We start from the raw sequence: 224,505 nt of genomic DNA on the forward strand, positions 1-224,505 counted from the left end.
CTAATACATTTAAAACAAAGATAAAAATATCTAAATTGAATGGAGCAATGGAGAAAAAAAATGTTCTTCATATGTCCTGGTCACTCATGCAAAGCAGAATTGCTTAGATCTGAAAAAACACTCCACCACCCTCCATTCTTCCATTCAAAAGGCCTACCTTATATCACTGTTGAAGGCAGTCACAAAGAAATATATATTTATGGAGTTTTTAAACACTTCCAAGTATATTCATTATGTTCATGGTGACATTGCTATGAAGGACACTATATAAATGGAAGCTGTGCTTGCAGCTGATCACTGTAGATAAACAAGCATCTTGAAGGACTCACTGCACACAAAGGAAGTTGCCTTGCTTTGTTTATGGGGAGATCACCTCCTTCCAGCTGACATAATACATGGCAGATAAAATAACGAAAGGAAACACTTTGTTATGCAGTGTGAAATCAGATCCCAATGCACTTCAGAAGAGATCATGAGGGGACAAGAACTTTGTTTCCTTACTTGTCTATATAGCACCTATCACATAACTGTGATTTGCATCTCACAGCATACATCTGCATGATATTAAGAAAAGGTTTACCAAATGAGGCTGAATAGCAAACTGTAACACATTTAAAAATAAATAATCAAATATTCCTCCCCTAGATCTGTAAAGGCAGCGCTGCATCCTTGCATCAGTTAAATATTCAAACCTGAACAGAACAGATGAGTGAAATAACATTTATCTCTAAAAGGTTATTTTACAGTTTGATGTAAAAGATCTGCCAGTACAACATGCCTCAGTACTACAGTATTGCTCTCCTAAAATCTGAGGTTAAACGCTAAAGGATATACAGAATTTTGTTTCCTTTTTCTTTTTTTTTGGAGATGAATTTCAGCATAGTTCCTACTGTCTGCCAGGGTCCCCAGTACCAATATTTAGCCCGCAGATTACATCTTGTTGGCTGTTTTAACAGCTAAAACAATGATTTAACAGGTATGATTCCTGACTTCTGCCACCCCTGTTGATCCAGGACAGAAAGAAATCCTGCTGACAGGGCTGTATGGGGATTACATTTCTTATACTGTTTCTGCTGTGAATAAGAGCAGTTCAGCTCCTGTATGTCCTTTATACTTTTCAAGAGTGCTGTATCATTTTTCTGAAAGAATTGTTGAACTCTTCTAACTTATGGGATTGAAAGCTAAATTATGGTCTTGTGTGCTAACTGGGACACAAGAAACTCCCCCAGTTTACCAGGGTATTAAGAGCTCTGCTAAACTTCAGAATATATTATGTGTACTGTAAGGCACTTTCATGAACAGACTCATATTTCTGGTGTGCTATTTTTTTTCCTCATATGTTTAGGATATTTAGCTGTTATGTGGTGGTTTGTCTTTCTTTTTAATGATTTAGTTAACTTACACACTGAGCTGTGTATATACTTGCGAAAAGCTTGTGTTGAACCTCAAAGGCTACACTTTTAACATGAGCATAAAATTCAGAGAGGATATGTGAATTTCTCTTTACATTTTTAGATAAGTTTAAAATATTAAAAACAATGACATTTATGTTCTACTCACTACAAAGAGCTTCCTTTTTAGTATTATTTTTCATATTTCCTCCTTCTTTGCAGGAGTTATAAAGTTGTAGCTGTTTAATGTTTTAGTCAGTCCTGCAACATTTGTAAAACTCTTAACAGTAAATAAAGTATATTTGTTGGGTTTGGGGTTTTTTCAAGATAACAATATGGCTGACATAAAGGTTAAAAAAACCCTTCCTGCTTTAACAAAGAGTAAAAAAAACCTGATACTTTTTGATATGTATTTTTAACACCATACTTTTTTAAGGCTTGAGGTAGTTCCTCTAGTAATAAAAGTCATCTGCTAGGAAAAAAGACATTTTGACTGAGCTATTGCACAGTGTCTAAATCCATAAGCATTTAAAACATTTCTCGTTATTTCATTCCAAACAAAAGTGTGTGTATTGAATCTTCACACTGGACACAGTAAACTCAAATGCCTCATTACCACAAAAGAAAAAAAGTAAACAGTTGAAGAGTGTGAGGAAAAAAATCTATCACTGTAGTGCATCAGTCTCACCAGAATAAAATTTGCATTAAAAAGCTGCTGTGAAAGAAAAGGACATGACTTTCACGTTGTTCAACTGTACTAGCAGTTCTGAACTCAGCAAAGATGAGGGTACCTGCATCTGGTATGACTAAACGAGGAATTCTGTCTATAAATATAATATAATATTAGTATCAGCAATAAATTCCTTCATTAAGGACTTAATAAACATTTACTTATGACCAGATTAACTTGAGAGATTATTTAATTTTAGAAACCTTTCTAAAAAGCATGAAATACAATAGCAAGCCATTCGGAATTAATAAACCTCCACAACCTTTTGAATCAGCAAATAAAGCACGAAACTAGGCAAGGGGATCTACCTGACAAACAAATTCCAAAACAGTGTATGAAGACAACCAACACTGAAAAGAATCCAGCAATAAAACATATTTCTGAAATCTTTTCTAGCATTTCATCTGGCTTTTTAGAGAAAGAGGCAGGAAAAGAGGGAAGAGACATTTATTGTAACTGAAATCTTAGGAGTCTAATAATTACTAGTTACAGAAAAAAAGTGGTAATAATGCAGTTAAAATTGTTGTGCTCCTCTCTTGCTGTTACATTCACCCTTCCACTGCTCCTTTGGATCTCCTGATCAGTTGCATTCCAAGTTAGCGTGACAACAGTGACTTGTGAGTATTTGGAGTCCTTGGCCAGGAGAAGTATGATGTCCAGGTTTATGATTTCTTCTTCATCCTCTAGGTTCTACTTAATATCATTTTTATCTTTGCTAACTCACTTTTCTCCCTTTCTCTTTTTTCACTGGTCTGTAGCTCTAATTCCACACCTGAATTTAATACATACATTGCCTTTTAGATATGTCAGATACTATTTCTTTGTTACCCCCAAACCCACTTTTGTCCAGCTCCAGGCCTGCATTTCGTTAGCTGACCATGGCTGAGCTGTTCATTGCCATAGAGTCTCCAGTCTCAATGGTTCATTCTAGGTCTTCACTTCTCCAGGGCCTCTGGTACCTTACCTGTATATCTCTACATCACTGGTTAGCATACAAAACACCTCATTCTATGTAGAGTATCAGCAATGCAAAACTATGGATGCATCCCATAAATAAAAACTAAACAGACACCTGGTCCACTGGCAAAATCGCTGAACCAAGTTGAACACAGGTGCACGCAGGTGCGGCACTGCCACTAGGACAAGTTCTGCGGTCTTGCAAACTCGGTGCAAACCCCTCGGCGCACTGACAACCGTGCCACGGAGTGTCCCGCGCAGCTCGGCACACACGGCTCGGCACACACGGCTCGGCACACACGGCTCGGCACACCCGCTCCGCAGCGCGGCAGCGGCCAAGGACGCGGTCCCGTGCCTGCCGCGGCCACGCCAAGGTCAGCGGCAGCCGGGCAGCCGCGGCGATGCTGCCGGTGGTCACGGTTTTCAGATCGGTGGGATTTCCCCGGAAAAAGATACATCCTGACCCCCCTCCTTTTTTTTTTTTCCCCCTTTAACAAAGCGCCTCCGCGTGAAGTTCGCTGTTCCTGGGCAGTCGAGGGTTGGGCGGCACCCGTTCCCCACCTGCGCGGCCGGTCCCCAGCCCCGCTCCCGTCTTCCAGAGCGGCTGGGGATGGGCAAGACCGGCCCCGCCGCGCGCGGCAGCAACGCCGGCAGCCTCCGCCGGGGCTGCAGCGCGTCAAAGGGGACTCCGCGGCGCTGCCCCGGCTCAGCCCGGTCCGGCTCCCGCTCGGCGAACCGCCCGCCCGGCACCGCCGCACCCGCGCGGCCACCGCTCAGCCCGGCGCTGCTCCCCCCGCCCGGAAACGGCGTTGCTGCACGGGCCTGCTCCCATTGGCCCCTTTCCGCCACTCCGTCCCGCCTCCCCGGCGCTGCGCGTGTGGCCATTGGCTGCCAGGGCCGTCAATCGGCGAGGGCGCGCCCCGGCGGTGCCCGCGCGGCGCTCCCGTGCGGCGCGCGCGGTGCCGGCGGCGGTGGCGGCTGCGGGCGGAGCAGGGATGCGCTCCGGCTGCGGGAGCGGCGGCGGCAGTGGGAGAGGCGAACGCCCAGCGGGGCGAGGGTGGCGAGCGCGGCCGGTAAGGTCCGGCCGGGGGAAGGCGGATGCCCGTCTCCCGTGCGCGTCCCTTGCGCCTCGTGCTGAACGGGCCGGCGGCAGCGCCGAGCAGCGGTGCCGGCACGGGCGGAGCGGCGGGCGGGATGCCGGGGGCGGGCGGCGGCGCTGGGCCGCGGCGGGCAGGGGGCGCGGGCGGGCGCCGTCTCCCGCCACCCCTTGCCATGCCCTTCGGCGCGGTGGTGCCGGCGCGGTCCCCGGGCGGCACCGGCGGCACGGTGGGAACTTGGTCCGCCGCCGCCGCCCGGCTGCCGGCGGTGCCCGCGGGTGCCGCGGCGAGAGGCGACATCAGCCCGCTGGTTGGGGCTGGCGGAGGGGCTGCCGAGCTGCCCCCTCCGCTCCGCCGGCTCGGGAGGGCCGAACGGGGCCGCCGATCGGTGGCCCCGGCGCTGCCGGTGCGGGGCTGCCGGAGGTGGCAGCTGGAAAGGCGGGTGCCGCGGGTCCCGGGGGGCGGCGGCGGTGCCCGGGCCCGGCTCTACCCTGCTCGGGAGCGGCATCACGGACGTGCCCTGGCCCGGCGGAGTGCTGGGGGCGGTCAGCGCGGGCGGGCTCGTCTGGGGACGGCGGTCTGAACTTCCTTGCGAAGCAGGATTGTACTCCAAGGTGGTCCCGGACGCCCAGCTGGGCGATCCACACAGTCGAAGGCGGCGGTGGTGGCGATGGTGGTGGTGTGGCCGCAGACTGTATCTTAAAGTTGTTAACACAGTTACCTCAAATAAAAGTTATTTTAGAGTAAGTGTAACGGTGACGGTTGATACATGACCATTGGCTATTGAGACAGAGGAATTCCACGATGAAATCCCGTTTATCCCTCCCTGTGCGCTCTTTTCCATTGTTCTTCAACCTGCTGTACTTTTAGTGATAGAAGATGACATAGGAAGGCTTTCAAGTATTGTCAAATCTTGTTAATTTAGATAAAAACAGACTTTAGATGGTCTGTATAGATGGCAATGTAAACATTCAGCATCTTGATTATATAACACTTCAAGGAATTTGACAGGATGTTGCCAGACTTTGCGATGAAGGACGTGATCCTCCAATCATGGAAATAAAGAGGAGTTTTGACATGGATTCTGTAGGAGGCAGGATAGCATCCACAACTAACAGTTGAAGGGAAAATAGTTCCTGTTATCTCTTGGTTATTTTGGATGTGTTGGGTTGGGCATTTAAAATGTTAAGAAACACTGTCTGCAGAATATGTAAAGAGCTCTTCATTTGATTCAGATTTTTTTTTTCTTTTGTAGCTTTAAGTTTCCTTTTCTACTTTCTAGGAGTATACTGATCTTGCTGTCTTCATTGAGTATTCTGATACACTAGTTGTTATAAGGATGCATTCAATCATGTGATGCATAACTTGTTTTCAGAATTTTTTAAAATCATGTGATAGATGCAAGGCTGAACAACCGGTGCAAACACCATTGTTACACATACATGCTCTGCTTTGGGGAGCTGCAGCCCATTTTTACAGCTGTGGGGAAGGCACAAATAAGTGTAAAAGATTTGAGATGTGGAATTTGTAACTGATACAGGTTAATATTGTTCCCTCCTTGCCTACTTACCCACTAAGTAACATTTTTGGCAGAATAGGAATTGCTAATGACAGTCCTCGTACATCACCGATTCTGGATAGATCACAGTCCTCGTACATCACCGATTCTGGATAGATCTAGATAGATTCATCAAATGCAATATTGTCAAACCAGTTTTTCAGGAACCTCTTTTAATTAACTTGATTCAATGTTATCTGAGTATTTCAGATTAATTTAGTGAGCAATCCTGATACAAGTATGTTGCACATAGTCATGATACAATGTCTGCTATGCACTCATATGTGCTAGTCTGCCTTGTAACCTCACCTGAGTTTTCGTTACAGGCTTTTTCAGGAAAAAAAAACAACAAAATTTTTGTGGCTTTTTTTTCCCTTGCGAGTGACACCAAATTTTAATCTAAAAATCTAGTTTATGAATAGGTAAACAGTAGAACCTTCAGCACATGAGTAGTTTTTATTTGTGACACTCATTTCACTGGGATTGTTCCAAAGAGGACGTACATATGGAGAATATATGCCACTGTATTTGTTACATAGCTAATCTTTATCTTAACTACTTTTTTTCCCTGCACGGTTCTGAGGAAACCTTTTCTAAAAGATCAAAATATGTTAACTATAACTTCAGAAGGGTGCTTGATTCAGTGTTTATCTTACTTCTCTGTCTGTAAAGAACTTTTTTGGAGCATCAGCTGTCCCACCACTAAAGTGAATATAAGTGTATTAACTATTTACTTGTTAAAAATATTAATCAGCTATACATTTACTAACATTCATAAGTATTATCATTATATAATGCTCATACCTAGTTAAAAGTTAGAGAAAAACATAGAAGTTTCATAAATTGTTAGTTTGCTTTTCTTCTGTATAAAAGAAAGTAAGTCCATCTGTATGCCTCTCAACTAAAAGGACACTCAAAGATATCTTGGATTTTCCTAAGCTGCTTTTGTAGTAGTAATTTTTATAAGGTAGTATCACTATATGTAAGATAACAAGAAGTCTGGAACTGAAGCAGTCAATCCAGCATATTCTCCAACCTGCTACCTATTTAGTTGCTTCGATAAAGATGGATACTAAAATATTATTGATGTAATTTGCCATGAGTACTAGGAAAATTATTTCTTTTGGTACAGCTAGGGAAAACAAGTAGCACGCTTTTAGGAAATAAGTATGTGTGTACATTCAATTGAACCACTGAAGAGTTGCAGAAGCTAATAGTAAAGATGAATGAATGAATGAATGATATATCTCCTAGTTGTATTAGATCATGAGAATAGTACACTGCTCTTTTTGGAAAAGCTAATGCTGTTTTTGAACTGCAGTTAAAACACTGACTTGTAGCTGTTAGCAAACAGAGCAACTCTAAATGCTCATGTATGGAAGCTCTGCAGAATTCCAGATAAACCAATGCATAAAATGCCCCAGCATCCAAGTGTTCCCTTTGTTGCTTGTTCACAGGCCTCAGATGTTTCAAACTGGTGATAGTGTTTGCTGCTGTCTAACACTGCCATAGCCATGGGTGAATGACCAAGAGTGCTCTTAAGCTCCTATGTCTCCTGTGAATGCTTTCCAAGGAACGTAGAAAAGATAGTCTTAAACAGGAATTCAGCTCCTGATGCTGAGAAGACAGCTCTGAACAGAGGGAGAGAGGTGAAGATGGGCAAGTTGTTCTTTGACTGATAAGCAGGCAGTTATAATTTTGGCAAAGCTGTGCGGACCGCAGACATGTTGGTGGCTGAGATCAGCTTTCTCGGGTACATCCAGGAGAAAGAAAGGATGTACAAGAGTCTTGGGCCTGCTCATGGGTAGTATTAATACAGAGATGAATCAAAGTGTGATAATAAATTACAAATCTCGTTTAGGAGCACACTTGTTGTATCACTACCTAAAATGTAAAATTGAGAGGTATTGCATGTTGTAGTGGGGAGCGGACACTCTTTTTAACCCTCATGCATTCTGATTTTTGTAGCTCTCAATTTAACCTCCCAAGCTAACAGGAGTAATCTAGATATCTGCAATAGTTGCTCATCAAAACTGTACTCTATTATTCCATTAAAAATTAAAAGTGTAGATTAATGCATATATAAGTGTATAATGTAATGTATCATAAAATGTATCACTACACATATTTATATGTATACATTCTTTGTGTCTGAATAACTAGAAGTTACCAAATACTGGAAAGGGAGCTAATAGTTAAGAGTGCAGTGAATGAAGAAAATGCTATATAACTGAAACCATGTGAGAATTCTGTTGAGCTATATTTATTCATTTCTATGGAGTGTTGCCAGCTTACCTTCTCCCTTTGCAGGTGTTCTGTATTACCAGTAGCCTCAAAATATTTCAATTATAATATGCCTATTTCACGTATAAACACTTTCTGTAGAAAGGGCAGAAAACACCCTACAGATACTGGATTTTGCACTCAATTTTTTAAAGACTGCCACCTGAGTACCAGTAGACTTTAACTCTTGCTATCTTTTGAGACTTGCTTTAGTGAAAATGTGAATAACCTTTCTTCATGCCTAACCTTTCTTCCCTTTGAGCGGTTCTGCAGCTCAACTGTTTGAGGGGCTGATGTTTATTTCTTTTGTCCCTCAGCAGGTGGCTACATTTTCACTCAAATAGCTGATCCTGCTGTGGAACAACATCTGTGGCTTTGTGGGGGTCACACTGGCTGAACTAACACAAATATTTCCTCCTTGGTCTAACCCTTCTTTTTGTTTAAAGATACAGTACTTATTTATCGCTTAACATAGGATATTGTACGTTAGAATTTATACTAAAGGTCTGCTGTTATTCAAATCTGACCTCTATCTTTCACAGCAGACAAGAAGCAGGGTTGTAGCCTTTGTGGTTTTTTCACTAGAGAAAACTGAAGAACATCAGAACATCAGAAAAGCTCTACTGGGTCAGACCAGTGGGCCTTCATACTCAGTGTTCAATCTCCCAACAGTGACATTAAGGGATGCTATTAGGGGCTGTACACAAACCTAGCAATCTAAAGTACCTATTCCCTTGTACTCTTCCTGCCTACTTAAGTTTTCATATTAGGGATGGTATGTATATATCTGCTCAGTGTTTTTAGAGACCATTTGTGGACCTGCAAACCAAGAATTTGTCTTTTTCAAACTTGCTGATGCTCACTACCTTCACATCCTCCTGTGGTGGCAAGTTCCAGAAGCTTACTACTAGGTTTGTAAAGAAGCACTTTTAATCTTTTATAGACTAATGTTGTACTAGCTTTGTTAAAAGGTCCCTGTTCTATTACTGGAGGATTTACCAAGCAGAAGTTTTACATTAGTTTGTTCACCATCGTCACAGTTTGATTGATCATATCTTACTTCAGCCTTCTTTCCTAACTCCCCTTGAGTCTCTTTTTCTAAGGCAGGCACTCCATCCTTTTGATATTTCGTTCACCCTTTTCTGACTAGAGTCTGTCCTTGAGATGCAGAAACCAGAACTTCATAGGCTACTTGAGATGTGGCTGGGCCAAGGTTGTATAAATATGCTCTGTCTTCTTCTCAATGCCTTTCCTCACAATGCCTGATGTTTTTCTAAGTTTTTTTGTTGCTGTTGTACATAAAACTGTTAATTCTAGGGATCTGTCAATAATGACTGCTAGATTTTTTTCTCCAATCATTTGTCAGCATGGTGTGTATGTGACTGAGATTATTTTTCATTAGATGTATTAGCTTACGTATATCTACACTGAAGTTTATTTGTCATCTTTTTGTCCACTCTGAGTCCTGCGTGGTGCTTCTGGAGCTCTTTGCCATCATCATGGCATTAGTTCTGTGCTCAAAGGCTTCTTGTCTTTGTCTTGATTTTGCCAAGTGTCATTCCTTATGAGTTCTTTTTGCATGTATGTCTGATGTCTTAGAGAAATAAAAGTGTTGTGGCATATCAGTCAAGGGTGTTTGTAAATCTTAAAAATTATTTGTATGTAACACAGGCTTTGGTTTTTCCTTGTGTTTCTTTGAACCTCAGTAAACATGAGCTCATAAGACTAACAGATTAATGCTGTGTCCAGAAATCCAGACCAGATAAAGCAGAAAGAAAACTCTGAAAAATACAATTCATAGTACTTATTCCAGCTGCATTGAGTGGGAAATTGAGAATGGTGGTATATGGTATTTCATCCACACTGATTGCCTTTAAAATTATTCTTAATTAAAACGAAAGAAGCTTTTAAAAATATTGGATTGCAAAACAACATTTACTCAAATAACTTCAATGCTTTCCTAGCCTCTCTATGGATTCACTACACAACAGTCTTAACTCCATTACCATCTAATTAATCACCTTCCATTTGTGCACTACATTTCAATAATCACCAAAGTTTTTCCTCTCCTCCCTCCCAGTTGTATTAGAGGTTAGGCTGGAAGCCCAGCATGTAGAAAGGACCTCTTCACGTTCCTTGTTCAAAACCAGGCTACTCATTTGATACTCAAGGCATGTCACTTAGAAAACCTGCTGCATTGCAAACAGCATTGAGAGTGAGGTTTAAAGAAACATTAGAAATGTATTATTAGTGTGCTGTGTTACTACTTAGTGTTACTGAGTAATAAATGTGGTTTCACAGCAGTGTGACTGCAGCAGCATGTCTGTGGTGATCCCCTTTTCCCTTGTTCCAGTCATTATAACTCCATCCTTCCTAACGCTTTGCAGAATACTTCAGCACATTAGTCTGGCAGAACACTACTCTGCCTCCTTGGCCACTGGTTTAAAAAAACCAAAACAAACCAGAAACGCACCTTCTGCCAGCTTGAATTCATTTAACAGAGGACCTTACAAAGGCTGTGAAAGGGAGGACATAGAACTATGAAGGTAAATGCAAGAGGAGATCAAGATGGTTGAACAGCAGCAGTTACAAATTGCCTTATGGGCTTGTCAAACCTCAGCCTGAATGCTGTTCTGTTTCTTGATTTACTGTTGTTCAAGTACTTGGCAGAAGTACAGGACTATTTTAGTAGTCAGCCTATTGCTTTGTTAATTTAAATATTTAGCTTAAAGAATTACGTTTTATATCCTTTGAAGAAAGGCCTCAGCTGTTCTACTGTCCATTGATGAGGTCATCTGCTGTGTAAATCTGGTTGTCTAAAAGACTGTGTTACCAACTGTAGTTAGTTGCAGCCATAGGATTCTTCTTTCATTTTGTTTTGCACTACAATACGCTTCACCAAAACAGCTTTTTCAAACTAGCATGTATTCAAGTACATAACAAATATGTTTCTACTATTTAAATTTTGTCATGGGTGGTTTAAAGTCAGATTCCTGATGTATTTAATGGGTGGTGTTTGCTGGAATCTGTAGCAACCAAGACAAGGCAGTTTGCCACAGGAAAAGGTTTTGGTGTATTCTGTTTGCATGGTATGCTTGAAACTCACCTAGTGCTATTCATGACAAACATGTCCTTGTGTACAGTAGCTGCAAAGTCATGGTCAGCTTTCTGTAGGCTGATGCAGCTCAAGATTAGTTGAATGTGGAATAGTGAATTCATGGTAGCCTGCAAGGATGTAATGGATGGACAGGAACACTGTTAGTGTCTTTTTTCCCCCCAGTACTTATAGGCCATGGTAGTGGGAATTGCTGGATCTGTGCAGAATACATTTAGCAGCATACTGATAAAGCAGTGCCACTTATGCTGCTTATCTGCCTTAAACAGACTATCATCCTACAAAGTGGAACTTGTGTTCCATTGTTTAATTATGACAGTATCTTCTTGTGTTAAGATGTATGCAATCATTCATCTGAAATTTTTATAAGATACTTCAGACTCACCAGCCAAATTTTAATATGCTCTCTCCTAGAAAAATACTTTCACGTAGGTAGGATGGTACATGTAAATGAAGCCACACTGTTGTGAGCATCCACAAAATATTCTAAAGAAGTTAATTTCTTTTTTTTATGCTTCATTAGAAGGTACTTTAAGTCTCAGGAATTTATCAGATCTGTTAGGCCTGGTAAGAGTGGCATCAGTACATTCATAGCATTATACTATAAAAATCTATTATAATAATGTTTACATAAAGCTTTCAGAATTTGCAAGATTTTTCCATGTAAAAAAATAATACATTTTGGTTGGATTTCAGACTTTGTACTAAAGCCACTATTTTTTCTTTTTGCCAAGCTTTTGTGTATGCTAGATGTTTCTTAAAAGGCTACAGAAAATGCATCTTATCTCAAATTAACCATAAACCAAATTCTGCTATGTGTAGTTTGTTACTGTATTTACTTTAAATAAGCTAGGAAGTAACACAGCACTGCTAAAAGTTGGCTGAAAGATTGTATAAGGTTTTCATCCAATGAATAAAGCTTCAAATGAAAGTTTTTCACCAAGTTAGTGGTAACTAGGTCATGTTGAGTCCAATGTCTCAAGTTTTCATGCTTGAGATTCACCTCTACCTGATCAGTCTGTTAAAGAGCACGTTACTACTTCTGCTCTGTAATACCTATTACATAAATGTTTTGCTGTGTTGCAGCTCAGGTGAAAAAATGTTTTGCAAACCCTGAAGAGACTGGCCTACTTCCTAGAAATTTTCATGTGCAGATTTCAAATTACTGCACAAAGTCAAATATTCCCATTGATTAACCAGGCTTTGAAATAGATTAGAAAAGGCTGGAATAGAATTTGAGCACCTGGTCTGCTACTAATATTGCAAGTTGGATCATATTAAACATTTCACATGGCAAATATACTGCTACTGAGACAAAGTTTCTTTATCCATATATTCTGTCTAGCTTGTGAAATGAGAAGTCAATGAGAATAGAATTCAACATATTATGTCCTAGTTACAAGTGGGGAGGAGATATTGAAATACCATACTATGGGTATCTTATTCTGAATATTTTTCAGGAGAAAATACAAATTCTTAATAGATGTGGGCATGAACAAAAGAAGTGTCATCAAAAAAATAAAGGCATCAAAAAAAATACTTGTTAAATTAAGAGCTACCTTGTAGAAGTTCTGTACTTTTTAATTATTTATAGTAGGGAAGTGAAATACTTTTGTTATTGGTGCTCATTCCAAACGTAAGCAGACAACTCTGTTGAGAAGTTCCAAAACAAGATGCTTACAGTGAATTGTTTTTCATTTGTAGAGAATTCTTTCTGTTTAAGATTTGGTATTGATATCATCTAAAGTCTCCTACAAACTGATTTTGGGACTGCAACACATTGTAAAACTGCTCTTTAGATCTGACACAATTAGGCAGTGCTGTAATCTCATGAACAGTCATGACAAAAGTAGGTAGCAAGAGCATTTGGTAGTAAAAACAAAATGCACACTTACAGGTTTTTGGAGAAGAAAGTCATGCTATAGCATCAGCTGTCCACTTTCAGATGTTTTGTCATTTCAGTTTTCTGAAACAAAATTCATTAAATATTTTTAGAAAGTAAAATATAAAATGACACACTGCAAAACAGCTCAATAAAAATTCACAGAAAATAACTGAGTCAAAAGTAATATATTTTCCTCTGAAGATGTTGTACTTGTACTACATATCAGGCTATGCATCAAGTCATAGTAAAATGTGTGAATGAACAGGGATGATGCAGCAGAAGTGGTGGATCATATAACAAGGAGACTGTCACAGTAGGCTTCTTCTAGGTTTTGTTTGCCCTGCAAGAACTTGTCAGAACAAAGACAACCCACCTGGAGGTAGAAAACTCCTCTGAGCCTGTGCCTGCTGCTGCATTTCATCACTGGCTTTTGACCGAGGCATCTGATTGTTGTGGCTAAATTAGTGCAGATCATTTGGGCTGGCTGTCATGGGATTACATGTCCACTTAGAGGCAGGTACTAGGGCATAGAAGTTTGAGCCTAGGCCAGATCACACTTGTTCTATGTATTAACTTCAAAGTCTGAGGAAGCCCTGTATTGGTTAATGTGTCACAGCTGAGGTGACCTGGAAATCATCTTCATAATTTGAAAACTCTGGGAAAGGAAAATTTCTTTATAACCCAGTCAAAGTAAGCAACACACAAGTGCCAATTTGTGTTGGTACTGAGGACGCTGCAGACTCAAGTAGCTGATAACTGGCTTTGTGACAGCCTACTTCTCTTGCAGAGTGGAATCTTCGTGAACCTGAGAGCCTGGCCTAACATTTCCACAGTGATGATAAAAATGCTGATCAGAAGTTTAGTATCACCATTTCTCAGTTCAAAAGCCATCTAAATATGCTGTATGTATTTATTTATGCATGCCTAAATTGTTGATCCATTATGTTATCTTTGTGCACTACCTCAGAATTCTGTAATTGCTTCCATTTGGTACATGTTGTTCTTATGTGCCAGGATTTCATAACTCACTGGATGACATTTTTGCCTGATTTGCCAAGAAGAGCATGGTATTAATAAAGGCACCTCTTATTTGTTATCTGATGGACTATTTTCATGGAGAAAAATAAAATAATTTGTTTGACTTTTATGTATTTTCATTGTTGAAAAATAAAATCATGTTGAGCTTTTGAAGGTGATGACCACATCTTTCAAGTGTAAAACAATACAAATACTTGTAATCTTAACTACTTTTAGTATATAGTAGCTAGATAAGATTATAGTTAATATTAGATGTATAAGTACCAGGTTATCTTATTGTATATTAAAATTTATGTGATTATTCTCTGTCTCAAAAGACAAAGATTTGTAGTATTTGAACAGTTCTAATAGGTGGTAATGTGAATGATGGAGGTGATGTGGATTTAAAAGTTAATGAATCCCAGACTGGTTGAATTGAGAACTAAAAACTGGAAAACCAGTTCTTTTTTTTCAATGAGATGTAATGACACGCTTATAGACAAATAGGTTTTTTGACTCTGTAAGTAATACAGTTGTATTGTAAGGAAAATTCAGGAGGTGTTACCTATGAAGCACAGCACTAATATTTCATGTATAACCAATATGGAAGTGATTAAATTGCTTTACAAGGGAAGGTTGGTACCATGGTAGCAAGAAATATTACAAGCTAATACTGCCTCTATCTGAAGATGTATTGTTTTGTGGTAATGAAATATTGTAATAACCTTGTGCACCTTTAGAGAAGAATATCAACTATAGCTCTCTGGAGTTATTCTTCAAACAGTATAATTATTCTGCTTAAATAATTTTTATGCAAAGAACAGTTGCAATAAACAGAACCATAAGAATGAAATGGCCATATTAAATGTTAACAAATGCATAAAAGGCAGGCTAATATACAAGTATGTAGATACAAATAAAATATTTGTCAAAATTGAAAATAGTTGATTGCCAAGTGAGTTTCACATTAAAGTCCTTATCCAAAGCCCACTGGACTGAGTAAAAGTGATCTCTAAGACCTCAGTTCAATTCAATCAATCTTGAGTCCTTTCCCCCCTTTCATGAGAATGAAAAAACAGGACTTCCCTGAGTTTCAGTGAATCCAGTTTTCAGGATTTAGGTAGCTTCAGTGTATTTAACAGCTTTCTCTTGAACACAGTGTTGAGAAGGTTTATACCTTCCTTCTCCCCAAAAACTGCAGCCTGTGGGTTTAGTACCTGTACTGAATTTCCTTTTTTTAATATTAGCTTACTGTCAGAAACACCTTGCTCAGTGTTTGTACTATATTTGTTCTGGAAATAATGAGAGAGATAAAACAGTGAAAACTGTCTGCATTTGGACTAGAAATTTAAGTTGGCAACCTAGTTAATATTAAAGTTGACATGCATTTTCAGGTTTTAATGGAGTTTTGAAATAAAATGTTACTCTCTGTTTTGCAAGGATTGTTTCAGCATTCTTAGAGAGCTTGTATATTATTATTTTTCTCTGAGTGTAAAATTTGCAAAACTATTTTTATTTTTTTCTCTTCTGATCCAACTGGATTTTCATACATAGGAAGGCATGCCACAAGGCATGCCACATACATATGGTCTTTGTTCCTTTCAAGTGCATAAGTCATCATTTGGGGAGTTTGTATAACCCAGTTATTTCTTGTTATGAGGAAATACAGAACTGTAAGAAAAGGTGTTGCCTAGACATTTTTGTGCCTGTTAGCTTAAAGGGGAAACAGCCAGCCCCCTCTTATTGCTGTATTATATGTTGTGTAGTGGTATGACAGTTTTTCTTTTAATTAGGTTATTAAGATATACATGGAAGACCTAACCTTACAGACCTAAATTACATAAATCTCCCAGAAAAGTCAATAGGATGTTTGCTCATGAAATGAGAATCTCACTGAACTGAAGACTGTACTACTACTAATAAAACTGTGCATCAAGGTTGAATTCATAACACTGTGCCAGCTGTACCATATTGAATTCTCTCATGGAAATGCAGTTTGAACTCCAATGTTTACCCAATACAGAAGTGATGAATTCATGGCTCTAATAGTAATGCCATTTTTTTGGTGCCAGGTAGTTACCCATTGACATTGAAGATGATTACTTTGGTTAAGGAATTGGGCATGTCATTTAGCAGTGTTCTAACTAAGATTTATTTCAGTGGCATTTTATTAAATATGCCAATTTCTGCATAGTGTTTGACTCCAGGTGGCAGTGACATATGACTTCTTAGAAAATGTATGTGTCCTTTACCAAGTGAGATGGTGTTCAGGACCCTGTTCTGGGGTCATATCAAAATTGGCATAAACTGGCATACGAATTTCATTTACACTTTTTTTAGGGTCAGTTTCACTAAGGGTACTAAGGAAGAGGCTTGAAGTGTAGGTACACACAGCACATGCTTTGCTTTTTATCAGAGGTATCAGTCAACAGAGGTGGTGTTTGGTGTCTTTTCCTGTTCTAGTGAAAGGACAGATCCTCTGGAGCTCTGTAACAGCTGCAGAGGTAGATAGAATTTCCTAAAGGGAAAGGCTGTCCTGCTTTTGCTGTTTGCTATTTGAATTGCTATTTGAATTGTTGTTTTCTGTGGCTAGCTGTTTGCTTTTCTGTCCCAGAACTGCTGTCTTTTTGACCATCGACAAGGCTGCATGCCAGTGGAAGATGTAGATCCTAAATTTTTAAGCCTTTATAGGAGTTTTCTTTTGAATTGATAAAAATGCATGCATATACTTATTTTTAGACCATTTGCAACTGAATCACATATGTTTCACAGCATGATAGAAAGGATATAGGTGAACTGATTAGGTAGGCAAGATTAGCAGTTTTGGAAGTATGAAGGCTCTGTGCCTTTTAGAAACTAATGTTGCAGAAGACGTGTTTTTGAAAGTGAGGTAGGATTTTTTCAGTTGAATTTGGTAGTGATGACAAGTGTTGACATCTGTAAAAGTTGAGCTTATCTCTTTGGCCACAAAGCTTGAACTAATCTCATCTATGCCAGTGTTTTCTTATTTTTCTTTTAGAATTTAGTATCGATGCCCAATAAGAAAATTTATACACATGCTTTATTTTTTGCATAGTTACTGCCTTCAGTTTAAGGTTTTTCAGGGTTAATTTTAAATTGCCGACAAGTGTGACAGTAGCAGTGCTTTTATTTTTAATGTGGACAAAATATACAGTAAACTACTGTAAATGAACACAGCAGCACTGAAACTGTACTCTCTCTGTGTGCAGAACACACCCAACTGACTCCTGTAAAAGAAGCAATATAATCACAGTGCCATGAAGCTCTTGGTATGTAAATTGATTCAGATGAGAAAATACAACTGTGTAAGAAGTGTTATATCTAAATTGAGTTGTGTACCTCTTTGCTGAACCCAGAGTCAATTATGTGACTTTTACAGATCTTGTAATTTTTATGTTGAGTAGAAAACAACAATTCTGGTAAGCAGGACTGCCTGAAAAATCTTAATTAGAATTTCTTCAGTGTCTGTTGCTTTCTTGTATACCAGTATTAAATTAAGGCGGAAGAGAGAAAATGCATTAATGAATGTTATTTGGAATAAAAGTTTCTCTAATGTTCTCTAAAATATTTGTTGTTCAGAAAAAAAGAATTCAAGAGAAAGGAGCTGTAGTCTAATAAAAAAGACAGAAGTTAGTTTTGAAATATTCTTTAGCCTTTCGAAAAAAGTCAGAAATTCACCTTACACTTCATTATTGTGATAGGGTTTGTGGAAGGCTTGTTTGTTTGGTTTTGGGTTTGTTGATTTGTTCTTTTTATGTCCAGATTAAGTTAGTTCACTAGTGTCATCTCAGCTGCTCCAAAAAAAATCAGTAGTGTATTCACTCATTTTTTGCCATTATGAGCCCTGTAGTCTGTTTCAAAAAAACCACTACCTTTTGAGAGTTGATGGTATGTAGCTCTTTACATGCATATACCATCTTGTAGCCAGGGATTTCTTTTTTTGTTCTACAAGTGGTTTTTTTACTTAAAAGTTGAAAATTAGTGCAGTTTTATACAAACGTACAATGATTCTTTAGAAGTTACTTCTGGAACATGTAGAATTTAATAGATTCTGTATGTACCACTGTAGCATGGACTCATTATAATTATTTTGGCAGCAACAGAACTTTTGTTTAAAGCTCAGTAAGTTGCCTCAAACTATAATATATAGGTTGTATTTTTGTGTATATGTATGTATCTTACAGTGTTGTTATTACACTGTTTAAAAAGCTAAACTTTAGACATGACTCAAGACAGATGCCAAAATCTAATCCTTGCAGATGCTGAACCTTGGAGGTGTAGTTATCACTGCTGAGTTGTAAGCAAGAGAACTTGTTAGAGTTTCACCATGCTGGAAGGCCAGAGAAAAGAGTGTGAGTACAAACTCTTGCACCCAGCCTGTCTCACCATCACAGGTCCTTGGTGTTGAGGTGTTGAAGAATTCAATCACTAGAAAATATGCTTTGTATGATAAAAGAGCAGCACTGTGTTATACTCTGGCTATCCTTGTCTGCAGTGCCTGCCACCATGTTAAGTACAACAGTCTAACAAAGATAATCTAATCATGGAACCTAATCTAAGCAACCTTAGAGCTAGACCCATGTAAGTACAAAGATGCCTAAAGTTAGCTTGACATTTTATGTGGGAAGCCAAATGAAAGTTCCAGATTCAAACAAACTGGTACCAGGAGGTATCAAAGATGGATTGTGTCTGCTCCAGTCTTTCCCTTTTCAGCAATTCCCTCATCATTTTTTCAGTAATGGTTTTGGCTCACCCTACACAGCAGTGCAACAATACCAAAGTAGCCATTGCCTAAACATGCTAACCTGACCAGCCTGATAACATCAAACTTGAAGGCTTGACTTTGCATGGGGCAGTTTACTATCTGCTGTAACATCCTTTTCTCTGGTGGGGGAAGGAATTCCTAAATTTTGATGTCATTTGATAGAAGGTTCTGTTCATTTGTGAAATATTATTTAGCTGTTATAATTCTCTTATTCTCTTTAAAATATTTTATGGTGTGTTATAGGAATAACAATCTCACAGCATCCACATCTTATTCACAAGGTGAATGCATGATCATAAGACTAGTTTTTCTAACAAGGAGTAATTTCTGGCCTTCTTAAATAGATTTAGGGTAACACAAGAAGCAATAGACTACTTAAAAGCTTTATAGTCCTTTGAAAATATTTGCAATCCCATTCAGTATGTGAATGAAATCCAACCAAAAGACTCTTTGTGGTGTTCCACAAAATAAATCCAGTGTGATCACTCTTGCCAGCATGCTGGGAGTTACATTTTCCATCTAAAATGGATTTCTATCTCATGATTATAATTCTTGTATAAATGGTTAGTTTTTATTGGGAAGATATTTCTTGGTTTGGAATTTTTTTTTTTCCTTGGTGCTAAAATCATTGAGGTGGGAGGTTTGCAAAATAAGCTTCAGTATCAGAACCCAAACTAGGCAAAGGGCTAAAAACACATCTTAGGGACCATTAGTCAGAACAATTTGAGCTGGCAGTAGCCAAGATTGTTTTACATATGAAGTTCATAAAATAGAAAGTTGGTTTCTGTAGCTGGAAAAAAATGCCTAAAGGGGTATATTTTTGCTGCAGTTGCTAGGGAGCAGCTTATACTGTATCTATGGGATAAAATGGGAGTCGTGTACAATGCGCTACACTGATAATTTACCTTAGAGTGGTTAGAGCTGAATAATACATTCACAGAGCACATCTCATCATACAAAATAAGAAGATGAGATGGATGTTCTTAGTAATGTTAGGTGACAGAGCCACTGTGGTATACGAGGTACAGTACACATGTCAGTAGGCTGACAGGACCATGTCAGTCCTACATGATTCATAGGTGGGGCTATGATAAGGTGAGCAGAAAATTAATACATTGGCTAGACGGGAGGAAAGAACAGACCAGATGAGAAGAAGTAAAACCTGTGTTTTTATGTATTTGACAGATTCTTTGGTATGATCAAGGTCCTGACAATCCAAAGTCACGTATTCTTTTTTAAAGAGAAGCTCACTTGACTGGAGTCTGTGTTGCCAGTAGTATGTTGTTTAACAAAATGAGGATGAATAAATCGTAGGGGTATCTGACTGACCCTGCTCCAAAGTGAAATTGCCCCACTGCATTTGGAAAAAGCTGCTTAGCTATGAAACATCAACATCTGTAATAGAAACCTTTATAATTACTTGGTTATAGAACTTTGTTATTTTATTTCAGGATCTGTAAAATTGGAATTATTTTTCTTGAAAACACAGCCTTAACAATTTGGTATTACTAAAACTGGAAATGCAATAAATAAATTACACAATCATATGACTGGTTTCTTCTTTTTATAGCATTAAGCATGTCCAAAAAATTATCCAAATATTGCTAAATATTTCCATTTTAATATAATAGTTAAAATTTTACAAATATTTTTTCTTTATTGAATCAACACAGTGACACTGTCTTGAAGTTAATTGCTTTACTCCTTTGAGCACTGGTGCAAGTTTTTCTCACATACTGTACACAGAGATCAAGTGTGTTTTCCTCAGCAATTACTGCATTTGTTCAAAGTGAATTAGAAAATCAAAAATGTTAGGAACGCACTTTAATTAGATGATTAAAGAACCTAGCAAGTAGTGCGATGTTCAGATAAAAACAAAAGGTATTTCACAGCATTTTTAGGCCATGCCAGAATTCAGATAGGACTAGTTGTACTGTGCAGTTAAAGTGACACAAAAGGGTTTACAGTCTCCTGAAATAATGTATGGCATATATTTATAGTTTTCAACCAATTTTAGCTTTCCAGGCTCAACCGCCTCACCTTGAAAGATACTTTCAATAAGCAATCTTACTATAAGCTGTCTGAAAACATGATGTTATTCCTAAAAACAATTTGAAACCCATTGGCCTTCACAAAACTGTGAGCAGATACTATCAAAATGCAGCTGAAGTTAATGAAGTTATGAATATGTACACTAGACAAAGATTTTCCAAAAACAACCTTCATAATCTACTTTTGCAGATTACTTATTTCTTCAACCTTTTCTAAATTTTAGAAGGTTTTTTTCTTGTCTAATCAATCTTTAGGTTGATTTGACTCTTTCTTTAGCCTCCTTCCAACAGTTTAAGTTCTGTAATTTTGTAATAAAAATGCAACATTTTTTTCCCAAAGAGATCTTGTGGTATTGAAGCAACATCTCAAATTGATTCCAAAGGCTCTGGTCACTGTACAGACTTTGAGTGATGCCTTCTTTTGAATAGACTTATTCCACATGCATTGTACTGAGAAGCCGTTAGTTCATTTCAGAAATGCTCCTTTTTAAATTAAATGCAAACCCCACCTTCTGTAGCTTTTAATATTTTTATTTAATTGACATCTCTGTGGATTATATTATGATAATTTTTAATTATTTTTATATACATTCATACATTTTCCATTAAGCTCTTTGGGTTTGCGCTTATGAATGAAGCATGTAAAACTAATCATTCAAAAGAAAAAAGGACTAGACATTGTAGTTGCTGTTGTATATAGTTATCTACTACCCCACTTTCATTCTACTTTTCTTCTGAAACAGCAGAATAATATTTCTGTAAGTAGAATATTCTTCTGTAAGAAGAATATTTTATAAAGAAAGAGTCTTAACATCTGGAAACCTTTTTCACCTCTCTCTTAAAATATGAAATACATTATTTCTGTTCCTTCTTTCCTTCAGTTTAACTGTTCAGACCTGGACAATGAGCACGGGAAACACCACGTTCAGCCATCTCCAGGGCGACCAGGCTCCACCATGTGTAATGGTGACTTGGGAAGCCAAATGGCGTCACTCCAAACACCCCTTCCTTCTTCTTCCTCCAGCTTTTCATATTGACCATGGCACCATATGGTCTGTAATATCCCTATGGTCAGGCGGGGCCAGCTGTCCTGGCTGTGCCTTTTCCCAGTTTCCCATGCACTGCCAGTCCCCTCACCTGTGGTTGTACAAGGAGCAGAAAAGGCCTTGACACTGTGCAAGCCCTGCACAGCAATAACAAAACATCCCTATATTGTTGACACTGTTTTCAGCGCAAATCTAAAATGCAGCCCCATACCAGCTACTGTGAAGAAGAATAACTCTACTCCAGCCCAAACCAGCACAGTCTGTGAAGGAAGATGTGATTTTTAAGTAAATATATGTCCTCCAGGGTCATTCATAGCAGATTGCAATTAACTGATACTCTGTTGGAGGTATTCTTGGTGGTTCTATTCACTGAAGTCTGTTACAGCAACATAGTTTCTGAGATAGCCATATACCATTGCAAAATGGAATGTATTTCAGAATGTCATATTTCATTTTAGAGCCACTCTACCATTATTGGTAGTATTATATATAATAGTATTACATATCATGTTGTTATTATTATAGTGTTCTTTTTTATGTGTCTTTAACTTGGATGCCTTTGTGTGAAGCAGTGCAAATATAAAAAAGGACAACAGCCCCTTCTCCACAGACTTGAAGCTTACTGTTAATGATTCAATTCATATCAGAATTATAGCGTATTTCTGAATTTGTAAGACATTTTTAAAAGAAGGGAAATATCTTCTAGTGAACTGTATTTTTACAGACTTTAGCTTCTTATGTGATTGGATTATTGACAATCCACTGATTGATCTCTCAGGTTAACTGAGAATCCAGGATTTCATCACAAATAAAAATTTGTAAAGTCAACATGATTAGTGACGTCTTGCAACTGTTTGCAAATTGTCTTTGCACTTCCAGTATATTTTAATTTTTAACTACTATTACAGAGGAAAAACACATAGCAATAGTAGTGGGTTCTAATTTTATCATTCACAATACTTTTTGTTGATTTTGTTGGAAGGAAAATTAAGTAGGCTTTGGCACTGAGCTGTTAAAGCTCAGATATTTACAGGAGGCAAAATGAACATCTGTGAAATCCCTATTTCCAGAGCAGCAGTCACTGAAGTGTAGGCACTTATATGCAAATCCCGAGCCTAGTCAGGGAAACGTTCAGGAATATGAGGGCTGACATAGGGAAAATACTAGAATACTGCTTCTGCTCCCTTAATACTTATAAATATACCTAAATACTGTGTCTGAGCTGTCTAAATTGCTGTGTCTGAGCAAGGACTGGCATTCAATTAGTTTGTTTGGTTTATACCACATACATACAATTCTTAAATGTCCAGAGAGATCAATTTTGTGACTAGCACAATAATTCAGAGCTATTTCAAGGTTAGATTATAATGCCTTGTCTTTAATGCCATATATTCTATAGTCTTAATGCTACACTGTTCCTGATGAACATCTTACCTAGATCTTTGCAAAAGGCTGAATTAACAATGGGCTGCTCAGAGACATGGGCTGCGGATGGAGGGAGGATTCTTCTCTCCTGTTCTGTGTTGGAACCACAGGCCAGGGCTGGAAGCTGTTTTAAGGTGACAGCATTGTAGCTACTCAAGGACATAGCCTAAGGCAGTATATCTCTGCACTGTCATTTTTGTAGTATATGTGTTTTGATATAGATTAAAAAGTTTGGCCTTGTTATGCAGAAGTGATCCAGAGATTCTGAACAGTAGCAAATCATCTTATTCTGCCATTACACCCTTAATTTTCACCCCAGCATTTCCACCCAACTCTGGGATGGCTGTAAACTAGTTATTCGAGCTGTAAGAAAAAGAAAAGGATCAAGAACAGTGAGACAAAATAGACACTCCAGTGAATCACAGCTAAGGTCTAACAATCCTACTCCTAGTAAAGATTCCATTATTGCTACTCAGCAAGCAAATATTAGATTTCAAACAGTAGTTTCAACTCATTAAATTCCCTTGGTCCCATTCACAGCTCTATTTGCTGAGTATCTCCTTCTCTGGAGATACTCAAAAGCTCCCTGGATGTGATCCTGTGCAATCTGCTCTGAGAAAACCTTCCTTACCAGGGGGGTTTGATTAGATGGTCCCCTCCAACCTCAACCATTCTGTGATTTTACATTCCTCTGGGAATGAAGCTGAGAACTCTGGGGGGTTTTTTAACTGATAAAGGTACCTAAATCAGTAACACTTACTTTCTTCTTAATTTAGCAGTTGCTTTTAAAATGCAAGTAAGGAGACCCACTTATCATCATTTGTTATTCTTGCAGATTCTGGAGATGCTGAATAGGCATCAATGCTCCATGTGGGTTTTGCTTGTTTAGTGCAGACTTGGTTCTGTTGTGTGTTGTTGGGGGTTTTTAAACTGCCAACTAATCTTGAGGAAACTTGTGATCAGCATGTCCTTGATGATAAATGAAGGAAGTAAACAACTTAAGAGCTCCTTGTCTGCTTTTCTGAAGTATGGGGCCAACCAGATTGATAGCATCCACAAAGTAGCAGAGTCACTTTCCTACTCTCTTGCTGCTATGTTTGGTATCATAAGATATCGAGTCAGGATGGAATGCCAGAATTAATCATTCTGAGACTTTGATGAAGAGGAAAGGGGTTTTGTTCGCCTGTTTTCTAAATGGAATGTGAGGTGGGACAAGGATCTTTCAATAGCACTGCATAAGGGATCTCTTCTATGCCCCTATTAGAGAATCAGAAAGATAAATGACAGATCATTGTTTTTCTTTCCTAGAACAGAAAATTGGCATGGAATGGTGAGAGCTTGTAGTCAAAAGAAAGGCCTCTAAAGCCACAAACTTTTCAGAAGTGTTTGTCCATACTGTATGCTATGTGTCTATGTCTGCCTGCAGACCACCTACGTTCACAAATGTAATGCCCTAATATACCTTTTTGGCCACTCCTGACAGGCACATAGTAGCCTTCTTAGGTCATATTCCTCAAACATTACAAGGAGTTTCTGTGGTCTAATCTGGTGTGTTCTAGACATTCAAAACAAAACTGAATAACTGTACTAAATATGTATTCTGTAGTCTTCATGAATCTGTTTGGATTCTGAGCTCCCTGGGATTATAAAAAAAAAGTGTATCTAATAAAGATACTCCTCTTTGATAATAGCAGTTTAATTAAGCATTGTTTTTCACCAAACTCAGAGCTCCTCCAGAAAATTACTTATAATTTAAATTCTAAATCACTGTTAATTAACCAATCAAAATTCAGATTACTGTCTGCCATTCACAGTCTCTGGTACACATCTGATGACAGAAAAGACAGTTATGAAATACTGGTATGAAGGTATACAGGATTCCTTGGCCTTGCTGCCAGTCCTTTATTAACTGAAATGCAATATTTGGCGGGGGGTGGTTGGGCTTTTGACCCATTGAGAAGGGCGTCCCCTTTGATGGACCAAACTGTTTCAAACCACAAGTCAAGAAACAGGATTAATAGGTGTGAAAAACAGTTGCCTGCAGACCATAGCCAGCACAAAAAAGGTTAAGGCAAGATTCATAGAACTAAATGTTGTGTAGAGAAAGCTGAAGAAATTAGTCATTAGATTATTTTGGAAACTTCAAAAAACCAAAACCAAACAAAAATAAAACCAACCAAACAAAACCTCCCAAAAAACCTCTTGCTATTGCTTTCTACCTCTGCATTTAACATGTAAATTATGTAATTCTTTTTATTTACTCCTGAACACTGGAGTACTTTTTTTAACACAGGCATCTTCATACAGAAGACATGAACTAGCAGTTGACACATGGATAAATGTCTAAATTGTGCTGTAGGATGATACACATTCAGCAACTGTACAGTGTGTCCAAACTATTTTTTTGCACAGAATGTTAAAAGCCTGGTAGACAGAACTGTAATGGTGATTGCTGCCTATAGGAGATAGAATAATGCAGACTGTAAATAATAGGAATGATCCCATTCAAGCCAAAGGAATACCTAGCCTGACAAATTCTAGGGTGAAAAAAAGTTTCTACCATTTTTATAATTTTGTTTTTCATATGTATGTCTTGGGCTATCAATCAGCTTTCTTTAGCTGAAGCCAGCTGGCAGGTGACACTGCAGTTTATCAACCACCAGTAAACAAAATGTTATGCTCCAGAAAAATTCAATTCCCAAATCCCAGCCCTAAAAATCAATAAAGCTTCTCCTGCAGCTAAAGCATTTCTTATGAACATTAATTTTTTAAATACAGCATTTTCCCTCACCTTTCTTAAAAATACAGATAAAAACTAAAACCAAAGTCAAATTAAAAGGTATGAAAACTGTGATGCTAGAAACTACAAGTCTCTTTCAAATTTTCATAAACATTAAACTGGGTTTTTTATTTGGCTTAACAAAATTATCTAAAATTAGTAAAGATGCAAAGATTTATTATATGAATCCTTAGAAACTAAAACCATCTTTGGAATTTTTAATAGTTGTAGTAAAACCCTACTCTCACTTTCTGAAGCTCTTATTCCCAAGTAAAACCTCACAAGACCAGTTACTCCATTGTATACGATTTTACTGCATTAAGGTGTATCATAATACAATTAATAATGTCTTCTTTGTCAGTCAGTACCCAGCTGTGGTTTAGTTTGGAATATCAAACTATAAAGAACTAATAAAATCCAACCTAATCTTCATTAGTATTTACATCTTTCCTTTTCAATACTTTGATGGAATCTCATTCAGGAGATGGCAGAGGAGTATAAGCAGTGCAGTCATGGAGGCACAGGGGTCTCTGTGCTTTGCATTTGAAGTCTGCATAAGCTGCCAGATTGTGCAAACACCTTTTCCACCTTGCCTTGTGTAACAAAGCTGTATATAAACTTTCCTGGTGTTGTGGTTGTATAAAATTAAATGTCCCGGAATTCTTTGTGTCATCCTCTGTTTTTGGCTAGTGACATCTGGGGCCTCGTGTGTTATGGTTTTAGTCTCAAAGTTACTGAAGTAGTTAGGTTGCTGTCAACTTTTAGGATATTAATCATTTGATGCATTCGCCTTCTTTCTGATCTTTTCCAGTGGCCTCTAGAACTCTCTACCTCAAAGAGGTTCCTACAGCTTGCTGTTGGTACAAACTGAAGCATTCAGCCCTTCATGGAATCAATGGAGTCTATAACTTTAATGTATAAATATGCTTAAAAAGATTCTGGGACCTTCATTGATTGACACAATATGATGAATTGTCCTAATCCTCTGTATTCTGTGTACAGAGTGAATCATGTTACTTTCTAAATTGTGTTACTTTCTAATTCCATCCTCTTCTTTAGAGAAGCCTGTGCAGATCTCTGAGGAAGTATCTATTCAGAGCCTGTTGCTTCAACCTACCACTGAAATGAACCACTATGCTTTTAAGAGGAATTTGGAATATAATCCAAGTTTCACAAACCTAGAAAAACATCCATATGGGATTATAACAAATTAATTTGTTGGATAGCTCATGTTCACTAGTATATGTTTTTGCTCAAAAAATTGTTATGTAATATAGGTAGGAAAGCGTGTATTTTGTTCATGATTATGTTAATAAAAAACGTGCTTGAATTTGGGGGGTGTTTTTTGGTTTTCTTTTAAATTTGTCTGCTTGCATGCTCATGGATTTCTAGATGGGAGTAATACTACTACTCACAGCACTTAAAAATGTTATGGTGCATAATTACAATGGGAAAGAAATATCATCCCCCTACCTTGAAGTCAGTCATATGAATAAATGTATTTGATCAAAAATGAGATATAAAATATCTCAAAGAGAAGATGAAATCCAAAAAAAATCATCATCATCAGATAAGACCCAGAAGTAATCTCAGATCTATGTGTTAAAATTGAGCTCATTCACTAAATCAAAAAAAAAATTGGAATAACATTAATGTTATTTCTGACAGTTACATTTTCTTATTTCACAGTAGAACATCAAGAAGGATATTATATACAGATAAATTTGGTAACATTCAATAACTAGAAATATATTGAAGCTTACATTTCTAAGTAGCACTAACAAGGTGATAACTGCTAAAAATTCTGCCCAGTGTGTGAAACAGTATATCTGGAGGTTTTCACTAAGGGGAAATATAGAAATATAAAGAAGAACCTGAAAGTGAAGAGAACCTTTTTAAGGTTTTTTTTCTCTACTGAGTAAGGTTTTACAGTCACTGAGAAAAAAGTACAGCATTTTTTGTTGTCCCACTCAGAAAACCATCTTCAGTGTGCTAAGATAATCCATCACTGGCCCTTTTTTCCACTCAAGCAGAAGTTCCTTGGTTTTGCCTTGCTCGTAACATGCTGCAAGTCTCCCTGCAGTCTGTGACTGAGTGACCGTCCCTGCCTTACAGAGCAGCTGAAGTGACTCCTGTCATGATACATACCTGCAAATTACCAGTCTTGTCTTCAGAATATATCTTTTCTGTAAACAGTTAATTTCATTTCAAAGCTGTTTTTGTCACTGAAAGTCTTTGAAATTTATTGATGGTAGCTAATTTTTAGGGCAAATGAGCTTGCTTTTGGGATCAAATAGAATTCCAGCACCTCTGGAAACAATACCGTGTAACACTGTGGTGCATTTGGGTAAGTTCAGGACAGCAAGCTGAGGGTCAGTTTGGTTGTAGCTAGTTTCCAAGGATAAGGATTCCCTGGTTCTTTAGCTTTCTAAAAAATTATTTGCCTACATTAGAAAAAGGAAAAGCTACCATGAAAACATAGACAGTTTTCTGGTTTGAAAGTCTATGGGAAAAGTGAAACTAATTTGTTTTGCCTTGTCATCTGGATGATAAAATAAATAATGTAATACATTTAAGAAAAGTAATCACACTTTATTCTTCCCCAAATGATAATATTGGTACACAGAAATGAGGAAAGCTCTATTGCACAACTCTCTCCTGATACTACATTTGCTTTATTCTATTGTAATTTCCAGGTAAATGGACTTACTTGTATATTAACAATCAGCAGAAAAATCAGGACCCTTCTACCATTAGACAATCTGCAGCATCTGCTAACAAGGTCCTTTTTTTGCCTCTCACTCAGCTGCAAGGGAGTCGGTCAGAGTCCCATAGTTTTTACATTTCCTAACAAACAATTTGGATAGTATGTTGAACTTGCTGAACTTGAAACCGTTTGTGACTGCCACAGCAACCTTTCCTGACATTTTTTATGTGTGGAAGAGGGACAGTCAACACCTGTTATGTCGTTTTCCTCATCAGCCCCCACCCCAGGCCTGCTGAGGTTTGGTGTGGTAACACAGAGGCCAGCATTCAGCTGCATTCTTACAGTGAGGTGAGAAAGTCCTGACCAAAGCCAGCACAAACAGTGAAAAAAGGGGTAATTTGTAATGCGTATGAGATAGGTGATATTGACAATCTGACAGGGCAAATCCTTGTTTGCAGTGGGAATGACTTGCAGTTAGCAGATAAGGTCAGAGAGAGGATGTTTCCTATCCAAGTCATCATCATCTACAAAAAAAGTTACTACGTCCCCCCGTGGCAATTGGCCTTGTCATTCACACCCTGCCTTTACCATTTTTTCCTCATACAAACCTGACCTTTTTACTCTTGAAGCCTGTATGCTAACTATACACTTGTGTATCCTGGGCAAAGAAGGTAAAGGGAGGAAATGTGAGCTTCCATTAACTAAACAAACATTTAAATACCAAAACAAAGCAGCCAGTTCCTTAGCTTGCTCATAAGGTATTCTGGTAAGTAAATACCTTATTCTTGACTGTAGTCATAGCCATTCTACACTAAGATCTAAAAGACTTGTATAAATATATTACCCTCCAGTATTTATTCTTGCTTTACTTTTATGCTATTCCCGAATCATCCCATCCATGGTCTACATCTACATGTACACGAATTTACTAAAGGTCACTGATTCCAGGTGAAAGGCTGAGCAGTTATTCCTCTCAGAGGAAGCATGGAAAAAGCTCATGGATTTCCTGGCATTAATTTCTAAAAAATATGTGAAATTTTGATGCTCCTTTTCAGCTTTGAGTTGTCTAGCTGAAGCAGCATGATGCTGTTTGGACCCTCTCCAGTGTCACTTGAGTGATTCACTCCAGATCTGCAGTGAAATGCCATAACCTCTTTGTGTATATAACAACCCAGCTCTTTGTATTAATTACATAAAAGTGGCACTCTTTTTACGCTACTCTTACCAAACCTATCACCTGATATTCATGTGAAAGAAACATTTTTGTACCTTTTAATTCCAATTATACTCTGAAGAGTGATGCATGGCAGAAGTTTAATTTAGTGTACCTTTTTTTTCTCCCTGAAAGCATCAGTGAGCATGCAGAGAATGCAGGGAGATAGTGAAAGTTCTTACTGTACCTTTAAACTACTGTAAGAATACTTTTCTTATTAATAATACATGTGAAAGAATGAGTTTCAATGGACTGATTGGTTCCAGATGCTCTAACCATATGCCTCAAATGATAACAATGAAGCAGAGTTTTTAGAGATAGGAGTAAGAAAAGAATGCATTTAATACATCCTTTTAGAAATATCTTCATATCCATTCATTTTATGGGCACTAATCTAACCGCACATCTTTAATACATATTCGGTTTCTTCTCTAATCTAGGATTCTGTTAAAGCTTTCCTGCTGTACCTTTTTCAAGCAGAATTTGAATAAAATGCCTGAGTAAAAAGTAGAAGACACTAAGGAAGAAATCAAACCATAAAAATAAATATTTACATACCATATAGTTACAGCTATATAACATATTGCATCATGGAACAAGGAAAGCTCAGTGATTTTCCCGTGCACTCACCTGGCATTCAACCCTAATCTATGTCACCTGCTATAATAGTGAATGCAAATAAATTCATTTTCAGTTTTCACTGTTTGTTGTGCTCTCTTTCCTTCTACTTATTTATTGTTACTGAGCTGACTTTGTTGAGGCTTTGATGAATTTTGGTGGAAAATTCATTCAGCCTTCTAATCTCTTGAAATAGGGAATAGATTACTAGAAAGAATGGGAGAATTATTAAATATAAATTGACATAGCTGGAAATGAGTTCGTTCTGAGTTATGTCTTCTTATCAATTGAATTTTGCACAACATAAATCAAAACAGATGGAAATAAAAGTACAAAAGGAAAATTAAATTCTTCTACTTTTCAACTTCTCTTAATAAGTGTTTCATTCCTAGTAGAAAACCAGAACATCTTCCCTTCATAATTATATTTATAAAAAAGCAATAAAAATGAGTTTGAGATTGAATGAGGATCCTGGTAAATGAGGCTGGCAGCAGAGGGATAGAGGGTAGGAGAGCACACAGGAGGGTGACAACTCCAGGTAATGTGTGTGTATGTGTACATGCATGTACTCGTAAGGGAGGACAGAGATGAAATAGGAGGCTGGCAAGAGATCATGAAAAGACTGATGGAAAACATGTGTCTATAGAATAGAATTAAGAGTAACTCATCAAGGAGGTTAAGAATCAAACTTGGAGTTGTTGGAGTGCATTTCCTAAGCAGAGTTGCTGCTACTCTGCAGGCAAGAGCTGTGCAACTGTGATGAGAAGATGAGAGTGAGACGAAGGAGGAAACAAAGCAGGAGTGGGCACATAGCTTGCAAAAGTGGGTTATTTTTGGAAAGGACAAAAGTCAAGATTTTCAAGCTGAGTCAACATTATCATTCACTTTTACAATCAGCATTTCAGCTGAGCCACAATGAATCCTGCAGGCATGTAAGCAGTGTGCTTAGTTTTCACAATGCAAATGTTTGATACTTGCATACTACTATTAATCACTGCTTATGGTCCTAACATTACTTATGGTAGATATACACGTCTGGATAGTAGTTTTGTTAGCTAAAACCAATGCAAACACTGACAACCTATTCTGTCCTTTTTACATTTTGTTTCTTTAGTAACAGTATAGTAATATTTGCCAAGGATGAAGTCTGTAGCACATTTGACAGAAAGAATTTGAAATGGCCACTCAAACCCTTCAGTGGTTTTCTTTGCACCACAACATAAAAACACAATTTAGTATTTCATTGGGCACAATAAATAGCTGCAATTCAATAATTCAGAAGCTGAGCACAGGCTGATGTAGGACACTGTACACGTGCACTTCTAGAGAGAGCAACGGGGCCCCAAAGCATCCCCTGTGACAAGGAGTGCACCACAGGCTCTGAGTCATCACCAGTCCTGGCTGCCTCGTGCTACCACTGCTGTATTGCTGCCAAACCTGAGCTGGCTCTGTGCCGACTGCATTTGTGCCTTTACCTTCTCATTCCAGGGCTGGACTGTTTGCATCAGGATTTCATGAAACTCAAGAAATTACTGAGATGTAGAGAATATAAAGATTTCACAACAGTCTATTAAAACAAATGATTCTATCACTAAATCCTTAACTATGATTTTGAAGATATAGAACCCATGTATTTTTCCAGGCATCAGGACTTTAAGAGTTAAATTTATATAATTGGACAATATGCAGCATCTGTAGAATTGCAGCTGGCTTTTCACAGGTATTCTCCAAATATAAACTATTTTATGTGCTGAGAATTCTGAAATAGAGCTGTTGAGAGTAATTAGGGAAATACAACCTTCCCCAAGAGTGATATGCTTTTAGAATCAGATTTTGAATCCTTTTTGTTACAAAGAAGATAACTTACTGTTTAAAGAGAACTGTACAGTTTCTTAGGTTTGCATAATTATACCTTCATCTTGCCAGCTCACTGTGGCTCACTTACCTTCCAGCATCAGGTGGAAGATAAGAAAATGTTTTAAGGTGGAAATCTTTTTATCCAGAAAAATCAGTGGTAGTCCTTTGCTATTGTTGTAAGTATCTGTCAAGACATATAGAAAAATGCTCTCGTAACTTGGCTTTTTAATTTTGTTACAGTCAGAATAACGCTTCTTTCATATTATTAAACAACTGGTACCTTAAGTGAACACTAAGGTCCTGAAGGAAGGAATCACAACCATAGCAAACTTGAGTATCCTAGTAGTAGTGTTTTCCTCTGTTGATTTGCTGGGCTGTCTTTCAGTCAGATGCAACACATAGTGTTTAAAATATGCATTTTCTGAACGTGGAGTTCAGGAGGATTTCCCAAGACTTCCTGATCAAAATGTGGCTTTTTGCAATGAAAGCAGCAAAATTGCCTACTCATTGTAAGGCTACAAAAGACATAGGATGGATGACTTTGGTTCAGTGATACAGTTTTGTATGTTATTATTTTAGTGATAAAGCAGAGCGGGAGGCAAATCACAGCCACTCAGTGCCAACATACAACCAAATTATGCAGATGCATTCAAAATGAATTAATTAAAAAACCGAACACATGGCAAAGGAGGTTTGAGAAGTTCATCTTCCAAAGATTTTAACAAGTTCACTCTTGAGAACAATCTTGAGGTAACCTATTCCAAATTAGGAACCTTACCTAAGGTCTATTAAAACCGTGAAAAAAAGACTCCCTTTGACCTGGATAATTGATCAATCAAGTCTTTGTTTGCCTAATGGCAGATCAGTCACCTTGCAATGCTCACCTTTGTATGAGAGTCTCCATGCTGGATCAGCATGGGCTGGCCAGCAGGGAGAAACAACAGAAGAAAAAAATAACTGAATGTGATACAAGGCAAAGCTTTTGCCTTTTTTTTTCTTTTGCCAAGAGATAATGTTATTTAGAGTTTTAAGGAGGGATGCAAACAATCAGTTTTGGTAACAGCACTTTTCTATAATTCTATCATGGTTTTGTGATGCATATTGATCACACAATTCACAGATCACAGGAAATGTTACACCATACAGCAGATTCCTAAAAAGTGACCAGTCACTGATGAGCTCTTTTTATGTCAGTGCTTTGACAGCGGAACACTCTTGTTGAGTCTCTTAACAGCTTAAACCATAGTGGAAGACAATCAAGTCAGATTCAGAACTCAATTTTTCAGAGGAAACAGCATACAGTACCTAATAGATTACCCATTCAGTGAACAAAAGTCAAGTAGCCCCGAGAAAAAAGAAAAATCTACCACACACTGTACTTGTATTATGCCTACATTTTAAAGCAAAGCCTTTCTCAAAAGTTTATTCTAGTAATCTAAAAAAAGAACTTAATAGTACTAAAGATTTAATTCTTTCATTTATCTTTTAAAAAATGAAAATATCATACTGAACTCACTTAAGTGAACAAATTTGATCTAAAAACAATTATTAAAGAGAGATAATACTTTATCTCTGCTAGTAGCAGTATATGTGAAAAAGCCAATCAGTCTGTCACGGACAAGAGTGATGGTTAAGAATGGAAGACATCTCTTCTAGCAGATTCTCTGTTCATTTCTGACATCTGACTGGTACAATATTGAGCACTTAAATTTATGGCATATGATAGTCTGAAAAATAAAGCATTATGCTTGCATACAGAGAACCCTCTGTATGAGGGTTCTGAATTTCATCACAGCTGACTTGTACAATATTTTTATTTTTTACTAAAGGATTTATTTCAGAAAGTTGGGTTATAAATGCTTTTATATGGTTATATATGGATATTCATTCATTCTTCATGCCTGTATAAAGTGTATGAAGTCTACCTAAGAAGCATTTTGGGTCTGTTACAAGATTAGGTTGTTTTGGTTTTCCATTGTATTTGATGGGTAATTTAAACTACAAATGGAAAGCTATTTTGCCTGCATGTTGTTTGTAGCAAAGGCTGACAATTTACTAAAGTTTTTTGGCACTGAAACTTACAAGTCTATTGTTAGCAGGAAAAGACTCTATGTGTTTCAAGAAGAAATCTCATTGAAATTAAAGTAATTTGAGTAATGGCCAAGATTTTCAAAGATACCTAGAGGTTCACTGATTCCTCCTGCCTGAGAAAGGCAGAATTGACATGTTCTGGAAGTATTAATTAGCTAGTCTGATTAAGGTACTATAAAAATTTACAAATTACTCCCTTTTTTTTTTTGTATGAAGCATTCTTTCTTATACTTTGTTATGCCTACTTGTTAAAAGACCATCCACACTCACAATATAGAAGGATTTTAGTACCCGGGCACAGACTGAAGTGCATGACATGGAGAAAATCTGCAGTCACCTTGCAGTTTTGGCCACTTTTGGCTGCAGTACAGCATGTGTGATGACTTAGGGGCAAAGGGACTTGCTCCGAAGGCAAGTCCCAAGAAGATTTAAGTTAGAGGGGATCTATAAAGCTGTAACTCACTGTGCTTTGGGTAAAAATAAAAGCTATAGGGGGAAAAAGACTTTCAGGGAGGTGCTTTTAATACAAATTTTGAGAAATATTTGGCTCTTCAGAATTTTAAATGAACAGTCGTGACAATTTAAAATGAACAGATCATGCACTGGCTCCGTTTGGTTGGAGTTTTTATGAGATACAGGAGAGCTGTACTCAACACCAAGTGTTCTAATGCCTGGACAAAATTTGTAGCAATAAAGATGGGATATGTAGATGGTCCATATTTAAGATTATTAAAAACTGTTGTGAAATACGTATCTTATCCATTCTGTATTTCAGATTACTATTCAGAAACTGGAGGGAGAAAATTAAAAGAAAAAAAAAGACAGCTAAATTAGCTGTTTCACAGAGATTACTAAGATGTTGTAATTGCATATAATTATCTGTAACTAGATAGAAAAATATGTGCCATTGGAGAAGTAAAAGAAGCTACTTCAAACAGCTGGTTTTTTCTACTAGTACAGGCTGTGCTCAATGATGTAAAATCAGAATAATACAAAAACATATTTTCATTTTTTATGTTTTTAAAAGTACAGATTAGCTCTCACAATTGATTAAGATACTCTCTATATTGCTACACAGTGTGGGAGAAAGTGTTTTGAAGAAACCTCTAAGAACTACATTTAATTTTCTTAATTCCATGCTAATTGTGTCCAGTCACATTTCACGTAGGCAGTGCACAGGACCATTGCCATTTACTGGAGGTCAAGTCAAGATGTAGATGTTGAGCTATGGCTGAGGAAGAAGGCAAAGCATCTGTGGTGAGACAGTGGCTTAGCAGCCTATTGGCAATTTCTGTAGATGTTTGAAGGTAATTTGTAAGAGGGCTCATGTCAAGCTTCCTTTCCATCTCAGCTTTACATAATGGCTCTGACCTAAAGAGACAGGAAATCTACAAGTCTGGACTTCCCGAGGCTGCTCAGGACAGCCTGCAGGCACCTCCAACCAGTACAGTCCATTCTTCAGGAACACTGAGTTCACTTCTGAGAGAAAGTGTGGGAGAATTTGTTTGTTCTGTAAAACCCACTGTCTCAACAACGCACCACATAGAATTACAATTGCTTTGTCTTCTACTGGCTTGGCATATTGACCTTTGGACACTGCACTGTAGAGTAGCCCATCACCAGGAACCTACTAAACTGGAGGGTTTTTTTTAGAACAAGTTAACCGTGAAATCCTGGACTTTTTATAGCATGAAAAAGTTCTACAGGCTAGAATAGCTACATATTAATTACTTTGTGATACCCACAAATTTATTGAAACAGAACATGTGTAATTGATATAATGTCTCCTTTTTTTTTTTAAATTTGATGGCATTTTCAAAAGAGGAAAACATGAGTAAGTAGATAAAAATTTATTCTATTCAAGGAAGTCACAAGAAATAGATGCCTGTCACTGATGCTAAAGTAATCTTATTACTTTAAAAAACAAGTTGGAAGAATAAGGAATGAAATCACCAGTTCTTTAACACAGGAAGAATGAATGACTGTGAAAAGAGAGAGCTGAATATGAATCTAAACTATGCATATGGAATATGATGGGATTTTTAAAACATGTGGGACATATTTTTTCCATAGTGCAGAGCTTTCAGTTACCCACAGTCAACCCTCTTTTAAAAATCACACGTCTGTCAAAATAAACTCAACAAAACATAGAGACTGCAGGTCTTTGTCTGTAAGAAACATAGGTGTGAAGGTGATGTAGCCAAATGTTTTTCATACATAATACAAATTGCAAGTCTTTTTAATGGAAGTGAGGAAAAAGAAAATATTTTCTAAAAGCTAAAGACATGACTATTCATTAGGAACTTAAATGTAGTATAAGCAAATAATAAGGCATTTTGGAGTTTCATATCACTCTTATAAAATAAATGTTCCTATAAAGCCCATGTCAGTCTAAAGAAAGAAGAATAGTAGAGAACATTTGTTTAAAGTGCTTCCTAGTTGCAGACAATAGGTAGTACGCTATGATTTTCAAAGATAAACCTATTTTTCAAAGAAAGTCACAGATGTCTACATTATTGTCTTTTATGGAAACTTTTTTGGGAAAGTTCTTAATGTTCATTGTGCACTAACAGTCTCATTTTGGAACTGGCAGGGTTGGCACATCCAATTTTGCTAAACATTGTACAAGAAATTATTTACAGTCTTTCCAGTAAGGGGAAAAAAATTTCTGAAGCATTAAAATCAAGTCAACACTCCATTATCTGTAACAAAAACAGACTGGAAGAAGCTCTCTTTTCCGGACTGAGGAAGAATTTAGTTCCACTGCTTCTGAAGCTTGGTGTGCTGCCTGTGACTCTCTCCCAGGAGTGCTCAATGTGCACACAATGCAAACACATGGAGCCAGTTCAGGTGCTGCAGCTGGGTCTGCCTGACCCAGTAAGACCTTTTGGAACCAGAAGTGTGGCAGGACATGGCAGGCACACCAAAAATGGCTTCAATTCAGCAACTAGCACACAAGTTGTGTCCTGTTTGGCTTCTCCAGAAGCCACATTCTGGCAGGACTCCAGACCTGGTGTCACCTTGCTGGACCTGAGCTGGCCTGGTCTATATCAATTTTTGTTTTCTGCTTATGGTACCCATAACCCATACCAAATGAGGCTGCACACAATGCATGAACAATTCTTTTTTACTTACAGAAATATTTACCCAGTGAATTCAGGAGTATTGCCTAAAGTAGGCAATACTCTGAAAGGAGGAGCTTATTCATTCATCATTTAAATAAGCTTCAGAACTTGCAAAAAGAAAAAAGTCCTATTCTGCAAAGAAGAAAAAGTCCTATTCTACATAAGGAGAAAGGGGAATCGTGCCAGGAAGCAACACCCGGGAATAACTATTGGGCAACTGTCTCATGTCTGAATAGCTGGAATCACGTCTCCAAAACGGTTCAACTCCTTTGTGCTGTTGTTTTAGTCTTAGGCAACAAGTGGAAAAGGCCTAGGAAGTAAGGCATAATACTCTCCTGTAGCTGTTTTCAATGCAGCATGTGAAAGAGAAGACACTATAAAAATTAAACATATAGATAATACCAAAATTTCATTAAATCAACTCTTAATTCTATTGTTATATTTAGAATTTGCTGGCATTACAAGGCACACATATTCCCTGTCTTCTATGAAGAAAAATTGCATTCTTAGTGACATTCTTGTTAGTCTAGATTGGGCCAGACTAGCACTGATATTATCTAATAAATTTCTTAAATACACGGATAATAATTTTACTGTACTTACAAATACTAAAGAGCCATTTGCCTCAATTTCTGCTGGTATTTCTGATTATCAGTAGTTCCTCAGAAACTTAGAACTGCCCTTGCAAGGCAGTTCCACCTTCTCCTCACATGAGTAGTATATTTTGCAACCAACATCATTATTTTGGATTTTTTTCTTCTAACCTTTTTACTAGGTCGCCATCTGTTAGAGCAGCTGCATATTTTTTGTGAAGTAGATAGGACATTGCTTTTGTATTTAAGAGCATGCACCACTGAGAACCCAGTGTCCCCTGCTGAGCAAAGACCTCATCTGAGCACGGAGCCAATGAGTACCACCTCCTGAATCACCACTATTGCTCCCTGCAACACTGGGCGTTTTTTTGTTCTTGAAACCAACTGGCATCAGCTGTAGAAAGTATATTAGAAATAATGGTAAGCAATAACGAAATATTTATAATTTAGATATGGGCACACCGGAGTGCTTCCAGTTTTGGAAGCATTAAGATGGATCAAATATGACGTTTGACTCTGCAGTTCTTATTGAATAAAGACTATAGATGTTTTTCCTTAAAAGTTGCCATAGGATTTGTCTTGAATCTCTTAGAAGAATAAATGCACAGAATGATCTGGAGAAGTAAAAGAATTCAGTGGCTGATGCCAATATGCAGCTTTCAGTAAAAGAAGCACAGATTTAACAATATCAGTAAAATACAGATACTGAAGGAACGCTTAACATTTAACAGGTTGTGGTAGAATAAATTAGTGCAAAGTCTGCTGGGAAGGTAGCAGTTCTACCACTGTTTCAGGATGTACTGGATATATTTTTCCAGCAAGTACCTGTAAAGGAGACAATAACTTATCTATTCTTTGCGCAAATCAGGTGATGGGAAGTGAATTGATTGCTATTTCTTCATTATATAAAATTATGACTTATTTGAGATGATAGCAGTTCGAGGTTTGATGTACCATTGAAAACTACTTTTTGCTGTCAAGTAATAGCTTGTGATACTAGTTAAACTTCTAAGCATTTTGGGAAGTCAGCTGGACTCTACTGCACCTCATGATGTGCTGACCTGCTTTTAATAATAGAAAAAAATGGAGATTTCCATTTATGTACAAATTAAGAGGACTTGGCTGCGTCTGGAAGCATTCAAATGACTGCTGTAAGAGCCAGTTGCATGTGTGTCAAATACCATGCAGCAAGGGGACTAGTTCTGCTTCAGGCACCTGTGCACATGTTCAAGGCCAAATCTGGAACTTTTTGTTAGTTGCAGTTTTTTCATAGAAACTATTAACATGAATAATCAGCTTTCTTAGTGACATTTCTTTTTAGTAAGATCATCTGAAGAAAGCCTCTTTTTGTTTTAGCTGCTTTTTCAAATCGTTTCAAATTAGTTCATGACTCCACACAGACTTTTTTCATCTGCAGGATGACAAAAGCTTTCTTGATCACATGAATGTAATTTTCTGTTAATAAGAGCTCCTGAGATTTCTAACATGAGCAGCAAATTTACAAAAACGATTTCTTTTTTTTTAAGATTCATTTCACAGAATACTACTAAATTAGGTCAGGCCTGAAACTTTCAGGCTCATAGCTCAAGAAAGAATATAACTGTTACAATTCAGTAAAAAGAATGTATCTTAATATCATCGAGGTTAAATCTCTAAGCATCCCTGTTTGCAGCTATCTAAAATTACTGCAGTGTAAGTGAAATACTGACCGTAGGTTTCAGATGAAACTTGAAGGGAGTCCTGTGACTAAACTATGCTGGATCTGATTTAAAGAAAAAAATCACTGTGCATTTTATAGGGCTATTAATGAAATATAAAATAATCAATAATGAGGTTTTTTCTGCTTCTTAGTATTATTGATTTTTTTAGTGCAAAGAGTAGGTCATATTAGGCACAGTATATATTCTAGTTTCATTACTGAAAATGGCGTTTTTCTTCCTTTGAATAGTCAATGCTCCAAAAAGAGAGGGAAAAAGGTATTTTTTTTCAAAATGTTATTTTCCTATCACAGTTTTAATTTTCATTTAGAATCCTGAAGAATTTATATGGTTTATCTAGTTATCATTTTTTGCCTTTGCACATACCTTGCAAAAATTGTTCAACAAACTTATTTTTCCATAAAAGAAAGAATAAAAATTTTTTGCCCATTATTCTATGAAGATTTCAGTTGAAATGAACTGTATATAGCAGGTTTGTGATTATAATCACTGTTCATGTTAAAGAAAAAAATTATGTTTAAAAAAACCCCAACCCTCATCTGTAATATGTAACTGGTGTTACATTGATTTTCCTCTGGTAAGATAATATTTAAAATAGGGCTTACAAGATTTCACTGACCTGCTGGCATTTTCTTTGCTATCCATGGGGGTGTTTCCTCATTTTCAAGTGTAACAGAAGTGATTTTAATTAGTATTTCATTAATAGTAGTATTTTATTCTTTATAAGATAATTGCAGAAGGGCTCTTAGGATGACTGATAAGAATTCAGGTGTAAAATTGGTGCCATCAAACTGGATGGTTGACTCTGCTGGAGTCTGAACTATCAAATTACTCCAAGGAGAAGTAGAGTCTACTAGAAAATCAAGATTTTTCTGCTGCAAGAAAATTATTTCCCATAATTTAAAAAACAAAGAGAAATGCCCTCCTCAGGTAACTGTTGTTTCATATAACTTTTTTAACTAGATTCATTTAGGCTGTTTATTTCAGGATTAAGAAGACTTGGTGACTGGGGGAGGCATGTGAAAGGGAAACTAAGCAAAAAAAGACAAAGGTCATGTAGAACAAATCATAAGACTTATTAAGAAAGAATGCTGCATTCACTTATATAGGTTGTTCCTCTCAAATAAATTCTCTTCAATTTGATTTTGTGATGCTGCAGTACTGGGCTAGGCTAGACTAGAGACCAGTACCATCAGGAAATCCAGTGGTAATCTTGAAGGTTACTGAGTTACAGTGTCCTACTTAAGAATATTTTGAGAATATATATCTGATCTTTACAATTTAAAATCCTATGTATCAACTCTGTATTTCTCAGAGTGAAAGCTGCAGCATCATTCAAGGCTAGTAGGTGATAGTAGATTTTGTAAAAATCCAGTGCTGTTCTTTAGGTCTGTCCTTGTACTCATCAAATGAAGAACATTCTAGCAAGCATTGATACAAAACAGGAAAACCTCTTACTACAGCTTTCAACTCATTAAAGATTTTCCCAGTTGGCAGCATAGGAATGAAAGCCCTTATAAATGGATTGCGGGAGGTATAGAAAAACAAGGAGAAAATAGTTATATAAGTTAATGAAGATCAGTTAATCAATTTTAAAATAGTTGAAATGATGAATAAACTTATTTAAGTAAACGTGCCGTCTTCCTAGGGATAGGAGGATCAGAATACCACATAGATCCTGTAAAACAGCTACTTAAATAATACAAATAAGGAAATGCTTGAGAATTTTAATATTCAATATATTGTCAATATTTGTGCTCATTTTAAGATGCTAAAATAAATAATTAATAGAGTTCCTGAACTTCCCAGAGATGGTTTTGTAAAGGCATGAACATAATTCCGGGAAATCTCTAAAAAATGGGGGTAAAGAGAAAATGAAAGCAGCAGCATCAATCTTTCCTCTGAATGTTCAACCTGAACAATGTAGAGCAATGTAGTTGCCCGTACATTTGCACCAGCTGGTGGTATTGTTCAGACTTGCCCTATGATTCTTAGGCAGAGAGGCAATGGGTAGAAACCGATGCACAGGAAATTCCACCTGAACATGGAATCACAGAATCTTAGAAAGCTGAGTTGAAGGGACCCATCAGGATCATCCAGTCCAACTCCTGGCCCTCCACAGGACACCCTAAGAATCACGACAAAGAACGTCTTTACTCTGAGGGTAATTGAGCACTGGAACAGGTTGCCCAGAGAGGTTGTGGAGTCTCCCTCACTGAACATACCCAAAAGCCATCTGGACACAATCCTGAGTAACATGCTTTTGGGGACCCTGCTTGAGCAGGCAGGTTGGACTAGATGACCTCCAGATGGACCTCCAGTGGTCCCTTCCAACCTTAACCAAAAAGACCAAAACCAAACCAAACCAAAAAACCAACACCTCCCAAAAAAACTCAACCAAACAAAAACCCCCACAACTCTGCTCATACACTGCAAAAAGAGGTCTAGCCATGATTCATGCAATCTTGTGTTTGTGAATGAATACGAAATTCATTATCCAGTTAAATAAATGGTCTGCCTGGATATTAATAGATACTCTGTTACATGCAAATTAAGTAAATATCAATTAATCCTTGAGGTAATGTTACCGATATGACTGTTTTATAGTTTCTATGTGAGAAGATGAATTTGCGAGGAAAAGAGCAATGTGAGGTCAAGCTGTGGAAAAGGCAATAAAAACCTCTGAGAAGGCAAATGAACATTCTCACATCCTGACAAGAAGGAAAGATTTTTATCTTTTTGGTGACATTTCTTTAAAAATATCACAGTTGCCTGAAAATGAGGTTGTTAATGGATTTGAAATATGATAGTGACAATAATGCCATCTTAAATCAACAGACCAACAGTTTAGGGTAGTATATGAGGGGCTCAGGTGCATTGGAATTCATTGATTACTAAATTATATCACCAGTTAAAATGTTACAAAGAAACCACATTATGTACACCCTTTGACTCTTTAGAAACTACCTTATATGGATAATTTCATCATCATTTTGCACAGAAAAATGTGATTTTTTTTTCTCTTTCATCCCTTAATGCAACTGTATGAATGAATAGAAAGATAACATACATGCACAGTTTTTAAGGTTTGTTTCTCAAGGTCCTTGGTTTTGGTTTGGGTTTTTTCTTATTTTGACACTAACACTGATTTAATATACAGTGCCCAGTATGCCTTAATTATTCCACAGGTAACATCTGTGAAAATCCCAGCTCACTCCTGGATGACCCAAAGAGGACAAGACACAGATTTAATATTCCAGATCATTTCAGACAAAAGCCTGAGCAGGTTTTAGAGTGACATGAAATGTGGCACCTTCTGTGAACTGCATGAGAAGTAAGGAGGGGAGAATAAAACCTCTTGCTTTCTTTAGTATTTCCTTTTTATGGCATATTTCTCTGTCTGTAACAAGCATTTACATTTTAAGAAGCCAGAAGTCATTTTCTATAAACACATACTGGTAGGGAGGTGTGAACTCCTTTGGCATCATTCTGATCCTACTTGAATGCTGGTGGTTGAAAGTTCATTGTTACTGTTTTGAATCCTTTAAGGTAAGCTGAAGTCAAAGAGAAGGCAGACAGAAAAGTTCAAAGAGGGAAAAAAAGGGAGAGGGAAATGAGGGGAGGCAATACAGAACTCTCAAGTAAAGTGTGGAAATGGGAAGAGTCAAGAAGAAATGGGGAGGTAATAAGCTGGTAGTGACTGACATTGTCAGTTCTCAATGAAATGTACATACTAGCTATACAGGTTATCCTTCTATTCCTGTCTGTTCATATAGGTCATCTCCTATGCTGGTCTGTCTTCCCTTCAGTAGAATAGAGATTTTTTTTTGCCTGTACAGGAAGTAGCAAAGTTTTGTATTAAAGAAACTCTTTAAATAGTATATATTTTTAAAATATATTATATATACTTAAATATCTATAATATATAATATGTATGTATGAATATATATATATTAATATATAAATTATATGTGTGTATATAGAATCATAGACTCATTTAGGTTGGAAAAAACCTTTGAGGTCATTGAGTCCAATCATTAATCTAACATGTCCCTGTTCACCACTAAACCACGTCCCCAAGTGCCACATCTGCACATCTTCTAAATACCTCCAGGGATGGTGACACAACCACTTCCCTGAGCAGCACGTTCTATTGCTTGATAACCTTTTTTGTGAAGAAATTCATCCCAGTATCGAATTCAAACCTCCCCTGGTGCAACTTGAGGCCATTTCCTCTTGTCTTGTTACTTGGGAGAAGAAACTGCCCCCCACCTGGCTACGACCTCCTTTCAGGTAGTTGTAGAGAGTGATGAGGTCTCCCCTGAGCCTCCTTTTCTCCATGCTAAACAGCCCCAGCTCCCTCAGCCACTCCTTGTAAGACTTGCATATATATATATACATATATATAATACACATACGTGTATGTAATGTATTGTGTATGGATATATATATATAGTTTTTATATAGAGATATTAAAAAAAACCAGATATTCCTACTTGTATTAACTGGTACCCTTTTAGAATGCTGAGTTGCTGCCTGGAACTACTGCCCTGTTTAAGGGTCTGTGTTTTAAGACAATGCCTAGACAACAAATAACTAAGAAAATAACATCAATTTAAAACCACAAATCTATGACATGTTTTTTATGTTATAACAAAGAGCAGACAAATCACTTTTCTACCTATATTTCCAAGATAGTCTGTAGCCCTGAGGTGTTACTGGGTGTAACATTGTCAGCTCCTAGTTATCAGAATTATTTCTTCAGGTAAATTAAAAGGGAAGTGAAAAAAAATCACACTTCTCTGTCCTCTGTTTGGCACTAAATGTAGCATTCCTTTTACCATGGATTTTATGACTCTACCTAATAATCAGCAAAATTGAATTCTTAACCAACTGACTGTAAGTCATGTTCAAAGAAGAGGTCTTCCAAAGAGCTGATCTCCCTCTAGTTGTTGGGTATGCACTCAGCTGTTTTAATCTACATTAGAGTCTAATCAGCTACCTGGAAACAACAACAAAAAACCCCCATCGTGTCTCAAAGGATTGAGTCCAAAGAGTCAAAATGCTTAGTGGAGTGGTAAGTCGATGTCAGGGCATTAGGGTAATTATATACTTCCCATATTTCAAAGGAAAGTAGATTTCTTTCCTTGACCGGTGAGTCAAGACCTCTCAAGCTGAAAAAGGAGTTCTCAGTAGAGACAAAGTTGAGAACTTCAGCTCTATGTCATTTGAACTGATTGAAACACTGTCTTTTTTTATCTTGGTTTAAAGATGCTCTTAATCTACAGTGCCCCCCAAAAGAAAGCAGTGCTGTACTTCCAGCAACTATGGAGGGTTAAATCATGTTGAAATCAGCTGACTTACTATTCAAGTGGGAGGTAGTAATGCTGGTTTTGTTCACATTTCCTGTAAAGTATGTGAACCAATCCATCGCTCTGCTTAATTTCTTAAATTATTTTAGATGTTGAGAATATAATTTTAATTACATTCTTCATTTACCTAGTTTAGTTAATCAAATAGTAAAATATTACTGTTAGTGATACTGCAACAATGTAACAGCATTTAGCATCAAAAAGCACTTCATTAAAAGCAAGATTTAACTTTTCATACATCTCACTGTAAGCAACAAAAATACTAGAGAATCAGTAATAAGAAAAGGTATTGATTCAAGTTTCACATTTTCTTCTAGCATATGGCAAATGCTACAGCATTGTATAATACCAGAAGACAAGAGGAAAAGCAAGTATATTTTCTTCCATTAGATGTGACAGTCTAAAAGAAATTATTTTTAGAAAAAGTTACATTTAGAAAGCAAATAGCATTAGACAAAGTGGCTTAATTGAGAAGCCTCAAGCCAACATTCACCAGCATTTACCAGAAAGAAATGTAATTCTAGCCTTCTGTGGTTACAGCTGAAAGTTTTGACCGTCATCCAATGGCTACGTCTACCTTGTAATACCTCTTGGACTCCAAGAATACTTTAGTAATCTTTGCACCTACTCTAGACTTTCTAGACCTAGCTGAGTTTGGCCTTTTGAGAAATTTGGCCCTGTAATTATGTTGTTTTCATGTGAGAGTGATTCTTAGAATCCAAATATCCCCCACCCTCTATCTTGTTTAATGCTGTATATGACCCAAACTTCTCTCTTCAGAGGCCTTCCTGTGGATTGTGTTAGGGTTTGCCTTTACACTCTTGACATTAACTTCTGTGTCATTCATTTATTCTAAAATAGAGCCTAAAAATGAAAGGTTCCTATCTATGTAGGGAGTTCTCAGGACTCTGATGATGAACAGCAGTTTCCTTCATTTTCATTACATTAGCACATTTTCCTCTTGACTGTCCATCACCTCCTAATATCCATTATGTTTAACTGCTTAGTACAAAACAAGAAATATTTCTTGTAGACATTTAGTAGGGCTGTGCAAACACTTCACAAAAGTATTTGTGAAAGTCTCTTTGCTCACAAGAGTCTGTGAATACATTAATGTCCTTAAAATATTTTTATTCTTTTTTTTTTCTACTAAGATACAGCTATACAATGTAGTATAAGATACCACTAAAGTATATTTACATTGGTTTCTCTGGTTTATATTACTCTGTTTGACTAGGCAGAGCTAAAGTAAAAAGAGGGTATTAGGCAAAGTAATCTGAAAACAAATCAATGGTTCAAGGTAGGAAACTGGTTTGTGACTTTATGATATTAAGAAAGTAATGACAGGGCAGGTAGAAGGAAAATACCAAGAATTGGAAACAAACCTTTATTTTAGTGAACTGGCCAGCATGCAGGTATTTGAATTGGCAGGGCAAAAAACAGTATGTGTGAAAAGAGCTATCCTAATTGTACAGAATTGGCATGATAATGCAGGATTCACTCAGTCACAAGGAAGACATCCTAGAGCAGCCTACAAGGTCTGGCTCTTGTGAGAGGTAGGTAACGTGGAAGACTGAGCTGAGGTACATAGGCTGGACAATACAGCCTCCATGCCACTCATGGGAGATTGCAGTAAGAAGTCTCTGTTAGTGCAACAGTACAATAGAGATAGGGTGCCTCACTAATTATGAATTTCAGCTGGATCACAGAGTGTAAGTTTTTCTGGAGCAGGTAATTTGAGAGGTAAAGAGATCACAAGTGCAGCTTGTGTCTGAACTATGACAGAAGTTCTGTTCAGAACTAGAAATAAACCTGAATTTGCCTTTGAATATTATTTAGGTGACAAAGGTGATGAATGAATAGCAGCACGAAGGTACACCCTCATCTCAGAATTTCCTATTGATGGTTTCTAAATCTAGGAATGCTTTTCTCTAATATGAACAGCATGTCTGTTCAGCAGTGCATACTGCTTATACACTACAGACAAATGTAACTGAGGCAAAAGACAGTGAGTTGTTAACACCTATAGCTTGTATTATTTGTTAAATGCAATAGGAATTTAAATTATTTTCTAACTAATAAATATATACTGACTCCATTAGGAGAATGTATAGGTCTTGGGACTTAGAGGAAGAATATACAGACTGTAATGACAGCATAATGAATGTAAAGTCATAACCTTTTGAGACTCATTATGTATAAATGAGATTGCAGTCTGGTTGAGAATACCCTAAGTATTTTTGACCTTTCTTTGAAATACAGAAATGGTGCTTGGCTGTGAAATTCATTATGGTCTCCAGTGTGACACAGCTATTCATTTTTAAACTGCTTAATTTTGGTTAGTATCGATGAAAGACTTCACAGGACTATAGAAACATCATGGGCAAGTACACCATATAAGCAGGTATCATCTTCCTAACTAACCATTTATACGTAGGCATTTTGTCAAGTTTTCCACACAAAAAATAACAATTAACTGGAAAATGTAAACATGAAATTAACCGTGTAATTCCATACATGGAACATGGTTTTTAGTCTTTATACTGAAATGTGCTTCATTAGAAACACAGATATGATTAAAGAACCATAATCTTGAAGAACAAATAGACAGAATATGCAACCTGATCTTCAGTTTATAAAAATTTATAAATAAAATGACATCTGTGGATTTATCTAATAAATTGTTTCCTGTAAACAATGAAAGGCAGGAATGTGTAATCTTTTACTGGACAGTTCTTCAGGAAAATCATCTGGATTTGCACAAACTGGGACGATCATTTGCAGTTACAGTCTAAACTGCAGAGTTTGGAAATTACAGGGAATGGAACACAGATTAAGCATGGAGTTTAGATCATTTAGTGAAAACTGTGCTGAGGCTATCTTGTGCCTACTTTGTGAATAAATTGAGAAAAATAGTCTTTAGAGATACCTGATATCACCACAAAGACTGAAAGTTACTGCAAAATTATGCATGACTTCTCTGTGTAGCAAGAGTAAATCAAATTGGAGGCCCCTCCACTGAGAAGATGCAGAGCACAGTTCTCATGTTGGTGTGTTACATATTCTTAAATTTGCTGATCAATGCAGAACTGGTCCTCTTTTGGACTTAGCTGTAAATCCCAAAGGATTAATGTGCATGTCAAATGGACAGAATCACCAGCATAATGACTTGTTATGTCTAAGTATATTGATAGCACTATTACCTTTACTAACTGCACTTACTGAATGATATCGAGCCCCCACAAAAGTAAGTCCTGAGAGAGCTTTTCTATAACAAAAAAAAAAAAAAAAGAAAAACCAAAACACCAGAAATAAAATTATCTATGCTTTAAAATGATAAAAATCTTTGCAGTTTTTTGTATGATCTTTCTAGGGAAGTAATATATACAATATAGTACATTAAAAATTTTAGCTTATTGTTGGTTTACAATATAGACAGAATTTATGAAAAACAGATTATGTATTAATAATACAAAACTCAGGAGTAGCTTCAGTGGCTAGAAAAATAATAAAATTTATTAATTTTTAAAAATATTTTAAAAATTTAACTAAAAATTAAAATTGTTAATGAAGTAAAGTTATTACTTCATTTACACTATGTCTCTTGGCACATCTAGAATCCAAACAGATGTCTTGAATTAGTTTGACTAGACAGGAGTGATAAACTTTCAAAGCTCTGCTGACCTTGTAGTAGCTATCACAAATTGCAGTACCTGAAGTTCTTATTCCTTTGTTTTTATGGATAATTTTATCTTTGGCTAAAGGTCAAAATTAGTCTGTTCAATAAGCAATTTAAAAGCTGTAATAATGTTTCAGTAAAATTCTGTCATTCTGCTACATAAAATGATTAAATACATGTAATTATATGATTAAATTTTCCACTTACCAGTCTTCATGTGTTAAAAGAGTCTGAAAATACTGCACAGCATTGGCAGAATACATTGACAGAATTTTCTTACACAGACTTACTGATGTCTGTAAGTTTTGGACTATGTTTGTTTTTAAGCAGATTATTTTTCATGGACCTTACTTCAAAAAGTCTTAACTTTTGTGATGTAGTGTGATACTTATTCTGAAACAATAAGATAATATTTAAAAATAGAAGTGTTCATCTTCTCATGCATGAACTCCGGTTTCTGAGTACTTCCAAAAGAATAATCTACCCTACAGGGTTTACATACATTATACTGGGTTTAAATCATGTAACTGTCAAAATACTACTGTTACAAGGTATGGGTATAATAGTATCAGCTCAAATGATATTTTTAAAGATAAATTTACTCATAGTGCACTACACTAGGAAAGCTAAAATAAAATTTTTAAAAAGCAAATTTTGTGCAGTAAGAATTTTTTAATATTATAAGGGACTGTATCTTATTGCCAGTAATGATCAATGTATAAATTGTGAAAGTAAAACCTAATTTCTGAATGGACAGAACAGAAAAAATCTGCTGGATTTGTTCATTCATATCTTTTCTCAAGGAGAACAGTCAGGAATGGGAATCAGAAACAGTTTAAAATTAATCTCATCAAATTTTATTTAAATCCATCCAGATTTATTATAGGATTGTATAAAGATTTTACTTGAGTTTGAACTCACATTTATTTCATGATCAAACACATATAGGTTTTACATTAGCCCAAGTTTTCCAGGGAATGCTTAGTCCTTACTGTGAGGGTCTGTGTGCAGGCAACAACACGTGTTGAGACCCAAACACTGCAACTCAGTTGTAAGGTATAACGTCACTTGGAAAGATAAGATCAGGAAGACTACTCTAGCTTGACTACACTTTTACATATTCTGTCTTGTTGAGATTGTTGAATGAACTGAGTTTATTCCTTATTTAATATGGAATGTAATTTCCTGTCAAACTTCATGAACCTGGCCAATGTAAATTATTTATATAAATACTGTAATATTAGAAGCAAAGGTGAACTAGAAAAACAATTCCAGGAGCAGGGAAGTGGAGGAGAGAAGAGAGAAGAAAGAAGGGTTGAGCTATTTTATTAAAATATAGTGATCAAAGATCACAAGAAATGCTTAATGTTTTACAAGATCAGCTGAAAAGCTTTCTAAAACTAGAGATTTAGTGAATATCTCCAGTGATCCTTTATTAATACAACTTCTTTTTAAAAAATAATTTAATATATGCAAGAAAAAGGTAAGTTCTGTGTTCCCTTTGGTATGCTTCATTTTGTGAAAAGTTATTTTCAGATCTTATGCCCAAGTAAAGGAATTGCTACTCCTGCTGTATACATACAATTCCTTCAAGTCCAAAGTGCCTGAATCTCCTGATTTTCTCTTTGGAATCCATTTAATCAATTGCTCAGATACAGTGTACTAGTACAAGCCAGTACATGTTTAATGGTATAGTATAAGCTTCAGTAAAAGTTGAGGTGACAGTGATTCAGTCTCAAAAGAAATTGAGTTTCGGCTCTTTGTGCCTTTTCACTTGGCCTAAATCCCTTGATGTGCTCTTACCTGGGATGCTACGGAGAAGCACAGCAGTGTGCTTACCAGGAGGGCTGAGGACACGGCACTTGAGGCATCTGCAGCTTTCTCTAGCCCAAAGACTTTAGGAAGAAAACTTGGTGTTCTCTGTAGTAGGCTGGAACATGAACAAAAGGGACAGCAATACATAAAAGTAACCTTTATAACACTGGCAATATACACTGTAAAAGCATTCAAAAGCACGATATGGGTTAAAAGACAATATTGTCTGTAGGAAGCTGGGACAAAGAAACAAAACTATCAGGCCTAAACAATGAGTCCTGTCAACTCTTTTCTTGTGTTCATATATTCACTTCCATTCAGGATTCTTTACTGTGCCCTTTACTGATGGCTGAGTGCTTGGCATAAGCCCTGCCAGCTCATTCAGAACTGTGAGGGAGCAACACTGAGCCTCTCTGTCAGAAATCCTGCTTCTTCAATGCCCTAGGCAGGTCATGAGCGAGTCTGATAGCTGCCCAAGCAGCACAGGCACAGATTATTGATTACCTTGTCCAGTTTCTGGCCATTCTAACACAGCCCTGGGCAGCTGCTGGATGCCATCCAGTCAGCAATTTTCCAGTTCAGGAAACTGTAGGTAGCTGTGAAGAAGCACAAATTACAGCTGTCTGTCCTTGGCCTGGCAATAACAGCCCATGGTCAAAAACCAGCCAAAGATAAAAGAAACCCAGGGATTTGGCAATACTGTTTACACTTGTGCCTGACTTCTCTGCTGTTTGTAAGGGCACTTGACTAAACTTGTTGTACATTTTGGGGGTCATAGCATGGTATTTTATTCGTATTAATGAGTCAAGATTATGCTGTGTGGAAATCTACTATACAAAAAAAAATTAAACCAGTGTCTATTAATTCATATTATTCCAGCTACTAATTTAGTGTCTGTTTTGTTGATATAATCTGCCTGAATTCTTATCTGATGATGTGTAATATATCCAACCAATTTGTTATGACTGAGAACATCAGGGCTTCTTAATAGTAACAAACACAAGCTGTTAGATTTGAACCCCTGTCCTTTTATTTGCATTTGTGGAAGGTTCTTTAAACTTAAGGCTTAAGTGGGGAAAAAAACTTCCCCACAGTAATGGGAAGATGGATGCAACCGGTACAGCTCTGCACACAATTTTCTTTTAATGTTCTTTATCACTGTGCTGTCAGAATGTATTTAATATCACGTAAATTCTGATTTAAGAGAATTAGATTTGTTCCATATCCAGTGAATGACTTCAGTTTTTTTTGAATAGTCAAGTCTTTATCTTGTAAAATTAAGTTGCTGGCCCAGCATACCATTAGCTTCAGATTATTAATGCAACTTTAAGTACATTAGCACAGTATTTAATATAATTAGTCCTAGTCTTCTTCAGAATTTGTGGCACCTTGATGAAGAAAGCTGTCAAAGAAAAAGAGCCTGGTAGTCCCTAGTAATAGCATAATGTTTACGTGCTCCTACACAAGTTTGTTACTTGTTAACTGCTGGATTGGGCAAAAGTGGCTTTAGAGAGAAGCAAGCTGGGGATCAGCTGTCCCAACAATTCCTGGCATATATTAGGACGGTAAACAAATGGCTTTGTTACCCAAGCTACTCTATGGTTCCTATGCTCTCGCATAGGCAGGGGAGGGCCCATAGGTACACGGATTTTGTTGGGGAGAGGCTTAAGCTCCACCATCCATTTCCATTTGCTGCTCCTGCTAAGGGACATTAAAGTTCCCACTGCAATGATGAGCCTCATCTGAAGAACTGGGAAGAAGGCAGTGTTGCACAGAGCTTAGCAGTAATGTCAGCGCCCTGGCAGACCAACAGAGGATGGGAATTGAAGGAAAGTGGCTGCTTTAAGATTTACAGTCTTCTGTATAATTCTTCACCTTAATCCTTACTATTTTCTTGACCATATAATAGGATAGCTTTCGGTGTGGGGCAGAAGTCTTCAGAACTTGCATAAACTACAGTTTTGAGATGTGCCAAATACGTCAATATGGTATAAGTATGGCATAGAGTATTTCTAAATCCTAAAATTACTGGAGTGCTAAAACAACAAAATAAAAAATGAGTTTACAGCTGATATATATCAGATACAGAGTGAATGCTTGAAGCATGCCAGTAAGAAATATGAAAACATCAGTTGCCCCAAACTGATTTATCAGATCATTGTAGCTCAAAATTGAGAATCAAACATGACAGACATATGGGTGTATATTATTTTTGGCTGAGGGAATCATTTCTATGATGGAGAAATAGAGTTTAAACTAGTCATATAATATACCAAGGATGCATGATCTCCAGAAGCATCTTTTTCCTATATGCCATTTTATCTAAGGTACTAGTTGAGATTATCCTGGTTAATTGGTTAGAATCAGAACAGGATTTAGCAATTACAAGTGCCAGAAATGAAAGAGCTGAGACATTTGTACGTACACATTTTTGGGGGACATTCAGAGCACATCTAATACCAAATAAAATTAGCTCCAAGGTCATGCATGTGCCTGGAGATGAAGATGTTAGTGTTTTTCACGAATACAAGGTCACAATATTTTATGTAAATCATCTACCCCAAAAAACAGTTTGACCAAACCCAGTAACATTTAACCTACAACTCCACTGATGTGCACTAACTGAAAATGACCTGCAATAGCAGAAGTAGTGAAAGACAAAGAAGCAGTTAGTTTGCTCTGACTGCTGCAAGTACTGCTGAACAGTTTGGATGTGATCCACGCCAATCCAGGAAAGTTATTTTTGTTATTTATTCAGACTGGAGAATAGATTTAATTCATATAGATGCTCAATTTTCTTTTCTCTCAATCCTATGTCCAGAAACAGTAGTCTCAAATTTTACTGTATCACTGCTAAATGTGATGACATTTGAACGAAGTTTTTTTAGACAAGCATACACAGCCAGGACCCAGGAGTAAAAAGATGATGGAAAAAAGCAGCAGGAGTGTCACCCCAACCCAAACAAAGACAAGTTCAATCCTGAAGATCAATATTAAGAAAAAGAACTACACAGAATATAGACATATCTCCAAGCATCACTCCGGATAAGGACCTAACAGCAAGTCTCCAGAGAAAAAACATTTGGGTCCTGGCTTGCAACAGAACCTCTGGAAGAAGAAACAGCTTGGAGGTCTGTTGTGTGTGTCAGGCATCAGACGTAGTAAAAGAAGTAGAAAATATAATGAATATTGAATTATTAGAAACTGAAAAGAAGAAATTTACTCCCCTGAGACTCTACAGTAATACTGCAGTCATTTAAATACAGCTGTCTAGCCAATGTGATAGCTGGAGTATGCTCTGTTACATGCTCTTGTGTATTCTTTTTCTCCTGCATGACACTGCAAAACCCAGTAAAAGCAACAGGTTTGATTAGAACATGAGAGGAATCCAGAAGGAGAATAATTTCTGTACAAAAAGGTGCCTTGGACTCCAAAGTCTGCTTTGGAGAGCACTCGTAGCATTACAGTTTGATGGATACAGCCAGAACGCACTCTCTGAAGACAACACAAGCTGTCTGTTAATCACTTACTTACAGGACAATTCAGCAGCACGGGGCAAAAAAATGGATAGATACTTACTCCAATGGTAATTGTTCTTTGAAAGGTTATGTTTAAAATGGATCGCAGAATCTGCTCCCCAGTTCATTAGCATGTGGATGGTGAGAGAAACCTGGAAGACTTTGACTTTCCAGACTTTTATATCTTTACACAGAAGCAGAAACCAGCACAAGGTACTTTAGTGTGCCTAAGCTGCTACTCTGGGGTCTCCAAGCTTGCTTAGATGAGGGACAGAGGACCTGTATAGTAGAAATCATACTGAAGCAAGACCTTCAACCACTATAGCTTTTTGTAATGTAAATGATGATAAAAAGTGTGAAGCATGAGGCAACATATTTTCAAGAGGGAAACAGGATACTAGAAATCATCTACAATAGCGAAGGCAAACACAGCATCTATTCATTTACCATTAGGAGAAGGCAAAGGAGATGCACCTGCAAACTTCATTCCACGTTTGACCTGTTATCACTGAAGAAATCCAACTACAGAGAAAAACTGTGTATGGGTTTCAGATTTTATTTGCTTTGCCAAAGACATCTTAAAAGGCAAAGACCTGATGCAGCAAATATCTTCTGAAGGGTGGTGCAAGGATAGATTTAATGATGTTTGCATAGGCTTGACAGTAAAATAAGGATAAAGAAGAATATTTTTTCCCTACTTGATAAAAAAAAATCTTTTAGTATGCCAATTGTACCTAGGCCCATATTTATTACTAAAACATTTGTTTTCTTATAGGTGCCTATGAATAATGGAGGTACAACTTTCAGAAAACATTGACGATATTAAGCTTTCCTAAAGAAACTACTAACTGCATTGTACATTTCATTATTTATATTTTCTTCTTTTAAAATTAACTTCAAGTGAATGTAAATCAAAACTACAGTTGCAGTATTTCTGTGACTGTAAAAGGCAGTGTGTTATTGTGAAGCAAATTTTATGTTAAGTCTGATCAACTCTGTGGCCAAGGGCACTCCTGGCAGAGCTAAACCAAAAAGCTGCACGGATTTTTTGTGGACAACAGTAATCCCAGATTATGTCCATCTGTTCAAAGGAAAGCTTACAGGTATCATGTATATGAAAAAATACCTTTTTGAAAATTCATTAGTGCCTCTGATTTTTCAAGATAATCAAAGCACTGCTTCCAGGTTCAATAATGAGATTTTAAAGAAAATAAAAAGGAGGAGGATGAACTCACAGGGACACTTCTTTAGTGAACAGACATTCCAATATGATTTTTTTTTTAAGACAACTGTTAATTTTTTATTTCATGATTGCTTTCTTTATAAAAACGTTTATGCCAATTTTTTATGTAGAAATATAAAGAGGCTGAAAAGAGTGGTATTACTTAGGAAACATTTATAGATGTAACTATTTTTTAATAGGCAACAATTTATTGCAGCATGTTACGCAAAGGTTCTCAAATTAAAATGCAAGTGCACAGACAGAACACAGAAGCACTTACAAAAACAAATTAAGGTACTGTAACAAAATTTAACTTTTCTAGGTAGGGTAGGCTGGGTGTGTAAACCCTCATATCTTTAGGGTTAGAGAACTGATTTATTGAAGTTTGGTTCTAGTTTCTCTAAGTTTTCTTTACTCTTTTTCCTCCTTTTGATAGACATCTCAAAACAATAGCAGCAGCAGCAGCACAAAACAGATCAGCAAATCAGCTTTACAGACCAAACACAGAAATACTGGAGGAAGTAAACTTAAGAATAAATTCTATTCCTCCTCCATTTCTTCAGTTATTACAGAAATGTAGGTTTGTGCCTTTATAGATAATCTTGTTACTATGTAAGCTACTGGAAATGACTAATCATTCTACCATTCTATAAAGGTAGGGAATATTTTTTTGCTTTGATGAATGGAACAGAGGTAAAATCAGTTGGTTTTTTTCCCCACAAGATATTATTAAGAAAGCTGAGGAAACAACAAATCTTAGCCCATGAAAACTTATATTTTAGGTTTGGAAGATAAATGATAAGACAAGGAATCCCAAAGGTCTTCACACAGAAAGCAAGAATGTTGTCTACACTCAAAGCATTCTTACTTGAGGGTATTCACTGAAAGCCCCTCTTAAATCATTATTAAAATTACTAGACTGCAACACTTTTATGAAAACAGTGAGAACCATTCTAGACATGCTATCAAAGTATTGAAAAAAGACAAAGAGCAAAAATGATTTGGGTGTGCTGTTTTATCCTAAGCAACATGTTTATAGAGAAAATTATTCATTATGTCAAAATTAAAGACGATAATAATTAAAAAAATATAAATATGTGCATAAATGCATCGGCAAACAAGGCAGTCTTGTAAATTAATTGAAGAAGTGTACCCATTTCCTGTCGCTGGAAAGAGCTCTCTGCATTTCTATATTCTTCTAGTCAGGTCGTTAGGTAATATATAATGCTACTTGCTAGTTATTTGAAAACCAAATCATATCAAGTTGTTCCAATAATGGAAACTGTATGTGCATCAAAACCAAAAGTACCATCATTAAAGGTGCTTAAAAACATATCCTGCACAGAAATATGCATTTCTGACTATGAAAACCTGTGCAAAAGCAAATACAGCAAGGAATGTAAGATATTCCTATGGAAGTCATATCTTTTGGTTGCTTTTCTCCCTATTTATCTTGGGAATGAGGCTGCCCAGTAGAGATGTGAAGCAGGCCCTGCCTCTCCCAGCTTCAAGAGCAGCTGGGCTTTTTTTTTTTTTTTGTGAAATTTTAACCTGACATTTCAATCTAAGCAAATCACATGAAGAATAGAGGTGAGACTTTCTTTCAAATGTCTCTATCTTGCACAAATCCTTCAGTGTTTTTTAATGATGCTATATTCTGTAATAGCTTTTTTTTTTTGCTAATATTATGGGGCTTATTATATTTATTTTATTATGTATTATTATATTTTAGTAACATATTTATTGTATTTATTTTATTTTATTTTAAAATGTATTAATATATTTTAATAATATAATACTGTGTTTAAGACACTAGTCTGAGAAATTCTTTAGTCATTGTAATACATAATACATAGTTCTCATTAGTGCAGTTTCAGTAAATACTTTTGACAACATGTGATAAAAAGAATAGGATGACTAATTAATTTCAATTTCAAATCCTGAAATTTCTTTAATTGTAGAAGTTCTAGCATGGGCAAATTATTGATGAATGATGTATAAATAGTGGGAAAACAAGTTATTTATGGTAGGGAATGTATGTTTAATTTTGTCCTTCATAAAAAATGTACATGATTTTGAATGTTTTTCTCCCCTGGAACCTGAGTACTTGTATGGAATCTCAATCTTTGCTATAATGAAAAAGAATCCACACAGTCTATGTAATATTTGAATTATTTTTAGCTGAATACGGCAAGAAAGCATGACATAGTTTTACTTTTATTGACCCTGTTGCAACTGGAATAGCTCCATTCGGTGAACTGCATGATTCCAGCATTACTGGGAGCAGAATCTGTTAACATTAATGTAATGAAGTATTTCAATTCACACAGGAATTTAAAAAGTATTAATAAAATAAAAATATTTAAAGCTCTTAAAATTTTTTATATAGGCTTGACTTACATATGTAACTAGAAAATAACACTATAAAATGTAAATAATACATTTAAATGCTCAAATATTTCAAAAGATTAAAAATTTGCATGTTTCTGTTCCTACTAATTGGATTCATATTCAGAAATATTCCATAGGACCCCATTTTGAAATTCTTCCCCCAAGAGTAGCATTGCATTACCATCCCTTAATATTCCTTATTTTTCCTGGTCCTTTTACCTTTCTAGTTACCTGGATATTAATCTTTTTTTTTCTGACTACCAATTGCTTTTGAGTTCAAAAAAACAGAATTAGTCTGATGCTGCTGTTCCTAAGTTAAACTATTTTACCACCAGATTTAGTGTTATCTTTGTTCTTTCTCCAAAGGAAGTGCGTAATAGACTCTGTGATCATTAGACAAGTATCCCTGCAGTATGGATGATTCAATGTCAACATTCCAAGAGAGCTAAGAAAACATCCTATCTTTGTTTGAAATGCTTATATTAGAACTAATGTAAGCCAACAGATACAAATTATGCCAAATATGCTGCATCTTTCAAAGTTCCCATTGCCAAGAGTACCTTTTAAAATGACCAAGTTCAAGTGGGTTTCTTTTTCTTTCTGAAAGCAGAGTGTTGGAAAAGTTGTGTACAGCTTTTCTGAAAGCATACAGCTGCAAATCATAAAATGTTTTATTTATGATTGTTTAGTTATAGTAATACACTGCATATTTCCATCACTTTCAAGTCCTATGCACCACATGGGCTCTAGCAAGGATTATTTCTTGTTCGAAAGAAAATGGGTAGATACTGTCATTGGGTATTTTATTCTCCTTAGAACAGACTATCTAATATCAAAAGCAATGAACGGTGTACTGCTCACAGGGCTGGTATGACATCTCAAGAGCCCCAGAAACCAATTCCTTTCAACCTCTAGCAGCTCATTTCCCCTCCCACTGTTTCAAGAATTCAGCCAGATTCCTTCCCCCGTGTGTTTTTGCTGAAACAATTTGTTACTGTAAGATAAGATGAACTTAGTACCCCTTCTCCTGCATATTAAATATTTTGGGACAAATTTTCTTTTGTGTTATGCTGATATTTCTCTTTTGACCTGAGTAAGGGGTGTTGAATAATTTTTTGTTTAAGTGAAAAAAAATTGGGATCTTCACCACATTGTGGTGGAAAACGCTTTTTGATGACTGTAATGCAAATAACTCTTTCATGCAAGTCCAATGTTTCTTGACAACTTTCTGAGTTAATATGGAGACAGGTGAACTTGTGAAAAGGGGAGCCTTGATCCTCTAGCTCAAACAGTCAATAGGGTTCTTCCCTCCCGTCCCCAGGTCTACTGCCTAATTGACACTATAATTCCATGGCTGCTTTAGTGCAAGTTATATATGGGCAGCTGCTGAAAAGCATGATTGCACTTTCTCTTCCCAGAATTGCATGTCAGTGCAGTGAATCTGACTGAGCCAACTGATTTTTTTTGCTTCTTTTTGCTAGATTAGTTTTTAACCAGATTAGTCCAGGATCTGTCTGTCTGAATGGTAGCCTGGTGATGCAGGGTTGGCCATGAGTAAAGGGAGCAATGAGAATCACACCTCCAGTGAGAGGCTGCACTCAAACAGATAAAGGTGACTGCACAGCTACTGCTAAATTACAGCATCATGTCCTGACAACAAAAAAGGAGAAGGGGGAACATGAGATGATCTGCAGTTAACTCACCCTGAAGCTATCCCATGTTTTCCCCAAACCTTTGGGAGTGCACGATGAGTTCAACTTCTTACTGGCCTGGGTAGAACTGTAACACACTATATGTCCTGTTTCTGACGTGACAGCAACTGAATCCATTTGTATCATGTTTCTTCCTTTTGCCCAAAATGTATGAAGTTCGATTAATGACTTGTATTAAATAAAGGTGGTAGACCAATAATGGATCAGAGCAGCAGAACTACAATGATAGAAATGCTCACACTCAGAAAGAGGCAGAAAGCAATACTAATCTTGAGCAAGAGAGATAAAGGGATAGAAAATGGAAACAGCACAGCACATCTATAAATAACTTCCAAATGAGAATGCAGTGTGTGGATCAGATGGAAACCTTTTTACTCATGCAGTGCTCCTAACGTATCCTCTAGGCAGAACAAGCACTCAGCTAAGAGAGACTCAATATTTCAGGTCAGAATTTCTAGTAGGTGATGGAGTCCTTATACTCTGTATCTTTATGAACTTTTTAAGTGCACAAAAAAATCATCAGAAAGAATACAGAAATCAGAAGGGATGGTGGCAAAACAACAAAATGAGAAAAAAAGGAATACAATCAGGCATGGACAGATGATCATTAAAGGAATCATAAGGGGAATAGTCCTAGAGTAAATCAGTAATATATATGTTGTAGGTTAATCCTGTTGTGAATTGTTAGTGTAAGTTACAGAGTATACTGCCAATAGTAAAAGCTAAAGAAGAAATAGAGCACATTAAAAATACTACTGCTGCAGCCATTGAGACAAAGATATAAATGTTTGTCAACAATTTTTTTTTAAATAATGACTTACTATGTTCTGCAAGCATCTATATTTTAAATTCACCAGGGGATTGTTTCATCTATTTCTGTTATCTGGTAATGATACCAAAGGCCTTATAAATATTCAGAGCATTTAAAAAATGCTAAATGGTATTTTAAAAGTAAATAATATTTTTATATTTTTAAAGTAAAAATTATTTTTATTCATAAAGTAAATAATACATTGCCAGCCTGTCAAAGGAGGTGATTGTCCCACTCTACTTTGCACTGGTACAGCCTCACCGCGAGTACTGTGTGCAGTTTTAGGCATCACAACATAAAAAAGACATTAAACTATTAGAGAGCGTCCAGAGGAGGACAACGAGGATGGTGAAGGGTCTGGAGGGAAAGCCTTGTGAGAAGTAGCTGAGGTCACTTGGTTTTTTCAGCCTGGAGGAGACTGAGAGGAGACCTCAGTGCAGTCTTCAACATCCTCACAAGAGAAAGTGGAAGATCAGATACCAATCCCTTCAGTCTCATGACCAGTGACAGAACCTGAGGGAATGTCATGAAGCTGAGTCAGGGGAGGTTTAGGTTGGATATCAGGAAAAGGTTTTTCACTCAAAAGGTGTTTGAGCACTGGAACAGGCTCCCCAGGGAAGTAGTCACAGCACAAAGCCTGACAGAGTTCAAGAAGCTTTTGGACAAGCTCTCAGGCACCTGGTGTGACTCTTGGGGTGTCCTGTGCAGGGCCAGGAGTTGATGATCCTGATGGGTCCCTTCCAACTCAGCATATTCCATAGTTCTATAAATATTACTGTTTTGTAATACAGATGTTTTAATGTAATTATAAGTAATTGATTTCATATATACAGTGTATATCCAACAGGATTTGCAGAAGTGCTGAGCATTTGTCATTCTTTTGCTAACATTTATCTTTTGTAAGGTACAGGCACTTGTGAGCACAGCCTGTGTAAATTGATAGAATACTCCAGTAAAGATAAGCAGGAGTGAGACATGAATATGCTTCTTGGGTTTGTTCCTTTTTTAGCCACCTCTTGCAGGAGTGAGACATGAATATGCTTCTTGGGTTTGTTCCTTTTTTAGCCACCTCTTGACCTGGAACTGGTGCTCTTGTTTACACTGTGCTCCAATATATCTTTGCAGAACTTCTGCTGTTGCCCCTTTTCTGTATGACAGATAAATACTAGGGTGACATTTCTTAACCCCTCAACAAATAGAGAATGGGTTAATAACACAAAAACAACAACAACAACAAAAGGAGGGTAATGCTATTAATATTTAGAAAAGTTGCAAACCTTGGCTGTGGCACACAAACTTTCAGTTTTCCCATAGCCGTGCCACTCAGAGATGAGAGACAAAATCTGAAGCAGCAGCAGAATCCTGCTATTTGTGGGAGACTGCTGCTTGTGTAGAGCTTATGTTTATTAACACTACAATATCAGTTCAACTTCCTTAAAAGCTTGAGTCCATCTTTTATTATAATGCTGCAGCAGGAAGAACTGAGCAGAAAATACACTCTAAATTCCAACATTACTGAAATGAGAATTTTCTCAATAAATAATATATCAAAACCTGGAGGACTGGATGAAAGAGAAAACTTGAAAACATGCTGTGCAGTGTTTAAGATACCATGAGCTCACACTTGGAACACAATTATTATAATTTTTTTATGATTCTGTGATGGGAGGCTATAGAAGGTGCAGCCACTCACTGAAACGTGGGTCCTTACTTGCCAAGTAGCCCACCATGAAAAAGAGGTGGCTCATTCTATCTTCATACCAAAATAATTTCAAGGCACTAATCACAGTAGTGTGCTGTAATGGTTTGATTCAAACTAGATTTAAACTATTGCTATAAAGACAGAAAATGTCTAGGCAGATGCAAATAAGTGTATCTCTGCTGGCATCACTGCAGTTGTGTAGAAGCTCCCTGATATACTATGGACGAGTTGTTTTTCTCCTTAGCTGAACTAAGCTCTGTTGAGGGAAATGAAGAGGTAGTTGAGATTACTGTTTAATACTGCATTGCCCTGGTGAAGCCATGACACAGCATTGTAAAGACACATAGGTGCTCAATTCTTTTACTAAGTAAATGAGAATACCAAAGTGTTAAGAATATGGTGAGGTTTCTTGCTGTGGTAAACTCTCCTGGAAAGGTTAAGTGCAATAGCGAAACACAACCCTTCTGCCAATTCAGTACTTGAAATAAGCATCAAAAGCCCTAACACAATTTATAAGTTGTTCCAAAATTACCCAAACGCTTTAGTCAATTGTGATAATGTAAAATCTAATTTACAGTATAAAATTGAAAAACATGATAAAAGGAAAACTATCAAGTAATAAGTTTTAAATTTTATATATATTTGCATGTAATTCAGCAGCCTCTTTTTTATATATTTTTAATTAGGGAAAAAAAATCTTGTTCTGATTTTTTGTTTCTTGGAGCCAACGTGAGAAAAACAGCTTTTATCATCTGGCAGCCTGGTGTGAGCAGCCTTAAAGATGACCTGGTTAGAAGGTTGTGACACAGCCTGCCATCTCTTTGACAGTGTAACTCCAAAAAATACTTCTGAAGTTTCTTTTTGACACCGTTACCTGCAGTGCCTGAATGCTAGAGAAAAATAAAAGAGAAAGATAAAGAAATTGTCCTTGTCTCAGTGAGGATATTTTCTCTCCTCTTAATACAGCCTGGGAGTGCTGGTCTAGCTTAGCGGTGTGCTAAGCAACATCTTAATCATTTGGGTTCTCAACAGAGCTGATTAAAGCTTTCTGTCAAAATGCTTTTTCAGGAAGAAATTATATACTCATCATAATCAAAATCTGTCAAATAATAAACACTTGCAAAATATTGTTTATAAAACAAAACTGATGCTTCTTGAAATTAAGAGTTTAAAACTTCAGTATTTCAGCTAGGAATATGTCCTAATATGACATATGTCCTTAAAAAAGGACAAATAAATATTGTGTATTCTGTGTTTTGAAACAGCTATTTTGGAATGAAATTTTTAAATAAAATTAGTCATAAAAAGGGTCAAAATCCTTTTGACTTTATTGATAGAGAATGCTTTCAATAAACCCAACTGATTTTGGAAGGCATACGGATTCGTTCCATGAAAAATTGCAGAATGCTTTATTTTCCATTTTGGACCTCAAAAACTCCTTATTTAAAATTTAGCTTAGTGTTAAATGTAGTTAAGCTGCAGTTCAAACTAGAATTAATTACTGGCTTTATCAACTAAATATAATGCATTTGTATTGATACTTTAGACAAGAAGATATCTGAATACATATGAAACCCACTGTTTCTGCAATTTGGGGATGAATCAGTAGGAGGACTGAACAAAGAAAGATGGTACAGTCAGTCTTCACATGAGAGAACAAATGGAAATTCACATCTCTACCAGAATACTGTGCAACATGAATCACAAGAGAGAAAATAAATAAGAAAGACCAAAGAAAAGAAAGGCAGCACACTGAGCTACATGTACAACTGAAGAAATGAAAAAGAGAGCCAAGTACAACACCAGTGTAATGGCAGAAAACAAGTTATGCCTAGAATCTGTAGAAAGATTAAAAACATTACAATATACCATCAGCTTTGACTTCACTGCAGAAGCAAAACCTCAGCATTTGTTCATACCTGTAAAGTTTCCAGCATTCTTTAACACGTCTCCCCCAGCCATTTACAGAACACAGAAATTACTGTATTTTGTAGTTTTAAAAATCTCCCAAATCTATGGGAATTATGAGTTGCATGTCTGTGGAAACCTACACACGTCAATGTTTTCTTTTTCTCCCTAGTGAGTTTTATGTTCTTTGGAACACACTAATCTGATACCACTGTGCTGTTTATACACTGAAGGAACCCGCACACTCTACCAGCATGCCTAAACTCTGGAGCTGGAGGAATTAATTCTAATGCAAATGAGGGCAGTTTGGTTTCCCTGCATACTGAAGTCCTGGTTGAATCTGCTGAGACTGACGACCAATTGCCATCTGCCCAGCTAGGAATGTGGCAAAGATAAGCAACAGTCAAGAAACCGCCCTATGAGCTGCCTAGCTGTTCTCAGTGCACTCCGAGTCTAATTACCAGAAGAAATGCTCTGCAGTACAGCCAGCACAGTCATCTTTAGAAGCATGCAATGCTGCCTGCATTTCACTTCAGATAGTAGAATGAACATGAGGAAATTTTTTCAGGTGAGGTTCCCAAAACATTCAATATCAGACATCTACTGCTGCAAATGAAAGCAGGAAGAGGCTGACCCCATATGGAAATTACATTGAGCCAGTCGTAGCATGTGAAACTCCTGCCCCAAACGTGCAGGAGGCATAATCCCTACTCGGGGATTTTGTGACCTTACAGAAGAGATGAATTCTCAGCTTTCTTCAATCACTGAACTTAACACTGGCTCTTGCAACAGAGTGGGCATCTGTTAGCTTTTACCCCATGCTGGATTCAGACATTCAATCACGTTAATCAGAAGTGCTGTGACTCTGCCTGGTCACATCAGAAAGAAGGGCTGGCATCGTTGGGAGTGTGCCTCTTAACAGGGCAGTGTTTGGAGTCTTACCTGTAGCTGCAAAGTTGCACTGCCCTCTTTCAGCCTGGAAGCTGATGTGGTTGACAGATCACAAATCAAACTGCTGACTCAGGCACATGGGATCCTGGTGCAGGAGTGGAGCTGTGCTACAAATGTACAGTATTGGTACCTCACTGCAGAAGGAATGAAAGGGGAGAGGGTCATGCTCAGTCTATGAGATTTCATGTAAAAATATCAAGAAAAGAGCAGTAACCTCTATTTTCCTGTAGGTTTTCTTTATATTTTTCTCTCCTTTTCTAATTTTTTGGGTTTCTTTTCCCCTACAACCTTATAATTTTTCCCATATTATTTCTCCTCTTGTCTGCTATTTAACTTGCCCAAATTTTTCAAAAACAATAGGGGTCAAAAGAGAAGAATGGAATTAACTAGTTATTCCTGCTGTCCAATAAAAATAGAATACCACACAGTTGGAACTCAGAATAATAAAAGACCTCTTAGCTAAAATGTTATTATTTGAAATACAGTTCTTTCCTAATAGAAAAACACACTGAGATACAAGAAATTTTGGAAAAAATAATGGTCTGCTACGGCTTGTGAAAATGGATTCAGTGCATTATAGATAGCTATGTTTTAGTCCCAGAAATAGTTGATTTTCCTTGCTAGGTGTAAAAGATAATGTCTTTCACTTTCACCAACAGGAAGATATCTTAGAGAAATTTTTGACCTGTTTTGGGTTGGCAGAGACTCAAGTTAGTATTCTAACAAACCTGCACCTTTTAAAGCAGTAGTATACCTTAAAAAATTGGGTAGAGACAGCTAAAGAGCAACATATACACAGAGGTTAATGTAACGATGTAGTAGAAGAGCAAACTGATATTGGGAGCACATGATAACCCAGGGTAATATGCCTGAAGGGTAAATGGCAGTACAGGAAGGGCAGGCAAGCTACTGTTGATAGGCATCATTTCATCTCAGGAAAAGTGTGTTAAATTAACAAAAATGTCAAACAGAATCATATTTGCCCATCAAAGCATTTAGAAAGACAACTCATACTGAGCAAGACTAAACAGAATTGCCTTACCAAAAATGCACTCTGAACAAAATACAATGCTATTCTCACTATTGCAGTCAAACAGACAAGAGGCAAAACTATGTGAAAAAAGCAGGTCAGATAGCTATACCAAATACTTAGAACTGAACAGTAAGGAAATAAGTGCCTGGATAACAAGATTACAATGACCTGTTCATAACCTTTAACTTTCTAATATGATTCACTATAAAGTTACATTTCACAGTTCCAATTTGATATTTAGCTGCAAGCATTTTGTCTATTTGAGAATAGAGAGTAAAAGAAAAAGGAAGACTGCAAAGGGCAGCCTTTACTTCGTCTGATACTGGATCAAGCTCCTTATTTTTTCCCACATTAATTATCATGAGATGGGGAATAAAAATATTGTCTGCGTGTGTTCTGTGGAATTTAAGCTACTAAATGTGTTGCAGAGAAAAAAGCTAATTCTCTTCCTTGCTATATTGTTTATTAGTTCTGTGATCTTGCAGATTCTGCTAGCACCCTTATCAGATTAACTATGTACTGTACTGGGTACTCTCCAGAGAGAATACTGAAGGCTTTGAAAGGATGTTAAACTGTGCTACCACAGGAATAAGGAAAGCCACAGTGAGATGACTTAGGTACCTGCAAAGACTACCACAGACTCAGATTCATGGCAGCCTCACAGCAGAAACTGTCAGTTCTCAGTTTGTCTTTCTTTCTGTCACTTTCCTATAGGGACAGCAAATATTATGGTCTTTTGTAAGCCTTGTACTTAGTTTATATTACCAAAATCCTAGTGTGCATGCAACCCCATCATCCCTAACATTCAGTATTGTCCCAGTCAGACACCTGCATTGAAATACAAATTCCAGCAGTGGTCCAGGAACTTCCCAGCTAGTCTCAGTGGAAATGAGCCCAGCAGAAGACCTGGAGATTGACTGAACATCTGGCTGTTTTCACAGCAAAGCACTTGACTAATTGTTGCAGGTCTACAGGTGGGAATTTCAGACTGTCCTGGAGACACCCAAGAACAGCCTCTGCTGCACCTAAGGCACTTCATAGACACTGTATTAACGCTTAAATTTGTTAATTAACACCCTGAATAGAGAATCTGTGGGTCCCAAGGAGTCCCCAGAACAATTTTAGTAGCATTTTCCTGCAGATGTGGGAATGGTGACACAAGAAAGCCTTTTCTATGTCACTAAGATGATAGAAAATGGCTCATCCATAGTGCAAGATGACTGACAGAAACATATACATCGGCTGGGATGGTCACCTAGGTCACCCTATTCAAAAGATTCCAAAAAATTTCCTTTGGTCTGTTACTAAGTACTTGGTGAATATATCTGTGCAGCACTTGTTTATGTGCTGAGATGTACAACCCTTAACCAGTCTTGTTATTTGGGGAGGCACCTTCACTTCCACGAACTGGATTCCTTTAGCATGCAGCTGTGTTCTGCTCAGCACTTGCTACTAATGGTAGGATTCACTGACAAGAAACAAAGTTGAAGAAATTCCAAGTATAGAACTAAAAATATTGCAAAGTATATTTTTTGGTACTGTTCATATAAGGGAAAAGACGTTGATTTTTTCATTTAAGAGAAAATTCAGAGTAGATTTTATGAGCCTTTGACAAAGAACAAATTATAAAAGACTGCCTATCAAAGAAATTAGTTGCCAAGATTGAGAAAGGAGATAAAGTGAGTTACTGGAAATATCTAGAAACATTTCTCTAGCAGCGTTTATGTGCAGACTTCACAGTTGCACTTTCGCACTTGGTTTTCATTTATATTAAAGCAAATTCCTCTCACTGAACTATGATAAAAGGATAGTTTCTTCCTTTACTTGTTTAAATATAAGTTTTTTTAGTTAGCGAATATATACTCCTAATTCAAAGATCACAGTTATCCTTACAGGAAATATTTGATGGTACGGGTAATTCTGTTCTGCAATTCTGTGATTCTGTTCCATATTTTTCAATGAAAATATGTGGATCTATTATGAATTATCTGTGACAAAGAGATTCCCTTTTCAGGGAGTGACTTTAATCCATGTAAGAGGGAAAGTGTTAAATATCATCCCCAACATGTTGAAGGATACTTAGTACTAACAAGCTTAAAAAGAAAGGTACTGCTGTATAATCTGTATAATCTCTGAGACAAATGGTGTATTTGACAGTGAGAAAGTTTACAATGCTGTATCGAACTGGAGGTGTATAATCACAAGGAGTAGTGCTTTCAAATGGATTCCATGGCACACATATATAGTATTTCAAAGAGTATTATCATTAGAACTCCTTATGCAACAATTATGGGTTAAAAACAAGCTGCCGGTTCAGACCAAAAAAAAAAAAAAACCATCAAATTGTTTTTATAGAATTATTGTTTACTCATTAAAAGGCATGAAATGTTTTTTTAAATCCTACAAGGCACTATGTGGATACTCATTATTTACCTATAAATAGTCATTGCATCAGAAGTCATTTCAATTTACAATCTTACCTGAAAGACTTTCCACTACTACTCTCTACCTTTTGAAGTGATGATGTCCTTTCCTATCCTTTGATTTTGTAAAAACAGTTGTAGCATGTGATTTTATTTTGGTTAAAATTGGGGTTTTGTTTTCAGTGTATCATAGAAATAAAATGAATGGTTGAGATAAAAATACACTAATTCAAACGTTAAGGTGGGGAGAAATAAATTTGGGTTGTAAAAGAGTGTTTCAGGTCTTTTTGCCTTTGTCAGCACGCACATAGTAAATTTTAGTACTGTCCAGCAGCAGATGAGAGAAGAGAATAGGTATTCCTCCCATTCCTTTCTAAATGTGTATATAGGTAGTACAATTTTGGTTAAATGAGTTTAGAGAGAGATGGAACATTTTAGTGTCTCCAAGAATCAACATTGCAAACCAAAGCCTTTTTTTAGCACTTGCTTATATCACAATAATTGCATAAATCACTGAGGCATCAAGTATGAAAATATTTCAGAAGTGTCAACTATTTTTAATGTTAGAAGGTAGCCCAGGAATCAGCTACAGATATTGCACAGAAATGAAATAGCCTTTAGCAGGATGATTTACAATCTAAAATCAAGATATTCTGTGACTTGAACATAAAATTGAACTTTAGAAACTGAAGATCTACAGCCTGTATTGTTTGTGCAGCTGTTAATAGCACTGAATCATGAGTTCATTACAGCTTTATGATAAATTGTCTGATAGATGGTAAATTGAAAAAACAGTGAAAGATCATAAATAAGACTACTTTCAACAACCTAGCATGAATGGTCAGTGAAGGATCTTAAATAACATGACTTTCCTTCACAGTTTGTGAATAATTTGTACCTTAATGAGTTTGAGGGGGCAGGACAATATCATTCTTATAAAAATATAGGGACAGAGCAGCAACTCTGGATATACTCTAATTCTGTTTTGTTCTAGATTTTGAAGTAGCAGTCTGATTTTATTAGTTGCAATGGAGGTATCCATGTTTTGGTTACCTTAATGCTGCAGACTGCACTGATGTGGCTGCGCTGAATCCCACAACTTACTGCTTCCCTCTCTCTTCCCACATAGACACCACAGATTTGTGCTTTGTAAAAGGAGGAAATATCTGTCTGTTAGAGTAAAGCAAGCTGCCACCACAAATATTCTCTGTCTCTTTCTTGGCATAAACCTGTTGTCATAGAAGGAAATTTCTTTGTGGGTCACAACACACTATGGATTCAGGGAGCAAAGACACAGGCACAGGGCAGAGGGTACAATAGGAATGACATACAGCATATTCCCCCTATTTTGTTAATTTTTCACTGATCTACAGTTTTTCCTAAGCCACAGAAATTTTCTTCAGACTTAGAGGCAGAATAAAAAGAGAAGTACAAATATGCAGGACAAAAGACATAATTGAAATTATTTGCAAGAATGTTCTTAATTCTCCAAAATCAGCAATCTCTGTGTGCCAGCACAGAAAGATGACATGACATGGTTTATTGATACATGTGAAATCTCAGAAAGGGCTCTTTCCTTTGCAAAATCTTCCCTTAATGAGAAAGAAGAGGACTAGATCCCTGGTTTAATCTATATTTCTCCAAGTAATTATGCTTTTATTGTTTAAGGATTCTGAATTACCTGAAGGTGTCCTCTAAATGTTAATTTGCTTTTACTGGTATGATAGGATACATTTTGAAACCATATGATCAAAGATACAGGATTTCTTAAGATGAAATGGCTTTGAAGATCATAAACAGACTCCTGGAAAGTAAAATCTACATGGAAATTATTTAGTCAGATTAAGATGCAGAATTTGAGATGGCTCTAATTATTTCTGGTAGGAGGATGACAAATACAAGGGCAGAGATGAGTAAAGGTTCAGGGATTTATATTATGTTGCCTTCAGGAATTTATTTCAATGGAATAAAGCTGTTTAAAAGCAGCAGCCACTTTGGTATTCAAATGTTTTTGGCTTGCTTTTTTTCTCTAAGGTGAATAAGTCCAGGGAACTTTGAGTCTGATATTTAGGTATACTAAATACTCTCTCACTGCATCTGGGGAAAATCAGTTACACACTGTTAAGGAATCTGTAGTCTAGCTCTAATGCCTTTTTTTAATTTTATAGGATTCTGCTTGCATTTGTCATGTTTAAAGGTTTTATATTATAAATATTTAAAGGATCATTTGGAGGTGACACAACTAAGGTAGATAATGACTGTTGAGCTTAGACTAAATTGTGAGATACGTACTGAGAGAAACGCCAAGAAGACTTTCTTCAGGTGAACTGCTGGTAACCTCAGGCAGATACAGAAGCACAGACATCTATTTTAGGCATACTCCAATGCAGTTCTTCATGCAAGGCAAGTCTTAGCCTCATGAAAGAAATCCTTTCGTTGCTTCATCTGCGTCCTGTCATCATAATTAAAAAAAGCTTTCCACGGGAGTTTCTTAATTCCGTACTACTCAACACTAAACAGTAGTTCCTTCCTCTTGTAAGGGAGTTCTTAGATAGCAACAAATACTACTAACAAATGAAAATTTCAAAACTCCTGAGGAAGTATGTGTTATCATATGAAATATTAAGATCAACTTACTATTTTTAACACTTTAACAGATCATTTGGACTTTTTTTTAATTCTAGACAATCCGTGTTTGGAAGAACTGATTTCACATCAGGGAAAACAAATTATGACTTTCCAATTAATGCCTTGAAATTTTAATTTCATTGAGGGTTAGGAGACAGGAAAAAGTGCACAGAGGAGAAATAGTCCGGGGAAAACAGTTGGAACTGACAACGGCAGGAAGGGATAGAGAGCTGGAACTGAGAATCTGAGACTTGATAAGTAGTCCTCTGCTTGGGCTTTGTAGCTAAAGATAGAGGCCTGGCCACCTTCCCTGCCAGCCCCTTACAATGATATGCATCACTCTTGTGCAGATGGCACATGACTGTTGCCATCCACCTTGTTGCCCCTGCAGGACAGAAAGGCTTTGGCTGTTAGTCTACAATATGTTTAAGTCTCCATTTAAACCTAAGTATTATTATTAAACATCCTAGATAGTTATAAACTGCACACATTAAATGATTCACAGAGAGAAAAACATTCAGAACCTGTTTATGGAAGATTCTTGCAGACTTTTAAAAACTATAATTTTAAAATTAAATTTGGACAGATTTTTTCCAATATGTTTGGGCTCTTCCAGCTTTCCAGACAACAAAGTTGTCTTATCATATCAAATACAAGGTTGTGGAAATGTTGGTTCACCCCAAAGCCTATTCATATTTTCCTCCAATTTATATCACATGTTGGAAACTGGAAAGCACCTTTATTGCACCATGTGACAGTAGTTAAAAAAGACCTACACACCCTCTGCCAACAAATAAGAGACTTACATCTAAACAGGTACATTTTTAAAACTAGGAAGGCTAGCAGAACCCAAATTCTGCTTTACTGTCCAAAGTCCCACTTGGTTTCCTCTAAGAGCAACACATCACACACTACTACCCAAGTGATTTCTCTCCCCAGATTAATACAGGGACCTATTCACTGTGTTAAAGGAAGAATGCTTTAGGCCACAGAAGAAACAAAAATCATTTAAAGCTCCCTCTGCACAGGCAAAGGGAAACAAACTGGAGAAGGGCTAGGAGACTAATTTGGTGCTGCATTTGTGTTTCTTAGTAGGAATCATTATATCTTCAAGTTTGCAAAGGAAGCCCAAGTAGCAAAATATGATGGAGAAGAGGCTTGTAGAGGTAGCAAATTTGCTGCACTGAGCAACTCGCAGCCTTTTTTGTTGTAAGTGCATTCACAAAAATGTTCTGGTTTTCCATTTCTGGAGATTTGTTTTGGTCATTCCACGGTGCTCTATTGCAAAACCACTGTTTGGTGGTGCACTGCTGCCAAGATTTGATAACTTATTTCAAAACTCTGGCTTATTTGGTTGTGTACTAGCAGCAGGACTTCATAACTCATTTTGAAGTAGGATGAAATAGTACAATCTGGCCATTAGCATTTCCAAGGCAAGCACTGTGCATTAAGGCTACAGGTCACCAATGTGACACATCTTCATGGGTTGTTTTTCTGAGATTGAGTTTGTACTTTTATTTCCTCCTCCAGAAGCCTACTTATTTTTCATTGATTTCCATTAAAGTAAGGAGAGCACTGATCCAGAAACAGTTCATGAGTTGCATTATCCAGTTTAATTAGAGTGAACAGAAAGTTTCTGCACAGACAGAAGAGTCAGCATTCAGCCTAAAATGCAGCTTTGGACAGTAATGGCTGAGGCTAGCAATGAACTAAAGTGAGAGGCAGTGCCAATTACCCCTTCCACTCATTATGCAGTACATTAAGAATGATGCTATAGCATGTTCTCTGTTTTAATATTTAGTACTATATAGTAAATATGTCTGTTTAAATATCTTTCTCAATCCTAAACCATGTCAGAAACAGTCCGATAATGAGTTTGTTTGAAGTATGTTTTCAATCAGATTCTTGTTTTGCATTTTCTACTTTTCAATAAAATATTTTGCTATCAAGCCAATTAAATGTTTGTAGTAACAAAAAGCTGATAAGCTGCATTCACTGTGAAAGTACTTTTTATGCCTGTAAGATAGTGTCATGGTAGCATCTGGAGCACAACAGAAATGTTACCATGCAGATTTTCAAATTTTGAGTTATTATTTTGTTGTGAAAGGTTTACTATTGAGGTCATGTCTACAAGGTGGTTAAAAGTAGGCTGCAGTTTGCATAAACATATCCAAGCAAAGCACCAGTTTGCCAAGCCAAAGGCAGTAGTTAGGCAAGCTCAGTGTGAGCTGACCACCTGCATTAAGGGCTCCCACATAGATTCTTATCCCACATAAAGTTCTTTTCTGCAGCAGATGCACAGTCAGTGTTTGAGTTGTCAGAAATAATTGTACTTCAGTTGCAATTCAGAGTACACAGAAGGACACGAGAGGTCATGTGCAGGATAAAAATGAAATAGCTAGTGCATAGATAGTTTCACATTATTTTAATTGTTAAACCGTAAGCATGTAATTTTAAAACACCGTTGGCATGACTTAAAAGCCTATACTCAAATCCAGCACAGCAATCTCCTTTCTTTCGTAAATCTGACCAGTGGAGTTAGAGACAGCAGGGGAAAAACATCTCTCAGAGCAGAGAGAATTTGAGGCTGGAAGGGTGGTGGCACAAAGAAACCCCTTCAGAGCTAGCAACAAATTTGCCATTGAAATGCTATGCTGGTGCCTGTTCTGTCCCAGGACAATATACTGCAGGCAAAACTAGTTGACCCATCTACTGACCCACTACCTGCAGCATGTGTGGTCCAGGATCAGGAGAGGAGCTGCCCAGCAAGTACATGACATGCTACCACCATGGCCAAGGAACATGGAACTGTGTGGGAAGTGGAAGAGTTGAGTCTGTACTAAATAAATGAGACGCAGCAGGCATGTGAAATAAAATCAAAGTCAAATGAAGTAGAATGGATGGATTAAAAAGAAATTTTTTCACTAGTACATAGCCTGTGTAGAAATTAAAAAAAAATAAATAAATAAACACAGGAACATAAAGTACTTCTGTTATGATACATTAGAAAACCATTTTTGTCTCTGAGAATTTAAAGCAGCTCCTCACAGTTTCTTTGTTAAAAAAAACACCTTTTTACCTTTTCAAATACAATTTGCTTACATGCAGAATATACAGTATGTGCTTAGTATTCATTTAGGGATTTTGCTGGTGAGAATTTTTTATTTTACTTTGATAACTTTCTTAATTTGGGTATAAATCTAGCTTTATATCTTTTCAAACAGAAAAACACAGTTCATTTACGTGATTGTTCTCCCTATAAATCATGTAATATACACTGAGAATATGCTGGGGGGGAAACTATTCTCTCTTTTCCTGTGTGCACTATAATATATCAGTTTCTGCAGCAATAATTTAAACACCTAAAAGTTGCTACTGAAATCCTCTATTATTACAGTTCTGGGAAAGAGAGATTTAAATATGTAGTTTCTGAAACACATGCGCTTGGGAAATGTTAAAAATGTGGCACTGAATTCCTTCAATTAGAAGAAGATGTATTAAAAAGAATATTATGCATGAACTCTGTATGTGGGATTCTCTTTTTTAATAAATGCTCCCAATATATAATTCTTTTCTTAAATGGCATGGGATTCTCATAAATAAAAGGTCTCCAAAATTAGCCAGTCTTTGCCATCACAAATATATGCTTGTCTTAGTTATTCGGTTGACATTGCTGCTTTGGGCATCTCGAGGCAGTGTAAATAGAGCAGGTGTTTGAGGGCAGGTGGGTGTGATGGGCCCATGTGCCTGGCTAAGATGCACATACTGCTGCTGGACACAGGAAGCTGAGCACAGTGCAGGAATGCTCTGAGGGGTTAAAGAGGCACCTTATGGTCTGCAACTAGAGCACTGTGGTTACATGCCCAAGGTTAGTCAACAATCAGACCTTTTTACCACAAAATCAGACAGGCAGGAGCTCTTGATTTTCATTTGCCTCCTTCTATAGCATGTGGTATAGTCTTTTTCTCAGTCACTTGAGCACTTTTACCAGGTAACATTCCTTCTATTCTATTTGTAGGACATGTTGATGTCACACAATGTCTTTGGCTCTTTTCCAATACCACATAGAAGCTGGCAAGGATTTGTGTGTTTTTAATAAGAATATAAGATTTTTAATAACTTAGTCTCTCTAGGGACAGATACTTCTGTTTCATGGTGTACAGGAAGATTAAAAAAAAAATCAACTCCACCTGGGGATTACTCTTGACAATGTCATTAGCTCATTGTCTGAAGTCCGGGGAGAATTATTTTCTTTACCCTGATAGTCTCATGAATTACAAGAATTAAGTATTCTTGTGGAATTCAGCACATAGCTGAATGAAGATCAGATCTGCTATACAATCGAGCAAAGTAAATATGTGTAAACCTGTTCTTTTTCTCAGCTATTGCATTTTCTGTACTTCTTCATCGTTGGTTCCTTAATTTGAGGCCTTAAAGGCTGACTCTGCCCTGATACTGGGCATAGATAAGTACCTTCTCCCAAAGGAAATGACATGGCCTGGTATTGTGATGGCATTCCTTGCGAAAAAAAACTTCTTCGCAATTTTCTGGTTTATATATAAAAATTTGATAAAATGCTTGTATTTATTTTTCTCCAGAAGATTTTCTCAGAGATGTCTAAATGTATTTCTACTTAATAATATTTCTACTTAATAATAAGCTGATTTAGTTTTCTACCAGAAAAAAAATTGGTGTGATAAGGCATGCTAATAAACACAGCTGTATGTTCCTTTCTTACATATAGCCTTTTTGCAAATGAATAAAGAATATGCTTTTGAATTCTTCATTAGTTTAGCATCTTAAGAAAAGTTAAAAAGAAAAACAGCACTTTTGACATTATGGTTGAAGCATGCACATTGTTGTAAGAACCAGCTAATGTATTTTTCTTACAAAAATACTAGAAGTTTTATAGGAGGATGTAAGGATACAAAAAGAAAACTTTCTAGTGGAACAATACAAGTCCCTTTGTCAGATTCCTCTGAGAATTGCATATATATTGCTCACAGAGCAGAACTGGCCATTGCAAATTCCCACGTCATTTGAAAAAATCATTGAAACACCAAATGTTGAAAACATTCTGAAATACTGTCTTGAAAAGCTGAAGACTAAAGTTTATATCCCTGAAACAGGAGAAAGGAAGAGTAGATGGATTAGGTAGCTCTCTCTAGTAGTGCTGTGGCTGCAGGGTGGCAGCTGGTAGGCCTAGAAACGAACCTGAAAAACTCTTCTTCCCATCTCCCCCCCAAGATATATCACCATTAAAAAGCTCATCTATAATAACTGACAGCCCAGTATCTCTCCTACCTTTAGCATAATTGTTTTATGAGCTGCAATACACCACAAAATCATCACACATACTCAGGGCTGTCTCACAAAACGACCATAACAACTGACTGTATCATTCTGGAAAGAATATTCCAAATTGTGTTCTTTTTACCAGATTTCCCAATCAGCTGTCTAATGCTTCAAGAAAAAAAAATCAGCTGATAAACCAGATTCTGAGTGAGAAAATGCCTGACTGAATTTTAAAATTTGCTCATTGCTAGTTAGAAAGTCATAGTATCTCATTCAACAGTAATGGACAGTGGGCCTGGAGGGACAGTGAAGAATTAACTCCTCTGAGTCTAGTCAAGGATGGAGTTGGGTTTTTTTTTCTTACATTAATTCTACTGTACATATTCCATCATATGCCAAGCATGATAGAAAATAAAGGAAAAATAAGATTAATTTGTATAAGGTCTTCTAAATATAGAAAAGAGATAAATGCTGTTTTATCTAATTGTTAAAGACACTGCTAAAAGATAATGATTAACCAATGCAGCATGGTGAGAGCAATATAAAGTAGGTTAATCATCTGGAGCTCACACAAACCCTGTTAGCCTCTAGTTAGTCTTTTCCCTAAGGTATCAACATAATTTGAATTTCAAAAAAGAGCTTAACAGAACACAGTTCTTTCTTTTTTGTTAAATAAGGACTTGGACCATAAAAAAAATCAACTTTACCTTTTCTAAATTTCTGTGTAATCATCTGATCTGAGCTAATAGCATAAAATTGAGTAGTGTGAATATTCCCTGTTAGCTCCAGAGAAGGTAGTGGTAAAGCTCCCACCAAGTTTTGATTCCTTAGTCCAAGATACTAAGTACCTGGAATTTCTCATGAAGATAGATAATCTCTGCTAAATGAGAAAGATTTTATGCTATGCTGTGCTATGTTACACACCCATGCTCTCCATTCCATGGGAATAAAAATCCATACTCCATCAGTGGAATCAATGTAGCTAATTTATTACCACCTGGGCATCTGACACACACACACACAAAAAAAAAAAGCTAAGAAATTATTTCCCAATGTAATATTCATAGAAATGAAAAGCAAACCTAAGAGGAAAAGAAAAACACAATTCAACCAGCATTTGTTTTCATGATCTTTCTTTCTTTCTCTCCTTCTTTCCTTCTTTCTTTTTCTACATTTTAAAAACTCAAAAAATCAGTTTTCCCTCTCACAACTTAATAAAATGTGTTACTGTAGGACTGAAGAGCAGAAGTTTAGTGAGGAATAACAGACTAAATTAAATCTAATTGATCTTAGGCAGCCATCAGGGATATTCATAACAAGGAGAAGTGACCTTAAAAATACTGATCTCTTCCCTTGTATTTGTAGGATGTGTCATCCTCTCAACTCTGCTTACCCAGCACTCATTACATTTATTTTAAAAAAATAATGTTTTAGTTGTTTTTAAGTCTGGCATGGCTAGTTTTACTTAATTGTCACTTAGTTTTCAAAAATTACTGGGCTTGTAAATTTCATAGTAGTAAAGAAGGTAACAAATTCACAAGTGACTAAGCTTGTTGAGCCAAAAAAATTGTCTTGCAACTTCTGTTGGTCAAATTCAGACAAAAAAATGACAAAAAATCTAATAACAATTGAAGGACAAGTCCCACTACTATGGCACTATTGAAACAAAATTGCTGAAAAAAAAGCCACATTTTTATGCTTGCCTATTAAGTTTCTCCATAAAAAAAGGGTAGTAATTCAGAGGGCTTTTGTTCTACTAATCACTAACTACAGTGTTTTCCTAATGAAAGTCGTGCATAAAGAAGTTATTTAGCTGTTGAAGGTTCTGAATATAGAGTATAAAGGACTGGGCAGTTTAACAGTATAAAAGAGATGCTAGAAAGTCAATTTTATATGTATTAAAGTCAACGTTAGAGATTTGCAGGGTTTGGAGGGGAGGAAAAAGGTAGGGTAGAAAAATTCTGTCAGGAATACATGTGAACATCATAAAGATTAGAACATCACCTATATAACTTGATTTACAGATTCTTTTTTTATTATTATTATTTTTTACTAGAGTCAGACCAGCAGTCAGCTCCTCAGCATGTGTTTTGGACTGTGCTTTTCTGGACAGTCTTACCCTAATTTTTTCACAGGAATAAATTTGATTTCTTTTTCTACCTTTTAAAGCTGAACTTCTTTTGATGTTACAGGTTACTCTGTCTTAAATATGTCTTGATTTTATATTTGTGGGTTTGGAGGTGGTGGGGAAAAATACAGGTGGCTGGGAAGCTTACACTTTCACACATTGGCAGATTTGTGAAAATCTTCGTGTTTCACCCTAATACTATTTTTCTAAGCAATTCTCTGACTAAACTGACATCTTAGCAAAAATTATCAAACCCCTTTCCCTCTGAGCTTTACTTCTAGTTTAAAAGCACATTTATCTATAAGGCACTCTGGACTTCAAAGATGGTGAATCACCCACGTATCTATGGCATATGTAACACTCGAAGTCACAATATTTTGTGTATTAGATTAATATTTGCCCCATTTTCTAGAACAATGCCAGACTCAGATTGATAGTTATCTTGTTGATCGACCCTGCTTCTCTTGTTGTAGCTTATTTAAGACATACACCTCCACAGCTGATTCTTTGCACAACTGTAATTTAGAAAAGATTAATTCTTTTTCCTTTGTAAAAGAAAATGTAATTGCCATATATTCTCAAGAGCCCAAGTTGACTTCTTCAATCTGATTTTGTGCTTCCTTCAAATTAGACTTTTTTAAAGAAGGTGGAAAATCAAACATCCTAATTTGGACTTTATTAATAAATCCCTAAACCCCAGATTCTCAGTACACAGATGAAAATTACTGGTTATACAATACTTGTAAGAGTAATATGGGAAGCATGCATTTCTTTCTAGAAATGGAATGATATAGGAACTGATATAAATTTTGGAAGAATGATATGTTAAACTAGATTTATTTATGTAATGTCATTGAAAAGCTTCACACTGGAAGATGCAAATCATGAAGTAAACCAAGATAAAATTATGACAGTTGACCAGAAAATAGAAAATATTTATTTTCTATTTACTGTTTAGGTACTTACATACACTACAACTCTCTCATTATTCATTATAAAAGTTGGGAATCACAGAAATGGTATTTCTTACCATTGCAAAAATTACGGAAGTATCATGGTCTCCATTTTATAGAAGAGAGAAAAAAGCCCAGAAGCCATGCAAGGAATCTGAATTTCCCCAAGCCCACTCACTGGCCTACTTGTGTTATAATCTAGACCTAATGGCTAACTGTGTCTTTGTCATTTTGAGACAGCAAACTTAGTTTGAAATTATATGTATCTACTTATTCAGTGCTGTTAGGTGACAACAAAACATTGTTTGTGTTTCTTATTTTCACTGATAACCGGTTACGTTCCAGTAAGGTGGAACTTTTAAAATTTTAGTGGGACCAGAATGTGTGTTTTTTTAAAAACAGTTCTGCTAAAAAAACAAAAAAATGTTGATCAGATTCATCTCATGTCTCAATTGAGATCGCAACCGTATCTAGTATCTACTCTCAATTAAATTGAGTGGATATGACCTTAGTTTGAAATTAAACTTCTTGAAAACCTTTTTTTGGTCTTCCAGAACAGAACAGGGTTTGGTGGTCTCTGAAGTGTACCTGAAGGTTTGGTTTGAGCTCTTAACCCCTCTGCACTTTGCACCTATTCACTCTATCCTATTCTGTACCATTACAAAATAGTTATTGTTTACTACTCACAACAGTAAAAATCATCAGCATCATCAGTGCTGATATTTGGAGGAGGATTGGAGGCAAGACAACAGCAGAAGTGAAAGAGTTTAAGACTTCATGGGCGGCAGTACTGACTCAAACAAATGTCATATCCCAAAGGGAGAGTGCCCGATTCAGTTTTATGAGCCTTCCTACCTTGATCATTTGGCAGCAAGCAACTTAGTGATCCTGCTAAACTTGCTTTCAAACTCCTGTCTTGGCTGTGCTACTCACAGGAGAAGTAGGCAGAGAGAGAAAACAAAGCAATGCCCTTCCCTGCCTTCACACTCTCCAAACTCTCTGCGCTTCCAGTTCCCCTCCCACGACATTCACAATGGTATTCCTCTGCTCAGCTCTTTCTGTGTGGCACACTTCAAAACACGATTTCTCACATATAACCAGGGAAAGGAGATACTTTGCATAAGGAGAATAAAATCAGAGGGAGGTATCTCAAAAGTCAGTTTAGGACATACTGTGGGAGTTTAGAGGATGCATCATGTAGGACATAAGAGGACTAAAGGAACCAGGAAAGAAAAAGGGAGACTGAGGTTCATTTTACCATTGCAAAGTTTATGCAGCTCAAAAGCATATACCACAGATGGCAGCAAACTGGAAATACAGGCACAGTGAACTTCTTCCCATACTAATTCTGAATTTACATACTTGTTTATATGTAGCCCATTCAGCCTTCATCAGCAGAGATGTCTGAGATTTGTAGTGTGAAGGTTCATGGATACATGAATATTTGAGCTTTACTTATTTTATCCAAACAGTTTTGTTCTACTTTTATCACAATATAACTAGCATTCAAATTATGATATATATCTTTAGAAAGCACAGTAAGGGGGAAAATAGGTACCAAATAAAATCTTATTAATTTTGTGCAAAAATGAAAAAAAAAAATTGTAGAGCAGCATGAGGGCAGTCATAAAGCAGGGGAAAAAAATCATGTAATTATTTAAGGAATAGAGATAAACTATTTGGAATTCCTACAAGCAGGCAACTAAATTAGTAATAGATACTGGTATTCTCAAATACTTGATAATTAATATAAGATGATAAAAGACAGTTCAAAATAAAAAAGAATAAAGGATTTTTTTTAAAAGTGTAAGTCAGCATAATGAGCTAAAAAGTAAGAAATAAGACCCTCTTAATTTAACAGTAATTTTTAATCAGAGGCTGAAATATTAAATAATACATTTAAGATAATTTTGCAGTTAGCAATTGATCTGCTATACATATGAACAATATTCAGGGTAAAAGAAAATATACCCTGTTGCACTACACAGTAATCACCAGATTAATTAAATACAGTAAGAACTGTATTACAGCCAGTCTAACAAGGAATTTCCCATCTCAAGCAGCCAACTCATAGGATCAGTTTTCACATCAAGTACAGTATTTCTGGAGCAGTGATTAGCATCAGGATGGAATCAATAATGCTATAAGAGTAATGAGGCACAGAATCACTCCTCTTTTTCATACAAAGGATTATGAAAGGAATAAAAAAATGGAAATTGTAAGCATATTTAATTGTTCAATTGAGTTAAAAGATGTTAAAGGTATTAAAAATAAGCAACTACTATTTTTCAATTGACAAAGCGTCAGATGTTATTTATTCTTTCACCCAGAAAACAGAGACCAGTTGTTTGGACGTCAGCTATTGAAAAATCATTGTGTGAAAGTTAAAATGCTCACTGGAAAAGCACAGTTCAATTAAGCATAGCCTGCACGGATCAGTCAGAGAAGGTCATACTTTACTGACACACAAGAGTACTGTGAAGACGTTACTGCCATGCCTGATGAAAGAAATTCAGTAGATTTATGATACCCTGATTTGACAATGCCCTTCCCTCAGAAATTAATGACTTTAGGACAGTGCTAGGACATAAGGAGTAAATGGAACTGTTAGTTAAAAATAAGAGCTGGGGGAAAAAATGCATTTGAAAGCTTGTTTTTTCAAGTTGTTTGGGGAGGATTTATGTAGGTCTAAATCAAAATTCTAGCACCCCCATACTATTTGGTTTGGGGCAAGGACACTAATTCTTTCCTTATTTGATTCTTTCTTTAAATGGCAAGTAAATATCAGGGAGATTACAATATCTAGAGGAATCAGTAAATGACCAAATTGAGTCTATACAAAAATAAACCCATGTAAGGATATGTGTGCATACACCTTGTGTAGTAATGCCATTCAGGAATGAGGAGGTGTGGAAACATCCCTGAGCAGTGCCCTGCTGTGTTTTGCTACAGACAGGGCATTGGAATCTCACACTATCCAAACCATGAAACACAATGAAAACGTGGACATGTTTCTGTTATTTAAGTTGCCCAGACCAGCTAGGCAACCACTTATCGTGGGAAAATAATATTGTGTTGTCCCATGCTGAAACATGAGATCTGTACCAAGTCTTTGGAAAAATTCAAGTGTAAATTAACTGGTGTATACCTACATTCAGCGGCTTTTTAAATGCCTGCCTAGAAGATACAGATGTGTAAAATTATTTTTCATAAATTCTATCAGTGCCTCTAATGGAACAAAAAACTTCCTATACAAATATCAAGCTACCCAATACAACAAGAGCAGATCTAGTACAGAACTTTAAGAATATCTGAAAGCAGAGGGAAAGTGTCATCTTCTACGAAATGCAGCAAGTTTTCAGAGTACTTGGTGAAGAGCTCTAACAGACACACACTAGAAGTTCTTTTAAGATTTCCCTGTAATTGAAACTTGTGTTATTACTGAAGTATTTAAATTACATAAAAAAGAATGTTGATTTTTCTCCTAGATAAGATTTGAGATGGTATAAAGTAATCAGAATTACGAAAAAGACTGTCAAAGACAAAATCAAATTGGGCCAGAGAATCAGAAATTATGAGTGCAAGAGATGAGCTTGAAATTAGGATAAGGGATAACTAAAAGCTGGATAAAACATACATATCTGCAAGGGTGGGACATTATCAAAATATTCTTAGGATCAATTAAAACTTTAATTATTTTTTTTCTGAACTTTTTTTTTCCCCTCGATCTGGCCCTAAGGTAATTTTTCACTCCCTTGAGAAAAGAGTTTTCTACAGGGGAGGCAACCTGCCTCTTCTGGTTCATATCTTAAAAGATGCCATGGTCCTTGGACCTTTCAGCCCCACTGTAGGTACTGTACATGCAGGATCCTGCCACAGTGAACTCAAGACTCCAGACCCCAACACACCTTACTCTGCTTCACAGCATGTCATATGTAAACACTAGCCCGTACCCTAAACTATATCTCTGAGATTTCCAGGTGGCAATCTGATCCAACTTGGTTAGTGAAACAGTGTTGTAGAAGCTGAAGTACCTAGAGCAGATGGAGTGACATCCCTATCTGATTATTTCTGAGCAATGGGAAAGGTGTAGTCCAGGTATGGGTGAGCACAGCAGCTCATTATCATTTTAACCAAGCCATTGTTATGTAAAGGTTTTAAAACAGAACCAAGTTACCATGGAAACTGATTGAAGCAAAGACTTACCATAAATTCTTTTCTAGACAACGGTAACAGGACTGACAGGTGGGCTGTAAAAGGAAAATGAGTACAATATGAGTTAGGCATGTTGGTCTGTTTTCTCTTCCTAAAAGCAGGAGAGAGCATTTATAGCTCTGCTTTATCTCTACTATTTTCTACTGTGATATATTGAACATATTTTAAAAGAAGCTCCCACCTAAATGAACCTTTTATTTTGTCATAATCCTATTTGCAAGGGGATGTTGGTGCTCTAGAGAAAAGAGCTGAAGGGCAGGGCACTCCACTTATTTTCCCAAATTATTATGTCTTACCAGAATCATCAGGGAGGAAGAGCCATCACTCAGGATACACATTTGCATAAAGTGCCCTTTCCCGACAGTGTTTATATTGTGGTCCTGAAATATACTCTAGGTACGTTTACATCTCAGCACAGCACTCCCCTTGTACAATATGAAAGAAGGTAACAGGGGAATTAAATGGTTTTAGTGAAGAAATACCCCTTTTACCTTTTACATAATTTTGAAAATATACCTCTTTTCTGCAATCCTATTCAAAGTCAAAATGATTTGGCTCTGCAAATATCTTTCTTAGTCTGATGGATGATGGTAAGAATAACAGGGATTACAGTACACAGCCCCCAAAACACAGTGCCAGAGTTTTACAAAGGGAAATTGGCAGAATGAACAGCAGAGCTTGTACCTTTTCCACTTGGAATATTTAGCTGGGAATGATTTCAGCATATCAATATGCAACATTTTTTTAATTCTGTGCCGGATGTTTCTACCTGCTGTGCTTAATTTCAGAATCTTGTGTTATCATTAGAGAAAAATATTCTCTTTTGCGATACAATTTTCTACCAAAAGGAAGGCATGAGAAGGGCAGATTCCTACTTGAATTCATCCCACTACTTTCCTAGCCCAAAGTTTTTTCTTCTTGGTTCCAGCTTCCAGCTGGAGCTGTATTTGTACATGCCCTCCTGATGTAAGCCATAAAGCAATTTTCTTCCAGATTTTAAGGGGTCAGCTATCATCAACAGACATAGTCTGTCCCAGTACACTAGAATCACAACAGATAGTCACTTTTTCCAGCATGTTTGCCTTACAGCTAAAAGTAAGGCAACAGCTGGTTTTCTAGTCAAAAGTAAATATACTTCTCACCTTCAGTCTGTGCCTTCCTCAGCACTGTGGGGGTGGGGACATGACAGATGGTTCCTGCTAAGTAATCAGAGATAAAATGGTATTTGGTGTATGGCATAAATTTCCAGGCAAATAAGAATGCTTTTCATTTAATATTGTCCCTGTGAAAAGCTGGATACCTTAATAAAATGTGGCAAGCTCTAAGGAAACTCATATTACATGTTAAAGTAATATGAAGTATGAAGATGAGACTAATCACAGAACTGCGATAAATGATGCACAAGCTAACGGTTACTTGTCAGAAGAGAATTTTTATAACTCTGTTATAGTCCAGGCTCGGTTGTCAGTCATGCTTGGGCAGAGGCTTGTGAGGTCCTTGGGACTGGACACTCAAGGAGTCCTTGCATTAAAAGGTAGAACCCTTTAAAGGAAGCCATTTTAAGCATTTCTGTGCTTTTTGTCTTCATTCTGACCCTCCTGGAAAAGGGTCAACAAATACAGTTGTTCTCCTCAAGCAAATAAATTCCTCATGAAGGTAAAAATTATTTCAAAGATATGCTTTTAATTCTATAAAGGGCATCCCAATAATTGACAGTTTAACACAATTAAAATTCCTTGGCACCATTCTATGTTCCCAAATTTTAATTATTTTTCATATCTGCTTCTTTGACAAAAATGTGTCATTTCAAGTAATCATCATCAGATTCCAGATACAGGTGTTTATTGGACTTAATTAAGGAGGTCAGAGTTTTACAAATAAGAATGTTGGCAATTGTTAAAGTTCATAACATTGGACAATACAATTTTAATTTACAAATTCTTGCGAACAGGTATGATTATTCAAAAGGAAAGGTGGGGAAAAGAGGCACAAGAAATGGAGGAGGGATTGTAAGGAACTGGAAAAAGCCAAGATATAAGTTCAGGGAGTGGGGGGAGACACCCAAAAACCCCCAAACAAACAAACCAACAAAAAAAACCTCCAAAAAAACAAAACAACAACAACAAACCAAAAAATGATAAAACAGAAAATGAAACAGAACAAACCTCCGTAAAACTGCAATGTACAAAATTACCATTTGCAATACAAGGATAATTCTTCCAAGTCCAATTAGAATTCTGTGAAAATTGCTGAACCTTGTAGACGTGTCTTAGATAGGCACCTTGTTGTAAACTTCAAGATTAGGCCTGAAAGAAAAGAGATCAGTGCTGTAACTAAACTAGACTGTGACATATCTGACTTGTCATTCTAAAGGTGTTGCTTGGGCTTACAGAGGAAAATTTCCCAAACACTGGTGGTTTTTGTTTCTCATGAGCCCACGTTTTATGTTGCGAGACATTATTTATACATGTTTGTGTTGCCACAGTTTATGCAGAAAAAAATGTATATAAGCAGATTCTGTGCATGGATCTAAGTGGTTAGCAATATAAAAATATGTCAGTATTCACATCTGCAAACTTACTACTTCATTACTTGACCCCAAGTCTCTAATTGTTCTACCTCTGTTTTCATGGAAGACAGAAAGAAAAGTAATAAAAGTCTGTCATTTACCCATATGTAACTCATGGATATTTGTCAATGCAGGTTTGTCAATATAGAGTCCACATTGGTTTCACATGTGACAAGGAGGCAAGCAAACAGTGGAGAACGGCAGTACATGTGATGCAGATAAGCAAGAAAGAAAAATTAAGGACAAAAAGACAGAGCAGTTACTAAAAAAAAAAGGTAAGTGATTCAGATGATTCTGTATAAAGTGTAAAATGTAAAAAGAATGGTATCAAATAGTGTATGTTTATCTTGCCCTTCCTAGTATTTCTGAGAATTATGCTACATGTGTCTATGGACATACCTACACACACACACACACCCCTACTTACACTCACTCACACAATGAATTTACTTTTTGAACAAAATTTTACCCTCAGTGAAAATATTTACTATACTGGTATTTGACATTTCTTTTAATAAAATTTTCTAGATTTCATTTTATTTCCTTTACATAAAACATTGTACTATTTCTACAGGAAGCCAGACAAGTAATATTTTGACTGGGGAGTAAAAGAATGTTGTGCTATGTGTTTTACTGTTCCTTCTCAACAGTTCTAAGTTCTCAAACCTTACAATATATATCCTGTCCTTGAACTGATCTCTTGGGGCATTACAAGCACACTGCAGAAATTGCATATTCGCCACTAACAGAAGGTGGAAACAAAATCATAGCTAAACATTACATACCTATCTGCTTAATCCTTACCTCTCCCTTCCACTCACAAAACTAACACTAACTTGAGAATGCTGGTATAGCAACACACATGAAGTGTTAAGAAATGGTTACTTACAGGTTTTTGCATTCCTGAGTAACACCATCACCTTATCATATCCATTTAGTTTATCCACAAAACAGAAATCCTTTTAGAGTTTGGCCTTGTAGAAGTGCTTTAACCCATCTACAAATGTTATGCTTATATTTAACTTTCATAGAACAGCATCTAATGCTTCCGGACAGCATTTTTCAGAAGGCTGACTCCAAATCTATGGAAATTCACTACTGAAATAACACGTTCTATGAATCAAGAACTCTAAAGACATTAAAAACCAATCAAACAAAAATCCTCAAAACTCATTATTACTGTTGCATTGTATTAATTATACATTGCACAATTCCTGATAATGCAATGTCGTGTTCGTGATAACTTTCTGCACTTTGGTAGGATTGGCACTGAGACACTGAGACATTCTGTCTGTTCCTTTGTACATTTTGATTGATAGCTGCTGCATGTATGCAGAGTATCAGCAAGGATGCCTCTGATGGGAGAAGCAGCATCATACAGCTGGAGTTTCTCTAGGACATGCAATATTCATCAGTTGCAAACTTGGGAATGTCATATTGTAAAAGCTACATGATAAAAGACGCTGTGTGGTGTTATAGCTGATTCCATTTGCCATATGGCATGTTATTATTTTGTATTACCTTGGGGAGTGCGCTAAAAGTGAAAGAAGAGAACACACTCAAGGTATATGGAATAATAAGGGCAAATTGCATAGTTCTTAATTATATCAGTACACTCTGTAACTGAAATGGAGACAGAACTAAATATAAGAGTTGAAAGTGCAGTATACTACTTCCCAGCTCCTGAAAAGTAATAAACTCTATCAGGAATATTTAAACAGAAAGAAATTGCTAGCCACCATATGTAAAAACCTACAGACAACCTCAAAGCAGGTTGACTCAAAAGTCAGCAAATGCTATGTGTAATGCTACACACATTCCCAAAATATGGTTTTACATCAAAAGTAGTTTTACATGGGGTAGGCTGGAGAAAACATTTAATCAGTAATCTCTAAATGAGAGCCCATATGCTCAGCTGTAATAAAACCATGACATGAATTATTGGAACAATAAAGTGGAGGGTATTTGCTGAAAACAATTAAAGTAAAAGCATAATAATTAATTGCATCCTTTTGATACAGGTAAGTGAGCTGTCTGCAGGGCCTAAGAAGTTCCAAACAAACAGAATCTCCAAATTTAAAAAGGCTTTCTCTTTACAATATATCAGAATTCACAAGCAGATTCTTATGAATGTGGCCAAATCTTAAGCAAGATTTGAGGAAAGATGGTTCAGTGAAAAAATACTTTGTATTTTACATGACAGTATTTGTCTGCAAATTCCATTCTTTGCATGTCAATAAATTGAGCTTCTCCCCTCTCTTATCCTGGAGTGCCATCTTTGCAGCTGTTATCTGACTCTGAAACAAAATCCAGCCAAGGTTAGATCATTCTTTAGGAGCTATTATTCAGTCACCACTTACATTTTAAATGACAAATTTTGTGATACCAAATAGCATAAACATACAGGCCTGCTGGTTTTTGGCCTAGTTTGGCTCTAAATGCCATAGTCCATTAGATGAGGCATTTTAAGTTAGAGGAACAGAACATTTTCAAATTATTCATGATAATTGTGCAATATTTCAGATGATATCCTCAAAACTATCATCTATTCAACTGTTCAGTTTGAGTAGCCAAAAAGTAGATTGCTCCCATTAGCCAGATCTTTAGTAGGAATAAATCAGAGAAATTCTAGTGACTCTCAATATTTGCACTTGCACTTTGCTTTCCTATTAGTTTTTACCAGCTTTTAGAAAGATATTTTTTTTTTGGTAAGTCATTCAAGTGACTCAAGGTCATTTAAAGCTAACAGAACCTCACAGAAAAGAGAATAGAGGATCGTGGCTATATGGCCCTTGTAAAACTTGCACTCACTGCCAAAACCAGTGCAGTTTACCAGTACCAAGGTTTGACACTGCATTGTTTACATTTGTAAATGCAGGAGGGGCTGAGCTGCAACTACTGTGCAAATTACTGCAGCCATTTTCATTTCTCAGCTAATGTTAACACCAACTCATAACACATTCTCCACTGTATTATCAAGATCTATGAAGTTTTCACACATTTCAGTCTGTGTGCCACTCATGCTTCTGTTCCAGCCATAAAATAGGCTGATGGCAAAAATGACTGATGTCACTAAATGAGGGTTATTATTCAGTGAGAGATAAGGAAAGAAAGGGAGGGAGAGAGGGAGGGAAAAAGCCAGTTCTCACTATTATATTCAAGGGTCTTCTTTCTTTTTAAGTGAGCTGGAATCTTGAATATGAGTTAACTGACAACTGACAGCTCAAGTTTAAAGACTCAGTGTTGTAAATATACTTGATAAATTAGCAAACATTTGTCCATTATTATCTTCTTTAAAGGAAAGCTGTTTATTATTACAAAATAGAGTAATATTTTCCATCTTAGAATGTATTCAATTCCATGCTAATGAAAGATAACTAGTTTGACAGAATCAGTGTTTACCTTACCGTAATAAATTGAGAATTTACAACTACATTTTAAATACTTTGATTTCTGCTATTCTGATAAGCTCTGTTACCCTGACAACAAGCATAAATGAATGTGTTAGGTCATGATAAATTTTCAGTGCTGCAGTTTTAAATTGGTATTGGAAAATAACTTTTTTAAAATACTTAGTAATTTCTGCTGAAAAGATAGAAATATTTAATTAAATATGGGAAATGGAATGTCATTATGAATTTTTAAAACTAAAATCTTATCATAGCATGGTAGTTATTTCTACTATTATTTTTTACTAAATTTACACACCCTTCAAGCTTCACACTGAACAACACGGAAAAACATCAAGAAAATGATAAATGGGAGAGTTTGGGAATTTAAGTCAAGGAAAGAATCATGTTCCAAAGTTTTCCCATGACAGACAAAGTTTTTTCTGCTATTTCACTTTTTTAGGCAGTTAATTTCTTTTATTAATTGATCATGAGAGTATTATAGTATAATCTTGATTATTTTAGATGTGTACACTTTTAAAGTCTTCAAAGAATTTAAGAAAATGCAGATAGGCCAAAAATTTGCTATGCTGCAGAGGTAGAATGCTCAATTACATCTAGCAGGAAAATCAGAAGTAAAGCATTTTTATCCAACCATAGTTTATAAGTAACCAAGGTTGAACAGTGGCCATATCTTAAGAGAATTTCAGAGAGAAAAGACATGATTTGTAAGACATGATCTATTCAAGAGTACATTGTACACTGTAAAACGATAGTGTCAATTACAAACCCCCCAGTTTTAGTGACAATACAGTATTTAAAAACTTGGAAAACTGGTTATATACTCTAGAATAATAAAATTTTTAGTATGGTCAACCTCTGACTTTCACTTCCAGAGGCACTGCTATACTCAATTTTATAAATACACCTCTACTCAAAAACTTGGAAAATAAGCATCCGCTCCATGCTTTAGAGGTGCCTAAAACCTAACTAAATACAATTTATGCATATTTTAGGGCTTATTTTGATGTATATTCAACTGTCAATTCTCATATGTTTCTTCTAAAAAGATACTCTGCTGCATATTTGCAGTACATTATGAACAGATGTTATACCTGCTCTGCTGATTCCTCTTAGAGTACTTATATCTTTGCTAGATTATGAAGTGTTGATTAAATAGTAAGTGAAAAACATGGTGTAGTAAACAAAATATATTAGGATTTCAGTGCTTTTTCTAAATGACGTTATTCAGTGTTTCCGAATTCTTCCTTATTCTTCTTCCTTATTCTGCTTCGAAAATACTTCCTTATTCTAAATCTAAGCTTTTTTATGCCAGCAGAAGCTGACAGACTCTCAAGGTAAACAACTGGCAAATTCTCCTGAGCACTCAGCATGATCTGTATTTTCTGCAGTTCAGTAAAAACCTCAATATCATTTGAGAGTAAGACCATGATATGTCCTTAACAGTCGAACAATGTTATTTCTCATTTTCAGGGGAAATTTTCAGAAAGCAGATCCCATTTTGCAAGTGAGGCTTTTTAACTGCCGTGCCTACACTGCACACTTGGCCAATCCATTCACTAGTACTGAACAGATCCCTATCCTTTTATTCCCAAAGATGTACATGTATGTTTTTGATATACTGTGTATGTTCAAAGACAATTATTTGAGTAAACACAGAATCTGAAAAATGAACAAGGTGAAAAGTATAGAACTATGTTTTCTGAGCAAGGCTCTGCCACCCTTGTTTACACCCTAATCTCCAAGAACACCTCCTGATCGAGCTGCATCCTAAAAGCAACATTAAGTGCTTTCCTGGAACAGATTACTGAACTGCATGCTCAGATGATCACTATAATTTCTTATTTTTAAAGGCAGTGACTGCAATAACATCATGCTAGCAACATTTATGTTATAAATTGTACATAATTGTATAGAAATAAACCTGTGAGGTATCTAAGTCTCCATCAAAATGCAATAAAGTGAGAGGGTTTTTTTAAACCAGAAAACATAAGACTGAACAGGAATGAAAATAGTCTTTTGTAATTCCTTGCTTATCTCACCAAAAGACCATCTGATTTTTATAGTGAGTTAAAACATAAGAGATATAAGTAGTTCTTTGCTGTTTAGAATATTATTGATTTTTTTTGACATCGCAGATGACAGTAGATGTGATTAATGGCTGCTGATAATTGGAGTTTCATTCCAGTGGTTATTGCTTGTCAGTAACAATTAATAGCTCCACAAACCCCTCATTCATTTCACAATATTAAAGACTGATGGCTTCTGGGAATTATGCTAAACTAGCACTTTCAATTAGATTTTGAATTTTATAGTATATTGAATAACAGTTTATGGTTTTATAATAGCAATGATAGTTTATTGTTGCATGGTAATCACTCTCATTACATGTATGTTTATCTGGAGAATTACAATTTTATAGTCATTAAAATTATTCAGTTACATTTCTCTAGAAGTACAGGGTGCTTTGGTCTGTATCAGTAAAGATGGGTTTGAATGTCAGTGACATTGGTTCTGCCCTACTGTTTGATAGGCAAGATGCAATGTTTAAGAGAGGCAAGAAAAGTTTCTGTTCCTTGGTATCAAGCACCAGCTGGAATGGAGTGTTGCACAGCCACCCAGTTGCAAGTGTCCTGCCTACAGTTGGCTGGGCTGTAGATGTAAGGCAGTAACTGTCATTTCCAGAACGGTGGAAGAGAGGAGGGGAAATCTTCAGTAAAGTGAAAGACGGATTTTTGGAGAATCACCGAGAAACATCCTCACCTTTGGCCTTTTCTCCAGTAAAAAAACTTCCTGCAGTCAGAAGGAAAAAAAAGTAAAGAAACAAACAAAAAAACAGCAGGAAGGGAGAAGGAATCAGGGACTGGCACAGAGGAGTGGACAGGGGAGAGAGAAAGAGCTATGTAAGATAAAGTTGATTGAAAATGTCATCTGCATCAGGACAAAATGGTGCATAGACTTTAATGTGAGAGATTGGAAAGGGTATAATTCTTTATTGTGACTACATTAAACTTAGAACAGTTTTTAAAGTTTCTTTACTGAGAAATCAGCAGGCTCTGAAGTTTAACGTGCTTGTAAGATAAATCTTGAAAATATAAGTATACTGATAAAAATTCTGACACTCAGGAAGCCAGTGCATTTCTAACACAGACATCTACATTGTCAGGATCTAAGTCAGAGACCACTGAATAAAGTTCGACAAAGTGGAAAAGGGAACAATGTGGAGAAAGAACTTTATAAAGTAAGCTTCTTAATTAGCAAGGCACATACTGATTTCACTTGCATAAGAGCTTTTGCCTAGGACTCTCCTTGACTTTAATTTTTTGATGCAGAGAATACTATTTTTATGACAATACTGTAAATAAATGTCTCTTCTGCTTTGTCTCGTAACATGCTCTTAAAATTTACTGATAATTTTGATTATTTTTCTAGTTTAATCTTAAACAAATTATCTAACTAATCTCCCAAATAAAGAAAATTCTACTAATGCAATCTTGTAATTTTCTTCCAAACAAGGAAGTTATTCTAGTGTAAGATGAGAAACTGCCCCAAGAAGCAGTAAAAATGACTATGATAATTCTAACAAAATTCCAGGTCAAAACTGCTGTCTGTTGCACATCTCCATTCAGTAGTGATCATATCCAAGTCAATGCCAAACTCTGAATGAAATGAATGAGAACAGGATCAAGACCTTTCTTATTACTATTTGATTAGTTTGTGCAGATTTGCAAAAGCAGAAAATTACCGCTGGTGATAGGAAAACCTCCAAAGATATTCTTGTTTGTTTCCCTGGAAAAATCATACTGTGAAAGTTTGGATAATTATACAGATATATGTAAAACTTCTCTGATATACTTTGCTCCTGGCCTTCAGACCATCTGTTCAGAAATATTTTTTTCTTACAGTTTCATGATTCTACTATTAGTTATTTGTTGCATATTAGCACCTCACAGCTCTAATTAGTATATGTCCTACTGTGGCAGGGGCTATATAGACCAGGTGAAACCAAGTGCAGAGTAAGTTGGGACTAAATACAAAAAATAACCAGCTTTGCAATTCCCAAGGTAGATTTCTGCTAAGTGTAAGTCAGGGGTTTTTCTAGAACAATTTTTTTCTTATAATTTCTTTTCAATTCCCTATGTTATTTGGATAATAAAATTTAAAGGAAAAAAGGCATTGAATTAAATTCACGATTATGATGTAAACCATCGTGACTAAGGAGAACAAAGTATACAGATGTATGCCAGTAATCCAATAGAGAAGGATGAGGGAGTTCAAAAAAGCAATTTGGTTCTATTCTTTGATATAATCTAATAAAACATTAATCTTTCTATTGTGAAACACAAATTCAGGCATTGCGATGGCTGTAGATCCAATTCTAATGTCTTATTCAGACAAATCATTTTCACTGCTCTCATGTTTGACAATACCAACAAAGATAATCCCATAATATATGTCCCATATCCAGCACTGAATTTATCAGGTGTGGGTTATTTATTTTATGACTGAAAAATTTCTGGAAACATCATATAATCCACGTTGGTAATTCAGGTACTGTTTTCAAAATGTAGTATTTTACAAACATGTAAGGGAACTAGACATTGCCTTGAAGCAAACTCCAGGGACGTGGGAAAGCCAATACATCTGGGCAGAACAAGGGATGTCAGAGCTTCATTAGTTGTCACTTTTGGGGTATAGATTCTAGCTTCTGTGTGCCTTTCTTGCTCTCATGTACCCAGCAGTTTTAGTATGCCTCGGGCAATAAGATAATTCAAATATGCATACATTCAATAGCATTAAACTCATCAGAACACACATGCAAAAATTTAGAAGCTGAGACCCAGCTGTTTGCTGCTTTGAAGAATTGTCTGTTATTTTCTTTTTTTTTTTTACTATGAATAGCACCTGTAAGTATTGAGAACAGTGAAGCCAAGCAGAACATAAGCTATAAGCAGAAAGCAGGAACAGGCCACACAAATACTCTTTTGTTCACATGAAATTGAGGTTGTCTGAGTGTGTTTTATAAATTCAGTCAAAACATCTGCTAGAAGAGCTCTCACTTAAGCATTAGCTACTCCATCTTTTCAGAAGTATTCCTAGTGGCTCGGTCCAGAAAACTACTTGTATTACTATGGAGTGAAGTGGGAATAAATTCACACATTGTGCTCTGGAAGACTATATTTAACATGAGAGATGAAGATCATCTTTTACCTTTACTCTAAAACCTATGGCTTTTAGAATTTGGGGATTTTCTACTTATTTACTAATGGTAAGCATATGTTGTGACTGTAGTGCTTGAGAATTTATCTGATTAATAGAAGAAATAAAAACTTAACATTTTACTGCTGCTGTGTTTATGCTTACAGTTTGTAGCTTTATTCCTGAACTTCAGGAGAAGCACGATTCTTTTAGTCTACACGGCCAGTGTAAAAATTCTTTCTCTTCTACTCCTGCATTACACACACACACAAAATTAAATTATAAAAGAGTTTGGCTACAATTTTTAATAGAAGGCTCAAGTATTTTCTCTACTTTTGCAGCAGGAAAAACACACAGTTATATACTAAGAAGATTTTACAGAGGTCTGTATCAGAGCTTCTATGCTAACTCACATCATTGTTACGCTTCTCAGGTGCATGGATTTCAGGCATATGCCTTCTCCAATTTGTCCTTCTTACTTTCTATAACTTATATTTAATAACCAGACAAAAGCTTCTCTGAGCTTTCCTGGCAGGAGGTAATTGGTCTATACTCTGCAGTTTCCTCTCCAGCACTGTAACATACATCAGTTGCTAATGGTTAATTACTTTGTGCACTTGCAGTTCAGCCTCCTGGGGAGTGAAATTAAATTTTGTGGCTTTAGCCTAGAACATGGACTCAAAACACACACATACTTAAAAGTTTTTCTGAGCACTGGTCAGAGAAGTTCCTAGACATGCAGGAGAGGGAGTTGCAGACCTGAGTTTTATTCTAGGTGGCACTTGACTTGATGTTCACTGTTTACATCAATGGCCAGAACGATTTCTCTGTGCTAGCACCGGTGAGCATGCCCTTTCCTCTCAATGAAAGCAATTGTGGTCTGACCATTTATACTGATACTGCTACTGCTGATACCTATGTGCATTGAGTAAATTATGCTCAGATATCTTGAAAACCATGATAAAGAGAACTGTTCATTTTTTTAGTTCTGAGCAAATAGGATGTTTTGAGAAAAACTGGGATCAATTCTTGCAAAATGGAAATCTTCTGTTAATAACTTTTTTTAAGGCATATTAATTCCACTTTTCATATCTGGTTCCCAAAGTAACACTGAGAATGACCTCTAAGAGGTACTACAAATTTTAGAAACTAATGATGGCCACTTTAAACCTTTATAATACTGCAGGAAACTGCAACTGTGTCATCATGCAAACAAAAGAAAACAAATTATCTCAAACAGAAGAAGTCAACAGATGCTTTTTCAGATACAGAATGAGTGCAACTTTCAAGAAATAATTTTTGTCAGGTTTTGTCAGCTTTGTTAAGTTTCCCTGATGTGCCTTAGCTACAAATTGTTTCTACAAGAACAGACTTTATCTTATGATTTGTATGACTATCAGTAATTATAAGAGCCCAGCAAAATAAAAGGCTATTTTTCTCGTGCTAGACAGAGAGCTTAATTAGCAGTAATTTAATTCTGGGAGGAACTCTCACTTTGTCTCCCTTATTTCACAGAAGAGCTACTGCTGAAATATTTTGCCATATTTTTCCTAATGCACTTGCAACAAACGTAGTTAGTGCCCTTCCCAAATCTTCGTTCATGAAGCCCAGCCATGATAGGAAAAATACACCTTGAGCTCTTCCACATCTGTTTTTTAGTAAAAAGAATTTGTATGAAGTATTTATATTGTTCTGAGATTAAAACAAAACAAAACTCCAAACAAAATCACTAAAACTTGTCTATAATTCATTGGGATTTGACTTTGATGAAGATTCTTCCTCTTGAATTCACAGGGAGACAAACTGGCCAAGAATTTATTTCCGTTATAAAAGAAACAAGCAAACAGCAACTCTCAGACCTGAAAATAAAAGTACTTGGGGGTTTTTTTCAACTAAAAACAAAAATACATTTGAGGAAAATAGACAAGTTGTGAAAATTTTCAAGGAATTTTTTAGCCATATGGAATTAAAAAGCCGACTTAATATTTTTCCCTTTCTTTGAAGCAAAGTTCTTTATATTCTCCAATGCTAGGCTACAAATACCAGGAGGAGAACTGCACAGTAATTTATCAGTACCTGGAAACACGTGAGTTTGCCATATGGTTCTTCTGCGGGGAGTTACAGTTCTGAGTTTCACCTATGCAATATTTCCAAGTGAACTCCATCAAGTTCCATTTCAGTGGAAGTTGTCTTATAGAGGAGATTTCCCCTCAGCTATTCTTGTAGAAATAGGCACCCTAGGCATACTATGTATAAACTTTGGACTACTGTCTGGTAGTTCAACAAGACAGAATTCCTGTTAAGTGTACATTTCTCAGAATCACCACCTTTAAATTAGTCACTTAAGAATAAGGTTGGATGCATCCAGTTCTTTCAGCCTATAAAGAACTGAGCTAAGCTTACTCCACTTACAGATAGGGAGGCTGCACTACAGTTCAACAGAACAGCATAGCTTGTTGTAGAATTCTTTTAACTACCTGCTCTGCCTGGCATTCTACTTCCTTGGGAGCCTGAATACATTTGAACTGATACTGTATTAAAAGAGCATAGAAGCAAGTGCTATCAAATTGGCTGTTTGTCTTTGATTACTTCCTCTTGGAACCAAGAATTAGAAAAGAAGTCCTCTAACTCTAATACTAACTTTTTGCTTTGAAAGAAGAATTTCTTCATATTAAACCTCTCATGCAAATACTATCAGATGGATCTGGTTTTCCGTGTTTTTCTACTCTGGGTATTTTAGAAATGGCAGTATTCTGAAGTTCTCTGCAATTTACTTCAGCCATTCTGCATGACTAAGACATTTTGTAAACTCAGAGTGTGAATATAGATTAAGGTAATGTGATAAATTATGCAGAACATAATTGATGAAGAAATGATTAAATGGGAAAAAAGATTTGGAGACTGAGTGAATTTGCATCAAATTCTAAACATTTCCACTGTCTATTATTATTTTGATTAATCAGCATAGGCACCCTTTGTTTATTTTGTTTCTTTGAGAAGGAAGAAGACAAGAGAATATATTGCTTGGATAGCCTTCTCTTATTTTTCGTTTAAAATTAGAGTCGGTACTCTTAAAATGTAAGGCTTCATTTTCCAGAACATTTATAAAGATTTAGCTTCCTAAGTACTTCATCTTATTTAGCATAAAAGAGTTCATATATTCACACCGATAAAGAAAACAATCCCAACACATGCAGAATTTGTAACCCTCTGAATCACAGCAAAGTGGCACTCACATTTTCAGTGAAAGTAGTTCTTTTTGTTTTGTTTAGAGAGGCTACTCTAATTGGAAAATGTTTCTGGTTAGAAATATTTCTGACTTTTTAGTGTAGAAGTTGTAGCATTTGTTTGAAAATAATTTTTTTACAAGAATGCTTCCTGAGTGAAACGGCATCATCACCTTAAAAGATGACAAATACAGTAGCTGTTTTCCATTTGGAAATAAGCAAAAAGGACGAGATATAAAGTACAAGACAAATGTTCTTTAACTGTTTCCCAATGTTTCTTTCAAATGAGAAACAGTAACAACGGGCTATGGGAATTTTTCTTTTCAACTTTCTAAATGATTCCTAGTGGCAAAAGCTGTGTGCTAAAAGACTGCTTCCCCAGAAGATGTCAAGGTAGAGCTGAACACTTACAATATATTTTGAGTGTGTGCATTATAGTCTCCTTTACTCATGTTATATCATCCAGCTGGAAAAACAGTTTAAAACATTTGGGAAAAAAAAATAAGGAAAAATATAATTTCAAAATAGATATAATTGGAACACTAATCCATACATTTGGTCACCTTTCTCATGGGAACTGTCTTCTTACCAAAAATTACATAAATATATTGCAGACAACACCAAGTTGGGTCGGAGTGTTAATCTGCTGGAGAGCAGGAAGGCTCTGCAGAGGTACCTGGGACAGGCTGGATTGATGGGCCGAGACCAGTCGTAAGAGGTTCAACAATGCAAAGCACTGGGGCCTGCACTTGGCCACAATAACCCCAAGCAGTGCTACGGGCTGGGGGCAGTGGCTGGAAAGTGGTTCAGTGGAAAAGGACCTGGGGGTGCTGGTCAACTGCGACCTGAACATGAGCCAGCCTGTGCCCAGGTGGGCAAGGTGGCCAATGGTATCCTGGCTTGTATCAGCAGTAATGTGGCCAGCAGGACCAGGGCAGTGATTGTTCCCCTGTACTCAGCACTGGTCAGGTCATACCTCGAGTGCTGTGTCCAGTTCTAGGCCCCTCAATTCAGGAAGGACACAGAGGTGATGGAGGAGGTCCAGAGAAAGGCAATGAATCGTGCACAAGTCTAATGAGGAGCAGCTGAGGGAGCTCCCAAGAACAAGCCACAGGACAAGAGGAAATGGCCTCAGGTTGTGAAAGGGGAGGTTTAGATTGGATATTGGGAAAAAATTCTTCATGGAAAAGGTTGTCAGGCATTGGAACAGGCTGTGCAGAGAAGTGGTTGAGTCACCATCTCTGGAGGTATTTAAAAGATGTGCAGATGTGGCTTTTAGGGACACAGTTTATTGGTTGACTTGGCAGCACTGGGCTAATGGTTGGACTTGGTGATCTTAGAGGTCTTTTCCAATCTATATGATTCCATGATTCTATGATATAACCAGTGCCATAAAAAAATTCTTTTACATTTCAAAAAGAAACCATCAGAAATGTAATGATGTCTGCAAAAGGCTTCTCTACTGCTATGGTATTTTACTTGAAAGGTAATGGAAAAATCTAAAATTTCAAGACACGGCAGTGTAAAACAATGTTCTACATTGGTTTCTGACTGACACAGAAAGGCTTTCATCAGCAAATTGCTTAGTTAAGCAGTTAGCAAGAGATAGTAACTATGAATTCAGTACATCAATAAATTATTTGTTACATTTAATCAGGTCAAATTAATAAAAGAAAATTCTCAATGAGAGTTAAATGCTGAAATTTTAAATGGAAATCAGTTCTCAGTTGTTACATGTTTTATGTTGTTTGGATGCTATATATGTAGGTTTTTGCTGGTTGAAAAAAATATTCTTTAAAGCTATGTGATTCATGAATTCCATATTGTGCTCCATTCTGCTGTGTGCTTTACCGACAAATTAAATTCTCTGTGAAAGAAGTCCAAAACTGTTGTTCATGAGCTCTGCAATAAAACAGTTTGGGGTTTTTTTCCTTATGAAGCAACAATTTTCAAGTGAATAGGGCTTTATAACACATATTTTAACACTCCTGTAGATTAATAATGTGTTAGCAGAAAAAGACATGTTCAGCTTAGCTCAGTTATCTTTCCATCCCAATTATACTCTGACATTAAATCTTGTGACATTTCATAAGAAAGGCCATTTCACCCATCGCTGCCTCAACTGCTGACAATTTATGCAAGTTTCCCCTCCTAAGAAACTAGTCTAGAAGAAGGTGGCTTTCTCATGTGCTGAAAGTCTAACTGCCCATGTAAATTAAATAAGATGTAGCAAAGTATGTAAAATTGTTCATCTTACGCTTACCTGATGCCTTTGACTACAGAAAGAGGAGTTAAAAGGCTGGCATAAATTCTTTTTTGCAATTGCAATAGTGTTAATGGACTAAAATAAGAAAGAACCATGGTAAAAAATAACAGAGTATTTGCATGTAGACATCTCTCATTTCTTTACAGTCTTTCACATTTGTGAATAGGAATTTACAGGTTTAAATACCTTCTATCTTTTTTTCAAAAACCTGCCGTTAAACAAAACTTTTAGTGACACCACTAAATAAGCCACTGGGGTGTTGTCTTCCTCAAGGCACTTCCTGAGTGACAACCTTTAGGACCAGCATAAGATTCTTTCCCGCGACAACAAGCATACACACTCCTTACCATAGATTATAAATAAATCTCAGCTGGCTGCTCACCTGGCTTCAAAACTGGAAGATCCAAAGCTTGGTCTGAAATAATTAGCCTTGCTGAATGGCAGCTGGCTTCAGGATTTGAATTAGAATCTCCATGCAGCATCAAGCAACAATATATGAATGCATCAGCCGACTTGAGGATTGTCTTGAGGATTTTTGCAGTAAGTTCCACTGTATGGTGGTGTAAAAAAATACTCAAGCCATTTCAATTAACTTCTATATCTAAAATAACAAGAATGTTACGTCAGGTGCACATTAGACTATCATTTTCATATTTTCATGTAACTGTGGAATCACACTTCAGTAAAAGGCTTGGTTTTCAAAAAAAAATTTGAATTCTTGCAGCAATTAATTTTATTCAATTATGAAACAGAATTTTATGGTAACATGGCATATCTGGTCTAGTGTTTAGGTAAGTGTGCTGGTTTAAAAGTTAACCAGCAGGGGGAATGAACCCAACTCAAAGGAGAGATTATAAGTCAGAATAACAATTTATTAAAATAATACAGTAAGTACAATAATACAAACAAACAATTGGTCTCAACCCACAAAAACCCAAATGTGTAACCCAGTACCCTGGGGCCTGAACAAAGTGGTGTTCCTTGGGCCCTGTTTGAGTCCAAAGTAAAGGGAGAGGGGAAGAACCTGCTGGTGGGAGAGCTGCTGCAGTCTGGCCAGAACTGGTGATCGCAGTCCAGTGGTGGTCTAAGTCTGGTTGAGAGCGATGAGATGCAGCCGTCCTCTGGATCCCACGAGTGGGTTGAAAAATGTTCCAAAACTCCAAGATTATATATCCTCCAGTTCAGGCAGGAATGCTTGGTACTCTCCTCAGGGCGGGGAGTTCACAAAGGGTGTGAGGACAGAAACATCCTTCTATCTCACAGGCCTCTTAACACCTAGTTTATAGCCTGAGGAGTCAGGCTCTATGGGCAGAAGGTGCGAATAGTCTATTGACAATAATAGTCTAGTTTCTGGGAAATGACATGGAAGGCTATAGAATACAGTTTTGGGTTACACCCACCATGATGAACTGATCTCAGCTGTCCTAACTAGGACATTATCCACCCCTTATTCTATGCCATCCATGTCATGCCCAAATTAACCCCCTTTAAAAACTATATCCCTTTAAAACTATATACATCTATCTATCTATCTATATATATATATATATACAATGAAACATTACAGACCATTCTCACTCAAAATTAGGTCCCCTTGTGGTACACAACGTGTCTCCCCATCTTTTTGCATTACCCACCAGGTGGAACCAGATCCCTGAGCAAAAACAATCCCTCGGATGGGTTTGCCTTTGCTTGAGGTGGGACTAATCCAAACAGTCTTCCCTAACATTCCTCTTATATGTACCACGGGGACTTTATCTCCATCTACAGTATGCAAAAGTTCTGATTGGGCAGGGCCAGCTCGATTGATGGAACCTCGGGTGTTGACCAACCAGGTGGCCTTTGCTAAATGCAGCTCCCAGTGTTTGAGAGTCTCCCCACACAGTGCCTTCAGGGTGGTTTTCAGCAGTCCGTTGCACCGCTCAACTTTTCCAGCAGCTGGTGCATGGTAGGGGATATGATACACCCACTCAATGCCGTGCTCTTTGGCCCAGGTGTCTATAAGGCCATTCTTGAAATGGGTCCCATTATCAGACTCAATTCTCTCCGGGGTGCCGTGTCGCCACAGGACTTGTTTTTCAAGGCCCAGGATGGTATTCCGGGCAGTGGCATGAGGCACGGGGTATGTCTCCAACCATCCAGTGCTTCCTTCTACCATGGTCAGTACGTAGTGCTTGCCTTGGCGGGTTTTGGGGAGCGTGATGTAGTCAACTTGCCAGGCTTCCCCATACCTGTACTTTGACCACCGTCCACCATACCATAGAGGCTTCACCCGCTTGGCCTGCTTGATGGCAGCACATGTCTCACAGTCATGGATGACCTGTGAGACAATGTCCTTGGTTAAGTCCACCCCTCGGTCACGAGCCCATCTGTATGTTGCATCTCTCCCCTGGTGACCGGAGGCGTCATGGGCCCATCGAGCCAGAAATAATTCTCCTTTGTGCTGCCAATCCAGATCTACCTGAGAGACTTTAATCCTGGCAGCTCGGTCCGCCTGCTCGTTGTTACAATGCTCCTCATTAGCCCGTTTCTTGCCTACATGAGCGTCTACGTGACGGACCTTCACACTCAGCTTCTCTACCCGGCCAGCGATGTCCTGCCACATCTCCGCCGCCCAGATGGGTTTCCCTTGGCGCTGCCAGTTGGCCTTTTTCCATCGCTCCAGCCATCCCCACAGAGCATTGGCCACCATCCATGAGTCAGTGTAGAGATAGAGTCTTGGCCACTTCTCTCGTTCAGCTATATCCAAAGCCAACTGAACGGCTTTAAGCTCTGCAAACTGACTTGACCCACCTTGTCCTTCAGTCGCTTCTGCAACTCGCCGTGTGGGACTCCATACAGCTGCCTTCCATTTTCGGTTTGTCCCTACAATGCGGCAGGAGCCATCCGTGAAGAGCACATATCGCCTTTCATCTGCGGGTAGCTTGTCATATGGTGGGGCCTCCTCAGCCCGTGTCACCTTCTCCTCCTCTTCTTCAGAGGATAGTCCGAAACTCTCACCTTCGGGCCAATTGGTGATAATTTCCAGAATCCCAGGGCGATTAGGATTCCCTATCCGGGTTCGCTGCGTGATCAGAGCCATCCACTTACTCCATGTGGCATCGGTGGCATGATGTGTGGAAGGAACTCTTCCCTTGAACATCCAGCCCAGCACTGGTAGTCGGGGTGCCAGGAGGAGCTGCGCTTCGGTGCCGATTACTTCTGAGGCAGCTCGAACTCCTTCATAGGCAGCCAGGATCTCTTTCTCAGTTGGTGTATAGCTGGCTTCAGATCCTTTGTATCCCCGACTCCAGAATCCCAGCGGTCGTCCTCGGGTCTCCCCAGGCACTTTCTGCCAGAGGCTCCAAGAAGGGCCATTCTCCCCGGCTGCGGTGTAGAGCACGTTCTTCACGTCCTGTCCTGTCCTTACTGGCCCAAGGGCTACTGCATGGGCAATCTCCTGTTTAATTTGTTCAAAGGCTTGTTGTTGTTCGGGGCCCCACTGGAAATCATTTTTCTTCCGTGTCACAAGGTAGAGAGGGCTTACAATCTGACTATACTCGGGGATATGCATCCTCCAAAAGCCCACAGCGCCTAGGAAAGCCTGTGTTTCCTTCTTGCTGGTTGGTGGGGACATGGCTGCTATTTTGTTAATCACCTCCATTGGAATTAGGCGGCGTCCATCTTGCCACTTCACTCCTAGGAACTGAATTTCCTGAGCAGGTCCCTTGACCTTACTCCGTTTAATGGCAAAACCGGCTCTTAGGAGAATCTGGATTATCTTCTCTCCTTTCTCGAAGACTTCGCCCGCTGTGTTCCCCCATACAATGATGTCATCAATGTACTGTAGGTGCTCTGGAGCCTCACCCTTTTCCAGTGCAGTCTGGATCAGTCCATGGCAAATGCTGGGACTGTGTTTCCACCCCTGAGGCAGTCGATTCCAGGTGTACTGCACACCTCTCCAAGTGAAAGCAAATTGTGGCCTGCACTCCGCTGCCAAAGGAATGGAGAAAAAGGCATTGGCTATGTCAATGGTGGCATACCACTTGGCTTCCTTGGACTCCAGCTCATACTGGAGCTCCAGCATGTCCGGCACAGCAGCACTCAGGGGTGGTGTGACTTCATTGAGTCCACGGTAATCCACCGTCAGCCTCCACTCTCCGCTGGACTTACGCACTGGCCATATAGGGCTATTAAAGGGTGAGCGAGTCTTGCTGACCACCCCCTGGGTCTCCAGTTCACGGATCATCTTTTGTATAGGGGTCACAGAGTCTCGGTCGGTGCGGTATTGCCGACGGTGCACTGTTGCTGTGGCTATCGGTATTTGTTGTATTTATGGTATTTGTTCCTTTTTTCAGTTCACGTACCCGGGCTGCTAAGGAAGAGGTGGGTTTCCCATCCCACTTCCTCATATCTTCTCCATGCTCACGGAGGTAAAACCATAGATCGCTACGTGGAGTGTACCTTCTCTCCTTAGCTTGGGGACGCTGGCTCCTGATAGCAGAGACTCTTGTTTGTCTTGGCGAGATATGGGAAATCCCTTCCTTAATTTCTTCTCTTAGCTTCTGGTGTCCCTCTTCAATTTTCTCTTCCAGGCTTCGGACGTGTTCAGCCAGTTTGGTTTCCACAGATGAGACGTGGGCTCGTAATGGGGCGGTGACAGTGTCTTCATAAATCCTGAGTTTGCTAACCAATGCTCCCACCTTGTCCTCTCCCTCCCTCCATTGCAGCGTTGCTAAGTAGCGGGAATACATTTCTGGCCCGAGTCGTGCAAACTTTAACCACATTTGGGAGGTGCACTGTACGCCATCTGGACTCTTAGGGAATCTTTCATCCTCTGAAAAGATTATCTCCAGTACAGCTAACTCCCTTAAGCACCGGATACCTTGTTCCATCGTGTTCCACTGTCCTTGCTGTACGTGGAGGTCCTCCTTGCAAAGGTATCTCTCCCTCACACTGGACAACAGTCGCCGCCAGAGGCTGAGAGTTTCCTGCCTCCTTCCAATCCCCTGATCAATGACTACATCTCGAGACAGGGATCCCAGCTGTCTGGCTTCACTCCCATCTAGGATCGTATCGTTAGCTGCGGCATCCCAGATTCGGAGCAGCCAGGTCAGAATGGACTCGTTCGCCTGTCGTGTGAACTCTCTCCGGAGCTCACGTAGCTCACCCAGGGATAGGGACCGAGTGATTATTTCTGGCTCTGTCTCCTCCGGTGGATGTGAAGGTCCCGCCTCTTCGTCATCATTTGCTATGCGAACTGATTTAGTCTTTGATTTCCTTTTCTGGACAGGGGCGACTGCTATTGGTTTTGCTTGTTCTTCTGGCTCCTCGATGGTTTGTGTGGACACGGTGCTGGTTGGTTCATTTCTTTCTCCCTCTGACTCAGCTGTGGTTTGGGTGGACGTGGTGTCTGCGGATTTGGTCCTTCTCTCCTCGCCCTGACAGTGCTGTATCATGTCAAGCAGTGCCCGGTAGGCAGTGGCCAGGGCCCAGCAGGTTGCTGTGAGCTGGCCATCTCTGGAGCTGCCAGAGCATTTTTCCTTCACCAGTCTTATCATGCTAACAGGATCCTGCAGTTGTTCAGGGGTGAATTTCCAGATCATTGGAGGAGAAAACTTTTCCAAATACTGGCTGATGTCCTCCCACTTCCCGTGCCACTCAGCATTATCTGCTCCCAGGGCAGGTGTCCAACCAACCTCCCTAAAAGGCACTTTTCTGACCCTAAACATGGTGTACACAGTACAGAGCAGACAGAGCAACACTAACAATAACATTATGCTGTCCTTAACATCAAAAGGGAACTCAATATTTTCAAAAACTGTTTTAGCAGGTCTGAAGGGGAAGAAGGAGGTGGGAGGCTGGAAACCATCCACCCCTGTTCCCCCAAAAAGCTGGGTACGATTTTTAATGAGGCCCCAGAGGTAGCAACCCAAACCAGGACAGGCAAACAGGACTGAATACACATTTACAATGAAACTCATTGCTTCTGATGTTAGAATGACATAAACATAATATACTAATAAAGCAATTTGGATCCCTCTCCCTGGTCTTAAAGAGAGCATCAAAACAGGCAAATAATACGCCATCTGTGGAAATATGAACAGGCTCAAATACAACATCCATGTGAGTGCATCAAACAACATGGTGATCAGGGAGTTTCTATATTCAAATAGACAAATGCTTCAAATGAAATTGTGATTCTGACTTCTCTCTCTCTGCCCGACGTTTGGGCGCCAAAATGTGCTGGTTTAAAAGTTAACCAGCAGGGGGAATGAACCCAACTCAAAGGAGAGATTATAAGTCAGAATAACAATTTATTAAAATAATACAGTAAGTACAATAATACAAACAAACAATTGGTCTCAACCCACAAAAACCCAAATGTGTAACCCAGTACCCTGGGGCCTGAACAAAGTGGTGTTCCTTGGGCCCTGTTTGAGTCCAAAGTAAAGGGAGAGGGGAAGAACCTGCTGGTGGGAGAGCTGCTGCAGTCTGGCCAGAACTGGTGATCGCAGTCCAGTGGTGGTCTAAGTCTGGTTGAGAGCGATGAGATGCAGCCGTCCTCTGGATCCCACGAGTGGGTTGAAAAATGTTCCAAAACTCCAAGATTATATATCCTCCAGTTCAGGCAGGAATGCTTGGTACTCTCCTCAGGGCGGGGAGTTCACAAAGGGTGTGAGGACAGAAACATCCTTCTATCTCACAGGCCTCTTAACACCTAGTTTATAGCCTGAGGAGTCAGGCTCTATGGGCAGAAGGTGCGAATAGTCTATTGACAATAATAGTCTAGTTTCTGGGAAATGACATGGAAGGCTATAGAATACAGTTTTGGGTTACACCCACCATGATGAACTGATCTCAGCTGTCCTAACTAGGACATTATCCACCCCTTATTCTATGCCATCCATGTCATGCCCAAATTAACCCCCTTTAAAAACTATATCCCTTTAAAACTATATACATCTATCTATCTATCTATATATATATATATATACAATGAAACATTACAGACCATTCTCACTCAAAATTAGGTCCCCTTGTGGTACACAACGTGTCTCCCCATCTTTTTGCATTACCCACCAGGTGGAACCAGATCCCTGAGCAAAAACAATCCCTCGGATGGGTTTGCCTTTGCTTGAGGTGGGACTAATCCAAACAGTCTTCCCTAACATTCCTCTTATATGTACCACGGGGACTTTATCTCCATCTACAGTATGCAAAAGTTCTGATTGGGCAGGGCCAGCTCGATTGATGGAACCTCGGGTGTTGACCAACCAGGTGGCCTTTGCTAAATGCAGCTCCCAGTGTTTGAGAGTCTCCCCACACAGTGCCTTCAGGGTGGTTTTCAGCAGTCCGTTGCACCGCTCAACTTTTCCAGCAGCTGGTGCATGGTAGGGGATATGATACACCCACTCAATGCCGTGCTCTTTGGCCCAGGTGTCTATAAGGCCATTCTTGAAATGGGTCCCATTATCAGACTCAATTCTCTCCGGGGTGCCGTGTCGCCACAGGACTTGTTTTTCAAGGCCCAGGATGGTATTCCGGGCAGTGGCATGAGGCACGGGGTATGTCTCCAACCATCCAGTGCTTCCTTCTACCATGGTCAGTACGTAGTGCTTGCCTTGGCGGGTTTTGGGGAGCGTGATGTAGTCAACTTGCCAGGCTTCCCCATACCTGTACTTTGACCACCGTCCACCATACCATAGAGGCTTCACCCGCTTGGCCTGCTTGATGGCAGCACATGTCTCACAGTCATGGATGACCTGTGAGACAATGTCCTTGGTTAAGTCCACCCCTCGGTCACGAGCCCATCTGTATGTTGCATCTCTCCCCTGGTGACCGGAGGCGTCATGGGCCCATCGAGCCAGAAATAATTCTCCTTTGTGCTGCCAATCCAGATCTACCTGAGAGACTTTAATCCTGGCAGCTCGGTCCGCCTGCTCGTTGTTACAATGCTCCTCATTAGCCCGTTTCTTGCCTACATGAGCGTCTACGTGACGGACCTTCACACTCAGCTTCTCTACCCGGCCAGCGATGTCCTGCCACATCTCCGCCGCCCAGATGGGTTTCCCTTGGCGCTGCCAGTTGGCCTTTTTCCATCGCTCCAGCCATCCCCACAGAGCATTGGCCACCATCCATGAGTCAGTGTAGAGATAGAGTCTTGGCCACTTCTCTCGTTCAGCTATATCCAAAGCCAACTGAACGGCTTTAAGCTCTGCAAACTGACTTGACCCACCTTGTCCTTCAGTCGCTTCTGCAACTCGCCGTGTGGGACTCCATACAGCTGCCTTCCATTTTCGGTTTGTCCCTACAATGCGGCAGGAGCCATCCGTGAAGAGCACATATCGCCTTTCATCTGCGGGTAGCTTGTCATATGGTGGGGCCTCCTCAGCCCGTGTCACCTTCTCCTCCTCTTCTTCAGAGGATAGTCCGAAACTCTCACCTTCGGGCCAATTGGTGATAATTTCCAGAATCCCAGGGCGATTAGGATTCCCTATCCGGGTTCGCTGCGTGATCAGAGCCATCCACTTACTCCATGTGGCATCGGTGGCATGATGTGTGGAAGGAACTCTTCCCTTGAACATCCAGCCCAGCACTGGTAGTCGGGGTGCCAGGAGGAGCTGCGCTTCGGTGCCGATTACTTCTGAGGCAGCTCGAACTCCTTCATAGGCAGCCAGGATCTCTTTCTCAGTTGGTGTATAGCTGGCTTCAGATCCTTTGTATCCCCGACTCCAGAATCCCAGCGGTCGTCCTCGGGTCTCCCCAGGCACTTTCTGCCAGAGGCTCCAAGAAGGGCCATTCTCCCCGGCTGCGGTGTAGAGCACGTTCTTCACGTCCTGTCCTGTCCTTACTGGCCCAAGGGCTACTGCATGGGCAATCTCCTGTTTAATTTGTTCAAAGGCTTGTTGTTGTTCGGGGCCCCACTGGAAATCATTTTTCTTCCGTGTCACAAGGTAGAGAGGGCTTACAATCTGACTATACTCGGGGATATGCATCCTCCAAAAGCCCACAGCGCCTAGGAAAGCCTGTGTTTCCTTCTTGCTGGTTGGTGGGGACATGGCTGCTATTTTGTTAATCACCTCCATTGGAATTAGGCGGCGTCCATCTTGCCACTTCACTCCTAGGAACTGAATTTCCTGAGCAGGTCCCTTGACCTTACTCCGTTTAATGGCAAAACCGGCTCTTAGGAGAATCTGGATTATCTTCTCTCCTTTCTCGAAGACTTCGCCCGCTGTGTTCCCCCATACAATGATGTCATCAATGTACTGTAGGTGCTCTGGAGCCTCACCCTTTTCCAGTGCAGTCTGGATCAGTCCATGGCAAATGCTGGGACTGTGTTTCCACCCCTGAGGCAGTCGATTCCAGGTGTACTGCACACCTCTCCAAGTGAAAGCAAATTGTGGCCTGCACTCCGCTGCCAAAGGAATGGAGAAAAAGGCATTGGCTATGTCAATGGTGGCATACCACTTGGCTTCCTTGGACTCCAGCTCATACTGGAGCTCCAGCATGTCCGGCACAGCAGCACTCAGGGGTGGTGTGACTTCATTGAGTCCACGGTAATCCACCGTCAGCCTCCACTCTCCGCTGGACTTACGCACTGGCCATATAGGGCTATTAAAGGGTGAGCGAGTCTTGCTGACCACCCCCTGGGTCTCCAGTTCACGGATCATCTTTTGTATAGGGGTCACAGAGTCTCGGTCGGTGCGGTATTGCCGACGGTGCACTGTTGCTGTGGCTATCGGTACCAGTTGTTCTTCAACCTTCAGCAGTCCCACAGCAGAGGGGTCCTCTGAGAGACCAGGCAAGGTGTTCAACTGTCTAATTCCCTCCGTCTCCACAGCAGCTATGCCAAAAGCCCAACGAAGTCCTTTTGGGTCTTTGAAATACCCACTCCTCAGGTAATCTATGCCAAGGATACACGGGGCCTCTGGACCAGTCACGATGGGGTGTCTGTGCCATTCCTTCCCAGTCAGGCTCACTTCAGCTTCCAGTACAGTCAGCTGTTGGGATCCCCCTGTCACCCCAGAAATGGAGATGGATTCTGCCCCTACGTATCTTGATGGCATTAATGTACATTGTGCGCCGGTGTCCACTAAAGCCTTATATCTTTGTGGCTCTGATGTGCCAGGCCACCGAATCCACACAGTCCAATAGACTCGATTGTCCCTCTCCTCTACCTGGCTAGAGGCAGGGCACCCCTAGTCCTGGTCATGGTACTCACTGTGCTCTTCTTGTGGGTATGACCTGGAGGTCCCTTCAAGAGGATCATTCTTGTACCGTCTGGAGTCTTGCCCACGAGAGACTGGAGCAACGTTTACCCTTGAAGAGTTCTTTATGGTATTTGTTCCTTTTTTCAGTTCACGTACCCGGGCTGCTAAGGAAGAGGTGGGTTTCCCATCCCACTTCCTCATATCTTCTCCATGCTCACGGAGGTAAAACCATAGATCGCTACGTGGAGTGTACCTTCTCTCCTTAGCTTGGGGACGCTGGCTCCTGATAGCAGAGACTCTTGTTTGTCTTGGCGAGATATGGGAAATCCCTTCCTTAATTTCTTCTCTTAGCTTCTGGTGTCCCTCTTCAATTTTCTCTTCCAGGCTTCGGACGTGTTCAGCCAGTTTGGTTTCCACAGATGAGACGTGGGCTCGTAATGGGGCGGTGACAGTGTCTTCATAAATCCTGAGTTTGCTAACCAATGCTCCCACCTTGTCCTCTCCCTCCCTCCATTGCAGCGTTGCTAAGTAGCGGGAATACATTTCTGGCCCGAGTCGTGCAAACTTTAACCACATTTGGGAGGTGCACTGTACGCCATCTGGACTCTTAGGGAATCTTTCATCCTCTGAAAAGATTATCTCCAGTACAGCTAACTCCCTTAAGCACCGGATACCTTGTTCCATCGTGTTCCACTGTCCTTGCTGTACGTGGAGGTCCTCCTTGCAAAGGTATCTCTCCCTCACACTGGACAACAGTCGCCGCCAGAGGCTGAGAGTTTCCTGCCTCCTTCCAATCCCCTGATCAATGACTACATCTCGAGACAGGGATCCCAGCTGTCTGGCTTCACTCCCATCTAGGATCGTATCGTTAGCTGCGGCATCCCAGATTCGGAGCAGCCAGGTCAGAATGGACTCGTTCGCCTGTCGTGTGAACTCTCTCCGGAGCTCACGTAGCTCACCCAGGGATAGGGACCGAGTGATTATTTCTGGCTCTGTCTCCTCCGGTGGATGTGAAGGTCCCGCCTCTTCGTCATCATTTGCTATGCGAACTGATTTAGTCTTTGATTTCCTTTTCTGGACAGGGGCGACTGCTATTGGTTTTGCTTGTTCTTCTGGCTCCTCGATGGTTTGTGTGGACACGGTGCTGGTTGGTTCATTTCTTTCTCCCTCTGACTCAGCTGTGGTTTGGGTGGACGTGGTGTCTGCGGATTTGGTCCTTCTCTCCTCGCCCTGACAGTGCTGTATCATGTCAAGCAGTGCCCGGTAGGCAGTGGCCAGGGCCCAGCAGGTTGCTGTGAGCTGGCCATCTCTGGAGCTGCCAGAGCATTTTTCCTTCACCAGTCTTATCATGCTAACAGGATCCTGCAGTTGTTCAGGGGTGAATTTCCAGATCATTGGAGGAGAAAACTTTTCCAAATACTGGCTGATGTCCTCCCACTTCCCGTGCCACTCAGCATTATCTGCTCCCAGGGCAGGTGTCCAACCAACCTCCCTAAAAGGCACTTTTCTGACCCTAAACATGGTGTACACAGTACAGAGCAGACAGAGCAACACTAACAATAACATTATGCTGTCCTTAACATCAAAAGGGAACTCAATATTTTCAAAAACTGTTTTAGCAGGTCTGAAGGGGAAGAAGGAGGTGGGAGGCTGGAAACCATCCACCCCTGTTCCCCCAAAAAGCTGGGTACGATTTTTAATGAGGCCCCAGAGGTAGCAACCCAAACCAGGACAGGCAAACAGGACTGAATACACATTTACAATGAAACTCATTGCTTCTGATGTTAGAATGACATAAACATAATATACTAATAAAGCAATTTGGATCCCTCTCCCTGGTCTTAAAGAGAGCATCAAAACAGGCAAATAATACGCCATCTGTGGAAATATGAACAGGCTCAAATACAACATCCATGTGAGTGCATCAAACAACATGGTGATCAGGGAGTTTCTATATTCAAATAGACAAATGCTTCAAATGAAATTGTGATTCTGACTTCTCTCTCTCTGCCCGACGTTTGGGCGCCAAAATGTGCTGGTTTAAAAGTTAACCAGCAGGGGGAATGAACCCAACTCAAAGGAGAGATTATAAGTCAGAATAACAATTTATTAAAATAATACAGTAAGTACAATAATACAAACAAACAATTGGTCTCAACCCACAAAAACCCAAATGTGTAACCCAGTACCCTGGGGCCTGAACAAAGTGGTGTTCCTTGGGCCCTGTTTGAGTCCAAAGTAAAGGGAGAGGGGAAGAACCTGCTGGTGGGAGAGCTGCTGCAGTCTGGCCAGAACTGGTGATCGCAGTCCAGTGGTGGTCTAAGTCTGGTTGAGAGCGATGAGATGCAGCCGTCCTCTGGATCCCACGAGTGGGTTGAAAAATGTTCCAAAACTCCAAGATTATATATCCTCCAGTTCAGGCAGGAATGCTTGGTACTCTCCTCAGGGCGGGGAGTTCACAAAGGGTGTGAGGACAGAAACATCCTTCTATCTCACAGGCCTCTTAACACCTAGTTTATAGCCTGAGGAGTCAGGCTCTATGGGCAGAAGGTGCGAATAGTCTATTGACAATAATAGTCTAGTTTCTGGGAAATGACATGGAAGGCTATAGAATACAGTTTTGGGTTACACCCACCATGATGAACTGATCTCAGCTGTCCTAACTAGGACATTATCCACCCCTTATTCTATGCCATCCATGTCATGCCCAAATTAACCCCCTTTAAAAACTATATCCCTTTAAAACTATATACATCTATCTATCTATCTATATATATATATATATACAATGAAACATTACAGACCATTCTCACTCAAAATTAGGTCCCCTTGTGGTACACAACGTGTCTCCCCATCTTTTTGCATTACCCACCAGGTGGAACCAGATCCCTGAGCAAAAACAATCCCTCGGATGGGTTTGCCTTTGCTTGAGGTGGGACTAATCCAAACAGTCTTCCCTAACATTCCTCTTATATGTACCACGGGGACTTTATCTCCATCTACAGTATGCAAAAGTTCTGATTGGGCAGGGCCAGCTCGATTGATGGAACCTCGGGTGTTGACCAACCAGGTGGCCTTTGCTAAATGCAGCTCCCAGTGTTTGAGAGTCTCCCCACACAGTGCCTTCAGGGTGGTTTTCAGCAGTCCGTTGCACCGCTCAACTTTTCCAGCAGCTGGTGCATGGTAGGGGATATGATACACCCACTCAATGCCGTGCTCTTTGGCCCAGGTGTCTATAAGGCCATTCTTGAAATGGGTCCCATTATCAGACTCAATTCTCTCCGGGGTGCCGTGTCGCCACAGGACTTGTTTTTCAAGGCCCAGGATGGTATTCCGGGCAGTGGCATGAGGCACGGGGTATGTCTCCAACCATCCAGTGCTTCCTTCTACCATGGTCAGTACGTAGTGCTTGCCTTGGCGGGTTTTGGGGAGCGTGATGTAGTCAACTTGCCAGGCTTCCCCATACCTGTACTTTGACCACCGTCCACCATACCATAGAGGCTTCACCCGCTTGGCCTGCTTGATGGCAGCACATGTCTCACAGTCATGGATGACCTGTGAGACAATGTCCTTGGTTAAGTCCACCCCTCGGTCACGAGCCCATCTGTATGTTGCATCTCTCCCCTGGTGACCGGAGGCGTCATGGGCCCATCGAGCCAGAAATAATTCTCCTTTGTGCTGCCAATCCAGATCTACCTGAGAGACTTTAATCCTGGCAGCTCGGTCCGCCTGCTCGTTGTTACAATGCTCCTCATTAGCCCGTTTCTTGCCTACATGAGCGTCTACGTGACGGACCTTCACACTCAGCTTCTCTACCCGGCCAGCGATGTCCTGCCACATCTCCGCCGCCCAGATGGGTTTCCCTTGGCGCTGCCAGTTGGCCTTTTTCCATCGCTCCAGCCATCCCCACAGAGCATTGGCCACCATCCATGAGTCAGTGTAGAGATAGAGTCTTGGCCACTTCTCTCGTTCAGCTATATCCAAAGCCAACTGAACGGCTTTAAGCTCTGCAAACTGACTTGACCCACCTTGTCCTTCAGTCGCTTCTGCAACTCGCCGTGTGGGACTCCATACAGCTGCCTTCCATTTTCGGTTTGTCCCTACAATGCGGCAGGAGCCATCCGTGAAGAGCACATATCGCCTTTCATCTGCGGGTAGCTTGTCATATGGTGGGGCCTCCTCAGCCCGTGTCACCTTCTCCTCCTCTTCTTCAGAGGATAGTCCGAAACTCTCACCTTCGGGCCAATTGGTGATAATTTCCAGAATCCCAGGGCGATTAGGATTCCCTATCCGGGTTCGCTGCGTGATCAGAGCCATCCACTTACTCCATGTGGCATCGGTGGCATGATGTGTGGAAGGAACTCTTCCCTTGAACATCCAGCCCAGCACTGGTAGTCGGGGTGCCAGGAGGAGCTGCGCTTCGGTGCCGATTACTTCTGAGGCAGCTCGAACTCCTTCATAGGCAGCCAGGATCTCTTTCTCAGTTGGTGTATAGCTGGCTTCAGATCCTTTGTATCCCCGACTCCAGAATCCCAGCGGTCGTCCTCGGGTCTCCCCAGGCACTTTCTGCCAGAGGCTCCAAGAAGGGCCATTCTCCCCGGCTGCGGTGTAGAGCACGTTCTTCACGTCCTGTCCTGTCCTTACTGGCCCAAGGGCTACTGCATGGGCAATCTCCTGTTTAATTTGTTCAAAGGCTTGTTGTTGTTCGGGGCCCCACTGGAAATCATTTTTCTTCCGTGTCACAAGGTAGAGAGGGCTTACAATCTGACTATACTCGGGGATATGCATCCTCCAAAAGCCCACAGCGCCTAGGAAAGCCTGTGTTTCCTTCTTGCTGGTTGGTGGGGACATGGCTGCTATTTTGTTAATCACCTCCATTGGAATTAGGCGGCGTCCATCTTGCCACTTCACTCCTAGGAACTGAATTTCCTGAGCAGGTCCCTTGACCTTACTCCGTTTAATGGCAAAACCGGCTCTTAGGAGAATCTGGATTATCTTCTCTCCTTTCTCGAAGACTTCGCCCGCTGTGTTCCCCCATACAATGATGTCATCAATGTACTGTAGGTGCTCTGGAGCCTCACCCTTTTCCAGTGCAGTCTGGATCAGTCCATGGCAAATGCTGGGACTGTGTTTCCACCCCTGAGGCAGTCGATTCCAGGTGTACTGCACACCTCTCCAAGTGAAAGCAAATTGTGGCCTGCACTCCGCTGCCAAAGGAATGGAGAAAAAGGCATTGGCTATGTCAATGGTGGCATACCACTTGGCTTCCTTGGACTCCAGCTCATACTGGAGCTCCAGCATGTCCGGCACAGCAGCACTCAGGGGTGGTGTGACTTCATTGAGTCCACGGTAATCCACCGTCAGCCTCCACTCTCCGCTGGACTTACGCACTGGCCATATAGGGCTATTAAAGGGTGAGCGAGTCTTGCTGACCACCCCCTGGGTCTCCAGTTCACGGATCATCTTTTGTATAGGGGTCACAGAGTCTCGGTCGGTGCGGTATTGCCGACGGTGCACTGTTGCTGTGGCTATCGGTATTTGTTGTATTTATGGTATTTGTTCCTTTTTTCAGTTCACGTACCCGGGCTGCTAAGGAAGAGGTGGGTTTCCCATCCCACTTCCTCATATCTTCTCCATGCTCACGGAGGTAAAACCATAGATCGCTACGTGGAGTGTACCTTCTCTCCTTAGCTTGGGGACGCTGGCTCCTGATAGCAGAGACTCTTGTTTGTCTTGGCGAGATATGGGAAATCCCTTCCTTAATTTCTTCTCTTAGCTTCTGGTGTCCCTCTTCAATTTTCTCTTCCAGGCTTCGGACGTGTTCAGCCAGTTTGGTTTCCACAGATGAGACGTGGGCTCGTAATGGGGCGGTGACAGTGTCTTCATAAATCCTGAGTTTGCTAACCAATGCTCCCACCTTGTCCTCTCCCTCCCTCCATTGCAGCGTTGCTAAGTAGCGGGAATACATTTCTGGCCCGAGTCGTGCAAACTTTAACCACATTTGGGAGGTGCACTGTACGCCATCTGGACTCTTAGGGAATCTTTCATCCTCTGAAAAGATTATCTCCAGTACAGCTAACTCCCTTAAGCACCGGATACCTTGTTCCATCGTGTTCCACTGTCCTTGCTGTACGTGGAGGTCCTCCTTGCAAAGGTATCTCTCCCTCACACTGGACAACAGTCGCCGCCAGAGGCTGAGAGTTTCCTGCCTCCTTCCAATCCCCTGATCAATGACTACATCTCGAGACAGGGATCCCAGCTGTCTGGCTTCACTCCCATCTAGGATCGTATCGTTAGCTGCGGCATCCCAGATTCGGAGCAGCCAGGTCAGAATGGACTCGTTCGCCTGTCGTGTGAACTCTCTCCGGAGCTCACGTAGCTCACCCAGGGATAGGGACCGAGTGATTATTTCTGGCTCTGTCTCCTCCGGTGGATGTGAAGGTCCCGCCTCTTCGTCATCATTTGCTATGCGAACTGATTTAGTCTTTGATTTCCTTTTCTGGACAGGGGCGACTGCTATTGGTTTTGCTTGTTCTTCTGGCTCCTCGATGGTTTGTGTGGACACGGTGCTGGTTGGTTCATTTCTTTCTCCCTCTGACTCAGCTGTGGTTTGGGTGGACGTGGTGTCTGCGGATTTGGTCCTTCTCTCCTCGCCCTGACAGTGCTGTATCATGTCAAGCAGTGCCCGGTAGGCAGTGGCCAGGGCCCAGCAGGTTGCTGTGAGCTGGCCATCTCTGGAGCTGCCAGAGCATTTTTCCTTCACCAGTCTTATCATGCTAACAGGATCCTGCAGTTGTTCAGGGGTGAATTTCCAGATCATTGGAGGAGAAAACTTTTCCAAATACTGGCTGATGTCCTCCCACTTCCCGTGCCACTCAGCATTATCTGCTCCCAGGGCAGGTGTCCAACCAACCTCCCTAAAAGGCACTTTTCTGACCCTAAACATGGTGTACACAGTACAGAGCAGACAGAGCAACACTAACAATAACATTATGCTGTCCTTAACATCAAAAGGGAACTCAATATTTTCAAAAACTGTTTTAGCAGGTCTGAAGGGGAAGAAGGAGGTGGGAGGCTGGAAACCATCCACCCCTGTTCCCCCAAAAAGCTGGGTACGATTTTTAATGAGGCCCCAGAGGTAGCAACCCAAACCAGGACAGGCAAACAGGACTGAATACACATTTACAATGAAACTCATTGCTTCTGATGTTAGAATGACATAAACATAATATACTAATAAAGCAATTTGGATCCCTCTCCCTGGTCTTAAAGAGAGCATCAAAACAGGCAAATAATACGCCATCTGTGGAAATATGAACAGGCTCAAATACAACATCCATGTGAGTGCATCAAACAACATGGTGATCAGGGAGTTTCTATATTCAAATAGACAAATGCTTCAAATGAAATTGTGATTCTGACTTCTCTCTCTCTGCCCGACGTTTGGGCGCCAAAATGTGCTGGTTTAAAAGTTAACCAGCAGGGGGAATGAACCCAACTCAAAGGAGAGATTATAAGTCAGAATAACAATTTATTAAAATAATACAGTAAGTACAATAATACAAACAAACAATTGGTCTCAACCCACAAAAACCCAAATGTGTAACCCAGTACCCTGGGGCCTGAACAAAGTGGTGTTCCTTGGGCCCTGTTTGAGTCCAAAGTAAAGGGAGAGGGGAAGAACCTGCTGGTGGGAGAGCTGCTGCAGTCTGGCCAGAACTGGTGATCGCAGTCCAGTGGTGGTCTAAGTCTGGTTGAGAGCGATGAGATGCAGCCGTCCTCTGGATCCCACGAGTGGGTTGAAAAATGTTCCAAAACTCCAAGATTATATATCCTCCAGTTCAGGCAGGAATGCTTGGTACTCTCCTCAGGGCGGGGAGTTCACAAAGGGTGTGAGGACAGAAACATCCTTCTATCTCACAGGCCTCTTAACACCTAGTTTATAGCCTGAGGAGTCAGGCTCTATGGGCAGAAGGTGCGAATAGTCTATTGACAATAATAGTCTAGTTTCTGGGAAATGACATGGAAGGCTATAGAATACAGTTTTGGGTTACACCCACCATGATGAACTGATCTCAGCTGTCCTAACTAGGACAGTAAGATAGATGTTTCAAATCAAATATCCAACCACTGAAGAGCAGGCTGTTTGTTGCTGGTAAAACCTCCTTGAAAGTCACAAGGACTTAAGGATTGCATCCTACCTATTAAGACTGGATAAACTAATTCAGTTTCATGCTCATGGTAGAAATGCAGGTTTTTTCCCTATGAGTTTATTCTGCCCAGCAATAGCTATTTTGCAGTTTGTCAGTGATGATACAACATAAAGTATAGGAAAACAATAAACTACATTAAATGGTTAATCTTGTCAATCTTTTCAAAGGAAAAGAAAAAAGCAGCTAAATTTTAACTACTACATTCTATGAAAATCATATGCTTTTACAGATTTGTGGGTAGAGAGAACAGCCTGTGCCTTCATGTATATTGGCAAATGTTAATCCAGCTGCTCCAACTTCAGAGCATACCACAAACTGCTGTGCAGGATGGATAAATGAATGAATCACTGAGCCATGGTCTTCATCCTTCTTTGAAAATTGTAGTTATTTTTGGTACCAAGTTATAAAAAGTTGGTTTTTAGTAGAAAATTCCTGTGGAGGAACAAGCACTGTACAAAATAATCTGAAAATATGCATTATAAAAACCAGTGCTTTCACTGAAGATGTCCCTGGCAAGGCCTTTATGCGAGTATCGGATTTCATGTACCTCTTTATGTAATATCTGTATAAAGTATCCATGCCTAATACAGGAGATGACACAGTGTTTACATTTGTGGCAGCAGTAAATAAAACATAGCCAGGAAAACACACTAACCAAGTCAAAATTAGGGGGAAACCAACAAAACATTTAAACTAAGGCCTGCCTCTTAATAGTAGTTCTAGGGAAAAGAGAGAAGGAAGAGAAATACTCCAAAACCCATTCTGGCATTGTATATTAGAATCTCTGCCAGATAACAGCAATCTTTTCTGAGAACTAATGCTCACATCAAGGGGCTTCAGTTTGTAGGCTGTTGTTGCTACGGCCTTTGAACAAGGGTAGAAAAATGTTTTGATTTTTGAATGCACATTGAGCAAGTATTCAATTAAAATAAGAATTCAAGACTTTATTCTACCTCTATACAAGGCTTTGGGAAATTTCTGTGCCTTTTTTCATGTTTTGCAATGAGAGCTCTGATTTCTATTTAAGCTTCTAGATGTCCAAAACCAGTTCATTAATTATATTCCAGAATTATAACAGAACTCTCCAACTGCAAGATTTTTTTAAATTCTGCTTTCTTTTCAAAACTTATTCTTCCACTGTGATCATAAATGCTTTCTACACCAGGACTCTGCAATCATTGGCAAAGCCTGAAAATACAATCTGTCATTTTTCCTGTTCTGCAAGAAAATTAATGTAACAGATTGTTCAATTTGAAAGAGCACGTAAGCACAGCATTGATAAATTGCTTTAGCTATCAATATGACTGGAAGATAAAAACAGAACTTCCTTGATATGCAACTGTCCACAACACAATCTTTAAAGGGGATGATGATTACCTGTGGGTAAAATAGAAATTCCATCTCTACCTCGCAGTGATCTGCAAATGTAAAATTTACTGTAATTTTTGTTGTAGCGAAAGAGTGGTACCTTTGAGGTAGGTCCTATAAAACCTCAAAAAACCCATATAGTTCTGGCAGGCACAGTTAAAAAAAAAATTACAGGTCTGGGTGAGAAAATAATTGTAATTACTTGAAGTAGCTTCACAATACTCTTCTGTTCTCTAAAACTTAATTATTGATAAAAAACTTCAAATAAGTCCATTTTCTCCTCATTGTATTTGAATTACATTAATGGATATTATGGGTCTGGTTTTGCTTCTTGCAATGTCCATGGGAGCTTGTCAGCTTCCATGTAAACTCTAATCCCTAGAAAATTTCCCTCTTGATATCTAGAACAGCACCTTTTAATATATTGCTATTATAATCAATCTAATAATGTGACGTAGGGCATGTTCAGAGTCAAAACATTACCCTTAACTAGAAATCAACATGCACCACTGGGGCTTCTCCTCTCAAACACTGAGTTATGACTGACATAAGTGTTATATGGGAGGCAAAGTTTTTAGGCAGAGAGAGTGTATTTTTTTTGGACCAACTGGCATAACTGGGGGGGAGAAAGAAATCAACGAACCTATTAAACATTATGTTTCCAAAAGCACAGCTATTTTACCCAGCCATATGAGCTAGTTTTAGCAAAATACACCCTCTTTTCCTACAACCTTACCTTCTTTCAAGCACTGAAGTAGTGATGATGCCATAGTAACATGCATAAATATTATTTCTTGCATTATATTGAGGTAACATACATCTATTGAGAAAGTTCAGAGAGAGTATTGCACACAAAAAAAAAAAAGTTTCTGCAAATAGTAGGTCCCCTACAAAATTTTACAATTTTCTATTTAAAAATTTTAATTGAAGTTATCTGTCTTGTATAACACAAAGTAAGATTTTGTTCACCATACAAAAAACCTGGAACATAAGGTACACAGAGTGCTGTTGAGTGCTCACAGGAAACAAACTCACTTTGACCCTATTCAATTATTTTGGTCCTAAATGATTAACATAATATGAGATTTCCCTGTGTGAAAGTAATGTGAAGAATATAAGAATACAAGACTGTAAAAGGTTAGACTAGTATATAGCAACCGGGATAACAGAAAGCGTAGACATTTCAAGCCTTAATTTTAATGGCACTTTCCTTTAAGTAGCTTTATTACCTAAATGGTAAAATAATCTCTTGAAAGTATTGCAGTACAATTTTCCATAGCCCTTTCCTATGGGTTTGGTGCCTCCCTTCCTACAGCAGTAGGACTTGCCATAGGCTTATTTTTTCCATAAACATGGATAAGTGTTTTTTCACCTACAGAGGAAAGTGCAAGTGACTCCTCTCCAACAGCCTTCTGCTGGGCAAAACAGTTATTTATCACATGCAGGAGGGCCTGTTTGTGTGGAACAGGCAGGCAGCTGGAAGTGTTCATAGTTACACTGACTTTATTCCTTGAAAATATGGTCCTTAAAGCTTCAAATGAAGCAACAGCAATAATAATTATCAAATGCTTCAAGTTAATGCTAAACCAAGTTCTGAGGCTATGAAAATACAGAAATAATTCACTATAAACATACATCCCTGATCCTAATGCCTGAAGTTGGAAAATATTTATGACAAAGTACAGGCAAGGTCTGATCCCCCTGCCATTAAAACTGATGAGAGTTCTAGCCCTAGCTTCTATGGCAGCAGTTCATAAAAATGTATTTACTGTGGAAGGGAGAAGTAATTCATATGTATGACTGCATGAATGCTTATACATGGGCATACAGATATTATAGCTCAATATATTCATTTTTTCCAAAGTCAAGGTATTTGAAAAAAAGGCGACAACTTTGTCCTTTGTCTAATGTCTTGTTCTTACACTCTTATGATATATTTTAATATCATGTCTTCTTGTTTCCCATAAGCTTTCTTTTATGTCTAAAAATGTCTTCAACCTCTTCTATTTCTGCTATGAGTTAAATTTATATATACATTATGGCCAAGTTTCTGTTAAAAAAAAACCCTTATCTTTGAAATAGGAATTTAATTTCCTTAGTCTATTTAAATGCCAGCAGTAATTACAACGCAGGACTTTGTCTTATGCAATTTCTTTGGCTTTTTAAAACCAAGAATTAGAAGTTTGATAGCAAATTCAAATGAACATATTATATGGTTTATCTGAAAATGCAGAGTCAGATTCAATTAAACACAATTAACCTCAAAAACTGCCACCACTTCTGAGGGTGAGTCATATCCCTCCCAGCAGTTGAACCTTCATGCAGTGAGAGAGTCACTCAAGAGAGTCTCTCAAACGGCGTGTTCATCCTTCAGCCCAGAGGGAACAGCTCTGCTGAGCTCCTAAATCCGACATTGTCCAGGAACATCATTGTGGGTAATCTGTGCAAATGAAGCACAAGGACTGTTCATCTTTATAAGAGTCCCTTGTGCTTAATGGGTAGGGGAATCAAAGGACCAGTGAACTGTTACTTGTATGGGATTGATTAACTCTATCTGAGAAGAGAGGTAAGAGATGCAGACTAACTGTTTCAGTAAAAAAAGGTGATCATAGAGCACTTCTGTACCTTAGAAAAAGATTTATTGTCTCTACAACCACAGAATTAACAAATTTAACTCCTAAAAATCCAACAGCACAGTCAACTGGAAGATCCTGATAGAATGTGATAACAACAAAGTAAGAATTTATAGAAATGTAGTAATGCACATATGGACACTACTTGTAGATCATAAATAAGTCACTAGTTAATGACATCTTAGCCTCCTTTAGGAGCTCCAGCAGTGTAAGACAGACCTTATACTGATGGAAAATATCTATCTTAGGATTCATATGCACTCAGGGTCCTCCAGAGAAAAGACTGAATAGGCTGGCCCTGCAGAATATCTCAAGAATAAACCTTTTTTCAGATGCAACTGTAGCAGTATCTTGGCTTTTCTAACTAGACAGTTAGGAGTTGGGAGCTGAAGAAATAATTTGTCTCTATAGATCAACTCCATTTGCTCATTTCCTGGAATTAAGCTCAAGATGTACAACTTTTCATGTGACATTCTAAATCAGCCTGCAGCAGGTACACATTTATGTGAAGGTATATTCCAAACATTCAATTTAACAGAGCCACATGGTCACAGAAAACCCATTCTGTCACTTGCAGCTGTTCTATCCATTCAATAATTGGCCTAACCTAATTCTCTGAGTGCTATGCAGAATTTTCCAGCTTTTGTTCTAAAATATGCTTCTTCAGATGCATAAAAGAACTCCTTGTTCCTTTGTAAAATCTGTTTTGTTTTATCTGAGAACCATATAAAATATCTGGAAGTGTATGTAGTGAACAGAATGAGAAGTGAATTTTGGCTATTTCTATGCTGAGGGGAAGAGATGTAGTAAAGAAGAGTTAAGCAACCCCAAACCCATAAATAACTCTGCTTTTGAGCTGGAAGACAGAAAATTAAAAATTTCAGAGTAACATTTTACAGACAGAAATATGTTAAGTGCCTGAAAGCAGATGATCTTTCAACACTAAGTACTGCCTCCATGATAGCTATAGTGTCAGTTCCAGGACTATAATTAATCAATAGCACAACTTATGCTGTTAGGCCAACTAGGATTTCTGAAAAGATATAACACATTCAGAACACCATCTAACTTCATTAATCTCCAGTTTTATACTATGCTCTAATAAGATTTAGTACAAGTGTTCTTTCATTTACATTATTAACATGGGAAAAATACTTACATTCAGAAAGGAAAAACATGGCACATGATTAAGTATTTGATAAAAGAAAGTTAAAAAATCACATCAAGGTAAAGAGAAAAATTTTGAAAGTATCTATACAGACAAGCTATGAAAAACACTGAGAGGACAGCAATCCTCAGTAAAGCTGAGTAAGAAGTTTCAAATTAGAAACTTCATTCTAGTCTCTATGTCCACATCTGGCTTATAACATAAAAATCATCTAATTGTTTTGTCAAGTAAAATGGAACTCCTGATATGTCAACTTCGTGATCGTCAACCCTCTTGCCTAAAGCCCCTCTGAACAAATATCTATATGTCTTTGAACAGAGCAACTCATTAGTTAGATGACAGACAAACTGTAGTCTGTCATGTCTGCAATTCTCTAATAAATACCAGTGTTGTATCAAAAGTTTTTGTTCTCTATTTTGTTGAGAATAAAAGCATTTAATATAAAACAAGTTTTTCTCCTCTTCAGACCTCCACTTAGAACTGTGAAAAATTATTCTTTCATATAGCTTTAGTTTGAAGATATTTCACTGGGTTTTTAGCTCACAGCAAAAAAAAAAAAAAAAAGGTGTATATATTTGTCCCCTGCATTTCAAATACACAGAATGCTGCATAAATTTATCAGATAAAGAACCTGACCAATTCTTTGGTTTATATCATTTCTTTAGATCTGATTTTTCAATAAAGCAATTGCCAGAGCATGCTGTATCCAAGTATTCTGTGGCAAACACAACAGACTGATTCTTGCACCAAGAGACTGAGACTTAGACACATTTTGACCTACAGTAAACATTAGCATTTCCATTCCTCCCTTCAAAGCAGGTCAAGAACGACACTGTCACAGAATCACTCTTTCCATTATCCCCTGGAAAAAAAATGAAAAACCATCAAATAGAAAAGTACTTCTGGGAGGTAGCTGAGACTGCTAATGTAAAAAGTGACTTGTATTACAACGATATAGAAAATGTTCATAATTGGCATTTGAGGAAGGGCAGTGACACTGCTACTTCTATCACAGACTAATTTGCACCATGAAATGATGTTCCAGTGTGAAAACCCAAGACCCCTAACAAGGTATTGAACAGATGTGTTGCAGCTGTCTACTCCCTTAAGCCTGTATGTATTGTATGCCAAGTGCCAAGTTGGATGGAATGCCATGCGGAATGCAGGTGTGTTTCTGTAGCACAGCGCTGTTGCAGAAAGATGCAATGCAATTGTACCAGCCTGAGAGACCAGAAGCATTACAGTCACATCATGTGGCCATGCACCCAAAACACTGATTAAGAGGCTCCTTTCCCTCTTTTCTCCTTCCCGCTTGGCCCATCTGATACATTGTTTTAACTCACAAAGAGCAAATTATGCTGTCCTGACCAAAATACTTTATTAATTATTGGCCTCTTAGGGTTACATTAGTAACATTGACAGTTGCCAGTAGTACTTTACAAAGTATATATACAAATGGAATGCAAACAGCACACACCAATATCTAAATTTCCCCCATATGTAAAGAGGCATATACATGTTGTCTTCTTTTGTGGTGATACTTCTAAAATATTATTTATTTGAGCTGATAGAAAAACATTTTAATAGTATTTAAAAGTTTACTATATAAATTCTGCATTTATATGCCAAGATGCTGCAGGATCAACAAAATCTAAAACATTTTATATAAATATACTATTACAATAATATCTAGGGTGTCAAAACTGTATGTTTGGAGAAGAAATAAAAAAACCTATTATCCAGCAATGTTTTTGCAAGTGTTTTATAAATAAATAGTAGCTACATACATGAAAAATGTTGCATTTCTGTGTTCACACTAACTACTACAAAGCATTTTTATTTAATTGAAGTAGCAAAAGTTGTTTGTATATTCTGATGTTGAGTAACAAAGAGTTAGAAAATGTAAGAAAGACACATTAACTCACAGTCTAATGAAATGCAAAAAGAGCAAGACAAAAAAGAACAATATTGTGAGGGGAACAGAGGAAGAACTTGTGGAATGATATTTTCAGGATAGATAGAAAAGAAAGAAAAAAGGGCACAAAGGAGGTAAGTGTAGTTTGTAGACAGTAAATTTAATTCTGACAAGATACAAGGAGGAGCATTAATGAAGACATCATTTATCTAGTTTGAAGAAAAGGAGGTTGAGGGGTGATATCACTCTCTACAGCTTCCTTTGGAGGGGAAGATGCTGATCTCTTCTCGCTGGTATTCAGTGATAGAACACGTGGGAATGCTTCAAAGCTGTGCCAGGGGAGGTTTAGACAGGACAGTAGGAAGTATTTCTTTACCAAGAGGGTGGTCAAACACTGGAATAGGCTTCCTAGTGAGATGGCTGATGCCCCAAGCCTGACAGTGTTTAAGAGGCTTATGGATAATGTCCTTAATGACTAACTTTAACTTTTCAGTCCTGAATCAGTCAGGCCATTGCACTAAATGATCCCTGTAGGTCCCTTCAAACTGAAATGGTCTACTCTGTTTTATTCTAAAATGAAAGAAAATAGAAAAATCAAGGAAGAAGGAAGGAGAGACATGACAAGCAGTGAGTAAGGCAGCAGGTGGGAGAAACTAAGGGAAATAAAACTGTTGCAGACAGGTGTGATATGGGGAGGGGAGGGAATTAGAAAAGAGCTTGGTGTTCAAGAAGTCAGAGAGAGCACAAGTGAGAACAATAAGAAAAAGAACTTCAGTAACAGGGGAGAAAAGAAACATTATGGAAGCTGTCCTGTCATGACAGTTCAGAAGAATGGAAAGGACAGCCTGCAGCAGACCTGGAAATAAGACCTGGCAGTGAAGCATGAGGAAGGATGAATGAAGTTTGCTTTGCAATGTGCTGGATTTGTAATGATGATAAGAGATAGAGGAAAAATGTGCAGGGAAAATATCTAGATACTGAACCTGAGTGAGGGATGAATGATGAAGTGTTGGGAACCTGGATGTCATTGCTCTTCACTGCAATGTTGTAACTGCTTAAGATATCAGTCTCATGTGGGATAAGGCAGTGTGTCCTAAAGCCTAGTTGGGCATGATATCCTGCCAATGTTGTGTGGATGCTTTGCACTGTACACCACACAGATACAACTTCCTGCATCCCATGCAATCCCTATCTCATTTACAGAAGCAACTCTTCATCCTAGTCATCTTTGATAACATCCCCTCTCAAACCCCATTTCTCAGACAATCGGTATCAATCAACAAGTCATCTCTTATTCTGCTGCCGTAACTGGGATTCACAGAACACTGGATTAGGCTACAGGGAGTCATGTCTATTTGGACATGCATTTTAATGGATAGTCTGAATTCAACAGGTTGATTTTAGCAGAAAAAAACACTTTTTCTGTTTGCTGAGGCTGCACATAGGCGTCTATGCCTCCATGGCAAACTCAGCTCCCCGAAATCCTAGCTAAATATCAGGCTGGGGCAGGTCATCAAACACATAGAAGAGCTCATATCGTTCTCAGCTTCCCAATGGTTTGTAATTGTTAGGCTGGGGAGGGGGCCAAATGAGATCAGAAAGCACCTAACACAGAGATTTATACAGGCTGCTGGCACTCACTGCCTATTCCTGCCATGCAGTGTAGATACAGCATTTGCCCAAGGAATAGGAATGAACAGTCTTTCAATAAATGCCCCCCCAAAAGTATGACATTTTTCCAGGCAAAAGGATTCCAATTTTGGGTCTATAGTGACACGTGAAGCAGAGATAATATCAGCTAGGAAAAAGAGGAGCAAAAGCAAAAGCAAAAGGTGTTCTTAATGATACACAAAATTCCAATTAAAATGTCTCAGCAAGCACTGAAATTTATTTGCCACTGATATTGTGACATGCATACTGGATTTAATGTGTAATCAGTGCTAATCCATTCCAAGCCTTGCAATATCAGCAACATTTAATGCAGACCACAATTGGAATTACTCAAGTAATGAGGACAACTCAGAAAGAGAATTTAGAAAGGTCCTCTAAATATCATCCAGGACAACAGTGAGATTACAAGAAATTCTGTGACCTCAGAAAACTGTCTTGTTCTCCTTCAGACCTAATGAAAATCTCTGCAGCTGGGTGCTGTATTTATTCCTTTTATCAAAATATCGAGGAAAAGTGTCAACACAACTGCTGTAATTCTTTATAACTTAACAATAAATATTCTTCATACCTGCCTACAGTCCAGACCAGGACTTGTGTGTCTGTACAAACCTAATTCATTTGTTCTACTGGAAAGGAGAACATATATATTTTAAAGGACTTACTCTTTCTTAGTCCTGTTGTTCCATTTGTTCTTTATAAACAGATATGCATATACAGTTCAAAGATCTTTTAGAATGTTTACATATTGTTTAATATGATAATTTGCTTATAATTTAATTGATGCCAAAATAGAAACACTTACAGTTGTTTATAATGAGCCAGCTTGAACTGACCTACTGTTATTCATGTTGCTTTATTTTAGAAAATAAATCTCAATAGTTCAATTCCTAAGAATTGGGAAGACTGGTTGAGCAATCAGTTAATGATCTTTGCATAGTTTTCCAGGATTTAGTGTCTGTCAGACCAAAACCCGTTTCCCAAAGAACATAAGGCCTGACCTTGACTGAAAACTAAATCTCAAGCTGCAATTACTAAAATTATAATTTCTCTCTTTTCTACAAAAAGCTTGCCGAGAAAGTTAAATGAATTTCAGAAATATGTAGGGACACTGCTGTTAAATTACCTGGAAATCTCAATATAAAAACTCCTTCATGATCTTCTTTCAAAGTATTCTAAAATCCAAGTCAAGTGTATTTTAATGTTGCAACAGTATAGACCTGCTTGCTTCTCTAAAAGGCCACCAAAATGCCACTGAAGTTAAAATGGATGAGTTAACCTTTTGAGAAGTACTCACAGCACCACAATTATTCTGACCTTTGACTGTACAATCCTTTAACTTTGCTAGCTATTCATTTAATGCCCATTTGTAATTTTTAAAATTATTACTACACGATTGAAAGCATTTTTTTGCCAATCCATCACTATGACATGTAGCAGTTTGCAACAATTAAGTATTTTGGTACAGAAGTCCTAATTATTTAACAAATAATAAATAAGGCAACTAGATCTAGGGGAGGCAAAAACTACAAGAGGGGCAGAAGCCCACAGAGAATTGACATGAAATGTTTTTACAACCATCTTAATGCCTAAAGCTGTTTTGATGGATAGATAGGTGTTGAGATTTTAAAAACAAACAAACAAACAAACAAAACCAAAAAAAAACCCAAAAAACAAAACAAAACAAAAAAAAACCCCACAAGCTAAAAAAGCCCCCAATACCCAAACCCTCCCAACCTCCCCACAAGAGGCTGATGCTGGTTATGGCTCATTCTTTAGCAAGTAGAGAAGAAAAGCTCATCTCCAAAACCTTGGAGACTTCAGCTGTAAGAGAAGGGGAGTGGTTCACATTCCACTAAATCCTGTAGGGCTAAGGAATTCTTACCTTGATTCTGTTCATAATGAAAAGGAAATTGCACTGACTAGCAGTAAAATGTTATCAACAGCCTATTCCCAAACTCCTTCCAAGTTTGTTGATTGATAACGATTGCCGGTAGCCTGCCTCCTCCACTGACAACAATTAACCTGTTGATCTTGATCAGCAGCCTACTAGTTGAAGCATCGGTGACAATACATTTTGGTCAGTAATTTCACTTTACAGCCCAAGTGATCTCTTAGGTGCTTGTACGTGCCCAGAACATTTTTCTACATGCCCCCCTCTCTGAGTGTAGAGGATCTGAGTTTGTGTAAGAGAGACAACATCCAGCCCAGAAGGCTGACAAAGTCAGAACACAGATGTGCTGTGTGCCAAATCCCATGTTGAAACATATTCATAGTGGGAGAGAAAATAGACTCTGATGGCTAAACAAAATATAAAAATCAGGTTTGAAATTATCACATGCAGCCAGTAGAAGAGCGGCAACAAAACAAAACTAGTATTTATTACTAAGATCCACTGGCCATGGCAGTACTTCTTAAGCTATTTTCCTTCTCGGTAACAACCAGTCAGAAATCAACCTAAGGTCTTAAAAGTCACTTGTGTGCACCAATAAATATAGAGACCAGAAGCCAAAAGCATCCAGAACTCAGCAGTTCAGTTACCTACACTTCTGTCAGCACTTCCTTATCAACCGGAAATTTTTGAAACAGTGAAATGTTTGAAGAGAATGCAAAGTAGACAACTTAAGCAAAGCAAGAAAAAAAATGTATTATGAGCCAGCTCCTAGATATTGAGTGACTCTCAGCAGCTGCAATGCACCAACCCTGAAGTCAACAAATTTTAAACCACAATCAGTGCCTGTAGCTGTTTAAGAAAGCAGAGTATTCAGAAGACACTTTTTGATTAGCAACGTTATTTTAACAGTTTCATATGAATCTTAGAATAGCTCGGTCTCTTAGAGCAAGCTGCAAAAGTAACACTGTAGCATGACCTTCCTATACAAAAGAAGTCTATACATAATTTTAAGTTATTTTGCTGCTACAGTATTATTTACTTCAGCTCTAATGTCTCTCATTTATCTAACTTTCTCCAGATATGCATTAAAAGAGAAATCTGGAAATTGACAGAGAATATAATTTCAGCATTGATTAATCTTTCTGCACACAAGAACTGGGACAAGTCCTACATTTAAACTTTAAGGAGACTTTTAATGACTGAAGAAGCAATGAAACTTCCAAGAAGTTCACTAAAAACTTGCCAACTTAGACAAGAGAAAAAAATAAAAATCCTAGAAATAGGATATTTTAGTGGAAGGGAAAAAGCCATCACTGAATTTTCTGAAGAGGTAAGGAAATTGAAATGTGGGCAGGTTTAAATCACAGAGGAAATAAAGTAAATATCAAATGAGAAAAGTTGACTGTTGCATCCCAATGGAAATGCCTTAAATTAAAGCAGAGAGATGCAACAGTGAGAACTTACAACACTAACCTTTTGAGATCACATCTGCATTGCAAAACTATTTACAAAGGATAACTAAACTTTCATCCTGTCTCGTCCTGTTTACATGGTTTGGAGTTAAGGGCTAGGTATTGAGACAATTCCTTCTCTGACTGTTCTTAGAGTCTGAACAGCAGGAATTTAATGCAGTCATTCGTGAACATGAAGAACTAGACTGGAAATTATGTTAGAACAAAAAATGTTCACAAGAACACACAGAAGAACATAATAACATCACAAGATGTTATTAAATTATCAGATTAAATATGTAAGAACATAGCCATAACACCAAATATCCAATGAAGTCCAGTCACAGCATTTTGCTGTTAATGGAACCTTGAAAATATGTCAAATATATCCCCATATCTTATTCATCCAATTGACACCTTGGCTGGCTGACAATTTTATACTTCTCAGTATATAGTCAGTATCTATATTTCCGATAATTGTTTAAAAAAAAGTCTTGTCAGGTGTGCACTGATGAAAATAACTACCACCTATATATTTACTCCTGCTTACAGCAGAGGTAGTGGAATGCAGCACTGCAGAACACCTCAGCCGTGCTGTCCCATAAAACTGCATCAAAGAAAGAAGAAAGAGCACCAGAAGTATTTTTTTATGAGAATTTGCTGATTTGTCAAAATCAAGCCATTATGTAGAGAATTGAACAATTCCAATAAAATTGCAGCAGAATTCAAAAGCAGATCTCCAGGGGAAGCAAAGAGAACCGTCTTCTCAAGTTTCCCTGATTTTCTTGTAGCAATTTACCCCTCAGCTGGCAACTTGCTGAAGGCTAGAACATAGAAACTAGCCCAGTCCAAATCATGCAGGTGTTCCATTTGCCATCTCTTCACAGAGTTTATCAAGCATATCACAGAATAACTTGTCACAGTATTGCAATTAAAAATGCCCAACCTATAATATTTCCCAAATGAAATAAGTTCTTCATTGATTTCTCACATTGTCCATCAGGCTAGATTTGAGTTATGCCACTGGAAACTCTTTTTCATACTTAAAATCATCATCTATTATTACATTTTCATTGGTTACAATGGCTAAATAACACTGGGAGTGGCATCACCATTTCACTTGGCAAATAAATGCTATTAGGGTCTTATGTACAGATTTATAATAATGGAAACATAGGTAATTATCAATATCCAGAACAAAGAGATCATATCGTTTTTCCATAACTTTACAATTCAATTGGCATTTTGGTCTTCCATATAAGAAACTGTGTTACTCCTGGTGTTAAATAATGCTTACTATTATCCACAAAGGTGGGTAAACTGTTCAATTTATTCAGAAGCAAGGATGACTGTCTCAAAACATAAACTGAAAGTTCTCTAATTGCCAAGATCAGTGGTGGAGATTCAAGATGTTACCTGAAAAACCACCAACAGATGTGTTTGGGGACTGAGGCAAAGAAGGTGTAAATTTCATCCACCTTCTCTCTGTCCAGTGTAGGAAATTTACAGTTCAACAGTGAAAAGATGAGCATTTGGGAATTAGCAGACAGGAAAAGAAAACTTGCCAGGCACTCTAGACATCAGTTTCTGTTACCCAGAGCTGAAAAGGTTTTCTCTCATTCTTTGTTGCAGACAAAAGAGGTGATTGCATCTCATGCTCACTAACACTGCAGTGGCTCCAGGAATAAATACATTAAATTGAAGCTCCTTTTTTTTTTTTCCTGGCCACACGTTTGAAAGCAGAGTTTACAGTTACCTGCTCACTCATTCAGTGTATATTGCAGAACCCGGTCTTGTAATGAACATTACATGTACTAGGTGTTCATGCACAAGCTTTTCCATTAGGGAAAAGGAATTTTGATTACAGCCCGTTGAGAGATGAAAAATAATTGAACAGTTTTTCGAGGATGGAATTATAATTTGCTAATAACACCATGCATCCTTCTTATTAAATACCAAACTCATCCAGCCCTAACATAACATCCACTGGCATAACAGCAGTAAGAATGCACAATAGCATCTTAAGTAATACTGTTTTTTCCTTTTTAAACACTTAGAGACATGAAAACCAAAGCTTAGACATGGAACACATTAATCTAGAAATCTAAAGTATTTGTATCTTAAAAATAGGAAGATATAAAAAGCATAAGAAAATAAACCTTTTGAAAAAGCTTTTCAGGGACTCGAATGGAATAAATGTTTCTGGAATTTGAGAAAAAAAGGAGTTCTCAAGGACATATGGTAAACTATCATTTATCATTCTCACTAAATGTGTGATATAGATGTATGGTTAATAACACATTTTACTCTCAGTGGTATACAAACTGGGGTCTGAAAGTAATATAGTAATTTATAAAACCAGCATATGTCCTTGTGACATGTGGGAAGAAATATCCTCTCAAAACTGCATTTTGGCTTTACTGGGTATAAAAAATGTGAGAAAACCACAAAAGTCTGTCAGTTATTGACAATCACAGACAAATTTATGGACTCATGCACAAACTATAAGTCCTGTAAATTTCCCAAGGAATGCAATTTTACTATTTATTTATTTTTGTAAAGCTCCAATTCCTGGACAGTTTACTCTAGTAAGACATTTTGGAAATAATTTCTGCTGATAAACATTGCCATGGAAAAAACAGCATTTTTATTTATATTTTGGAACCGGTATCCTGTTCAGAATGCTATGCAAGATAAAGGAAAATTATAATCAGGTACATCAGTGAACCTGCATTCATTGTGTATGACTTAACTAACAAAATTCTTCTACTCTTCTGCTTAAAAGTGTGGTTTGGTGTAATAAGTACTAATACATATCTTCCTAATTTCCAGAATGATTTCTCACAAAAACTTTATAAACAATGAGAAATCATTACACCACAGATATGTACTCATTGCATTTACAGATAACTAAGTAAAGCCAAGAAAGCCTAAAGAAATTTCCTCATAATACAGAAGTTCTGTTTTCCCTGCAACGGTCTTCAACCAATAAATACAACTATATTTACTCTGTAGCATGTAAGTAGGATATAACCACTTATGATGGTTAGAGATCCACAAAGAATCCCTCTCACCAGCATGGTAATCCAGCAGCAGCATCTACCCCTGTGGCATGAAAGCCCTACTGCATTTGAAGTAGAACTTCCATCCTTGGAGATAGCCAAAATCCATCTGGACATAGCTGGGGGCAAACAGCTCTAGGTGGCCCTGCTGGAGCAGGCAGGTTGGACCACTTGACTTCCAGAGGTCCCTTCCAACCTCAGCTATTGTGATTCTGTGAAAATGGGAGCTGTAAACCCCTGTTGTAAAGCCCAGTGAAACATGCAGCTGTTATTACCAGAAGGTGATACCTTATGCTATGTGGCACTTCAAAAATAAGAACTTGGGCCATGTTTTTCTCATTCACTAGCTGTGGCAAGGTAGTCTGCCCCAACTACCTATCTGCAATCCAACCCAGGATCCAGCAAACACTTGGGGGTTTGCTTACCTTCAGATACGTAAATAGTCCAGCAAAGTCAACCAGCATTTTTATATGCTTGAAGAAAAATATGCCCTTTCATTTATATTAGATAAATGACTTTACATATGGATAAATGCCTCTAGAGCAATATGGTGCTTAGGATTTATAATTTACTAGGGGTTATAACTCTCGTCAGCAGCATCTGCTTTTTGAACTCAGAACCTGTCATATTAAAATAACACAAAACAAGCGAGAAGAAATCACATTCCTACTCTGAGTTTCAAAGTCAGCACATGATCTCGCAACAGTAAATTTGTGGAAATGATTAATAATTTACTTGCCATTCATAATTTACTTGAGAATTTTTTGCCTTTTTAACTTACTAGTGAAATGCCTATGAGTGGATCACAATTTTCTCATATTTATTATTCATTACAACTATTTGCTGAATAATTTCTGCAAACAGTTCCTCTTTTGTAGCTCAATCCCATTATGAATGTTTATTATTCAAAATTTAGTCTGTGAAACTAAATAAGCCATGTATTAGACTTTGTTTAGCATTTACCTGAACATTGTTCTTATGACCAGTATGAGTTCTCCAAATACCCTTTTCTTCAATATAAACTCAAATTGTATTCTTCTGTGAACACTCCTGTAAAGTTTACTTGCTAGAGCATTCATAAAAAGCAAACAGCATGAAACAATTGAATTCTAAAATCTGTACAAATATTGGGGGATACTTTTTCTTCAGGACCAACTAAGCCTACCAATAAAAGGTAGCACAATCCCAGTTTTTAAGCTGTTACTCAAATGACTGAACATGAAGATCCCATTATTCTCCTCATAGTGGAAATGAGGCACACTGTAGCATCAAAAGCAGATGCCTTTTTGTTTACACATTTCTTGTACCCAGTTTTCCCAAGTATTGCAAGCATTGCTTAAAGCAATATGGCAATCACTGAATGGCTACATCATTGCAGGGTGACTCTAAAACTGCTAGGGTTTTACTGGGAAGCAGGAGAGGAAAAGGGAAATATAAAAAATGAAAGTGCACATATCACACACCTCTTCTATAGCCCCAGAAATTTCACATAACTCACTTCCAAGTGTATATAGAGATTACCCTCTCATGCCAAGAACTTAAAGCCTTTTCACTTTGTTTTTCTGGTTTTATTTTATTTCAGATTTTTGAGAGTTGGTATACATTTGCTCATTTTTTTCAGACTTCTTTCAGTAATCATTAGGACCTAAAAAATTTTTGAGACCCTGATTTAGCAGCTGGGACTTTAAGGGAAACACCAGCTATGGAGAGATAAGTAATAAATACAAGAGACATGCCACTGTTGAAAGGCAGTAGCATTACAGAGTTCCCATATGAATTTGAGAGAGGTAAAATATTTGCCCAACTGCACCCAGCTTGCCAGCAACACACATCAAATTACTGCTCAGGACTACAGCATTAAGAACCAGAACTGAAATAAGATCAAAGTGACACACAAACTCACAAAGGCCTTTCTGCAGAGGGATGAATTTTATACTGACTCACCCGCCCATGGTTAATCTCATCTGAACTCAAAGGCAGTAATATTATTAATGGTAGCAATGATCTAATTCAAAATTCAATGAATGCTACAATTAATAGTTCCACTGGATCCTAAAGAAATCCTTCAGAATTTGACTCTTTGGGAAACAACTCTAGAAAATAGTACAACTGAAAAATAAATTTAAAAAATTTTGCTCCATTTCCTCTTGTGGATACTAAGACAGTTTAGCCATATCTTCCTTTCCAAGAAAGATGTCATATTTTCTTGTAGAATTGCTGCTTACATTCTCTTACCAGTGTGCTTTGATCTTTGTGCTAGTGATGCTCATTTACAAAATGGGAATGATGCAGTGGGAAGAGTGGTTTAGAATAAAAAAGCATTTGAAGCTCAAGACGGATTTAGAATAATAGAAAAATACAGTAATTAGGATATATTTTAATCAGAAAAAATATCAGGAGGGATATGTGTAAATTTTACAAATTTTACATATTCGCTAGCCATTATCTCTCCCTTGATATTATGGATAATTATTCTAGGACCATCACTCCTGACAAGTCTCTGAAAGGTTAATGCTTTTTTCCAACTGGAAATCTGTGCACTGGTTACATTTATTATCTCTTCAGAGGTATATCGCATGTAGACAATTGAGAGTCTTTTTCCTTCCTTGTTAGATGAGATTTTCCCTTCCTTTTTAGGAGATGAGATTTTCTCTTTTTTATACGTTGTCTTGGATGAATCCACAGACAATATCACACGTAACACTCCCACATGGAAGTGTAATACATTTCATGGCACTGGGCTAGCTCCCGTTAAGAAACTACATGCTGCCAGCTATATTATAAACAATTCCAAGAATTTTGCTGCATTCCCTGAAAATTCAAAATTTTTACAGCCTCATCAAGGAATCTTCTTGTTTAACACAGGGTTTTTTAACTGAACTTTGGTGTTAGTTCCCAAGACATAGCAAGGTGCAACAGCTAGAACTCCACAGTGAATTCACTCTAGATTGTGGCATCGCTGGGTTTAGTGTTCATACCACAGTTTTTAAGACACTGGGAATGCTAATGAATCCTGAAATGAATTTCTGAGATGCTATGAAGAGGGACATTACTTTCACTATTTAAGCAAGAAAAAGCTTTAATGAGTGCCTGTGTAAGATTAAGAAAAAATTTAAAGTACTTTAATATGCTTACCCTTTAAACAAAAATAAAAATAACCATAATGGACTTCTAGCACAAATATAGCTGTTTGGTCACAGAATGTCAGAATTTGCATCTCCTTTCCAAATGCATTACACACTATGGGTACCTGACAGCCTGCTAGCTTAGCCACCTTCAGGTGCATTTGCTGGCCACTGCCTGTCATCAGGCAGTGGAGATAAAGTACTAAAAACTGAATGCATACCCCATGATTCTTTGTTCCTATTTACAGTTCCCTTTAGAAATATAGGAGTTAGGTGTGAAAACTGCTACTTTTGAAATAAGTTCTAGTGGTCCAGTGAATTGAACCTCCGTGAGGTGTGTTTTTCTCTGTGTTGCCAGGATAGGTTCATCAGGACAATCTAAATCTGTCAGCAGTTCTTCAAAAACCTTTTAGTAAGCCTGCAATAGCACTGCCACAGAGATGTAGATAAGTGACACTGATTATAGAAAGAAAATTCTACCAAGCTCACTTCTAATTGCTGGATGCTTCACTGGAAGAAAGAATTATATTGTACTATGAATCTCGGACAATTTGGGATTTTAATCTTACAAGACAGAATTACTTTTCCTTGGGTTATCAAAATACAGAATAATTTTGCAACCAGTTATATGTTTTCAATTTTGCAGTCTTCTTTCCTGAATATTAAAGGAAGCTTCCATGAAGTTAACAAAAAATTAATAATATCTAACTGGCTGACACTGCTCCAGATCTATAATTGTGTGTCACCTTGCAACACTACTTTGTCTAAATGATTTCTTTTTCCTCTCAGCTATCTACTGAATAATTCCACACATATTGATGAAGGATTACTTCTTGACAAATATTTCTTATTAAAATATTGTGCAGAAAATAAAAATTCTTATTCAGATGTAGACAACATTTACTGAAAGACATTTAATATTAATTTAGAACATTCTTACTGACAGCTGCTCAGCAGGACAAAATCATTTCATTAGAGTCTTGAAGCAGTTTCATGGAAGTTGTTACTGAGAAAGAGTAATTACAGTTCTCCCTCTTTTTCACCTTCAGTTATGAGTATATCTAAAAGTGCAAGAAGGCTTACTTTTGATTTTTTTAGTCTACATATATAGAGAGGGTATTGAAACCAGAGGAACTTTAAGGTCCCTTTCAACCCAAACCATTCTATGATTTAGGAAGGGTATGGTTATATTCATATAAAAACTGACTAAGGTTTGAATAAATTTTGAATGATAGACTGAAAGACAATGTTAGTAAAATCGTTGCTTCAGAGTGCAGTTTGATTTGCCGATTTTTTTTTCATTTAGTTTTAATAAACTACAGAATCTAACTCTGCCATTTAAAAAATAAGGGAAAACTGTTCATTCTGCCTAACACATGCAGTTTCTCCAATGTCTACTTCCTACTGATATTTAATGTGTAGAACAACCTTTGTACTTATTTATTATATTCCATTTTTCTGGTGCCCTAGAGATGCATGAATCAGGCCTAGAAGATTGCAAAGGCCATATAAGATACAAATGAACAAAACAAATTAGCCACTCATCTTCCCCAAAAGAATTATTTATTTTCTAAAAAAAGATAACTTTGAAGTATTTCCACTGTGCCCACCTATTAATATCAAAATGCCACGTTCTAAGGAGATAGTGCCCAATTTACTCGCAGAGAATTGAATATTGTGTTCATGACCATGGTCATGCCTCCCTGTGGTATTACAGTTCATAATGAAGTGTAGGGTGCAGCCTTATTCAGAAGGGACACCTTCAAAGATGAATTAGATGTACATTATCAAAAACACACACAAAACTAATTTTCTCACTTTCATCTCGTGAATCAGATTTCTTTTCAGTTGGATCACAATTGACTACATATCCATATCATCCCAATGACAGTGGGGATTCTCCATTCTGTCCTTGACACTCATTTTCCTGGAGCTTAATTTAGGTTAATGTCATATCTTGTGTATCTGGTTTCATGTCCCTTAATGTACATTTGGAAATGGACAGTCCCTACACTCTTCTGTTGGAAAAAAAAATCTGACAGCAGCAGCATTCTGCCTGGGAATTTATTCAACGTCTGATCTCCATCCTTTTCCATTCTATACATAAAAGGTGAGCAAGATAACTCAGTTTTCCTGCCATAAACGCAGATTCCATCTAAGTGGGTTTGGATAAGACAACATGTTAATCCTGACCTGAACTGACAGTCTTTGTAACTAACTGCACAAACAGACAAGATTTAGGATGTTAGTTAGGTGTCATACTGCAATACTTAACTCCTAATTCCACAATCAATGGACTTCAGTGAAAAGCTGGCTTAAGAGGTTCCCACTTTTCCTTTGAAGCAGTGTAATCGTCTGTGAAATTCTGCTTTAAACCATGTCATGAACTGATCCAGGTTAAAAATAACCCTCCAGAAATACTGTTTTCCCGAATTAGTGTGCCTATGCCAGCATATATTTCAACCAATATAGATGGGAGCTGTCTTTTACTACATTAAGGCAGGATCACGTGGTCATGAGTGATTAAACCAGCCTCAGCACCAGAGGTCCTATATCCTGACTTTTAGCCCCAGAGCAGGGGCTTGCCCACCTTACCACCTTCTAAGATGAAGCTTTTGGCTCCATATTTTCAAAAGCAGGCTGCTCACAAAAGAATGGGGGGGGGGAAGGTCAACTTCCAGCTTCTATCATCAAATCACATTTTTAGTAAACTGTTGAAGATACTGCCAGAGAAGAATTCTGGAATATGTCATTAGGTCATTCCAGTGTATCTCAGTGTGGACCTGAAATACTGATATAAATTTAAAACAAACAATGGCATGGGTTGCATCACACAGATCCTAAGCATGTGTGTTTTGCAAGTGACTGGGATAAAAATGGCAATGGGGGGTTTAAGCTAAACTAAAGAACAAAGTTTGTTCTTTAAAGACTTCCATATTACTTAAATAAGATGACTTTTTCTATGGGCATAAGAGGGAAGATAAAACATAACATATGTCTTGCTAACTCCTACTTATCTGTCAAATATCAAGCATCAGCATTTTTTTAATTTAAAAAGAAAAATCTTGTCACTGCAGTGCACAGAAAAGATGAGGTTTGGAGGATGAAAGCCAGCTGTGTAGAGAATGGCCTTGATGTTTGTAATCCCACTTTCCTTTGCTATAGAAATGAAAGGAGGCCTAGTTCTTATGCTTAAGAAATTAGAGCGGAGAACTGAATTTCCTTCTTAGTTCTGCCACTGATTCCTGCATGAACCGAGGCATATTGCTTCAGTCAAAACTGCAGTGCATTCTGAGCACTCAGTGTGACACACAAAGGCTTTGGTTTGCAGAAGTTTTAAGAATTCATAGGTACAAGTGAAGTGAATTGACTTGCCAGTTTTAAAAACTACAGTTCTAGACAAATATTAAAAATTGTGTTCTTTGAGAAATAAGGTAACAATTATTTCGCATTAGTCATCCAAACTGCTTTTGAGGATATATTACTGTGCCATAGTATCCCATTGTAAAACAGAAATAATAACAAACACTCATTTCACAAGAGTATTATAAAATAGAGACAGTAATGTTTGTAGTTTCAGTGGAGCCCATCACTCTTTGAGGAAATCAATCGTGTCATATTTAGAGAAATATTTGAATGCTGCAGTGGGCCAGGGGGCCACAAACTGAATGAAGTGCATTTATAAATGCCGTTTGTAAACTGCCTATTAAATGAGTACTATCCATCTTGTGACCTGAATGAGGCAGGCAGGGAAAGAGTTGGAGAAGAATAGTGTGCTCTCACATAATTGAAGTCTGCATCATAATACAAACCCACATTTTAGCCCAAATATTTTAAAAGTTTGGCTAAGCTCCTAGCAACTGAATGAAAACTCTTACAATGATAATGAGAAGTTCTGGGAAGTGTAAATATAGCCTTGTTTCCTGTCTCACATCTAACATACACTTATTACAAAAATTCTCATAAAACTAATTAAACACTTTTGCAAACTAACACAAGAACAGTTTGGAATAGCATTCCAACAGTGGAAGATCAAATCTGTCAAAAGGCTTTGTTTTATGTTTTAAGAACTTTAAGAAGAAATTCTCATTGATGAGAGCTTCTTAGTTATTTTTATGCAAGACAAGAATTAGGAATAAAAAAAATCTTATATGGATAAGATCAGTTCATGAATTGAGTCTAGTTATAACCACTCAGATTATGATCTCAGAGTTGGTGTCATTTAATTAGTATTTAAGTGCATGTACTATAGCTACATTTGATTACATTCCCAGATTCCTATCTATTATCTGACAGATGATTGCTACTATTTGGCATTGAAACAGCTTCTGAAAAATAGGAAGTGAAAAACCTAATATGAATAATAATTAGTGCTCCAACATGCTGTTACACATAACAAGCCTACAATAAATGCTAGATCTCACACACACAAAAAACTTATTCACCAAAGTACTGAAGTATTAAAGCAAAAGAAGGCCCTAAACTAAGGTTTTATCTTCTTTCTTGAGTGGTGTTTTTTATTTTCTCTTTGTTTAGATTATGATCTCACGTTTCAGTTCTACACATTACAAGCTTGTGTGGTAGTGCCCATGAGATCTTAATATCACAGATAAATCTGAAATCAGAACCTTCAGATACACATTTCTAAGGATAAACCTGAGCACTGCAACCATACTGATACTATACAATATACTGTATGCTGGCAGGCTTTGCAATACATTATGTTATTGCCTGCACTGGTGAAATTGAAGAAAGCCATTAATTCAGCTGATATCAAAGACAGGGACAGTACTGTTTGCAATTAAAAAGTGGTATTGCAGTTGAGTTATTCTTCCCTCCAATTTAACATAATTACATTTTTTCATATTTTAAGGAACTCTCTCCCCGGTTCCTCCAGTTCATTTTGTCCACACAGGGACTGGGCTCAGGGGGGAAGTCTGAATAATGCATAGTAGAGCCTGCTAAATTTATTTGCATTTAAAACTGTGCTTTAAGGTAAGTTTCTGAATACCTTCAAGATAGTTTGTTAAGTAAAATAATAACTGAACCACTAAAAAGAAAGGTAAATATTCACAGAGATATGCTGATATAATGGGTCATGCTCCCGTGCCTCATAGGAATATCACAGAAATATCTTCAAAAGCAACATCCTTATCTGTCCCACTGCCCCTGTTCTCTCCATTTGTGCCACTGCAGTGTTCAATATGTATATTAAAACTGACCAGCAGCTGCTATCTAACAGAACCTCTAAATACTGAGTCATTCTTTTCAGTCCCTTAGCAGGGAAAGTAATTTTGGTCTCTCCTTTACTTGTGCTGATGGTTTTCACAAAGTGTCTGTGGGATCTTTAGGAAATCTACGATTCTTTCAAATTTGTCTGAATTTAGTAGGAAAAAAATGGTTAAATATTTTTTAAGCATGTGATTAAGAGTTAAAAAGAGACAGATAATGTGACTGCATAAGACTCATTTCTTTCAAAGGGTAGATATAAATTGAAGGTTGAATTCTGCTGTTGTCCATAATCATTGGGAAGCAGTTTGAGGAAAAACTAAGGAATCAGTTCAGTAAGCAACAAAAGCAATTGCGTTGGAGTAAGACAGAGGCACAGGTTTTCAATAGAAAGAAAGAGTTTGCTCTGTTTCAAACTGTTTGCTTTGTTTTCAAACTTATCAAAATGAATTATAAACAATCCTAATGTACACATTGGCAAGGGTCCTTCTGCTGACTGGCACTTCTTAGTTTCAAAACCACCAGCTGCTATACCTGTAGTTTCAAAATCAAGTGTAAAAAGGTGGCAAATGTATGTGACTATGAAAGCCATATACCAAAATTGTATGTTCCAGGCAGATTTCAGCTTTTTAACAGGACTAAGATTACTGCTGCATACATGGAATAATGTGAAAAAGTATTTAAAGTATTCAGAAGCTGGGAAGACCAAACAGAGGTGGACAATTAGTTCAGTTCATGGACTTAAGTGACCAAAAGCTCCCTTCTTCACTTGCAACACTAATGCTAAAATCACAGCAAAGCTCAATAATATGAAAATCTTGATTTAGCCTATGCACATAAAGACCTTTTATTTTCATCTATCTAAATGCTTCCCTTTGTTGACAGGATTATACTCCTGTGCATTAGAAGTGAACACGAGATTAGACTGAGCTGCTTTTTTACTTAGGACATTTCTCTGTTTAGGGTTTCTGCCAGAATTTTGTTTTTTAATTTACTTATTCATTGATTATTTTGTTATTTTACCAACAGAAAAGCAGTGAGCAGTGCACTTTGATTAAAAGCCCCATGTCATTTCTTTGGTTCTTTGAACAGATCACAGCTACAGCATCCATCAGTGATATTGCTGTAAGACAAAATTCCATAGGATTTTCCCTAACATCTGGAAAAGGAAATAAAAAAGGACAAATACACAAGAACCAGACTCATACCCCTAAAGGTCTGATTGTTACCACTTGAGGGTTGATTTACCTCCTGTTGAGAATTTGTTTTCTTTTTCTCCATCCTCTCACATATGACATCTATTTTTAATGTTGATGTTTACACTTTAAAAACAACCCAGAGACTCAGCTTCATTTATATATCTTGCTACACAAGAATAAAATTCAAACTGAAATACCTCAACTATTTCTGCTGACACCCAAGTTATCTACTCCTTTCCACTATTTCTCCATAACATTTCACTTGAATTTATAAATCCTGGCACTTCTTTAGTGTAACAGACTGTATTATCTCCATAATTTGTGATTCTGTTAAAAATCTCACAATATTTTACAAGGTATTTTTCTTAGGTTTTCAGATCCTTCAACCAAAAGTGTTTACAATGAAATCTTAATGTCTTTTGGTTGTAAATTAGAACTGAACTTTTTGGTGTTACAGGGCTTACAGGTTATTTTTTAAGGCCAAAATACCTAAAGTTATATAAAACCTGAATGCATAAACAGCATTAACAGGGATTGACAGACCACTTTATGTCAATAACCTGAAGTAAGCGTTAAGTTTAGGCTCATACAGGAATTGTCATCAAAGTCTCTGCTCAACTTGCCGTTTTGTTTAATACATGAGAGATCTAGTTAAGATGATTCTAAGTCAAGAACTGGACGGATCATGGAATGCTAGAGCTTGAGAAATATGAGTACTGCCTGTAAAGAAGATAAGTGAGCAAAACCCAGAGAGGGATTGCACTGCAAGTGGGTGCTCTAGGAGTAAGAGCAGGACTAAACAGCAGGGATAATAAGCAAGCCACAAGGACAAGGTACAGTAATATGCCATAGAAGTAAAAACAAAAGCAACCTATTGAGTGTCCTAGAGCAATTAGTGCAATTTGCTCCCATGGCTGATGGGCAGGCAGCTGTCAGTCAGGCTAAGACACCAGTCTTCAACCCTGGTAGACCAGTCACACCCAGGTGACTGGCTGTAGTTGAATCCTGAAAAAAGACTGCATGAATGTCCATCCGAATCTTAGAAATACAGGACAATCTCGATGCACAAATATAACGTAGATTCTTAAAATGTATTAGATACTGCTATGTAGTAAGCGGCTTGATAAGATCATTGAGAGCTTTAAGTTGGCAGTGATCTCAGCCCATTGTTGTTTTCTGGTTTTTTAGCCTCATCTTGATTTCAGAGACAGATTTTAGGGAGATCCACAGCTTTCCCCCAGATGTAGACATATTGCTTGAAAGAAGTACTTTATATGTGGGAAAGCAAATGTACGTGGATGTAGACAGTTTATTTTATATGCCATAGCAGAAAAATTGGCTGTAATGTCTGTGTGAACCCATCAGCACAGAGGTAGAAGAGGTATAACACTTCATCTGCAGCTGAAAATTCTGTCAATTGACAGAAGAGGAGAAGAGGGACATGGGAAATATAGATGGGTAATGGATATAGAGACAGAAGTTAAATAGCAAGTATACCAGAAAAAAAAAAGGTTTGATACAGGTGAAAGATGTCAGCTTATTGCCTTTTATTTATAGACCTGCCTAGATGTGTAAAGCATTTTGTCATACAAAAATTAAATTGATGCAGATAGCTCAAAGAGTAGAGATGTGACATCAGAATTGGTATGAAGAGAGTATTAGAATGAACTAAAAGGATGTCTTCTCAAAGACCAGACTTTTCTACAAACTACAGAAAAGATACAACACAAACAGAACTTCTTGTGAAGTGCAAAAGAAGCACCAGTTAATTTCTGCTCCCAAAATACACTGTAAAGGTATCAGAAACGTTGTCCCAGAATACAACTTTTATATTTGCTCACACTTAATTGTTCTGAGTGATGCAAGAATATTTTATTTACTTCATTAATATTTGAATTCTAGAAGGGAATTGAATGTTGTAAGGATTCAAAGATTCAACAGTGAGTGAAGGGACTGATTGAGAGATAAATCTAGAATAATGCATATCTAGCAGAGTTTCTCACATTCAGACCCAAAAATGGGAGTGCATTGTAATAGTTATGATTACCCAACAAGCAAGTGCTATTTGGGTTGCCACCACCTATGATCTATTGTAGAAAGGAAGTACGTCCTGTGAAGACTGAAGTAACAGAATGAATCTGATAATTTTCTGTGAAGTTAATTATAGCACCATTACTTGTTTACTTTGTTTTTCTGTAAAATGAGCACAAGGCTTGTGTGAGTGTAATGGATACATGTATTGTGCTATATGTAGAAATTCTTTTTCACATTGTATAAACTACTGTAGCAATGCTTTGAAGTTAACGAGCCTTCTCAGTTCATTACAGATAAAAATACCAAGTTTCCACCTTCAATATGAAATGAATGAACTATTAGCTGTGTAAACAACTTCTGAATTTAATTTCTGGTACCACAGAAGCAGCAACAGCAATTTCTTTTTATACATTTGAGATGTATAAAGACAGACAGCAAACACTAACTCTTAAAAAACTCCCCAAACTGTTTTTAATTACTTTTTAAGTTTTTTTAATTGAAGACTTAAGACAGTAACACAGCTATTAACAGAGACTATTTTTACTCCCAGCACTGTGAAGCAGTAGTGATTTATTTGTACTTGATAGGAGGACACGTATTATTTACAATTCTAAGTGATTCTGAATTTTGAAAGTCTCTGATTCAATTTCACAAAGCAACAAAATGTTTTAGATTGGATCCATAGAACTTGTTGTAAAACAGACAACTTGAGAATATTTCTAATGGGAACAGTTTCAGCTGATAGAAAGAATAAAATATATTTTCCTAAAAGACAAGGAGATAATTTTACCTGTTTTTCCTCTTATATAATCATAAAGGAAAACAAAAATACTTTAAGATTATGAAGTCCAACCATTAACCTAACACTGCCAAGTCCACCACTAAACCTTGTCCTTAAGTGCCATGTCTACACATCTTTTAAAAACCTCCATGGATGGTGACTGAACCACTTCATTGGGCAGCCTGTTCCAGTGCTGGATAACCCTTTCCATGAACAAATCTTTCCTAATATCCAACCTAAACCTCCCCTGGCACAGCTTGAGGCTATTTCTTCTTTCAAACAGCACTGATTAAATGCAAATTCTGATACTCTGCACAACACACCTTCCACATAACAAAAAAAGTATCAAACACTTCCCATTTGCTGTTGTCTTTTAACATAAAAATTTATGAAGTGCCTCTGAGAATAGCTCACTAGGTCACATTTACATGGAAAACTCAGTCTGCCTGGGCTAAGTAGGACTGAATTAATGAACATACTGTTGCTTCACAAACTAAATGTCACTAAATGATAATCTGCAAATGCAGAAGCAGGGACTGGGAGATGCACTGGCTGTAGCCACTGATGGCTCCCTCCACTGCAGTCTCAAGAAGCTAATCTTGCTCAGTTCAGAGGGCTTCATCCATGTTCCTGGGAATGACTCAGGACATGAGGAACAAGATAGCATGTGTCCACATTTAGGGTTTTATTTCTACTCTGTCCTGATTTCCTTCCCAGAAATGCTGTGCTTGTAAAAGGCATAGTGTGACACCCTAAGAGACTTGTATCTTCTCTGCACAGACAGACACAGTCTGGGTGACAGCAAAGCAAAAGCTTTCCTAGGGCATACACTAGGATTATCAACAAGGGAGGACTACTTCTGGATTAAAGCTTTGGCCCACTGTCATCTATGGCAAAACTCGCACTGAAGTCAGAGCAGCCCAGATTTCATGTGTGTTCCAGCAATTTTGACTCCCTGCCTATTCTGCCTTGGGACTTCCAGCCAGCACAATAAGGGTCTTAATGGTGCCAGAGGCTTTTGTGTTATAAACTGCAGCAAAAGTCCTAAAGCCCTTCATATAAACCAAATACTCATCAGCTATTTAAGAAAAACTGTAGGGGATTCAACCTGCATCCAGAAATATAATGTTTCAAATTGGCACACCATGCTAAAACAAACCTTATCCTGTTTAAGTGCTTCCTTTTTTTCTTTTTATAAAAGTGCTACAGCAGAGAATTCATGTTTTGATTGAACACAGAGCAGGCAGCAAGCTAAATTATATACTCAATACAAATCTCATGCAATAATGATGAAATAAGTGTAAAATGGCTGTAACAAAAGCAGACACTTTATAAAGTAACGTCTCCTCTAAATTTTGTATGTGTAGGCAAAATAGAGAAACTGGAAATGCATTAAAAAAAGATGAAATTGTAGATCAAACTGGTCAAAAGTTTTAATGAGACTGTAAAATATTTTGATAAGTCTCTATTTAAAATATATGTGGCCTTTGTCACTGTGCATAAAACAGACAGAAACTTAGTGAGTGTCAGGAACATAATTAGAAGTCAAGCTGGCATGGAATTACAGTGCTCAACAAACACAAGAAGCCAGTTCTGAGTCCCTGACCTGTGATAAGTTCTGCTGACTTCAGTACAAACCAAAATAACTCAAATAATTGTAGGGTGCAGGACTAAACCTTGGTCATTATTTAATCTAAATATAGTAGAGCTCCAGTTTATGAGGGTGGCATGAACTTTGCAATGAACAGCTATGTAAAAAAAAGATCAAAATTCTGCTGCTACTAACTGAAGAAGCAACCACTTCATCTCAGGCAGCATACAGATGCCCCACTTATATCTACAGCAGTCATGACAAAAGAAATGGATATTTATAGTTGCATATATTAGCCTTACATTGCCATATACAGACCAACACGTACCCAATATGCTATTAGATTAGTTTAGACTAACTAACAATGTTGGGTTTTTTCCCTGAGTCCATATTTTAACATAAACGTTTCACAGAAAGGTTTTAAGTTTAGAATTGGGTGTATTTAGAATTCCATTCAGCTTTTCAAGGAAAAAATTTGCTTAAAAGGGTTTCAATTCAAGATCTTCTAGGAATAAAATTTCTCCTGAAATACATGACATTTCCAAATGGAAATGCCACCAGAATAAACCAAAACTTGAGATTCAATTCTAGGTTTACAGAACCAGCTACAGAAAGTAAGAACGCCACCACAATTAATTCTAAAAAGTATAAGTTTAGGCACAGCCAGTGGTTTCTAGTTCTTCATCAATAGTTCATCAGTCATTAGCTTGAAGTACAGTAATTATGATAGTAGTCATAACTGTTTTCTGTTTGCTTAAAAATGATAGTGCTGAAGCTTACTCAGCTACTCTGCTTGATTAAATGCATGGCAAAAATCAAGCCTTGGCCTACTTTCCAATGCGAGGGCATACAATGGCGTATGATCCTGCACCTTTCCTTTTGGATGGAGTCAAAGGAATAAGGTCATACAAACAAGGTCATCTGTGAAAGTCAGCTGGCATAAAACCAGTCATACGCCAGACATCACCCTTTGCAGAAATAAACTCTTTAGCAAGCTGGATGTCTGGGGGGAAAAAAGGGATGTGGAAAATGAATGTGCCTTAAACATGATCTTCATCGTTCTGATGAGTTATTTAGTTATACATCCCTCTCCTATTACTAAGTAGGAGGATATATCATGATAGCCATTCTGCAGAACATTCATCATCAGAATATCAGCTTCCTCACATAAGCTTGTCTCCTTAACATCTTCTTATTTGTGTATGTACCCAGTATTTTGTACTTGTAAGAGAGTTTATATATATAGAAATTTTAAAAGGAAAAACAACATAACCTATTATACTGCTAATATGGTTGTCAAGAGGGAGAAGAAAGTATTGTCAGAAATTCAGAATTGGATATTTTAAAAATTATCTCGTTCACAGGTGATCCTATAATAATCATATACAGACAAGAAGGTGCTTTGACTCTTGTTTCTACCATTCAAAATTATTAACACTTGATTGTTAGAGCTAAACATTAAAAAAAGTATCCTCAGTCTCCCTCCCCATCCTATTTCTTCTTCAATGTTCTTGAAATCATTTTGGATACTGCACCTACTTTTCCCTCTTCACCCAAAACACTTGACATTCCATGTTTCCTGATTAATCACTACAATTTTTATGTGACTATTTATTGAGAAATTAAAACAAAACAAAACAAAACAAAAAAAAAAACAACAAAACACTGAACAAAAAAAGGTGTGGAGGATTACAGAATCAGTCTGGAACAAAAGATGTCAGACAGGTGTTTTCTTCAGAAAACCTTCCTCTTTTTAGTCCCAATCCTTTTACACTTGCACTGTCTCTGATTTTTGGAGATTTTTTTGCTTCGTGTTCCTTTGTTTTTTGCTATGCTATATATAATAATCAGTGTTCTCTCTACAGTCTAAGTTTCTTTATATCTTAATTTACACTTTTCTTCATCATATTCTGTGTTTATTTTTCATTGTACGTCCAAACCACCTCCTCTCAGCTTGTCCCTGTGTTCAGTCAAGCCCATGCCAAGTGATCTAAACTGGCTTTAGCTGTGGCTTGAAAATTTTAAAACTTGCCTCAAGCCTTTATACCTCCATCTTTCCCCTCACACAGAAGAGGTTGCAATTCCAATAATTTCAACAAGAAGAACCAGTGTCAGTAGAAAAAGTGCTTGCCAGGGGCCTTTTTATTTTTTAAAGTATTCTGGAATAAGTAAGTAAGAGCAGTAAGCAAGAATCCCAAAGATACAACAGAAATAGTATTAACAACCACCAAATACACTGAGATTTAAGTCTTATTTTTAATCTACTACTTAACAGTGAGATAGCAAAGCAGAACCAGACTGAAGTAATTTATTTGAAAGGTTTTTCATTATATGAAAATTTGATACTGACAGTTTAAGTGTAAGATTCTAATTTTATATACAGAACGGAATCTGCTGTTTGGTTGAACTTACTAACTAGTCCATTAGACTAATTCATATATATTGCATATACATGGAGAACAGAATTCATTTGTTTCCACTGGCAGATTAGATGATGCTCAACTCATTTGTAAATGATCGGATGTCTGACAAAAATACAGGACGAAACAACTCTTACCAAAGACTTATTTCCTATATGGGAATCTTGCTGGACACTCAGCTCTTGACAGATGCTTCAAAAGCAGCAAATACACTGGGTATTTATTCCCATTTGTACTTTTAAGAAGATCATGACCTTTCTTTTGACATGTATGCCCCCCAGCTCTTTCACAGTCATCTTACGTTACCCTAATAAGCTAATGCCTATGGACTCCCACTCTAAGAACAGTATAACCAGACCCACAGGGATGACAGCTCAAGGAAACACTTAAACTAGCATACCAGCTTTTGTAGTGGGTAAAAACAAGACCAAGCACTTGAGCTTCGACTACTTTAGAGAGTTTTTCCTCTTTGCTGCAACTTAGATTAGCCTCAGTCCTTGAGTAACCAGCCTTCAGCGTGTAACAGCTGAGGACTGCCAGAATATCTTTAACCAAGAGCCCTCTTCTCTGCAGTGCATACACATAATTTGTCTCTACGCATCAGGGGCAAGAAGCCCCAAATTTAGTCATCAGCAAGAGCGTCATACAGGATTGCTGTCTTTTCTAAAAGCATTCCTCCAAGGAATTAAAAACGATCAGACAGTTTGAGAAAGGGCAATCTCAGCCTGCGCTGAATACAAATCAAATATATAAATGAAATTGCACATCACTTAAACTTACTGCTGAGAAGTATTGACAGCAGCATGGCCTTTTCCCTTTCCCTGGTCTCTTCGAGTCTAACATATAGTTAGACTGCTCTTCCCTACTAGTATCCAAGATGCTCCTGACACTACATGCTGCAAGATTTCAATGGGCTGAAGGGTCATCTACTAGGGCAGACTTATTAGTGACTATTACATTTAATAGGGATTTAAGAGTCACTACTTTGTGTGTTGCAAGGTTGTTTGTTTTCCAAAGAATTATAGCAGCAAGTAGTAAATTCCAATCTCAGTTTAATTTCTAAATCAATTCTATGCTTTTAAAATTATTAAGTTATAATTACTTTCCATTACCTTAATTACTTTAAACTATAAAAAACAGAAATAGTTTCTCACTCTTTTGACCTTGTTCAAGATTTTAAATGGTCTCTTTCAGATCAATGGCTTAAGAATGCTGTGTAGTTTACAGTTTATCTCCTACCTGCTTAAAGGAACTACTTCACATTTCTTTTATTCCAAACTCAGACTGGAAAAGGAGTGATTGGTGGGGGAGCAGAAGCAGCTCAGTTACTGTGGGCAGACAGAATTTCGTAAGAAGCCCCAGTGAAAACAAATAATGACAACTGTGTTTATGTTTCTACAACTCAAAAATTGTAATTAAAAACTAGTATATTTGCATCTGCATAAATAGAGTCATTCTGCAGATGGATTCAGACTGCCAATATTTCCCAGTTGAAGGACAATGATCAATGAGATCTCTTCCACTTCAGTTATGAAACCAAGGCAAACCATTTTGCTTCCTATTTATCCCGTCACACCCCTCCTCAACTATTTGCCTGATTTATGGGCTACATCCCCATCCAACAGAGATTTCCTTAAAGGTAGGAGGAGAAGATGATGCATTTTGAACAGGATTTGTTGATGGCTGAAGACTGTAACCCAGCCTCTAGCACTGACAATAGCCAGCACTACAATGCTCACCTTGAATGAGACAGTATTGGGGAGGTAATCTCCAAACACCTAACAAAGGTAAAAACTTGTATTTGCCACATTGTGCTCTAAATTGCATTTAATAGATTGAGAGATAAAGTCTAACCAATCTTTTTACATATGACAACATAACACCATATTTGATTTATTACAAAAGTAGTCAGTCTAACCCCTAAATTTTTTTTAATTAGAAAACTATTCAGAAAAAAAAAAAGAAAATCGAGAAAACTGTGGATTTTTTAATTCAAACTATTCATAGAAAAATTTTAAAGGAACTGTGATAAAATCTAACAAAAAAATCAATTCCAAGGTACTCAAGTTACAGACCTTTTCATACTTTTGCCTTTGCTGCACCAAAATACAGTGGCAATTCATGCAGTACCTCTAGGCATAAAATTTCCTGATATAAATTCCACAAGAAAAAGAGCAATTACATATTCCAACCTGTGTTTCTTCATTTCTCAAATATTCTTAATACAAGGGTTATTTCTATTTGCATTCTACAATTTTGCAAGTCCAGTGATTGCAAGACATTCTAAAATGAGTGTAAATTGTCTTGATGAACACCATCCAATTTCTAATGGACAGGGGCTCATATAAAAATTCAACAATATCAGCAACAAGCTAGCAGGAACTGGTGGGGTGAGGGGTAGTAAGAAATTATTTGGCTCACAGTTGAACTTCCTATTTAACCACAGGGATGATCAAATTAAGTCAAGATCAAGTATGTGACAGAGCAGCTGTGCCATGCAGCAAATGAGGACTACTGGTGTGTATATATATAGCAATACTGTTTTGATTTTCTATCCCACCATTCATGTCTTGCAATTCAAAGCTGCTGCAGGAGAGAGAAAGTGGCCTCCTGCACTCACAGCCTTTACTTTGAGTTCTACAGGTTCAGCTCCTTCCCAGGCTGCTTGAAGCCTTCATGGTAGAGCAGCCCCTTAGCACTCGCTACCTCTCTTCAGCCCAGCTCTTGTCTACAAGGAAAATTTTACAGCTGTCCAACACAGCAACTGCTAACCAACTAACCTTCCCCCCACCGAAAGAGAGAGATTTAAATCTCCCTAACAGAACGAAATGACTAGACCTGAGATAATGTTCTTGCCCACAGAAAACTTTGTTCTCAGATGTCACTCATCTAGAACTCTTACTAACTGCTAAAAACAGATGCTTTCAACATAGAGTGGTTTGAAACGCTTTGGCTTAATAATCTTTATTTTCCTGTTTCAGTAAATGAAAATAAATTGATTTACAACAGTTAATGCACAGGTACTGAAAACAGTGGCTGTAATTTTTTTTATACCCATCTGTCCTCCTCTTATTCCATCTGTTTCCTTCACTCATTGCACTGGAATCCAGCTTCACAAAATGAAATCCAAGCTCTTTCATGCAGCACAGTGTAAGTTACCTAGTTACCCAGTTGAAAGACATTTCAAAATGAATCACTCTCCTTATACTCTGTAGAAGGCAACAGACACAGATTTTTTGGTTAATATATGTCTGAGCAATCTTTCTTTCAACAAAATATAAAACTGTCAGTAAATTCCTTCTGATTTCAGATGATGCATTTCAAAATAATACCGTAACGGCTCACCATTTTAATCAATTATTGAGTACGCCTTGGGGATTTTCCACCAATTCCACTTGATGCTGCTCTTAAAATGGTAAGTACTTACATAACTGTGTGATTTATAGACTGGCTTAGATCTTTATAGCTAATACAATAGTATAAGTGCACGCAATCATATGATTTAATTGGATTATATAGCCTTCATTAAACTGTGTTGACTGACTTTTTTTATTCTTCAACAGTTCTTTGGCCTGTTAATGATTAAAGATTTGGATTTGAGTCTTTACACTAAATGTAAGTGTTTAACAGGAAAAGAAAACCTAAGAAAGCCCTCCTCTCTTACAATCCAAAATGGAAGATACAATATAAAGGCTGAAAATAACTTTTTGAGAAATTTTGCATAGCACAAATACAAAAGCCACTATAAACAAAGGATATTTCTATGTGTTCTATGGGATACTATAAACAAAGGATATTTCCGCTATTATCTAATCTTTAAGGCAGTGTGGTAAGTGAGGTCATTCAAAGGTCAAGAATGGGAGGTTTCTATTGCTCTATAAAAGGGTTCACACTTTAAATATAAGTTTGTCAGTGTTCATGGTGCCTTTAATTTCTACACTAATGATATCTAGAATACCTACATGCCTTTGGTTTATGCATTTACCACTTCATTATTAGCATCACATTAAAAGGGAATAGTTACTTTTTATTTGTGCTACAAAGATCTTTTAACTGATACTGAATTTATACAGAATAGAATATTTAAGAATACTAGCATACAGCATACAGTTCACAGGAACATGCATTTAAACACCCAACTTTGTTATTAGGGTGATAATAATAGTAATACTTATCACTTCTTTTTTTTTAATTCAACATATTATTTTATTAAAATTTCAGTAGCATAACTACCTGAAAGAATTTTATTTAGTCAAAAGCTATCTCTCTTGAGACACAGAAGTGTTTATAATATAAGGGAACTTAGAAATATGTAGTGAGAACTTAAGTTGGAAATAAAATATTTTCCAAGATGAAAAATGGAAATAAGCCCTGATAATAGCACTTTTGTAAGATAGAACTTTCATATTACAGACCCATTATTGTGACGTGACTAAAAAAATGAGGCTTACAATTCTTTTAATCTTCATATAAGCCCATTTTTCCTTTCTGTGGCTGAGTTTGAAGCACTTCCAAACGAAAGCAAAAAACAAATGACTGCTATTAATCATAAAGAAAAAAATAAGTCTATATGCCTCCTGTAGTCCTTTAAAAAACATTAATATTTGCATAAAGCTAAAGGACAAAAACTCTTACATGCGAAAACATGTATCTTTCAGACATCTGCTAGCTACTTACCTTGGTCTGCTCCATAAATAGAAACTAATTATGGAGAGACTAAAAACAAGACAATGCCCTGGGAAATAAGGGACAGTCTTTTAAAGTATACTCAAAATGGTGTGAGTAAATCTGTATCATACAGATACATACTTAACACATAAATCTTTTTGGTATAATCTTCCTCCTTCTACAAGCAATAGTTAAACTTCCACTAAACTTCCATCAAAGCAGAATCAGCGTTGATGCATTCGTTCACTAGTAATATTTCCTGCCCTGCAAAGTATCAATATCAACTGTGAATGGCAGAACTGTAAAGACCCTAGTGAAAAAAGTATTCAGTCCTGTAAATTAATGCCTGAGCTCTGACTTTTAAGTGAAGACAGAGATCAGCAAGTCAGCTGCTGCTTATATTGCTTTCTTTTTCATAATCAAAAAATCAGAGGCTTGGGAAGTGCTTAGTAACCTAAACCATTCCTTTCCAGGAACTTGATATGTTTTCTTTTAACATATATTTATAACAGAAGTAGGAGAATAAAGTTAACTTTAGAAACAAGCATGATCCAAGGCTATATTTCAAACCCCAACACTGATATAATATAGGGGTCAGCAGTGAGGTCGAAATTTCAAATTGATATGCTGAGTCAATCCACCAAGGTGGGTGTTAGGGCTCCTCAGTTTCAAAGGGTACCTCAGCTGCTGGTTTTGGACAGTAATATTTCACAGACTTACTGCAGAAGTGCATATCAAGCAGTCTCTTAGAGCAAATAGAAACGTCTTTATATACTGGCAAAAGGAGGCTGCAAAGGACAAAACAGAAGGCACTTCAGCCACTCAGAGCTGGAGAGCATCATTAGAGGGACTGAAATGGACCTGGGTCAGGAAAGTTATTTTCCTTGAGAAAGGGGAGGAAGAGGTGGCTGGATGGAGCCACTGAAGTCACCAAAATTAAAAGTTACATGCTGGATTTCACAAAGTTAAACACAACTGTGTTCTTTATTTTTAGGCATCTGCACTAAAGGAAGGGAGATTAAGAAGCCTGAAATTATTATCCTTCACAAGCAGAGTCACTCAGGAATCTGATCTGTATGATTGCAGACACTTGTAAACATAAATTCACCAGGATACAGCACTGAGCTATAATTCACATAGTTTTAGCACCACACAGCAACCCAGCAGTCAAAAAATGTGTCCCATTAGAACAGTGTACAAACTGACAATTTGCTATGCTGCTTTACAAAATCATAATGGGAGGAAATATCTTTAGGTTTGCCTCAACCTACCACCTGCCTACAGAAAAAGGCAAAATGCATTAATTTACATACAACGTTCTGCCAGCCAAGTAGCAGCCATTAAGTGTTAACCCTTCACCTTAAAAGGGACCATTTTATATCCCTTCAGTCTTGGCATATACATTTTCTGTGACCAAAGCAACTGACTATTTAGCAGTGTGCAAAAAAGCACAGCCTAGGGTTGAATATACAACCCGGTGCCCACACTCCCTGTTTGCTATATACTGCTACCCTGACGTGCAGAATATTTGCACAAATACAGGGAACCCTCAATGGCACAGGAGGCAGCACTTGCAGCCTAGAGCAGTCCTAGTCTGTGCCTTCAGAGGCCTATTTCACAGCAGCTGGATGTTAACCTAAATAGCATTTACCTGAGTTTCAAATAAATTACACATTCTTAGTCGAAACTTCCCGATTCAGAGCACAACAGCACTATCGCTTTGGTGTATCCTAAAGCGAGGGCAAAATGAATTGTGTAAGGAAGTCTAAGTGGATGCGCTGGGAATTCTAAATGAGAAACACAGATAATCGTTTAAAGAAAAAGCAGTTAGATCACAGAGAATGCATTTAAGTAGTTACAGCAGCAATTATTTAATTTCCAGCTACTCAAGACTATGAGACCACAACTTGAAAATTTATTCAATTACTTTTGGTTTGTAGACAGGTGCCGAACTACAGGATTTTATTTTTCCATGGTTAACTGATCAGAACATGCTTTTCATTCATTCTTGATTTTTAGATTTTACTGTTAATGCAGAAAATCTGCATAATGCTGAAAGCTGAAGGGGTAGTGTCAAATAAATGGAACTTAACATCAAAATAGCAGGGCCTGTTGCAGTTTTTGGTATCTTTTTATATTTAGTTACCTGAAAACTTCACTTCAGAATATTAATTCACTGAAAAAATAACATATTCATTAACACAAAATTATTATTGTCGTGGTGTTTCATATTCTTCCAGAAGGCTGACTTCAAAAACATAGAAACTTTGGAGCGGGAGGGTAGCAAGAAGGAAACAAACTGAAAAAACCTTAGCTTACCTAACCAAAAGCAAAATTCCCTGTTCAAACTCAAACTGAATGGCATCTTGAAGGCAAGAATAGAACAGGGATTACATGAAGCCAATTGTGTGAATGATGACTTGAGGAACATGGCAAAGAAAAAGAGGAGAATCCTCAAGGTGGGAGACACAAACAAACCAAATATCTGCATTAATTCAAAGAAAACATGGGAAATGTTGACAATGGGTTTACATAGCCCTTTCAAAGACACGCAAATAAATAGAATCTATCAATCATCAGAGGGACATGCCTTTTTCTTTTCTCCCCACCTTCTGCATCATCAAGTTCAGCTTTATCAGTAGGACATACTTTACTTTCTCAAAGTTAAGAACAGCAGCCCTGATGCCATGAGCATGGCAATACTGCTCAGCTGTGCCTGGTCCCTCTGCTACTGAATAATCTATTGCAATCAATGTATTAAAGAACAAACCCAATACCATTTTCATGATGGCAACCTGAGGAGCTATACTAAAATTACAGTTAATTATGTATGTGTATGCAGGGGTTAGCCCTCTGTAGAGGGCGGCGGGTCTGGCATGAAATTGCTCTTCAGTTTGCTAGGCAGACAAAAACAAACTGCACTGATCTTCAGCTAAACATGACGGTGGTGCCTCCACTGCAAAGCAAAGAGGTGAAATTTCGCTTTACTCAAGCATCATATCTCATAGAAAGAAACAGCTTTTCCTTGTTTTACTTATACAAGTTTAAATGACACTGATATCCACCCATACAAAAATGAGCACTGAATGCTGTCGTGTTACAGGAGAAATGCAGAAGTGTGCAAGAAACATATATAGACCCAGTCCTCCATAGTGTCAAGCTTGCATATTGCTCCATGATAACCGCTGGATGTATGAGGCACCTTGCTAATGACCACTCTATTGCTTTCTTTACTGTGCCAAAGCACTTATAGTTAAGGTACAACTTCTCGGTAGCTCAGACACGAACTTTTGTTCTCTTCTGGTCAGGCTACTACAGCCACCTATTTTTTATTTATTGGATTGATTCTTTGCCTGTTGACTTTCTCCCTTCTTTTCAGACACTGTAAAAGGTTTTGGCTGGGACAGAGCTAGTTTTCTTCATAGCAGTTTGTATGGTGCTGTGTTTTGTACTTGTGGCCAGAACAGTGTTGACAGCATCCAGGCCACCTCTGTTTCTCACACCACCCCACCCCTGAGTAGGCTGAGGGTGCTCGAGGAATTGGGAGAGGACACAGCCAGGGGAGCTAAGCCCAAATGAGCAGCGGAATATCCCACACACACCACATTACATCAAGCTGATCAGTAAAGCTGGGGGAAAGAAAGGGGAAGGAGGGATGGTCTGAATAACAGTGTTTGTCTTCCCAGGTAACTGTTATGCACAATGACTCCCTCCTTTCCTTGAAATGGATAAATAGCTGCCTACCAGGGTTAACCCACAACTGACACAAAAAAAGTTATTAGATTTAGTAGCAAAAGAGCCATATATGCCTCTATTGTCCTTTTTGCAAATCTTTTTTCTTCACTTATTAACAGAAAACTGAATGCATTTAATAAGAGCTAGAACTAAAAAAAAAGCAAATATCAGGCTTCTATAAGGTCACAAAGTATGTTTAGCTCTGGCAAGTTTGTGTAGAGAAAATGTACCATGAATGGAAGAGGTCTGGACTGTATCATCTATCTAAAGTTCACTTACACTTCTGCCTCCATTCCTACAGACCATGTCATCTAATTACTCTCTGTTTTACAAGTTTCTTGAAATATATTTCTATAGCCAGGAGTATTGTGCTTGTTTTGCCTGTTACAACAAAAAGACAAAAATCACACAAAAAGATATGCACAGAAGTAGATAACTCTTAGTTTCAATCATGTCCTAAAAGACATAAACTAATCCACTGAACTGATAAAATAAGAATGGTTTAGACTCACATATATGATAAAAATCATCTCAATAATATTTCACATGCAGAGTAAACCCAAATTAAAAAAATACATTACATATTTTGACACAGAAATACAATGGTTAAAATTGTATAAGCCTAACTAGGTCTGAACTCCCACTGATTTCCATATGAAGTTGTGGAGTTTTGTACTTTTGTCTCTGAAAATATACACCTATTGGAAATAAGGTATTTTGCAAAATGTTTTTGATTCCCTAACTTTATTTTCTTAAGACCATGCTAATTTTGTGTCCAAAAGACTGTTCTAGGACATCAAGAAAATATGCACAAAGATAAATTTATTCTGTTCTTGAATTTAATCAGTTAATATTAAGTGCCATATTAGTGAATAACAAACATTTTGCGTAGATCAAACCCCATTTTTTTGTTAGAATTGCATTAGAGACATAATGTTAGATTTTACTAATACATCAGGAGTTAAGCTCAGGGAAAGATCAATAATGTATTATTGATTGCAAAATTAAAATATTTTTTCACACTTTCATTAAGCCAATATAAGACCTCTGGAATTTATCTTTGCAGATGGCCAGCCTGTCTTCTGTAGCAACATAATTTTGCAGAGAAGAATCATTTGATGAACAATTAAAACACTGAAGCGAAAAGTCATTAAGAGAGAGGTAGCAAATGTTTTGTGCTTCTGTCAATTTATTTTTTCTCCAGGAGTAAAAAACACTTCACAAAACAAATTTAAATCTCTGGAGAGTAAAATATGCCAGTAAAAAAACCCCAAACAATCCTGTGGATGTAAAATAATACTACATAGACGTGACTTCTTCAGAGGCAAAGCAGGCAAGCTGACTAGATGACACATCTGGCATAATGTCAGTACAGAAATAAATTTAAAAAAAAAAAACAAAAACAAAGCAAACAACTCTAATTCACCATTTGAACTACATCCCAGCTTGAAAACTGCTGGCAGACATAAGCATTTTGCCTCTGAATTTGATGAAGTGGACTTCAAATACAAGAAAAGTATGACATCATTAGGAAATCTAGTGTTTCTTTTCAATTGATAGCTAAGTTTTGTTCTTAGCAATTCTAGCACATTTTTAGGTTCACACAGAAAGAAAAACCTGCCTTTGCAAAACTTCAGTCTTGTAGGAACACCGAAATACTTCTGAAAATGAATTTGCCCTCAAAACAACTTTGGATCTTTAAAGTGAAACACACAATGTCTGTCTTTCACATCAGTATCTGCTCAGTTTAGGGAAAAAACAGCAGCCAGAACATTATGAGCTAAGAAAGTTGTTTGCAACTTTAATAATGCACTAGTACTTTGATCTTCATAATATATTAATTTGTCTATTTGTGTTTGAAGTTATAGATGAATGAATATTTTAGATTTTTTTTTGCATATATGTGGATTATCTTGATGATCAATTCACAAAAAAAGGAAGCTTGGGACCTAGGAGGTACATTTTCAAAGCTTAATACAGGAGGTACACTCATTAATCCTATTAATGAATAATAGGATAAATGTATACACCACTTGTAAGTGGCTTTTAAACAGTTCCAAATTTAGACTAAACTTAGGAAACAGACGAAATTAAAAAAAATGCTAGTAACATGTCAACCAGTGATTATTCCTTTCTATTCATGTATAAGTTGCTCAGGAGTACTTTTATGTCTTTGTTGGAATTACTGCTTCTGGGAAGTGGTAATTCTAAGGCGGATTTTATTGTTTTGGCTACTAACATAGAAAGGTTCCTGTCCTGCTGACTCTTCTATTTCTTCTTTCCATGTTGTAAAAATCAACACCCTGATATCCCCATAAAAGATACAACACAGCATAACTGTGTCCTCTATATTAAAGAGGACATACAAGTTAATGAAATATAGGATCAGCATTTCTCTGACTGCCTGCACATCTTCTGGTTGCCAAGCTACAAAATACATTCAAACTTTTTGGGTTTTCATATATGAAAATAGCTTTCAGGGAAAATGTCCAAACAAATATCTGTGGATGAGAATTTTTTGTTTGTTTACAGAACAGACACTACACCATGAGGATCAAACTTATTCACTTCATCTCTCACTGGCAATCTAAACTCCACATGTTCAGTTGCTTGAGGATCTGCCTTTCTTTTCTCTTTAATCTTGACAAAAGGACCATAAAATGCATCAGGTAAAGGCAGTTTTCACAGTTACTGTGCAAGGCCATCTTATTAGGAAACAAATCAAAACCACACATTCATTCCACACAAACTGCAAAACAGTTTCCATACAAAATTGATTTTAGCCCAAGTAAAGTGACACCAAAAAAAGATTGTCAAAAAAAAAAAAAAAGTCAGCTATGAATCAACTCGGATATAAACTAGCTGACATTCCTTCCGAGTGTCTTGTGTATCCATCATACCCTGTAGAATACTTTCAGGCTGAGATATGTTGAACCATTAACTGTTTTCACCTAGAATATGCATTAGCAATATCTGATAAAAGCCTTTGAAGAAAAATAATCGAAGCAAAAGTTGGACACATGATTAATTCTCCTTTTATCTTGGACAAAGTACTATGGTGACATTATTGCACAGGACTAATGCTGCTATTTTTCAGCAAAGCATGAGCATTTCTACCACCACCAGTAAATATTCTCAAATCCAAACACAGGGACTTTACATGAAAACCAACTATTTCCCAACATACATAATAGAAATCCTATTTACGGAAAAACTCTAGAAAAAATGAGACAGAAAATTTAAACCAATTCAACATTGAAAGACAAAGGCACATTTTAGATGTAGTAGTAACTGCACATCCTTCAAGCTTTTCAGTTTTAGAGATAAAAGTGCAATTGAATGTTTTTAATTCTATGCAGGTGATTATTTTTATTCCTGTAAAACTAGCACAAAAATTACCTAAACTGTAACATAACTTTTATCTTCTTGTTTATGCCATAATTTTCTATGCATTGTAAAGGGGCAAGACCACCACTTATGATTTCTATTGACAAGTATGAAATGAATCTTAATCACAGTGTTCTGAATGTTTCCTACTACGCAAGCTCAAAGCTGAAGTCTGAAGCCTAGTTATTTTGGACACTACAAGACAATGATACTGAAACACAAAAATAAACTGAGTTTAGGTTAATAGCTACCCAATCACACAACAATCTTTGTGAAATACCATCGAAAGATACATCCTCCCCCAAAATAATAACAAATGCTCTGGGAAATTGAGAAGTGTCTCAAAAAGAAAAAAAAAAGTGTTTAACAATTCTGTTTTTCTTCTTGGTGTAGCGAGTGTAGTTCTGAATGTACAACATATCTAGAGCATCTGTGGGTGAAATAACCAAACGGCAGAACAATGATGAACCCAGGGAGTCACCCAAGCAGAGCCCTGCATCACACTGCCACCCAGGCAGCAAAGGGACTGTACAGCGCCCAGGGATGGGCACTGCCATTCACCAGTTATACCCTCAGTTTCAAGTTCCCTTTAATTAATAATGAATAACATTCAGACCCCAAACCTTGCTTATTCCCAGTTTGCTATGAGAGTTATCTTCTTGTTTCCATCTATTCAAAACACTGAAGCTACAAAGATGAAACACTGGCTCATATCAGGCTTTCTTGCCAATATATGGAAATGGCTTAAGCTCATATCCCAGATCTAATATTTCTGAAGAAAACAGAATCTGAGATATTAGCTTTAAGGGAACAGACTATAACCATAGAATTGAAACTGCATCAGAGCACGATAGGCAAGTAAGGAAAACATTTCCCACCACAGTGACTGAACACACTGAAGGTGCTGCTGAGATACCTTTGTGAGCAGGGAGATTAGGAATGGGAACATTTAACATCTTTAATCTTTCTTGATTTGCCTGATTACCTTGTTTTTTGAGGGTTTTTTGCTATTTTCTAATAATTTTAAACTTATAATGCTACTTCATGCCTCCATAGAGCCAATATTCCTGTTTTGAACAGATTATTCGTTGTTCAGAAAGGTGTTTGAAACTTTAAGGTCTGCACGGGTTCCTTGACGCAAAAAGTTGGGTTAGTATCATGCAAGTCACTAATGGAACAGTGACTCAGAATAAAAGTATTGATTAAAAATAGCTTGATAACATTGTGGCTAACCATAATGTATATGTCGTACCTCACGGAAGCTTCTGGCAGATGCTTGGTCATGTTTACTGGAAAAGTTTTAAATTTTATATAGTTAGGTGTATTTCTATTTTGCAAACAGACAGGATAAGAGATGAAGGAAATTTCTTGATAAATCTAAAGGAAGATAAACTAAATACAATTAAAATTCAGAGGAAGGTAATCTGCAAGTTACTTAAATGCACACTAGTCAATACTTGCAATTATAATAATAATTTCATTTTCTTCAGAGCTATGTCAATATTAGGTTTCATTTTACTGCACATGTATGCCGTTAAAAATAACAAAATATCCATAACAGTCTTTGTACACGTTATTAAAGATCTTTCTTTTCCTTCCATATGTAGTATCAAGGTATTAATATGAGCTCTGTATGTCATCACATAGCACATTTATTGTACCTCTAGCTACACATATAGTGCAGAAGTAGCTCATACAAATCAGATAGATGGTTCATAGGATCACACTTCACCCACTGCATGCTAGGATTCTGTCAATCAAGGTGCTAAGAATCAGCCATTATACATCTACTCTATTAAAATGTAAACCACACAGAACTTCAACGTCCTGTGTGTATTTCAGGAGGATCATAGAATCCAAAAGAATTAAACAATAAGGCAAGAGGTAGCAACATGCAAGTGACTGGATGTTTAGGTTCTCAATGAGCTTTAATTTTTTGAGCATTTTCTACTCTTATCAGTTATCAAGTTTGTCTAAATGCACACAGATTAGAAATTTCATTACCCAAACTATGCTCTAATGCACCACAAAGACATTTGTTTCACTGTGAAGGAATGCAGAAGGTATTTGAAAAAGGTGTTTAGTTGACTTAGCAAACATGAAAAATGCTGTGAGGTTACAGGGTAGCTGGTCAAGACTGTTACAAGGAGTTAGACAAAGGTCTGTTCTAACATCCTTAAGAAGTCCATGAAAAGTAAAATATGGCCTCACACACAAGCAGTAGTTGAGAACCATGACTAGCTATAGCTAGGTACTCTAGCTCAACTATAAATTGAGATTGTCAAGAGAAATAAGTGGCATATCTGATTTATAATGCATAAAAGAGAAAGGAAGGAGGAGTAAAAGGCAGTGGACAACTGCTAACACTGCATAGCCTAAAGACACTATAAACACAATACAAATGTATATTAGAACACTCGGGATACAAGAAAAAGAGATTAAAGTATTGTTGCACTCTTTTCTTCATGTGTGGGTTTCACAACTGCAATAGCTGAGCACGAGGTTATACAAGATTCCTACTGACTTCAAAAGTTTCAAGTTGGGCAATGTTCTTTCTGGAATTTTTGTGGCATTTTACAATCCACTGTAAGATGCTGAGTTACCTTTATTGTTTCTCTTCTTGGTTTTTACTTAAATAAAGCCATTTATTTAATTAAATCCAAGCATTTCAATGGTCGTTATGACTCTCTTAAGACACTGGAGTGCTGTTTTTGCTATCATTAAAACCTCAACTATTTATTTGGAATTTTAAAATAATAATTAAAAAACCGAACACAACTCAACTATTCTCTCCTGCTATCAATGTGTGGCTAATATTTCTCAGATCCTTGCAAATATGCACATACAAATTTTACTTTTTAGAGAATAATAATTCAGGATATTTCTTACAACATGCAAAGAATATATTGGCTTCATTAGAATTGTGCTTTTCCATTGATGAGGATTTTTCTCACTGGTCTGAACCATGAAGAATTATGCATGTCAAGATAAGAGTTTATATAAATACCTAAGAGTATTTATATATATACACACGGCTGGGAGCTTATATAAATACCTATGCTGAAACTGATAACCATGGAGTTTTCTGGACATCACCATAGCATCACACAACCATTCAGTTTTGCAGAAGATTCAGAGTATGTCAGAAAAACTTCTGATAAGTGGAAAGCTTTGATATTAGACTAGTTCCTGGTTAATAGTTGCCTAATAGTTCACATAAATATGAAGTTATGTGTCTCTAACTATAGCATTCAAAAGCTAATAATTATCTAGTCTTGTCAAAGTTAGAAAGACTCCGGTAAAAGGCAAGGAAATAGATTTTTACATCCTACAGAGAACTTCCCATCCTAGAGTACCTAAAACCACACAACCACACCTATGCCTGTATCACCATACAGTTAAAAAGGAACTGGGAAATTCTGTCATGTGACAATCATATATATGTAGTGAGGTGGAAAGAAAAGACAGCTCATGTCAGTCAAACTATGCACAAAGTAAAACTTCTCAAGCAGGTATTTGTGTAACCAATGCTTCTACTTAAATGTAAGAAGGGCTAAGGCTTGAACTAAAGCAAATACATATTTCAGTTCATTTCAAGTTGCAGAAAAAGTAGAGATAAAGAACATCTGTTGGGGTCACTGAACCAGAAGAAGATGTCCTCAGTAATATCCCAGTCTTAGAACAACTGCAACACTCATTGCACCATTAAACCCACATTTTAAAAGATCACTGACGATAATTAAAAGCAAAACCGAGGATCTCATTTTTTAGATGCCTGGAGCACCATTCACTCAAGATAGTAACAACCATGGTACTCTGCAACTGAGCTGTTCTGAATTTTTCATACTAGACACAACAAAATTAGACCAAAAGTCAGACTTTAATTTTCTAGAAGTCTCCTTCACTAAAGGTTATGTATAGCTGCGAGCAGCTCAGTGTGAAATAGAACTTTTGCAGAACTGGGTAAGCAACTATTGTTTATTTTGAGAAACTGAAAATCTTGTCCTAAAAAAATTTCAACCTAGCATATTTCTATTTAAAAAAAAAAAGTCACAATTCAAGCTATTACAAATGTTTAGTTTGAGCACTTATCCTTTTCATGCTGAGGACTGAATTTTAAAAATCAATAAAAATGCTCATTTTCTACTCTAAGATGTAATTTTGAACTTAGAAACAAGAATATCCTGTATGAAGAATTTTAAATCAAAGCCAAATGATTCTCAGAAAAGTATACATTGCACACATAAACAAAATAGAACATCTTAATGAAATATTTATTCAGAAAAAAAATTCAGTGAGATAAAAGTGATTACACTTGTGGTAGCTTCACACAACATTCGTTTCTGAATAAAAGGATGGAGAGGCAGTATTGTCTGGTGAGTGATTAATGGTATTATCTTTCTATATACCCAGTCTTTATCTATACCCACTTATCTTTATTCTTAATGACTACAAAATATTTGTAAACTTAGTTTGGCATTTTCCTAGTGCAAATATTTCAGCACTGATTCAGCATTGCCCAGATTTGTCACCTTTGTTGTTTTCTATAGAACAACTGATGGACAGAAATCTCAAAATCTTAATAATCCTACTACGAACAAAGCTGTAGCATTCATAGCTTCTTAGTATTTTATAATCCCATTCAGGTATATAACTGCTTATTATTTGACTGTAATGAAATTATGGAATGACAGGTCCTTTTACAGATAATAAGAATGAATAATTCTCTGAATAAAAGGTTTGCAACACACTCAGACTTTGTATTTAGTAATGCTTAGCCCAAAAATAATCAACAAAAATATTGATCCATAGCTAAATGTCATTGAGAATGTCAGAGGAGCCCTTGTACAGCAAAAGCACAATCTGCCTTATGTATTTGAAATCCCAGGCAGGACTGAAAAAACAACACAAGAGTTTTTCATCTTCCTGTGAAAGTGCCAGCACATTTAAAACAATCACTCGTAACAGTAAATCAAAATCTCTCAGTATTGCTTGTTGAAACTGACTTTCAAGAGAGAGGGTGAACAAAAAGACCTTTTAAAATAAGTTTTAGGGAATATATAAATTGTCTGAATGCTGCCACGGACAATCAGTTTTAACAGCATATGCCCAGCAGCGTAGTATGGTTACTTGCTGTTCTGGGAGCCTGCCAAAGGAAGAGATCCATCCAGAAATTACGAGGGAAAAAAACCTCCAGAGGAAATGGGCAACAACACATAACTAACATACATCTCTATCTACTTTAAAGCCTTCATTCAGCATCCATCATCATAAAATCAGTGTTCCTGACGCATCTTCATTTTAATAGAGAAATATTTTTTTAAAAGCCTGAAATTCCCTGTCTATTGACAAACTGTACAGAAATGCATATAAGATTTATCCTTCTATGCAACTTTCAGAGGAGCATCTGAGAATTATTAATTACATAAGCATCACTGAACCATTGAATGATATAAGACCACCTAAGTTTTGTAGATAGAGAAGAGCAGAGACCATAGACCAAATCAGCAGGAAAGCCTACAGCACAATTTATATCTCCTAAAATATACTCCTGTTTTAGCTTTTAGGAAGTATTTCATTGGAGGATAATATTTGTTAAAGCAGCAACTATCTCCCTTTTTCAGATTAATATTTCTGCCAAACATTGGTAAATCTGGTTACCAAGGTTCAGTTTACTATTTAATAAAGAGCTTTGGTGAGACAAGCTTGAGCAGTACCTACCCAGACTCTTTGTAAATAAAGCTGTGTCTGCCCTGACAGAGCCTGGCATGGGTGTGTGCAATGAGCAGGGTTCTGGTTCAGCCACTAAGAGAAAATCTTCAATACTTAAAAACAGCAGGTCGCGATGGCATTTCAGGTGCTTAGCTCAGAACCAAAGAATCCAACATGCAGCTGGCAGACAGCTTAGTTTTCATGGGACTCACAAGTTGGTCTCTTCTCTTCCTACTCCTGCACCTTCACCACTCCTCACATCATCAAATGCAGCCCTATGGCTTTTCACTGTAACCAACAGTGAGAAGCAGGCTCCTCACGGCAAGGCAGGTGCTATGCCCAAGAGGCCAGAGGAGGCTGTGGCACACCAATGCACTCTGGCACATGTGTAAGCTGGGCCTGACCTCTGTGATCAGTGCTATGCACGCACCCATCAGCCCAGTCCAGCCCACCAGCGTGGGGATTAAGCTTGGTCCAGAAGTGTGCTTTTCCAAAGTGAAACGCATCTGAGTGACCCTAAATCCAGGCCTGTCCGCAATATCCCATGGTCACAGTGCCCATCTGGCCAGTTAAAGCTGTTGCGCACTTTCCCGAGAGATTTATGGAGGAAGGCAAGGAGGAGTTTTGCAGCCTAAGAGCTCTAAGACAGGGAGCTCTAATTTTTACTTCCAGGACTATTTATTTCTTTTGTATTTAGAACAGAAAGGCTCAGATGAGTACCTTAACATGGAAGGGGTCAAACACAGAATACCTATGAGGTCTGCACCTTTCCTTCGGTGCAGTGTCTCCTACTTTACCAGTCTAAGACAGACCCTCAACCAGCACTGGGAAGCACTGAATTCAGAGCACAAGCCTGAAGATGATGACAATTTGGGATACCACACTACACAGCAGTAGTGAGACCTTCTTTATTTGTAGCTGACCACACCCCTTTACTGAATCTACCTGTGTGTCCAAGTTAGGACTGCAACTAAAGCTGAAGTTCTTAGAAAAGGAGCCTCTGAGGTTCTTAGAAAAGGAGAATTTATGAAGGAATTTTAAAGTACATTTTGATGTATTCTGTAACAGAAATCAACTTGCCTCTCACAGGACCTAAATATTTAGGAAACTCTTCTTTCTTGTCCTTTTTGATGGACTTCTGATTTTTTTTTTCTTTATTTATGTCTAAGGTGCAACATTTTCAGGAACAATAGCATGTGACATTTTAAACTTTATTTCCTTTAACATAATACTTCTAGTATTCTAACCTATGATGTTTTTCTACTAGAGTTGAACACTCTAATTTCCTTTACACACCTCTTTTCAGATTTTCTAGTTGTCAGTGGCTGCAATCATCTAAAAAGTGCATTGCAAATATCTGCAACAGTAGGAGAGGTTCTGCTGGCAAAAACATACAGGAATACTGAAGTGTCACTTAAAAATAACATTAGTTTCGGGACAGATGTGAAAGAGCTTACTTTCATATTAGTCCATGTAAGCCTACATAATCTCCTAACAATCCAGAATCTAAAATACATGCTTTGTGCATCACTGCATACTCATTTGACAGAAACTTTGATAACATGCTTTGGTTTGCTATGGATGACTCAAATTCTGAATAAAGTGTGTGCCGCAACAAGCTTGCAGGAATGTACAATTTATGGTGAGATTTGACAACTGCTCTGTACTTGTCTGAGTGCTTTTATAGCACAGGGGATATCAGCATAGTGAATATGAGTGGTAAAATGCCTCCTGATTTTAATAAAATCCAGCTCATACAAATGATGGATGCATGGAATCTCCAACCCTCACTAGGTACCAGCCCCTCTAGGCACTGTTATTTCCTAGTATTCTCTGCACTTCCAGTTGTAAAAGTCCTATAAAATGTTTATCTTTTAGTTTTCATAAATTATGCTTTCACCAGTCCAGATACTCAAGTCTACATTAATTCAGCCCTGTTTTTATGTAGCAGATGGTTCAATGGAACTGACCTTCTCAGTCTGCCTAATGCCTCCCCTTAAGCCAAAGGTTCATTTATAACTGTCCGCTATCACATCCTTTACTATCAAGCAGACTGAACAGAGGCACGCCTCTCTAAAGGACAGAGAAGTGGTAAAACATCGCAGGAAATGAAAGAAGTTAATGTGAACTTCCAGGGAATAGGAGACATTTTGCATCCTTTCAAATTACTAATGTTGCTATTTATAGAAGCTACCTTGATGTAAAAGAGTTTTCAAGACTGATACAGTCGGTCTGGCAGAAGGATGTGCACTTTACGCAGAGCTTGGAATCTGGCCCTAAGTTACAATGAAGCTGGAATGACTTGAAGCTTCATAATTTATATTTAATAGAACAATGACAGTTTGCAATATTAAAAAAAAAGAAAAAATCTTAAAAGAACATTAGCTTCTATAAGCCACCCCAAAAAGCAAAATTCTAGCAAAATCGTAGCTATCTCCATGCTACCTCTGCATCTCTTATTCTCCCTGCCTAACATAAATAATATTAAATACAAAATACTTGGCCGAATGGAGGAATATTTCCTTTTTGCCGTGATTGTCCAGTGCTAAAGCTGAATATGAAACATTTCATTACTTTAACACACACTTTAGGCTTCAAAAACCACTGCATTTGAAATAAACCTTTGGTGAAGCTTTATTCCATGTCTCAGCAGTAACAAAGCCTATTACAATAACATGCATGAGATCTAGAGGTTCAGTACAAAGATGAGTGTATCTTTTATATCCACAGCAGGGAAATAGCTATTTCCTCTCCTCTCAGGGTGATTTATTCAATAAATGGAGACAATATAAATTTTAAAATGCACTGATTTTTTTTTTCTGCATCTCAAGAAACAGCAGAAATCTTGAGAAATTAAGAAAATGGATTCCATCACAGATATTACACCACTAGGCATTTTGGAACAACAAACTGAATCTCTGGGGAAAAAAGTATTGCAAAACCTTTTATACTTTGGGTGGTTAAATCAAGAAAGTCTGTCCTCTCTGTTCCATATGGTTTTGTGCTCCTAACCCAATCTTTTTTCCTTTATCTACTTTCCTTTTACAGAGAAGTTCATTAAATTTTCTGTATAGACAAGTATTGACATAGCTTATATCCAAAGGCATTAACTCAATCTACTTTTGGTACATTAGTTAGCAGAAAAAATTATCTACAGGGAATTTTAAAGGCTGAAGTTGAAGTAGGAGGGGTTTGAAAGCATGAAGTACCAGGTATAAAGAAGGAAAAGACAGACAAGATTAAAAAAGAATCAGGTCATTCTCTGTATTATGCTTTTTCATAAGCTATAGTGAACAATATGAGCAGTGCCAGCAATAGAAAAGGGTCTATCTATAAGGGTCAACACTCTCTTCCATGAGCTCAGAGACAAAATTTTTGGTTTTCATTCTCATCTGATACCTTACCTGAATCACTTCTCGATCTCGAGTATATTTTCCTAAATCATTACAAGAAAAATAGAAGTAGTGTAAAATTTAGCATGAAATCTTAAATTTTCCCTAGAAAGTTTGGTGGTCTTAGTTTCAGGAAATGCAGTTACAGCAGGAAAGGAACAGAAGAGAAAGAAGTGGAGCTTAACTTCTGCCAGCTTCATAGAGCCAACAGTACTGCAGCGTCTAGTACTGACACTGAATATTTCCAGTATTCACAGTTTTCATTTACTGTAAAATTTTGCAGCAATAGTGGAAGACAGCAAACAACAGTGTAAGGAGAGGTCACAGTAACTACATGCTCTCCAATGAAGTTTTGTTCCATGGTATAAAACCAGGAAATGTAGCGAAGCAGAACTCACGTAAAAGACTATGTGAGTAACTCTCACTTTATTGTTTGCATCTTCTGAACTGGATTTTTTTAAAAAGAAACTTTGACAGCATCAGGAAAAACAACACTGCAGTGAAATCCATAGCACAGACTGTGAGCAGATGTCACGACAAGATGAGAACAGAGCCTTGCAACAAAGGAAAGCAACCACACACAGTGATAGCTTGTGAGGATGAAGCAAGCATCACTAAGAACAAAAAACAATGAAACCATAAAATTATCCTATTTTCTCATCCAAATTTCTCAACAGCTTCATTCAAAGCCCCTTCTAATAAGCTGGTAATTAGGAACATTTTAATTATACAATTTAAGAGGAAGGTAACCATGATAATAAGACTCACACGGGCAAGCTTAGACGACATAGCTTCTATTATGGGATGTATTTACTTGCTGATTTTAAACAGAGCTCTTTTCGCATTACCCTGAACCAATATGGATTTAAGATCTCTATAATCACATTTAGCAAAGCACTGTGTTCAAAGTAATAAAAGCAGTTATTCAATAGGGTTTACAAGGCATACAAGGTCACATCTGGTTGACTTTTTGTTTTTTGGTGTTTAGCTCAACTTTGTGCATTTATGTGTGCTTATGAATAGGTCTACATTCTCTATACTGCTGGAATGCCCAGCATATGTCCTCAATTTTCCCCTCTCTTCATATATATGTATCTCATAATCTATGCCCCATGTTTCTACAAAGATAAATAGATGCATGAATTCAATTATCTTCCATCAGCTCTATTTATTCATGGTCATCAAACAGAAGTCTCTAATCCCCGTATCTGACAGAACGGTACTCTTCTTCCACTGTCATTTATTATTACATGCAGGCAATGAACACATGTTCAGATACTGAGCTTAGGCATGATCCTGTAAGTTATAAATACATTCTGGGGAGCCATTAAAAGGAAATTAGAAAGGTGCATTACCCAATAAAGTGAGAACAATCATAATACCATACACTTTAGTCACTTCAAAGAAATGAATGTATTTCCCCAGACTCCTTTTGTAAAATCCCAATAATCCAAATAAATTACCTGTGAAATAAACCTCTATCTAAATTAGTCCATAACCTTGAAGTCTTTCTCCTGCCAAAATTTCTCAAGTCTTTAATGTGACTACATCTCTCTCATAAACCAATTCCTCAAGAATCATATCACAGAGAAAAAGTAGAATTTCCCCTTTATTTACTTTAAGTTTAGAAAAAACATTACAGGAATGTCCCAACCTCATTCTACTTCAGCAACTGCTAAATTATTTGTACCATAATGTGAAGTTGCTCAAGTTTATAAGGGATGTTTGAGAGACCCAACTGATAAATTACAAAATCAGAAAAAAATATGAAAACATCCTCTCCTAAAAATAAAAATCAACAGCCAAAGGATTAAAAGCAGTAGAATCAGCCTTGACTCAAGAGAAAATTTATAATAAATGCATAAAATGCATTCAATACTCTGTTCAATTTATAAGGATTGCATTAATTGATCCTTCATTCAATTCACATTTTCTGAATAATTTCTGGAATTTCTTCACTTTTAATGCTAATTAGGAGATGACTAAATAAATTCCTGGTCTCCAGTATTATTATGCCACTTTTTTCCCCATAATTTCACAAAAAAGTACCAGTTCTTTATTTTAGATTCTAAATCACCTACTTGATTTTCTCCAGACTCCTTAGCATTTTCTTTTTAGAATATTCACGTACTTGTTGGCACAAACAGAAGAAAAAATTTCAGAACTGAAGGTATGAGAATTCATAGACATAAAATAGTAAATTCAGACACACAAACCTGTTCTAGAAACACTTGAAAATTTATCCAATGATTAAAATAAAGCTCTACTATTTTGCTTAACCAAACAGGCACAATTAAATATCACAGCATAATTTTTTTTTTAAATTGCAGTCCTCTGAGATAAAAGCTCAGAAGACATTTAGGTAAATAAACATGAACACCATTAGGAAATTATGATGCATTATTGATATTGCACAAACAGAAAAAAAGGCCACACTAATCATATAAATTACTCATTCTACAAGTTACAGACACAACTACCCAGGAATTTCACCTTACTAATTTTTAGGCAAAGTAAAATATCTGGGTTTAGCATTTATATGTAATTCCATGTAATGCTATGACTCAAAAAACTTCATAACTTTAAAAGTAGTCACCATTACTAAGAAGGGAGAATTTGCCAGCAGTTAGCACCCCAAAATTATTAAGATAACAGGGAGCAAACCTACTAATAATTTAGCAAATAATATATTTCTATATGTCAACATTTGCATAGTATCCATCTCACTTTAAAAAAGTGACATGGAGGCAAAAGAAATGTCTGTCCTTACTTACAAAGTCCCTGCAGCAGGTCAGTACATGAACTGGTTTCCTTTTGAGCTTAAAAGTTCATTTGTTTCATGTGTATGAGTCGGGCAGTTCACAAAAGAAATAAAAATACAGCCACATAGACCCATTTCAAGAAACGGGTCACAGCAATACTAACTTTTCAACTACCTGAAAGGCATTTTGAGGCATTGGGCAAGTGCATACCACACACACATATATACCAAGTCCAACATATGATTGTTGCACAGGTGGGGCAAACAGCTGCCAGAGTAGATCTCCCTGCACGTGGGCAGGATGTGTGCAGGATGGCACAGCTCACAGCTCCCGCTCCATCTCACGTGCCCAGCAACAGACTCACTGTGCCAGGGCTGACAAGATGAGAAGGGGGGTGAAAACAGGGAAAGATGCTTTCTTGCATGTAAATTCTTTTTTTGAAAGTGGCACACCATTAATCTGGTTAATCTGATTTTTCCCTGCTTTAAAATGTCACTGTGGACCATCACCTCACCTGCTTTTCAGCACTGGCTCTGTACAGCCCCGGTCTTCAGCTCTGGGCATTACATCAGGCTGGGTGAGAAGGAGGAGACAGCAGTGTCATATAACCTGTATTTAGGTGAACCCCTAATCACCAACTTCCATTCAGAGATGAATTTTTATATAAGAATGCAAATCTGCAGATCTTCTCCTTAAATACAGGAGAATTACTGTAATGGGGCAACGAAAACTTTGTATCAGTTGAAGTCCTGTCCTGTAATTCCTACAGGATTTATAGGATTAAATTCATAGTGCCTTTTTAAAGTCTCACTGCCATATAATTCCTTACTTTTAAGCCTCTTTTTCACCATTTTTCAGTCACAGAAGTTCCCTCAAACCATGCAAATACATTTTTTGAAACACAGATTAGGTCTCCCATGTTTAATAAAATGTCTACTTAAATTATTTCTCAGCTTTGTTATCACTGAATATTGTGAAGTCTTCCAATGAACTGAACATATCTCTATTCTGTTCAAACAAATCCACTCCAATGTTAACATTTTAAGGATTTATGTAGAATATAACCAATACACATATTGCACACCCAGACTTTGTTCCACAGTAGCAAAGCAAAACAGGACCTTTTGATATATTCTCTGTTGCATTGCAAATCAGAAACGTACTTCAGTTCCTTCATTGTGTTTTGCATAATATTATCCATAACATTTTCACTGCTTAGTTTTCAGGATTACTACAGTGAGGCTTTACTCCAATCTAGAATTAACATGTTTCATAGGACAGCTTCTCTGCCTATAGAAAGGGCTGAATAACTCAAAGGACTCTGAGCCCCATTTTCATTCCTAAACTTGAATCACAAACTTGGAAACAATTTCATGATCAAGTTACTTTATAAACCTTTATAATTTGATTAAACCTGATGAGATGGGGCTCACTGTGCTGGTGACCAAGCAAGGGCCCTTGTGTGGCTTCCCCAGCCCCAGCACTTGGCTGGACTCCCAAAGAAGGCACCAGCGCCATCTCCCGTTGGAGCACTTGCCTTCCTGGCAGTGGCCTGACAGACTTCAGAGAGGTGACAGGCAGAGCTCACACCAGATTGGCTGGAGATGCTGTGGAGGATGCAGAGGTTGCTCCGTCACAGACAAAAGCTGAACTTCTCCTGAGAGCAGCTCCACACTGGGGAGCCACCGGAACTCAAGGCAATGCCATCAAGACTAAAATATCTCCTTCCCACCCTCTGCCCCCCTCTGTGTGTGTGCTGTGCTAACAGCCTTTCAAATTATCCCTCCATTTGGTCCCAAATTCACTTTTGACAGCCAGGCCACTCGTGTCCTATTTATTCAGCACGGAACCACAGCATTAAATGATTTCTAGTTAACATCACACCCTAGTTCTAGTTTTATTTCCAGTTCTGTTGTCAGAGAGACCTTACGTTCTAATCAACCTGCTTTGATGGGATTTTATTTTAAATTCAGGAATATATTCTTATTTGCTCTTATAAACATTTTCCACTTTTTCTACCTACACAGTCTATATTTTGAACCTTAAATACTTAACTATGATCCTATTAGAAGAAAAGAATCTATAATCATTTACAGACTGGTTAGAAAAAAATAAAACACCTTGCAGTTCTGCACTGCTAAAACCTGTGTACAGTTACACATCTTCTCTCTGTCTCTCAAAAAATTGATTTTCGGGGCTTTGCCATGAGCCTTTGCAGTGTTTAAGACAAACGGATTGTATTATTGAATCCAGCCCTCAGGAATCCTACCTCAAAAATATATCAAAACCAGAACCATTCCTTCCTGCAGTTGCACTAAAAACCTGCGCAGAAAATAATTAACAACTTCACAAAACCAAAATAAAGTCTAAACTTTATATTACTAAAACAGTGGATAGAATACTAATAGCATTATTAAATGGAAAATGCAGATAACAGAAAAATACTAATAACCCACAGGTACAAGGACAGTCATCTCCAAGTAGACAAAATTAACAATAAATTATTGTGCAAAGTTGTCATTTAATATGTAGCTGTCAACTGCTTCATTTTGTCCAAAGTCAGGAAAATGAGGTCAAGACCAGTTTCTGACAATTAATTCAGAGAAAACTGTTGTAATAATCACAGACTTTCTGAAAAGTTAGCATTTCCTGGGGGCTTATTAAAACCCTAGTTAGAAAAAAAGACATCAATTTCAAATACAAAATAAGGGGTTACCTCATTCAGCCATAGCAAACCATCTGTATTTATATACTTACAGAGAAGTCTCTCTATAGGTACATAGATATACAAATATGTTATACAAGTGATAACCCATAGACTGAGTCACTCATTCTCCCACACATACCTATGGGTAATTAATATACATGAGCTAATCCTTTACTCTTTTAAATTTGTGCAGCTTACAAGCTGGGACCAGTACAGCTGGTTCTTCCCTCCCTTGTGTCACGGATCTACTCCTGTGCAAAGCAGTTACCTGTCAGAGGAAACCTGAGGCTGCTGACCCCTTGGGAGCTGACATTTCTGAGGCTCCCCTACAGCAACACCACCAGTGGGTGGGCCCTGATCTCCTGCCCCACCTCTTGAACACATTAAAGCTGTTTGCACTGATGTGTTCCAGGTGGCTGTGGTCCTCCCACGAGGGCATAAATGGAGATTGTAACTCATCATACACAAAACCACTCTGCTCACCTTCCCGAGCCCCATGTCCAATAAAATGTTTACTAGCAACTGCAAGAGGCAGCTGCATCATTTTCTGCCTGCCAAGGGAATCCTGCTGGGGACTTGAATCTGAGCACTTGTAGGAAAATATATAAATATTAGCATGGAAAGGAGAGACAAAATGAGCATACTTGGTATTATGAGCTGATTTTAGATTTTTCTTTATATCACCAACAGTGTTCTGTGTTGCTCTTAGTGCATAAAGGATTTATTGTTCAGTTTCCTCTGCAGAATGCATCTGAAAGAATGTAAGAGCTTTTCCTGAAAACTGCAGCTTTAACCCATGATATCCTCTATTTCTAATGTATAGGAAGATGTGGCTGGTTTTGTTGTTGTTGCTTCACATGTCCTCACAAATTGACATTGATTTCAACTAACAATGGCCAACAAATCAGTTCCGGACCCTAATTTGACCTATGAGCCTGCCAGATTTGGCAGCTGAGTGGAGGGGTCAGCTAAGAAAGCCAGTGAAAGACATAGAGATTTTGTTTGCATTGAGCAGGGTTTCCTAGCAAAACTGCTGTTCATGGAAAATATAACTATAGTGGTTTGGCCTATCTATCAGCCTGGGAATGAACATGGCCCCTGAGCATAGAAAGATTGGCCCTCCACAGCTTCAGCTATTCACGTTTGTCTCTAAATTCAGTTTTAACTCGAACCTCTGAGGCTCCTGAGTTGTTTTAGCCATGTTAGATCAGATTTCCTGCCTCTACTGTAAATTACATTCCGTTTTCATCCAAGCAGGTGTCCCTGAGCTCCTCTTGACCCAATCAATTAGAGGACTTATTTTTCTTGTGCCCAAGCTACAAGAAAAAGCTACATTTTCCTTTGATCCGTTTAACCAGCCTACATTAGCTCTCTGTGCGGTGAAAAGCAGAGCCATACCTGGGGGCATTTATTTGCTCTATGACTTTCTGAAAGGAACTAAGTTGCTCATGTAAAACTATACTTCTCTAGCATGCGTTCAGAAAGGCCCAGAGAGCTTCTGAGAGTGCAAGAGAGAGCAATTGGAGCCAAGAGTGCCATGTTCCACTTTTTGCACATACAACACCTGGGTCAATGCTACACACCCACCCATTCACTGAAAGGTTCCACAGTGTGGTATTAAAAGTAGCTGCTTAAGTAGAGGTGAGTCAGTGCAGTTGATGTGTCCAATTTTTTTCTCCAGATAATATTCACTTTTGCAGAAATATTACTGATATTTAAAACTAGATTTTTTTTCCTACATAAAACTAAACACAAGGAAGCATGCCTTTCTATTGAGAATCAGCATTCATCCCTGTAACTTTTGGTACACCACCAATTCATCTTTATACCTCTGTTTGTTTTACTGTAAGTTATATCTTAGACCAAATTCCCTGAATTTCTGAGATTGGCACAAAATCCTTGTTACACCACTGCCCTCACTTGCTATACCTCACACATGCCCCAGAACATTATGTGTGCCACCATACCAAGCACTGCTGTTGAGAGGCTGTCTAAGCTTTCCTCACTTAATTATAAGGACACTGTCTTCACTGCCCCCATGCAGCATCTATCCCACTGAACTGAAAATTCAGCAATAGTCCAAGATTCAGCTCTGAGCCAGGACAGGCAAGTCTAGCGGATTTAAGAAACCAGTCTCTTCTTTGGAGTGCCTGATAAATAACAAATGCTGCTAGGGCTCTGTACTTCTGGATAAAAAAAAAGTAGTAGATATCCTACAAGCTGGTCTTTAAAGCATATATGTAGGTGATTTTTCACACTCAGATTGGGTGTTGGAATCTGAGGATATAATCCATTTCACTCCATGTGTAAGAGCAGAGAATACCATAGTATGAACAGAAAAAACTAAGGTAGGAAAAAGTCATGTCATGCAAATGAACGTGTGTACTGACTCGTGCAAACCTCAACCCTTTTCATTCATATTTAAAATAATGATGATGATGAAGATAAAGTCACTGTTCTGGTATTTTATTATGAAATTTTGTTAAGCTCAGCCCATATCTGTGTTCAAAAAAGAAACTCTTACAAAAATAATTTTATTCTCTTCGACTAATTTTTAAAAATTCTTTCTGGTAAGATTGAGACCAACACTTTTACTTTTGTCATTAGAAAAAAACTACTTTCCTCTTTTACAGGAAGCTATACCAGATCTTAAATTCTGTAATAAGCTGTAATGAGATGGTGAAAATGCAATGAAGAAACAGGCCCAAAAGTCAACAGTAGTCGCTCCAGTCTGTAAAATTCCTGAGCACTCAAAGTTTCCCATTTCAGATCAATGCAGAATTATATTTTAATTTTATTGAGAGTTTCACTATGTTCCCAGAAGCACTCAGAGCTGTAATTTGCCATTTTAATCTAAATGAAAGGAGTGCATTTTGCTCTCACTTAACCACAGAACCTCACTGACTTCAGTGAAACAAGAAGCATGAGACCAAATCAAGCCTAAGTGCAATTATAGTATGTATACAGAATGCTGTATGTGCTATTTACAATACAATGACATTTTGAAGTGAGAGGTGAGACTGATCCTATTACATTAGAGCAAAAAGATAAATTTTGTCAAAGGAGCAGCGATAGTATATGATGTGTTACTGCATTCTGCTTTAGTGGTTTTCATTTGTTAGCCTTTCCATTTGATATGGACAAAACTATCAAGTTAACAAAAAATAATAACATACCATAGTGCTGTGCTGTAAGGTTTAAAGACAGTTACAGCATGTTAAGGTTCTCCTGTTTAATTTAAATCAGTAAATGGAAAAGGAAAACTTTTACAAACTTTTTTGGAAATACTTTCTATATAGAGAGGTCATATGAAGGCATGCTATATAATTAACCAATAAAACAGTGTTAGAATATTAAATAATGAATACAATTTAGGCTTGCTGCAACTCCAGGGAAAGGATAAGCTGCCCCAAGCTCTTCAGGCAATCTTTAGAGATTGAATTTTCACATTCCTGCACCCATGTTCTGAAGAGCTGCTCAGCAGCCATTTCATTTCCTCCTCACCAGTCCTAGGTCCTGTTCTGAGAGGCTTGACACTGCCGTGACAGCATATCATGGGTCACATTCATATCAAAGCATTCATGATACAATGGCTTCATAAAATCACCCAGAATTCACAAGTTCCATCTTTACTAAGTCCCCAGCTGCCAGACAATACTGTAAATGTATAAAAGTATCCACACAGGCATTTTGCATTACAATTTGGCAACAGAAAATTACAGTAATTATTTATAATGAAGTCCCTGTCAGGCTTCAGTGATAGGAAATCTGAAAAAAAAAGACACTCAAAGGGAACATTTCTCTTCCTTCCCCACACAGACATCTATTTACTGCTCCTTTCCAACAAGGACAGAGCCTGAGAGTGAGGATAAACAAAAAGTAGCTGTTCCACCCACCACTCCTTGCAGTCACTGCAGGGTGCAGATCCCTCTGGGAACCAAATTTTAGGAGGGGCTCAAAGCAAAGGTAACTTCTGCTCTGTGAGCCAACAGCAGCAGTGCAGAGGACAACTGCAGACTTGACAGCTCCTGCTGCTGCAGCATGCAAAAGGCAAGTACTGTAATTGAGGATCTACAGCTTTGGGGGATGCTACATCACTGATGCAAATCCACATGGAGATTTAGATTACTTTGTTCTTTCCTCTGTGCTTTCTATTAAACCATGTTTGCAAAGGATTAAAACCGACTGATAAGTAAAGATCCAATGATAATGTGAAACAAACATTCAAAGTGCTTCAGATAATATATGCAGAATTTAGACCCATTTTCCTCAAGCAGAGTGAGAGGAATAAAGCAGGTCACAGTAAGGACAAGTCAACTTGCAGACACAACCTCAATCAGTTAAGGCAAAATAGTATTTTTCTGGCAAAATTTCAGCTTTCCCTATCAATTGTCTATGCTGGAGCCACATGGTTGTGGTTGGACTTCTGAGAAAAACAGAAGTCCAGATCTGTCTAAGAAAAACTAAACATCTGCCACAGCTGCCACAAGTCTCCAATTTTGCAGCCTTCACCAAAAAACAAGCATAGTATTATATTCTGAAAAGCAACAATGCTTTCTTACTGGCAAGTTAGAAAGCAAAAGCAAGCAGCTATATAACAAAACCCTCCCATCTCTCCATCCTGCAAAATCGCCTGGCCATGAAGAAGGCGTCAAAGATTTTAGAAGTATGAAAACTTTCAAAGTATGAAAAGTTACATCTCAAGCCTGGACTTTAAATAATGTTGTATGCTGAAATGTCATTATTTCTTTATCAGAAGGTTTAAAAGAAACAGGTACCCAGTGTCTTAGTGGCTTAAGGAAGAACATTTGGTGAGGATTGCTCATGCAATTTTGCTCCAGCGTAGTTCTGATTGGTTTAAGATGCAAAAACAGGTTCCAATTTGATAAAGTAGGTTTCCAATTTTGGGAAAATGAACATTGTTCTATCCCCCTTTGACAGAGATAGCAAACATCACCAACACAGTTGTAAGTAGAATGTCCTGGCATCACCCTTCCAAAATTCATGACCAAATCGTAAAAGTGATCAAAAAATTGTAGGAAGAGGAAAGGCCTGTCAATTCGCCCACTACAACTGACTGCAAATGCACGATAAATTACATTTTCTGATATTTTCCCAGACTAGCTTTAAAATCCTGAAATGATTGGGTGTTATCTATTATTGGAATAACAACATGAGCATCATTAGAGAAGTGTATTTTGGAAAACTGAAAGGTTTAAATAGCACAGCTACTGCATAGAATTTGTACTACTTTATTTGGCAGTCTGTGTGCAGATTTGTCACTTGTACAGCTGTCTCTAATAGGGTCCGTTCTATAGCAAGCGTACGGTGCCTTATGCTTGAGGATGGTACAAAGTTTGCAATAGCACTCCAAAAACATTGCACATTATAAAATCACTGAGCTGAGTGATTTACTTGCTATCTGAGATGATTGGATAGTCTGCTCTGAAAAGCTCAATTTCACTTCTATTGATATGCCTTGGCTTTCAAAGTGCTTAATCTTATTTCTAGTATGGAAGATGCATCATCTGGTTTGTCATTAATGTTCTGGAGAGGGTAGAACTTCTTTTCTCTTTAATCATCATCACAGAGTTCACAAAATCATTTGTTTCAAACTACTTTAACTTTGGGATTCTAAACTAAAACACGATGACAGAAATGTCAGCACTCTGTTTAGACTGGGAAGGACATCTGAACTCTAGGGAACATTGAATAGATGTCCTATTACACCTGTCCTATGTGGAGTTCATCAAATTAGTAGCACATAGTAATTAAAACCACTCTGACTTTTAGCTGGTGACACATTTCCCCTTGACCCCCTGGCAGCAGCAGAACTTTCAATGCTTTACTTCACAGGCTGGATGAGCAGGAGAGCAAAGAATACAAAGAGAACTTTTAGATCAAAATAGAAAATTTGGAATAAAATGCTCAAAGATAAGTACTGGAGACATATTTGCATTAATAAGCATTTATGGACAATTATTTCTACTATTTATGTTCTGTACTACCTGCTGGCATCTTATTAAATCAGATCCTATTAAATCAAGTTATATCCCTGAATTTAAAAGCTCACAGTCTAATGAAAAAAAAAAAAAACAAAAAACCCGAAGCCAAGCAAAGCAAATTACATAAAACTATAAGTAGAGAAGAAAATATGCAAAGTAGAAGGATAATGGAAACTAATTAATGTAGTCTCTAAGTTAGACTGAATTTATAGGGAGAAGTAGCAGTGTTTGTGAGATGATATTATACAGCAGACAAAAGAACGGACGTGGTTTTAGGTATGAAACACCAGCAAGGTCTGAAAAAGAAACAACAGACTTCAGCCTAAGGGCAGCTTGCAAACAAATCTCCGTGTTTAAATTAATTATGGTAATCATTTATTAAATTTGAAAGAAAAAGCACCTTTGGAGAAGGGAGTGCTAGAAAAACTGGAGATGATTAGGTCCTGTGGGATAAGCTTGACAGATAACCAATTAATTATTTTCCTTGGAACACTGAGGGTGTCTTACACAGAAAACTGCAATGTGCCATAAAAACACTATGTATTGAATTTGTATCCATGAGTGCTAAGAAATTTCTTTTCCAAGCTCGTCTTCCATGACAGGTTGATGGTAGAGATGAAGCTGTATTCTCACAATTATACACTTTTGTCTGTTCTCACATACTTTAATGAATTCACTCAGTGCACTGGGGTTACTTAATTTTCTCTAAAGAGTTTCACCAGGGACATCTGATGCACTGGATGAAGTTTGTTGCACCCAGGAAATCCTATGTGTATGGGCCACTTCATGATAGAGAGCATTTATTGTACTGGCTTTTGCAATTATTTCTTGGCTAATGTATGCTTTCTTTAGTATATTTTAGTCTGCAAGAACTTTCTGATGTCAACAGTGACAAGAAACATCAGGTTGTTAGAAGGCAGGGGAGGGATTTCTGGAAAAATTATTTCACCATTAGACCTACTGGCAGGAGAAATTATAGTTTAAATATACTCAGCATCTAGTTAATTTGATTGCTGTTTTATACAAATGCAGAAGTCAAATGTATTGTGTTCTTGTTAATGGACTTGCTTGAAACAGATTGGGTTAAAATACAGATATTTATACACCATAATACATGCAGAATATATCTAAGGTTTTATTTTCTTGAAGTTTTTCAAGGAACTTTTAAAAGGAAGTATTCCTTGAGACGCAAATATTCATTTTGTTTGATACAGAGATTTTTTTTCCCTCTATTTTTGTTCTCTTTAGAAAAGAAAGAATTAATAGATTTTTGGAACAAAAGAAAACTGGGCAATAAATTAGCCACAATAAAGGAGAAGTGGAATGGAAGATACAGCAAAGTAGAAGAAGTGTAACAATGACCCTCCTGGAAATGTCAATGTCTCATTTAAACCCATACTAGTCACAGAAGCAAAGTTCAGGATGATTCCAATGAGAGTTGTGTCTATACAAGGATAATGAGACCAGAACTGCCTTTGAATAAAAAATAGCCCAACTTTTTGATAATTATCTGATACCAGAGCTTTTAAGAGAAAAATGAGGCATTTTTTGTAAGTTTTAAAAATATTCGAAATCTAAAACTGTATCTATCAACTTAAGCAATGTTCTGTTTATTTTATCTCTAAGCTCTGTTATCAAGAAACCAAACAAAAAGCAATTTTGGTCAGAATTGCATGATAAACTTCATCTCGCATTTTTTAACATGGATCTTTGAAATCTACATTTAAATTTCCAAATTTAATTGACATTTCTTTTTGAAAAGAGGAGGAAAAATGGTTCCCAGAAAGATAACTTTTCCAAAATGAGTGATGACAAGACCTTCATTGTCATATCTAATGACTATTGCCTGAGCAACAGCCAATGGCAAGGAGACCATATTAGGCATCTTTCATTTTAAGTGTCTAGATAAAGCATTAAAAAAAATAAATCTGTATTTCTCAATTCAATTAGGAAAAATACTAATAGCAATTCAAGATGATTGAACATATTATGTAAAATACAGAAAAAGGATTCTGTGTTCATAATTACCCATAATGAATGGGCTCTTCTGACAGCATCATGGGTCGAAGGAGGGAATGCTTCCTGGTGGTGTGGCTTTGGGGAGGCTGGAGAGTGCTAGAAAAGTTGTGCAAATGCACTGACTAGTTCACAGCAGGAGTCAACTTCAGCATGTATCGTGTCTATGATTTTCAAACCTGGTCTGCAAAATCCCTGTGTGGGAAGCATGTGAAGCTAAGCCCAAATAGTTGCCTGGAGTTTCCTCTATTATATTAGGCTTTAACATAGAAACAGAGCAGTTTGGATTGGAAGGCACTTTAGAGTGCCCTTGGGAGTTCTGCCCAGGATTATGTCCTTCAAAATATCCTTCCATATTTTTAGTTTTTAGCATGGTTATTACTGAAAACAAATAAGCAAAATAAATAGCTTTTATAGGCTGTTTTTTTCTAATTTACTTTTCAAGTAGATGAAAACAAATTGTTATTCAGAACTCAGACAAACTGCTAGAGAAATCTGAAAGGGAAACTTTTTGTATTAAAGAGCAGGGCAAGACCCGTGGCTGTGTGACTGACAATATGATCAAGGCTTCTACTTTTCATAATGTGTGCCAGCATCATCAGCATTAGATCACCCGTGCAGGTGATCTCCTGACAGACAAATAGCATTGTCATGAGCAAGTGCACTGGGCAACTGCTGGGCACATTTCTTTTGATAACTTCAGCAGCATCTGTAATCTTAATTTTAAAATCTGGAACTGTCATTTGTCAGAGGGGTGTTTAGGTTTGCTTTAAAACTTTTAATGCTAACCTGCTGGTGCTAAGAAGCAGTTCCTCCAAATGTTTTATTCAACAAGACTTAAGAGAGAGAGTTTTGTCAGATGTGCTCCCTGTCATTCTCTATTACATTGGATCTTTTGATATTTAGCGGAAAAGCTAGAAATAAGGATGAAGGTCAGTGAAGTGTAAGGAATATAAAACTTTTCTTTCATTATTCCTGTTTTCATGTTGTCCATTAAAACCACAATTAGAAAATGCCAGATAACACGTTTCATTTTTATTTTAATTGCTTAACTGTATGATACTATAATAATTCAATGGCTATGCAGCAGATTTATGATGAGGAACAGACATTATAGTCTGACAGTTCCATTCATTATACAGGGAATTCAGTGCTAATTATGCAGGTTTTGTGATCTGATATTTTCAAAGGAATTCCTATACATCAGAAGACAAAACCAAATATTTAAAGCTTTGAAGCTCAGATGAGCAACTCAATTTCTTTACCTGCAATAGTGAGCTGTAAATCTCAAGTGAACAGGCACTCTTTGTCCAGTTATCTGGTGTTTACATTTCTACTTATGATAAGAAATAAAAAATAAGACATGTTTAAGTATTTCGAAGCTTTTAAAATGCTTAATTTTAAAAATTAAAACAGCATCAGCACCAGTCCATAAGCATTTAAAACCAACTGTTTGCCTTGTAATCTGCTTGGGTTTTGTCTTGTTGTTTTTCTAGTGCAGAGTAAAGACTCTACAGGCTTTATGTATTTTGAAAATAATTGTATTTATATTAAAATGCTTGAGAACATTACAAACTTTCTCTGGGCACAGCCCAGTTCCTATCTGCCATTTGCTGGTAAGTTTAGCTACTGTGACAACAAAAGAATAAGACAGCATCTTGCTCCAAAAAAAGGTGTTAGGGAAGTGATAAGCAGACATGCTGGACATGGACAAGGCTTAGGTGGTGAAGGAACAAAGGTGATAATGAGAATTCTAAAAGTAGTAACGTGCAGTAGAAGGCACAATTGTGAGTTGAAAAGCTCAGGTCCTCTTTGAGTTAGCCACCACTTCTTTCAGTATTTACTAGATGACGGAATCACAGAACATGTCAAGCTGGAAGGGACTCACAAGGATCATTGAGTCCATCTACTGGCCCTGCACAAGACATTGACAAAGTATACAGGGAATATAAAATTCCCATCTGGTATTTAAAATCCCAGAAGCCTGACCAGCTCTTTAAACGTTATCACATGTTAAAATAGGAAAAGCCAGATGTTACATTTGCAAAGTCAATGCGCTGCCTCTTCTCAAAATCCAAGAGCTGCCACTGCAGCCTGTTGGCACTGGTTAATTAATCAGTTAAACAGTGTAACCTTTACCACAGAAATAAAGCACTGCGTGTTATGAGATGCAAACAGCCATGCACTGCCCAGGCCAATTATAGACAGAGGAGACAGAAAACCAGGCATCAGCAGGACTTTCAAATGACCTTGGTAAATTAGCCTTTCCTCAGAAGACATTCTGGATTTCCCTTGTTTGAAATCTATGGCAGTGCAGTTGCTGCTGATCAGACATTGCTACACGTCCCTGGTAAGAAGCTGCTGATGTTTAGTAGTTCAGTAGCCTGCCATGGAGCAACACAGGGGTCACAGTAAGAGCTCTATTTCTTCAAACTGTATCTAACATCTAGGTTCTATTCAAAATACTTTAAAAATAAAAAAATAACAGGCCTGAAAACATATTAGAAACATATTGTGGAGGCATTTCAGAAGTATTTAATATTTTGGGTGCCTTTCAAGAAGAGAATAAGAAACAAAAAGCTTGCAAATATCACAAGACCCATCCCACTAAAGAGGAAGCAGATGACAGCAACAGCAGTAGCACAACAAGAAGCTTGAGAGTCATTTATAAATTTAGGAGTCAAAACTGTAACTGTAAGCTGTATCTGTACGTGCATGTGCTCTTGGAGCAGAGAGAATGAGTAGCAGAAAGGAAGAATCTCCTCAAATAACCTCTGCCAACACTGGTTGTGTAAATGCTATTTATACTGGGAGGCCCAGGCAGACTGCAATAACCCCACAAAAGCAAGAAGAAAGACAGCCACAGTCTTGGCTTAGCCACTGAGAAAGCACTGTGCTCAAAGCTCATGCAAGCTGTGAGTCCTTTTAGGTGACTTCAGCAATAGATACCTGGGCTGGGTTTGCTCCCTGAAGGTCTTTTCTTATGCACTGGGTGTGATACAAGGACATCACTCAGGCAAACCCTCAGGCAAACTCTTTGCTGTAATGTTCAATATAAGATGCATTGGTTCAGGGTAGCAGAGAAAAACTCCAGATGACACTGTCAGGCATCTGCCATAAACCAAAGAACTCCTCCCAGATGTGATGCCTATAATTAAATGCACCATTTAAATAGAATGCAGAGCAGCAAAAAGAGCTGCATGCTCTATTTTAGCTGGCCAAGAGTACTTCTGCAATCACCTTGTTCTTATTCATCAAGTCATTAAATTGCTTAATATCCAGTGGACATCAAGAAAAAGCTTCCATTAAGCAGAAGAGCAGAAAGTGTATTATTAGACTGCACACAATCACAATTACATAAACACCTCATAAGCACTTCTACGATTCATTGCCCTTGAAAGTTTGGGATTGTTTCAGACCGTGAAAAAGCAGTGAAAAAGTTTTAACTTACACGTGTGCCCTACCACTTCTAAAAGTGAGACACAGTATTGGAAAATGTTACTTTATGAAGCACACAAAAATATAATGCTATCTGCAGTCATGCTACACTAAACCTGTAGCAACCAAAATCATTACTGACTTCTTAGCACAACTATTGTCCTACAACCGCTTCCATCGTTATTTAAATGCTTCATCCACCACTGAGAACAAGCACTTGGCTGTTCATGGGGACCTGTGAAGATACCACTCCGGACTAGCTTTACGTGACCAGTTTGGAAGTAATGGACAAGCTACAATAAGAAAGAACAGGGAGGAAAGAATTGCAATGACACACCTGAAACAAACAGTACCATGGATGGTGTTCTCCAATATCTTCAGTCCAATGACAGACCTACATATTATGTGAAAGAGATGCAGGCTGCAGTGGCCCATTACAGAGCAGATAACAGTAAAAGGTGTAGTTTATTCTGAAATAAGAATCATTCAAGTCCATAGTGTTGGGGATAATGATAAGAAGAATATGTTTTCTGTAAATGCCTTGTTTGATTGAGTCTGCAAAAGCATCTGATCACACAGCAGCAGTTTTAAGATATAAAATTAAGTGAGCCTTAATTTTGAAATAGTTTTGATGAAAATTCTTTCATTGAGATGAATTGAGCTCTAAATTTATGTCAATATAACACATGGCATGTAAATCACTCTGAAGTCTTCACTAAATCCATAATATCTGTAAATTACTTTAGCTCTGTCCTTTACTATCATAATTTCAGAGACAGTACCAAGTATGTAAAAGCAATTCTAGGATGCACTAGAACAAAATATTCTATCTACTGAGTTAAAATAGAGCTTACAGGGTTTTACATTGCTGATAGTTGAAAATATTGAAAAATAGTGATTTGTGTGGTACATCTTTATTTTGCCAATAGCTCCCAAATCCAGTGTGAACTTTCCATGGATGCTTCTAGTTTTTTGGTAGGAAGATACAGAACTAGGTTCCCAGGCCTTAACACAGATGTGCTGTGATGCTGTCCCAGAACAAACACAAGAGGTAAAACCTCTAGGCATTGGCTCTCCATCACATCTCCTCACACAGGGCTTTTGGACTCGCCCTGTGTGCAGGGCAGTCCAGGTGGGCACTCTTAGCCCAGCCTCTAAAGCATCCCAGGTCTCCAGCCTCCATCTTTTTCAGACTGAATGACAACTGGGGGCGTGAGAATACGATATGTAAAGCATCGTCTTAGCACTGAAAAAATCTTTTCCTGCAGTGTTGTAGTGCCAAGATTCACCCCTGCTTTGGTAAAGGAGTTGTCCTGTTTTGTAGCTTATCAGATGAGAGGAGATAAGTGAGCACTGCAAACAGAAAAAAGACATCGCCAAGCATTCACAGTTCCCATTGAGTTCAGTTGCATTAATGCTGCTGAATTTTGTATAAACCTTGTAACAAAGGGACAGTAGCTGTGCTAATCAGAAATGTTTTTCTTAGGTAGGAAGAAATGATGGAATAACACACTACAGCAGGCTGTTACAGTCTTATGGTCCTGACAATGTTGTATTGAAACAAAAAGTCATAGCCCTTAAAAAAAAAAAAATCTTTCATACCCTGGCATTTAATCTCAAATGTCAATAGTAAAGTTATAGCAAAATGAGTTTAATAGGCTCTGTGGGCACTCAAGATCAACTGCCAAACAAAGAAGAAAGACAGAATTGAAATGCCCCTCTATATTCCTTTTCTGCTTGTATCAGTAAAGTTATAGCTAAAGAATTTCTAAAAAATACTGCAAAAGGACTTCACTTCTTTCAGCGGGTTTTTAAAGACTTAAAGGAGATCCACCAACAGAGATTATTTAATTGGTTCGGTAACTATTTTTCATATTGGTTTCTTACAAGGACTGTAAAATGCTTAATCCATCCTACAAATGATTGCTCACATCCTCTGAAGGGCAGTTTTTAAGCAGCAGATGCCTGGGGGCACTGTTATTTGATAGGGTCCTAATTTATGGATGGCATTCGAGGCTACAGATGTCAGCTGTATAAAGACAACTCTCTGCAATCTCTCTCTCCCTCCAGAACTTGAGATGCTGGAGCATGCTGAAATTTAAGACCTTCTTTGATGTCTCTAGAGGTGCACAGAGAGAGAGGTAGATGCCTTAGAATACATAATCTTGTGCTGCAATCTTTGGATTGTGGTACAGAGCAAACTTTTTTGTCTTCCATTTTATTTTATCTACGAGGGTGGCTGACAAATGACCTACCTCTCAATCCAATATGTGTACTTTTGGAAACTTGCAGTGTAGTTCTTGTCACTGCTGGTTTCATCATTGCTCAAATTAAAAGATGATGTGTCTAAACTTTTAGTTACTCGACCAAGGCAACCAATTTTTCATATATGATACTGTCTGATGGCTTTTCTTCCATATGTGCTAGATATAGATATAATTTATAGGTTATTTCCTGCCAGTCAGGATAATAATCTGCTATTGCTTGAGGAAGAAAATCCTTTTGGTGGTCCAAATACAGTGTATAGGGCACCTAAAGAAAGATTGTAGACTTTGTCTGTTGTCATATCGCTAAAATGCTTAAAATCTCATCCATGTTCTGTCCAAACAGCCTAAATTAGCATGCATCCTCTTATTTAGCTTGTCAAATCACTTTTAAAGACTAATCTTGGGGGTTTTTAATGATTTTTTTCCTATGTTTTAGCACTCATGGCAAAGCAATTCTTCTTACATGTGTTTGTCATAGGGGCATTCTGAAGCATTTAGACAATACTATACAACACCAAGTACCCTGCCCTCTTCTGCAACATGGCAGAGACTATTTTTAGTAGTTTATGAAAAATACAACATATCAGCATATTAAAATTTCTTTTATTATCATAAATGTCAGTGCATTAATTTTAAGTCACCACCACTTTGGCTACCTTGGATTGAGAGCTGTGAGACTGAGTGAACACAGTCCCTAGAACAAGAGCTGTTTATGAAAAATAAAGAAGTTACAGCTGAAAGATGATGAAGATGATTGACTTCCCCCAAATGTTTTTGTTGCTAACCCTCTCTATTGAAAGCTGTCTCAAGTACAGTGACTAAATAGGGTGTACACGCTACTCTCAAGGGTGCAGAAGGTGCAACTGCATTACCCAATGAAGTTAATATCAGGTAGATTTTGAAGACACATCAGCAGGAGAAAGACTCATATATCAATCCAGTGAAAAACTACATGCCCTTTGGTTGAAAAACTGTTCTAATTTTTATCTCTATTTATTAATATAACTTCATTCAAGTGCAAGAAATTATTTTTTAAAAGTTAAAACACTCAGTGTGTTTCAAACCACAACCATAGAAGTAAATTATTTGTGACACCAAATACCTCTTGCTTTTACTTTAGGTGTACTATAGAGAAAAATCACAAGCAAACCCAAAGCAAATCTTTAGCTGAGCTGAGGGATTTAGTGATTTAGGTTTGAGGTACAGAATTTTAAAAAGGATCAGCTGCATATTGGCTCTTACCTTCCTAGCAGTGGACACTTTAATCAACATTTGGAAAGAAAACATACCAAATTTCATCACTCTCAAAACATTTGGATGAAGCTTGTTAATAGGCTTGGCCTAATGACAAAGGTTTGACCCTACAAGCAAGAAGTATAGGAACCTGATGAGTAAGTGATTGATATGCTACCTTCAAAACTGCAGATTGGGATTGCATTTTACCACAATGTTATACAATTCTTGGCAACCAACAAGCAGTCTAGCCCTCATTACACCATCTGGAGAAAAAAAACAACAGCAAAAAAAAAGCCCCGGCACGCACTCTCTTTTGGCAAATGCATGTGTGGGAGAATAGCTACCTGAGCCAAAAGCTGTCTTTGGCTTCTAAGAAGAATCTGGCTGATTCAGAGGCTTGTGACAGCCTCTCACTGTTTTCATTTTATGTCAAAATCAGAAAATCACATCAATCTACAAAATAGCAGCACATTCTCAAATACTACACTACTCATGCCCTTCAAAGCTGCTATATGCATGACCAGGTTTCATGTTAAAATCCAGTAAAGTTTCCAGTTTAAATTCAAAGTGATCTTGGGAGAGTCAAAGGATACAAAAGATCACTTGGTATTGTGAAAAAAAATGAAAAAAAATTTTAAAAGGAGAGTATATTTTTTAAATTCTCAAAAAGTTCTTGACTGGTTTTCCAAAACTTTCCAGTAATCATTGAAATATAAACCTAAATATTTAAAAGGCAGGCAAAGGCTTTTTGTTTTTTGACTTGTTTTCAATTGCTGCAAGAGGAAGAAAAGAGCTGTGTTCCTGGTCTTATTTTTGTAAGAGGAAATCTTGGGGCTACTTCTACAGTCCCCGGAGGAATAAGGGGAGACCTCAGCTCTCTGATAATCATTTAAGATGGGACTGAAGTTGTGAAAACAGATCTGTCCCATTTTACCCCATCTGCTTCAGACTGATGATGCCCTTTATCTGTGCTGATCAAGGCTTTTGTGTGACTACAAGGCACTTCTGACTGGGGAACTGATCAGAATAAAAATAATCATAAAGTATTAACAAATGCATGGATATTTTTGTGGCACTGCCAGCTTACACACACACAGACACACACCATGGCTCTAATTTCCCAGATGCAAAGAAATGTTTTCCATCTTGATGCCATGTAGTATTTTTCTCAGCTCCTGAAAGTACTTGTCTCCAATGACAAGGCACAGTCGAGGAGGGGCAAGATGACCCCCTTTCTCCTCCTCTCACTCCCTCTGTCTGCAGGCAGGGACTGTTATTCCCCCTTATCCACTAAGGGGTTCCTGACTGCTGGGAGGGCCATGCTCTGGCCAGAGGTGACAGCCTGTGGTGACCTGAAGACAGACAGCCTTGGCCCTGCCATGTGCCCAGCAGCACCCTCCACCTCTCCCTTGTCTTCTGCAAGAGGCATATGTAGCAAGGGCAAGAAAATGATCTGGAATAAGGGTTAGAAAAACTAAAAAATTATTTGACATAATCTCAAAAATTTGTTATATGGAATTTAATTGATCCAGCCACTGAACAGGAGGAGGAATGGAAATGGAGTTCTTTTACCCAGCGTATTTTTCACAGAATGAATTAATGCCTCGCTGAAAAAGTGATTTGCAGTTGACATTTCAGGCAGCCTTACTGCCTGGCTCTGGAATTATTCTCATTGTTGTTCACACAAAGGGAAAATAAACTCAACCACTTGGTTTCCTTTTCCCTGAAATATATGTCTAAGATCACAGCTTAGAAAGAAAACTAAATGGCAGATGGCAGCATCTTTGCAAAGTTTGTGCACTCTGAGCTATACAGACAGGGAAATTAATTTGTTCAAAGAAAAAGACAAAGGAAGAGCAAGAAAGAATAACAAAACAGTGAAGTTCTCATTAAAAGTTCTGGGGCAGCTTTTAGTTATACTGTTACCACATAGCCAAAAGAAACAATCAAGAAATCCCTTTGCTTTGTGGCGTTACTCTTCATTGCATCAGTAGCAAGAAAGGTTTTTAAAGAATAAATTGAAATTTTGTGCATTTGGATCATTTGTCTTCCTCTCACCTTGAACCACACTGGAGGCTTCACTCCACAAACCTCGGGCAAGATTGTCTGTCCTCCTCTGTATACCCAGCAGGGTTTAGATAGACACCCTCTGCCTCCCCAGCAGTTCTTATCCTTCTTTGCTGAGAGTGTCAAGAAATCAATTATTTTCTCCTGAGCATCAGGAGGAAGCATTACTGATGCTTGCATCAACCCTCATGTTTCCTAGCTTTTTCTACATGAGAAGAATGAGTCAGAGCACACCTTCCTTGCTAGACACAGAGTGCCAGTGGAGACACTGGCTGTGTCATCTAACAGACCCCACATCAAGCGTTTGGTCACAGAGCAGAGCAGTGTTCCTTTCTTGGCCTCTGCAATCCCACAACAGTTCACCCCACAGCTGCTTTGCCACATTTCATTTCATTTTAGCTTCATGCTGCCTTTGATATCAGAATAGCTGGGAAATAAATGGAACTGCAGGCTGCATTAAAATCTCTTTTGTTCAAGAGATCTCTCGGACTAAAATAATGTTGAAAGGAAACTGATAAAAGTGAGAAAAGGGTTTAGGATGTTGAGGGAGACCCACACAGAGTTAAAACATGGTCAGGAGAATCCCTGTTGTTTCCAGCCACCCTATAAGCCAAACAACTTCCTCCAGAGAAGGTCTGAGTTCATGTTATTTATACAGCAATCTCTTCTGATTCTGCTCAAAGGCTAAGTACCCCGAAATCTGGAAAACGATCAAAAGGGGAGTTTGATCTTATGCTGCTTCTGTAAGAAAAACTCTCCCAGAAGAATGTCTCTCTGTGAAACCACTCTATTAAATTTTTACAACCCTGAGGTACGAATCAAGATTTGGACCCTTAACTTGCTTGGCAGACTTTATTACTGTATTATCTACCTCCTTGGGGTATACAGATGCTCAGTGAGCTTGTGTTTATAAAGCTCTTGAAGGCCCACAGATGGAGAGCCAAGAGAAGCAATCTATATTTTTACACTGGATATTCATGTACCCTCTTCTTCTTTAAGGCTTGGCCTTGAACACATGGATGGTATGATTCCCCTTGGGCACCGTGACAGAACATATTTACTGCTTATTGCTTCACAAAGTTGATTTCTATCAGAAGTGCACTACATTCCTATCCAAGCAGGAGCCAACATATTCCAAAGAAACGTGGGTGATAAAAAGAGAATTTTGTCTGTTGAGCTGCATCATAATCAAGGCAGTAGCCAGCCATCCTTGATGTCAGTGATGCTCACGGCACAACACACCCAAGCAGAGCAATCTCGCTGTGGTCCTCAACATCCACGAGGGGAAGCAGAGGGGCAGGCACCTCTTTACTCTCATGACCGGTAACAGGACTCAAAGGAATGACATGAAGCTGAGTCAAGGGAGGTGTAGGTTGGATATCAGGAAAAGGTTTTTCACTCAGAGGGTGATTGGGCACTGGAAAGGCTCCCCAGGGAAGTGCTCACAGCCCAAGCCTGACAGAGTTCAAAAAGTGTTTGGATAACGCTCTCAGGTGTGACATGTGGGGTATCCTGCACAGGGCTAGGAGTCAGACTCAATGATCCTGATGGGTCCCTTCCAACTCAGCACATCCTATGAACAGAGCAACACTGTGTTCAAGTTGCTGCAAAATCTTCTCTAGAGAGGCACTGTAATCACATGCTTTACGTGTGCCACAGTAGAGTTTCAGTAAGAGTCAAGAAGGAGGAGGGAGACTGTTTTCCCTGCTTTTCAACTCTGAATATACTTGAGGCCATCCTTTACATAACAGTTCTCTGCCTCTCTTTTGAGAAATCCTTCAACATGGACAATGAGTCCACATTTACACCTACATCAGCCCACTAGAGACAATGCAATTACAGGTGGAGAAGCCAGTTGGAGAGTTTCCAATTATTCTGAGAAGTTGCAATTGCAATGGTTATGCTTCCCTAGTTACAATAGGAAAAAAAAGTAAAATGTGCTAGCAGCATAATGAGCCCATAGAAATGGCCCCTGTTATGTTTAGTGAAAAGACAGACAAACACACATGCACACACATTAGGAAGAATTTTGCTTAGCTATTTTTCTAGTTACCAGTCACTGCAAATACCCCTAATTAAGAATACTCACAGACAAAAGATGTAAGAAATCAGAGTTAGTATTCCTGACTACTCACACAGATCTTTGGGATTTGAAATTTATGCTCCCTAGTGAAAGTTTTAAAAGTACACATGAAGGACATCTCTAATGACATAAGTGATAAAAGTGAGTTGAAACCAGACTTCAGATTTACTCTTTACCAGAATGCAGTTCTTCCTGCAGCTTTATCAGATACCTAAGACTGTCAGCCATATTCTTCCCAGCTGGCAGATAAGAGTTATTAACAGAGAAATTCTCACAAAATGTTCATCAATAACAGTTTGCGAGAAACCTTCCTTTATTTTTGCCTTTAAGGATTCCCATAGGGCTCAAGTTAAAAGCTGATCTGAGCAAAAATGGACAAGCTATTAACTGGTTGCTTTCTCCAGAGACACCCAGGTTTCTTTCATTGAGATTAATAGATAATGTTCACAATTTTCATAAAGGAAATAAAGTGGAAAAATAAAGAAACAATTTTTTGGGAAAGAGGGTGGACTAGGTAGGCACAGCTGATAATCCAGAACAGGTTTACAGTGTAGCTAAGGAGGCAGCAACCCATTTATGAATCCAAACAGTATTTTTCAAACTTGTGTCTCAGCCGAGGACACAATTTGCTGCACTTTTGAAATATTGTAGAAGAAAGAGGACAGTTTTACTCCTATGGATTCACCAGGATATGTATTTACCAATTTACTGTAGCATGCTCTCCATTATTTGATTCATCAAAAAAACTCCAGTTATTATAAGCTCATTTTTAACTCTTGCCACAAGAGATATGGCCTCTTGTGTTGAGTGAATACCTAAGTGTAACAATGTGCAATGGTCCTTTCAACCGCGAGCTTCAGAAAACTAAATGCTGACAAATAGTCTGGGGTCACATCTGTGAAATGATCCATATGTGCTGGCTGAAAGAGTTTGACTCTAGCTTGCTCTCAAATATTAACAGCTTTGCAAAAAAATGCCCTCTCTTCTGCAGCTGAAATTTTTCTTGTTCAGTCCCCAATATAAGCAGGTTTTTGTTTAAGTTCAAGCGAAATCCCATCTATCATTTAGTTATGACAAAGTGAAAAGCAATATGTTTTCAGTCTTCATTGTAAGGCAGTGATACAGAGAGAACAGCCAGAAGTGCTGGCCCTCAGCTGCCCTGAGGTCAGTGGGCCTGTGAGCACGGACACCAGCTGGTGGCCACACCAACACTTGGGTGGAAAAGCACCACTCCATGTATTTAAGGAAAACATCCAAGCCAACCAAATGTCATTCCATCTCTTTTCAGTGCAAAGAGCAGGCAAATCTCACTTTCCCAACAGGACTATCCTTCTCTGCAAGGTCACTTGCTTGGGAAGCTCAGCCAGCACTGCAGGTGCTTGGTGTGGCAGCTGGAGAGGTGTGGGAGGGAACCTCCCAGGAATACCTACCAGCTGGAGGGGAAGGGGCACAGCCAGCTGCAGGCAGCCACTGCCTGCCTGTGGGAGAGCTCCAGCTATTTGTCTCTGCCAGATTTAAGGCAATGCTTTCAGAAAACCCTGCACAGAAAAGCCCCTATAAAATGGGGAATCTCAATCATGACTAACCAATTACCAAAAAAGAAAAAAGTGTATGTCTAGGAAATGTGTTTCACATATCTGAGAATAAGTTATCTGGTTGATATGTGGGCCATATCTTCCAAGTTGAAGACAAAAGTCATTTGTTTGGTTGTGAGGTTTTTTAAGTTACAGTTCTGTGAGAGACATGCAATTTTGAAAGCAATAGCTTGTGTCAAATATGTCTCAACTGCTTCACAAAGGGAATTAGAAACCTGAAGCTTGAATTATAAACAACTCACAGGGACAAATGCTTCACGACATAAATTCACATTAATTACTGTAATGCAAACATGGGAAAAACCGTATTGCAACCTGTTCCTGCATGGACAGGTCAGGGCTCTGGGACCTTCTCAACATGAGGAATATTTCCAGGGAAAAGAAAGGAAGAAAAACACCCATATAGATACAGTGTCACAGTATCCAACGGTTTCCTTGGACATCTGATAATACATAACTTTTTTCTTAAGCACAAGAAGTTGAACTATGCTATTATACAATCAACTAAATTCACTGTTACAAAATTTTCTAGCCTCACTGCTGTGGAAGAAATGAGAAAATAACATGAATTCTAGCTATTTTTCAGGTCTTAAAAAAAATATATATCTCCAACATTCTCATGTAAAGATACATAACAATTACAATAAATATAGGTATCATACAGATATGCCTGAGATACTGCAGAATCCTTCCAGTCACTGTCTAACAATAACAACTGTGCTCTGAGATTATAACAATGCCTTTATACATAGCTGTTTTCAGCCCCCAAGCACCCCCAGTTTTGCTGAGCTCAAAACCATAGTTCCTCAAGCATCATGACTGATACCTTGATGGGCAGGTTCAAATACCTTGATGGGCAGGTTCAAAACTATTTTAGAATTCTTCCCAGTAAATAAAAAAGGTTTAATTGTTTGTATTTTTCTTTCAATGCCCCCACTAGCATGTGGATTATGGGAAGTAGATTCATTATCCAGTTTGATGAGTTATCATCACTACAGACACTGTGACTTCAGATGTTCCAGTCCTCACATAATTGTTACTCCTTCTTTTTTGACAAAGATTAATTGAAGATAGCAGTATCACTAGGGTAGGCATCTATATAATCAAGACCACTGTCATCTATTCTTGGTGTCATAACCCAAACTACAGTTTCACAGTCACTGCTGTGAATACAAAAGAAATCTAATAGTGAAATTTAAGAAAGTTAAGACAGGAACAGCAGTTGTGACTCTGGTAGCCCAAAGTGAAATGTGTTATTTGCATCAGTTTATAACCATACTGAGATGCAATTTACACGTTACTGATGTAAAAGGACATGATTGATGTAGTCACAGTGACCTATCACAACATGAAGTCACAAAGTGTTTTTTAAATTTGTTTCTATAAAGCATTCATGGAGAAAAATGCACAGACCTGGCCCTTGACATCTCATGAGTGACTTTAAAAGAACAGAAAAAAAGAAAAGAAAAAGATTTCTGCTTAAAAATATTCTGCTCTATCATTTTATGTTTTCCATTTCTTTTCTGTCCCTCTTAGTTAGTGAGGGATGATACGTGTTTAAAATGCCTTCTACTAAAGACAGCACCAAAACTCCAATTAACAGCAGCATGCACTGGCTTCTGGTAAATCACTTGTAATCAGCAATACAACAAGACAGAACTGTTGATTGGCATGTCCCGAGTTGTAATATTATTTTGAGTAAGATCTAGCTTATAACAATTCTAGATTAATATCTGACAAAGCATATCTGACAAAGCATAGCTGATTTGCTAAAATTTTAGATACCTATCCATTGTACAGACAGTTCTCAGGGTCTGCCTGATCTGTCCTTTCATCTCCTTCCACATGGAATGAGCTGTGTGATACCATTGTTGACTAGGTGGTCATAATCATTGTATGTGACAGAGACTTGTTTTTAAATAATGACCAAAACAGTAGCAGAGCTACTGAAAATGTAATGCCAACGTGTGCCAAATGGGATAAAAACCCATTTCAATGTCATATGAATACCAAATTTTACAAAACCATACCTTCTTTTCTGGTTAGCAAACCTGCTGTCAATGTTTTACTTTTATGAAATATTCAAATGCAGTGTCCAGTTTAGACAAGTTTGAATCTTGATCATTCACTGCTTTGTCCTCCACCACCAGTAAAGGGGTTCTCCAAGACCAGTCTTATTCAGAATCAGGCCTATGAGGAAAAAAAATGCAGCTACCAAAGATCCATGTAGCCACATGTGGTGCATACTGGGCCTGGTCACCATGAAAGAAGGCAGCTGCCTCCCAGACACACTGAGGGACAATTGCTGTTGCCCAACCCCCCAAGGAATTCTGTGTGAAAACCACTGAACAGTGTGTGGCCCACCTAGCAGCTCCCAATTCTCTGCTAGGAACCCCCTAAATAGAAAATTTTATATTTCTGAAAAACATGGACCTGAAATGAATGCTTGTTCTTTCCTCCCTTCATCCTAAGACTGTGGCTCCTACATTTATTTCAATTCCTCTCCACAATGTTCCAGAGAGGAAGGTCTTTCTTTGCAGCACTGATTTGGTTTCAGGTCCATTACTCCCAGGTACAGCAAAACCATTTAGAATATTTAAGAAATATTCAAATGAAGTTGCCAGAGAGGAGTTCGCAATCTCCTGTTGAATCACCTATGCCATCTGTCCAGAATTTCCTCAAGAAATTACTATGAAAACATGCAACCAAGAGCAAAACAGCATCCCCAGACTTCTTTGTAGATGTGTTCTTAATGTTCAGGATAATTATCTTCTCAACAAGATTTGGTAATTTAAGGGCTTCATAAATGTTGAAGACATTTCAGCATCTTGGTCTATATACAGATGAAAGCCGTGATCATAGAAAACTTACAAAAACATCTCTTTGGGGAAAATGAGAAGAATTTGCTATATTTACTAAATAATTTAGCAGCTGCATTCAGTCTTTTTTTTCGAATTATATTCTGGCAGATGCAAAGTGTTAATTTGACTCAGTTGTGCTCTACCTAACAGACTCCTGGGTGTCTGGATGAGCAGCTGTGATCTCCCTCAACTTCTCACCCAGGGTCATCCCCCAGACTCAGCATCCTGACTGCCTCCCCTCAGCACCTGCCTCAGCAGTAGTGACATAGTATGGATTACAACTGTGGCAACAAGCCAGGCTTCAAGAGCTGTGGTTTCTATCCTGTGCATCCACCAAGATCTAGATACATTAATGCTGTTGCACTTACATAGGTTGGGCTTTCTTGAAAGAAAGATCAACAGCCTCTCAGCAGAGACAGCAATGTTCCACAATGTTGGCAAAATATTGCAGTTGAGAGTAATGTTTGCTGAACTCTTTTGACGTCTGCCTGAAAATTGCCCATGAACAGTTAGCAAGATTCTCAAATGTGCTCATTATCTGGAGGATTATCCTTGATGTGCAGTCAGTTCATAAAAGATTTGCTGCAAATCCTCACAGTCCTCATCAAGACAATTACTCACAGAAGTTACACAGTACAGCTTTCTGTGCTCTGGCTGGGTGGCTTCTCTGGCTTTCACAGCATGAGTTGTGAATAGTGCAATTAAGTGCTCAACTTCTTGTCACAGTACGGAAACATGATGCTAAACATTTGCTTTTTGCAATCAGTTACCTTAGCAAAGCTTGAGCCTTTGATTACTTATAGTGTGACAAACAGGTTGGGAAAAGGGACAGATTGAATGAAAATATTTTTAAAAACAAGGATCCAAGAGCTTAAAGCGTTGCTACTGCCCTGCTAAAAAGCTTCCTTTCGCTCCACTTGAGAAAGGAAAGGAGGTGTCACTTCCCTTTGCCTGTGTGTGTCCCCAGATGTTAAACGGCCTATTCCAACAGACAAAATCCAAAGCGGATAAAAGCTTTTCAGTCTCCCTGTGATAACCCATATCCTCTTGTTACAAGATCTTCAAATGTCAATACTAAATTCAAGATCATGGCAAAACTGAAAAAAACCCAGTCATCCTTAAGTGACAATATACTGAATCCAGTATCAGGACTAAACCACAATATATTAATTCGCTACACACTTTAATATTGAAGACAGCTTTAGAAATAAGTACTATTGACTAGGTTAAATGTGTTCTGAACAGCTTCTGGGCAAACTGCTAAATGAACCACAGTAACATGCGGCCAATTGAAGCTATGATTTAGATCATAGCAATCTTAGTTCACATACGTTATTCCTCCTCTTTTCCAAATGAGGAATTAACACAACAGTTTTAACTCACTATAATTTGAGTACATTAATTTTGCACTCTGATTTCATTCTGTGTAATTCACATTTTTGATATACAAGTCCCGCATATGGCTGAAAATTTTATTTTCAAGTCACAACACATGACAACAAAAAGGTTTACTATCACAGACTTTGATGCTGTGAATAATTTTGCAAGGTTCCTAGGATTATTCCTGTGTTGAAAGTAAGCCTGACTTAGGCACTTATTTAGGTCTTTGATTAATTAGCATTGTCTTTAATAATAGAATTTGGCAAACTCAGAAATTCTTGACTAAATCATCACGAACTATTTCACTGCTTAGTTCATATTTCCCTGCCTAATCAAGCTATGTATTTTCTTACTTGTGCAAGCTAAACATAATTGAAGCTCCTGTGCAGAAACAACATTACCAGAAATAATTTGTAGGAGCATTTGACCTGCGGCCAAAAAAAAATACGTGACATAGCTATTTATCCAACCCCCTCTGTGATACTACAAAGAGGGAGAGAGATCAGTCCTGGAGGCAACAATAATCTCACCTAAATTACAGACCAAGACTCCTCAGCTAATTTAGTATTGTATTTACAGTATTGGCCAATTTTGCTTATACTATTTTCTTTCAAATCTCTTCCCCATACATAGCAAAAAGCTCAAGTAAAGCAGGAACATGAACTTTAATTTTTACATCTTTACCTCACAACAGAGTAGGAATAGCAGAGAGACCCATCATAGGAAAGCATAAAGCTCTCTTTTTGGTTTTTTCCCCCCCTCAATCTTCCTGAAAAGTAATTAAATTTAAAACCTCGCTCATCGGGAAAACTACAGCCAGTTCACCCTTAACCACTTTACCTGCACTTTGCTCAGAAGTTACCAGAGGGATGGCATAAAACACTCCAAGCCAAGGCATACCATCTGAACTCTTATTTTTCTTTTAAAAAAGCAAAACAAACAAAAACCCCCCAACAAAACACACAACAGAAAAAGATAAACTTGTTTCAAGAGACAGCAATCGAAGGGCCAACATAATGAACATTCATCCCACACAGTTATCTGAGAAAATAACTGAGAAAACTCTCATAACTGAGAAAAAAAAAATCCCTACAATACCTTGGGATCTTTCTTGAAACTGGAGTAAGGTTTTTGTTGTTTCTAATCCTTTCAGAGCACACAAGATTGGATATCACAGCCATGACATTGCTGGACTGAAAAGCTATTTTATGTAATTTTGCAGTTTGTAAGAGGCAGTGGTTGCAATTTTCCTTTCCCTCAGATATCTGCACAGTGTTCATGGAAACTAATGCACCTGCCTTTATGAAAGAAGAGATGTAGAACACCATACACATTTAGACAATGCAATATATAGTTTCCTAAAATAATACATCATATGCAGAATATTATACTTATTTGTGAGATCTTAATGCTGGAGTCCATTATATACACTGACCTACATAACTCTCATTCTGTATCTCCAATCCATGACTTCTGTATTTCTTCCTTTATTAACAGAGGTTTCTAGACTTTACACTCTTACATCTTCATTCCATTATGGCATTTCGCACTTGGTGGTTTTCTCGCTGGCATTTCCAGTAGGGGTGGTTTGCAGAACTCAAAAACAAAGCCAGAAACAAAGCCAACCCACCAGATCAGGGATATGTTTTGCCTTTCTCAGAACTGTATCACAGTGGGTTGTTACAGCAGTATAGATCCCCTCTCCAGACATTACAGTAGCATTTGTGTGTATATATATCACTACTGTATTTATTCATAAGGATGTACATGTGCCTGCCATGCCAAGATCCTTGTGCTCTGCAGCCCTATGGAGCAATTAAAAGTCTCATTTAAATACACTGCTCCCAAACGTTTGCTGGTACTGCTTGGTGGGAAAATATAAATCCTGAGTCTTGGGACAAGTGATGAAGGAGATCACAGTCAACTTCATTAAATTCCCTCAGTTATAGGGCAAAACCAATTGAAACTGATGGGCTCTGGAAGAGGTGAAAAATTCACATTACCCTGTTTTGTGGAAGGGGAGAGCAGTATGTGGGTTCTGGTCATTAAGTAACTAAAAGTGCATGTAATTAAGACTAGCAGGACAGTGCTAGTTATAAACGTTTGTAGGAAGATTAAAGTCTGTATGGATTTAGCAAATGTTCAGATTGTTTCTCTCCTGTTTTTAAACCTGAGTGTGAAATAGTGACACAGGACAACAGTCCTTCCCCTCTGATGGCCTGCTCTAGAGGCAGGCCATCAGAGTCTGTGTCAAAGCAGTGTGATATCAAAAAGGACGTTTCTAAGACAGAGCTTCTATCTTTTTACCCAAATCCATATATTTTTTGTTCTATCCAAAGTAAATGTGAAATATTTCAAAGACTCTTGCAAAAAGCTCCTCTGTTGCGTGCTTCTGCTATCCTTTAGCTCTGAAGTAACGCAATGGTAAAACCCGGGAAGGCGGAGCCTGCAGGCAGTCTCCAGCTGCTGGTGTTCCTTGGAGGAGTCAGCACTGACCTGGCAGGCTTGAGGCAGTTTGTCTAACATCCTCAAAATTATGATAAACAGAACTGTTTCCCAGTAAACTTGCTAAGAGCAGAGGAAGCTACAGGGCTTGCACACTCCCTGGATCCAGGAAAGCCTCAAAGCCACCCAGTGCTGGAGGCAGGTCTGGAACAGCAGCAGGATAGGGCTGCAGGAACCCCGGCCAGGCTGGCAAGCGCTCTGCACACCAGCCACCAAGGCAACAATGTTCCTGGGCTGCCATCATGGTTTATCTTACATGGTACAAAAATGATGTTTGCTCATGAAAAAACTGGTTTGGGGGGAGAGGAGAAACAAGCCAACAAAAATAACTGAGCTGTATTAATTTATTTCTAGACTCTTACGGACTCTACTCCAGCGCTGATCTTTACATGGGTAAGACAGCATACACATCTCCCTCTCTCCCTCTCCCGTACCTTTACCAATCAGTCCCATTCTGTCTGATTTCCAGCAAAACATGCTCTTCTTAGCAGGACAGACATTAACAACATTAAGACCAAATCAGATTTGTAGGTATTTATGTGCATAGCTGCCACATGCTGTTGATCCTAAGATAAAGTACATTATTTTTCATTCTTTAAATAATTTTAAAATGTTCCACAGCACATTTTGAAAGATTGTCCAGAAAACATTTAGGAAGCAAGAAAATGCTAGAAACCAGAAAATTATTTTCACATACCTTTTAAATTATCTAAATAATAACATGCTATGCATGCTTAATGTTTTTTATATAAAACCATCTATGAGAAATTACCAAACAAAAGCATTAGTTCAGTTACACTGCTCTATTCTAGTACACTATCTTGCACTGTGGTACCTCATGAGAAAAAAAGGAATATCTGAGAAATGCATTAAGACACTTAGCTTATTAATGGCCAGCCATATATAAGCTCATTTTTCTTGCCCCAGGCTTTTATGATCTAGCAATGGAAAATTTTTCTTCGTATTTTTCAGAAATAACAGAAAATTCCAAGAAATGGAAGCCGCTGCTAGTAAAAGAAGAAAAGCTGAGTATCATCAGGGTTAATAGCTCCTATTTGAGATCCATGAATGATTACAGAGTTACTTTTCTATATCGAACTTTCAAGTTTCATTAATAATATGCTGCCTCTCCAGGACATAGGTGCACTCCTTGTACGAAGGTTATTTATTCATCACATGGAATAGAAGAGCTAGAGGAACAATGGCTTCAAAAGTCTCGTGCTTATACATTTTGACAGTTGTTTGTTGGGCAAGTGCTCTTTGGTACTTAAGTATAACTCGTCCTACTTCTTCCTACACTGGCCACAGACAGGTCAGTAGCATATCCATAGCCAGAAAAAACGTTTCCTTTGGCAACATAAGAACTCGACCTATAAATCCACATTCCTTTGACTTTCTTATCAATGAACCCAACAAATGTGAGAAGAGCATCCCTTTTTTGGTCATTCTCATCAGCACAACTCACAAAGAGTTTGATGCAAGGCAAGCCATTCGAGAAACATGGGGAGACGAAAACAACTTTAAAGGAATTAAAATCGCCACACTATTTCTTCTTGGAAAAAATACAGATCCTGTGTTAAATCAAATGGTAGAGCAAGAAAGCCAAATTTTTCATGACATTATCGTGGAAGATTTTATCGACTCTTACCATAACCTCACTCTGAAAACGTTGATGGGGATGAGGTGGGTAGCGACGTTTTGTTCGAAAGCAAAGTATGTTATGAAGACAGACAGTGATATTTTTGTAAATATGGACAATCTTATTTATAAGCTGCTCAAACCTAACACTAAGCCAAGGAGAAGGTACTTCACTGGTTACGTTATAAACGGAGGACCAATAAGAGATGTTCGCAGTAAGTGGTACATGCCGAGAGATTTGTATCCCGACAGCAATTACCCACCCTTCTGTTCAGGCACTGGCTACATTTTTTCAGCTGACGTAGCAGAACTGATTTACAAAACCTCCCTCCATACCAGACTTCTTCATCTTGAAGATGTGTACGTTGGACTTTGCCTTCGGAAGCTGGGGATTCACCCCTTCCAAAACAGTGGCTTCAATCACTGGAAAATGGCCTACAGCTTGTGCAGGTACCGCAGGGTGATCACAGTACACCAGATAACACCAGAAGAAATGCACAGAATTTGGAATGACATGTCCAGCAAGAAACATCTTAGATGTTAAGATTTTTACAGATGTAAATACCTTTTTTTTTTAATTTTGGTTTAGTCTGGTTATTTTTTGACAAAGTGATCTGCTGATTTACAAGTTAAACTGTGGGATATTAACTGTGAGAAGATTTTTATGACTGATTTTTCATTCTCGCTTTGACTACTGGTTTACAAACTTCAGGCTCTTTTTGGTAAGGACATTACACCAACCTAAAGGAACTCGAGTCAAATCTCAGATTTTGTATATGATCTGTCACACATATCAGCTCTTGCATCTGTGTGTAAAAGGACAGTAATAAGCTATTATGAGCTGGTTAACAGTTCATGCCCCAGCCTCTGAGATAAGACTCAGACCATAAGAAACTTTTATTCTTTTCTGACACCCTACAACCATCTCTGTTTAGAGCTTTGTTAATAAATTAGGCAGTATACATTTGCACTGAAGTTATATACCTACCTTGACATGTATATTCTAAAGTACAATGTGTGTAATTCCCAAATAGCTTACTGATGGTGTAATAGCAGAATTTAGACAGGTAAAAACATCAGAGTCCCATTGGCCTTAGAAACAAACCCACACACTGAAATATATTTTCATCTACCAAATGGTATTTCTTTAATTTATTTCAGAAGACACCCCATTTCTTTACACTTTCTAAAATAGCCCATAAAAGATGTAACACAATTTAAAAATGAAGTAGAATCTATAGGAGAAATAATACAGGGGAGATGTATGAAAAATTATCTTAAAGATACATGAGAAAAGCATGACTATCTTAACTTCTAATTTCAAAGCAAGGTAATGTCTCTCATTAGTATCAAAATGGATTCTCAACTAAACATCTGGCGTCGCAATACCTAATTATATTGAATGCTAAAAGTATCAATAAGCAGCATATTTCTTCAATGTCAGTCAGTGCCATATTTACCTAAAAAAAGTAACACGAAAGCAGCTTTTTACAAGTAAGCTCTACTTTTTGCTATAGTACATACAGGCATGAGATTCTACCACATTTTTAATGGTGTTGAAAGGAAGAATTTAGTCCAATAAAAGAATGCAATCAATTTTCTGTTGTAGCAGAGTACATAAGAGTTATGTACAAATTTCACACCAAAATAGAGGGCTTTTAAGAAGCATCTAGTAAAAGAGCCCAAACAACAACAAAATATTGTAGCCTTTTTTAAAAACCTGTTAAAGCTCTCAGGTTACTTATCATAGAGCCAACATTCACTGAGGTGCCACTTAGGAGATCCCCTGAGCATGCAACAGAAATCAAATCCACGAGATTTTATTCAAGTTGTATAACGTGCTTATATGTGTTTTGAATATGAATGCTTATGAAATGTCATGAAAACTCTTTGATAAATCAAGCTCTCTCTATTCAGCACCACCTTATAACAAAGAAGTAAAATACGATATCACTCAGCAAATAACTTGGAATGAAGAACTCACAGACAAGTTACAAAGATACAAAACTCACCAAATATATTATTAGCTGTAGATTACTCACACTGTCCACAGCACACACAAAAGCCTCATCCATTTCACTTAGCATTATGTGCAACATATGCAAAACTGTTATGTCTGTATGTTATTCAGAATGTCTATAAAGTTGTCAGAAATTAACTGAGAAGAATTTAAAGGAAAGCTCTGACCTGATTTTGCCATAGGTGTACACAGCACTTTACAACAGTAACAGAGGAATGAAGATGCTACCCTAAAAGGTTTGCAGTTTCATGTCATATTGTTAGTCTTATTCACAGATGCAGCACTACCATTTTGAAAGAAACTACTTGTAAGTAAGGTAAAGTGTGCCTGGCCTTCAAGTCACTAGCAGGAGCCATCTCAAACAAATCTATTTCAGATCTAAAGGTGAAGCTATACAACAGACAGCCTAGGAGTTACTGTTAATCAACAGGAGCTTGTGTACCCTTCATAAATAAAAAAAAAAAAATCAGTAACTTTTATAAAAATACTGAATCTCTTGCAGCATAATTAAGATTTATCCTTCCCTAGTTGATCTAGTTCTGTTAAAGTTGCTCTTGCTTCCTGTCAGACTCAGAACTCCAGCTAAACAAGGTACAACTGACTGCATAAGTGAATATATAACACAGTAATTGCATTAAGTTCAGCTTTTCTTACCCGAGCCCCAGAATATGCTTGTTTATGAACAGAAAGGAGGCTGGAATTCATCCCCAGCCCTCGGGTAAGTCAGACAGCATAGATGCCACTCTATCAGGAACACACTTAGTAATAATTTGAACCCACAGGCTGCAATCACTTCTGCTATCCCTCTGCACTGTGCAGTAATTTGGGGTTTCTGAATCCACAACCGAATGGATTTGGTTGCCTTACTTCTGCTGATGCTTCTGTGGCCTTGGGTTAGTAACCAAGAGGACAGCAAGGCTCCCAGTCCAGATACCTCAGGGCTCAAGTAGCATGGTAGCCTTGAATTTCTCCTACTACAAGTAGACTGCATTAACGACTGCAAGGTACACCTTGAAAATAGTATCTGAAAAAGTGTATTTCCTGCCATTTATAAATAGATAGATCTTGAACAGAAATGTAAATGCTCTTCTTGAAACTGATGTACATATTTCTAAGGCATTTTCTTCTGTATTCAGCTGTATATATGTGTAAGTCTGCTTGCTATGTAGCAGTCTGTTATGCATGGAGCTGAGTGAGGCATATTTGTCCAGTGTTTCAAGAGCCTTAAGCATGTGTGCCCTAACTTTTGAATGTACAAGATATTTTTTCTTTTGCTGTCAAGTGAATTTAATGCAACACAACAATAGCCTAATTTTCTACTTCTATTAATTTTCTGATATTAAATTTCACTAGCTTGTTACACTTCAGATTTATTATTTTCTCTTTGCTCAGAAATTTCAGTATTGCAACCTGCAGATAGAAAAGGAGCAATACATCTACTCACAGGGACTGCTGTCCCTTCCACTCAGTAGTATTTTTGCCACATGGAATACTGTTAACAAACAAGTATTTGCAATAGACTTCCTTTAATCAAAGGAACAATCAAAGAAATATTTACATTACCTTAAAGGTCATTTTGTTTCACTGAGCATGGGACAAATGACAACTTAGTTAGACATCCTGGCTTCCAGTCACATCAAAAGTGTGACTATAATCATATTTTGATTCCAAAATGTACATGAACAAGGCACATTGAGCAAAGCAGGTTGAGGGAGAAGTGCCTCTCTTTCGGAGGAGTTTTTCCACAAAAGCTTTTCTTCTTTTTTTGCTAAACCCATGAGAATATTTGAACAGAAGTCTCAAGGTTCATTTTCCATTTTTCCTAACAATAATAAGTATCAATTTTGATTCTTTATTGGGATTTTTTTGTCTTTCCAATGTAGATGGCAATGGCAATTTGTAAATGAAGAGTGTAATTAACTAGAAAAGCTTGTCAACAGTAACCAAATTTTAGGTGTATCATTATATATGACTGGCTGTACTTATGTATTTATTTGTCTAAATTGTATATATTGTTTTATCTATAGTGTCTGTAGGAGTGTATTCTTTTAGATTAATGTATTATTTACAGTTTTGTGGGGTTGCCAGCAAAGCTGCTAATCAAGATACTATTTTTTGTATCAATGTCAAAAATAAAAAAAAATTTAACAAAAACAAAATGACAAAATCAAGTGAAAAATTAAAGATGTCCTGTAAGTTTTCTTCTTCGCTTCTTTCTAGAAATGTAAATGGTATTATCTGAAAACACAGTATCAGTGAATAGGCTCATTTGTCATAAGGAAGAATATTGTGCTGTAAAAGCAGATTTTAAAATAATAATTGAAAAAATAAAAAACCCAAAATACTACTTTATTCATCATTTGTGCAACAACTTCATTAAGCTGATGTCCACATGGATCAGGTGTACTACTTCCTTTGAAGCCAAAGACATAATATTAAAGTAGCCATGGCAATATCTGACAAAGTAGCAGATGGGTTCATCTTCTGCTTTGCCCTGTTTAGCTGGTTTGGTATCCCCAGCCAATAAGACCAAAGTCTGGTTGTTCTAAGGTGGTGAAGTTTTCTTACTCCCTTGGTCCAACAACATGGTTTCTTTTGCTACCTCCATGGTATCGTAACATGTGTGCCTGCGGCCATCAAAAACTACACACAGGAGAAAAAGAGAAAGCACAAATGCCCCAAACCCCACATCTCTTAAAAACACAATAAATTGCTTTGAAGTTGCTGTGTGACCACCAGGACGGTACCTAAACAGAGGAAAAGGGTCCTCCTCTGGTCTCTCATAGATCCATATTGACCCTAACAGAGCCTTTTGCTTCCCCAAGCCCCCCAAAAGCACCTGCAAATAAATGAAGAATCACAGTGTGAATACACCCAGATTACCCAGTTAGCCTCATGTAGTGTTTGTTTACCAACACAAACATACGAAGATGCTGTTTCTTCTAGCAGGAAGGTCTGGGTGACTTTAGGGTCCTCACAACAACATAAAACCACAAAACAACACGAAAGTAGGAAAACTTCCCTTTTACTATAAGAACTAGTCATAAAAATTCCTCTCTCTCCATTGTTCCCTTTGCAGTTTCCTACGTAGAATGAAATATCTAACATCTTGACCACTGGCTTCATTTATGAAATTGAAGGGAAAATAACACCCATCCCTGAGCAGAAAGGGAGCTTTTGCAAACCAAAGTGTATTTGCTTTGTGTCACCTATTTCAGAAGCAGCTCAAGCCTGCTACAGAGTTCTCGGGCATCCCAGGAATGCCTGCAGCAATGCAGCAACCTTACAAACCATAATGAGATGATTTAAACCAACTAAGAGTTTCACATACAGTAAAACCCCTCCAATCATTTTCATCTTTCTCTCGTTTTCATGAAAGCAGCCTGAGTCCAATTGCAACACTTACATGGTGTTTAATTAATAGACAGCTTAGAGATATACAGATATTAGCACTTGTAGGATGGATTTAATGTAGTTTGATTATCTTAATTACAAGCATTCTATTTTCTCATTTACTTAATTGATTGTCATAGATTTCCAAAGAAATTTTCACTGCCCTAAGTGAAAACAGTATGTAAAAAACCTTCTTAAAACTGCTGAAACTGGCTTATTGAAGCAACAATGTGCCAAAAAAAGGGAGATCCATATGACATGAAACATTGTACTGAATAACATCTGCTTCCTTTTCTCTTGTTAAAAATACGAGTTTATGAAATGGAAGAAGAGGAGTCATCTGGGGAAAAAAAACCATTGTATTGATTCAGCTGCACCTGTAAGACTTGCCTCAAATATCACCTCTGATGACATGCCTAATGTAGGAAAAAAGATCCATTTTTCTGCTAGTTCTGCACATTAGCTGACTCTACATTATATCCCTGCCTCACCTGAAGGAGCCAAGGAGAGCAAGAGGCGATTTATTTGTCATGCAAGATTTATCCCTGAGCATTTATTCTGCAAAGGCAGCATTACATATCAAGTAAGGTAGAATTATGTGCAGTGGTTTTGTAATGCAGACAACTTTTATTTGGGGGAAGCAAATACCCCAAAATTGAGGTGTTCTGATTAACACCATATCTGCAGCTAAACAAAAACTATCAAGAATAATTCCGACCCCTACATCCCTTTTTCCTTTAGGAGTTCCTTTCTCTGGTCTATTTTCTAACATGACCTCTTTTCTTAAAGAGAAATGGGACCTCTAGGCACCTTAGCATAGTAGTAAAAGCAAGGGGAAAGCAGAGAGCTCCCTACAGTATCATTACGGAAGTGCTAGCACATCCAGTGAATAAAATTATTTAGCATGACATCCATCCTCTTTTGGCAATAAAGAAGCAGCCACAGAAGTGAGATAAGCCACAACCAGCACCTGGGCCCGTCCATCTTGATGCATGAGCTGTTTGGCTCCAAGTGCATCACGCTCAGATCATGCACCGATTCTTTCTTAGCACAAGACATTTATAGGAACATCTTAACAGAAAAGTGGTGCCAAAACGTAGCAAGAGCAGAAAGGGATAAATTTTTTTATTGTTTATTCACTTGCATTAAAATCCCTCCTCAAAAAGCATCTTCTATTGCAGGAAGTTTCAACAGTTATCCATTATATACTAGATCTTATCCTCACACAACCTTAAGGACAGCCCAGTGTAACACTGGTCTCCATTATCCGCTGTACTGCAGACTGCATTTGGCTTGAGCTGTGAGAGGCAAATCAGATTTGATTCAAGTCACAAACCCCATAAGTTTCTATGGGATTCATGCCTGTTTTTAAAGGGCTGAATTTCATCCTCTGTCCAACTCACGTCTTACAGTGAAATCAGCTGGAATATCATCTGGGTTCCTGGGGAAGAACACTGTATCCCATGCAGAACTTCACTCATCAGAAACTTCACCTCTTATCAAACACGAACAGGAAGACAAAGGAAGTAGTAATCCCTCCAATTTTCCATTAAGCCTGCTCTTTATGAAGACAAAGTAGATAGAACACGAGACCAAGGCATTTGTAACCTGTGCAATGAAAGCAAGCATATAGCACTAACTCTTGACAGGAGTGGGCTCTGTGCTGAGTTATCTGTCACCTGGCTCTCTACCAGTTCACAAATATGTTACATTCTGCCCACAAAGTCTGTTTGGCAGCACTAACAAACACATGCCACTATGGGAGCAAGAGCCCCACAAGGCCATGCTTACTTCTAGCAATTGTTTCTTTTTCTACACGGCTTTTATTTCTGAAGTCACTGCATTGGAGAAAAACTGGTGCTATAATGATGCCTTTCTTAAACTTCATTCATCTGGAAGAATCCCAACAATCTAACTTCAGATTTATTTTCTTCCCCCTTGATAATGCAACAAGTATAGATGGTCTTTTCAAGTTGGCATCAGGACTTGCTGGTGTCCCTCCAGTTCTTTCACCTCTATTCATCTGACCAGTCACCTCCCTCAAAGCTTCCAGTGTGAATCCCTTCTGGCTCTAGTCTCTTACCTTAAAGCAACACTAAACCTGCTCCCTTTTCTCTGTGTGCAGGTAGCTCTTCATTTAGGTAGTTCCAGCACCCACAGAGCTCCCCCTCCACACTCACATACCCTTGTCTGACTTCAGGCATCAGCAGATCCTTCAGCTGTGGCTTAGCCCTCAACACATTCTTCTTCCCTGTATCTCCTTCTGCCAGCATGCCCTGGAAAGCTGTCACCTGTCTGCTTTCCTATTATTCTTTCTTCTCCTTGCAAGAATGTTTACTTCTTTCCATTATTAGTTTTCACAAAACTGAGAGTTGCACATGGTTTGCCAGTCCCAGCTTAAATTCATTACCATAAGATAGGACAGGCACCTTGACCTTCCTACATGTCTTTCTCCTCCTTTTCTCTTCCCACTCCACCTTTTTGTTTGATTTACAAAAATCTCTTTAACCTCACTCTGTTCTTCAGTAGTTTTAATCTGCTTCAATCTGGTACAATTCCCTGTAATTTTCATCACTCTCCATTTTCCTTATGTGCTTTTGCATAGCTTAGCATTCTCCCATCTAAATGTATCCATTCAAGCCAGCCACAAAAATAAGAACACAGGGGTTTCATGAAGAGATGGTCCCTACACTGTCCCTACACTGTCCAGTACGTGGCAAAGTGAATTCAGCCAGTTTCAGGGGACAAGTTGTGCTTGAAGTAGTTCCTTCAAGAACCTTTTCTTTGATATTGCTTGGTACAGTTTAAAGCAAATGGAGAAAAACCAGGTCCATCATCTTTCATCTCGCTTCTGCCTGCAGAGATCACTGCAGTGCCCAAGAGATCTCACTGTCATACACTTTGTAAGGTTGGTTTTTTTTCCCTTATTCCTTTTACCTTTCCTCACATAACCTTGATTAGTTCATCAGAATACAAAAAAGCATTTTTTCATATTTTAACTTCCATTTAATCAAGTATACTTTATCTCAGAACTTCAGTGTTTTAACCTTTTTATCTGCTTCTGCTCCCTGTGTTGCCTCCATTTTCTTCATATCTTCCCAATAGTCTGACACTGAATTTTACAAGAGTATTTGCATGAAGGCTGAGCACAGCAGTAGTTTTCTCTGTCCCTGTTTCTGAGGTATCAACAACTGCATTATTGGATTAGTTTCACCAGTCAGGACAGTTTATCTTATGTTATCACATTTAAAGCAGAAAATGAACTTCTGCTAGTATCTGGAACAGACAACAAGTCTACAGGGCTAGAGCAGCTATAAACATCGTAGGTGTTGCTAAGGAAACTTTCCCAGTCTGACCATGCACAAGACACTCCCAACACCAGAGACGTTCACTGCTGGGACTGAAGCCCCTTCACACCAGCAGCTCCAGTGGTACCCACTTGACTCTCCACACACCCCACTCACAGTCAGACCAGTTTCCTTACCAGTTCACCCCGTGTTTCCCATGGCAGAGTTTCAAATATCTCATTCCATAAAGCAATTTATTCACGGTGCAGTAACACAGAAACAGCTTGAGCTGCTGCCTCCAAGGAGGGACCTCCAACAAAGGAACTGGGCTTTTATACCCTCACAGTCCAAGTGCAGGAAAGTCTCACTTTTCCTCCTGTGTCCTCCACTCCTGCTGTGTCTCCCAGTATCCATTTACCTGGAAAGGGGTTGGCAGTTCACAGCCTTTTGTCTCTCTGGGCTCCCACCCAGAGCTCACTCTGCATCTCGCACCACAGCTTGCAAACTGAGCTACCTGCACAAGATGCAGCTGTCAACAGACCCACACTATTTTTAAAAGTATGTAGCTAATGAATTTTATATTTCCCCTCACAAAAGCCATAAAAAGGTCCAGATCATTCAGGATAAAGCCATCAAGGTGCACTGAGGCTTTGTATTATGCTTGCCATCACTTCAGAATCACTTGTTTAGCTTCGAGGTTTAACAAGCTTTGGTTGCAGGATGGTTTATGAAATGAAGTATTGCTGCCTCTGGAGAGTAGTGTCCTGTACAGATGAGGCTGACTCTCTACTTCCCAAGCACCGTTTTATTTTAACCATATCTGTACTTTCAATTAGTGATTCAGCTGATGCCAAGGTTGATGATAGGCTGCTTTAATTGGTCATTAAAAGACAGTATTATTTACTGCCTTGTTTCTTGGATTCAGCATTTCTACACATGGGGATAAAACTAATGGGCTAGAATAAAAAATGTGTACAGCAGGTAATTAAAATTACATTATTTAATAGGGGAACATACATGCACATAGTGTAAGTGCTGTCATATACTTAGAAGTAGAGGTTATGGAAGTATACATTTTAATTTGTATTATAATGCAATTTAGCTGTTACTTCAAACAGATGGGTGAGCTGTGCAACATTTTTAAACTGATTTAATTACTTGTAAAAGTATTGGCTTGTGTTAATTGGTGCAGTAAATTACACAATGGTTCACAGATTCCTTTAAAAAGGACTTTGAACATGCATCTATAGGAAAACACACTGAGCCCTGCGAGTAAGTATTTGACAAAATAGTTATTGGCGGCTTGTTTTATATAAGTAAATATACATAAAGATCAAAAAAAGCCCACCATTCACCCAAGAAAAATGTGCCTAATGACAGATATTGCTGTATAATTGTATCTCAGAGACAGGTGAATATTGCAGACAATATATCCAGCCATATGCTGAGAAGAATGATGAGATTAAGTAAATGTAAACAGATTACCCTTACTTGCCCCAAAAAAACCCACTTGTTATGTGTGGAATTGAGGTAACCAGTGTGGGATGATTACTGTTGTCCTTGTTTAGGGCAAAGTCACTTATTAAAACAAGGTAAGTGGAAGAAGGTCCACAGGAACATGCAATAGCCTATGAAATGTCTAGACCTCTATTCTATTTAAGGTTTAAGCTCCAGATGTTGCTTATCATCTTGAACTCCGGGAATATCCTAAATCCACAAGTGGTGGATATCCTAAGTCAACGAGTAGAAAAATGGCTAATCTAGTAAGTACTACAGAAGAGTACACTCGTATTAGATAGCCAAACAAAATATGTAGGGCAAGAATGGTTACTGAGCTCCATAATAGCAATATTAGACAAGCTTTCTAGCATAACAAAGCAAAAACCCTGCGGGATCCTAGGTCACACTTAAGCACAAAGCTTGCACTGGGGAAGAGCACATTTTACCTTGGAGAAAAAAAATCATGGTGCCCCAAAATGTTACATTTTAGGTTTTCTAGGATCTAAGGAGAATAATCGGAGTGAACCCTCAGCAGACAAAGTTACCTCATTTGTGAACAAATCATCTATTTCCTGGACACTCAAAATTAAATGCTTTAAAATTTTTTTTCTTGGTTTTGAAATTGCCGTGCTGGAAATGTCATTGAAAACAAGCTTGCACTTTTATCTTCTGCTAAGTCCAAGAGCAATATCACTTCAAAGGAGTGCATTACATTTCATTTGAATGCTGGGACAAACGCAGCAGTAAGTAAACTGAAATCATAAGAACTGTCCGTGTTAATACTATCACCTGACCGTGTTTTCCCTTTCCAGCTCTGATCATCAATCATTTCATTCTCTTCTTTCTATGCCCTTCATTTCAATAGCACCTAACACTATTATTGTTTTATGCATCACAATTTCTGTAAAGCTGCATTTTGTTTAAATAATAAAAAAACCCCAAGCTTAATGTAATGTAATATAATACAAACATTTTAAAATAAAAAAAAAAAAGAAAAAATGCATCTGGAAAATTGTACTTGCATACACATGCTTGCTCTCAACATGGACATGAAATACAGAAACAAAATGAGAAACATTTTGTTGTTCCTTAACATGTACTGTGATGATGGGTGACAGCTCACGAGGAGAGATCAGAGAAAACAGCACTGTCCTTTCCCAGGTTTTACTTTTACTAATCATGCTATTGTTTGAGAGCAAGAAAACCTGATCTAATCAAAGACTGAATGCTGGATTAGAAGACCTTTAAAGATCCCTTACAATCCAAACTATTCTATGATTCTATGTCCTTGCTCATTGCAGGGGGGTTGGACTAGATGACCATTTAAAGGTCCCTTCCAACTCAAACCATTCTACAAAAGGAAGTGAAAACAACATCACTGGCCACAGGTGAAGAAACTCTGGGCAGGAGAAGGAACAAAGGAGCCTTACATACAAGACACAAAAAACTTGGAAGCTACAGAAATTTTAGTGGAAGTGATAAACTACAGATGACAAAATACTTATTTCTCTGAAGCCTATGTCAGATAACAAAGCTTTGGAAAAATAAACATGTCGTGAAATTTCATGTCCCCCACTGCCTCTGATCCACATGTTTATTCTCAGTTTGCTGCAAAGCCACATTTACAGTTTGCTGTAAAGACACTTATTTGCTTCAAGCAATAATTCACAATGGGTGAGGCAACATCATCTGTGGGATTTGCAGCTGCCTAGAACACATCAGACAACTGGCAACAGATTTATCTTAGCAGTTCATAAAGTGCACATTTTTGAAACAGCACTTCTAATTGTATCAGGACCCACACGTGATGAAAAGCAGCATTTTCAGGAGGAGTAGTGTGCACTCTGTCCTTTTGCTACAACTCATTCTAACATGCTTTCCAACAAATTCAGTTCTAACAATGCATTTAAGCCAAAAGTACATGTTCGTTATATCAAATTTAAATTACAGCATAGACGTAATTTAACAATAAACCACGAGATATTTTCAACAGATGTCACCAATAGGCAAAATTACTAAAACTTACCTAATTTTCTTTTTCCTGGAAAAACTTTTTCCATGCTAGTTTGAAAGAATATCCAAAATAGAAAGAAGCTGCTAATATAAATGCAAATGGCATACACCAATAACTTAGCTTCACCTGCCTAATTGTTACAAAATATTATGGAATAATTTTTTCTGTGCATTGCCTTAGCAGCAATTAGCATAAATAAATACATAAGAAGGTGTACTTGATAAGTGGTAGCCCCGTGGATACCTGGCACATGCAACAAAACAGGCTTTTTGCAATTATTAACCAGTCACAATTTATCTGAGGCTAAAGAACACATTTTGCCTCAAATGAATTTGAGAACACGTTATTTGCATGTTCCAGTATGTCAGAGTATAACCCTCACTAAACCAAAATGGTACCAAATCTTTTCAGGATGCCAATTTCACAGCAAGTAAAACCATAACACTGAAAACATACCCTAAACTGGAAAATAAATCTATTTACTCTCCTGGACTGAAACAGAATGTTTAATTCACTTTGTTGTAATTTTTTGCATCCAACAGCTGTCTTCAGTTTAAATTTGATTTGTCACAAGGTCACTGGAGTACTCTCCCGATTGGTATTTTTAGGCCTTTGGCTTATACTAGGAGAGGAATATTAAATTTACTTCAGTACAGTTATTTTTAGCATAAACATTTATGTTGCCTAAAACAATTTATAGGGCATATGCAAATGTAATAGCCCTAGTCATCTTTGGATTTAAATATATATAGCTTAACTGTAAGACTTTATCTGCAATTATTGTATCAAAAACTAGAAACTTTGGCTATGAAAAAGCTTGAGTATGCTGACAACAGAATACAAAGATGATAAAAAAGGGAAAAAGTAACACTCATTCACCTAAACAGAGCCCTGCTTTGATTTCCACAGACCAATTCATGCTACACTACCTTCAAATAGCACAGACCTCAGAGATTCAAACCTTTCTTGGCCTTATAAATTCACACACATAAATACATACACAAAAATCCATGAACACAAAGCAGTTTTAAATGAGTAATTTATATAACACTAAACTGTAGCTCAGTAGCTCTCCACCAAGATTCGTAGCTCTCCACCAAGATTCTAGATTTATCTTTTCAAAAATTCTTCTGGTGAAAAAGAAGAAAAAAAGAAAATATCAAGCAACACATAAATGCAGGACTTTCCTCACCCTTTCCATCTTTTGTGAAGCATCATGCTTATGGTTGACTTGGCAGTGCCCCATCTGACAGCCAGATTTACAAGGATAGCATTGAACCTAATCAGAAACAATCAGAAAATTCTTTCTCTCTGGTGTCATTTTCTGCTTGGATAGCTCTGCTATGCTATTATAAATAGGAAAAGCTTGCAGCACAAGCAGGGTGGAAGACTTCAGGGAGATTTTAGTAATCACCTTCCATTCAAATCACACCTACTCTTTAATCATGATTGGATCCTTTTCCATTTTATAGCCCCAGGAGTAAACTGAGGAGCTCATAATCAACACAGATTGGGAGTGAAATTTTAGTCCCGCTGAAGCTATTGTGAAGTATTATTAAGTCATGGGGCAGAGATTTCAGTAATGGTCCTTCCCTCTGGATTCTCTGTTCTAATTTAAGGTGGATTTCTCCACCCTCTTCCTAGTTTTCATAATATAGAGTGAATGCTCCAGTGAAGTTAAAGTTTGTTTTAATCAGAAGTGCTCCAACAAGGAGGGGGGGCGGGGGGGGAAAAGAGAGAGAGGAAAAAAAGGTCCTGAATTCAATGAGATTCTCAGTTGCTTCTATGAGATGCTGGGAACAGTTCCAGGTTTAACAACCTCAATCAGATATCTATTGCAGTTTTCCTCAATGTAAACACGTCACAAAAACCTTTCTACAGAGCTGAAAAAAATGGTTAGGAATTTTTAATTTCTCAAATTGCACGTCTTGCACTATCAGAAAGCTGCAGCTTTCAGCTTATGCTAAAACAAGTCTGCAACTGACACAACCTAGAAAACCATAAAATATAGTTCTTGGTGTAAGTACAAAGTCCTGCAAAAAAAGACATAGCAAGTTTACCTTTAAGAAGGTACTTTTTATATCATAACAGAGCACTGCTCACTTCTTGCCTGGGCATGTTCAGGGCCAAAGGCCCCAGCTCGGTGCTCACTGCGAGGGTGACGAGCAGCCTCAGCGAGGTGGGATGTGCTGCTGCACCATCGCACAGGAGCCTCCTCCCACCAGGCAGCGTAGGAACAGAGTGGTGGGCAGCAGGAAGCAGGACTGATTAAACCACAAGCAAGCTTGGGAGAAGAGGAAGGATTGACATCCACACCTCCCTTGATCTGGACACGGTCGTGTTTGCTGACCATTTGATTTTATACTTTGTTCTTTAATATAGTATTTAGTTCTTTGTGGGTCAATAATAGAGCATTGGCACAATGCAGGGCATTGGCAAAAGATATTATTTTGCCAGAAGGAAACAAGCAAACTTTTAGCAAACTTACAGGTTAAGGTAACAGCCTTCAAAAACCTTCCTTGCCCTTTACATTACAAATTATTTACATTTTTTTGGTGGGTTCCCCCCCCCAATACCAGAATGCTTCCTAAAACCAATTCCAAGCTTTCAAAAACAGAGATGCAGGCAGAAATGCAGGCCTCTCCCTTAAAGAGGCAGTTTAGCACTATACACTGCATCTTCCAGAACAGAGAAATTTTACTACTGGGAGATAAAATCTTTTTGCCTATTTATTTACTTATTTTTATATGACATGAGTAGCACAGAGTCCACCTACTCAAAATCACTGGACCCTCACTGGTTCTTCCGCTTCATTTTTTAGAATGCCTGTTGATGGGAGCTACACACATTGCTTTTCATGTGAAGGGACAGTTGCATTACCAAATAATTTGTATTTTAAATTCATTTACATTTTGAGATGTTATACCTCAACTCTCCTCAAAGGAAAGAAAGATAGATCGATGGGGTCTACAGAAGCAGAGAAAACATGACAAAACTAGAAAAGCCTCTTGCTCAAAGTAAATCTAAAGAACCCAGTACTCCTATGCAAGAGCAGCATCTTTTGTTAATGAATCTGAATTATTATGTGGATAAAAAAAACTATGTAACCATTTGGGTTTTTTCCATAAGAATAAATAAATAAAAAAGCTCTATATTTGAAAGATATCTGGTTTTCACTAATTCTTAAAATATGTACCTATGGGAAAAAATAAGAAAAGAAAGGCATGTATTTCCCATCTATTCCAATTCTATTTCTTATGGCTTTTCCTCTACATAAATGCATCCAACTGCATAAGTGATCTACACTCTACTGAGACAATAAACAAGCATAGCTTTTCAAGTTCACATCTGAAAATTAGATGGCAAAATATTAATGTCCCAAGAACAAGATTGCCTCCCTATTGGTTTATGCAGTGAAAATTACATTTCTCCTTACTACATACTCTTCCAAATCCCAGTGTTTGCTCATTGATCCACTATTTTCCATATTCTGAACATTATTAGCAGTAGACAACTTCACAACTCCTGAGTTTGATTCAACATCTCAGATACCAACAACTATGCAAGCAGCTTGATGAGCATCAATCTAACAATCATAAAGCAGCTATAAAAACACATTTTTATGTGCACTGCAATGTTACTTAGTCATTGAGGGGAAATAAAAAACTAAAATGTCACAATACTCAACTAATATGTCTAGATGTTTCATCAGCTGGACAACTGTATAATAAAACTTTGTTGGAGTTTTCATTGTTTGAGTAAATCTAGCTGCTCATTAGCAGAGCTCATGGACAGGGAACTTGAAGATACAGGCTCCTGCTACTTTTCCAACTTATTTTAAAGTAATTAGTATTCTTTGTGTGTGCACATGCATGAGTACATTGCAAGAGGGTGGAAAGGCTGCCCACTTGATGCAGTGAAAAAAACCAGCAATTGACTGAATAAAGTTATATCACAATTGATTCAGAGGAAAAATAGACCAACTGCTATTCATTATCAACAAGGTCTTTTTTTTTTTTTGCAGCTTTGATAAAATATGGGGGATGAGGGGGGAGCAGGCAGCAACATCCTCTGCTCCTACTAAACAGAAATCAGCATTTTCAATGCACTCAATTAGCAGTGTTTTAGGTTTGTGTCACATTCCTCATCACAGCTAATTGATTTCAGGCGCAGGCCAATCTCACCATCCAACATCATTATGCAGAGGTAGGTGATGAAAAGGAAAACAAATCTCTGATTGAAGAAAAGCATGAGAGAAAGGTACACCATTGACAAGCTGCACACAGCATTTCCTTCTCAGAGAAATAACTGTGTTTAAAAACATTCTGAACAGATATCCCACAACCAAATTTTATCGGACCATTCTGGAAGCCCCAAAATTGGAGATGTGAAACTGGACCAAGCTGGGTGAAGAGATACAGATCTCTATCTCAGGGAAGAACACGGAGAGAAAAAATCAAATTATGTTTCCTGACTAATTTCCCTGTTCCCCCTTCCACTTCCATGCACAAAGCAGAAATGTGCTCTGGGGCAGGGAAGTCGATAGAGGAAATTGTGATGGTACATAAGATAATATTCTAGAAAGTAAGAATACTTATCCCAACTAGCTAGCTGAATTTCAGTTTGAATGCAAAACTGTATTGTTGGTGCGAATATCTGAGGTCAACGCTCGTCAGAAGAAAGAGAGATGTGCTCCTGTTCTCTTGGCATGAAAAGCATGTTGCCAGCATGGGAGGCAGCTTTTCTGGCCTAAAGCCCACACTGGAGTCCCAGGAGATAAAATGCTGGAAATGTCCCTCCTCTCCCACTCCTTTACACTCCAGGCCTAGTTTTGTAGTGATCTAAATTCTACATTTATATTCATCCTTTCTAACACTTTAAAATAATAAATACAGAACTGTGTTTCATCAACTGACTTTCATCTCAGCCCACAGAGCTACATTCAGCAAACTGGACACTGACATTAATCAGCCCACAGAGCCTGCAAATGCCCAGCTGCAAGCACTGGCATATAATCACCAGAGATGATTATATTTTTAGCAGCATCTAATTAAGTCCTATTTTCTTGGCCTTAGAGACAACTAGATGGTAGCTCACTTGTTACAGCTTCACCTCATTAATTAGAGACCTCTTCCTTCAAACACAGACAGGTGCTGCAGCCGGCAACACCTTTCTAACAGAAGCATCACAACTGCTTTGGGATGAGTCATGACATACACATGAGAACTTCACCCACCTCCTAAATGCTTTTCATGTAAACGTGAACAAATGAATAGCTACTGATTTTCTCTTTTCGCTTATTATTTAACAAAAGATGCAAATACAGCATTCAGGAAGCAAATTCCTATTACATTTGATATTTATTTCTACTGTATCATTGCTTGCACAGCTTTCTAGTGCAACGTACCATATATTTTCACCTTTTTTTTCCACCTGTATGTACTGAGAGAATAAACTACTTATAAACTAATTTTAATGGACACTAAGACTTTAACTACCTCTTCTTTCTTTCTATTTTTTCAAAAACTAATTCTGCTCACTTTGTATTTATTTACAATATCTTGGCAGCAACAAAAAAAAAAATATTAAGAAACCAACACAGATGAGATAAATAACACTGCTGCACGAATTTGCTGTCTCACTGAATCCAGGAAGCCCAGTGAAGCATCACCATGTTTCTATATCAGACCACAAGTGAGCAACAACTGTTACCACTTTATCTTGGCACAATACTGCTGATTGCCACAATTAAAGCATTACATTCTTTATTTAGATACCTCCTGCAGCCCTAACCACCACAGCAGATGAGCACTTTTGACAGTTGCTATTCATACCCCAACACCTTTTCCCCAGCCTTTGGGGAAGAGTATAGCGAGTGGATTTTCATCAAAATATATATTCCCACTTCTTTTTGTTGATCTGTGAAAACAACAAGCTTCCCTGAACACTTCCCCCCCTCCCCCCCCCCCGGAAAACAAATCTAACCAGCTAACTACTTTGCAGATGGATTAATCAACAGTGGTGCAATGTTTAGAGAAGTCTACATTAACACATGTAACAAAAATAAACCAATTGCAATGCTCAGCATTTAACTCCTCCCAATTCTGCTCAGCAACCACCCCATCGCAGTGTTGCAGGTTATCAACTGTGTCACTGATAGACGCACGTTTAAAGTACCTTTTCAGTTTACTCCATGCTCCAACACAAAGGCGAGCGATCACCTGCCAAATCGCAGCGCGCCCCGCAGCCCGGACACGATGCGTTCCCACCCGGCACAGCCGAGCTCCCCGGGGGCAGCACCGTCCCCGCACCGTCACAGGCAGCTGGGGCCGGTCCCCTGCCCACCACACCCGCAAAGACACCCGGGGCCAAGGCCGGCCACAGTGCCCAGGTCACCGGGGAAAGGCTCACTTACCGCTGTTGT

General features: G+C 37.9%; 1 protein-coding gene across 3 annotated transcripts; it reads left to right on the forward strand.

Moving 5' to 3' along the window:
- Positions 1–3,957: 3,957 nt before the first annotated feature.
- On the forward strand, positions 3,958–210,220 carry B3GALT1 (beta-1,3-galactosyltransferase 1). 3 transcript variants are annotated; one of them, XM_051787501.1, is made up of 5 exons: positions 3,969–4,151; positions 86,502–86,642; positions 153,724–153,828; positions 204,584–204,622; positions 205,202–210,220. In XM_051787501.1, exon 5 carries the CDS (start codon positions 205,431–205,433, stop codon positions 206,409–206,411), a length of 981 nt encoding a protein of 326 aa, XP_051643461.1. In that variant the 5' UTR covers positions 3,969–4,151; positions 86,502–86,642; positions 153,724–153,828; positions 204,584–204,622; positions 205,202–205,430; the 3' UTR covers positions 206,412–210,220. The 3 variants fall into 3 exon arrangements, 2 of the variants coding, with proteins under 2 accessions (XP_051643461.1, XP_051643462.1); XM_051787502.1 differs by lacking the exons at positions 3,969–4,151; positions 86,502–86,642 and adding an exon at positions 153,072–153,092; XR_007904532.1 differs by lacking the exons at positions 86,502–86,642; positions 153,724–153,828; positions 204,584–204,622; positions 205,202–210,220 and adding exons at positions 13,804–13,918; positions 26,932–27,450 and having other exon boundaries at positions 3,958–4,151.
- The last annotated feature ends 14,285 nt before the right edge of the window (positions 210,221–224,505 follow it).

Source organism: Manacus candei, unplaced genomic scaffold (genome assembly GCF_025592945.1).
Source record: "Manacus candei isolate 608988 ecotype Guabito, Panama unplaced genomic scaffold, ASM2559294v1 h1tg000023l, whole genome shotgun sequence".
Lineage (NCBI taxonomy): Eukaryota > Metazoa > Chordata > Aves > Passeriformes > Pipridae > Manacus > Manacus candei.

Bases quoted from the DNA above. Each gene is read 5' to 3' on its own strand.
- B3GALT1 (XM_051787501.1), top strand. From the start codon at position 205,431: ATGGCTTCAAAAGTCTCGTGCTTATACATTTTGACAGTTGTTTGTTGG.